The sequence below is a fragment of the Acomys russatus genome, chromosome 28 (assembly GCF_903995435.1).
Source record: "Acomys russatus chromosome 28, mAcoRus1.1, whole genome shotgun sequence".
NCBI lineage: Eukaryota > Metazoa > Chordata > Mammalia > Rodentia > Muridae > Acomys > Acomys russatus.
Genome location: NC_067164.1, coordinates 30,231,012 through 30,443,241, shown reverse-complemented (window position 1 = coordinate 30,443,241; position 212,230 = coordinate 30,231,012). Strand labels below are relative to the sequence as shown.

Below are 212,230 nucleotides of genomic sequence, written 5' to 3'. Positions count from 1 at the left end.
TTGTCCTGGAGGTGACCCTTCTCCCTGCCAGCAGTCTCCAGAAACTCCACTGGAGCAGTTACATACAATTATTAAAACAAAAACAAAAACAAAAAACTTTCCCCTTCAGACTCAGCCTCTACCCAACTAGTCAAAAGATCGACATTCCTGTGACCCACGACCACCACTTATGGTCTTTTCCCTTTATGAACCCATTGCCCTTGAAGCTCTGGGTCACTCTCCTATCCTGCTCCATCAGGAAGGATTGTGACCCGAGGCTCCAGCCTGTAAACCCTGTGTGTGTTGTATCAAGTCCTGGTGGTCATTTCCGGGTTCTCACGATCTGGGCGATCTCAGTATTACAAGGCGGAAACTACGGTTCTACAACCGCTAGGCAAGGACTCCACCACTGAGCTGCATGCTTTCAGCCTAGGCACGGTTATTTAAAAATTAATACTCCCTCCCAAAGTCAGGCATGGTGGTGAATGTCTTTAATCCCTGCAGAGATAGGTAGATCTCTAAGTTGGAAGCCAGGCTGGTCTACTAAGCAAACTCAAAACAAAACAAAACAAAAAACCTGTCTCAAAAAACAAAAATAGAAAAATCAAGACCTCCTAAAGAGGTATTAATGAACATTAAACTAAAATCTCAACAAGATTCAGGAAGAGCTAAAGATTAAATAAGTCAAAAGGCCATTTCTCATGAATATTGACCAGTGAATACTTTATATTTTATCTCTGCTAACATTTTGCACACTGTTTCTGTTCCATCAGTTGTAGAACTTCGTGACAGAGCTGAGTGGTGGGCTCAGTAATTGGGTAGCATGCCGGAAGCCTCTTTTCCAAAGCTGCCAGGTGAATAAAGTACCTGCAAATCAGACAGAGAAGCCAAACGCCTTTAAAAATGAGAATTTTCACGTTGGCTTAAGCAGTATGTTCACACTCACTATATACAATGTTGGGAGTGGGGGGAGCCTTAGCCACTGAGACTCAGCCTTTTCAGACTTCCAACCTCCTGCATCCAGGACCCTGCTATGTGCGCATTTCAGCATGCTGAGACAGTTTACCTAAGAAAGGAATTTTTTTCCGCAGAGCTACAGCCTTTATTCTTGCGGTAACTGGTCTAATTCAGAAACGCATCCAGAAGAGGACAAGACAAGAGGCTAGAACCTGATTGCCGACACTAAGGCCCAGCCAGATGCGGGGCCGGAAGGCCTCTGTCCCTTCAAGGCCAGGTGTCAGGGAGCCTCTGCCCCCGGTGGCCCCTGAGGACCGAGGACCGAGGACTGCTGCTATCCAGCCTCCGCTACCTTCGGGGAGGAGCAGCCCGGGCAGCCTCTGCCCAGCGCCCCAGCCGCAGCTGCGCTCCCCGTGAAAGTAATTTTTAATAGTGGATCTGCCACCCAGGCAGTAACCAGGACAGGATAGGATGTCTTCACCCAAGTATGAGCCGAGGATTCTGACCGTGGGTTACTCAGTGCACATCGAGGAATGCATGTGGGGGCCGGACAAACTGAGACCACACAAGGAAAGAGTAGGGCTTAGCTCCCACAGCCTCTACATAAAGATCCTGACAGCCTTCAACCAGGCCCTTGGGTAGCATCTAAGAATGGTTCTCAGCCCTGAGTGAATACCAGAATCACTTTGGGGGGGAAGCTTTTAAAAACTGTCCCTACCCAAACCGTGCCCCAGGCAAACCGAAATAGAAGGACCACACCTGGATCAGTGTTGCCAATAACTGCTCGGGTGATTTTAATGCAAAGTAAGATGAAAAGCACTGGTTAAAACAAGAATTACAAACCTGAATATCCACAAGAAATATAAGCTCATGAAGTGGGGAGAGTAAGTGGGATGGAGATGGCAGCCACAGGGCATACAGTCTCCCCGAGAGGGCCCCTCTGGGAGTTCCAGCGAGCTATTCCTAGGCAGGAGTATGGCACCACTTTTGCCAGCTGACCTGATTGTTTTTATAAAGTCTATAACTAGGCCTTTCATAATTAGGTTAGGCATGATGGTGCATGCCTGTAATTACAGCACTCGCACTAAAGCAAGAGGATTGCCAAGAGTTCAAAGCCAACTTAAGCTATATAGTATGTTCCAGGACCAGCCTGAGCTACACTGCAATACCTTGTCTCAAAATGGAAAAATGTGTATGTGTGTGTGTGTGGTGTGTGGTGTGTGTGTGTGTGTGTGTGTGTGTGTGTGTGTGGTGTGTGTGTGTGTGTGTGTGTGGTGTGTGGTGTGTGTGTGGTGTGTGTGTGTGTGGTGGTGTGTGTGTGTGGTGTGGTGGTGTGTGGTGTGTGTGGTGTGTGTGGTGTGGTGTGTGTGTGTGTGTGTTGTGTGTGTGTGTGGTGTGTGTGGTGTGTGTGTGTGTGGTGTGTGTGGTGTGTGGTGTGTGTGTGTGTGGTGTGTGTGTGTGTGTGTGTGTGTGTGTGGTGTGTGTGGTGTGTGTGGTGTGTGGTGTGTGTGTGTGTGTGGTGTGTGTGGTGTGTGTGGTGTGTGGTGTGTGGTGTGTGTGTGTGTGTGTGGTGGTGTGTGTGTGGTGTGGTGTGGTGTGTGTGGTGTGTGTGTGTGTGTGGTGTGTGTGGTGTGTGTGTGTGTGTGTGTGTGGTGTGTGTGGTGTGTGTGGTGTGTGTGTGGTGTGTGTGTGTGTGTGTGGTGTGTGTGTGGTGTGTGTGTGTGGTGTGTGTGGGTGTTGGTGTGTGGTGTGTGTGTGTGTGTGGTGTGTGGTGTGTGGTGTGTGTGGTGTGTGTGTGTGTGGTGTGTGTGGTGTGTGGTGTGGTGTGTGTGGTGTGTTGTGTGTGGTGTGTGTGTGTGTGTGGTGTGTGTGTGTGTGTGTGTGTGTGTGTGTGGTGTGTGTGGTGTGGTGTGTGTGTGTGTGTGTGTGTGGTGTGTGTGTGGTGTGTGTGTGGTGTGTGTGTGTGTGGTGTGTGTGTGTGTGTGTGTGTGTGGTGTGTGGTGTGTGTGGTGTGTGGTGTGTGTGGTGTGTGTGTGTGTGGTGTGTGTGTGTGTGTGGTGTGTGTGTGTGTGTGTGTGTGGTGTGTGTGTGTGTGGTGTGTGTGGTGTGGTGTGTGTGTGGTGTGTGTGTGTGTGTGTGTGTGTGGTGTGTGGTGTGTGTGGTGTGTGTGTGTGTGTGGTGTGTGTGTGTGTGTGTGTGTGTGTGTGTGTGTGTGTGGTGGTGTGTGTGTGTGTGTGTGGTGTGTGTGTGTGTGTGTGGTGTGTGTGTGTGTGTGTGGTGTGTGTGTGGTGTGTGTGGTGTGTGTGTGGTGTGTGGTGTGTGTGTGGTGTGTGTGTGGTGTGTGTGTGTGTGTGTGTTGGGGGCATCATAGTATTCATGCTACAACATGCTAAGCCTTGGGAATATGCTACATGAGAGATTTGGGACAGTCATTTATTGATGACTGTCTAGAATACAGCGTAGGTAAGTGGTTGCCAACAGTTGGCAAGAAGGGAGGAATGGAATGTGGCTGCTTACCGGGGACTGGGTTTCCTTTACATAATGACAATGTTCTGCAGTTCAATAATTACGGTTGCAAAATATTGTGAAGTGTATTCAAAGCTTCCAAATTATATGCTCTAGAGGGGCAAATTTCACGCTATGTCAGTTTTTCCTAATGAAAAGGCAAAGGGAGTTAGAAAGGAGGAGTTGGGGTGGTGGTGGTACTGGGGCTGATTTGTGGGATCCACTTGGAAACAAATCAATCCTTTTATGGTATTCAGAATGGACGCTCTGGTGTAATGCCACATGCAGGAAGCGGAGTCCACGCAGAGGGCTGACTTTATCCCTTTTGAATCCGGCATAAAGCTATAATGTATGCCCCCACATCTTTTGATGTCTCCCTCGGACCCAATGGTGAAGCCACGCTCGCTGGGCCCATCTCATTTAAGGCCAAAACTACCTTAGTTTTTCTTTAGTGTGCATTAGTTCAGGCTGTACTGCTGTGTGCCCTGGGCTTTGCAAGCCTTTAAAATAGAAGCAGAACCCCTGGGGGGCAGGAGAGCAGGCAGCCTGAGGAAACCAGCCCTGCTCACTGCTGCTTCTGACTGTCCTGTTAGAGTGACCAAGGACTGACTGAGACAATCAACAAGCAACTCCCCGGATGTGCTTACTAACTGTTCCCCTTTACTGGTTGATCCCCCCACAAAGCATGCACGCAATGTCTGACTTAGACTCACAGTTCACCATTTATCATCCCCTTGACCAGGGGCTGTTACTCGAAAATGAATCATTACACTTCTGTGCAAATGTAGGCTGCACACAGGAAAGTCAACGAGTGACAGACAGCTTCTGGGCCAGGAACGTGCCTCAGATGGTAGTGATTTTTCAGAACTGTCCCAAATGTCCCCTTACCTGTGATCAAATAAAATACTGCTCAAGACAAAGGTAGACTTTTCCATCACCACTTAAGCTAAACATCAGGTCCTGTCCGTAAGTCTCCGTGAAGATGAGCGGTGCGTGCTTTGATTCGACGCGCTCTCTTTTCCTTACCTGAACTCTTCACTGTGGTCGTTCCTAATGTACTCGGCCAGAGCCTTGCTGTACTGCAGGCAGCTCTTGAGGATGTAAAATTGCTGGTACAACAGAACTGCCTGGCAGGGGGTCAGCAGCTGGAGCGAGGCTGAAAGCCCCTTCACCACTTGTTTCACAACGCTGGCCACAAAAGCCATCTAGAAGAGGACAGTGCAGTTACATGTGGGCAGGGTGCCACCCACTTCAGCTGTTACCCTCAGTTACCATCCTAGGCTGATGCCTCTGCCACCCTGATTCCAATGCTGGCAGACTGTTTCTCTCTGAAATGCTACTCAGCACCAGATCACAAACCAACCAGTGATTATAATTTTCATTTCTTTAGCACCGTGAGGTTTCTGGTTTGGTTTTTTTTTTTTATTACATTTTAAATTATCTGGGTGCATGTCATGCACGCACGCCGCGGTGTACATGTGGAAGCCAGTGGACAGCTCACTTAAGTCACATCTCTCCTTGTACACAAGAGCCCCAGGGATTGAGTTTAGGTTGTCAGGCTTGCGGGAGGCACTTGGCACCTGCCGAGCCCTCTCTTCCACTTGGTTCTACCAGGTAAGGTAAGCAGGGCTGGCTGGCGAATAGGTGCACTCAACCATCGAACCCCCTCAACTGTTTCCTTTATTGCGAATTTCTCTCACATGGTCTACTTTTGCCCCTGCTGTTTAGAGCTGGGTTAACGCCTTTCGTGTGTCGGTGTTCCCTTGCCTCGGGCCACCTTTCATCCTGACAGGTTTCAGGGTCACAGAGTAGCCTCATACTTCCTAAGTTGTGGTGATCCCCAACCATAACATTATTTCCGTTGCTACCTCATAATTATAATTTTGCTATGAATCATAATATAAACATCTGTGTTTTCCAATAGTCTTAGGCCACCCTGTGAAAGAAAGGGTCATGTGACCAAAGCGGGTGGCGTGTGATTGACAACCACTCCTAAGACCCTAGCTCTAAAAGCTGATTAAGGAACTTCCTGGTGCCTGAGGTCCTTAGGACCCTGGCCTTTCACCCAGGTGATGGAGCCTATGGCCACCGCATAAAACGTGTAGGAGTCTTTCAGACTGCACAGATAAATATAAGTAAGTAAAACTGATGGCACTCCTCGAGGGAATCTGAGGCTGGCTGAGCTCTGTGCACGGCAGAAGGAGCCAGCACAGTGGGCTTAATCTCTGTTGTACAGAAGGCTGTTCTATTGATAAGGGTACACCATGGCCCAGCCAGCTTTCCATAAATGTGTCTGTCATGAGGCTCTGATGAGAGAATTCTTCAGGACAGACTCCACATCATCACTCTGGAAAAAGCAGTTCACAGCTAGGAACTGCCAATGGTCAACAGGGCATACGCTCACACGTGGAAAGAAATGGCATTACCTCATGCCAGGTACCCTACTCACTTCCTTATCTGTGTGTGCACCCCATTTACGACCTGTGTGTGTGTGTGTGTGTGTGTGTGTGTGTGCACATATGTGTGCGTGGGTGTGCAGGTCACTACCCACATGTGGGATTCAGAAGACAACTTGGGGACATTCTTCTCTTCTGCCCCCACATAGGGTCCAGGGAACAAGCTGAGGTCCTTAGTCTTGTCAACAGTCACCTTTTCCCACTGGGCCATCTCACCAGCCCCAAATGCTGCCCTTTGAAGAAATGTTTAGTGAAGCATATGTTGGCTAGTTAAATGCATGACTGAGCAGAGGGAAACTAAGTCTGGGGAAGTGGCAAGAGATTGAGGGATGAAGGCATCACAGATATTAGTCCAATAGCTATTCTGAGCATCCAGCATGCTAGACCTGCCCTGTTCTCACGCGGATGCAGTTTATACAGAGGAAAAGTCATGACAGACTAGATCTATAAGAGACCTGCCAGGGCTCTCTATCGTTTGGTCACACTGTACATCCCTTACAGGTCAGTAGGGGGCCCTGTTCATCATCACGCAGGAGGACCACGTTCCAGATGAAAACGTGAGCCTAAGGGAAGCATGCTCACACAGCTGCACAGAAGTGACTCAGGCTAAAACAATCAAGTGAAGAGAGAAGTCTAATCCTACCACGCGCCTCGTCGAAAGTATGCCAGTGACAGCTACCATAGGACAGAACCACACAACAACAGAAGCCACTGCAAACTGCAACAGTGACAAGCTCAAAGGGAGGAAAATAGCACTCTACAGTGTACTACGTGACTGTGATGGGGAGGTGTGACCCTGTAAGAAGGTCAGAGGATCGTCTTCTGCCTTCCTGCTCCAGGAATTGACGCTGGGGCCACTCAGATGAGGGGGGTTAGCTAGGTGGGAAAGGAGGGAGGAGTATTTCAGACACAGATTGCTATGGCTTATGTTTTCATGTGTCAGAAACTTAAACCCCAGAGTGAAGGTGATAGCGGGTGAGGGTTCATAAGAGATTATTAAATCATGGGCGCTTGCCCTCAAGAACAGAATAATGAGGCCATGCATGGTGGCGCACACCTATAATCCCAGCACTTGGGAGGCAGAAGCAGGTGGATCGCTGTGAGTTCAAGGCCAGCCTGGTCTACAAAGCGAGTCTAATATAGTTAAGGCTACACAGAGAAACCCTGTCTCAAAAAAACAGCAAAACAAAATAGAACGGAATAATGTATTTATGCTCATGGAGAGACTCTGTTATTCCAACCCCAGCTTTGTTATAAAAGTGAGTTTCAGCTAAGCAACAACAAAAAAACAGACTGAGGCAGGAGGATTGTGAGGCGGAGGCCAGCCTCAGAAAATAGTGAGCTGCTTCACGAATACCAAAATGACTTTGTCTCACGCCCCACGTATTGTTCTCTTTGCCTTTGGCCTCCAGTCATGGGAGGACACAGCAAGATCCTCATGAGACACAGTTCTTCCATCTTGGACTAACCAGCCTCCAAAACCAGGAGCCAAATAAAACCCTGCCCTTTATAAATTACCCAGCCTACGACACTCTCTTACAATATAACACACTAAGAGCAACACAGGAAAAGATCCTGCAGATAAGTCAGTGTGGGAAGAGGGGCTGGACATTGAGTTGAGAGATGCACATCACAGGGCAGGCGAAGGAGGGACCAGAAGAGGCAGCAAAGCTATAAGATGCTCAGCCCTGAGGGCCTACAAAGGAGGTTATCCTCGATGCAAAAAGAAAGGCTGCTGAGAGATCACCCAGCTAATAGCAAGGAATTGCAATCACATTTTTGTTTTAAATAGCTCCCTCTGGCTATGACCTAGTAGAATGACAAGACACAGACGATGTAGATGAGAATCACATTTTAAGACATCAGGGCTGGGTCCACCGTGGGTGGTGGCTGTAGGGGCAGAGTGCACAGGCAATTCCAAGTGTTCTGTTCTACTTATGGCAAACGGCAATCCTTTTAATTGAATTACAAGCCAATAACTTAACATTTTGCTTGCTACATAAACCTCCAAATTTAAAAAAATAAAATAACGTTACTCTCTCTCTCTCTTTTTTTTTTTTTTTTTTTTTTTTTGGTTTTTCAAGACAGTGTTTCTCTGTGTAGCCTTGGCCATCCTGGACTTGCTTCGTAGACCAGGCTAGCCTCAAACTCACAGCGATCCACCTGCCTCTGCCTCCCAAGTACGGGGGTTAAAGGCGTGCACCACCACACCCAGCTTAAAATAATGTTACTTTTAAGCCATAATTTTAATGATTTTAATTCCGGTCTCAAATATAATAATGTTTTCTTTTCATTAAGCGATAAAATCATCAGGTTTATAATTTGCTTCTGCCTTATAGACTAAGTAACTCCTAAGACAATGCAGGGTCTTTTCCTTCTCAATACTCACTATGGGAGGGCAGCTCTGTAGAAACGACATCATCCAGCTAATAGCAAACTTTGTGGACCCCAATCCAAGATTTCCCTAGAAACTCAAGGAAACAAGTTATAGTCATGAAGCAAAGGCATGGAATCGAAAAGAATTCTCACTCCCAAATATGTTTTTTATCCTAACCAATCAAATCCTGAAAGTCAGTATCTGTAGAAAAGCACAGAAGGGCAGAGGTGGTATCCCCGAAATCAACCCGTTTTAAAGAGCATCTCCAGTGCAAGGGCTGTACAATGCCAAGCATAGCAATACCCAATTTAGAGTTATAATAAAAAACATGCTCTGCACCTGCTGGAAGACCAGAAGAACCTCATAGAGCAATGCTGTAGCGGTGTCTGTATAGTCCAGGATGAGCTTCTGTAACTACAATTGTCAATAAGTCAGTACGCTACCATAGGCTGGGCCAGAAAAGTCATTTCCCTGTAGACACTTGGGACAGGATTTCTGGTTAAAATTTTAATGTGGGATGTCCACTTTCCCATTGCACATGCCTCAGTCATGCTCAGGAAGTGGCTTGCTTTCGTGCTGGGCTGGTGGTCTCAGATTTGCAATTCCACACGCTCTAGAGCCTGAAGGAGGGAGATCACAAGTTCAAGGCCCGTTTGGGCAACTTACTGAGACCCTGTCTCAAAACAAGAGAGCTGGGGAATGTAGCTTACTGGGGTGCAGTCCATCTCCAATACCACCAAAAGCAAAGAGACAACACATTTAACAATGTCTCGCAATGTGGATTTGGAAAAGACACAATGGCCCAGACAAAAATATGACAATTCTGCACAGTGGGGTCCACTCCATCAGTCATACCAACATCTTTACTTCAAGAAGGTGGAAATATGGCCTGGCGGTGATAGCAGAGGCACACACCTTTAATCCCAGAATTTAGGAGGCAGAGGCAGGTGGATCTCTGAGTTTAAGGCCAGCGCGGTGTTCAGAGTGAATTCCAGGACAGTCAGGGCTGTTAAACAGGAAAACTTTGTCTTAAAAAAAAAAAAAAAAAAGAGGGTGGTAAACATGCTTTTTGTTGTTGTTCGTTTGCTTGTTTTTTCTTTTTTGAGACAGGGTTTCTCTATGTGGCCTTGGCTGTCCTGTACTTACTTTGTAGACCAGGCTGGCCTCGAACTCACAATGATTCACCAGCCTCTGCCTCCCGAGTGCTGGGATTACAGGTGTGTGCCACCACGCCCAGCAGTAAACATGCTTTTAGAGGTGAGATGGAAGACTCTCTGGAGACTTTAGATTTGTGCCCAGCTTAAGCTTCTGTTCCCTCTGTGGTTTGAATAAATATGGGGCTGAGAGACCTCTCTAAGCTCACAGGACCTCCAAGCAGTTGACAGGGCCCAGAAGCCACTCTGGGCATAAGCACTGCCCGTGGACATGCAGCAGGCCTAGACCTGGCCCTCACACAGCGTAGGATGAACTCTAGCATCTCCCTTCCTCTTACACCTGGTGATCAAAATATGTATTGTCTCCTGTTGGCCACACCGATTGCCCAGTGCAAAAGATCCCAATGTCTTAGAGATAGGATACCGATTGCCCATCCAGTTTACCCACCAGATGTTTTCATGGGCATTCACAAAACTCAAAACCAAGCTCAGCGCTTCCCCCTTTGAGCCCAGTTGTCTCGCTGTGGCTCACATCAGACTCTGAGGCCAGAGTCTAACAGTGAGTGGTCTTCTGGTCTGCACACTTCAGCTTAACATCAGCTCAAACTCCCCAGCTATTCTGGAGTCTACCCTCTTCGTGACTTAGCATCCCTCTTCCTCTTTGTGTATTCATTCAATAAATATGCATCAGACACTGTGACTGACGTTCCAGACTCTGCCTATCCTCACGGAAGAGCACACAGCCTCCTTGAGAAATAGGCACCAACCTAGAAATTGAGTAAGTAAATGCATAGTTATGAACTGAGCCAAAGGCCCAAAAGAAAAGCATAGGAAACTGTAGTGGTTGGTCCAGAGCAACCACGTACTCAGACGTTGATTGCTTGCACCCCTGCCCCCAAGATTCTTTCTGTTCTAACCCTCACGGAACCAAAGTGATGCTGTGTAACTTTGCCTCCAAATTATCCCTGATTGGCCGATTTAAAAGGCCTACACTTGGGGCAGGGCAGAAGAGAGGCGAGCGGAGCTAAGGCTTGAGGGCTGGGAGGACAGGAGGACCAAGGGGAAAAGAGGGAGAGGAGAGAGACAGGAAGGGAGGAAGAAGAAAGCAGAGCGCCATGGGTTAGCGTAAAGAAAAACCCCATGGCCGGGAGGACCTTGCTCTGAGGATGGGGAGAAGGAGAGAAGCGGCCCAGATGGAAAACATGTGCAAGTGTTTATGGGAATGAGCCCAGACAGAAATAATAATAATAATAATAATAATAATAATAATAATAATAATAATAATAATAATAATAATAATTATTATTATTATTATTATTATTATTATTATTATTATTATTATAGCAAATGGCATGCGATGTGGGGCTGGGAGGTGTCAAGACAGTTTAGGGTATTAGTTCTGCCCCAAGTTCTCATCTCACCTGAGCATCAACAGATGCTTCCACTGAAGTTGCATCAGCCACCAGCTGGGCATCAGACATGGAGCAGGACTCTGGAACCTTAGGCTTGCTAATTAAAATTACTAAAAGAGTAAACAACGTTCCCCTGAAAAATAAATAAAAGGCCATTAATGGGCAAAGCCTTTAAAAGGAAAGCAGTGCAGGAGTCAGACTTACCAACATTTCTTAACTGAGTTTTTGGACCGTTAGACAAACAGGTGAGTATCTTGAAATGAGAAGTTTGTTGTTTGTTTGTTTGCTTGCTTGCTTGTTTTTGAAGAACTTAAATGAAAATGCAGGGTTTCTGTTTGTTGTTTGTTTGTTTTGAGCTGAAGGAAAGTGTAGTTCCAGGAGTACACTAGCCCAGAAAGCTCAGCAGTGTAGGATTTAAGGAAGGCTGCGGTAGCTTTAAGTCAAGCGATATTCCCAAAGTATGTTTATGGGTTATTAATTCTAAGCCATGGTATTGTCAAAAATAGATGATAGAGTTATAGGAAGCAACTGGTTAAGCTACGGTCATTAGAAGTGTAAATACAGTAACAAGTCAGAAAGAGGAAAAGAAATGAGAATGAAGAGATGAAGCGGAAGTGTTGGCAAGGATGCAGGGACAGGGTGAGCAGAGCGTGACGTAGAAGCCGGAGACTGCAGAGAGAACTGACAACAGACAAGATGGAGGCAGGGTAGGGTGTTTGATGACTAAAAGGCTGGTGCCCAAACCATCTTAAGCAGTGCGCCTCTGCACTGCACACAGTTTTATAGTACACACATTAAACATAGTTCAAATATCTCATCGTTTTAAAATACTGATTACTGGGGCCGGAGGGATGGCTCAGTGCTTAAGAGCACATACTGTTCTTACACAGTCCAGGTTTGATTCCCAGCATCCATGTGGTGGCTCACACCATCTGTGACCCCAGTTCCAGGGGGATCTAACGCTCTCTTCTGGACTCCCAGGTCACCTAAACTCATGTGTACTTACCAACCACATACACATAATTAAAATCAAATCCTTAAAAAATATTTGAAAATACTGACTACTGGGTATCTTCTCCACAGGACTTCTCAGAAGCATTGCTATGCCAATGTATAACATTCTTCTCTGGGACAATGAAGCGATACTACATAGTAGTTCTTTTTAAATTAAAAAATAAAATAATAATTACATATTTCTGACTTTTTGATAATTCAGATGCATTGCCTTATACACTTACCATATTTTGTGGTGTACATGTGTGTCTATGTGTGTCTGTGAGGCCAGAGGCTAACCTTGGGCTTTGTTCTGCCAATACCATCCCCTTCGTTTTTTAAAAAGATTTATTATTTATTTATTATCATGTATACAGTGTTCTGCCTGCATGTACACCTGCATGCCAGAGGAGGGCATTAGATCACATGGTAGACGGTTGTGAGGCACCTTGTGGTTGCTGGGAATTGAACTCAGGATCTCTGGAGGAGTAGTCAGTGCCCTTAACCTCTGAGCCATCTCTCCAGTGCCCCCCCCCCTTCGTTTTTTTGAGGCAGAGTCTCTCACACTTCTGACCAGCAATTCTCAGCTGGTATTACAAGCACAGGCTATCATGCCCGGCTTTTGACAGGGCTGCTGGGGACCAAACTCAGGTCCTCATACTTAAACGGCAACACTGAACTCCCTGAGCCGTGAGGAGCTGAGGAAGCCTCGAGGGGCTGTGTAATACGCACATGAAGTCCCGACTGAGTGTGTGCTGTTGACATGGGCGTGGCCATGTTGAGGACCAAGGCCTCAGAACCATGGAAAACTGGGAAAGCCTCCCCTCCCCACGCCTCAGAGGGATGGCAAAGCCACCCCATGATCCAAGTGGGAATGTTGGCAGTGCATGCAAAAACAAACAAACAAACACACACTAGCAACCTCAGCTTCCTCCTCTGGGTTGTTTACAGCTTGAGATGTCTATCTACAAATAATAGCTGATTCTGTCGCTCCCTGGGCTGATTCCGCCCCCTGGGCTGACTCCGCCCCCGGGCTGACTCCTCCCCTGGTCTGACTCCGCCCCCTGGGCCATACATAATGACTTGATAATGGTTCTGGGTGGTTATGCAAAGTAGATGTCCTCCATCAGAACAAGCACAACCCACCTTGTAATGATTAAAAATGAGATGACAGACAACAGATATGATATGGAGAAGTTTATTATATGAGTGTGGGAGAGCAGGGAAATGGGGGGTGGGGTGGGGGGGGACACCCCAGAAAGAGACAGAGACAGAACAAGAGAGAGGAAGACAGGAAGAGAAAAAGAGAGAGATGGAGGTAAGAGAGAGAGAAATGACGTGGGTTTGTCCTTTTTATAATCCTGGGCAGCGGCACACCTTAGTGGCAGGCAGGTGATGATGTCATAGGTTGCTAGGCAGACTGTAGCAGTCTGCTAACACACCTGACCCCAGTTTTCCCGTATGTGTGTCTCTTATTAACACTTGACTGTCAGCAGGCCTGTGCAATCTTTCTGTTTCTGTCCCGCACTGTCCTGCCCCCCCCCCCCCCCCCCCCGCCAGAACTGGGGTTAGAGGCAAGCACCTTGTCTGGCCTTTTATCAGTTCTGGGAATTTGAACTCAGGCTCTCAAAGTTTCGCGGCAAGCTCTCTTATCCACTGAGCCACCTCCTCAGCACCCACAACTCCCTTTGAAGCTTTTCTAGATATGAAGTTTGAATTGACATTCCATTCTCTGTTCTATTTAATTGCAGACCTTTATTTTCGGTAACAGTTTCTTTTCCAATCTCAGAGAAGAAACTCTGAAGTTCTGGGTCACTTACTGTGATAATATATGAATTCAACCATAGCAATACCAAAATATAAAAGAGCATGGCACATTTCAAGGAGGGTTCAACTAACAAAATTTCTACTTTTGGAAATAAGAGGAAATGCTAAATGAATAGCTGCTTCTTTATTTCCTCAAATGGAATTTAATTAGAAATTCACACCTTCTACCAACTGACTTCATTTAAAACTCTCAGGGTCAACACTTTTAGTGCCAGAAAGTAGAGATCTCTAGGATTGACATCCCAGACTTAACAATTGCCCCAACAATGGAATGGTTTTATTATTCAGACTGGTATTGTTTGTAATGTATGGATTTTAGATATATTACACTCTGTTTTAGAGCATAGATGTTGGAGGTCATATAGTCTGTGATATTGTGGAGGTGGCATTCTAGTTCCGATATTCCTATCCCACAGATCCTATATGATCCGATATGACCCCTTCTCCTATGTGTGGGCAGGACCTGCGACCCTAAGTGGCTGCCACTCATGAAGGTGTTATGTTATTAGCTGACTTTTTAGTTAGTCCAGAGGAAATGTTCCTGGGTGGGAGTAACCTAACTAACTGAACTCTGCAAAAGTCAGGGCCTTCTGGAACTCACAGATAGAGCCTGCAAGGAAATAAGCCGCCATGAGACCAAAGGCTGCTCTCTCAACCGTCACACGAGGTCAGGTGGGAACTGAAGTCCCGTTAACACTGCAACTGAAATGTCTACACTCAGGAGCCGAGGATCCAACTCTGCCCAGAGCCTTGGTCCACAGAAATATGAGATAATAATTAAATGTTTACATGGCAATAGATTGATACTGTTATGTTTATACCTTTATTGTTCTCACGATAATCCTATGCATATCAAAAGTGCCTAAAAATTAATATTATCACCAGACTATTATAACTATTAAACACACAAACTGAAGGCTAGGAAAAGAATTAGTCTTGGCAGGAGAAAAGGTTTGATGAGGCTGTTAGGGTCACACGGAGTTAAAACAATTAGAGGCCACACTTTAGAGTGAAGGGAGTGTGCATTTTTGTTTCTAGTTCAGATAGAGAAAAGTAGAAACCAATACGATGTGAGCAGAAATGTTAAATGCCTTGCTTAGGAAGAACATTCTCTTGCCCTTTAGAACTTTCCACTTCCCATGAAGGTCATCCTGCTTCCGTGATGAGAGCAAAGACTGCACGAAAAAATGGCAGGTGGGGCTGGAGCAAAGAGCAAAGAGCACGGCTGCTCTTGCAAGAGGAGCTGGGTTGCTGGGCAGATCACAGCCACCTGTAACTCCATGTCCCAGAGATCAGATGCCCTCTCTGGACCTGTAGGCTGCTGCACACACACACATGAACTCACACATGCCCACACACGTACACACAAAAACAAAAGTAATTCTTTAAAAGCAAGAGAAACACTAGGCTGTGCCAGGTTAGCACCGCTCCTTTGCACCAACCTCCTCTGTGATCTGACTCCCCTGTACTAGCTGGTTACTGCTTCTCCCATGGTCATCAGAGAAGCTTCTGATACAGGAGATGCCAGTTAATTCCAAGACCCCCATGTGGTCAAGCTTCTGAGAACAAGACACTGTGCAGTGTTCAGCCCTAAGTGGGACATCTGCATCACTCCTCCTCCTCCTCCTCCTCCAAGACTCAAGGGTCATTGCAGAAAGAGGCAAATGCTGTCAAGAGATGCTTTAAAATTGCTTGTGCCAGACATGTCGGGCCCACTGCACACATGAGCTCACGGCACTGTGGCTGCATGCGCAAAACCTGCATAAGATCAAGCCAGTCAAACTTCCAACATGGTGAGTAGCGCTGGCACATGCCTTTAAATGCAGCACTCAGGAGGCAGAGGCAGGAAGATTTCTCAGTTCAAGGTCAGCCTGGTCTACAAGAGTGAGTCCCAGGTGAGCCAGGGCTACACAGAGAAACGCTGTCTTGATGAGGAAAAAAGAGGGGGGAAGGGCAAGGAGAGAGGGAAGGAAAAAATTCCAGCATGGATGGGAAGGCCTTCTTGGAAGTTGGTGGGGGAGGGGCCTCAGTTTTCTTCAAGGAGGTAGCCATGATCGGCAGCTGCCCTACTCCCATGCATACACATACCAATAGTGCCAATCAGACTCAGTGGTTTTTTTTTTTTTTTTAAGTGCATAGAGCAGGAGAAGCTATGAGGGGGGGGGGGTGGGGATATGAGAGGAGATGGGGAGGGAACTAAGGGTGAACTTGATCAAAACTCATTGTGTATATGTATGAATAAATAAATAAAATGTTTAAATATGGCAAAATAATAAAAAAGAAGGAAGTTGGGCCCTGGCCGATCTTAAAGGGGAACACTTGATAACCTACTCTAGACCATATGAGAAAGGGTTAACCTCTCCACCTTCTTTTGGACACAGGTTGTCTTTGTGACTGTATAAAGCCTAAACGAATGTGAGCTTTGTTCATTTGACCTTGCTTACCCCAGAGAATATACATTTTCTGATGCTCTCAGTAAAGCCACCGTGAGACTAAGTTGCCTCATTTGGGGCCTCGCTCTCCCAGGCACAAGCTGCCAACTGGAACAGGATACAGAAGACAGTAAGAGCAATGGTAGAGACTGCGTCTTCCCAATGTCTTCTTAAAAAAACAAAACAACGGCCGGGCATGGTGACACTCGCCTTTAATCCCAGCACTCGGGAGACAGAGGCAGGTGAATCCCTGTAAGTTTGAGGCCGTCCTGGTCTACATAGTAACTCCAGGACAGCCAGGGCTACACAGAGAAACCCTGTCTCAAAAAACAAAACAAAACAACAAAAAGCACACACAGGTACACAAGCACACACACACATACATACATACACACACATATACACAGACATACAAGTACACATACACAAATACATACACACATATATGCACACACACATACACATGCACACACATATACATGCACACAGACACACACATAGACATAGACATACAAGCACACACACATACATACATACATACATATATACACAGACACATAAGCACACACACATACACTCACAGACACACAAGCACACACACATACATACACACATATACACAGACACACAAACACACACACATATACATGCACACAGACACACACACATACAACCTTACTTCTTAGCTGCCAGTGTGTTCAGCCGTGATGATTCAATTTCTGTTTCTCTGAACATCAGTCCTAAGGTCTGAATAATCTCAATACATGCCCTAGGAAATAAGAGAGGAAAAAATGAAAATGGCATGGTTTCACAAGGTCAGAATCCCACAAAAACAATAAGCCTTGAGAGAACTGCCTCCAGATATTCATTTAGAAAAAAGTCCATCAAATTCTGTGCACCAAATTGCAACTCTGGGGTTGCTAGATAGAAAGCAGTCAAATATGTTTAGTGACAGATGAGAGTTTCATATCAGAATTAAGCATCTTTGAATCTGTAATTCATTTCTTTAAAATGTCAGGATAATCACACACTAGTTTAAAATGACCTTTAACAAAGTTTTAAAAAGATTTATTTATTATATATAGTGTTCTGTCTGCATGTGTGCTTGCCTGCCAGAAGAGGGCACCAGATCTCTTATAGATGGTCATGAGCCACCATGTGGTTGCGGGAAATTGAACTCAGGACCACGAGTACTGGGATTAAAGGTGTACGCCACCATGCCCAGCCTCCATCCATTTATCTTGACCACCTTACAGCAGTGGCTCTTCTTAGCCTTCCTAACGCTGTGACATTCTAATACAATTTCTCATGTTGTGGTCACCACTCAACCATAAAATTATTTTGTTGCTACTTCACAACCGTAATTTTGCTACCATCATGAATCACAATGTACACATCTGACCCGTGACCCCCAGGGGGTTGCAAGCCACAGGCTGAGAACCTCTGCCCTGGATGGGATAATGTCTGAATATCTAGTTAGCACTTACGTCAGCTCGTCAGCCCGTTGGCTTTTATTCTGAAGCGCATTTTTATCTCTCGACTCTGGCAGATACTCATGAAGCTTGTTTACTAGGAAGTAGAAAAACTCACTGGTCTGCAAAAGCAAGCAGGAAAGGGAGTGATGGAGAGCCAGTTGTTAAAACGCCATCCCTACACAAAAGGACAAAAAAAGGACATCTCTTCACTTTAAGAAGTGAATGACCACAGTTTCCTCAAAAGCAGCAAAACTGAAAACAAACTTTTTTACTTACTGCCATCCAGGTGAAATAGCAAGAACTAGAGGGTGCCATTTGGGTCTGGCTCAGGCATTGATGAAAAGCATCCAGGAGAAAATGTAAGGCCATTGGCAAGACATGAAAAGCGTTGACTGGCGCTAAACCAAATGCGCAGTGAAATAATAGTCATAAAACCAGTGTAAAGACAAACACTTTTGATGGCACATCTGAAATAAAGGGTGTCATTTCTGTCTAAACAAACACTCAATTTGAGCAACTAACGTTTCTGTGTTCAAGTTGATGAGCTAAGTATGAGAATAAGGACTGCCCATAAAACCAGGCGAGCTGACGCAAGTGTGCAATAGCTTGTCCTTGCTAGTCCTCTGTTGCTCCCTGGACCTCTGATGACTAGTGACAATTTACCATATTTAAATGAGTAGGCAGGGCGTGGTGGTGTATGCCTTTAATCCCAGCACTCAGGAGGCAGAGGCAGGAGGATCATTATGAGTTCGAGGAAGCCTCATCCAGGACAGCCAAGATAACATAGAGAAACCCTGTTCAAAAAAAAAAAGAGTAGGTATATGTAGGATGAGGGTGCCTGGGGAGGTCAGAAGAGGGTATCAAATCTTCCTGAAGCTGAAGATGCAGGCAGTTGTGAGTTGCCCCCTGTGAGCGCTGGGGAGTGAACTCCAGTCCTCTCCAAGAGCACTGTGCTTTCTTACCCACTCACAGAGCTCATACACTTGGAAAGCCAGGGCTTTAGCCCAGGACTATGAAAGCCAATGTTTTAAATAGAAAAGTTAATCCTCCTGAAAGGATTTGAGAATGTCATCTTCCGTAGTCATTATTAGATGATAAAGATGCCATGCAACATATCTGGTGTGAAAGGAGATTTATTGTGGGGAAAGGCGGGGGTGGGGGTGAAGGGAAGAGCCACGACAAAGAGAAACAGATGAAGAGAAACCAAGAGACAGGCAGGTTCTTATATCCTAAGCACCTGGTGGCAGTGGCAAGTGATAACTTTGGAGGTTGCTAGGCAACCTGGAGGCAGGCTATTGGGATAACAGCCATAGTCGCTAACTTTGTATAAATGAATGTGTGAACAGATTTGGGTTGTGGCAAAGAGAGACAGTGGAGATCAAACTCCCAGATCTCCATGGCATGGCCAGGACCATAGAGGAGCCATGGAGACGTGGAAACACCTAAAACAGAGACATACCCACGTGTCCTCTATTCACAGTATCCTTTCATGTTCCACAAACCGAATGTAAAGGTCTCTTTTAGTCCAGCTAATAACACTGAAGAATGATTGGTATTTTCTAGTGTGAAGCAAAAAAAAAAAAAAAAAAAAAAAAAAAGGAGTTGTTTTATTCCTAGACTTCAGAATAGATTAATTTTTCACAAGAGAATAAGATTTCAATGTAATGAAAATAGCTTCCAGGACATGGCATACGCAAGCACTGTGCTGGGCCTGAGCATGCTGTAGTAGCTAAGAGCACCGAGCCAACAGATGGGGTGACCACGCTGACTTCTAGGGATAGGAACTCTGTCTTAGTCACACTTCCATGTCTAATACCTGTGACCACACCTCACACTGACTAGGAATGTAATAAATGTTTGCCAAGTTATTACAATGCTACGGGTAATGCCAGAGAATGACACTGCCCAATACGGCCAGCCGCTGGCCACTGGGGGCCATTTAAATTGATTAAAGTTAAAAATTCTACTACCTCAGTCCTTGGGCACACCCATGTGCTTACTAGTCATACGCAGATTAGTGCCCACTGCGCTGAGCCCTACAGACTATAGACAGCAAAGAAAAATCAAAAGGAGCAGGACGTCAGCGCTCCTCACTGAGGGTAAGATGGAAGAGGACGCTGGCGTTTGAGCTGAGCCTTGAAGAACAAAGAACAGAGCAGCAGATGGGGACCAGCGGGTGCTACCTGGTGTTCAGAGCATCCTATGCAGCGCAAGCTTTGAAAAAGCAGGTGAGAGAGATGAAGGGCTGCCTTGGATGAGCTCAGCCTGGCCTCATTCTTTTCTCTGAGATCATTTTTGCTTCACAGCCAATGCCACCCGCATCGGGTCTCTTTTAAGGTTGGAGATGCCTGTCTAACCCTCAGATGGTACTTGGTTCTCCCACTTAGAAATCAACGTCAAACACCATGTCCAGGTTGTCTCGGTGAGTCTCCCTGGGCTCCGAGGCACCAGTCCTCCCCCCAGCTCTTGGGTCTACACTTGACAGTCTCTTCTGTCATTCCACAAAGAACCCGAGTCTGCACCCTAAACCAGGGGAGCTTCATCGGTGCTAAGCGGTTCTGTGGGCATCCAAGGGTAATTCCACTCGGGCACCGAAACAGCTTTGTATCTCAATTTGCTCACTCCTATTTAGAGATGGTGTTCACTTTTGGTCTCTCCATACTGTCTAGTCTTAAGTCAACTTGACACAGAGAGAATCATCTGAAAGAAGGGACCCTCAATTGAGAAAATGCCTCAATAAGATTGGGCTGTACACAAGCCTGTAGGGCATCTTATTAATTAGTGATTGATGGGGAAGGACCCGGTCCATTGTGGGTGGGGCCATCCCTGGGCTTGATGGTCCCGGGTTCTATAAGAAAGCAGGCTGAGCAAGCCATGGGGAGCAAGCTAGTAAGCAGCACCCCTCTGTGGCCTCTGCATCAGCTCTTGCCTCTAGGTTCCTGCCCTGTTTGAGTTCCTGTCCCACTTTCCTTCAGTGGTAGACTAAAATGTGGAAGTGTAAGCCAAATAAACCCTTTTCTCCCCAGCTTGCTTTTGGTCATGGTGGTTGTTTTGTTTTGTTTGTTTGCTTTTCGAGACAGGGTTTCTCTGTGTAGCCTTGGCTGTCCTGGACTCTCTCTGTAGACCAGGCTGACCTTGAACACACAGCGACCCGCCTGCCTCTGCCTTCCGAGTGCTGGGATTAAAGGCGTGCACCGCCACTCCAGGCTGGTCATGGTGATTTTGTAATAGCAATAGAAACCCCAAGACAGACACTAACCCTTCTTCAGGTGAATTAGGTACCTAAGTACCTTCCCTAGCCAGACTGGCTCCCCACTAACACAAAGGCCCTTCTAAATGCTAAAGCCACAAACTTGTGTGCAGTTTAGTAAGGAAGTCTACAGATTTGTTTTAGGCAAACAAATCTACACACTTAGGGTAGATTAAATTGATCTTGTGTAACATGACATCTGAGTTGGGCAGTGGTGCCCTCTTCTGGCGTGCAGTCAGAATATTGTATACATAATAAATACATACATTTAAAAAAACCCAAAATGTTAAATATTAAAACATGACTACATTAAATATAATCACCATTTTAAAAATACAACATCAGAATACAATTAGTATTTCTATTTTAAATTATGCTCAAATTTGATAACCAGATAAAATAAGTTTTGTTCTATTTTGGTTTGGTTTGGTTTTTTGAGAGAGGGTTTCTCTACATAGCTTTGACTATCCTGGACTTGCTTTGTAGACCAGGCTAGCCTCGCACTCACAAGAGATCCACCCTCCTCTGCCTCCCCAGTGGTATGTGCCACCACACCCGGCCAATAAAAGAAGTTTTTTTTTTTTTTTTTTTTTTTTTTTTTTTTAAATATTTATTTATTATTATGCATACAGTGCTGAAAAGGGCATCAGATCACATTATAGATGGTTGTGAGCCACCATGTGGTTGCTGGGAATTGAACTCATGACCTCTGGAAGAGCAATCAGTGCTCTTAGCCACTGAGCCATCTCTCCAGCCCAAAAGAAGTTTTAAAGATAAAGAACAAAACACTCACTTTCCAGAAAAGTCTTTTCAGGATAAAGTTTCTCTGGGCTGCTACTCTCAGTTCCGTAATTAAACACAGCATCTTCCTCAAAGTATTGTCTTTAAGGAAAAGTTCAGACTTAAGTTGACTGAAGTGCTTAATTCTCTCCTCGGACCTACAGGAACACACACAAAGACCACGTAAAACATAAGAAACTGCAGTTCTCAAATATCACAATTATTGACAAGTCTATACAATTTTGTGACTGGTGGAATCTTAACCAAACTTTGTGTTGATAAGCAGTGAGGCTTCTATCACTCTCCGACTCACTTTTCACCCCTGCCCTTGACCAGCCAGCACACTCTTGCTGGCCCCAGTAAACACTTCTCTTGCCTCACTTGTATTATTAACACAGTCCGGGATCCCTAGGGAATATTTGATTAATTTTTTTCCTTCCATCAGTGCCTTTGCTGAAATAAGTGTACTTATAAAGAAATTTCCATATTATTACTTGAAGGGGAAACCAGTATCTCTTGGCATAAGTGGCTGGCAGTCATATATGCAATGTGAAGGCTATACACATTCTGATGGACAGTCGATGGTTTGGACTGACGCTGATGCTCGGCAGAAAGGGCGGAGCACCAAGAGGTGCTTCCTGTTGAAAGCACACTTTCCAGAAAGAATGGCTCTTCCACCAGGAAGTTCCCTCCCTCTGTGTGAGCACTGCTGGAAATGATCTCCAGTCCTTGGCCCACAGACTTTCCAGTCTTCAGGAAACGGATGCTGAAAGACCGCAAGTACTCCTTAGCGAAGACAGCTGGGCCTGAGCTCCAACAGGCTGTGGTCTTGCCATGAGGAGTCGTCAGTGGGGACAAGGATGGAGCAGAGGTAGCCAGGGAGAGGACAGATAAGTAGGCCAGGATAACATAGTTGAGTTAGAATAGATCGATTAGATCTGTATCTGCCCAGTTACAGCACTTGAAGCTTATTAATAAATGTAACCAGAAGGGGCAGAGAAATGACCACTAATACCAACAAAAGAGGATTTGTTTGCAGTGGAGCCTTGGAAAGAAGCAAGTATGGGTAGAGATGCAAGAAGCCAGCATGTCTGCATTCCTGGGGTTTGTGTTCTGGGTGGCTTTGGGCAGTGAGCTTTTTGGTTTTTCCATCGGGCTAAGTAGGAAGGTCAGCCGGGTGCTTTCTCTGCCTCTCTGAGTTAGCAGGTTTTCACCCCAGCATCTGGTTGCTGAGTCTTTATTGGTAAAATCAAACATTTGAGATTTTCATTTTTTTATAACAACATTTCATGTTCTCCACATAATGAGACTCTTCCCCCTACCCCCGAGACAAGGTCTCTCTATGTTGGCCAGGATGGCCTTGGCTATCCTGGACTCGCTTTGTAGACCAAGTTGGCCTCGAACTCACAGAGATCCACCTGCCTCTGCCTCCCTAGTGCTGGGATTAAAGGTGTGCGCCACCAAGCCTGGTTCTCGTATAGTGAGCCTCTTAACATTCTTGACTTCAAGTAAAAACAATTTTGCCACCTCCTCCAGAACCCTGGACACAGTCATTCCCCCCTCCCCCCCGACTACTATAGGCAATGTTGGCCCCTCCCACTGCCTGTATCTCTATTTAAAAACCATCTAGAGAGGCAGGAGGATCACTGTAAGTCAGAGGCCAGTCTGGTCTACAAAGTGAGTCCAGGACAGCCAAGGCTACACAGAGAAACCCTGTCTCAATAAAACAAAACAAAACCAACCAACCCCCCCCCCCCCCCCCCGCGCCAAATCTAGATTCCAGTGAGCCTTCTGGGGGAAGAGATGAAGAGATGGATAATTTCCCAGTGGAAGAACTGGAGAAAAGATTGTCCTCACTTCAGCAACAGCAATCCTACAGGCAGAAACACAATAATTGTGAGCAGAGGGCTCCAGTCAGAGCCTGGGTCAGCTCTATTTTTAACTAGCTGGTCACTACAGGAAGGTCACACAGCCTCGCTGTGCAATGGGTACGATCACAGCATCCCACCAGGATGGGATGCCTCGGTGTCTACACGACAAGTGTTAATACATGGTTGTCCCAAAATAAAACTGGAGTTGGTCTGAGGCCCTGTGTCCTTATTCATCCACTTCTGGTTCCTGCATTTCAATTTAAGAGACGATAGAATCTTTCTACTCTCTTGAGAACTCTAGAAACAACAGAAACGTACTTTTCACAAACAAATGAGCTGAGTAAAGCAAAAGTTCACATAAAATACAACATCAGCAGGATTATTTTGAAATTAATTTGCCACCTTTTCCCATTTGGAGTCAGCAATTTTGTAAGATATGTAATAGAAGCCATGTTTTAGCCCTTTACCACCTGTGATAATAGATTACAAAGACAAACTGATTTTTAAGTGAAAAATGTAGGGGAAAAATAATACACAAATTGCAAAGTGAGGCCTCATATAGGTCATAAATTCACATTATGTTGGGTGGTGTGCTATAACACTCACAACTGGAAAGCTGAGAACAGTGGGTACGTACGCTCACACTCTGCTCCACTCCTCTGGTCTATACAGTCCAGCATCCCCTGCCCTGGGAATCAAGAGAATCACCTGCCTCCTTGATATGGCTGCACTGTGACCAGCTGCCTCAAGTTCCGGCCACCTGACTTTCCCTCTATTTGGACTGTACCCAGAGTTATCCTTTCACCCTTAAGCTTATTTTGCCAGAGTATTTCATCATAGTAAGAGGAAAAGGAACCAAAGTCAAGGGGCGTTACCATGCACACAGCACAGGCTGGCCTTGAACTCTGCATCTTCCTGCCTCAGCATCAGCAGAGCTAGGCCCCAACACACATTTAACATTAGCAACATGGCTGGGCTGCACGCCTGTAATCCCAGCAGTCAGAAGACAGAAGGTGGTGGATCTCTGTGAGTTCGAGGCCAGCCTGGTCTACAAAGAAAGTCCAGTACAGCCAAGGCTACACAGAGAAACCCTGACTTGAAAAACAAACAAACAAAAAAGGGCAGCACTCTCACACTGGTGTAATGCTTTAGAGTTGGAAAATGCTTTCCATACATTATCCTAGGAACAGTGTGTATTATGTTTACAACAGCCAAGCTACAGGTGTGACAAAGAGTTCTAAGCTAAAAACCCAGAGGGCATTTATTCATCATAAATCCAAATTCCTTGCAGGTAGAAATAAGTTCTTGTAACTAGTGCACCCTCACAGTACATTTGAAGTCTTGGCACTTTAAATACTGTGTGCTACTCTCAGAAAGCAGCTTTGCAAGACGCATGCTTTTCTCAAGTAAGATTAGAACCCCATGTTAGAACTCTCATATGCCTCAGGGATAGCTACTGCATACATACAAAGTTAGAGTGCATTTTACTACAGAATCATCTACAAATCTCCTTTAAATAAAACACTAAAGGGGCTGGGCGTGGTGCCCTACGCCTTTAATCCTAGCACTCGGGAGGCAGAGGCAGGCGATCACTGTGAGTTCGAGGCCAACCTGGTCTATAGAGTGAGTCCAGGACAGCCAGGACTACAAAAGAGAAACCCTGTCTCCAAAAAAAAAAAAAAAAAAAAAAAGCACTAAAGGGGCCAGAGAGATGGCTCAGTAGTTAAGAGCACTGGTTGGTCTTCCAGAGGACCCGGGGTTTAATTTACAACTGTCCAGTTCCAAAGGATCCACCAGCCTCTTCCGGTTTTATCCACTGAGGATGGCAGTATAGACATATTATCTCATTAGAGGTTGCGAACAGGATAATTTTTCGAGTTCTGCTAAAGATGCATTCACTAGCTGGATTGCTATAAAAAGGGGAATTTGTCATCACCAACTAGGACCACTTGGTAGCCCAGAAATGGCTACAGGAAAGGCACAATACTTGCCATGTGCTGGCTGCTATGTAGAGAAAGGGACAGATGCTCAAAGTCCTTCTAGAGTTCACGGTGTTTTATTTCTGTGGGGAAGGAGCGAGGAGCACCTTCTACAGTGCACGGCCACACATCTATTCCCCGCGCTTCAGTCACCTGATCCCTTATTTTCTTGGGCACTCAGCTGGTTTCAGTGAATCTAAAACTTTTAACAGGCAGTGAGGGAGGGGGACAGATACAGCAGTCAACTGCACACACCACACGGAGGAGCTAGAAATGGAAAGAAAAATCCCTAATGAGTCTAGCGTGCATCACGCCTCACCTGTACGGCTTCGGGTGGCCAATGACAGGGCCGTGCTCGCTGGCACATAGAGGGTCTTGTGAAAGAGTAGCTCTCTGAAAGAGGAAAAGAGGGGACTGTCAGGATTTCTGTCTACTGGAAATAATCTCTGCTTCCGATCAGTGTCATATGTGTGCACTTGGGTCCCACCTGTGGTACCCCACACGCTTTATTTATATAACTCACTCTCGCATTCAATCACAGCGCAAGGGGTCTGTCATGATTTGGGCTTTTTAGGTTTAAATACAACAGTTTTTCACTAGTAAACGATCTATTTATGTTCAATTCTGCTGCCCATGTCCTAAAATTAGAACAATACAGTGACTGTCACGGCCTGTGCTCAAAGATGACAAGCAAATTCTGGTTTTTTGGTTTTGGTTTTGGAGATAGGGTTTCTCTGTGTAGCCTTGGCTGTCCTGGACTCACTTTGCAGACCAGGCTGGCCTTGAACTCACAGTGATCCACCTGCCTCTACCTCCCAAGTCCTGGGATTAAAGGCTTGTGCCACCACCACCCAGTACATTCTGTTTTTTGTTTTTGTTGTTGTTGTTACTGTTGTTTTGAGGCAGGGTCTCACTTTGTAGCTCTGGCTTGGAACTCACTATGTAGACCAGGCTAAACTCAACCCTCCAAAGATCCACCTGCCTCGGCCTCCCGAATGCTGGCATTAAAGATACGTGCTACCAAACCTGGCCAATTCTGTATTTTTTTTTTAAATAATTTATCAAGTTTGGACATTGCATTGGACTAAATGCATACAGTGAAACACAGAGATTCTGTTCCCCCTCCCCTTTCCATCTGTCCTCCACAGCAGCCATTAGCATTTTGTTCTTTCTGAGCTCTGGGCTGGCTGGGTCAAACTCCTCTCCCAGCTGATTTATTCAATCTGGCTTGTTCCGCTTGGCCTCAACTAACTCAGCAGTCTGCTCTAATCTTCTGGCTTCTTCTCATTTTCTGGCTCATTTTCTTCTCATTCCGTCTTCTCGGAACCAGACCAATAACACATTGCAATGAACATTGTAAGTGCAGATGTGTGGACAAGGGGGTATACTGAGAGACACACTGTGACACACTACAGCTTCCAAGATGAGATGGTGTGTGTGTGTGTTATTTTGGGGGGAGGTTGCAAGGGTGGAGGGCAGGTATGAGGGGTCGGGAGATGAGTGGGAGAGGAGTGCACGATGGGAAACTCACAAAGAATCAATAAAAAGTTAGGCCAGGAGCTGGACATGGTGGCACACGCCTTTAATCCCAGCACTTGGGAGGCAGAGGCAGGCAGATCACTGTGAGTTCGAGGCCAACCTGGTCTATAAAGTGAGTCCAGGACGGCCAAGATAACAAAGAAACCCTGTTTCCAAAAACAAAAAAACAAACAAACAACAAAAAAAAAGTTAGGCCAGTGTAGTAAGGATATACAAGAATGGGGCTTGGGGAGGAGTCAGCGGGGAATGTTGCTTGTTCTACAAGCCTGGCAACCTGAGTTCAAGCCCCAGAACCTAGTAAGATGGAGGAGAGAAGCAACTCCAAGAAGCTGTCCTCCACACATACACTTTGGCACATGTGTGCCCCTCCCAAATCATACACACGCATGCACACAATAACAGTAAAGTTTTAAAAATGGAAATACAGAGACATATTGACTATGTTGAATTTCATCTTGAGTTCTGTGTTACCTAGCTAACTGCAAAAGTCCCCTGGAAAGACTCCATCATGACTGTCCTTGCTCCCTTGCCTCCTCAAAAGCCCAGACTCTTCCTATTTTCCCTAACACATTATTGTCTTCCTTTTCATTTATCCTTTCTTTCTTTCTTTCTTTCTTTCTTTTATCCTTCCTTCCTTTTTCCTTTTTCTTCTTTCTTTCATATTATGAGTGTTTTGCCTGTATGTATGTATGTATGTATGTATGTATGTATGTATGTATGTATACCACATACATGACTGGTTCCCAAGGAGACCAGAAAAGGGCATCAGATCCCTTGACTGTGGAGCTAGAGATGGTTGTGAGTGAGCACATGAGTGCTGGGATTCAAACCCAGGCCCTCTGCAAGAGCAACAGTGCTCTAAAGTGCCAGGCCAACTCTCCAGTCCCCAAGACACTATTTGTTAATAAGTATTTCTCCTTATTGCAAACGCCTGAATAAAATCTCCCCTGGTGCATTCCTATCTTTCACAACAATCATTAAATTCCAAGGCTAAATACCAGAAACGGGAGAGAATGAGAGCTCACATTTGCCCTAAAAACCAAACAAACAAACAAAAAACCACAACAAAACCAAGCAAACACACTGAGGTGGGAGCCAGCTGGTCGGTCACTCACTATGACGTAGTTGTTCCATGAACTCTTTAAGTGCAGAAATATCGATGAGGTTGCGGAAAGAATATACAGGTGGAGTTCCGACTCCTCCTTCTCCAGGCTGGAGCTACTGTGCAGAGCAGACTCCGGAAGAAACTCACCCCTGCTCCCAGCCAACCTGAGAGAACCCTCACTCGGGGAGTCCTTGAGGCTTGGAAGCTCCCACGCTCCTTCTGTGTTTGGTGAATGAGTTGGTGAGTAGGCAGCCTTTCCAGAAGTTGCCATAGACGCACAGCTCCTAGAGAGGGTAGGTAAGGGTCGAGAGGCGCCTGGGCTAGCAAGGGACAGTTGCTGCGTGACGTCTGAAAGGTGGGGACTTGAGTCCTTGTGTGGTTCACAGCTCCCCTGGTGGAACCTGTGGGGAGGAACAAGTATCAAATTATGGTATTGAGAATTTAGCAGCGAGGAACTGAGAGAATCTAGCCATCAATTTCAGCTATCTGTGACTCTAAAAGCAACTCACTTGATGTAAACAGAATGCCAGTTATAAGGAGGGAGTGACTGGACCTCACTTGCAGTTATGGTTTGAGTCTCAGATGTCATTTTGAGCAGTTAGTCGCCAGCCATACACCATTTTGAAGGCTATGGAGCCTTTTGGCCACGAGGCCTGGGCAGTAGAAGTAGGTCACAGAAGCAGGCCACCAGCCCTTGTTTCGGTGTGCTTTTCTGTTTCCTGGTCTAGCACAGTGTGAACAGCCACCACAGCACACTACCACTACAAAGGGCTGAGCCATTTTGCCATGCCTTTCCCTCTGGGCGGAAACTTTTAAAACCACGAGCCATAATGAATCCTTCCTTCCTTAAGTCATTTCTGTGAAGAATTTTGACACAGCAATGGGGAAGTAACTAATACATTTAGCTCTGGTTAATGGAAAGAGGGCGTGGCTAATGGAAAGAGAGTGTGACTGTCCCTTGGCATGCTCTTCTGCTTTCAGAAACATGGCTTCCCAGTGCCATACAAAGAAGCACTTTTTGGATTTGGGTTTTTGCTGTTGCTTTGGTTTTTAAGACAGGATCTCACTATGTAGCACTGGTTGGCCTGGAGCTTGCTGTGTACCTCAGGCTGGCCTTGAACTCACCGGGATCCACAAGCCTCTACATTTACCACCTCCTGCAAAGGCATTTCCTATGATGGACACTTTGGGCCTTCTTGGAGTCCCAGTAGTTTCACTGAAAGGATTATTTGCTTTGCTTTTTTGTTTGTTTTGTTTTGTTTTTTCTTTTTTGGTTTCTTGAGACAGGGTTTCTCTGTGTAGCATTGACTTTCCTGGCTTTGTAGACCAGGCTGGCCTCAAGCTCCGCGATCCAGCTGCCTGTCTCCCAAGTGCTGGGATTAAAGGCATGTGCCACCATCGCCCAACACCGCCACCTGCCTGGTTTTTTAAAATATTTTATTTTAATATATATGTGCATATGTGTGTGTGTGTTGCCTGCCTGTCTATGTACCACATATGTGCCTAGTACAGGACAGAAGAGGGCACCAGATCCTTTAGAAATGGAGCTGCAGATAGTTCTGAGCTACCCTGTAGGTGGCGGGACGGGAACCTGAGTCCTCTGTAAGAGCCGCAGCGCTCTCAACTCAACTGCCGAGACATCTCTCCTGCTAATTTTAAACAAACTAAATCCACTCTATTGACTGTTCTGAGTTCCAACCACCAGCTCCCTCTCTGCACCTTAAAGTCTATGACTGTAAGTGTAATGGTATTTGTTTAAAATTTAGGCAGCAGCCATTTTAACTCAATAATAACATCTATATCATAGTTATGAAATGGTCACAAAACACTTTCTCTTGGGTAACGCTGCAGCACGGTACATACTCAAGGCTGTGTACAAGACATTGGGTTTCAAGGTGAGGTTTAAGCCGCTGCCAGGAACATGCCCTGAGATGAGCAAACATTGCCTGTCTCCTCAGAGAATACTTGGCATTCGCGTAGTGAGTGGATTCCAACGGTTAGTGAATCTTTGTCTTCTGAATTTATGTACTCAGCATACCAACTACTACAATACTATGGAAATTCAGTGTGAATTAGAGAAAAAAAGCCATCATCCTTTTCCAAGATGCTTGTCATTATTGGGAATACTCACAATAAAGAACTTCATGGTTGTCAAGAAGAAAGGGAGATGAGGTACAATGTTTTCTACTGTCACTATTCCTATTTTAAAAGATTAATTCTGCCGGGCATGGTGGCACACACCTTTAATCCCAGCACTCAGGAGGCAGAGACAGGCAGATCGCTGTGAGTTCAAAGCCAGCCTGGTCTACAAAGAGTCCAGGACAGCCAGGGCTACACAGAGAGACCCTGTCTCAAAAAACCAAAAATAAAAATAAAGATTAATTCTATTTTTATTTGTGTGTGTATGTGTGCACACATGTGTGGGTACACACACACACACATACACACACACACTGGTGCTGGGAACCAAACTCTGGTTCTCTGCAAGAACAGCAAGCTTTTTACCCACTCAGTCGTTTCTCTGTTATTTATTGCAATGATTTCCGCCCTTTCAACATTATTTCCTTCTTTCTTGCTTTGTAATGCTTGTTCAGTTAAAGGAGTGTAGAGGTGGCCTTCACCACATTGCATTAAGGTGTGTCTCTGTTTTTAACAGCTGAACCTGAAGCTAGCTAAATGCTAACAGATTCTGGTATTGTCACTGCTATTGAGGAACTTCCTGGCTCACTGGTGTGTAAGTTTCTCCTCAATTATCTCTGATTGGTTAATTAAGAAGCTGAAGAGCCTATGATTGGGCAAATGAAAGAGCAGATGGGACTTCCATTCCCAGTCTTGGGATCCCAGGAAGAGAGAGGGGCCGGGGAGGGAAGAAAAAGTTGCCATGCCATGAGGAGTTGTCAGTGGGGACAAGGATGGAGCAGAGGTAGCCAGGGAGAGACTAGAGGACAGATAATGAGGCATATGGCTGGGAAGTAGGCCAGGCTAACATAGTTGAGTTAGAATAAATCGATTAGATCAGTATCTGCCCAGTTATGGTGCTTGAAGCTTATTAATAAATGTAACAGATTTCCATCTCATTATGTGGGAGCCAGAAGGGGCAGAGAAATAACCACTAATACCAACAAAGGAGGATTTGTTTGCAGTGGAGCCTTAGGAAAAAGCAAGTATGGGTAGAGATGCAAGAAGCCAGCATGCCTGCATTCCTGGGATTTGTGTTCTGGGTGGTCCAAGGTTCTCTGGACCTGCAATGGTAAGATGCCCCGTATATGAGAGACACACAGTCACCGAGGTCAGAACCACATATCCAAAGCCCTATGTGTAAGAAACCTATAGTCTATAACCTATAGCACTACAACACAATGAGATCATGTTTGTGGGGCAGTCTGCCTTTAAAGGTGTGAGTCCCATGACTGCAGCATACAGGGACTACATAGACTTGCTCAAGGGTCATCTAGGAAGCTGGGTGCCCTAAACTGCTGTCCCAAAGAAACCAAGACCCATTAACAAACAATAGGAGAGGTTTGTTTCTGCCCCTCTGACTCCTGGGTTACAGAACTCTTTACTAGGTCAGAAGTTACTTTTCCTTGAAAGAAAGAAAGAAAGAAAGAAAGAAAGAAAGAAAGAAAGAAAGAAAGAAAGAAAGAAAGAAAGAGGAAAGGAAAGGAGGAAGAAAAGAAAGTGGCCAAGAAATGGCTCAGAAGAATGCTTTCTGCACTCAGGAGGCAGAGGCAGGCTGATCGCTGTGAGTTTGAGGCCAGCCTTGTCTACAAAGTGAGTCCAGGACAGCCAAGGCTAACACAGAGAGAAACTCTGTCTCGAAAAACAAAAAACAAAAAACAAAGCAAACAAACAAACAAACAAAAAAGAATGCTTTCTATACACACAGGACCTGAGTTAAACCCTCCAGAATATCAGAAGGAGGGTACCCAGAGCCTCAGGAGGTGGAGGACAGAAACAGGAGGATTTCCAAGGCTTGCTTTCTGGACACAGCCTAGCTCCAGGTTAAGGAAGAGAGCCCGTCTCAAAGGAATAAGATGAAAACAATGGAGCAAGGATATCTGACACGGTCCTCTGGCTCCGCACATGCATGGGCACCCCCCACCAACATATGTTCACTGGTACACGCATGTGAATTGTTAAGCAGTAAAGTACCTCCCTGTGTGTTCCACTGTACGCACTATGAGTCGGTGGTCCTATCTACTAATGAAGTTATCCTAAGGAGAGCAACCTAAGTACAAACCATCGGAGACCACAGGTCTGACTTCCATCCCTCAGGCGCCTATGCCTGGTGTTTATTACTACCCTGAAAGGCAATCACACTTAGGGACGTATGACGGCCCAAGACAGTGGAATCTTTCTTCTGCCCTGGGGCTTTTCACAATTAGGCTTCACATCCAAGCTAGGCCTGTGAGCATCCTGTGGTCCTCTCATTAACTCTTTGCATCCTTCATCCAACCTGCCTGTGGTTTACACTTTTGATTCTGGTGTTCTCTCAGAAAGTCGACTCAACTCTGTCCCCACGCCCTTTATTTAGACTCCTAGATTGCACATGTGGAGTACACAAGCTGTTAGGTTTTCAGGGGCTCTGGTCTCCTGACTACGCATGATATTTTTCAGTGGCCAATCATCTTTTCCTGCGGGATTGTTACAAACCTTCCCTGGGGTTTTTTATTTTGTTTTGTTTTTCAAGATAGGGTTTCCCTGTGTAGCCCTGGCTGTCCTGGACTCGCTTTGTAGACCAGGCTGGCCTTGAACTCACAGCAATCCACCTGCCTCTGCCTCCAGACTGCTGGGATTAAAGGCGTGTGCCACCACCGCCCAGCCAGGGGATTTAAAAATTTTTAATACAAGATGTGAATAGGTCTATGCCCAGTAGTGGGAGCTGTAAAATATGAATTTCAGACTTTGCTGCCCTATCAATGATATGGGTTTCAGTGAGAGAAAGCAAGGCTGGCCAACACACATGAGAGCAGTCGGAGCCCTGTGCTCCACACACCCAGTGACACCAGTGACAAACCCCAGCTTTCTTCCGTGCTCCACACACCCAGAGCCACTAGAGCCAAACCCCAGCTCTCTTCTCCCCTCTGCTCCATCACTAGAGTTCACTCTAACTCTGGCTGATTTTGCTCAGCATTGTTCATCCACAAGGGAACACGCACACCAATAATTAGGACATGTTTGACTAAAGTACCAGATAGAGAGAACACTATCCCCATCTCTCTGCCTTCCTACCCTTTGAATGAGTATTGCATTGTATGAGTCACCTGTTATTTCAATAAATTCCCTCTTTTAATCTAAGCTCTGTGTGCCAGTCTATCCCTCTGTTTACAGTATCCACACACTGTAATGATTCGTCATTCTAAGTAGGAGGGAAACAATGAGAGCAGTTGTCAGAGCGTTTTAGAAATTTGGGGGCTAAGAGAGGTGCAGTGGCGTATGCCTGTAATCTCAGCACTCTGGAGGCAGAGGCAGGCAGATCACTGTGAGTTCGAGGCCAACCAGGTCTACAAAGTGAGTCCAGGACAGCCAAGGCTACACAGAGAAACCCTGTCTCATTGAAAAACCAAAAAAGTAAAAAAAAAAAAGAAAGAAAGAAAAAAAAAGAAAAAGAAAGAAAGAAAGGGAGGAAGGGAGGAAGGGATGAAGGAAGGAAGAGAAATAAATAAATTTGGGGGCTAGCATATGCCAAAATGTGCTATGGTGACTTGAGCCTAGAAGCATGTCAATACCGATGACCAGCCATCTCCTCCCGGCTTAGAGCCACACTCAGATGTTCATATGGTGCCTTGCTGTGAGGCAAGCTTCCACTGGAAGCTCAGAGATCACAACCTTCATAGAAGCAACGTAAGTTTACTGCCTCATGATGCTAATCAAATCAAATCTGATTCCTGAAAACCTAAAGAATATGAGCCCAGCTAAGCCTATGCCGTGTACTCACTCAACAAACATTAAACACCTTCTGGCTGGGAGCCTAGCTTGGTGGCAGAGTACTTGCCTAAGCATGAGGAAGAGCCTGGGTTTGATGACCAGCATGGCAAAAAGGGGCAAAAGGACTGTATTGTAGGCACGTGGCCAAGTCAGAAATATTTCAACAAACAAGAGTATGCAGTCTGCCCTCGGGGAACTGACAGTCTAGTGGGAAGCGATCTGCCTGCCTCTTCCTCCCGAGTGCTGGGATTAAAGGCATGTGCCACTATGCCTGGCAAATGGGATCTTTATTAACCATCAGCGGGGCTGTCCCAAGATTAGTGGGAAGCAGATGGGACCTCCGGTTAGTTTGAGTTTCTAAGGGCAAAACAAACGACAACAAAAACAATTGTGGATATACAGGAAGCAAGCTTTATTTACAGAAGTGGAAAGATAACAGTTAAATGGTTAGGCTGCTCCTTAGAGTCACGTTCCATAAGACTTTATGGCTGGTCCAGAGACCAGTTTTAACACTTGAAATATTCTTATGAATAACTTCATGAGATTGCATAATGAGAGGGGGGAGGGGGAGGAGGGAAGGGGAGAGGAAGGGAGGAGAGGGAGGTTGGGCCTGACTTGTGTTTCTGAAACCACAAAGCCTGTGTCTAGTGACACACCCACTTCAACAAGGCCACACCTTGTTGAACTATCCTTCTAAGTAGTGCCATCCCCTGATGACCAAGCCTTCAAATACAGGAGCCTATGGAAGGCATTCTTACTCAAACCACCATAGGGAAGAAAAGATTTATTTTGCTTACACTTCCATACCATAGCTCATCATCAAAGGAGGTCAGGGCAAAAACTCAAGCAGGACAGGAAGCTGGAGGCAGGAGCTGATGCAGAGGCCATGCAGGGGTGCCACTTACCTGCTTGCTTCTCATGGCTTGCTCAGCCTGCTTTCTCATCACACTAAGGACCACCAGCCCTGGGTGGTACTGCCTAAAATGAGCTGGGATCTCCCATATCAATCACTAATAAAGAAAATGTCCCTGGGCTGGAGAGATGGCTCAGTGGTTAAGCGCACTGTTTGCTCTTCCAAAGGACCTGGGTTCAATTCCCAGCAACCACATGGTAGCTCACAACTGTCAGTAATTCCAGTTCGAAGGGATCTGACACCCTCAGACCAGTGCACATAATCTAAAGTTAAATAAAAATTTAAAAAGAAAAAAAAGAAAATGTCCTTACATATCTCTGAGTTCAAGGCCAGCTCGATCTACAGAGTAAGTTTCAGGACAGATAGGGCTACATGAAAAAAAAAAAAAAAAAACCCTGTCTTGAAAAACTTAGAAAGAAAATAAATAAATACATGCCTTTAATCCCAGCACTTGGGAGGCAGAGGCAGGTGGATCTCTGTGAGTTCAAGGCCAGCCAGTCTACAGAGTGAGTCTAGGACAGCCAAGGCTACACAGAGAAACCCTGTCTTGGGGGGAAAAGATTCCATTAAACTTTCTTAGGCCCCTCAAGGGTTTTTCTCTTCACTTTTAGACATGATTATCAGCTTATTATTACTTTTTTATAATAATGATTTTTATCATTGTTCTGGCCAAAACTTTGAGTGTTTTTTTCCTCAACTCCTATGAAATTAAATGTTTGATCTTCATTGCATCTTTTATGAGCCTCTGAAGTGGTTCTGGAGGGAGAGAGCTCAGTAGTTAAGAACACTTGCTGTGCTTATAGAGGACCAGAATTCAGTGCCAAACATCCACGTGGCAGCTCACAACCACAACTGCACCTCCAGCTCCAGAGGACGTGACACCCTCTTCTGGCCTCCGAGAACATACATGCACGTGCACACACCTACATGCACATGCACACACATACACAAATAAATAATAAAAGAAATCCTAAAAAGAAAAAAAAAGCCTTCCAAAAGATGAGCCAATTTTATCTTCATGTTCAATTTTGAGGCCACACAGACTGCTTATACTCTTTATTAGAGTTCTTCGCTTTTCTTTCTTTCTTTCTTTTTATTTTTGTTTGTTGGTTTGTATTTTTGGACTCACTGTTATAGATCAGCCTGGTCTCGAACTTACAAAGATCTGCCTCCCTCTGCCTCTGGGAGTGCTGGGATTAAAGGCATGCGCCATCACGCCCGCCCCTTGGTTTTCTTTCCTGTTGCTGTGATAAATATGAGCAAACGTGAGTAAGGGGAGGAAAGGCCTTGTCTGATTTATATTTCAGAGTAACAAGCCCATGCCTGGAACGTAGGGGCAGGAGCTGAAACAGGAACCTAAAACAGAAGCATGGAGGGATAATGCTTCCTGAATAACTTCACCTGGCTTGTTCAGCTAGCTTTCCCACAGAGCCCCGGCCTGCCTGCCTGCCTGCGTGCCTCGGGAAGGTACCACCCGCAGTAGAATGCGACCTCCTACATGAACTAGCAACCAAGAAATTGCCGTTACAGACACACCCACAGGCCAATCTGATGGAGGCAATTCTTCAATTGAGATTTCTCTCCTCCCTGATATGTCAAGATGACAGCCAAGATGATCCATCACACAGCCCTGATAGAAGTTCCATGTGTCACCTGCCCTTGGTCTTCACAGCCACTCTCCTTGATGGCCCCATCTCCTTGTAAACTCTCTGGAAGCTTGACCTCTTCCCACAAGAGAATTTAGTTTTCCCCTCCTTAAATCTCTCCAACCTGGGCAGTGGTGGTGTACACCTTTAATCCCAGCACAGGCATTCATTCACCACTTCACCCACCTGTAAAGTTCTTTTTTCCACTGTTGTATGTATGAGATACACAGAATGGAGCTAAAGAAAGTAATAGAAAAAAAATGTATTTTTCAAAAAAAAAAAAAAAATTATAGGCCAGGTGGTGGTGTATGACTTTGATCCCAGCACTTTGGAGGCAGAGGCAGGCAGATCTCTGAGTTAGAAGCTAGCCTTGTCTACAGAGCAAGTTCTGGACAGCTAAGGCTACACAGAGAAACCCTGTCTCAAAATAATAATAACAACAACAACAACAGCCAGTGAGGTGGCTTAATCAGGTAAGGACATTGACCACCAAGACTCAGGACCTATGTTTGGTCCCAAAACCCACAAGACAAGAGAGAACCTCCTCTTGCAAGGTATACTCTGGCCTCCACATGCACACTGTTGCACGCTCACTTACGCACACACCATACATACAACATATAAAAATGTATTTTACAAAAAGAACAAAAACTGCAGCAAGGCATGGTGGCACACCCCTTTGTCCCAGCCCTCAAGGAGGCAGAGGCAGGCAGATCTCTGAGTTCGAGGCCAGCCTGGTCTACAAAGCGAGTCCTTGACAGCCAGGGCTACACAGAGAGACCCTGTCTCAAAGAAAACAAACAAACAAACAAACTGCAACATAAAGTAAGTTTTGATCAGCAAGTTAGAATAACCTTACCTGAGAGAGGAGTCGTTCAGACCCTTAGAAACTTCTCTTCTCCATAAGGCAGGGCCATTATCCTCTTGCTTAACTTAAAACAAAAATAGCGTGGTCATTAATTAAATAACGTGAGTTTATGAGGACCTAATGTTATTAAAGGACAGTGACACAGCAATCCTAGTGCAATGTCACTGCCCCTCTCTGTTGGCCTGAAGGCTTCATTTGTAATGGGACAAAGAGAATCTATGCTCTCCATCCAGATGTGAGTAGATCATGGTCTGCCTCTGTGGTTGGTAGAATATCAAGGAAGGACTTGATATAGACCTTTGACGTCAACATGAACAAGTACACTTGTGTAAACCCACAGAAACATGTACACACTGCACATCCACAGACCTGCACAAAAAAGCCCCAACACACACATGCCCACATGAATGCACACACATGCACATATGCACACAAAGACATACACATGCATAAATGCACACACTTTTTAGAAGAGACTACATGATATTCTGACTGGATATTTGACACAGTATAGAATCACCTGGGAATAAAATCTCAGTGGGGGGCTTTCTAGGCTAGGCTGTCCTGTGAAGAATGTCTGTGGGAAATTGTCTTGACACATTAGTTGAAATGGGAAGATGCTCCCATTGTAGACAGTTTGGCCCCCAAACTTATAAAAAAAAAGGAAAAAGTAATGGGGCACCGCCATGCTTGCGCTCATCCTCTGTCTGTTCTTGTCTGTGGACGTTACGATCTGCTTCAAGTTCCCACCTTCACTTCTGCACAGTAAAGTGGGGGGCTGGAACCTGGAACTCTAAGATGGGGGGGGCCCTTTCTCCCTAAACTGTTTCCTGTCGTCTTGTATTATCACAGAAACAAGAACGAAACCAGAGCAGACTACAGAACAAGTTTGCTTTCTCGATTGCAAGATATTTAATATACTGGGGGAAAAAAAATCCTCTTCCCATGAAGATGTTCGAGTTGAATCATGTAAAAAATTCTTATCAAACCAGAGAGACTCTCAGCTCTTTGTTTTAGTTTTAGATCTTCCCCAGACGTAGGAACTGTCCTAGGGTTCAGCTTACGTATACGTATGTGTGTGTGTGCATGTATGTACAAATATACATGCACACAAATTTCTGGTTCCATTTCTTTTGTTGTTGTTTTGTTGTTGTTGTTGTTGTTGGGGCATGGGGGTTCAAGAAAGGGTTTCTCCATGTAGCCTTGACTATCCTGGACTCACTTTGTAGACCAGGCTGGCCTTGAACTCACAGTGATCCGCCTGCCTCTGCCTCTCGAGTGCTGGGATTAAAGGCGTGCGCCACCACGCCTGGCTGTTGTTGTTGTTGTTATGGTTGTTTCAGTATGTAACCTTGCTGGCCTGGAACTTGCTATGTAGACTAGGCTGGGCCTAATAGTCATGTGTGATGATTTAAACTGAGTACTTTCACTAAAGATGACTTGCATTTTGAGTTTCCTTTGTGCAGATGATCAAGTTGGCTAGAGAGTGGGCAACTTTGCCACATGATAAAAATATTCCCTGGGCTTTCACCCAAGAGGTTTGAAGTCAGTCCTAACAATTACCTTTATTTAGCGCCTCAGTAATTAATGTTTGCTGCTTCTCTAGGCATGACAGTCTCGTTAACATTAAAGGCTGTGGTGATGACTAGCTTGCACATAGCAGGTGTGAGCCCTCTCACTTACTTTAGGGCCACATAATAGAGCATCTAGGAGGTAAGCCAGTGTCCTACAAGTACAGGGACACCTAGCCAAACAGCTTACAGGATACAGAAAACAGAGCACCTCGCTGCTATCGTGACAGAAAGGGTAAACAGCTTTTATCTCATGATGTGTACTTCTTGCGGTGGGAATAGGATTGTACTTCAAAGGACATCTGCACCAAAAAATGTCAGATGGGCCGGGAATGGAGGTGCACGCCTCTCATCCCAGCACTCAGGAGGCAGAGGCGATCAAATCTCTGCGAGTTCAAGGCCAGCTTGCAGAAAAATGTGTCAGATACTACCTTGGGGAGGAGAGCGTGAAAAAGTAAAGAACAGGAGGGATTCTGTGACCAGCCACACACAAGCACACAGGCTAAACTCTTCACTGTTCAATATCGTTTGTAAAGTTTCTAGGGATTTCAATGCCACTGCACACTTCAACCCGTTTCACTGTATTTTCACTGTTTCACTTTTAACATGATTTCACTTTCCTATCCATGTTGAAAAACAGCCAAGAAAAGCATGCTTGTGGGCAGGTTGAAGATGCATTTAAGGCAACCAACACCAGTTAGATAGCCTAATTAGTGTGACAGGAGACCAGGTGAGCAGCCAGGGATTTCATAACCCATCTAATTATGCCTGGTGCAACCCGTTTCCATGCTGTAGCTCTCCATGTGCTAGGCTGCATGTCCATTATAGAGAAAACATCACACAGCTTTCCTCCACTGTGCAGTGAGGACCAGTGGACCGTGAACAGGCTGCTCTACTTGGCTGCCTTAGAAAGGGCTCATCCATGGACCACCTCAGACCTTTATCTCTCATCTTTCCTTCCATGCTAAGGATGCAATCATTTTTATTACTTACTTATTTATTTTATGTGTATGAGTGTCTTGCCTGCATGTATGTCTGCCTTAGTCATTTTCTATCCAATGATCTCACCCTGCTTCTTGGTGATAAATCTCCTCTGACTTGGCCATGAGACAGCCAGAATTAATGCCACTCCTAGATACTATGGTCCCTATTTCAAAGGTTCTAGATACAGCTTCTTTTTAAGCTCTTTAACTGCTGCCGGGGACAGATTAGCAGCCAATTTCGCCTTTGTTTTCTACTTCTTTTAGACAGCTTGTCTTGAACTTGCAATTCTCCTGCCTCAGCCATCCAAGTGCTGGGATTGAAGGCATGCCACCACACTCAGTTCCAAAAATTATTTTTGGAGAACATATGGGGTTAAATGACCATCCCTTCCTAGTGGGAGGCCTGAGGGTCAAAGGACAGTCCAGACCCAGGTTCATAACCCTTTTGTCTACCCTCGATGCTCCACCAGAATTTGTTTTAAATCTATTGGTGCTGGGGATGGAGAGGGAGCTCATGGTTAAGAGCACTGACTGCTCTTTTAAAAGACCTGGTTCAATTCCCAGAACCCACATGGCAGCTCACAACTGTCTGTAAACTCCAGTTCCAGGGGATCTGACACTCTCACACAGACACACATGCAGTCAAAACACCAATGTACATAAAATAAAATAATAATTTAAAAAAAATCTATGGGTATCAAAAGGTAGAAGAACCTTGTCTTAAAAATAAAGAACTGGCAACATGGCACACACCTGTAATCCCAGCACTCAGGAGGCAGCAGCAGGCGGATCTCTGTGAGTTCGAGGCCAGCCTGGTAAAGCAGGTCCAGGACAGCCAGGGCTACACAGAGAAACCCTGTCTTGAAAAACAAAAACAAAAACCAAAAGAAGGCAGCTGATTTTTCCCCCCTTACTTCATGTACTACATACCTTTTTTGTTAGTATTGCTATGGCGAAGTGGAAAGAGAAATTTCCCAACACCTTTCAATTTTCCACACTCTTTCTTCAAGACTGTTGAAGAATAGACAATACGAATGTGCTGGTTGCTCTCTCTATCAGGTAAGTTCAAAAAGTCTGGGTAATCATCAATCTGAAGGAAAAAAAAAAAAAAGATCTCACTGAAGGCAATGCTCACTCGCTGTGGGATAATAAGTCCGAGAAAACTAAGGGCATTAACCTGAGTTGTTTTCACTCTCTCCACCAAGACACCTTTTCTCTTCTTGTTCCCAGTTCTCTCACGCACCCTTTCATTGAGCTTAGAAAGGTCATTTTGTCCTCTAGGACCAAGGTCACTTTGTCCTCCAGGACCAAGGTCACTTTGTCCTCCAGGACCAAGGTCACTTTGTCCTCCAGGACCAAGGTCACTTTGTCCTCTAGGACCAACCTCTTCACTTCAGCAGTGAAAGTCCTGTGGCATTTTCTTTCTTTCTTTCATTCTTTCTTGTTCTGTTTTGTTTTGGTTTTGGTTTTTGGGGTTTAGGGTTTGGGGTTTTCAAGACTGGGTTTTTCTGTGTAGCCTTGGCTGTCCTGTGATCACTTTATAGAACAGGCTGGCCTCGAACTCACAGAGATCTACACGCCTCTGCCACCCAGAGTGCTGGGATTAAAGGCGCGTGCCCCGACACCCACGCCCCCCTGTGTCATTTCCTTGACAGAATGTTACTCTCCCTTCTGGGTGCCTTACTATAACATTAGTAAGTATATGTTTTCACATCTCATTATAAATATTTGGCTGTAACTCTTTTTCATCTTAACTGCTTAATTCACCTTTGAAATTAATGAAATAATTCAAAAATAGGTCTCATCTTCACTTCAAAAAATCCCCAAATATAGGCAGTATGCCTATATAAAATGTACTGTACAGTTAAGAGAATTGTACAGAAAGACAACAGGTGAGCTGGGCTGCACTTAGAGGATGCATTTATCCTATGGGGCATTAGGTAGTAGAAGTAAGGCTCAGAAACACCTTGGATGTTCAAACATTAGTCAACTTCCTGTTCTTATAAATAAATAAATAAATAAGCAAATTAATTAATTAAATAATAAGGCCAGTCTGGTCTACAAAGTGAGTCAAGGACAGTCAAGGCTACACAGAGAAACCCTGTCTCAAAAAACCAAAAAAATAAAAAATAAATCCCAAATGTTCAATTTTACGACTCAGAAGACAGATGCTGGGGTGAAGGACAAAACAGAGAATGACAGCGGGAGAAGCTTCAAAGGAGTCTTTATTGTTTCTTGGTGATTTTTTTTTTTTTTTTTTGAGTTTTCGAGACAGGGTTTCTCTGTGTTAGCCTTGGCTGTCCTGGAGTCTTTGTAGACCAGGCTGGCCTCGAACTCACAATGATCTGCCTGCCTCTGCCTCCCAAGTGCTGGGATTAAAGGCGTGGGCCACCACTCCCAGCTCGGGAGTATCTTGATATGTTGCCTAGGATGGCCTAGGAATTGTACTCCCCCACCCACCAACCAGTTCCTTAAGTAGCTGAAATTACAGACTGAGCCAACAAGGCTGATTACCTACTTACTAATTTTTTTATTTATTTATTTTTTTTTTTTAAGATTTATTTATTTATTTTGTTGGCCTGTGTGCCTATATACCAGAAGAGGGCACCAGATCTCATTTTAGATGGTTGTGAGTCACCTTGTGGTTACTGGGAATTAAACTCAGGACCTTTGAGGAACAGACAGTGCTCTTAACCTCTGAGCCATCTCCAGGCCATAATTTGTTGAATTTATCACATATATTTTCTTCAGCTTCAGCTTCAACCTCAAATTGAGATAGGAAAAATGTAAGGTAGGATTCTATTTCAAGGGGATTAAGTCAGGCCAGGCTAAGTGGCTCACACCTTTAATCACAGCACTCACAGAGGCAAAGGTAGGTGGATCTCTGTGAGTTCAAGACCAACTTGGTCAACAAAGCGAGTCCAAGACAACCAGGGCTACACAGAGAAAGCCTGTCACAAAAGAAAAACAAAACAACAACAACAACAAGGGATTAAGTCTTTGGATTCAGCCACAAAGTTACCCCCACCTCCACCCCTTCGGCAACCCACTCCCAGGAATCACATAATTTGCATACTAAGGTAACTGTTTTTCTTATCACAAACCCCAAAACCTTCTAAAGATATCACACACCTTTGTAGAAAGGTTGCTATGGCTAGGGGCTCAGTGGTTAAAGGAGCCAACTCTGAAGTCAAAAGATTTGTGCTAATAAATTCTAGCTCATTCATTTCCAACGCATGAGCCCCTGTGACCCCTCTCACCCTCTGTCCTTGTTCTGCAGGTGGTTGACATGTAGTACATGCCCCACTGACATGTGTTACCATTGACGACCACTGACTACTGGTGAGAACCATTGTCATGCAATTCTGAGCCATACTCCAGCTCTACCCAGCAGAGCATTTGTCTCTGATGATGGCAGCAAGGGACAGAATAGCCATTTTGTTTCTCAAGTTAGTGTGACATACTACGCGTAAATGGCATTTATTTTTTGATACATAAGGACCTGGCTCCCTCATAAATACTTTCATAGCCTTGTCTTAGGTTTCTATCAGTTTTTAATACTGGAGGGGGAAAAAACCCTTATTTGGCAGTTGATTATTTATTTTCTAGTTTGTTTAACTCATCATATATACTTTCTTAAGTATCTACAAAGAGCCCGAAATTGAGATAGGTACCAAAACCACATGTGAATTTATTTTAAGACACAGCCTAGGAATTACAGGTTATAAAAGAACTTATTAAAAGCACATGGTCCCCCAATGACCTGCGGTGTCTCTATGTCACCTAAGACTGTACACAGTACACTTTTTGTTTGTTTGTTTTGTTTTGTTTTTCAAGACAGGGTTTCTCTGTGTAGCTCTGGTTGTCCTGGAACTCGCTCTGTAGACCAGACTGTCCTCAAATTCACAGAGATCCACCTGCCTCTGCCTCTCAAATGCTGGGATTAAAGGTGTGCACCACCACCACCCAGTTTACAGTACATTTCTCAAATTTTTATCTCATTTACTTTTCATCTTATTGTAGCCCTTTTGTTGTTGTTGTTTGTTTTTGGTTTTGTTTTTGAGGTACAGTTTCTCTGTGTAGCCCTGGCTGTCTGGAAACTCACTCTGTAGATCAGGCTGGCCTCAAATTCAGAGATCTATCTGCCTCTATCTCCCAAGTGCTGGGATTAAAGGCGTGTGCCACCATGCCTGGCTTATTGTAATGATTTTTATTGCATTTATTTATGTATGTGTATATACACACACGTCCGCCCAGGTCAACAGGCTAAGTGACCAGTACCTTTATCTGCTGAGCAGTCTAGCTAGGCCCAGACGTTACACTCCTCACTCTGTTTGTCCTTATCCTACACCTGGCAGGTGTCTTTAATGTAGCTGAGGCTAGCCTGCATCTCAGATTCCCTTGTCCCAACCTCCTGGGGGGTTGAACTACAAGCATATTCCATCCTACAACTTTTACAGTAAAAATACAAAAATTTATTTTATCTGTATATGTGTGTGTGCAATTATGAATGTGGACATTCTTTTTTGTGCATGCACAATTCTTCATAACTAGTAAGTATAGGTAGTGAGGAGCTACTTTGAAATTACTCAAATCTCCCAGTTCTACCAGCCCCACCTATCAATGACAGAAGTCGTGGGTTCCCCTCCAGGGAAGGGCTATCATATTTTGTCTCCTTTAATAGCTCATGTCCAATAAGACTTACCCCAAAGGCAAATGTCATAGTCAAGATGGGCTAGGTTATAGCCAGGCATGGTGGCACACACCTTTAATCCCAGCACTCGGGAGGCAGAGGCAGGCGGATAGTTGTGAGTTCGAGGCCAGTCTGGTCTACAAAGTCCAGGACAGCCAAAGCTACACAGAGTGACTTTGTCTCGAAACCCCACACAGACACACAAAAAAATGGGCTAGGTTATTATACAGAGACAACAAACAACACTCAGACCTCGGCGGGGGGCTCATCTCCTCAGTGTTCACTGACAGTTTTGGGGACACTGCTCACTCAGAGTGGGCACTGACCTTGACCCAGTGTCCACACCTGAGGGACTGAGATGACTGATGGCTCTTAAATGTCCGCCTGGAAGGACCACACATTATCTGCACTCCGCCTTCATGGGCAAAGTAAAACACATATGTAGAATGCTCACGTAGGTAATTCCACTCTGAACCCAGCAGAGAGGGATGGGCACGTGTACACATTTTGAGGATTCCAACTCCACCTGTCAGGCTTAGGATCTCACACAAACAGAGTGTAGTAAAACAAAATACTCAGTAGGCAGAGCTAAGCTTTCCTCTCTGAATTCGGACTCGGCCTTGGAATAGCTTGGACCATTCAGACGTGTGCAGACAGTGTTGGGGATGTCACTTTTGGAGGAAGAGCTCTTAAGATGCTGGAACTGATGGGGGTGGGTGGGGCCTCCATCCAGTCTGGAACACTGACTTAGGATCTGTCCCACTGCATCACAGGCAGGTGTGGAACCTTGAAGCTGTGGCGAGGGCAACCACTGTGCTGGGCGTTGGTTGAGGAGTATGTCTCTGGCTGAATTGCCTAGGCCTGGTGTCTTAAGATGACTGGCTGTTTGGTTCTACATGATTTCTGGATTGTATCCCCCAAGGAAGCCCTCCATAGGAGGCAGCCTGAACTCCATAGTTTTCTGCAGTGGCACTGGTGAACCGTCAGCTTCAAAGATAACATTACATTGATCCATTCACTAACTGAAAAATACTCTCTGATACTGTCACCTCCAACTGACTTCACAACTGACTCCAATGTCAAAGGCTACCTCCTATGATAAAGAAAAAAAAAAATCTGAGCTCTTTACTGTTGCAGGGATATTTGACCCCATTGTGATCCCTGAGATTATGAAAAGCTGGCTTTTGTTTGGTGTGGTTTAGCCCTAGCACACACGTTTAATCCAAGAGCTTTCTGTACACAGGATTTAATAAAGTTAACCCTAGGTCAAGAGGTGGAGCAAGAAACCAGCTGACAGGGATTAAACGAGCAGGAGGGGCTCTGAGTTGAGGGGTAGAAGTAGATGGAACTTTTAGCTCTTGAGCTCTTGAGCTCCTCAGCATCTTGGCCTTTGGCTTTTGGGGCTTTTTGAGTTTTGAGCTAGCAAGTCTTTGACCTTGAGGTTTTTGGCCTTTTCTTCCTGGGCGGTCAGCTGGGTGCTTTCTTTGCCTCTTTGTTTTTTATTTTTATTTTAATATTTATTATTATGTATACAGTGCTCTGCCTGCGTGTACACCTCCGTGCCAGAGGAGGACATCAAATCACATTATACATGGTTTTGGGCCACTATGTGGTTGATGGGAATTGAACTCAGGACCTCTGGAAGAACAGTCAGTGCTCTTAACCTCTGAGCCATCTCTCCAGCCCTTCTTTGCCTCTCTGAGCTAGCAGGTTTTCACCCCAACATCTGGCTCCTGAGTCTTTATTGGTAAAATGGAACTTTTTTTTTTTTTCATTTAAAACAACACTTCACCCTTCGGCTTCTGACCTTGAACCATCATGTGGATAAGACATCTCCAAGTGAGTTAGTGATCCTTCAGCCATCAAGAGGACAACCACCTAAGAGCTCCCTCTGAGAATCCGGCCGACCTGCACTTTGATATAGAACTCAGAAAGCTGTGCCACAGCAGACAGCCGACACTTGACACCTGAGCGAAGGCAATCCGACATGGTCACCTCCCAAGCTGCGTGGGACAAGGAGCCATGACCATCCAGAGAAACGCCAGAAGAGGAAATACAAAAAGAGGGAAGAGATGATGTGCAGTCTGAGGAGCCAGCCGAGCCGCAGAAGAGGCGGAAACCGGAACAGGGTGAAACAGAGCTTGGATGTGAAAAGCCGGGCAAGAGTCAGATATGGAAAGCCCAGGATGAGGGTCAGGTGCAGTTAAAGTCCCCAGAGTGCACCGAAGGCCCAGAGGAAGAGGCTGTGACTGAGGTGAAGTCTGCAGACAGAGGCAAGGGTCGCAAGTGCCCCGACTACAGCCGAGAGGAAGGTGTTCAGAAACGCCACAACAAGAAGTGCCCAAGGTTGTTGGGAAACCTTCAACATGATGATCCTGTCAACTCTGGCCCTCACAGCGCTCACACAAGCCCCGCAGACACCTCGGAGAAAATCGAAGACTGCGTGGAAGGGCAGATTCACAGATGTCTGAACCAACTAGGTTTGAGCCAAAAGAACCTGCTCCTCCTGCCACAAGAGCTCAGTCACCAGTCAAAAGTGAAAGGGATATTCAGAGGAGAAAAGTTCTTACACAGAGAAGACAGTCAGAGTAAGCCTCGACAGTGACAGAAGGGGACAGCACCTCCAGCCCATCCATCTTTCTGTGAAGGGCCCAAACCCAAATCTGCACAGTGTCAGCAACGGCATTCTCAGCAACAAAATGTCAATACCTGACACCAAGGAAAAGGCTCTTGCAGCCCAAGCGAAAGGCAGAGGGCTGGTCCATGGCCCTGATGTCACAGCAGACATGGAAAAGGAGATCAGTAATGTGCCAGGCCCAGGGCCACCAGATGAGATCGTGAGTTGTGCCTTTAAACTACAAATGACTAGAGGAGACACTTGAACCCTAAAGGACACCCAGTGATTCAACAACAAAGTTATCGGTTTTTGTGGCATATTCACATGTACATGGTATTACCCTTTATGCTTATTCCTGGAGCCGGGGACAGCTAGCAGGCACCAGTCCTGGGGAGAGAGTGAAGGGGCCAAGGGGAAGAGAAGAGAGCTGCTGCAGTCAGAATTTTCCGGAATAGCTGTGTTGGAGGCTGGTCTGATGTATTTTGATGCTAATTATTGCTTGCTGTCTCTGTGCCCCACCTATACCTTGCCTAAGAGCAAGTTATGTTTGGCCAATAAAAGGCCATCACACCTGGGCAGGGCAAATGGGATAGGTATGGCTAAGGTTTCTCGGGGCTGTGGGGAGACAGAGGGAATCTTGGGAGAAGGAGAGACTGGAGGAGAAGGGAGAAGGAGGCTGTGCCATCATGGGTTAGGTGGAGGAGAAACACATGGCTGGTGTAGATGGAGATTTGGCCCAGATGAAGAACATTAGCAAGTATTTGGGATTATGGATGGGAGGTAACTTGATAGAAATTATTAGAAGCAGATGGCATGGGATTGGGGCAGATATACCTGCACCACTATGGGAAGTAGTTTAGCGGCTTAATATCTGCCATGCCCCAGGTTAACTAGGCTATTTTAAAATACAACCGATGTCTATGTCTTGATTGATGGCTAGCAGGTCAGAAAATACTGCCATAATTATAGGCCTAATAATGTTCAACCATGCGATTGCTGGAAATTGAACTCAACACCTCTGGAAGAGCAGACGGTGCTCTTAACCACTGAGCCATCTCTCCAGCCCATCCTCTCTCTTTTTTTTTTTTTTTTTTTTTTTTGAGACAGGGTTTCTCTGTGTAGCCTTGACTGTCCTGGACTTGCTTTGTAGACCGGGCTGGCCTTGAACTCACAGCGATCTACCTGCCTCTGCCTCCTTCTAACTCTTAATGGGAACATCAGCACCCTGTAAAGACTCCCAGGCTCACTAGGACACGCTGAGATGAGCCACATCAAACACCTGTTAAGAGCTCACGCTCTCTTTAACAATGCTTTGTTTTTCCTAAAAGGAGAATTTTACCCTTTCCAAATTAATATCTTCTCCAAAACGTGTAGATTTTTTTTTGTCTCTCTCTCTCTCTCTCTCTCTCTCTCTCTCTCTCTTAGATTTATTTATGTATTATGAAGTGTTTTGCTTGTATGTGTGCCTGCTCGCCAGAAGAGGGCACCAGATCTCACTATAGATGGTTGTGAGCCACCATGTGGTTGCTGGGAATTGAACGCAGGACCTTTGGAAGTGCAGCCAGTGCTCTTAAACTCTGAGCCATCTCTCCAGCCCTACCTTTTTTTTTTTCTCTCCCATAACTTTCCTAATGCTGCTTTAATACAATTTCTCATGGTGTTCTGAACCCCTAACCATAAAATTATTTTATTGCTACTTCATAATTGCAATTTTGCTACTGTTATGAATCATAATATAAGTATCTGATATGTAAGATATCTGACATACGACCCTGTGAACGGGTAATCTGATCCTCAAAGGTTGATAACTCTGCCTTAGGTTAACAGAAGGCCAGCCACATATCAAACAGGTAGAGCTGGGGCCCAGAAGCGCTGGGGCTAGCTAGTGTGCTCTCCAGCTTCCCCAGAAGGCCAGTGACCAAGAACAGAGGTGGGAAGGAAACCCGAGACAAGGGAAAGCCAGAAACCAGAAGACAAACTTGGGGCCTGGAGAGATGGCTCAGAGGTTAAGAGCACTGACTGCTCTTCCAGAGGTCCTGAGTTCAATTCCCAGCACCCACATGGTGGCTCACAACCATCTATAATGTGATCTGATGCCCTCTTCAGGCATGTAGGTGTATACAAAGACAGCACTGTATACATAATAATAAATAAATCTTTAAAGATAAAATAAAGTTTTTTTATATATAAAAAAAAAAAGAAGGCAAGCTTGTGGAGTGTGACGAGTAGTCTGAGGATGATGGAAAGAATGTTAAGAGGTAGCCTTGGAAAGAGAACTGCTGCCTGGTAGGAAAGGGGACTAGTTTAGTTTTCATGGAAGGACGGGCTGGTTCTGAAGCTGCCCAGTGATCACCTTGACATAACTCAGAGTAGACTACTCATAACACAAGAAATTAGGGAGTATGAAATTCTCAAAGAATTAGGAAAAATACTAAAGTCTTAAGACCTGGAAAACTCCAGCTGGGCAGTGGTGGCACACGCCTTTAATCTCAGCACTCAGGGAGGCAGAGGCAGACAGATCTATATGAGTTCGAGGCCAGGCTGGTCTACAAAGTGAGTCCAGGACAGGCAGGACTACAGGAAAAATCCTGTCTTAAAAACAAAACAAAAAACAAACAAACAAAAAAACTGGAAAACTCCAGCCTGGAGTTGTGGTGCACACCTGTGCACTTGGGAGACAGAGGCAGGCAGATATCTGGAATTGAAAGCTAGCCTAGAGGAGCCAGGTGTGGTGGCGCACGCCTTTAATCTCAGCACTCAGGAGGCAGAGGCAGGCGGATCGCTATGAGTTCGAGGCCAGCCTGGTCTACAAAGTAAGTCCAGGATGGCCAAGGCTACACAGAGAAACCCTGTCTCGAAAGAAAAAAAAAAGCCAGCCTAGAATAGCAAGTTCCAGTAAGGCCCTTTCCTGTAAAGAGAGAGAGAGAGAGAGAGAGAGAGAGAGAGAGAGAGAGAGAGAGAGAGAGAGAATTCTATCCGTTATATATTAGCCACCATTGGTGTCAAGTAAGGCAATTCTGTGATGACTATTTTTCATACAACCTACAAAGCTGGGAGCCAGAAAAATGGCTCAGGGGGTAAGAGTGCACACTGCTCTTGCAGGGACCCAAACTGAGTTCCCAGCACCCATGCTGGGCAGCTCACAACCACCTGTAACTCCTGCTCCATCAGGATCCAAGGCCTCTGCCCTCTATGAGCACCCACACTCATGTGCACACCTATGTGCAATTAAAAATAAAATAAAATCTTAAGGGGGAAACGAGTCTAGTGTAAGTCTGTAGACTATAATAATCCTAGACCCACTTTATACAATTTCAGAGAAAGAGACTGAGGCATCCATGCTTGGCATGACTACTTCTTCTCATGAGGAATAATCTTAACAGCCCACTCACTTGAACTGCCCAAAGCAAAAGACTTGCTTATGGCTGTTAGAACACACACCATTGCCACAGCCCTGCTGCTACTTAACTCCTTTCAGTTCTGGAGGTGAGAGATCCAATCGGGAGCCACAGCCTTGGGGGATCTGTGGGAGAGCACTTGCCTGGTATGCACAAGGCCAGCAATGAAAACCAAAAACAGAAGGTCTGGAGAGATAGCTCAACAATTAAGGGCTGCTTTTCCAGAGGGCCTGGGTTCAATTCCCAGCACCCATCTGGTGGCTCACAACTATAACTCCAGTTCTAGGGGATCTGACACTCTCACACACACACACACACACACGCACGCACGCACGCACGCACGCAAAACACCAATGTATATAAAATAAACAGAGCCAGGCGTGGTGGCGCACACCTTTAGTCCCACATTCTCATCACACTCTCACCATGACACACACACTCACAAACACAGACAAAGGGAGTCCAGGACAGCCAAGGGTACACAGAGAAACACTGTCTCAGAAGAAAAAAAAAAAAAAAACTATATTAAATAAAAGTTTTAAAGAAAGAAATGTAGCCACTGCTGATGAGGGAAGTCTGAGTTGAACTTAAAAACAAAAACATTTAATTTTATTATCTTCTTATAAATATGTTGAGACCAAGCTATGATTTTCTGGGCAAAGCAGTTCCACCAAGAGCCTTGCCATCTATTCCCGTGAGGACACAGACTTAGGCAAGCGAGAGTAAAAGGCTAGACACCTGTCCCAATGGAGACAGGAAGCGACTCCTGGAAAGCAGCTCAAACAAAGAGACCGGGAGGCAAGGAGAGAAGCGAGAAGGGAGGCTGTGCCTCCAATTGGCTGCTGGTTCTTAAAGTCAATCTACTCCCAGAGGAGAGGGAATACAGCGGCATCAAACCCGGCCAAAGCTCAGCCAGGCCACACTGCCTCTCACTTCTGTGACCCTCCTTCCAGGAAAATTTCCCACCCAGTTTGCATCAAGTGGCCAGCCTGAAAGGAGCAAGATCCCGTGCACATCACGCATAAATTCATTCGTTCGTTCGCCTATTCTGGACCAGTCACTTGTTGACTGAATATGAGAGGCAAGAAAGTAAACAAGGCATGGCAGTGTTTGTTTGCGCGGATGCAGTCTCCCGTTTCTCCCGCACTCGCTGCTTAAAGAGGTACCAAGCACAGTACCTACACAGTCTAGGTGTTTAATGAACAAGAGGCTGCCGGCTTTAAGGTGTGTTTCTATAGAGGGACAAGTTGTCAAATCTGTGACCCAATGTGGGGAGGAGGGTGAGCAGACGAATAGGACATCTTTATCTGAAATTCTACAGCAATCCCCAGCTTTCCCGCGCAGCTGTTTTCACTGACACAAGAGATGGGGAAGTCTGGGGCGGGATGAAAGGAAAGTATTCCTCCTTTCTCTGGTGCTGGAGTGGGGAGTCGGGAGTGATGCAAGAGAGTTTAGGGAGGAGTCTGCCCGTCCCCGATCCTCACCAGGTCAATGGCCACGACGTCCCGCAGAGCCACGACCCGCCGGATGGACTTGGGCGGGTTCTCGGTCAGGTAGATGAGTCGGTCGCTGAGCACCACGTACTTGAACGTGTGCTTCTCAGCGTCCGACACGACGATGCAAGGCTCATAGGCGCGGACCGTGTCGTACACCTCGGGCAGCAAGTGCCGCCGCAGGAACGCGTCCAGACGGCTGTTCGTGCGCGCCGGGAAGCCGGACCGCGCGGGGCTTGCCATGAGACTCTGGCGGCCAGGAACAGTGCCCCGGGTGGCTGTGCTTCCACGACACCCGGTGGAACCCGCGCGCGCCACAAAGCCGTGTGCCTGCAGCCTCCGCCACGACAGCGCCGGGACGCTGGGAGCCAGCTTCGTGAACCCGGTACGGCATCTGGTTCCCTGAGCCCCTTTGCCCCGCCCGGTCCCGCCCCTAATCTTCGTCCTCACCTTACACAGCGATGGGCGGGGCGAGACTAACATCTTTTCTCAAGGTTGGTTTACACCGAGAAGCACTCAAGGGTCTGGGAAGAAATTGAGGCCCTGTCCAACTACTGAGCCACATGACCATACAAACACTATTGCTAATGGAGGCCAGTTTTAATCTGATTTCCTGTTAAAGAGAAACTTGAAACAAATGGAAATTTATCCGATAATTACTGTGAGTCTCCAGCTTTGTCTTAAATGCAAGAAATCTGCCTCAAAAAACTCTTACAAATTGTTTCTGTAACTCAGGCCACCCAAGCGGTGCGCCCGTGTTCCCGATGCTTAGAACAATGCGGAAAATAAACGCACGGTTTAAGGGACCCCTGGAAATCAAAGCTGATGGGTTAAAGGGTGTGGATTATGTAGCCCTAGAGACGCCGAGCACTAAGGTACTGCTTCTTGTCCGCGGGCCGGCCAGGAGTAACGGGGTATATTTTTTGTTTTGGTTTGGTTTGGTTTTGGTTTTTCGAGACTGTTTCTCTGCATAGCCTTGGCTGTCCTGGACTCACTTTGTAGACCAGGCTGGCCTTGAACTCACAGAGATCCACCTGCCTCTACCTCCCGAGTGCGGGGATTAAAGGCGTGTGCCACCACCGCCCGGCTGGGATATGTTACTTTAGCAAGATAAAAAGCAGAACAGAGGCCTGAGGACAGCCAAAAAATAGGAGGTCTGCCTTTGTTCATCTAGTGAGTTCTGGGTTGCGCAGCAAGACTCCGTCTCATAAGTAAGCAAATATTTGGAAAAGATACAAAAATACTATATTATCCCTCTATTACTAACAGACCTTAACAAAAGCTGATGTTCCTTACAGTGGTTTATAGTCTCCCTTTTCATATTTTACTATTATAAAGTGAATATTGTAAGCAGTTTCAAGTCCACTGTGGGAGAAGAGGATAAGTGTATTGCAATGTATAACCAGATACTGTGGACTAGCCCATTACAATAAAGAGAAATGCTTAAGCCTCGTTAAACAGAAAGCACTAATAAATAAATAGAACACATTACTTCTATTCTTAAACTAGTTGGGAGGAGTGAGGAACAAGTGCCACCTGCTGGCAAAGTCTCAAATGGCCTAGCGCTCAGGGAGTCCCCGGAGTTTGATCTCCCTTCTCATGGATGCATAAAAAGTGTTCCTCACATGGCTTACAAACTTCCTCGGTTTAGGACGTTTGCCACTTTAAGCCAATAGAATGGCAAAGGCCCCCATCTGCACCTGACAGTTACCCTCACAGCAGCTCAGTGACCAAGAGCACCGGTGATAGAAAGTGAGGGCCAAAGGGGAAAGCCTCAGTTCACACCACTGGTCTGTCTCTGCGTTTCTAGCTTTATACCCACTTCCTGGGACCAAGACAAACAGGATGGCTGGAGCATGGCCCGCAATGAGGTGCACCCGCTGTCTGTGCCAAGAAGCCCATTAGGAAGCAATTAGCTTTTGAAGACCGGGATACCAACCTTAATAAACCTTAAGCATACAAGAAAGAGACTGATGACCTCACTTATGCTTGACGGCTCACAGAGAAGGGAGTGTCATGGTTGCCAGGTGCTCAGCGTTGCCAGAGAAACAGTGAAGTTCAGATTGCAGGGATGGGATTAAGCCCAAAGGAGAGCTTTCTGGAGCCAGGAGGATTGGATTAGACTACTAACTGTTGCTCACGATCTGAGATTCTTAGGAAGGAAAAAAATCACTTACTCTTTCTGAGCCTAAATCTCCTCATATACGCAGCTACTAACATTTGCCCTGCCTGCCAAGGAGAGCGGAAGTGAAGATCAGAGAGTACGACACATACCGAAGTGTTCATGTCCCCCTAAGTTTTTCTAATCTTTCTAGAAGTAGCTAACCCAAATACAGCCGAGATAAGCCCTTGTTCCTTATCTTCTAAGTCAGTCCAAACTCAAGAAACGTGGCACAGATTCCGCGCTATCAAAGCTTTGATAAACATTCCTCAGGTGGAGCTAACAGAGGAAGGGGCAGTCTTGACTCCCATCAACATGGCCCGAGTCCAGAGTTAGGAGACTGAGTTCGAAAACATTACACTGTGAGAGCAGGTGCATGGGGTTCTAATTCTAGCCCTCCCACTCAGCAGTAAGTGACCTTGAAAGTCACCCAACACATCAGTTTCCCCATCTGTGGATGAGAACAGGAGCCCCAACACCAAAGCGTTGTTACGACTAGCAAACCTTGAAAAGAGTTTAGAAACGGGCTTGAGGCAGTAAAGGATTCGGCAGCCCGAGTGAGACCCTGAATTTGATTCTCAGCTCTGCAGAAAGTACAAGATCAAGCCGGCTATGGTAGCGCACACCTTTAATCCCAGCACTCCGGAGGCAGAGGCAGGTGGATCGCTGTGAGTTTGAGGCCAGACTGGCCTACAAAGTGAGTCCAGGACAGCCAAAGCTACACAGAGAAACCCTGTCTTGGAAGAAAAAAACAAACAAACAAAAAAACAAACACTAAAGACCAGGCATCATGACGCCATGACACCATGCGCCTGTGTTCATCCACAGCCTATACTTGGTAGGCAGAGGCAGGAGGATTCCTATAAACTCAAGACTAACCTGGCCTACAGAAAGAGACTGTCTCAAGAAAACAAAACAATGATTATAGGAACAGGCGCCACCTGGATACGGTGCCGCAAGCCGTTAATCTCAGCACTCAAGAGGCAGCGACAGGCAGAGTTCTGTGTGTTCAAGGCTGGCCTGGTTTACATACAACATACTGAGTTCTAGGATAGCCAGAGTTATATGGAGAAACCTTGTCTCAAAAACAAAAATAAAACAAAAACAAACAACAACAAAACAAAAAACCCCACAAAGAACAAAAACCTAGGACCTAACAGTAAATACTATTTGAGGAACAAGGACGAGAGCAAGAGCCCTTGTTACCCAGTCGGAGAGCAGCGTTCAGAGACAGCACCCATACCACGCCAGGAATCCCCCAACTTCCCCCTCCTGGGCCTTCTCCTCCGGCCTTTGTACATGCACAGGTACAGGCACAGGCACCACACACAGGCATGGCACAAATAAAATAATCTTTTAAAGTTACAAAAATAGGGGGCTGGAGAGATGGCTCAGAGCACTGGCTGCTTTTCCAGAGGTCCTGCGTTTAATTCCCAGCAACCACATGGTGGCTCACAACCATCTATAATGAGATCCGGTGCCCCCTTCTGGCCTACAGGCACACATGCAGGCAGAGTATTGTATGCACAGTAAATCTTTAAGGGCTGGAGAGATGGCTCAGAGGTTATGAGCACTGCCTTGTTTTCCAAAGGTCCTGAGTTCAATTCCCAGCAACCACATGGTGGTTTACAACCACCTGTAAAGAGGTCTGGTATGGTGCCCTCTTCTGGTGTGCAGCATGCATGCAGGCAGAGCACACTATACACAATAAATAAATCTTTGAAAAAAAAAACTTTAAAAAAAATTAAAATTAGGGCTGAAGACATGGCTCAGAGGTTAAGACCACTGACTGTTCTTCAAGATGTCCCTTTGGGCTGCTGGGACAAACTGCGGAGGACGGAGAGAGTTACACAACAAACATCTCTGGAAGTTCTGGAGTCTGCAAATACAAGACTAAGGCATCATCAGATCCAGTGTCTGGGGGTGGGTGACTCCTCTTGGTATGCACAGTTGTTTTCTTACGGCCTTCAGTGGTAGAAGAAAATTGATCCTTTGTGCATAATAAGGGCAGTCCATCCACCTTTATGATCTAATTACCTTGCCAAAGCCCCACTTCCAAATACCATCACAGGGAGTGTAGCAGTCTTACGTGTGAATATGGGAGGAACAGATCTTAAATTGTGGGTGCAGGACGTTTAGAACTGGCCTACAGAACCTGTGTCTGGTATGGTGGCTAAAGCCTGTAATCCCAGAACCTGGGACACCGACAGAGGGGGATAGCCTCATGATGGGCTCTAGGTAAGCAAAGGCTACAGAGCTCTAGAATAGCTTGTCTTACCAACTGAGATGCTGTATCACAAAACAAAACAAGGGGCTGGAGAGTTGGCTCAGAGGTTAAGAACACTGGCTGCTTTTCCGGGGGTCCTGAGTTCAATTCCCAGCAACCACATGGTGGCTCACAACCATCTATAATTTGATCTGATGCCCTCTTCTGGCGAGCAGGGGTACATGCAGAGCACTGTATACAGAATAAGTAAATAAATCTTTAAAAAACAAAACACCAAACCAAAAGTATAGCACTAACTGTAGGGAAAATCCTAGCATCAAGTGCTCAAACTATGGAAATGGGGCACAGATACACGAAAGAAAGTCAAATAAGTGTGTCTACTTGGTAACACAGGCTCAAGCATGTTGAAAAGATCGAAAGTCCCTACTATATGCCTTCTGCTAAAATGATGAGTGTTATCTGCCAGCATTGTTTGAGGTGAGAAATTGTACATCCCTCACTGACAGGACAGCCATTTCCTTATTTACTGTAAAATAATGAGTTTATAAAACTGGAAGAGAATTTTACAATCCCATTTGAACTATAGGGAAGGGCCAATGTTACTAAATAAATTATAGATAAGCTGTAGGTAAGTATTTTATAATGCTTCACAAAGTTCTCACAACATGAATTTGTAAGTGAAGAAGACAAAGAAATGTTGTCAGAATAGTTCTTTTTTGGGGGCCGGGTGTGTGTGTGTGTGATGGTTTCAAGACAGGGTTTCTCTGTTTTAGCCTTGGCTGTCCTGGACTCACTTTGTAGACCAAGCTGGCCTCGAACTCACAGCGATCCACCTGCCTCTGCCTCCCGAGTGCTGTGATTAAAGGCAATCAGAATAATTCTTAAAGAACAAGCAGTGCAATATGCTGAACATATATACTGCAGAGCCTCTCAAACCAGGGCTAGTACTGGCAAAGTCTCACAGGGAAAGTTAAAAACTCACGCAATAACTCATCCAAACTGGAACCAGGCTCTAGCATCATGCTACACTCAGGATACATGAAGCAGAGAAGAAGCAAACCCAACCCTGGCGTTTTGTTTTAAAGGTATATAAAAATATTTCAGCCTGGCACGGTGATGCACGCTATTAATCCCTGCACTCGGGAGGCAGAGGAAGGCAGATCACTGTGAGTTTGAGGCCAGCCTGGTCTACAAAGTGATTCCAGGACAGCCAGGGCTACACAGAGAGACCCTCTCTCGATGAAACAAAAACTAATCATATGTGTGTGTGTGTGAGTGTGTGTGTATTGTGTGTGCACATTCCACCACTCTCAAGTATATGACATGTGCTCAGGCTCCAGCAGAGGCTCAATGTTTTGGATCCCCTGGAGCTGAAGCCACAGGTGGCTGTAAGCACCCAATATGGGTGCTGGGAATCAAACTCAGGACTTCTGGAAGAATAATATGACTTTTTGTTGTTGTTGTTTTTGAAGACAGGGCTTCTCTGTGTAGCCTTGTTTGGTCTGGACTCTTTGTAGTCCAGGCTGTTCTTGAAATCACAGAGATCCGCCTGCCTCTGCCTCTGGAGTGCTGGGAATAGAACCTTTTAACTGCTGATCCATCTCACCAACCCTGAAGCCTGACATTTCAAACAACTAAAGATGTTTTATACAAAGTAAAAGGCTATATATGAAACGCTGTGTCTTGAACATGTTCAGCTGTTGTGCAGGAGTATCCTCGTAGGCAAACTATAGGTATCTTGGGGAGTTCAGCTGTGCCCCTTGCAAAAGATCATAGAGTAAGACAGGAGACTCTCATCCGAGTACTCAGCCTGCCCTTACCACCTACTGTATGTACCTCTGTCCCAACTGCACATGGCTGGGGAGGGGCTAGAGTATGTAGGTGGAGAAAGGCTGGGGCTTGGGGAGTGTTCCATCTATGTGCCTACAGAGGAGCCATCATCCCTAATGGATAAAGACCTTACACTGTGGCCTTTTTTGGGGAGAGGACCACCCACACTCCAATAAGTAACCCCTCACTTATGCTCTGTGTATAAACCAAATAAATTCATTGGTTCCCTGTTGGTGTATTTTTGAAACACTATCTTTATTTTGAGATCCTTAAATCCCTTTCTCCATTCTCCACCCCAATCTCTTCCAATACCTCAACACCAGGTAGGAGAGAAAGGAGGGGAGAGGGGGCATAGCTGTCCTTAGCTGCTTCCTGCTGTTTAGGGTCATCCGGGTCCTTAGGGCAAGTCCAATCCTTGTTTCAGGATAACTTCTCCTCAAACTGTATGAACAGTAACCAGGAGCAGCAGGGGGGAAGTACCAGTGGCCTTTTTCTTTCTTGGAGCCCCCAGTCTCTCTTTGAGTCTGGCTTTTATCCCCACTGACAAAGACCACGCCCCCACATGAGGTACTTCCCAGCTGACAAAGATCATGTGCCCTTTCAGGAGGCAGTTATCAGCTGTGGACAATCTGGAGCAGCCCCATATCCCTCACCTGGGATTAAAGCAAAAACATGTTTACATATAAACCCAAACTTCCACAATAGTTCCCCAGAGTGAACTCTGGCAGAATCTAGGTGGCCTTGTCCTTAGGACCTTAGGAAGGGGGGTGGACTTTGCTTAAGATTCCCCTTGGGCCTGCTGTGGTGGCGCACACCTTTAATCCCAGCACTCGGGAAACAGAGGCAGGCAGATTGCTCTGAGTTTAAGGCCAGCCTGGTCTACAAAGTGAGTCCAGGACAGCCAAGGCTACACAGAGAAACCCTGTCTCAGGGAGAAAAAAAAAATCCCCTTGGGAAGGAATTTTATAGTAACATTAGGAAATAAATGTACCTATTAAATGGTTACATCAACTTTATTCTACTTCCATTCCCCTCCATTGCAGGGTAGTTGATCCCACTGTGAACCCTGAAAATGTGAACTATAAAAACCTGTTTCTTGTTTGGTGTGGTTCTGCCCTAACACACACCTTTAATCCAAGAACTTTCTCTTTAATATAAACAGGTGATTAGGTGGGGGTTAGGCAGCCCTGACACTCACCTTTAATCCAAGAGCTTTCTGTACAAAGGACCCTAAATCAAGAAGCAGAGCAAAAAACCAGCTGACAGAGACTAACAGAAAGGAGGGACTTAGAGCTCAGGGGTATTTAACACAACATGGAGGAGGAGGAGCTTTTTGGCTCATTAGCTCTTTGGATTTTTGGCTTTTTCCTTCTGGGAAGACGGCTGAGTAGGAATAGCAACTGTGTGCTTTCTCTGCCTCTCTGAGCTACCAGGTTTTCACCCCAGCATCTGGCTCCCGAGTCTTCATTGGTAAAATCAAACATCTGGGATTTTCTTTCATTATAACATTATGACAGTCAACGTGGTTGGTAAGAAAACTCAATATGATTGAAGAAGAAGAAGAAGAAGAAGGAGGAGGAGGAGGAGGGGGAGGAGGAGGAGGAGGAAGAGAAGAAGAAGAAGAAGAAGAAGAAGAAGAAGAAGAAGAAGAAGAAGAAGGAGAAGAAGAAGGAGAAGAAGAAGGAGAAGAAGAAGAAGGAGAAGAAGAAAGCCCACAAATGTTGCAGAAGCAGAGGACAGGAGATAGTTGACAGAAAGCTACAGAGGAGAAATTTGCCTGGGATCATCTCCACAGGAAGATTCAGTTCTTTGCGTTTGGCTGGATGCCCAGAGAGACCCAGCAGACCTCGGAGCAGCAGGAGCCTGGAGCCCGGAGCAAGGAACAATTCAGGAGCCTCTGAGACAGTGACTTATAGCAAGCTACCCCCAAAAGACAATATAAATGGACTTTTCCCACATTAAAAATAGGATACTCCATATCAGATCCCTTGAGAATGAGGGTGGTGGTGTAACTATTTACAACTGCAGCTCCTCTGTTAACACCTGCTTTCGTCTTTAACATAACAGAAGCCATTTTGTTTCTAAGTCTCTATTTTGATCCTAAGGTGAAATTAAGTTTAGGTTTTCAGGTGCTACCTACCTGGGAGCCTTAATAGCCTTTTACTTACAATTAAAACTTGTTGAACATTCTGCTTAAACTAATGATATATGTTGGGGGACGGTCTCATGTATTTTTATGCTAATTAATAAAAAGCCATCCCACCTGGGCAAGGCAGATGAGATAGGTGTGGCTTAGGTGTGCTTTAGAGGGAGGAATTCTTGGAAGAGAAAGGGACTCCACAGGAGAGAGAAGGCCACCATGGGTTAGGTGGAAGAGAAACACATGGCCGGCTTGGATGGAAGATTTGGCCCAGATTAAGAACATTAGCAAGTATTTGGGATTATGGATGGGAGGTAGCTTGATAGACATTATTAGAAACGGCATGGGATTGGGGCAGGTATCTCATACTATGGGAAGTAGTTTAGAGGATTAATATCTGCCCCGCCCAAGGTTAACTAAGACTATTTTAAAATGAAACAAGTGTCAGTGTCTTGCTTGATTGCTAGCCAGTAATACTAGTAATGTTGACTAATTAAAAACAACAAGTGGCACCCAAAACTCTCTATAACGTTGGAGCAACACCTTCTTTGTGGTATACTGGGTACCACCATCCCCCAACAGCTATATGTTCTACTTAAACAAAACCACAACACCCTGCTCTGTTCCTTTCTCCTGGAACAATGGGGAACTGTAAAGTCGCCAAGTCCGAGCCAATCAGCTTAAAACACTTTGCCTAGCTACCTGGATACAATGCACTCAGAACAAAATCTACTCTTCCTGTGTTTACCTAGTCACAATGATGTAATACTGCCCTCCCCTCGCTTCCCACCTGGCTACCTGGTTGTTACCAGGTTATGGTTTTTCTTATAAAAGGCTGCCTATGGAACAGGCTGGCATCAGTTGGGCTTCTAAGTCCTTTCTGTGGTCCTGATTACAATGAGTCTTGTCTTGGGGTGTGCGTTCACTCAATGAATCGTCAATATCTCACTGAGATTAGTGCTCCAGTGGTTTGTGTGGCAGGAGTTGAAGGAATAGAAAAACTAGTTGGAAAAGCCATTGCAGTACTTACTGCTATTATGAGCACTGGAGTAAACCCCTCTTCACTGTTAATTGCTTTGTGTGTTCGTTTGATTGCTTGGTTTGTCGAGACAGGGTTTCTCTGTGTAGTCTTGGCTGTCCTGGACTCACTTTGTAGACCAAGCTGGCCTCAAACTCACAGTGATCTGACTGCCTCTGCCTCCTGAGTGCTGGGATTAAAGGTGTGCACTTGGGAAGCAGAGGCAGGTGAATTGCTGTGAGTTCCAAGGCCAGCCTGGTCTACAAAGCAAGTCCAGGACAGCCAAGGCTACACTGAGAAACCCTGTCTCAAAACAAAACGAAATCTAAACGTTGAATTCACTGTGTTTCCTCTCAGATTAAAATCTTTCATTTCGGAGTGATGTTCCTTAGGCCACAAGGTATCAAAGTGAAGTTGAAACATTTCACCCTGGGAACAAACTTTTTAAAACTCAGCCACTCCCCCAGAAACTAACCAGATTAATAAAACCATCCCCTTCCCAAGCTAGACACTCTTAAACAAACTCAACTGCCAGGGCCTCTCCCACCTGTGGTATTAGACAGTAGAAGTGATCTGTCATGTACTGGGGTACGCATCAGTGTAACCCCACTTAAAGCCATTGGTTCACCAAGCTGGACTTTACTGGTATCTTCACTTTGGTCTGTTATCAGTACCCTATCTAGGGTGAATAGATGTTTATTCATGTATCCCCAGAAATAGCGTCACAGTAGATAGGTCTAACACGTGTATTAACAATAAATAGCCAGACCTGGTGGCTGCCTGGAACCCTAGCACTCCTAGAGGCAAAAGAATTGCTTGAGGCCAGCAAGTGTTAGGCTAACTAGAGCTACAGAGTGAGCCTCTGCCTCTAAATAAAATTAGCCAAACCGTTTACTCTTAGGTTGGTCCTATCTCACTCTACATAAAACGAGTAAATTTCGTAGCATACATAATGCTAACAATAATGAAGGCGCAGGCTTAGGATTCGGATCCAAGCCGCTGGAATTTACACTACTCTCACAAAGTAACAGTAACTCGAGATAACATAAACAAAGCAACACTAGGAGACAAACAAAGAACGGAAGCACAGGACTTCCTATGAATGCTTTCCTTTCCTTTCCTCTCTTTCTCCTTTGGTTTGGTTTGGTTTTTTTAAAGACAGCGTTTCTCTGTGTAGGGTTGGCTGTCCTGGAATTCACTCTCTAGACCAGGCTGGCCTCAAATTCTCTGCCTCTGCCTCCTGAATGCTGGGATTAAAGCTGTGTGCTACCACCCAGAATGCTTTCCAAAAAGGAAAAATTAGTAACAAACATCTGAACTGGGTATATTGGCTCATCCCAGTAATTCCAGGTTTTGTGGAGAGTTTAGGCCAGCCTGAATAACTTAAAAAAAAAAAAAAAAAAAAAAAATAAGGATCAAGCCAGGCAGTGATGGCGCACCCCGGAGGCAGAGGCAGGTGGATCTCAGTGAGTTCGAGGCCAGCCTAGTCTACAGAGCGAGTTCCAGGACATATAGAACTACACTGAGAAACCATCCCTCAGGAAAAAAAAAAAACAAACAAAAAACACGAGTGACCAGCCTGGGCTATGGAATGTGATCCTGCCTCAAAAGCAAACCAAGTAAATAACAATGCAGTGAACTAACAAGACAAAAACAGTCAGATCCTTAAGCTTCTGGACTCTTGCCACGTGGAACCACTGGAAAGGAATTCGGCAACTAACTCAACACGTGGTTTGAATCAAATCCACACTCCAACCCTCAGGAATTCAGTCCTCAATGCCATTCACCACCGGAGCAGGCCTTTATGGAAAACGTGGAACGTGCCTTAGACCGCCACTCAAAGCGGGGTCCAACGTGGCTCTTGTTATAAAAGCCTTGAGGACCTCCGAAACCTGTGGCTAGGAGGGCCGGATGCGCTCTCCCAGCATGCACCACAAGTCGGCGACCACGCCCCCCTCCGTGCGAGTTCCAAGGAGCACGTGTGCGGCCCTCCGGTCGGAAGCGTCCCCGGCGCGTTGTATGCTGGGAGTTGTAGTCTCCCGGGGCCCTGCCCGGGGATGGCCGTCTGTGCTCTCTCCAAGAGGCTGCCGCTGGCGCCGGTCCGCGCGGCACGACGCGGGGGGCGTGCCTCGCGCTGACTCAGCGGCGGCGTTAGCGGGCCCTTGCGCAGTTTTCCTTCCAGCGCCGGCGGCCCCGCCCGCCGGCTTGCCAACCTGCCTGTCCCGCCCCGCTCCGCCCCGCCCCGCAACGCGCCACGCAGGAGAAGGCGCCCCGGGAACGCGGAGCGCTGAACGGAGCGCGGCCCGGGCCAGCTCCGGCGCTAGCGCTGCGGCTGTAGCGGAGGACTCCAGCGACGACGAGGACGAGGGCCGCTCCCGGGGACTCCCTGCGTGCGGCGCCGCTCCCAGCGGCTAGCCGGCCCTCGGGAGTGCAGGCGAGGAAGAGATCCTAGAGTGATGGTGACTGGAGGCTGGGGTGGTGCGGCGGGCCGGGGACCCTGCGTGGCCAGGAGGGCCGGTCTTGGGGTTGGGGACGAGAGGTGGCGGATCCGTCCCGTGTGCTTGGCTGCCGGTTGCCGGGTGTTTCATCACCCGAGCGGCCACGAGGCTTCGTCCAGGGAGAGATCCGGGCGAAGGATAAGGGTCGAGGCCGGCCTAGGAGGCTGCCCCCCGACTCTATTTGTGATCGATTTGGAGTGCGTCCCACTAATACCAGCAGTAGGGACCTCAAAGTTGATTCGCTCCCCACCCCGGTACAAATAGGAGAAAAAGTGTTATTTCTGCGTAGTAATTTGCCAGCGCCGACAGCCTTCCCCCCTTCTTCGCTTCTTTACAGTCTTGCGACAGTGGGGAAGCGTGATGTTTCCCTGTAACCTGAAAAACGAGTACTTTTTGAAAGCCTTAATTAGTTGCTACTGGGGGAAGTTACGTTGTATTAAAGCGACTTGTCAACTTGATGTTAAAAGGCTGGAAAGATGAAGCCATTCTCAAACAGGCTTAAGTAAGTGTGCAGGAATTTTCCACATTGTCTGATTCTTGACTTAGTGGCGAAGGAAAAACTAAGGCTTCATATTTAAATATATTTCTTGCCCCCTGCCCCCACCACATCCTCTTTTGCAGGTAGTATAAAATGTTTACCATATTGTAACAATGTATAAATCTGCAAGGGTCGCTGGGTCGGAATTGTAAGCGTCCTTTCCCTGTCTTTATTAGGAAGTTGTTACCTTTTAACTCTTATCTGTGCGTTATTCGCAGACGTTGACTCTCTCGGTTTGTTTTGGCCGTCTGAGTGCTTTTTCCGAATGTGCAGATGGTGAAGATTTGTGAGGCATTCCTTCTCCGTGGACAACTGTAACGAGTGTGCTTAGGATTTTTTTTTTGTTAATGATTATGTGTTCAGCGAGGCCTCTTCCCCCCCCCCCCCCTTGTCAAGATTAGTGTGAAATGACCAAAAGCTTAGGCAGTTTCCCCCAAAGCAATGGATAATTTAAAGGAAGTCTAGAAAGGATTTCTCAATCAGGGCTTTACAGAAATCCTTAAACCGACTTTTCTCTCTGAGCATTTGTTAGAGGAATAGTACTTAACTTTTCCATCTGTTCACAAACCATTCTACTTCAAGAATAATTCAGGTAATCCACCCTGTGTGCTACCTCTGAATTTATAACCTGCCGGGGGCGTGCTGTGCACACACTGTAGTCTTTAGGACTTCGCCTTTTCTTGCTGTCGGAATGGGAGGCATACTTTAGGTTTTTCTGTGTAGCCTCAATGTTTGTTTTGGTTTTGAGGCTGGATTCCACTGTGTAGCTCTGACTAGCCAGAACAACCATAGGTAGGTAGACCAGGCTGGCTCTGAAGTGGGATGTCCCCATGCCTCTACCTCCCAAGCAGTGGGATTAAAAGGCTTATGCTACTTTGACTGACTGCTGACTGTTTTTGGTGTTGGTGGAGGTTTTTTGCTTTGGTTTTGTTTTGTTTCATTGGTTAATTAGTTGGGGTTTCCAGAGGGTTTCTCTGTGTAGCCCTGGCTGTTTTGGAACTCACTCTGTAGACCCTGCTGGCCTGAACTCGGATCCGCCTGCCTCTGCCTCGGAAGGGCTGGGATTAAAGGCGTGCACCACCACTGCATGGCTTGTTTTTGTTTTGCTTCTTAATGATAAGACTGGCATATAATCTAGAACTTAAAAATTCCGTGTATTTATTTATGTCGTACATGCACAGGAGAGTCCTGTGCTGTCGGTATGCACAGAGGAGTCAATTCTCTTCCACCGTGTGGATCTGGGGAAATCAAGAGCCATCACTAGTTCAAACCCAGGACTTTACTAAACCTCTGTTTTTACATTCAGGAACGTGGTGATGGATAATTCTCAGTCTTTTTTCTTGAGAAACCAAGCTGTCTGTGACTACATGGTAGCTCTTTTTTTTTTTTTTTTTTTAAGATTTATTTATTATTATGTATACAGTGCTCTGCCTGCATGTACTCCTGCAGGCCAGAAGAGGGAATCAGATCACATTATAGATGGCTGTGAGCCACCATGTGGTTGCTGGGAATTTGAACTCAGGACCTTTAGAAGAACAGTCAGCGCTCTTAACCTCTGAGCCATCTTTTCAGCCCCATGGTAGCTCTTGGAAGGGGTATCTAACTCAGTTTCTGTAGGATCAGACAGTAGAGGTCAGAGGAGATCTGTAAGTTGAAATTTGAAGGCCTTAGCCAGGCGTGGTGGTGCACGCCTTTAATCCAAGCACTTGGGAGGTAGAGACAGACAGATCTCTGAGTTAGAGGCCAGCCTGGTCTACAAAGTGAGTCCAAGGCTACACAGAGAAACTTTGTCTCAAAAAGAAAAAAAGTTCTTTAGCTCTAATAATTATAAAACATATAAATGAAAAGGTTTTATAGCCTTATAATAGGAATGTAAGGCCTCATTTCCCAATCCTCGCAGTGTTCAGAAAGTGTTATTTGTGTGTTTGATGTGTTTCCCTGTGCTTATGTATGCATGTGCATATGTGCAGGTGGAAGTCATATTACATGTCTTCCTCTGTTGATTTTTACTATATAATGCATTTTTGACAATTTCATACATTATATGTAATACATTGTATTACTCTACAGCTCATGTTTGTCAAACTCCCCACCCCATCCTGTTTTTTCAGACAGGGTCTTAACTGAATCTGAATTTATCAGTTTGGCTAGAGTAATTGGCCAGAGAGCGTTGAGGATCTGCCTATTACTCCCCTACCTCCTCAATACTACCATCTAGGTTTTTATGTGGATGCTGGGGAGTCTCTTTATCCAGGTCAAAGTGCAGGAAGCAGTTTACCCACCAAACTCTGCTTCCCTCAGAACGTAGTGTTCCATGTGTACGCAGAAAAGCCTTCCCTGTTCTGCCTTGAGAATATCAGACTCTGCATTGTGGCAGATTGCTTTGCAGATATTTAGGGGACAGGAAAGCAGGTGTGGAGTGGGCATGCTCTGAAGTGAGGGAAGGTGTTTATGAAATAGATTTCTAGAACTGGCTGGCAAGAGTAGAGACCTGGAAAAGGCAGGTTGCTGGGAATTGAACTCGGGTCCCCTGGAAGCACAGACAGTGCTCTTAACCACTGAGCCATCTCTCCAGCCCCAGCCATTCTTTTTTTAAACATAACTTCGCTTGCCCTAAGAAGGGTATTATACTCTATAGGTGAGCCATTCTGAGTGTCCTAAAAGATGTTTCATGTTCCTATCTGAAATTTACAGTTGCCCAAATGAGTTAATAGAGACATCATTTTCCACAGGTGCACGTTGTGCAGCGGACAAGTCCCAACACCACTTGTATGTTTCTATAGGAATTATTCTCAGCACTTGACTGGACAGTACCACCCAAAAGCTTTGACGGCATACCTCTGGTGTGTGCTGTAGGGTCCACTCTTGCTCTTGTGAGACCTGGGCTCCCTTCCTTGAGCTTAGGTGGATTTTGACTCTTCCGGGAGCTGTGTCTTTTCAGCTACTTAGATTCTAGACAACTTTGTTTTCTTTGTGCAGATGATTGTGGATTCTTCTGTGGGATTCGAAGCCAAGTCTGTTGTGATCGGAACACTCCAGGAATAGCAGCAGAGATGGATGAACAGGCGCTTTTAGGGCTAAATCCAAATGCCGATTCAGACTTCAGACAAAGGGTAAGTCAGGCTGATTTCATCACTTTCAAAAGCACGCTACCGCAGATGTGCATTCAAGGATTTGACAGAAAACACATCTGATGACAGAGGTATACTTTGAGTAAACAGTAATAGGCTCAGACAGACTGAGGTGTGCCCTGAATAGTGGACCATCAAGGGTTGTGGTTGATTTTTGTTCAATTGGCTGAGGCAGCACTGAGAGCTGACCTGTTAAGGCAGGTCTCTGTGCAGCATCAGACATTTCTGATTGTTGCAAAGTTGTAACACAGTTACAAAGGTAGGGAACGTTTGCCGTAGCATAATGCGTGTTTTACTTTCTGATTGCTTAGCATGGGCTCTAAGTGGCTTAACTCTTAGGTTGATGACAACTAGCCTCCTTGTTATTTAGTCTTTGCAGACTGGAAATAAGCAGTTTTGGTATGCCATACTTTAAGTTATATAAATAGCTTTTGTAACAAATCGTTAGGAGATGCTGGTATATATGCATAAATGTAAACAATTAAACCTAATGTAGCGTGGAAACTTAATAAAGACTTTAGCTGAATGATAAAAGAAGACTCTACAAGAAGAGCCCTTTAATTAATGTTTAAAGACCTGAGTGCTGTGAAGTTTAGGATCAGAAGAAGGAGGGGCTTTTCTTTATTCCTCCTCCTCCTCACAGCAGAGTGCTTGGCTGAAGTGAGCCGAAGTTAAGGATCTCACTGAGTATGACAGCCCTGTCTGTTTTGCTTTTAAGTAGTGGGAACTTCGTTTAAAGTTGTTTAAAAAATAAACAAAAGCCTCCCAAGCAGTTTCTGATATGACATATGCCTCGGCTGATAAATAAGTAACCAGCCTTCCAAATACTGCAAATAATAGGAGTCTTGGTGGCAGTGTCTAGTCAGAACATCAAAGTGCTAGAAGTCCAGGCTTTTGTATATAAAGGGTTTTGTTTTCATAGGGAATTAAACTGCCTGCTTCTGCAGCAGTGAGGACTATAGTCTTATATGCTGGTTATAACTAAAGGTTTTTGGCTGTTGTGTGTGTGTCAGACGATTTTGGGTTTTTGTTTTTCTTCTCCCCCGACCCTACTCCCAGACAGGGTTTCTCTGTGTAGCCTTGGCTGTCCTGGACTTGCTTTGTAGACCAGGCTGTCCTCAAACTCACAGCAGTCTGCCTGCCTCTGCCGCCTGAGTGCTGGGATTAAAGGCGTGAGCCCACACCTGGTGGTTTTGGGTTTTTGTTTGCTTTTATAGTGCTGGGAATTGAACTTAAGCAAAGGCTCTACACTAAATTTGTTTTTTGTTTGGGGAATTTTTTTTTTTCTTTTTCCTTTTGAGACTCTGTATCGCCTTGGCTGTTCTAGACTTACTTTGTAGACCAGGCTGGCCTCCAACTCACAGAGATCTGCCTGCCTTTGCTTCCTGAGTGCTGAGATTAAAGGCGTGAGCCACCACTACTTGGTTCCAACAGCTTTTTTTGTTTGTTTGGTTGGTTGGTTTTTTTTTTTTTGGTTTTTCGAGACAGGGTTTCTCTGTGTAGCCTTGGCTGTCCTGGACTCTCTTTGTAGACCAGGCTGGTCTCGAACTCACAGCAATCCCCCTACCTCTGCCTCCTGTGTACTGGGATTAAAGGCAGGCGCCACTACCCCCGGCCCCAGACCTTGAACTTTTGGATCCTTGCTGCTGTTTAAAGAAAAGGATGTGTTAGCTGCTGAGCCCTTCCCTTTTATTTAGTGGAATGTTAACAGCACGTGTGAAGGGCTTTATCTGTCCCCTGTCCTAGCTTCTGAGATGTTCCCAAAGAGAGTCCTGGGTTTTAGTAGAAACTGCCATCTAGGCCATCTGTCCTTCTGGTGACTGCCTGCTAAATCAAGGGCTACCATGTCCTTCCACAGACTTGATAATGTGCTACAGTGGCTTAGGGCTTGGGAAGGCACTTGCCAATTTGTTATAAAGGGTAGACTCAGAAAAAGCCGGATGGAAGAGATGCTTAGAAGGGTCAAGAGCCTCGGTGCCTTCGTGGCTCCTTCCTTCTACCATAAGAGCTCGCCAGCCTAGAAGGGAGGGCTTAAGAGACTGACCCTCCATCTTCTCCATATGCTACCCCTCTCTCTAGCCCAGATTAGTCACTGGGCTCAAAGTTCTGTTATTTTGTTTAGCATTTACTTATGGTGGGAGCGGGTGTGTGCTGATCGCGTCCCTTCATAGCCCCTTGTGCAGTTGTGTAGACCTTAATGTCAGTGCAGTTGATAGAACACTGAGGCATTGCAGGGTGTTCTTGCACGTCTCCTTTACTGTAAGGAAACTGCCATAAGTGTCTAACTGATAATTGTTCACTGGTCTGTTTTTAGGAGTGATCTGGACTTTTCATTTTTCAGAAGCCTGGATTATTTTTTTTTTTAGCTGATGTGTTAAACCCAAATTGTTTTGATTATTGGTTCACTCCAGCCTTTGTTTAGGATGAGCAGGGCATCAGAATTTGCTATCAAATGTGTTACTCTGTTTTGCAATCTTCCAGGCCCTAGCTTATTTTGAGCAGTTGAAGATTTCCCCAGATGCCTGGCAGGTGTGCGCAGAAGCACTGGCACAGAAGACATACAGGTAATCACGACAGATTCTCCACGTTGTCTGGAAGGACCAGCATTACTGTGAAGCATTTCAATTTTTTCTCTGGGAACTGTTTTTTATAAAAACATTTTATGGACTGGGCGTGGTGATCTCTATGAGTTGGAGGCCAGCCTGGTCTACAAAGGGAGTCCAGGACAGCTAGGGCTATTACACAGAGAAACCCCGTCTTTAAAAAAAAAAAAAATTATGACTTGCCTTTAAGAAAAGTTAGTAGCCTAAAAATAGAAAAATAACAAACCAATTTTTGAGCTAGTCCAAAATTGATTTTTTTCAGTAAAAGCACCCTTTTATGTGTATTGTGTCCTTGAGAGCCAGTCCTCACTGGAATAGACTACACAAAACATGTCTTGGTTCTGTTATTGGGAGTTGGTGAAAGGAGTGATCATTAATGAGATGGTTTTTGGTTTGGTTTGGCTTTAGTTTTTTCGAGACAGGGTTTTTCTGTGTAGCCCTGGCTGTCCTGAACTCAGTCTGTAGAGACTCGAACTCAAGAGATCCACCTGCCTCTGCCTCCTGAGTGCTAGGATTAAAGGCGTGTGCCACCATTCACAGCCAATGATACGGATGTTAATTTAACGTTCTTACTTACAGCGTATCAATATTTAGCTACCATTTGGTGCTGGGACCCTCAGGGTCTTGCCTTAGTGGTTACTGCACCCTTAGTCCGCCCTGTCGGGCTTCCAGCATGGGCCTCAGTGGAGGAGGCAGGAGGGTGAAGCAGGTCTCACACTGTTTCCCTCCACTTCTGCTGTCCTGATTGCTTAGGCCACACCACATGTAAGAAGGGGTCCGCTGCTGCAGTGTGCCTTCTGTACTTGCGTACTCATTCCATTGTCAGTGTAGTTAGCTTTTTATTAAAGCAAAGCTTGTGGGAAACAGTTAACTAGCAGGACATAAGGTGCCCACCCGTGGGAGCAGAGGCAGGGGGGTTTAGTGCTCACCTGACTGGAGCTGTGGAGTGCTGTGCCCACACTTCTGTTTGGCTGCATCTGTTGCTTGACCTGTTCTTGTGAGCATCTTCAAGTGTCTCCGTTCCTCCATAGGAAATGCTGTGCCCTCACAAAGCCTGTCTCCCGCACCATCCATCTTGACTGAGCAGATTCCGTCAGAATCATTGGCTGTCTCACCCGCTAAAGAGGGGATTAGAAATAGATAATAGCAGAGGCAGGCGAATCTCCCATGAGTTTGAGGCCAGCCTGGTCTGCAGTGTAATTTCCAGGACAGCCACGGCTGCACAGAGAAACCCTGTCTACAAAAAACCAAAAAATGGACAGAATGGGTGTTCCTCCCCCTCCCCTCACAGAGGGGCTTTATTTGTAGTTTAGTTTCCTGTGTTAATTTTGAGGATGGACTAAGAATTTCCTGCCTTGTTTATTTTGTATTTGGCCATAAGGATTGACCAATGAGGCTTAACTTTCAAGTAGGCCAAAGTCGGCATCTTTGCCTTGCTCGCTCTTTCTGCTGTACGTTTGTCCCTGCACCTCTCTAACCATCGTAAAGTACAGCACAGAAACTGTCCGTACTAGCAGTTAGGGCAGCGGCCTCCGTCCAGGAAGCACTGTGCTGAGGGTGTGCAGTAGAGGTTGTGGCTATGCTGCGGATTGTATGTAGAGCCCTCTCAACCCTTTAAACAAAGGGCTTAGCCCTGCGGCTCATTGGTGGAGCCTTTGCCTGGAACTCATGAGGCCCTGGGGTCGGTACCCAGTGCTGCCTTCAAACAAAGAAGACAGTAAAAATAAAGTAAATAGCATTGGTAAGTGGAAAGTCAGCCAAGAGGCCTACTTTGAGAATTTTCACAGTTGTTACTGGTATTTTGCCTGATTACCTAATTTTCTTTTGCTTTTTCAGTGATGATCACGTAAAGTTTTTCTGCTTTCAAGTATTAGAGCATCAAGTTAAATACAAGTAAGGCCTCTCTACTATTTCTACTCAAAGATTGTTTAGTTTACGTTTTCGTTCTTGAGGAAACCAAAATACAGATGGTAAACTAACAAAGTAGCAGCTATACCTGGGCTATGAATGTATTTTGACTTATTCCAAACCGAGGAGTCAGCCCACAGGCTGATTCTATAGATTGCAGACCTCAATGCTTAGTTTGTTTGAAAAAAATCACATAGCTGTCATTCTATTTGAGCATGAAGTGAGCCGTAAGTCTGAGATCGATGACTGCAGCCTGTCTGTGCATTCTTTAAAGCTGTGCTAATGGACATCTGCAGTGTATTTTAAGGAGCCCTGAATGCAATAAATGCCTCAGTTTTAATCGATGGGATTTTCTTTCAAAGCCACAGACCCCACTTGTGGTCACTCTTCTCTTTTTCACCAGGTACGCAGAACTAAGCACAGTTCAACAACAGCTGATCAGGGAAACGCTTCTCTCCTGGCTTCAAGCACAGGTAAAATCATGTCTTGAGCAATCAGCTGTTTCATCTTTTATATCTAAATTGTGGGCAGAAGCAATGATAACTTAAGGTTGTGCTAATAACCAAACTGCTGTACTGCTGTACTTTTCCATACTATGGTGGAAACTTTTTTTTTTTTTTTTTGGACCCAGGGTCTCACTATGTAGCCCTGGCTGGCCTGGAGCTCCTGCCTCTTCCTCGTAACTGCCAGTATTAAAGGTACCCACTCCCACACCTGGCTGAAACTTTAGGATTAAACAGTAATTCTTTTTGGTTTTTTGAGACAGGGTTTCTCTGTGTAGTCTTGGCTGTCCTGGACTCCCTTTGTAGACCAGGCTGGCCTCGAACTCACAGCGATCCGCCTGCCTCTGCCTCCCGAGTGCTGGGATTAAAGGCGTGCGCCACTGCGGCCAGCATAAGCTTTCTTTTTCTCATCATGTGTATATGTGCAGGCCTGTGTGTAGGTACATAGCCTGATTGCAGGCACCCACAGAAGAGGGTGTCAGACCCCCTGCAGCTGGAGTGGTTGTGAACTGCCCAATGTGGCTTCTGGAGACGGAATTCAGGGTCTCTGCATGAGCAGGGTGTGCACTTCACTGCTGAGCCGTCTCTCTAGTGCCTTAGGTTACTGATATTATTAAACTTCATGACAGCAGCTGCATTTTTGTTTGGTCCTTAGAGCTGGCCTGTGTTGACACAGCCTCTATGCAAAGGACCTTTTTGAAGACCAAAAGAGTTGTTTATTCACACATACTTCTTTTGGTTAATGATATTTAAGCTTAACACACAAATCATTGAATGTAACCAGAGGGGTTTTTTTTTTCCTTTAAGATCTAGCCCTAATCTCGGCAATGTTGAAGTTCAGTTGCCTTTCTGCCAATTAATGATAAATAGAAGAATATAATGTGCTTTTGAATAGTTAGAATTTAATTTCATGGATGTTTCTGTTTGTCAGATGCTGAATCCCCAACCTGAGAAGACCTTCATACGAAATAAAGCTGCCCAAGTCTTCGCCTTGCTTTTTGTTACAGAATATCTCACAAAATGGCCCAAGTTTTTTTTTGACATTCTCTCGGTTGTGGACCTGAACCCAAGGGGGGTGGATCTGTACCTGCGCATCCTCATGGCTATCGACTCGGAGCTGGTGGATCGCGACGTCGTCCATACCTCAGAGGCAAGTGACTGCGTGTGGACGGGCTCCCGCCCAAGCTCGTGCAGGGAAGGAAGGGAGCAGGCGCATGACAAAAAGGACAGGGAGTGTGCTTAAATTACAAATGTGCCTGCTGACAATAAAATTTAACACGAGTTCACCTTCTACAGTTCTGCGAAATGCCGTTCACACTTGATGCTTGAGAACAAACAGAGGCTACGGCTTATGATGTGAATGGCGCTGCTGCCCCCTCCGGAGTCTTTAGTTACACATTTAGGCATCACTTTGGTCTTTTCTTTTTAATTGGTTTGATGTAGTGCTGTGATTGAATGCACTGTTTCACCACTGCCCAGGAATGCTTACAGCTGAGCGTACCCTGACGCCAGCCTCCTTTCTAAAGCAGTAGAAAGTACTGGTGAGACAGCGCAGCAGCAGAGCGCTTGTGTGGTGTGCAGGAGGTCTCAGTTGTATAAAATAATTAATAGGACTGGAGAGCTGGCTCTGCTCTTCCAGAGATCTTGAGTTCAGTTCCTAGGACCTACATGGTGGCTCACAACCATCTGTACCCTCTGATGCCCTCTTCTGGTGTGCAGATAGAGCACTCATACGTAAAATACATTTAAAAAATCTTGCAATGGCACATGCCTGTAATCCCAGGACTCAGGAGGCAGAGGTAGGTGGATCCCTTAGTTTGAGGTCAGCCTTGTCTACAAAGTGAGTCCAGGACAGCCAGGGCTGTTACACAGAGAAACAGTGTCTCAACTAAAGGAAGGAAGGAACAAAAGAAAGTGGGAATTTTAACTGGATATTTCTAGCACTTGGGAAACTAGGGTGGGAAGTTCTCAAGTTTGAGGCTATCCTAAGAGCCCTATTTTTAAAAGAAAAAAAAGCTGGGCATGGTGGCGCACACCTGTAGTCCCTGCACTCCAGAGTCAGAGGTAAGTGGATTGCTGTGAGTTCAAGGCCAGCCTGGTCTACAAAGCGAGTCCAGGACAACCAACACTGGACAGAGAAACCCTGTCTTGTAAAAAAGAGAGAAAGAGAAAGGAGAAAAAAAAAAAAAACCCCAATGAAAGTAGCTTTAAATGTATATAATTGTTTAAGACGATTATAACTAAACATTCGTAAATTTAAAGGATATTGTACATTTAAGTCACTGCCATGTCTAAATAGCTTAAGGACTGTTTGTCTAATATTTAGAAATGATTTTACATGCTTAAAATTTCTAAGCAGTGCTTATTTATAGTTTTATTTAATGAATTAAGTCTGGCACCGAGGAATAGAACGGAAAAAGGAAACACCGAGAATCACAGGATGTAATTTTAGAGCAGATAAATAGGAAGCCATGGAAGGGACTGTTAACAAGGCTGGAGGTCTCGCGTGGAGGAAATGACTGTGTGCCACTGTGCTTGGATGTACCGAGCCGCCTCTTCACAACGTTCCGTGTCTGTGCTGTGTTTCAGGAGGCTCGCAGGAACACCCTGATAAAAGACACCATGAGAGAGCAGTGCATTCCCAACCTGGTGGAATCGTGGTACCAGATCTTACACAATTACCAGTACACTAATTCGGAAGTGCTGTGTCAGTGCCTTGAAGTAGTTGGGGCTTACGTCTCCTGGATAGACTTATCCCTTATAGCCAATGATAGGTGCGTGTGCCTAGCCTTGACCCTGTAAACTTGCAGAGCTGGTATCTAGAACTTCTGAACTGAAAATGTTAAAACTTTGACTTCCCATCGCCAGGTTTATAAATATGCTGCTAGGTCATATGTCAGTAGAAGTTCTACGGGAAGAAGCATGTGACTGTTTGTTTGAAATTGTAAATAAAGGGATGGACCCTATGGACAAGATGAAGCTGGTAGAATCCCTGTGCCAAGTGTTACAGACTGCTGGGTTTTTCAGCATCGACCAGGTCAGTGACTGTGAAAACTGTCAGATACTGAGCTAATGTCACTTTCCCCTCTGGGTAGGAGGGAGTGTTCTGAGAGCCACAGCTAACATCTGTGGCATTTTCCCTGCACACTTGGTTATACAATCTGGTACATTACAGGCAAGATGGCACATGCATCTTGCAAGTTTGCAGTGCTGAGGAAAAGGATTTCTCAGACATCTTTGAGGGTTTTAAAAAATATAATGTATTTAGTGTGTGTCTGTATGTCGCACACACCACAGTGCACATGGGAGGTCAGAGGACAACTCTAGGTGGGTCCCGGGCTGAAACTCAGGTTGTCAGGCTTGGTAGCGGCCTTGCCTTGTCCTACGACATCTGTGCATTGGGGATCATGTCAGTAATATGTATCTAGTAGTTTCCTTCTTCATGGACCAAAGGTCTCTTTATTACCTTCTACTGTCTTAATATCTGGGTCTTTTTAAGTAAAAATCTGAAATTGTAAAGGTAGAGCGATCCTGTCTGTGGGAGAATGGCTTAGGGGAAGCTAATGAGAACAGTCCAGCCTGCCTGGAGGTTGGCAGTGACCTGAAGCAGGCCACTGTAACAGCAGCTTTGTGGCTTTGTGGAGAAGTTAAGGCCTAAGTCCTACAGTTCCCCAAAGGACTCGGAAATATTACACACGCAGTGCACCGGCGTTGACGTCATAGACCTGTGCCTAGTAAACTGAACCCCAGGGAAGAGGAGCTTTTAAAAAACTTCTCTTTTGCTTCCACTCTTTTTTTTTTTTTTTTTTTTTTTTTTTAATTGGTAACATCCACAGGACTGTCACTGAAATAACAGTTGCAGGGACGAAGAAGTGACTCAGTAGTGACAAACACTGGTCTCTTCCAGGGTCTGTAACTGCAATTCCTAGGGTTCCAGTGCCCTCTTCTGGCCTCTCTAAACTCCAGACATACATATCGCATAGATGACGCATGCAGGCAAAAACACCAAACTTAGAAAACATAGTTGCTTTTAGAGTACCTCTGGATGATAATGGTAGCAGAAAAATTCAAATTCTGATTAATTTTCCCTTGGTAGCTGATGTCTTAGCATTGAGCCCTGGGGACCAGCAAAATGCTTGGCAGATAAAAACAGTTCCTTAAGATCCTTGTGATCCAGGCTGGAGAGATGACTCAGCAGTTATAAATTCTGTCGGCTGTTCCTTAGGACCCAGATTCAATTCCCAGCACCCACATGGCAGCTCACAACATGCAGGAAAAACACCAATGCACATAAAATAAAAAATAAATTATTTTAAAAAAGGAAAAGGCAAAGATCCTTGTAACCTGATTTTCATCCCTGAAACCTATGGTGGAAGGAGAAAACTAAGTGCTGAAAGTGGCACATACACCTGCTCACACCGGCCCCTACATGTCATGCACAGAGTATGCAATTTTTATTATTATTATTATTTTTTTTTAGATTGAACCCTGTAATTGGCACTACATTTGTGCTAAAGGTCAGAAGTTTCCTCTTTGCTTAACAGGAAGAAGATTTGGACTTTGTGGCCAGGTTTTCTAAGCTGGTCAATGGGATGGGACAGTCATTAATAGTTAGCTGGACTAAATTAATTAAGAATGGGGCTGTGAAGAATGCCCAGGAAGCACTTGAAGCCATCGAGACAAAAGTGCCACTGATGCTGCAGCTGCTGGCTCATGAGGACGACGACATTTCCTCTAACATTATTGGATTTTGTTATGACTACCTGCACATTTTGAAACAGGCGAGTCATCGTTCTTTCTATCCAGTAGATATATAAAGAACTGTTAAAAATTGAAAATACAGAAAAAGTAAAAAGGAAAGACCCACGATCCATGTCCAGTTTTATATATATATATATATATATATCTCCACCCAACCTTCCTTGACTCTTAGGAGTATAGCTGTTTGCACGCAGAATTTAAGGAAATCAGGATTGCAAAAACTGATCTCCCACATTATAGCTTGATTTGCTGTGTTTTAAAAAGGCTCATGCACACCTTTAATCTCAGGTTTGGTGGGGCAGAGGCAAGTTTCTGAGTTCAAGGTCAGACTGGTCTATAGAGTGTTTCAGGCTCACCATGGCTTCATAGTGAGACCCTATTTCAAAACAGCAAAAACATCCTTTACTGCCTTACAGCCTAATTCTTTCTAAATACATGATAAATAGCTTAATCTAATCTATAGTATTGCCTGTATATCAAATTACTTACTAGACATAGTTATTACATTTTCACATAGGAATCTATAGCTCTAGATGTGCTGTCAGCCATTTAGCCCACATGCTTATATTGTTTCTTATTGGACCCAGGGACCCTACTTGTACCAGCTCCTGTGTGTATGTTTTAGATGACATTAATCGACTAGAAAAATACTTTGATAAGCAAATATGACATAAGAAAATAAAATAAAATTTTTTTTTTACTTTTTATTTTAAGCTTTCAGTGCTCTCAGATCAGCAAAAAGCTAATGTAGAGGTGAGTGACTTCTTTTAAACCAATGACAGATTGCGTTTATTGGGGTTACTTCCTGACCGTGGGTAAGGGATTACTTATCTGAGAGGCAGGTGCATCACTGGGAAGCCCACCCAAGCTGTGAGTTGTAACTCACAAAAGGCTGCAGTGCTGGAGTTCTGGACTGGGCAGTCCATCTTGGGTGACTAGCCCTGCAGAGGGAGGGGCTTACTGAATCTGCTGAGTTTTAGGGACTTGTGACTTGTTTGTTTCCTGAGTCTCACGTAGCCTTCCTCCACAGTGAATTGTTTTGGCTTAGATTTGTACACAGCACTTCACCCTTTCTCATTCTTCCACCTCCTCTTTCATGAGACTCCCTGAGCCCTTGCAGTGGGTGATATTATAAGTGCCTATCTGAGCCTGATAATATATTCTTTGTCTGAAATCTACCTTGAAATGTAGTTCAACTTCCAGATTAAAAAGAACAATTAACAAATGCTATTTTACTATTAACTTTAGGCAATCATGTTGGCTGTTATGAAAAAATTGACTTACGATGAAGAATATAACTTTGAAAATGAGGTAAGGTATTTTGCATCAAAAAAACCAGTCTTAATTTTATTGTTTCTTTGCATCAAGTTAGTATTTAATATTTTAGTTTAAGAGCCTTTTAAAACATTATAGTGTTTTAAAATCACTCTTGTTTATATTAATGTAGTTTTTTTTTTTTTTTTTGGGTGGGGGTTTCGAGACAGGGTTTCTCTGTGTAGCCTTGGCCATTCTGGACTCACTTTGTAGACCAGGCTGGCCTTGAACTCACAGCGATCCGCCTGCCTCTGCCTCCTGAGTGCTAGGATTAAAGGCGTGCGCCACCACGCCCGGCTCTATATTAATGTAGTTTTAAAAAAAGATTTATTTATTACTATGTATACAGTACTCTGCCTGCATGTACACCTGCAGGCCAGAGGAGGGTATCAGATCACATTATAGACGGTTGTAAGCCACCATGTGGTTGCTGGGAATTGAGTTCATGACCTCTGGAAGAGCAGTTAGGGCTCTTAACCTCTGAGCCAATCTCTCCAGCTCCTTAGTGTAGTTTTTTATATCGCTGTCAGTTTGGGGTAGCACTCCCAGAGACCTCGGAATCCTTTGCTTTCTAAGGGGTTGAAAATGAGTTATTTGGTAAAGTGCTTGCTATGGACACGTTAAGATCAGACTTTGATGACTGAAGAAGGCTGGATTTGGTGGTGCACACTTACAGTCCCAGAGCTGGGAGGGTAAACAGGTGAGTCTCTGGAGTACATTGGCCGGCCGGCCTAGCCCAGGCATTGAGTCCCAGTCTTAATGAGAGGACTTGTCTCATACGCACAACAGGTGGATAGATCCTGAGGGTAATACCTGAAGCATGTGCACACAGGCATGTGCTGGGCATGGTGGCTCATGCCTGACATCCCAGCAGTTGCCACCTTAGGAAAGAATATCGCCATAAATGTGAAGCCAGCCTGGGCTGCAAAGTGAGAACCAGTCTTAAAACAAACAAAAAAGAATCTAAAAAAGCGTGAGGTTTGGATGCAGTTCAGGGATAAGAGCTTTTGCTTACTATGTACAGGCCGTAGACTATACAGCAACCCAAAGAAAGGAAAACAATACTTTGTAACATTGAGCCTACAATTGACAATAGTATTGACCCTATCTCGCTTTTAGTAAGACGATCTTATATCACTGGATTGAGGTCCTGTCAATAGGACTAAGTCATCAGTCAGCAGGGGAGGGTACGAATGAGGCTTAACTTGTTCAGCTAAGTCTTGTCCAGAGTTGGGAGAGGGTCAGCTTCCCACTATGTAGGGCCTGTCCAGTGCTTCCTAGAAACCCAGGGCATGTGTTGGTTAGGTGTATGATAAGATGTTTTTTGGAATGAATCCCCAAGGATAATAGTGATCATAAGCAATACATTAGCCCCAGTGACAATGCTGTTAGCATGTGGGGGATCAGGGGTGAAGACAGTAGGCAAGTCTGGAAGCCTAGTGTGGACCCACGCTGGCGGTTCACTCTGCCCTGGCCACCTCCTCAGGCACCAAGACCCAGACTTTTGATGGTTAAGGTTATTCTTGGAGTCACTAACTAGTGAGCAGGAAGGGAAGAGGTACTGGGTATTTTGTTTGTTTGTTTTTCTATGTAAAGACAAAAGGTATAAGATTAACTGATCATTTATATACATTTAAAGAGCTTAAACTTTGAATATTTATTTATCATTATTGTGTGTGCCATTGTGAATGTGGGCCAGGGTGTTGGTCTGGAGGTCAGAGGACAGCTTTTGGGTGTCGGCTCCCTCCCCTGAGGGCGGCAGCCTCTTGCTGTGAGTGCTCTTTACCACTGAGATTCTTGATGCTGGAGCCTTAAAAAGTCAGGGCTTTTTACCTTGTGTCGCAGGGTGAAGATGAAGCCATGTTTGTAGAGTACAGAAAACAACTGAAGTTACTGTTGGACAGACTTGCTCAGGTGTCACCAGAGTTAGTGCTGGCTTCTGTGCGCAGAGTGTTCAGTGCCACGCTGCAGTAAGTTGGACTGTTGGTTGGAGTAAGCTCTTCTCTCTTCCTGAGTCATGTCACATTCGTCACACCTCACATGTCACTTTGTTTCTACCTCTGGTATAAATTACACTGCTTGGCAAAATTAACAAATGGTAGGGCTTTTTAAACCATTTAAGAAATTTTAAGTGCTTTTGATTAGCATGTTAATTATATATAATAATGGGTTCAGTTATGATGTCTCCATGCATGCACTTAATGCATTCCAACCATTTTTATCCTCTGTACTGTTAACTTCCTCTTGTCTCCTTCCCACTTCTTTTGGTAGCCCTATGAGTTTGATTAGGGGTGTTTACAAGAGCATGGAGAATGTGGGGTGGTTTACAGGAGTGTGGGCACCGCACCAGCGGCAGTGGCACGGAAAGGATTCTGTGGTGTTACTGTCCTGTGTATCGAGTCCTACAGAAAGTTTATGCTCAGCTCTCACAGACGTGCACTGCTGTGTTGGCAGGAACTGGCAGAGCACGCGCTTCATGGAGGTCGAGGTAGCAGTGCGCTTGCTGTACATGCTGGCTGAAGCTCTCCCAGTGTCCCACGGTGCTCACTTCTCAGGTGACGCCTCAAAAGCCAGTGCTTTGCAGGACATGATGCGCACGGTAGGTGTGCGAGGGCCTCTCTATAAACACCACTGCTCCATGCTGCGCCGCTGTGGGCTTAGGGTCTCTTACTTGTTAGAGCTGCGCGTGCTTTCGCAGAGGGAGTTTTAAATGTTACAGTAAACACGAATAGGTTGCTTCTTTCTTTCCCCTTCCTAGTTGGTAACATCAGGAGTCAGTTCCTACCAGCACACGTCTGTGACACTGGAGTTCTTTGAAACCGTTGTCCGATATGAGAAGTTCTTCACTGTGGAACCTCAGCACATTCCATGTGTACTCGTAAGTCTGCACTGCACTCTGGTTCCAGTGATCGGATCATGTTGTGTGTCCGTGTTCCCTGTAACTTTCCTGAGTGATAGTTTTATGTAAAATGAGTCATTAAGGGCCTGCGTGTGTGTGACATAACATTACTTCTGTGTCCTGGTAAGAAGTACCATTTGATATGAGCAAAAAATGCAGCATAATAATAAAATCCTTGCATCAGAACAGAAATGATGAGTGCCTGTCTCCTCTCTTTAGATGGCTTTCTTAGATCACAGGGGCCTCTGGCATTCCAGCGCGAAAGTCCGGAGCAGAACTGCCTACCTGTTTTCTAGATTTGTCAAATCTCTCAAGTAAGTATTGGCTCTCAGTGCTGTGTTTCTGAAGCCACTGAGGGTCGATGCTGTTCCTCCTGCGCTGATGGGCTGTGCCGGTGCTCTCACGCCGTGACTCCTGCCCTGCCCACTAGCCGGTTACTGCTTTCAGTACTAACGGGTGGATGTTTGCATATTTTATGCAATTTTATGTGTTACTGTGTTGTTTTATTACTTCATTATTTTGTAAATTTTATGTATTATTATTGAGTGTGTTTGATGTATGTGGGGGTACATTTGTACCATGAAAAATGTGTGAAGAAGAGGGGACAGTTGGGCTGGAGAGATGGCTCAGAGGTTAAGAGCACTAGCTGCTCTTCCAAAGGTCCTGAGTTCAACCACATGGTGGCTCACAACCATCTATTAATGAGATCTAGTGCCCTCTTTTGGCCTATAGGGAAACGTACATGCAGAGCCGAACGAATATTGTATACATAATAATTTTTGTTTTGTTTTGTTTTGTTTTGTTTTGTTTTGTTTGTTTTTCGAGACAGGGTTTCTCTGTGTAGCCTTAGCTGTCCTGGACTCACTTTGTAGACTAGCAGGCTGGCCTCAAGCTCACAGCGATCTACCTGCCTCTGCCTCTTGAGGACTGGGATTAAAGGCGTGTGCCTAAATTAATCTTTTTTTTTTTTTTTTTTAAGAGAAGACAGCTATCCCATGGTGGGAGCAGGGCATCAAACTCAGGCCCCCGGGTTTGCAGAGCCAAGTGCATTTGCTCATTGAGCTGTCTCCCTAGGCCAGGGTGCATAGTTTTTTGTTTGTTTGCTTAGTCCTAGAGATGACAGACTCCTGATGCTGCAGCCTCTGTCTCCCTCCCAAGTACTGGGATTATAGGCTTGCACCATGATGTTCCCATCTTGAAAGCCTTTTTTTTTTTTTTTTAACTATATATGTGTACAATGTTCTGCCTGCATGTATGCCTACAGGCCAGAAGAGGGCACCAGATCTCATTTCAGGTAGTTGTGAGCCACCATGTGGTTGCTGGAATTGAGCTCAGGACCTCCGGAAGTACAGCCAGTGCTCTTAACCACTGAGCCATCTCTCCAGCCCTTGAAAGTCATTTTTAACATAATCTGCTATATGTAGTACTCTTGTAAGGCCCTCGTAGTAGTGGCCATGGCCTTGGTAATGCATCACTGCAGAGCACCTCGGCTTTAAACTGCTCATAAGCTAATGTTAGTAATGAGAGTAGCTAGCATAAAAGTGAGCTCTGGTTTCCTTCTGTTTTAAGTGGGAATTTGATATTTTATCAGCTTGTGGGCGTATATTACTTACATGTGGTTTCTCTTTTGTTTTTATTCAGTAAACAAATGAATCCTTTCATTGAGGATATTTTGAATAGAATACAAGATTTATTAGCCCTCTCTCCACCTGTAAGTATCTCCCAGGTATCATTGAGACTGCGAATGCTACCAGTTTCGCCTTCCAGGGCTTTGCTCGTTTGTAACTAGTGGGAGAGGAAGTGTGTTTGTATGTGTGTGTGTGTGTGTGTGTGTGTGTTTGTGTGTGTGTGTGTGTGTGTGTGAAGTTTATGCTTGTTTTGATACAAGCATAATAGTTATGGAAGGAATTTGGCAGTACCAAGTATGTTCTGATCTCTCTGTACTGTTAAATGTAGCTGAAAAACTTAATGAAGTGGGAAAAGTGTCAACTTCTAAATTAATCTCTGTTGTGATGGTATTTGTCATTTTCAGTGCCACTTACAATGAAGCTTTTGTATTCAGAAAAGTTAATTTGTTCAATGTTACTTCACTAAATGGATTTGAGACAGCTTATGAGCACATTTTAGTTTACATGTATTTTGATTTATTTTTAAATAATAGTGGGTGTTTTGCAGCCTGCATGTGTCTCTGCACCATATGCATGCAGTACCTCCAGGAGGACTGGAGCTTCAGATGGTGGTGTGCTGCCTGCCATGTGGGTGCTGGGAGTCGAACCCAGTCCTCTGCAAGAGCAGCTGGTACCATAACTGCTGGGTCACCTCTCCGGCCCCAACACAAGTTTTGTTGAAAGCATTCATTTAATGAAATTCTTTACTGTGAGTGGCCGGTCAGTGTCAGCTTTTCTCAGCAGTTAGTGCTGACTCATGCAGCTGAGGCATTCAGAGAGTCATATTGTATTAGACAGTAAGTTATTGATTGCAGAGTCTCATCAGGACTAAAGAGTAGATCCTGTACAGCACCAGTGGGTTACCCCAGAACCTCACACCTATGATACTGGGAGCAATACCTTTAGCCCAGCACAGGAGTATGAACTATGAGTCTTGAATTTCTGCTTCCATTTAAGTTTTCTCTTCATTCTATGATTGTGGCAGAAATTTCGTTTTTGTGAGTACTTAGTATATGAGCCATAGGTTATATGTCTTATTTCTCGTGCTTATTCTTGAGTAAGTTAAAGGAGAGGTGTTAGAATGTAAGCATTCAGTTAAGACAACATTTCCTTGTAGGAGAATGGTTACCAGTCCTTGCTGAGCAGTGACGACCAGCTCTTCATTTATGAAACAGCTGGGGCGCTGATTGTTAACAGTGAGTACCCTGCAGAAAGCAAGCAGGCCTTGATGAAGGACCTCCTGACGCCACTGATGGAGAGGTTTAAGGTTCTGTTGGAAAAACTGATGATGGCGCAGGATGAAGAGAGGCAAGCATCTCTTGCAGATAGTCTTAACCATGCGGTTGGATTTGCCAGGTGAGCCCAATAGAAAAGCTGTGTGTCCACGCAGGCAGAGCCTCCAATGTTGGTTTTTTTAAACAGGGACACACTGATCTGTTTTCAAAGCTGAATTAATTCTCAGGATTGTCTAAACCTCTGTCTTTCCAGTAAGTTAGAAATGCACTGGCAAAGGGGATGGACAGTTTGCTGGCTGTCTTTTCACCATGAAGACTGTAAATCCTTAGCTCCCACTTCTGATGTGTGTAGTGTCAGTCATTCCTATGTTTCAGGAGGCTAGCCGGTGTGTCTGGACCAACAGCACACTGACATGTCGTGGTTTAGTGCCGGCGCCTTCAAGAGAAGGTCCCAAGACTCTTTAGATGGTATGCTGTGTCCCAAAGACCACCACCAGCCACTTCCTTTACCTACATTGTTTATAAACAGCATGGCAATTGAAACGATTGCTGTTGTTATACCAGGAAGTTGTTGTACACTGAATACTGCAGCACAAACCGGGCCTCGGTGAGGGGAACAACTTGACTGGTCGAGGTTAGGTTGCTTTCCTGGTTACCTAATGGTTTAGTTGCAGTAAATACTTTTTTTCCCTGCAGACTATCAGAATTTTAGGAAACCAGACGAATTGACCCAGTTTGTTTAACTACTTACTTGCTTACTTTGTTTAATGTTTTGTTCTGTGATGCTGTCTGGCAGCAATCATTTTCACATCAGTATTAACTAAGGGTGGAAACAATTCTGATGCAGGAGATAATTGGCTTCTTAGTGTTGTCGATTTGCATCTTGCTGTGCATTGTTTCTTAACACTCTGATCATCTGAATAACAAAACTAAACTTGGTCGCCTGGTTTTGGTTCATGCAGTCGAACCAGCAAGGCTTTCAGCAACAAGCAGACAGTGAAACAGTGTGGCTGCTCCGAAGTGTACCTGGACTGTTTACAGACCTTCCTGCCTGCTCTCAGCTGCCCTGTACAAAAGGATGTTCTCAGAAGTGGAGTGCGAACCTTCCTTCACCGAATGATCATTTGCCTAGAGGAAGAGGTTCTTCCCTTCATCCCGTCTGCCTCGGAGCACATGCTCAAAGACTGTGAAGCCAAAGACCTCCAGGAGTTCATTCCCCTCATCAACCAGATCACGGCCAAGTTCAAGGTACCGCAGGCCGGGCTGCTAAGACCCTTGTGCCTCCCACCATCTGCAGCCTTAAAGTCAGGTGTCCGCATCCCAGGTGCCTGTTAGGTTTTGTCCCTTTTTACTGCATGTTGTGAGGTGGGATTTTCACACATGTGGAGGCCAGAGGTGGCCACCATCACCTTGCACATTATTTTTTGATAGGTGACCTGTCACTGAACTTGAGGCTCACTGACAGGGCTAGACTGGCCGGCCAGTGACTGACCCTCCTCATCCTCCCAGCGCTGTGGTTTTGGTGCACAGCACTATGCCCACTCGGCATCACAGGGTCTGGGGATTCAAGTCAGATGCCCGTGCTTGCACAGAAGTCTCTGCACAGACTGAGCCCCTGCTGAGCCCGGCCTGTATTGGCTAAGTGACAAGTTAGTTGGTTACGTGGACCATGGGGATGTTGTAGCACTTCTAGTAGCTGTCTGTCACTGTGGAAGACTAGGTAGGTTTTTAGATTGAAAACTAATTTTCTTCCGCGTGTGAGTGTTTTGCCTATGCGTATGTATGTGCACCGTGTGCATGCCTGGTGCATGAAGAGGTCAGAAGTCTGTGTCCAGTCACCTGGAAGTAGAGTTACAGAGCACAGCAATGTGAGCCTTCACATGTGTTCTGGGAGCAGAAGCCAGGGCCTTTGCGAGAGCAGCAGGTGTTGTTAATCACTGAGCCATCACCCCAGCCCCCTGCACGGGTGCTCTAATAAAAACGTCAGCCACCGTAGCGGGAGAGAGCCACTAGAACAAGCAGGTAAAGCTAGCACTGAGCCGCCTGTAGACCAGGTGGGGGCTGGGACAGGAGTCTAACATGACCCAGCACTGAGCCGCCTGTAGACCAGGTGGGTGCTGGGACAGGAGTATAACATGACCCAGCACTGAGCCACCTGTAGACCAGGTGGGTGCTGGGACAGGAGTCTAACATGACCCAACACTGAGCCGCCTGTAGACCAGGTGGGTGCTGGGACAGGAGTCTAACATGACCCAACACTGAGCCGCCTGTAGACCAGGTGGGTGCTGGGACAGGAGTCTAACATGACCCAACACTGAGCCGCCTGTAGACCAGGTCGGGGCTGAGACAGGAGTCTAGCATGACCCAGTGCACTGAGAGCAGTTTCAGAGCCAGGAACTTATGAAACAGGTACGAGCCCGCTAGGGAAAATGGCCAGCACTTGCATAATGCTTTCTAAGTTCTAACCTGCCTTGAATGTTTTTGCGTGTAGCTCTGTACTCCTCAGAATAACCTTACGTGATAAGAATTATGCCTGACAGATGAGGGAACTGGGCTCAGGGAGGTTAAGGAATTTAACAGAAGTCACATATGTTAGGTTTTTTTTGTTTGTTTGGTTGGGTTGGTTTTTGTTTTTGTTTTTTTACAAAAATCATTTCTTAGGAATTTTATTCCCTTAGGAATTTAAATTTGAAAACGGCCAGCTTTGATTATGATCACTTGTTATTTCATCTCAAATCTCTTTTCTTCTTTCATTTTTTTAACTTTTATTGAGAGGGGGGGTGTGTGTGTGTGCGCGCGCGCGCACGCGTGCGCAGATAAGGCATAACAGTCAGAGTGTCACCCATGTGGAGTCGGTGCTCTCCTTCCGTCCTTCTGTGGGTTCTAGGGACTAGTCTCGGGTCGCCAGGCTTGCACAGCAAGAGCCTTCACCTGCTGACCCGACTATCTTGCTGGCCCACAACCCAAGTTTAAGATGAACTTGTAGAGATTCTTGTGATGGTATCTTGCATGACCGCATGCCTGGAGAAGCCAGAATAGGGCATCAGGTCTCCTGTACCGCAGGTTACATCTGGTTGTGAGCAGCCAGTGCCCTGAGCCATCTCTCTGGCACATACATGTTGAACTTACTCTGGAGTCTTTGGGTAGTGTATATGTTTTTATAAATTTGTCTTCAAATTCACATTTATTAAGTATGTAAATACCCTCCACAAGAAGCTAAGAGCTTTTGTAATATTCGCTTCCCAAAGCTTCATGTTGCTTTTCTCCATCGCTTCTGAGGGACGTTAACCGTCGCTCTCCTTTCCAGATTCAGGTGTCCCCGTTTTTACAGCAGATGTTCATGCCCCTGCTTCATGCCATTTTTGAAGTGCTGCTACGGCCAGCGGAAGACAATGACCAGTCGGCAGCACTGGAGAAGCAGATGCTGCGCAGGAGCTACTTCGCCTTCCTGCAGACAGTCACCGGCAGCGGCATGAGCGAAGTGATCGCAAATCAAGGTAGGGGCGCATCCGTGCCAGTGTGTGTGCCCCCACTTCACGTTAATGTGTGTTCCGCTTCTCTTCTCCTGCGTTCTCTAATCGTGAGTAGGTAGTGTAGTGAACATGTGCCAGAACTGGCCTCACACTAGAGTCTTGCTGGCCAGTTTGCCATCTTGAAATTAAAAATTAGCAATAGCCAAACAGTGAGAGCTTATAATCCTAGTTAGCTAGAGGGCTGGCATAGAACAGTCAAATGCATTTGGGGCCAGCCTGGGCAAGTCTTTTCTTAAAAAGGGAAGAGGGGTAACCTGGGCGTGGTGAGTACCTTCTTTCTGTTGCTGTGCTAAGACAGCTTACAGGATGTAGACTTGATTGTTGTACACAGTTACAGAGGGTGAGACCATGACCGTCGCAGCTAGGCACATGGCAACAGGCAAGCATGGCTCTAGAGCAGTAGTTGAGAAGCGAGAGGCAGAACAAAGTGGGCGTTTGAAAGCCCAACCCCAGTGGCACAGCTCCTCCAACAAGGCTACAATTCCTAATCCTTCCCAAACTCCTCCACCAACTGCTGACCCAGCATTTAAATACACGAGCCTATGTGGGGCATTGCCGTTCAAACCATCCCATGGGCATGTTGTCAGATCCTACTCGGTAAATAAAACTTCCAGTGAGCAAGCTATTAAAAGATTTAGGTGCGACAGGTATGTTTTGACTTACTATATATTTTGAAATGAGTGCTTCAGGTTGCCGTTTTTCCTTTTGAAGTTAAAGTCTAATTTTTCTCTTCAGGTGCAGAGAATGTAGAACGGGTGCTGATCACGGTGATCCAGGGAGCCGTCGACTACCCAGATCCGATTGCACAGAAGACATGTTTTATCATCCTTTCCAAGCTTGTGGAGCTCTGGGGTGAGAGGAAGAGTTTGCTTTGATTTGGTTTTGAGGCTTTATCCTGACACCACCCTCCACCCCCAGCTGGGCCTGGAACCCAAGGTCTTGCCTATCTAGTCAAAGGCCCTGCAGTGAGCAGCACCCCCAGCATTCCCCACCTGCTTCCTGGGACTGTTAGAAGTGAAGTGGAACTCTGGTCCCAAGGCAGCAGGGACTGGGCACTGGTTGTCTCTAGTGTGGACTGGTCGTTTAAGCAAGATAAAAATCTGGATTCTCTTGACAGGAGGCAAAGACGGACCGGTGGGATTTGCTGATTTTGTTTATAAGCACATTGTGCCTGCGTGCTTCCTAGCACCTTTAAAGCAGACCTTTGACCTGGCAGACGCACAGACAGTATTGGTAAGCATCTCAGAGTCTGTGTACCACGTGTAGACCTCATAGAAGCTTATAAGGTGGATTGCTTGCTTTTGTTAACTAATGGCTTTTCAGTTATTTGTCCATTCTGGGCATGGGTCTGAGCAGGGCACACTAGTCAGGGCCCTCGTCACTCACCCACATCCCTCCTCCTGCTTCTTTTCTCTTGTTTTTCTCTGTCTTTCTCACTCTCCTTCTCTCCATTTCCCTCTCTTTCCTTTAATTTCCCTCTTCTCCCTCCTCGCTTTTGTTTTTGGCACAGGGTTTTGCTGTGTAGCCATATAGCTGGCCAGGATCTCACAGTGTACACCAGGCTACTCTTTTTTTCCTGAGACAGGGTTTCTCTGTGTAGCCCTGGCTGTCCTCTGCTTGCTTTGTAGACCAGGCTGTCCTCAAACTCACAGAGATCCACCTGCCTCTACCTCCTGAGTGCTGGGATTGAAGGTGTGGGCCACCACGCCCCACTCAGGTTACTCAGCCTTGTAGGCAGTTCCTTGCCTCTGCCTCCTTGGTGTGGGGCGGTGTGCACCATCAGGCCCTGCTCCTGCTGCTCTGCTGAATGTCTTCCACACATAAAGAGATGAGAAGTCAACGTGCCTTTCGTATGATGGGTCCCAGATCGCATTTTTAGTGTTTGATGTGAAAGAGTTGTTTTCATTTCTCAGGAGCTGAGTAAAAGCCATACACTACATTAGGACTGTACTTTGTGCTTCTTCTCTTTCCTGTCTATGGATATTTTGGTTCCATCTATACATTCCTAGTCCCCTGTGAGGCTAGAAGAGGAAGTCGATTCCCGAGGACTGACTGGAGTCACAGATATGAACTACCATGTAGGTGCTGGGAACCTCTGGAAGAGCAGCCAGTGCTGTTCACCACTGAGCCAGCTCTCTAGCACCCAGAAGTTTCTTCTTTTCTGTCCAGCCTCCTTACTTTACCACTCTTTACTTCCGGGAATCACTTAGCTGTGAATATTTTCCTTGCAACAGATTGGAGGCAGGAGGGATAAAGGTTGGCATTGTAACAAGCTGCCCACATTAACAATGTAAACTTGTTTTTACAGGCACTTTCTGAGTGTGCGGTGACTCTGAAAACAATTCATCTCAAACGGGTAAGGCTTATGGTCCTTGCTCCATCACTTCTCTTATGCCATATTTGCTCCCAGTTGGCTCTGCCCTGTGTTCTTGAGAACCATCTTTAACAAAACCGCCAGTACTGATCTTGTGGCTGTGTGGGAAAGTCTAAGTGCAAGTAGCAATGGCTGCTACTGCCCTTTCCGTTGTGGATCACAAGAAGATAAGTTCAAAGTTCAACTTCTGTACAGCCAGATTTCTCTGCCTTATTTGTTCTGTGCCTGTGTGTGCATGTACAGGTGAGGCTGCCTGTGGGAGAGGTGCGTGTGTACTTGTGTAGGTCAGAGGTCAACCTCAAGTGTTGCCGTCCATATTGCTTTCTGAGGCAGAATCCATTGCTGGGCCGTGGGTTCACTGTAGGCTGGGCTGCCAGGCCATCCCAGGGGACCATTGTAAGTGTAAGGTGGATGCTGGGGTGGAGCTCAGGCCCTCACGCCTGCACCACAGCTACTCTGCCCAGTGAGTGATTACTCTAGCCTTATTAGTAGCTGACTGCCTTAGTTATTGGCCATTGACAGAATTTCACAGAGTCCTAGTCTGGTATGAACTCAGGGCAGCCCTCCTGCCTCAGCCTCTCCTGTGTTAGGGTTACAGGTGTAAACGGTTAGAGACTTGAGGTACTTCCAAGCATAAGGCTCTTTCTTGTCATTGACTTTAGGTGTTTTCAGATAACTTGAATTAGTTGCCAGCATTTAAAAATGAGTGCTTTTTTTTCTTTTAACAAAAGTTCCCATTTCCAACTTCTCTGACCCAGCGCAGACCAGCATTTCCTCCGTCTGCAGCCACTGCGGAGCAGCCTGTTCCCTGGAGCTCTGCTCCAGGCCTTCGCTTCTCTGAGCTGGAGTCTTTTCTTCTGACAGAGTTGAAGGTTTCATTTCAATAGCATTTTCCTCTATACCTGTGCTAGGGCTGCTGGATTGTAGAAAAAAATGCGAAGGATGAATCCTTGGTATCTGTGGCTCAGGTCAAAGGAGAGCACTGTGTAAGTAACTCTCAGTGGCTTAAGTAAGTGTTTTAGTGGGTACATAAAGTAGTATAGGACTGACGCTGCCTAAAGGAACAGTAAGCAGCCCATAGGAAGAGGTGGGTTCTGTCTTAGATGAAAGTGCACCTGCTTAGACAGGCTTTCTGGACAAAGCAAGGTATGTTGACATAGTGGAGCTGGTGGAAGATCGTAGACTTAACCCTTTTTGCTCAGGCATACAGGCAGAAGCAGGAGCTAAACCGCAGTAGGATGGATGGGTGGCAGCTGTGTGTTGTTGCCTGTGAATGAGTGCTCGGAAAGCCAGTAGGCCAAGCTGTGGACAGCTGGGTGGGAAAAGGTGTTCAGAGAGCTGTTGGGAATATGGGTGTGGGGTACTAAGAACTAATGCTGCCCTTGGCGTCCTCACGGTGAGTCCACAAGAACTGATAAGATCAGGGCAAAGGAACTGCTAAAGCAGCAGGAAAGACACACCTGAGGGTGGGGAGAGACGGCTTCACACTCACACGGGAAGCCCTCAAGTAGCCTGTGCCCTAGCGCAAGGGACCTAGTGTCTCTAGTCTCCATGGGTACACACACTCCTGACAGACACACACGTGCACAGAGATACCTAGGAAGAGTTAACCTGTTGTGAAAACTAAGGGCAGAGAGTCACAACAGAGGACACTGGTGACGTCATGGGTACGTGAGACTTTAGGATGAGGGATGAAAAGTAGTTCTGAAGTATTGTCTTCGTTCTGAATTAGTAAAAACCCTAGTTAAAACAGACTTTTTATTGTTTCTGTTTCCTGATTTTGAATATTTGAGTGCAAGTTTACTTTTCCAGAGGAAACAAAAACACCCTCCTTTAAAAAAAGAATTTAAAGATAACCTCTCTCTCTCTCTCTCTCTCTCTCTCTCTCTCTCTCTCTCTCCCCTCCTCTCTCTCTCTCTCTCTCTCTCTCTCTCTCTCTCTCATGTGTGTGTGTGTGTGTGTGTGTGTGTGTGTGTGTGTGTGTGTCTTTCAAGTGATAGTAGAGTTGTGTGAGCATGGTGAGCAGTGCGCTAGAAATAAGCAGAATGATTTACACTAATGTAAAGGTGAAAAGAAATCAGAAAAACTTCAGAACCAGTGCAGTTTCTTCCCCACAGAGATGTCATCCTCTGAGGGGTCAGGAAGGTGAGACCGAGGCCGTTTAAGTTGAGGGCCAGGAGTCCAGGGAGAGAGGAAAGATGGGGAATCCTGTGCTTGAGGAGCACTGACAGTGGTAGTCAGAAAGTCCAGATGCTAAAGCTGGGAAGGACGCTGAAGGGGCAGGCTGCCTTTGACTTGTTTTGAGACAGTCTTGCTCTGTCACCAGCCTGACTTCACACTCTGGAGTCTATACCTCCTAAATGCTAGGTGTGGACCACTGGCATTGTTTGCTAATTAACTTTCAGGTTAGAATCGTCAACCCACTAAAGCCCTTAAAAGTCAGTTATCAAATGCAGAGCAGGGACAGTGGCTGAGATGGCTGCACCCATCAGCTGCTGCTCCTACAGGACCTCTAGTTAGGTCTTCAGCACCCAGGAAATAGCCAGACATGGCTGTGCACGTCTGAGATCTCTGTGCTGTGGGGAGGGGTAGGTGCAGACAGGTGGGTCATCCCTTGAGTTAACTGGCTGGCCAGCCAAGCCAAAAGGGCCAACTCCAAATTTAAGGAGAGACCCTTTGTGAAAAGAATAAGGACCGCTGTTCGTTTAAGTATTGAGTTCAATCAGTTTTTAATAGCTTTTTCTCTCAGAAATAACATTGCTAAAAAAGGAAATAGTTTTCAGTCCCCTCCTGTGTTGCAAAGGGAGTGGACTTCCACTGCTTTTCTATGGCTTAGTTCTTTCCGGCCTGGGTTTTGCTTTCTAAAGCAAGTCATCAGCCTGGCCCCACTCACAGGCTGCCCTGCACGCCCCACAGCTGTACTCGGTTCAGTGGCAGAGCCTTAGGCTCACCCTTGTCTGTGCTGTTCCTCAGTGCCTGGGAGGCTGAGGCTTCGGAAGCAATCTTTAGTAGTTCTTAGCACTAAGTAATGGTAACGAGTGCTAAGTGTTACTCTAAGAAGTTTGTGCTTGTTCTGTATTATGTATGTTTGTATGTAATACACACAGATTCGTATATATATATGAAATATATATATTTCATAACTCCTTCTAAGAACCTAGTTTTTCAAACTGGCGACTTAGAGCAGTTAGTTTGATTAAGCTGCAATAGATCCAGGCTTCAAGTCAAGGCCGTCTGGTTCCAGCGTCTGTCCTTACTCATGATACTGTGTTGCCTTAAAGTATAGGTGTTCTTAGCCCTTTGTGTGCGTTGTTATGCCTTAAAGAAGATGGCTCAGTTATCTCTTTCTCTGCAGGGCCCTGAGTGTGTTCAGTATCTCCAACAAGAATACCTGCCCTCCTTACAAGTTGCTCCAGAAATAATTCAGGTAAAAGTCTCCTAACAGATTTTGCTCATAATTTTATTAAATTAATGTGAGTATATACTTCATATCTAAGGTTTTTTTTAAAGATTTTTTTATTTTATGTATATGAGTGCTCTATCTGCATGTACACCTGCACATCAGAAGAGGACATTAGAGGGTACAGATGGTTGTGAGCTACCACATGGTTGGTGGGAATTGAACCCAGGACCTCTGGAAGAACAGACAGTGCTCTTAACTGCTGAGCCATCTCTCCAGCTCCTCATATCTAAATTTTAATTCAAGAAAGCCAGATAGCATTAAGCTTGTTTGGTTGTCAATAGCCTGGAGTCTAGACTTAGAAATAATCCACGAAATTGAATGAGACAATTTTATGTTTTTATTCTTAATGAACCTGCAATACAAATTTAATTTCCTACCATTCGTAAGTGCAAGGTCACAATAATAGTAACATTGTCTGTAACTAGTCACATCTCCTCTTCCTGGGTGTATGTGTTTCAACGGTACACGTGCATGTGTGCACATACATGTGTGGAGGCTGGAGGAGGACAAATTTCAGTGCTGTCCTTAGGAATACCTTCTGCTTTTGAAAGGGTCTTTTACTGGTCTCTGGCTCACTGCTTAAGCTAGAAAGTCCCAGGTATGTCCTCCTGTGTCCATCTCCCCAGTGCTGGGATTACATACACGCCACCACACATGTTCTGAAGTTAGTCTCTTGGGCTTTACCAACTAAGGAACCCCTCCAACCTGACGTTGCATATATTTTTATGTTACAGAAGTTGGAGATACTTAAAATATTACTTGTGTTTGTCACCATTTTGAAATTATGAGCAATTGGGTCGTATTACTTAGGTTGTTTCCTACGAAGATACTAAGTTTTGCTACCAAACTATCAGAATTCATGGGGCTCAGTGGTTATGAGTACTGGCTACACGTGCTCAGGACACAGGTTCAATTCTCAGCACCCATATGGGAGCTCATGACCACCTATAACTCCAGTTCCAGGGGATCCAGAGGTGGACCCAGTGCCCTCTTCTGGCCTCTAAGGACTTGTGGTGCACATAAACTGATGAAGTCCATATACATAAAAACAGTATTAGGTAGGCCTTTAGAAAATTCATTGTACACATTTTAGGTTTTCTGCCTGTTAATAAGTCCTCTTTCCCAGCCCTTGGCAACCACCCTGCTGCACTGTGATCCTGTAACTTAGGCTGTTTCAGAAACCTCACAGGAGTAGAATCATGTCTCTCTTGTCTTTTTGGGGCTGTCTGTTTGATTTAGCACGATATCTGCAAAGTTCCTCTGTATTTGTTACATACAGCAGGATTTCCTTTGTATGGATATGTGTTCATGTTTGTGCAGGTATGTGTGAATGCGCACATGCATGTGGACACTAGAGGTCCACTTTGGGTGCCATTCTCAGGAGCCTCCACCTTGTTTTTTGAGACAGAGTCTCACTGGGACCTGCCACTTACCAGTTCACCTGAACATAGGCTACGTTTCTGTAGGATGAAAACTCCTGTAAGGTCTGCTGCACACATAGTTAACATGACTGTGCTAACATAACACGCTGTAAAGTGGTTGCCGTGCTAACTTGTGTTTATTAACCATAATTGAAAACAAGATATTATGAGCTGAACTAAATGGTGTTTCCTGTTTCTCTTCCCCAGGAGTTCTGTCAAGCGCTTCAGCAGCCTGATGCTAAAGTTTTTAAAAATTACCTAAAGGTGGGTATTTGGGAAATGTCTGTATCTTCCATAACATTTGAGAGCGCAGGATCTGACTGACTCACCCTGGGCTCTCTTTTTTCTAAGAGGCATCATAAATGAAAAATCCCTTTGAGCTAAGCTCTTGGAAAGACATTTTAAATTAGATGTTTGTACTGATTGTCTAAACGACCTGAGTGTATTGGTATAAGAGCCAGTGTTTGGGTCTCCTTGTTGTTTTATGGAGTAATTAAATGGCCTTAGAGGGCGGGAAGAACAGGAAATGTTAGAGAAGAGCTGTTCATGTTGAGTTGAAAGGATCTAAAGCTCCAAAAGCAGAAGCACAGATTTCCTGCTTCTGTTTTGTTGTGAAGCCCCTGAACTATACAGCAGACAAAAGAGGCCCCTGCGATTTGGCCAACAAGGCTGTTTCTGCATTCATAAGCATCAGATTTTATACATAAAACCATTCCAGGACATGCAGGCCTACACATAGAAACCTGTTTAGAAAAACTTGGCATTGAGTGTGTCTCTTGGTTCAGCCTCCAACTTCTGGGGTCTCAGGGGTCTCACTCAGAGGGCCAGGAGCTTCCAAAGCTGTTTCCTGACTGCTGTTGCTCATAGCAACACTGTTTGTTACCGTCTCGCCTGACGCTTGTGCTGGTTCCACACGTGTTTTACAGGTATTCTTCCAGAGAGCAAAGCCCTAAGGCCTGACTGCCCTCCCTGCCTCCTGACCAGAAACTCCACTTAGTAACTTAGAGAGAAGTGGTCTCTGTGTGCCATTCACACTCGTCTGCTAACATTGTTTTGAGCTTATTGCAGTGTATGTGGGATTTTCTGTAAAATGGATGTAATTTTTCCCTAAATCCAGGTATGTGACAACAAGAAAAGTTGCCTGCATGCCAGTTTAAATTGTTTATGTAAAAATACTGTTATAAGACATAGATTATCCTAGTACCTTAATTTTTTTCTTTATATGAAACTTTAAAATTCTTTATAAAAAACTATACCAGTGGAAAACTGTAACAAATTGAATGTAAAGTTGGAAATATTCAGTTTTATGTGTGTAGACACATAAGCTACGGGGTAACAATCAAAACATAATTTTTTGTAGATAGCCATTACATTTCTTTAAACTGTTTCAATGCCAATGTGTATTCTATAACAGAATGAATGGGTTCCTAAATAAGTCAGTTTAAAAGTAGGTGCTGGTGTTACACATTTTTTATAAAAAAAAATAATAATAATAAATTTTACATAGTGAAATATACCAAGTCTTTTCCGAAATTATTACAAATAGCCTCCTTTTCCCACCTTAGTCACCCTCGGATTTCCCACCTAAAGGTTTGCAAATATGAATGTAGATGCCTTATTTTACTGGCTGTGCCCCCTAAAGGTCACTCGCAACTTAGCTCTGCATCTTTTTAAATGCACTAGAAATCCGCTCCATGAATCTATAATATTAGATGTACTTAGAGCACAGTACACTTGGGTTTTTTGTTTATTTGTTTTTGTTTCGCTCGCTATATAGAACGGGTTGGCCTCAAATTCACAGCCTGTCTCTGCCTCCTAGCTGCTGAGATTAAAGGTGTGAACCACCAAGTATGACCACCTGTGTTTATGCTTTTGTAGTCAGTTACTACTTAATTACTACAAGTACTCTCGCACTGCCAGAGAAAGCTGGGAGAAAAGTAGCGGCCTGGGGAGGAGTGTTGGAAAGGGGGACGCAGCTCCTGCAGCACAGCTATAGACACTTGGGTTTGAAAAGCCCAGTTAAGGCCTAGCTCCATTAGCTGAGTGCTTTCCTCCACTGTGGTTAAATCTGAGAGGGTGTGCTACCCAGTGTAGAGAGCTGGCTTGCTGGACAAGATGAGGACCTGAGTCCCTCCCCGGGGAGGGTGCCGAACAATTTCAGGAGGGATTTGTCTGGTTTTCTCACCTTTGGCTGCGTGTTGTCAACAAATTTGTGGCCCGGAAGTTCCCTAAAATCTGTTAAGTGTGTGTGAGTGTGACAGAGAGGGAGAGAGGTGTGTGTGTGTGGTGTGTGTGTATGTGGGTGAGCAGGGGTGATAACCTTATTTTTGGGGGACAGGGTCTTCCATTGAGCCTAGAGCTCAATGTTCCAGCCAGGTTGGCTGGCCAGCAAGACTCCTGTCTCTGTGACCCAGTCCTCAAGCTGCGGGTGCTGACTGCCACCAGCCTTTATGTGGGAGCTGGGGGTCCAGGCTCAGGGCCTCATCTTGTCCAGCAAGCACATTACCTGCTGAGCCCCCCACCCCCAGCCCCAGATTTCACGAATCTTCTTATTTTAATCCCACAAGAGAGAGTCTGCATTTTCCTTACATTATAAAATAAAAGCAGTGTATTGACTGAAAACTAGGAATGACAAACTATTGAATGATGAAAATAGATGAGTGAAGTATATATAGTACTTCTACAATTTTTTTTAATAAGTAAGTGGGCCAGATTTGGTGGCTCACGCTTGTAATCACAGCATTTAGAGGAGGCCAGGGCCAGTCTGGGCTAGAATGAGACTCTGTTTCAAAAACAACAAAAAACCAGACAGGTGACACTGGGCATTTCTTTGCTGTGCTCCTGTGCTCTGTGGAGATGTAATGGCATCACTTCAGCAGTGTGACTGCAAAGTGTCTAGTGAGGAGCACAGGACAGTAGTCAAGAGTTTGTATAACATGGACTCTGGACCCAGATTACTAGGGTTAAACACCACGTACACCAGTAACTGACTTTAGGGCCTTGAGCAAGTTTAACTTCTCCCTGCCTTGGTTTCCACTCAGAAATGAGGGAAACAATGGTAGCTACCTCATAACTTGTTAAGAATTCAACTGACTAACACACAGGTCTCAGTATTACTGTACTATTGAGTCCATACATGGTTCCTTAAAACCCTACAATAGGTTCCCGTGAGTTTAGACCTGAGGAATCAGGACACAGAAATCAAAGTGTATAAAAGGGAACTTGATGTTAATGTAATCATGTATGCTAATTCTCATCGTCATTCCTTGAGGTTACCCAAGTACGGTCATGGAGGACCTTATTTATAAAAGCAAGCACCCAATACTTGTCTCATTTGTTACAGGTGAAAAAATGGAAGCAAAAGACAAAAGGGTTTAATGGTACCTGGCTTAGTCCTGTGCCTAACCTGTTTGTTTCAGTCTCAATGCTTGCTAATGAGTTCAAAAGTTGCTTGCCTTTTTTTTAAAAGAAAGTACTATGTGGTATTTTAATGTGTATCACTTATGTGGTAAACATGTGAAGTCCCTTGGCTTAATCATATTTCCTCCATAACTTTTGAGCTGTTGATTTTCCTGTTGGAGAAACTTGGATGGTCCTGTCACTCATGTCATTATTAGAACTGAAACAGATTTTAATTGTAAGCAGAAAGTGCATTTGCTGTTAGAATGGTTTCATTGCCTAAACTGTTTAAGATTCTAATAAAATAACTTTCTAAGAACTCGTTGGACTACTCTTTTTTGTGTTTGTTTGTTTTTTGTTTTTGGCTTTTCAAGACAGGGTTTCTCTGTGTAGCCTTGGCTGTCCTGGACTCACTTTGAGGAACAGGCTGGGCTCGAACTCACAGTGATCTGCCAGCCTCTGCCTCCTGAAAGGCGAGCGCCACCACTCCCAGCAAACTGACTGGGTTTTTAAAAATCTCCATTGTGCATTTGATGAAAACGGGTCAGGAGCAGACAGAATCAGCTTCAGCCTCTTGACTGTCCACTCAAAGCCTTAACCACTCAGGGCTTCCTTCATCTGCCCCGGGACCCACTCAGAAATTACACCTTCAATCCTAAGCGGAAAGGGGGTTTTTGGTGCTGCAGTGCGTGAAGCAAAGCCTTTGTAAGGAATACGTGCTTGTCAAGACTTGATCATAGTACTAGTTTAGCTCTTAAATTGTCAAGTTCAATGCTTAAATTCTCCAGTACTACCATTTTGAAAACCAATCTGAAAGAGCGAATTTAGAGAACGTATTTATTGACAGACCGGATATTATGAACTGATAATTGTTTCACGCAACAAGTAATGTTTAAAAACACAAACCTTCCCCCGCCCCCCAATCTTCTGCGGAAGTCCTCACCGCCAGCATCCTGCCCACCCGTGATTGTGGGCGTCGCCACCTTGCCGCACTCGGTCCGCGGTGCAGAGTTTGGTAGCCCGAGCCAGGCAGCAACGGCGGCGGTGGCAGCTCCCTCCGCAGTCCGGTGCGCTCCGTCGTCGCGGAGTGCGCACGCGCAGGCGCGCCCCGTCGTAGGTCACGTGCTCCGTGGCCCGGGCTGGCGAAGCCGGAAGTAGCCTGGGGCGCAAGAAGGCCCGGGAGCCACGGACACTCGGCAGGGTAAGAGGGGCGGGCGGACGGGCGGGCGGGCGCGCCGGGGGTCGGGGAGGCCGGATGCTGAGTCAGAGCCCCAGGAGCCCCGCAGCCTCGCGCTCACCCCGGCTGGGCCCGGGCGACCGGGCAGGAGGGCTACGCTGTCGGGAGTTGACTCGCTGCTCCCACCCTCGGCCCAGCTGACACCACGGGCAGTTTTTAAATGGACTGGCGACCGGACAGGCGTTCCCAAAGGTCGACTCAGCCCGGGCTGCCAGCACGGGACGTTTTTAATGTACACACAGGCGAAATGCAAATTCCCATGTTATCTCGTTCCTCTTTGACTTGATGGATTGATTTCCCTAATCCATTTCCCTGGTATTTTCTGTCAGTGGTCCTGAGACAGGTTCTCCCCGAGAACTGTCAAATGCATAATCAAAACCCGGGCTTTACCACTCCGGAACCTCTAATATCTATCGAATAAATGGTTGACACAGGGATAGAGTTTGGAAATTCTGGAACTTTTCTCCGTACACCATGTCACCAAACCTGTTTTATCCTTGCTAACTTTCGTTTTAAACAAAGGAAGTAGACTGAAGACAGCATTGCCAATAGCTTACTTGTTGAATGCCAGCTTATATGCTTGTCAGAATTTGGGGAGATTTACATAGCAAGCCTCTGGTGGGTGTGCTGAGTCATGCTTTAGTCATGGGGGGGTTACTGGAGGAAAGTTTCAAATCATCACTTTTGTGGACCCGTGTTTTAATACTGTTATAGAGAGAGCAGGTATCTTGGCTGGTGACTGTTTTCAATTACCCACTAGATACATCTGAGTACTTGATGACACTGTCACCGTTATCTTAACAGCAGTGCTACCTCAGGGAAGGTTTTCCATTACATACTTGGGTTTATCACCTCTTGAATGAAACATAGTAACTGGTAAATGTATCTTTTGTTTGTGAAAAGGGGGCCTTATTCTTATTTCTCACTTCAAGTAGACTGATGGATGTACAGTTCCTTATCTAAATTACATTTAGATTACATAGGTGATAAAATTATAAATATAGCTAGTATATAAGAGATTGGTGGAACTTGGACCCTTGGCCATTTCCCATGATCCTACCGGTCCTTGGATGATCAGAGTGTTCCAACTTCCTGGAAATGAATTGTAAGACTTAAGGCTGCTGTGATCTGACCTTACAACAGCTTACAGGAGTCGCCTGTGTCTAGCCACTGTGCCGTCTTCACTCAGGCTTTCTTGTGTTAAAAGGCAAGTCTGCAGTCCATGGGTCTTAAGACTTGGTGATACATTTTTGGCATGTGTTTGCTTGTCCATTTAGAAGTTAGGAGAAAAGACTGCTTTTTCCGTGTCTTTTACATTTTATTATTGTGTATGTGTGTGTATGTATGTGTGTAGGCTCATGCACAGATAGTCCACGTGGGTTCCAGAGACTGAACTTAGGTGGTAAGGTTTGGCAGCAAGCGCGTTTGCCCACTGAGCCGTTTCACTGGCCCAGGAAACTTTTGTTTGTTTGTTTTTGAGGCAGGGTTTCCCTGTGTAGCCCTGGTTGTCCTGGACTCGATTTGTAGAACAACAGGCTGGCCTTGAACTGACAGAGATCCTCCTGTGTCTACCCCTCCCACCCCACCCACCGTGCCCTGCTCAGGAAACTATTTTTAAACAGCCGAAGAGACCCTGGCTTTTCAGGAACAATAACTTCTGGGATTTTCAGTCACAGTTTCTCTGTAGGTGAAAATTTGCATTGTGGAACTATCATGTAGTTATGACTGTTTAGTGTGCTGCCCTAGTTTCTACTTTAATTTGTCTCCCAGCACTTGGGAGGTGAAGAAAGGAAGATTGCAGGTTCAAGGCCAACTTGAGCTATAGAGAGACCCTGTATCAAAGGGTTTTTTGGTTTGGTTGGGTGTTTTGTTTTGTTTTTATAAATCAATAATCTTTCAAAATAGTTGGAGATATAGTCAATGTTACTCTGATTGCCAGAGACAATACTAGATGATCAAGAGATGATTCTTACAGCTCTGAGATGCAAATTAAATTAAATATATGGAAAAAATAAGGGCCAGATATGGGAGTTGGAGAGATGGGTCAGATGGGTCAGTTGCTGCTCTTGCTCTTGCAGAGGATGGGACTTGAGCTCCCAGCAGCTACAGCACATGGGGGTCACAGCTGCCTGTGACTCCAGCTCCTGAGGATCCAACGCACTCCCACCTCCTCTGGCGTCACATGCAGACTCATACACTCATACACAAAATTCTTTAAGAAAAAAAAAAAAAAGCCAGGTACATGTGTAACTCCATCATTCTGGAAGCTGAGACAGAAAACCAGTCTGCGTTATATGGCGAGTTCAGGACCAGGCTGGGAGATAGGGAAAGTACTATTTCCAAAGCATAGCAGAAATAATGGGGGATGTGCATGTGGGTTAATCGTGTGGTGGTGGTGTTCCTTTCCTTGTGCCCACATAGCATTTATCCTCTAATACTGTTATTTTACCCTGGACTGTTCGTTTATGCACTTCAGCTTAGCACTAAATAGTGGGTAGCCTACTTCAGGCTAAACATGGCCAGCATTTGTTCCTTAACAGCATACACGCAAATCTCTTCTTTCCCCTTAGCGTAAGAAGAAGCGCCTGACCAAGCCGAGATGCAGAGCACTTCTAACCATCTGTGGCTTTTGTCTGATATCCTAGGCCAGGGGGCCACCGCAAATGTCTTCCGTGGACGGCATAAGGTAGGTGCAGTGTGTCACTGTGTCACTTTATGTTCTCCTCCTGCACCTTTCAATGGAAACGTTTGGCTTTGCTTTGTGATGTTGACTTTTTTTTTTCCCTAAAGAAAAGGGATTTTTATGATTTTCGTGATTAAGATTTAGTTTGTATTGGGGCAGTGAACGCATCTGTCTGTGAGTTTACAGACTGGGAGAAAACTAAAGTGACTCAAGTGTTTCCTACCTGCCTCCCTGATGTGACTTGTAGTGGAGGGAGGCATGGCGGACAGGCAGCTGCACAGTGATAGGACCCCACAGGTGATTCTTGTCTCTGAAATAGTAAGTGCATGGAAACTGGAGCCGGAAGGCTGTGTCCTAGTGTGAGGCAGTCTGGAGCTGCTAGAAGTGGGGGGTGGGATTAAAAGGGTTGATCCTGGCAGCATGTCTGTAGTGACAGTTCTTGAATTTTGGGTTCTTTAAAAACCACAGACATTTTGCAAGAATATGTTTTCGTTTTAATCCCAGGTGTGGGGATACGGGGCTGCTTTGGACTGTCCGCAGCAGCTGACTATGATTTGCCTTGTGCTCTAGCAGAGGCATGCTTTTGCCAGCTGCAGATGCTTTCTGTGGTTGTGTGACATTTGGAATTCTGGAAACTCTTCAAATGGTATCCTGAGAGGTGGGACTGGTGGTGGTGGATTATTCAGGGGGGGTCAGTTACGGTTTGTTAGTAGTTGTGCTCAAAGAAGAAATGAGAAAGAAATTAGATTCAAGGATCTCTCTCTCTCTCTCTCTCTCTCTCTCTCTCTCTCTCTCTCTCTCTCTGTCTGTCTTTCTTTCTCTCCCCTCTATCCTTCTTTCTCTCCTATCTAGTGATAGGAGTTAAAACTGGGACATAAAGGGTGGGAAAAAGAAGAACCTACAGAATAGCAAGTCCAGTTACACAGGTCAGGAACCTAAAGGATTTTGAAGGATGAAATTAAAGATAATTAGACTAGCCTGGTGGTAGTGGTGTGCTCCTTTAATGTCAGCACTCAGGAAGTAAAAGCATGTGGGTCTCTGAGTTCCAGGCCAGCCTGGTCTAAAGTGCAAGTTCCAGAACAGCCAGGACTACACAAAAAAACCCTGTTTAAAAATCAAAATCAGAGCCAGGCGTGGTGGCGCATGCCTTTAATCCCAGCACTCGGGAGGCAGAGGCAGGCGGATGGCTGTGAGTTCGAGGCCAGCCTGGTCTACAAAGTGAGTCCAGGATGGCCAAGGCTACACAGAGAAACCCTGTCTCAAAAAACAAACAAACAAACAAAAAAACCAAAAAAAAAAAAAAATCAAAAACAAAAACTAAAATAATTTAGGATGAAGACATCAGAGGTAAATGTGAAGAAAGCTGGAAAAATAATAGAGTAAGAAGTTCTTTTATAACTCAAATGATGACTGATTTTTCAACACTATGAGTTTGTTTTAAGGTGAGTGATATTTGGAGCCTTGTAATTCTTATTTTCAGGACATAACTCTGAGGGGGCAGGAATTTTCTATTTTCCCATCGCTTTCAGATTGTCACTGAGGCAAGCATGCATGAGTGAGGGGCTGTTTCCTCTGGGGAGAGATTGTGATTATAAACAGCTGTATGGCTCAGAAAGAATGAGTCATAAATGTCACATGGACTGCTTTTAACAGTTCCCTCTTGGTTCTAGAACTGTTTGGGGGCCCTGGGTCCTTATTTAAGTTCACTTCGTCCATTCTTGGATATTTCTTTGCTAGAAATTGCTTTTTGCTTGTTTGTTTTGGGCTGAGAAAAGAACAACAGAATTTAGTGTGGAAAAGTGTCTGACCTCTGGCCTTCCTTTGTTCCAGTATAATGGCTACTTAGTGTATGTCAGGTACTGGGGCTGGCCTACAGCTGTTACATATAACTAGTGAGCAAGCCCTGCACGTGACAAGTTTGATTTTGTATCAAGGTACCATTAGGAAGGATACAAGTTGGAAACTGAGTGACAGTAGTGGTGACCTGCTGACGTGTATTTAACGTGCTGGCATTGCTAGATAGTTTACAGGCTCTCTCCTTTCCCTACTTAGCTGCCCCGTAAAGTGCCTAGACATGATAGAGCCTCTGAAACATTCACTGATGAAAGAATAAATGGATGGATAAGATCAAACTAGATACCCTAAGACAGCATCGAGTTCTTCAAAGAAACAAAGATGTGCGTGTGTACACACACACATACACACACACAGAGAGAGAGAGAGAGAGAGAGAGAGAGAGAGAGAGAGAGAGAGAGAGAGAGAGAGAGAGCGCGCGCGCTTTGAGGAGGATAAGAATTGACCTGAGAGATTCCTATGACCCAGTTTATTTTGGTCATTAATAGTCTCTCCAGAGATGCCTTTCCAGAAACTGTGCTTGTTCTTAGTGATATCAGTGTCAACTGCATGTATTTAAGACCGTACTAGCCAGGCATGGTGGTGCACACCTTTAATCCCAGCACTCAGGAGGCAGAAGCAGGCAGATCTCTGTGAATTCAAGGCCAGCCTGATCTACAAAGCAAGTCCAGGACAGCCAAGGCTGCACAAAGAGAGACCCTGTCTCGAAAAACCAAAAAGAAAAAAAAGAAAAGACTGCACTAAAAGGCAGGTTGTGGAGTGTGAGGTGGCTGAGTGGTTAAGAGTACACACTGCTCTTGCAGAGGACCTGATTCTGATTCCTAGTACCCATGTCAGGTGGCTCACAACTACCTATAATGCCAATTCCAGGGGCATCCGGTGCCTCTGCCCTCCACAGAGCACCTGCACTCAGTGTTTACATGCCCACACACAGACACACAAGTACCCATGATTAAAAACAGTAAAATTAGGCTGGAGAGCTGCCTTAGCAGTTAAGAATTTGATTCCCTGCACCCACATGGCAGCTCACAGTGGTCTGTACCCAGTTACAGAAGATCGTATGCTTTCTTCTGCCCTTCAGGCGCACCAGCCAACACAAAATGCACAAGACACCCATGCACAGAAAATAAATATAATAATAATATAAATCTTTTTTTTTAATCCTACATTCCTTTAGTTGTTTACATTTTTTATCATGATATTCATACTTTTGTGTACTGCTTAGGATGCCATGTTCTTTAATGTACTGTCATTCAAAATATATTGCTTATTTAATCTTTAAAAGTTTTATTTATTGATGTGTGGTATGTATGTACAGATATGCTGCCATGGCATACATGTTGGAGGTCAGAGGGTAACCTTCAGGAGTCCGTTCTCTCTCTCTTGTTGGTTCTGGGGATTGAACTCAGGCCGTCAAGGCTGCCCAGCAGGTGTTTATCCACTGAGCCGTCTCGCCATGCTCCTTAGCCTAGTCTTTCTCCTGAAAGCCGTATTGGCTACTGTTGTGTGTGATGGAGTCCATGGGTGGGATAACCTCGAAGAGAAGTGACTTGTAGGAAGGGTGTGCTGACTGCGCAGATCCTTGCATAGAACCCTTCTAACCTTGACTTGTGACAGTACATGACCAGTGGCAGTGCAGGAGAATAAAGAGAAACTGTAGGATCTCAGTCCAGTTACCTCACAGGTGTGACAGGCTACAAACGTGTCCAAAATGCAGACCCTGATTACCCTGGGTGTGTGCCAACATTGTTTTGTTTCCATTGCTAGCTCCTCTATTGGAAACCTTCGTTTGGCTAGGAGAAGGCCTAGCAGGTCAAGACAATTGCAACCAACCTAACAATTGTAACAACCTAAATTTAATCCTCCGGTCACACTTGGTGGAAAGAGGAAACAAACTACTGCATACCACAACAACAACAACAACAAAAAACCTTTTAAGCTGGTGTACTGGTGCACACCTGTGATCTCAGGGAGGCAGAGGCAGGCAGATCCATGTGAGTTCGAGGCCAGCCTGGCCTACAAATCAAGTCCAGGACAGCCAAGGCAACATAGAGAAACCCTGTGAAAGAAAAAAAGAAAGAAAGGAAAGAAGAAAGGAAGAAAGGAAAAGAATTAAGGAAAAAAAATTCTAGGATAGACTGAGTTTGAGACAATTACAAGGAAACATACATTTCTTTGTATTTGGTGTGGCTTTGGCAGTGGAGATCATTTAGAGAAAGTGATCTTCAAATACTGATATTGCAAGGTGGGATTGAACCGGGCATGGTGGTACATGCCTTTATTCCCAGCAATCAGGAAGCAGAGGCCGGCGGATCTCTGAGTTCGAGGCCAGCCTGCTCTACAAAGCTTTAGGACAACAAGGACTACACAGAGAAGCTCTGTCTGGAAAACCCGAGGGGGCGTAGGGGTGGAATTATTAACAACAGCAAATAGTTTTAAAAGATAATGATTCTGTGGCAAGAGGAGGAAGATGACTGTGAATCTGTGAGAAAGAAGTCGAGTCCAAAGGAGAGGTCCTACTCCCTGCGGAGACTATGCTTGGACCCTCAGGAGGAACTGGTCCGCAGGAAATAAAGCCTTGAGTAGTGGGAAAGTGAGCTGAATGCAAGGAGGGGAGAAGGGAGGCCTGCTCTGGCCTCCAGGGAGAAGCTTGCAGGGTCCAGGGACTGAAAGAAGTGGGTGAGCGCAGGAGGTTTAGGATGGGTTAATTTTGTAGTGCTAGGAAGCTGTAGTTGTGTGCTGTGCTACTGCATGCCATCATGTGCTCCACCTGGAGGGAGGGCTGGAGGGAGCTGCAGTGAGTCGGCAGGTCCTTGCCCCGCAAAGGAGCTGATGAAGGAACAAGTGCCTCATCTAGTTCAAGTTGAAGATAGCTATGCGGGAGGAAGTGGTGAGATCCAACCACGAAGCCCACTCTGACCTGCAGTGCATGATCTAACCAGGAGAATGCCCTCCATTCTCAGATTCCTACCTACACACTTTAACACAGCTCATGACAAAAATATCCAAAAATTGAGTTTCATTCTAGTGACAAAAATTTCTGAAAATTGAATTGCATTGCTTTGATAATGTTGATAAAATCTTTGTAGGTGAAGTATAATTTTCCATCTCTTTGTTCTCGTTTGTAAATGTTTGGCTCTGGGAAGTCTTTGGAGCTTCACTTTCAGTTTCTTCTCCAGTAGAGGTTCCCTTTTCACACTAGAACTGTTATCTTCTGCTGCACGCGTGGCTGTCTTTGCCACCAGTGTGCCACGTGTAAGTTCTGCTTGTAACGTAGGAAACAGTGAGCTTGGAGATCCAAATTCTGTTATAGATTTGGGAGCTCTAATCCAAAAGCTTGATCTGAAGGACGCATGGTGTGCTGTGAGCATACATGAAGGATGCATGGTGTGCCGTGAGCATACATGAAGGACGCATGATGTGCCGTGAGCATACATGAAGGATGCATGGTGTGCCGTGAGCATACATGAAGGACGCATGGTGTGCCGTGAGCATACATGAAGGACGCATGGTGTGCCGTGAGGATACATGAAGGACGCATGGTGTGCCGTGAGCATACATGAAGGACGCATGGTGTGCCGTGAGCATACATGAAGGACGCATGGTGTGCCGCGAGCATACATGAAGGACGCATGGTGTGCCGCGAGCATACATGAAGGACGCATGGTGTGCCGTGAGGATACATGAAGGACGCATGGTGTGCCGTGAGCATACATGAAGGACGCATGGTGTGCCGTGAGCACACATGAAGGACGCATGGTGTGCCGTGAGCATACATGAAGGATGCATGATGTGCTATGAGGATACATGAAGGACGCATGATGTGCCGTGAGGATACAGATTGTTATCGCATGCTAGTGACTGATTCCTTTGTCTCCTTTGTCTTCCAGAAAACTGGTGATTTGTATGCTGTCAAAGTATTTAATAACATAAGCTTCCTTCGCCCAGTGGATGTTCAAATGAGAGAATTTGAAGTGTTAAAAAAACTCAATCACAAAAACATTGTCAAATTATTTGCTATTGAAGAGGAGGTAAGTATTCAAGTTTGTCATAGTGTTGTGGTAGTTCCCACTCAGAGGACAGGCTCTAGCCAAAGAGGCTACAAAGCCATAAAGTCTATGGGTCATATAACTAAGTGTTCTACCCTCTGGCATTTCTTTAATACATAAAGAGAGAAACAAGGTGTCATAGAATGAAAGCATAAAAATAAAGGATAAGCGTGGTATAAAAATCAGTTATTTGGGGGCTGGAAAGATGGCTTGGTAGTTAAGAGCAATGTCTGTTCTTCCAAAAGATCCAGGTTCAATTCCCAGCACCCACATGGCAGCTGACAACTGTCATCTGTAACTCCAGTTCCAAGAAATCTGACATTCTCACACTAATGCACATAAACTAAAACTAAATAAATTATTTCTTTTTTTAAAAAATCGTTTATTTGGTGACCAGGCATGGTGGCGCAAGCCTTTAATCCCAGCACTCAGGAGGTAGAGGCAGGCAGATCACTGTGAGTTCACGGCCAGCCTGGACTACAAACTGAATCTAAGACAGCCAAGGCTACACAGAGAAACCCTGTCTCAAAAAATCCAAAAACTATATAAATAAAATAAAATAAAAAATTGGTTATTCGTAGCCAGGCACCTTTAATCCCAGCACTCATGAGGCAGAGGCAAGTGGAGTTCAAGGCCAGGCTGGTCTACAGAGAAAGTTCTAGGACAATTGGGGCTACACAGAGAAACCCTATCTCAAAAACCAAACAAACAGAAAAATGGTCATTTGCCAGGCATGGTGGTGCATGCCTTTAACCCCAGCATTCGGGAGACAGAGGCAGGTGGATCTCCGAGTTCAAGGCCAGCCTGGTTTACAAAGCCAAGTCCAGGACAGCCAAGACTACATAGAGAAAGCCTGTCTCAAAAAAAAAAAAAAAAAAAAAAAAAAAGTTACTTGTGAAAAAAAGAAAGAAAATAAAAACTAACTGAAGTAAAATTCACATAATTATAGAAAGAACAGGGCCTGGAGAAATGGCTCAGCACTGAAGAGAGCTTGCTGTTTTTCCAGAGGACCAGGTTCAGTTCCCAACACCCACAGCATGCAGCTTAGTCACCTGTGACCCCAGCTTCGAGAAATCCCATGTGTCCTGTTGGCCTCTGTGGTTATCCAGGCACACATAGACATAACTATTAATAAAATATCTTACAACAAAGCAAAAATACAGTGATAGAAACCTTTGTAAATGAGTAAAACTTGTAGTGATTTAGAGATTAAAGCCGTAATTATAAAAGTATTAATTTTAGGGAAGATGGCGTAAAATAAAGTGTACCATTAGGAAAGATATTTTAGAAATAATAAGTGGGAAAAAAAAAAGAAATAAGTGGAAATCTTCTTGCTTTTAGACGTGGATATTCAGTAAAGACCTCTTAAGATATTATTGTATATCCCTTATTCTGGTGATGTTATTCTTGATTATTTCTGAGGGTTCATCAAGCATAAATAATAGTTTCATGCACGAAAATGTGAATTTTGGCCAGGTGTGGTGGCGCATGCCTTTATTCCCAGCACTTGGGAGGCAGAGGCAGGTGGATTGCTGTGAGTTCGAGGCCAGCCTGGTCTACAAAGTAAGTTTAGGTCAGCCAAGGCTACACAGAGAAGCCCTGTCTGGAAAACAAAAACAAAAACAAAAGTAACCAAAAAACAAAGGAAAGAAAGAGGGAAGGGAGTCAAAGTGAAAGTTAATTTTCAGCTACACAGTAGTTAAGAAATAATGAAAAAGAGGTTATTCACCTGGCAACATACTTACAGAATGTCACATAAGAAAATCAGGGACTACAGAGCGAGTCCAGGACAGTCAAGGCTACACAGAGAGACCCTGTCTTGAAAAAAAAAAAAAGAAAGAAAATCAGGGAGTGGGGGAAATAATTGAGAAGTTATGAGCACTGGCTGCACCTTGGAGGGCCTAGGTTTGAGTCCCAGCACCCACACAGCAGCACATGCCAAGGCCCAGCTTTGACAGGCCATGGGTGAAACTGAGTCAGGCATATGCAGAGGCAGCTGTATTAAGTGCTCCAGAGACTTTTTCTCTGCAGGGTGCAAAACTTAATGACCTGAGGAGTGAACAGCTCTTTAACTCAAAAGCCAAGGGCCCAAAGCAATCAGCCTGCAAAGACCTCTGAGGTTTTTTAACTCTTTGTGAGCTAGGGAGACACAGGAAAGACAAAGAAAACCCTCACTCACACATACACATTCATTCAATAAACAAGACACAGGGAACTCCCACAAAGTTCACACATGCACAAATATACAGACATGCAGACATATAAACATATAGATACACACATATGTACAACTGGATGGAGTAGGTGCCAGTGGGCTCTAACTGCCAACATTTGTTCTTTGTTCTAAGCCCTTTTTATACCATCTGAGATAGTTTTTAGGTCAAAAGCAAAGTTACTTCACAGCCATAAAAGCAACCATTGTAAAATTCATTATACAGCAGGATTTTTATGATATAGGTTGACAAGGTTTAAGGGTAACAGAGTCCAAGGGGGTTACAACAAGGTTGGCGTTTATGTCTTTCCATTAAGACTGCAGTTTTAAATTACTTGTGCCTGTGCATGTGCATGTACATGTACATGTCTATGTTACTGGTGCAGGTACCCTTACAAGCCAGAAGAAAGCATCAGATCCCCTGGAGTGAACATTGCAGGCAGTTGTGAGCCACCTGACTAGGTGATGGAAACTGAACTCAGGTTCTCTGGGAGAGCAGTACCCACTCTTAACCACTGAGCCAGCTCTTCAGCTCCCCATTGCTTTTTAAGGCTAGGACTCCATTCCTTGAAATAAAAGTACTTATCACAAGAAGGAGATTTGTCCTAAATATTAATACTGCCACCATCATCTTATGGTTGAAATCTAGCTAGTTTTCAACGGCTTGTCTTCCAAACAAATTCAACTTTAATTTATATGTAATACAATCTATCTGTATATGCTGATTTATTTTTTTTGTTTGTGTGTGTATGCTCACATGTCCAGTGCCTGGGGAGAACAAAAGACAATGATGGAGGCCCTGGAGTGCAGTTACAGGTGGTTGTGAGGGTGCTGGGAACTATAGCATTGCATCAGTCCCTGGTGAAAGGAGTCATGGGAACTTAGTAGCAAGCCCTGCATTAGAGTGAGGTCAGGTGGGCAAGTGCTGCCCTGGAACCAGAGTTGCTTTTGTTGCTTTCCTGTTGATTCTCAACAAGTGACCTTTTTCTCCTTACCAGACAACAACAAGACACAAAGTACTCATCATGGAGTTTTGTCCCTGTGGGAGTTTATATACTGTTCTAGAGGAGCCATCCAATGCCTATGGACTACCGGAATCGGAGTTTTTAATTGTTTTACGAGATGTGGGTATGTTTATTTACATGGTTTTATATGTGTGTTTGTTTATATGGCTTCATACATATATTATTTTGTAGGTGCTATTTTTAACTCTTATTTATTTGGAGCACTAAGGTACCTCTGCCTCCTTTCCAATCCCCTGAGAGAAAGAAGGGAAAGCTGACATAGGTCTCTTTAGACTTAGTTCCGGCTGGCCAAGGTCGTCAGGTTCTTTGGGAAAATACTAGTCTCAGTCGTCAGGATATCCAGCAGTCCAGCAAACCTTTCTCTTTCTCCATTTTCTCCTCCTCCTCCATGTCTGTGCTCTGCCATTTATACCCTCTCATCAAAGTCCTCAAAGTTAAACTGCCTGCAGCTGGCAAGACCACACCCCTCTCTGAGTCGCAGGAGGCCATTATCAGCTGTGGACAAACTAAAAGCCGCTCCATATCCCAGATTTGGGATAAAAACAAAAACCTGGCCGGGCAGTGGTGGCGCATGCCTTTAATCCCAGCATTCGGGAGGCAGAGGCAGGTGGATTGCTGTGAGTTTGAGGCCAGCCTTGTCTACAAAGTGAGTCCAGGACAGCCAAGACTACACAGAAAAGCCCTGTCTCAAAAAAATAAAAAACCTGTTTACATAATGTAATATTTAAACAAACCAAAACTTCCACTACATTATTTAAAGATACAAAATGAAGCATTAATCTCCTACGTTCAAAACAAGGACTTTAATATAATGTTTTCTTAGAAACCACACCCAAAGCACAAAGTACCTAAAGAAGTGTTAGATGAGTAGGGTTTATCAGTGTTAAAAACTTACTTTAGGGCTTGAGAGACGGCTCAGCTGTTGGAGCACTGGCTGCTTTTTCAGAAGACCCAGGTTCAATTCCCAGCACCCACATGGCAGCTCAACAACCATATGTAACTGTAGTCTCGGGGAATATAGTGCCTTTGCTGGCCTCCACAAACACCAAGGATGCATTTGGTGTAGATATACTTGCACGTAAAGTACCCATACATAAAATAAAGATTTTAAAACCACAACTTATTTGAGACAATAACTGAAAGAGAGCTCACAGACAGGAAGTGTTTGCAGATCACACTTAAGATGTGCTGTCCAGATACCTATCAGAAAGACAGATTTAAAGTTTGTGAAAAGGCTTGACCAGACATTTGTCAAAAAGAAAAGCTAGACTGATGTTCAGCAAGTATTTTAAGGAGTGTTCAACATCATTACTAAGGAAATTCTCATGAAATGCCACTTCTTACCTGAAGATCCAAAGAACAAAAGCAAGCATTGAAAAGCATGTGGAGAAGTAGATCTGGCATGCATTGCTGTGGGCTTGTGAAGTGGTACAGCCATTTAGGAAATAGTTCGACAGTTCCACAAGAAGACTAAATATAAAATAACTGTATGCTGCGTCAATTCTGATAGGCATACCAAAAGAATTAAAAACATATCCACACAAACATTTACATATCTGTGTTTGTTGTAGCATTCATTATTCATAAAAGCCAAAAAATAAAATCAGAACAACCCAAATATCAACCAACAAATAGATAGGATGTTTTATATCCATATAATGGAATATTATTCATTCATGAAAAGAAATGAAGCCACGTGTGGTGAGGCCAGTTCGTATGTCCAGCATTAAGAAGTAAAGGCAGCAGGATCAGGAGTCCAGGGTATCCTCTGTTACATACAAGTTCAAGGCCAGCCTCTGCAACACAAGATCCTGCCTTTAGAGAAGTACACATAGCCACACACAGGTCACACATACTGTTCTAGCTTGGATTTTGCCGCTGTGATAAACAACAGCAGCGGGGGAGAGGGTGTGTTTGTGATCTCCTGATCACAGCCATCGCTTCGGGAAGCCAAAGCAGGGATTAAAACAGAAACACTGCTGACTGGCTTGCTCTCCGATATCAGTTGCTGTTCTCATACCTCCCAGGGCCACCTGACCTGGGGCAGTACTGCCCACAGTGGGCTGGGCCTTCCACGTCGCTCGGCAATCAAGAAAGTACGACAAGCACGGCTAAAGGTCAATCTAATGGAGACACTCACCAACGGAGGCCCCTCTTCCTGTGTCAAGTTGGCAAAAACTAACTACACGTACATACCAAAAATGAATACTTTTTTTTTTTTTTCTCTCGAGACAGGGTTTCTCTTTGTAGCCTTGGCTGTCCTGGACTCATTTTGTAGACCAGGCTGGCCTTGAACTCACAGCTATCTGCCTGCCTCTGCCTCCCGAGTGCTGGAATTAAAGGCATGCGCCACACTCGGCCATGAATAAATTTCTTAATCAAAAAGTAAAGAGATGAGATCTTGACACATGCTAAAATGTGGGTGAATCTTAAAAGGATACAGAGTGAAAGAAGCAAGAGACAAAAGATCACAGTGTCATCTCATTCACATAAATGTACAGTCAGTCCACAGAAACAAAAAGCAGGTGAATGACTGTGCTTACCGTGCAAGAGTACCTACCAGTGGCTGCAGAGCTGCTCTCACAAGGCACAAACAGCTTTTATTTGGAGCATGATAAAAATGTTGTGATGTTGGCCGGGCGTGGTGGCGCACGCCTTTAATCCCAGCACTCGGGAGGCAGAGGCAGGCGGATCGCTGTGAGTTCGAGGCCAGCCTGGTCTACAAAGTGAGTCCAGGATGGCCAAGGCTACACAGAGAAACCCTGTCTTGAAAAACCAAAAAAAAAAAAAAAAAAAAAAAAAAATGTTGTGATGTTAATGGTGGCAGTTATACACGCTATTAAAAATTATTGAATGGTATACTTTTTAAAAATGAATGGCAAATGATATGAAGCGTGTGTGTGTGTGTGTGTGTGTGTGTGTGTGTGTGTGTGTGTGTACTTCAATAATTTTGGGGTTTTTTTTTTTTTTTAAGATTTATTTATTTATTATGTATACAGTGTCCTACCTGCTTGCCAGAAGAGGGCATCAGATCTCATTACAGATGGCTGTGAGCCACCATGTGGTTGCTGGGAATTGAACTCAGGATCTTTAGAAGAACAGTCAGCGCTCTTAACCTCAGAGCCATCTCTCCAACCCCCAGTTCTGTTATTTTCTTAAAAGACAAGTGAAATAATACCTTCTTGGAAAGAAATGAGTCAGATGTTTGAGAAGGCCCAGCTGGTGGTCCATGCCTGTGATCTCAGCTGATGGCCCTGCCTGTAAGCCAGGCAACTTAATTCTAGCAGCATCAATGCCTTTGCCCTGAAGACAAAACCACAGACTGGGAAGCACTGACCATAAGCACAACATAAGAGAACAGTGGTCACACTATGCCCTCCTTTTGATACTTTTGAAAAATAATCGATTTAATTTTATGTGCATTAATGTGAGGGTGTCAAATTACCTGGAATTGGAGTTACAGACAGTTGTGAGCTGCCATGTTGGTGCTGGGAATTGAACCCAGGTTTTTTGGAAGAGCAGACAGTGTTCTTAACTGCTGAGCCATTTCTTCAGCTCCTAACTGGTTTTGTTTTGTTTTAAACTGTTTTATATATGTTAAAGCCAACTTCTTTTTATAACATTTTTTCCCAAAGTAAAATAAGTATAAAACAAGAGCTGGACATGGTGGCACACAGCTTTAATCGCAGCACTCAAGAGACAGAAGCAGGTAGATCTCAGTTCAAGGCCAGCCTGGTCTACAGAGTGAGTTTCAGGACAGCCACGGCTGTTACACAGAGAAACCATCTCAAAAAACGACAGCAAAAATGTGTAAAACTGGTGAAAACTGGGCATCTTTCTGGGATCTTATCATTTTGTCTGTATCACCAAAGATAGTTCAGGGCGGCCTGGGCTTCAGACTCTTTTGTTCCATTGGCCTAATAGTTATCAGAGACAGCACACTTCCAAGGGCCATAATTCTCATCTACAACTCCTTGTGGTTGAAACATGAGAGTGTATATACACACATTTGTGCGTGGAGTGTGTATGTGTGTGATATGGGTGTTTATAGGGAGGGTCCTGTTTCTTAGAATAAAAGGAGGCAATGCACACAGCAACGTAAGTTAGAGTGAGTATGAATGCATCAGGTCCCGGAGTCTGAGATGCGCTGCGGATGGAGGCCTGCATTGTGATTTGTTTGTTCTGTGTTTACTGCCGAAGTGGGTGGGATGAACCACCTCCGAGAAAATGGCATCGTGCACCGCGACATCAAGCCAGGAAACATCATGCGTGTCATAGGGGAAGACGGACAATCTGTGTACAAACTCACAGACTTCGGTGCCGCTAGAGAGCTAGAGGATGATGAGCAGTTTGTGTCGCTGTATGGCACCGAAGAATACTTGGTAAGTCACACAGGACTGATAGTTTCATTTTAATAACCGGATAATGTATTGCACATGGAGTTATGGGTCACGGGCCTATAAAATATTATATAAATTTATGACTTGAGAAACGTCTGGCCAGGAGAGGCCCAGAGGCCCCTTTGGGCTCAGTGCAGTGAGGCGAGGGACGTTTTGCTTTGGTGGGAAGCAGCAGATTGGGAAATTGCTGGATAGGGGTTGGGGTCAGTTAGAATTATTGAGCTTAAAATTTTTATTACCTCTATTTTTTGGGGGGAGGCATGCATATGCTGCAGCACCCTTGTAGAAGTCAGAGGACAGCTTGTGGTAGTCACCTCTCTCCCTTGCCGTGTTTGTCTCAGAGGTTGGACTTGGGTCACTGGGCTTCGTCACAGGGACCTTTACCCACTGAGCTGTCTTCCCCCAGCCCAAAATAGTCTTTTGAGAATGGAAAAGTGAAAGTCTGAGGAAATCATGATAGGACTTCTAGCATTGTTGAGTACTCAATTTTTTATTATATTTAAGTCATAAGCTCATAATGTTTTTCTGTTTTAGCACCCAGACATGTATGAGAGAGCAGTGCTAAGGAAAGATCATCAAAAGAAATACGGGGCTACAGTTGACCTTTGGAGTGTTGGGGTGACATTCTACCATGCAGCTACTGGGTCGCTGCCATTTAGACCTTTTGAGGGGCCTCGGAGGAATAAAGAAGTGATGTAAGTGGCTTCTAAAATTTACATGTGTTTATACATATACATATACACAGACACACGTATACTATCTTATTTTTCCATATGTAGGAGAAAATGAAGTTGATGAAACTAATGAAGATTGGCTTTTTCTGATACTTATGCTGCCTGGATTTTACTAAGAGTGCAACCCGCTAAGAATGTTGATGTGATTTTCCAAATCATGTTTAAATATGCACAGAGTATAAATAGTCCCTCGTCTAAGGTCCATTGTTACATATGTACTGTTTTCTGAGTTTTAGTTAAGCATATTTCATTTCTCTGTACCACTTTGTGTGCTTGTCACCTCTTTTCTGTGCAGCTGAAACAACAACAAAAACCAATATACTTCTCTAGAGAAATAGAACCAAGGAAATTTAATTCTTACCTTCCACTGAACTGATTGACCACTGTAAAAATGACATTTTGGCAGTAATTTTTTCCCTGTTGTTACAGGTTCCATCCAGAGACAAAGCATTTCTGTAGTGTAGTCATATACATTTAAAATTCATATTTTATGTGTATAAGTGTTTTCCTGGATGTATGTCTGTGTACCTGGTACCTGGCCAGAGGATTGCCTGGAACTCAGACCACAGATGGTTGTGAATAGTCCTGTCCGTGCTGGGTACTGAACCCAGGCCCTGTCCAAGATCAGTCAGTGTTCTTGCTTGCTGAGCCACCTCTCCAACCCCATAGCGCTGTATACATATGTATGCTGCCATATTATTGGAGAAATGAACAGTACACAAAGCCACGGATAGTAAACAAACAAACAAAAAAAATCAAGAACAAGATAGAGAAATTTTGTTTTGTTTTGGGTTTTGGTTTTTCAAGACAGGGGTTGTCTGTGTAGCCTGGACTGTCATGGACTCACTTTGTAAACCAGGCAGGCCTCAAACTCATAGAGACCCACCTGCCTCTGCCTCCCGAGTGCTGAGGTTACAGGAGTGCACCACCACACCTGGCTAATTTTTGTTTTATTTTCAAACATCTCTTGAGGCAGAAATTATGGCTGCCTCAATGGAAGAAAGAGCAGTCTCTATCCATCAAATTACTGATCAGGTCTAGTTTAAAAAAAAGAAAAAAAAAACAATGATTCTCAGAGCACGTTTGTTTAGATGATAAACTAAGAATTATCTGACATGAACACTATCCTCTGGCTGATGTAAGATGCTGCCGATTGATGCTGAACGCTTTCACGCAGGTAAGTCACTCTTAAAGGGAAGACGCGTGCTGAGACCTACAGCCCGGCTGCCCTGGCTCACTGCACACATCCTCCGCTTCCCTGTGTCCCTGCCCGCCTGGCCCTGCTCACATCTCAGTGTCACACTCGTCATGTGGCTTTCATATTAAAGCATCTGTCCCTACGTGTGTGTGCGCTTTCAGACTGTGCAGAGGCCTTTTCTGGTACTGTGCTGTGTGTAGTTTTATCCCCCCTCCTACGGCTCATTTTGCAGTGACTTTATAGTAGTCTGTGTGACTGTGCCTTTGGACAATATGGTAAAAAGGACGAGGAGCTGTTTATGGTCTAGCCATACTCAGTGATGTGACTTTCTTTGTGATTGCCCCATTTTTTCAGGTGGAAAGTTGATGTATTTGTTGTGAACATCAGGATGCTGTTCCTGACACTCTGGGCTCCCAAATGAAAATTAATGATGGCATGTAGATAGCATTTGTACAGCTGCCGTTCCCTTCGGTCAGAGTCAACATGTTTGGATTGTTTCATGCACCCTGTTGCTATCACAATGTGTGCTCTAGTAGACGACTGTAGGCACAACTGAAGAAACACTTGTGCCGGGTCGCTAATAGGCCATGCAGTAATGCCTGCTTTCCTTATTCTGCTGCTCTTTCTCCCAAGGTACAAAATAATCACTGGAAAGCCCTCAGGTGCGATATCTGGAGTACAGAAAGCAGAAAATGGGCCAATTGACTGGAGTGCAGACATGCCTGTTTCTTGTAGTCTTTCTCGGTAAGTGTAGTGTGCCTGACTCTTAACCTTTGGCACCTAGTGCTGAAACTTCTATGTCTGAAAATCCTAAAAACATTCAAGTAGTTAAGCATATTTTCAGGGTTGTCTTTGTTTCTTGTTTCTGTCGGTTTTGTGTTTTGAGGCTTGCTCTGTAGCCCAGGCTAGCCTTCAACTCAGTATGTGGCCCAGACTGATAATCCTTCTGCCTCTACCTCCCACAAGATGGGATGACAGGCATGGACTATCACTTCTGAATTTTTATGTTTATGTTTATGTTTATTAGGTTCAACCACTTGATTTTCTGCATTTGGTGTGATGTGACCATTCTGAGCTGAGCTTCAGGGATCATTTCCTGAGGATGTAGGGCATGTGTTCTTAAGATTAGTTCTCATGTGTCTTGAAATTCTCTTCAAGCTGGGTTGAGTGGTGCCCACCTGTAATCCCAGCACTAGGGAGGAGAGGCAGGCAGATCTCTGTAAATTCAAGGCCAGGCTGGTCTACAAAGGGTTTCTCTGTATAGTCCTGCTGTCCTGGCTTTGTAGATCAGGCTGTCCTCAAACTCATAGAGATCCACCTGCCTCTGCCTCCCTGAGTGCTGGGATTAAAGGTGTGCACCACCACGCCTGGCTATACTAAGGACTTCTATACTGATGGGCCATAAATAGTGGTGTAACTAGGAGTAAGTTTTTTAATTGCACTTATACCTGTTTAATATTCTCTGTATTTAAAAAGAAATATCCAGATTGTTAAAAGAATGAAAAATAAGCATTTCTAGGCCTGGCACAGTGGCGTACACCTTTAATCCCAGTACTTGGAAGGCAGAGGCAGGAGAATCTCTTGTGAGTTCAGTACCAGTCTGGCCTATATAGTGAGTTCCAGAATAGTGAGAGCTACATAACATGAGACCATGTCTCAGAAAATAAGATGGAAGGAAGGAAGGAAGGAAGGAAGGAAGGAAGGAAGGAAGGAAGGAAAGAAACATTACTAGTACTTTTTCCAGTATTTCAAATGTTTGCAAGGTCTTAATTTAGCAGCCAGAACTCTAAAAATTATATTTTCAGATTATCACAAAGAAAGAATTGATTAATAGAAAATTAAAAGTAGGGCTGGAGAGATGGCTCAGAGGTTAAGGGTACTGACTGCTCTTCCAAAGGTCATGAGTTCAATTACCAGCAACCACATATTGACTCACAACCATCTACAATGAGATCTGTATACATAATAAATAAATAAGTCTTTAAAAAAAAGGAGAATTAAAAGTAGCATGGCAGTAATGCACCTGTGATCCTATCGCTCAGGAAGCAGAGGCTGCAGGGGCGCCACAAGTTCAGGGCTAGCCTGGGCTTCGTTGTTCTATCATGGCCAGAGCTACATAGCAATGAGACCCTGACCCAAAAAAATAAACAAACTAAGTAAAAAGGCCAGGTTCATGCCTATAAACCCAGCATTTGGGAGGCAGAAACAGAAAGGGCACCATTGGTTGAGGCCAGCCTAGGCTACATAATGAGTTTCAGGATAACCTGAACTACAGAATGAGACCCTGTCTCAACCCTTCTTCACACCTCTCCAGGAAAAATGAAAGTTTTATATTTTACCTTTTCAGACATTTTCTGACATACACTTGTGTTATGACCGGCCGTGGTGGTACACGCCTTTAATCCCAGCACTCAGGAGGCAGAGGCAAGTGAATCACTGTGAGTTGGAGGCCAGCCTGGTCTACAAAGCGAGTCCAGGACAACCAAGGCTAACACAGAGAGACCCTGTCTCGAAAAACAAAACAAAACAAGAACAAGAACAAAAAACAAACAAAAAGCTGCGTTATGTAACTAGATGAGCCAAAATAAGTGTGTTGTGTTGGAGTGTTGAATAATTATTAAAGTGGCAGTTATTCTTAACCCACTATTTTATAAATAAGAGACACAGAAACCTGTTAGATTTTTAAAATTTATTTATTTATTATGTGTACAGTCTTCTGCCTGAATGTACACCTGCAAGCCAGAAGAAAGCATCAGATCACATTATAGATGGTTGTGAGCCACCATGTGGTTGCTGGGAATTAAACTCAGGTCCTTTGGAAAAGCAGGTGGTGCTCTTAACCTCTGAGCCACCTCTTCAGCCCCACCTGTTAGATTTTTAATAAGCCTAATGAATTTGGGCTGGGCAGATGTTAACCCTCTAAGCTATCTTGTCTACCAGCCAAAACCCCCATAAATAGTTGCATTTGTTTTTCATTTGGGCTGCTTCTCTCCTGTCAGGTCAATCCTCAGAGCAAATTGGTGGTCCACTCCCCACGGCAGCCTGCTCCTGCTTCCTCTGTCCTCCTCCTCCGTTCTTCTGCTATCAGCAGACCCACAGACCTCGGTTCTACCTACCTCTCTTCTGCCTAGTCCAGGCTACAGGCAACTTTATATAGCCAATCAGGGATAACTTAGGAGGCAAAGTTTACACAACATCATTAGTAAAGATGCTTGGGGGACAAGCAATTAACTTTTTTTTTTTTTTTTTTTTTTGGTTTTTCGAGACAGGGTTTCTCTATGTAGCCTTGGCTGTCCTGGACTCACTTTGTAGACCAGGCTGGCCTCGACTCACAGCGATCTGCCTGCCTCTGCCTCCCGAGTGCTGGGATTAAAGGCATGCGCCACCACACCTGGCTGCAATTAACATTTGAATGCATAGTAGCTTGAGATGAACCCCAACATTGGAGAGCAGAACTTCACAGTTACGGTGATTTGTGTCATTTTGATTTAGGAAATATTACCCCTAAGAGAACCTCGTAGAATGTAAAGGGCTCAGGCAGGAGCCTGTGCCAGTTAATTACTGCACTACAGTGGTCGCTCTACTGAGCTGCAGGCAGCTGGTGTGTTTCTGGAGGAAGACAAACCTCATCCATAGCAGCTTTCAGCAGAGAAATCTTCATCAGAGTTCCTAGATCTCAGAAGGAGCTTTGAGTGACTTTTGTTTGTATTAAATAGTAAAGACTTCAAGTTCCTCAAGTGAGCAATGAAAACTACTAAGCAAAATGCTATGAACTGAGAAAGGTTAGCCATACTCCTTCCTGTGTGCCAGCCAGGACTGTATAGCAACAGAGGAATCCACCTCACTGTTGAAATGATGACAAGCTGGATGACTCTGTAGTTGAAGGTTACCCATGTGTACAGGTCAGAGCTCACTGCCTCTGTGCTCTCAGGCTGTGCTCTCAGATTTGCTCTCTTTCCGTTACTCAGTTCACTCTTCTGTTTTCTCCACTTGATGTTACCCTGCTTCCTGGCACCCCAGACGGCTGCTGTCATGCTGGAACTCCCAGACTGGCATTTGCATGGTCTGGGTGCTCAGTAGCTTGCTTTCTCAGATGGTTAAGCATCTCTAGCTTTGCTCTGGGTTAGCTACTGTATGCTGCTACCCAACAAGCTTCGCTGGGTCCTTACAGTTTTCTCTCCTCCCACCTGGGGGAGGTGGGGCATCAGAGAGGAATGGTCCTCATACCAGGGAGAGTAGATGCTTATTAGACAAAGTTTGTAAATTGTCTCCCCGTAGACAAGGATTGTTTTAGTACCTGTCCCTTGCACATTTAAACGTTGGGTTACAAGAGAGAGAGCCCTAACCTAGCTGCTTTAAGTGAAAAGTATTAGAGGTCCCACCACTGGAGAGGTATTTTATTTGAACGTTTATTGAAAGGCTGAGTCAGCCAGGCATAGTGGTGCACGCCTTTAATCCCAGCACTCAGGACAAAGAGGCAGGTGGATCTCTGAGTTTGAGGCCAGCCTGGTCTACAGAAGTCCAGGACAGCCAGAGTTCTGTGTGACAGAGAAACCCTGTCTCAAAAAAACAAAACAAAACAAAAAAGAAAAAAAAAAGGCTGAGTCAGAGCAAGTAGGTCTGGAGCTTCAGATTTTTAAGTATGTGAACATTTTAGCCAGAGGTTTTACCTTGTTGAGTTATCACAAACTGGCCACTAGATTATCCTAGCAATTTTACTTCCCAAAGAAATACACTAAAGGGACTGTATATAAAATATATTTTGGAGTGCCATATTGCAAGGACATTAAAGGCCCCTTGCTGGAAGCTGAACAGCATCTGACTCTCATGAGCTCCTGGTTCTGGCCAACTGATCTCACCTGGGTAGTCCTTCATGTCCACGATGTGTTTGGGAAAGTGAGGGAACACACAGGAGTGAAACAAAGGCAGCAATGCTTAGCAGGTCAGATAACACACTGCAGCCCTTAGGTCATTGACAAGGGGTATCAGATAAAGGTAATCTGGCTTTCTGGAAAGTTGGCAAGTTTAATTTTTTAAAAATCTAAAAATATAAGTTAAGCATTAAAAGTCCTATGATGTTCATAATTTGAACATTGACATAATACCATAAACAGAAAATTCCATACATTATTTCATGTGCAACCAGAATGTTGACTCACTTTAAAAAACTGTAAAATCCTTCAAGCCATGTATATTATAGATATGTGAAAGGGATTTTGCATTTAGACCTGGATCTAATCCCCACAATAATCACATGGGTACAAATACCCCAAAATTCTTGGAAAACTCTAACGCTCAAACATTTCTGGTTCCACGTGTTTTAGATAGAGGATTTGCAGCCTATAAGAAAATAGCAATTTATCTTAATCTGTGCTCTATTGCTGTGAAGAGACACCATGACCAAGGCAACACTTTTATAAAAGAAAGCATTTTATTTGGACTGGCTTACAGTTTCAGAGGGTTAGTCCATTATCATTGTGGCAGGGAGCGTGGTGCTAGAAAAGTAACTAAAGGCAGAGAGAGAGAGAGAGAGAGAGAGAGAGAGAGAGAGAGAAGCACAAAGCAATGCCTTCTAAATTTTTGAGACTGTCCCCTGCGTGGTGACTAAGCATTCCAATATATGAGCCTGTGGGGCCCAGCCTTATTCAAACCACCACACATTTTCTTTGATTTGTTTTTTTCTTTGCAGATATTATGGCTTTACACTGTGACACTTTCTCTTCAAGTACCTTTTTTAAATACTGTTTCAGGGGTCTTCAGGCATTGCTTACCCCAGTCCTTGCAAACATCCTGGAAGCTGACCAGGAGAAGTGCTGGGGCTTTGACCAGTTCTTTGCAGAGACCAGTGATGTGCTTCACCGCATGGTGGTCCACGTGTTCTCGCTGCAGCAGATGACAGCACATAAGATTTACATTCACAGCTACAACACGTAAGTGCTCTGTGCTCTTCTCCTGCCTGTGACTGTGTAGCGTGATAAACATCTCCTCGACCCGAGAGCAAGCAGAAAAGATGTCGTGCCTTCAGCAGCAGCACCCATGTCTCCCTGGGAAAACTCAGTTTAAGTGTTAGTAAGATCCAAATCACTTATCAGAAATGAAAACAGTTAATTTTCTTAAATGCACAGGTAAGTTCTTTTGTACTTAACTTGCGAGTCTCACAGAGCTACTTCTATGACTTGTACTGATAAAACTGAGCTATTTTATTGAAGATACTGCCCTCTTTACAAACAAAAGCCTAATTCTTAAATTTAGTGGAGTTTTAAATTTAGTGGAGTTTTCTTACAGTTAGCAGGAAACATTTTATGGATACTGAAGAAATATTCAACATTTGTTTTGCATAAATCAATACATACCATGTGATTTTTTTTTTTTTTAGATCTTATATAGTAAGATTGCATGTAACTAAATATACACCTGCATGTAAAACTAAGGAAAGAGCTAGGTGGATTGCATCAAAGTAAATAGATATGGTGGTGACAGTTTGCTATGTTGCAGGGTGCTGCCATGTAAGATTCTGGGTGGAGGGTATAAGCATCTGCTGGTTATTTCTTACAACTACATGGGAATTCTGTCATGAATGAAGAAGCTGTGTGTGGTGATCCGGTTTATAATCCTAGTACTTGGGAGCTAGGGGCAGGAGGATCACCACAAGTTAAAAGAGTTCCAGGCCAGCCAGTGCTGTATAGTGAGACCTGGCCTCAAAAAACAACCAACCCCTCCCCCAAAAAATAACAAGTCAGATTCATTCTTTGGACCTCAGTCTGTGTGACAACACTGAGACAGCAGTTTTGCTATCTCAGAAAAGTCATGGAAAGGGGCCTACAGAGTTGGCTCAGGGGTTACGAGCACCAACGAAGACCCGGGTTTGATTTGCAGTACCTGCATGGTGGCTCACAGTTGTCTGTAACTCTCTGTTCCAAGAGATTTGATGCCCTCATCTGGCCTTTGCTGGTGTACCAGACATAAATGTAGGCAAAACATTCATACTTATACAAGAAAAAAAATTTTTTTAAGTTGTGGGGGTTTTTTTTTGTTTGTTTTTAATTTACGAAAAGGAAATGTAGCTAGCTCAGTAAAAGTGTCTGTTGAAGCGAGGCCCAGTGGCACACGCTTGTAATCCCAGCACTCAGGAGGCAGAGGCAGGCGGATGTAGGTGAGTTTGAGGTCGGCGTGCTCTATAAAACGAGTTCAGGAAAGCCAAGACTACACAGAGAAACCCTGTCTTGTCAAACCATAACAAAAACAAATGTTGTGCATGCTTAAGGCCCTGACTTCAACCCTAAACACCAAAACCTGAAAGGAAAAGAAATACAGTTTAGATAAAATATTTAGATATTAGATTTAGATATTGCTCTTTGCATGTTTAAGTCACCTAATCGTCAACATAAAGATAGATAGGGTCAGGTAATAAGGAATTCCTGTTTCCACACAGTATTAACAAGCAGTGTTTATCAGAACTGTCCATGTCTTAGGATCACTTACAAATGAGTGGTTGCACCGGGTGTGGTGTTGCACACCTTTAATCCCAGCACTTGGAAGGCAGAGGCAGGTGGATCTCTGTGAGTTTGGGGCCAGCCTGGTCTACAAAGTGAGTCCAGGACAGTCAAGGCTACACAGAGAAACCCTGTCTTGAAAAAAAAAAGCAAAACAAAACAAATGAGTGGTTGCTGCAACATTAAGTTTCACCTCTGGTTCTATCCACATCCTGTCGTCCTTTCTTAAACTTCTCTCACACAGTGCTGCTGTATTCCATGAGCTGGTTTATAAACAAACCAAAATTATTTCTTCAAATCAAGAACTTATCTACGAAGGACGACGCTTAGTCCTAGAGCTCGGAAGGCTAGCTCAGCACTTTCCTAGAACCACAGAGGAGAACCCCATCTTTGTCATAAGCCGGGAACCCTTAAACACCGTAGGACTGAAGTATGAAAAAAGTAAGTTGGAAACTTTTTTTTGTCATGTTTTAAATGGCCATTAAAAAATAAATGCACGCCTCCTGTATAGATGTAGCTGATGTGTGCCTGGTCACACGCGGATCCCTCAACAGTTGCACAGCTGGAGCAGGGCCTTCTGACTCTGGTGCCTCCCTGACTGGGCTGCCTTGTCTCACCTCAGTGGGCGAGGAGCTGCCTAGCCATGCAGACTTAATGTGCTAGGGCAGGTTGGTACCCATGGGGAGCCTCCCCCTTCTCTGAGGAGAAGGAATGAGAGGGAGGGATGTGTGAGGGAGGGATGTGTAAGGGAGGGATGTGTGAGGGAGGGATGTGTGAGGGGGAGTGCCAGGAGGAAAGGAGAGTGCTGCAGTCAGGGTGGAAAGCTAGGTTCATAAAGTCCACACTAAGCCTTTGGGGGGTTTTATTGTTGTTGTTTTGTTTTTTTTTTTCCTCAAGACAGGGTTTCTCTGTGTAGTCTAGGCTGTCCTTGATTCAGTTTGTAGACCAGCTGGCCTCAAACTTATAGTGATCCGCCTGCCTCTGCCTCCGTAAGTGCTGGGATTAAAAGCGTGCACCACCACACCCCTGTTCACAATAATCGTAATATAAAACTTTCTGTAAGTATTGAAATTCATAAAATAGTTTATAAAGATTACAAATTTTTAAAAGCCTCATAGTTTTCTTCAATAATTTGATTTGTGAGGTGATGGTTTGTCATGTTTTACTATAACTTCATTTAGTGTTTTGGTAACTCCCAAAATACTATTTCTATCATAAATTTCAGCAAATATTTGTTTTACTCAGTGTATATAGTAAATTCTGCCATTCTTTAGAATTTAAGAAAAAATTAGATCTATATCTTACAAATTATTTAAATTTTTGTCCTACTAGTGGGGAAAAAAAAGAGTTATCCAGGATTTTGCATCCATTTGAGACTTTTTTTTTTAAGATTTATTTATTTATTATGTATACAGCATTCTGCACCAGATTTTGTTATAGATGGTTGTGAGCCACCATGTGGTTGCTGGGAATTGAATTTATGACCTTTGGAAGAGCAGTCAGTGCTCTTAACCTCTGAGCCATCTCTCCAGCCCCCATTTGAGACTTTAATATTAAATTTAGATTGAAAGACAAGTATTGTGTTAAATATATTTAACAACAACAGAAAAATGAGGCTGGTGAGACGGCTCAGTGGGTAAAGTGCTAATCATGAGAGCCTGGTGCCCAAGGTCAGTCTCAGCCCGTGTGAGTGGAAGGGAGCCACGCCCTCATCTTGTTCTCTGGCTTCACACAGTGCCAGAGCGTGTGTGCATATAAATGAGCGGGCTGGCCTCCAAACTCTGGGGTCTGCCAGTCTCCACCCTGACAGTGCTGGGGCCACAGGCACAAACAGCCACCCCACTCCCAGCTTCATACATGGGCGCTGTGTCTGAATTTAGGCCCTCACAAGAGCTCATACCCACCAAGCCGTCTCCCAGCCTTCTTCTTTCTAAAGCTAGGGAAAGTACCTTAGAGAATTGCCTCTTGTATGTGTAATGCAGATGGTCTGCTTGCCATGTAAAGAGTAAATTCATTTGTCCAAACATCTTTGTTTCTGATTTTGTCTTTTACTTTATATTTCAGTTTCCCTACCTAAAGTACATCCACGTTATGATTTAGATGGTGATGCTAGCATGGCCAAGGTTAGTATTTTATTGAATTTTCAGTAGGTGAAGTAATAAATATATTGTGTCTCTATGTATGACTTAGGAAAATATTTATTTAAAGTATTACTCATTCTAAATAGTTTTATATTATTTTCTTTCTTGAACTCAATAAAAGGGAATATTCTCCATTGAAACATGTTTCTATATAATGTTAAGGATTGAAATGTTTATTGTAGTTATATCCGTTTAGCTTTTAGACATTGGTAATTTATTTACCTGATGAAAATATGGAAGCCTGAATACTTTTTGTAAATGTTTCTGTTACTTTGTCCACTATCAGCAGCAAATACTTTGTCTTTCACCAGGCAGTGACGGGGGTTGTGTGCTATGCCTGCAGAATTGCCAGCACCCTGCTGCTCTACCAAGAGCTGATGCGGAAGGGCGTCCGGTGGCTGATGTAAGTAATAGACTGCAGCCCGAGAAGCACGATGCACGAGCAGCAAGTGATCAGACCCACACTTTCCTAACAAAGCTGCAGGCACGGTGGCACAGGCTTATAATAATCCCACCACCGAGAAGGCGGAGGCAGCCAGGTCACTCAGCCTTGCTGGCCAGCCAGCCTACTTGGCAAGTCCCCGGTCTCAGAGAAAGACCCTTCTGAAAAAGAAAGGTGGGTGGTGCTTGAGGAAAGACACTGGTGGCTAACCCATGGCCTCCACCTCACCCCTTACCCCACGCCCCCACACACACACTCTTCACACAAAATGTGTATAATTTGGGTCATTTTTTTCTTTAACTTTTTGTGGCTTATGAAGGTCATCTTTCCATCTGGTCAGGCAAATGGATCTTCTTCAAGAACCGTGCTGTTGTTGACTGTCCTGCAGTCACACAGTGTGACCTTGATGCCAAAGGCCACTAGGGAATGCTTTCCTGGTCTCCTCTCACTGCAGTTCCTGGGGGCCTAATGCTTGTCACAGTCTGTGTATGCTTACACTCACACCGTTCATCTTTGCACAGACATGGGTGGACTTTGTACCATTCTGGTTCCTGGCTCTGGTTTTTTATCCTGTAGCTCCCCGTGTAGCCCAGGCTGGTCTTAAATTCCTGATCTTTCTGCCTCCACCTCCCAGGTGCTAGGACTGTAGGCCTTTTCCTACCTGGCTGGCTTTAGGGTTCTTTCCTGTGGCTACTGTCCACTTTCATGTGGTCACAGGCTATTGCAGAAAGCTTAGCACTAGGGGTGGCTTAGTGTGGAAGCTGGTTCTTGGTGGATGTCTAGAAGAAATTAAATGTGCCAAATACAAACAGCATCCATTTTTCCTGTCACTGGTCAGTGGTTCAATGCTTTTGATTTTTTGTTTGCTTGGTTTGCTCATTATAGTCTAAGTTTAATAAAAAACAATTTTTTTTTCTTGTGTCAGGTTTTCTTTTGGAGGATCTGTCCAGTTGTCAGACTTCACTGGCCACATGTGATATCCTCTCTGTCTTGTATTTATATAATTCTAAAAGTGATTCTTAGGTAATTAAAAATAAAAATTAAAAAAAAAAAAAAAAAAAAACAGATTTTAGGCCTTGATTGCTGATCACTATTGTTATCCAGAGGCCTTTTATTATGTATTCACCACGTCATCCTCTTTTGGAGATCACACATGTGACATAAGCAGCAAAATTAACTTAATGACTCAAATGTTACATGACTGTTTGTATAACTGTAGGTTGGTGTTTGATCCTTAATGTAACTTTAATGCCTTGGGTTTCTAAACTTTAACCTAATTAATGCTGATAGTCTGTGAAGTATAAATGCCCCAGCTATATAAAAGGCACACAAATTTTTGTTTTGTTTTGTTTTTCAAGGCAGGGTTTCTCTGTGTAGCCCTGGCTGTCCTAGACTCACTTTGTAGACCAGGCTGGCCTCAAATTTATAGAGATCTGCCTGCCTCTGCCTCCAAGTGCTTGGATTAAAGACATGCGCCACCACACCTGGCTCGTACAATTGAGCCCACCACGAGAAGATAAAAGCATGGCACAGAAATGCTTTTATTAGTACCCTAAAGAATGCCTAAAAATTTTGGCATTTAAAATTTACAAAATGGCTGGGTGGTGGTGGTGTATGCCATTAATTCCAGCACAAAAACCAAAATAAATAAATAATAAATAAAATTTACAAAATGTGAGCTGGGCATGGTGGCACAAGCCTGTAATTCCAGCACTCTGGAGGCAGAGGCAGGTGGCTCTCTGTGAGTTCGAGGTCAGCCTGGTCTACAAAGTGAGTGAATTTAGGACAGCCAAGACTACACAGAACTCCTGTCTCAAAAAAATATATATATAATGAAATGTGTTTTAAGTAGACTTCCATAGTAATTAGTGCTAGTCCAAAAATAGTACTTAAACTAAGGGAAGTAACATTATTTTTCAGTGAATTAGTTAAAGATGATTACAATGAAACTGTTCACAAGAAGACAGAAGTTGTGATCACATTGGATTTCTGCATCAGAAACATTGAGAAGACTGTGAAAGTGTGAGTAGATGCATCCTGGCAGGAGCTGTGGGAATGTGCCGCAGAGTGTCTGTTTTAATTATCTTTAACACAGTGGGGCACAGCGCGCAGGGCTTGTTGACAGCGTGGCCGGGCTCAGTGGATACTTTTCCCAACAAAAGAGCACGGTTCCTCCTATAGAATTAACGCCATCATTTTGGTGGCATTGTCCCCCACTTTTCCCGACTGAAAAGGCAGTGGAGTAGGGCCAAGGCCACCCCTTACCTCTCTTGGGAGACAGAGGTGGACCAGAAATAGCAGCAGCTTCTGGAGCAGCCTCTTGAGGGTGTTTTTGGATTTTAGGAACAACGACTTTTGGAGCCAGTGAGATGGCTGAGTGGGTCAAGGTGCCGACTGCACAAGCGTGATGACCAGAGTGCTGGCTCCAAAACCCACAAAAGGCTGAGGGGAGAGCCTGGCGCAGTCTGCTCTGACCTCCGCATGCGCACTGTAGCGTGTGCAGCCCTGCCCCATGCATGCACTCACATTAATAGGTTAAAAAAAAGTCACAGAATTTTAGCAATGACTTTTAATTTATTCTTACTATTCTATGAATGTATTTTGTTGCAGCCGGGCGGTGGTAGCGCACGCCTTTAATCCCAGCACTTGGGAGGCAGAGGCAGGCGGATCTCTGAGTTTGAGGCCAGCCTGGCCTACAAAGCGAGTCCAGGACAGCCAGGGCTGTTCCACAGAGGAACCCTGTCTCAAAAAAAAAAAAAAGTGTTTTGTTTCAATGATAACTTAAATGGCCTTTTACATTATACGATTTGTACAGCAGGGAAATATAATAAATTCAGTTAATATGTATACATTTATGATATACATATATAATTCTGAAAGATGTTATTTTCTTTTTTATTTGTTTTTGTTTTTTGAGACAGGGTTTCTCTGAACTCTCTTTGTAGACCAAGCTGGCCTCAAACTCACAGCGATCTGCCTTCCTCTGCCTGCCGAGTACTGGGATTAAAGGCATGCGCCACCACGCCCCACTGTTATTTTCACCATTATCCTGACATTACATGATTCAAAATTAACTTGCCTTCTCTATTGGATCCTAATCTATACATTCATAATGGACGTACAAATGTCCTGATCCTCAGCGCACACATTCCCAGACTCCAGTCCCAAAGCACACTACCTAAGCACTGCTGTTCCGGGACAGTTCTTCCCATGAGGAGATCACTGCTAAGTAACTGAAGAGGGGGGAGCATATGCAGCGTGGATCCGCAGGAAAACGGGCAGGGCCTGTCCTAGCCTGGAAGGAGTAAATGGCATCTGAGTCCACAGAACTGCTCAGAATGGCATGAAGCTGAAAACAGGAAACACTTGTCCACCATTGACCACCAGCCCGAAATAAAAACCACAGATAGAGAAGCAGCAGCTATTCAGGAAGGCAGCAAAGATTTCTTAGGATCTGTTGGCATATAGATCTTGATTAAAATTTTTACTAAGTGAATATGATAATAAACTTCTAAAAACCTGTATTTGTTGCACCCATTCATTTGTTTCCTGTGATGTATTTTTTCATACAGATATGAAAAGTTGATGAAAATCAACCTAGAAGCAGCAGAGTTGGGTGAAATTTCAGACATACATACCAAACTGTTGAGAGTAAGTACTGGGCAGCCATGATAGCTACGGGCCACGGTCTGTCCCTCTGTCCTCTGCTGCTGAGAGCTAACATATGCCTCCTGAGAGCAGCGGTACCTCTAAAGCTCTGTGGAGAAGAGCCACCTTTCCCCAAATCTTATTCTGCACGTTGCAGCTCTTTGCACTGTTTTCAACACAGCACATGTATCTTGTCTCTCCTATCTCCCTCCCACCCCACATTTTCTGCAATTTTGGTTTGCTTTGTTTTTAGTCCTTACTGCCTGTGATAATAAAGGAAATTTATAATGTGGTTCTTTAGGATGCACTCAAATGTAGGTGCTTTCACTTGCTAGAAATAACTGCAACTCCAGAAATGCCCGATCTCTTAAAAAAGAGAAAGGCTTGGAACTCTCAGGCAGTGAGTCATTTCTATACCTAAAAAAGGCAGTAAGGACACAAAATCGGAGATGACTGTGAGAGCTGCTTGCTACTCCCTGGCTGCCCCTGTGTACCCAGAGGCTCCTGGTGGCTACATAAACGCCTTTAAAAAGACTTACATTATTGCTGTGTGTGTGTGTGTGTGTGTGTGTGTGTGTGTGTGTGTGTGTGTGTGTGTGTGTGTGCAGGTGTCCATGTGCCTTGAACCCCTCTGGAGCTGGAGTTACAGGCAGCTATGAGCCACCTAATGTGGGTGCTGGGAACTGAACTCTAGTCCTCTAGGTGCTCTCTAACCATTGAGCCATCTCCCCAGCCATCATCAGGCCTTTATTAGCTCTTTGTATCCTTGGTTTCTCTCTCTCAAAATGGCAGCCTTTCTTTCTAAATCTCATGGGTTGTCGTGCAGTTAAATAAAGGCAGAATACTGTGTGCCTGTAAGCCTGTGGCATTTAAGGGATTCATAAGATAGATGTTAAATTAGAGTGTAGAAGAGGGCCCACTAGACAGCTCAGTGGATAAAGACACTTGTTGCTGAGCCTAATGCCCTGAGCGGTCCCCACAATCCTCCTGAGAGAGGAAGAACACAAGTCCATGAACTAACTGTCTGACTACCACACACACATACATAGAAAGAAAGAGAAGAAAGATGCATCATTCTCAAGCTGTTTTTTAATCTACTCTTTCCTCTCTTTCATAAATCATTTTTGCTCAGTTGTTTACAAGTATTGAATTATTACTCCTTTTTATGGAGCATTTTTGTGAATATTATCTGGAGTTATTTGTTGATAATCTAGTAATTTCTTGCATTCCTATAATATTTTAAATATTATCCATGCTAATTTGGTTAAATAAAATATTTTATATAAAAATTTTTTAAAAAGAAAATGTAATTTAAAAGAGAATTTTAATTAAGGGAATTTGAAGCTGGGGATTGAATAGCTTGGTTGGTAGGACCTGAGTTGAGTCCCCCAGAGCCAGTATGGTTTGGTGCACACTTGTAATCCCAGGGCTAGAGAGGGAGCCCCTAGGGTTTACTGCCAACTACTTAGCCCATTTGGTGAGTTCTGATCATAGGGGGCCCACAGGTTGACGAAATTGCACATCAGTTACATATATGTAGGAGGTCTAGGTCCAGCCATGCATGTTCTTTGGTTGGTGGTTCAGTCTCTGTGAGCCCCATGGGCCCAGGTTATTTGACTCTGTAGGTCTTCTTGCGGTGTCCTTGACCCCTCTGGCTCCCTCCATCCTTCCTCTTACTCTCCACAGAACTCCCAAGCTCAGCCTATTGTTTGGCTGTGGGTCTCTGTATCTGTTTCCATCAGCTGCTGGATGATGCCTCTCAGGAGACAGTTATGCTAGGCTCCTGTCTGCAAGCATAACAGAGGACCATAAACAGTGTCAGGGGTTGGCGCTCTCCCATGGGGTGGGCGCTCTCCCATGGGGTGGGCATATGGATCCCTTTCCCCTAGCTGGGCTGCCTTGTCAGGCCTCAGTGGGAGAGGATGTGCTTAGTCCTGCTGTGACTTGATGTGCCAAGATGGGTTGGTACCCATGGGGGCCTTTCCTTCCCTGAGGAGAAGGGAATGAGGGAGTGATAGACAGTGATGGTGGGACTGAAGGAGAGGAGGGGTGGGGCTGTGGTCAGGCTGTAGAGTGATTAAATGAATTAATGACCAGACTGCTGAGGGCACCAGAGGAGTGACACCCAAGGTTGTCCTCTGGCCTCCTCATGCTGCACACAAATGCAGGGAACTTAATAACAGCTCAACTCTCTCCATACATTGGGTTGCTCTTTAGTTCTTCTCCGTAGCTTTAGCTCCAGAGCAGTGGTTTTCCAAAGGATGAGTCATATGCTGTGAAGTTTAGTGCCTTGCAGTCAGCAGTATTTTTAAGTAAGATAGAAAATGTCAGAATGCATCATAGGTTAGAAGTCACTGTTCTGTGAACCTTTAGCCTTATTTACTTACACACTTTAAGTGACATTTAAAACTTTAGGGGGGAAATTTAGTAGATAAAATTATTTAAAAGTCAGAAACAAGGGCAGGAGATATAGTTCATTATTTCTAATTTTAAAGTAGCACATCACCACCCCCACCTCCAAAAGAACGTACTTAAAAGGTTTTTGTGAGTGTCCTCCAGCACTGCCCCACAGGAAAACCTAGAAATCGATGATGAGGCTGACAGAGACTGTTAGACTGAGCCTCCAGATGGTCGTGGGCATTCTAACCTAACCCGTTCTTCTGTTTAGCTTTCCAGTTCTCAGGGAACAATAGAAAGCAGTCTTCAGGACATCGAGAGCAGGCTATCGACAGGGGGATCGCTGGCTGACACCTGGGCACACCAGGAAGGCACCCACCCAAGAGACAGGAAGTAGGTACAGCCTCGTGGGCTAGCACTGCTCCTACTAACTGTTGTTGCACAAATTCCAATAATTTACTTGGGTTTTTCTTCCTTAAATAGTGTAGAAAAACTACAAGTCCTGTTAAACTGCATCACAGAGATTTACTATCAATTCAAAAAAGACAAAGCAGAACGCAGTGAGTAACATTTGCTGTTTGCTCTCCTAGTGTGGAGTTTAGTCCCTGTGCTGTGCTCGGCTGTGGAAGCCGTGTCAGAAGCGCTTGAATGTACGAAAAGTTGTTGTCAAACCAACCTTCTGCGTGTCTTACACCAAAGTTACGAGCCCTAGACCTTCTGAGGCTAGGCAGGCAGCATTCAGAGACGGCTGCCTGAAGTCAGCAGCATATCTGAGCTGGGGCTCCTGTCACCCCTGTTTTGCCTAGGCCACACACAGCCTTTTTTTCTTTTTCTCTTTCCTTCTTTCCTTTTTCTTTCTTTCTCTCTTTCTTTCTTTCTTTCTTTTTTTTTTTTTTTTTTTGATTTTAGGGACAAGATTTCTCTGGGTAGCCCCAGATGTCATAGAACTTGCTCTGTAGACCAGGCTAACTTCAAATTCACAGAGATCACCTGCCTCTGCCTCCTGAGTGCTTTTTTTTTTTTTTTTTTTTTTTTTAAAGAAAAGCTAGAGATAAAAACTTGGGAGGTGGTGGTGCATGCCTTTAATCCCAGCACTTGGGAGGCAGAGGAAGGCAGATCGCTGTGAGTTTGAGGCCAGTCTGGTCTACAAAGTGAGTCCAGGACAGCCAAGGCTACACAGAGAAACCCTGTCTCAAAAAACAAAAAACAAAACAAAACAAACAAACAAAAAGGAATATCCTGACTTTGCCGGGCAGTGGTGGCACATGCCTTTAATCCCAGTACTCAGGAGGCAGAGGCAGATCGCTGTGAGTTCGAGGTCAACCTGGTCTACAAAGTGAGTCCAGGATAGCCAGGGCTACACAGAGAAACCCTGTCTCAAAAAAAAAAAAAAAAATCCTGACTTAAGTGTTAAGAGTTAATTTTTATTTTAAATCATAACTTTATGCTGATCAAATTAAAGCATCAATGGGGTGTAAGTAGCCAGTGGACCCCAAACCTGCTATACCCATTTCAAATTCTTAGCCTTTCTGAAGCTTTAATCTCAAAAGAAAAATATCACATATGATGTTCAGCTCTCCATTAACAGAAGTATGTTCTTTCCCATTTCCAGGGCTAGCTTATAATGAAGAACAGATCCACAAATTTGATAAGTAAGTGTCCAGGTTCAGTTAAGATTGATTCTTTTTGCTGCTGCTTTTTGACATTTTGACTTTTCTTAAAGTTGAGATTAATTGCAATAACTGTACTTTTAGTCTTGCCTCTCGGAGGTTTTCACTGTTGGGGTCCGCTCTTCTGGTCTCTGGTCAAGAGAGTACTAGGACGGGAGAAAGGCCTTGTTCTGCCCCCCTCAGTGGTCGGCCTCAGTGCTGTGCTGAGGAAACAGCACAACCGTCTTAGCTAACTCTAGCTAATAGGTATTTGGGGCGGAGAGGTGGCTCAGTGGTTAAGAGTGCCTACTGTTCTTCCAGAGGACCAGTTCAGGGCCCAACACCCACGTCAGGTGGCTCACACCACCTGTAGCTCCAGCTCAGGTTTCTAATTAATTATAAAACCGATGATTTTTGTGTATCTGAAATGTTTTTTAATTGGAGATAGAAATAGTGCGGTCACATTAAAGCCTCTGGTTATTTCTAATTTGTAGACAAAAACTGTATTACCATGCAACAAAAGCAATGACCCACTTTACAGAGGAATGCGTTAGGAAGTACGACGCCTTTCTGGATAAGTCAGAGGAGTGGATGAGGTGAGTGGATTCGTGTGGGGGACGGGTGGGATGTCTATGCAGGGTAGCGTAAGCAGTGAACTTTGGTGACAGTTTCCAGGGTGCCACCTACTGATAAACTCTCCCTGGTTTTCAGGAAAATGCTTCATCTCAGGAAACAGCTGCTGTCACTTACAAACCAGTGTCTTGATATCGAAGAGGAAGTGTCCAAGTATCAGGACTACACTAACAAGGTACGCCCTCTAGTGCTATAGGAAAAAGCTTTCCACCTCGAGGGGACTGCGACAGGACGGTTCCAATGGTTATGTGTGTGCAGCATGGGCCAGGGAACAGCTCCTCCCTGCGGGCTCCAAGAAGGAGCTGGGGCGGCAGGCTTCGCAGCAGGTGCCTTTATTGCCGCAACAGTGGCCCGTCACCCATTTGTTGTTCTTGTTGTTTTTGTTTTTCAAGACAGGATCTCTCTGTGTTATTGTAGCTGTCCTGGACTCTCTTTGTAGACCAGGCTGACCTCAAACTCACAGCAATCTGCCTACCTCTGCCTCCCGAGTGCTGGGATTAAAGGCATGTGGTACAACAAAGGCCCATTTTTTGTTTTTTAAATGTTGGACAATTAAAAACACCTGATAACTTATCGTTTATTGTTTGTAAGGAAAACTGTTTTAAAGAGTTTTGACTTCAGCACTTTCCGCTGACAGTTTTGAAACAGGAATTGAAAGCTGGGCCAGGGCTGTACGTCCTTGGTCAGGCAGGCACTTGCCTAGAGAACACATGTCCCCTGCAGAGTGGGTGCCAGGAGTCAGCTGGCCTTCCTGAAGCTGTAAGTTGACCCTTGATTGGTAGTGTGCACCTCATCCAGTGACACCTTTGCTTTATGTTGTAGTTGCAAGAAACTCTGCCTCAGAAAATGCTTGCAGCCTCCAGCGGACTCAAGCATGCCATGGCCCCGGTCTACCCTAGTTCTAACACCTTAGTGGAGATGACTCTTGGGTAAGTGGTGTCCTGGGATTAGAACGGTGCCACCTGCTCTCATCAGTCTGAAACCTTGTTCTTACATTTTCAAAATGTTTGTTGTCTTCTGTGATTGGTATTATTTCATGGCTACTTAGATTATAAAACTAAAACAATGTAAATATGGTTTATGTCTGCCTTTGCTTTATATATCTAGTATGAAGAAGTTAAAGGAAGAAATGGAAGGCGTGGTTAAGGAGCTGGCTGAGAACAACCATATTTTAGAGCGGTGAGTGGTGCGGCCCGGCTGAAGCGCGCGCTGGCTCTGCCGGCTCTGCAGGAGGCTCTGTCGCTCTTCAGAAAGTGCAGTAGTGAAAGGGAGGAGAGTCCCAGCCCTCTCTCCGAGTACTGGGGAACTTGGGATGCTCTTGGGCATTGATTTTGTTGTTTTGTTTTCTTTTGCTTTTGACAGGGTCTTTGTAGCTCTGGCTACTCCTCACTATGTAGACCAGGCTGGCTTTGAACTCAGAGATACCTGCTTGCCTCAGCCTCCCACTGCGCCTGGATTGATGTTTGTATTTAATAGAATAGCGTGCTTACTTGACTCTGTGTGAGGACCTATCTTCTCCACATGAGTTTTCCGACTGGGGGTTCAGAGTTGCTCACAAGACTCCAGCGGTCTGACTGGCGCTGGGCGGCGGGCCGACCCACCCTCTGCACACTTCCCTTTGTGTACTGAAGAGGAAAGCGACATGGCATCCTAAGGAATGAGCCTGTTTGTCCTAACAGCGCAGCACAGTCCAGGCACACTGATGTGACCCCTGTAAGCTGAGGAATGGTTGTCTCCCAGGGCTAAACTCAGAGCAGGAACCTGCATTTTCAGTAAAACCTGTGTTACTCAGGGTGCAACAGTCTCAGAGAGGACAGTGCTCCTGGCCGGTGACATGATGCTGGTGCCCGGCAGAAGCGGCCTCCAGTGGGTCTGTCATGCAGTGCCAGCTGCTAGAAGCGCCTCAGCTTTGCTTTGGTTTTGAAGTAAATTTTGGTTGCTGTGTACTCAGAAGCCTTTTTGCTGTGCTACTTTTTGTAGCCCCTTCTCCACCCTCCCCCATCCCATATTCAGTTACATGAGAAAAATGCTTGGAACCAGAAGTGTTTGAGACACCAGGATTTGTCCAGATAATGAGATGTGAAGATGAGGCCCAAACACAGGCCCGGCACTTACCTCTGTCTCATACACGCCTTACACATGAGCTGAAATACTTTCATATAGTGTCTCAGTGTGCCTGCATTGTACGTGCAGCTTGCCCATGAGGGCTGCTGCAGAATTTTCATCTTATGGCCACTTGTCACTACTCGGAGGTTGCAAATTCGGAATGTTCAACCCACAGTGAACAGTGGGACTAGTGAGAATATTGGCCCACCTGCCCTGTGTGGCCATGGATGACCCCTTCTACTCTAGGAGTTCTTGTATCTGAAGTCATCCTTCCTGACTAAGTTCCCTCTAATAGCCTCATGCTGTTCCAGGGATGGCACTTCCTCCCTCTTGGAACATGGATGTTTCGTGGCTTGCCTCTTCACTCCCCCTCGACTACTTTGGTTGTCCCCTCATCCAGACTTCCTTTCTCCTGGGGGACGCTGGGATGGTAACCTGCTAACATGGCTCTGCAGTCACACACAGTCCTGGTATTTACAGCTAAAATAATCTGAAATACTGACATAATTATGTCCCTCCCTTGCTTAAAATTTTCTAGCCAGGTCTGGTGGCATGTCTTTAATCTCAGTTCTCAGAGGACAAAGTTGAGGATCTCTGTGCGTTCAAGGACAGCCTGGTCTATATAGCAACTTCCATGACAACCAGGGCTGTATAGAAAAACCCTGTCTCCAAAAAAGAAAGGAAGGAAGGCAGGAAAGGGAAGGGAAAGGGAAGGAAAGTAACCCAGCCATGGGTGATGCACACCTTTAATCCCAGCACTCGAACTGTGAGTTCAAGTGGAGGCCAGCCTGGTCTACAGAGTGAGTCCAGGACAGCTAAGGCTATACAGAGAAACCCTGTCTTGAAAAAAAAAAGAAAAGAAAAGAAAAAAGAAAGAGAGAGAAAAAGTAGTCTAGGGAGCTAGAGAGATGGCTCAGAGGTTAAGAGCACTGACTGTTCTTCCAGAGGTCCTGAGTTCAATTCCCAATAACCACATGATGGCTCACAACCATTTATAACAAGATCTGATGCCCTCTTCTGGCTTGCAGGTGAACTGCAGGGCTTAATCTAAAAAAGAGAAAAAGAAAGTAATCTGTATCGAGGGAGCTGGGGCACACCCGCATTGCTGTCTTCCACTCCCCAGCTGACTTCTGCTCACTGAGGTGCCCTCCTCCTGTCCTTGCAGCATGCCGCCCTGAGCTCTGTACTCGGCCTCACTGAAACAAACAAAACGGAGAAGCTCTGCTTCTTACAACGTCTTTAATTACACCACTTCCTTCCCATTTTCTCTTAAAAAATGCTCCCATGTCAGGGAGATGGCCCCTGCCACGAGCCTGACAACCCACGTGGTAGAAACAGGTGCGCGCCTGTACCCTCAGCAGAAGCAGGGAATCGCTGTGAGTTCAAGGCCAGCCTGGTCTACAAAGGGAGTCCAGGACAGCCAGGGCTATACAGCAAAACCCTGTCTTGAAAAAAAGAATAAATAAAGGCGTGCTCCACACGAACACCATGGTGCCTGTGAGTACCCTGCATACCCTGTAAATAAATATTTAAAATACATTTTCTTGAACATTCTGGGGTTTGGTGTTTTTTTTGTTTTTTTTTTTTTTTTTTTTTTTATATGTATGAGTGTTTTGTCTATGTAGCATCTGCATGCAGTGCCTCAGAGGCCAGAAAAAGCACTGGATTCCTTGGAACTGGAGGTGGGTCCTCTGCAAGAGTAGCCAGGGCTTTTTTTAAGTGTAGCCTTGGCTGTCCTGGACTCACTTTGTAGACCAGGCTGGCTTCAAACTCACAGAGATCCACCTGCCTCTGCCTCCTGAGCACTGGGATTAAAGGCTTGTGCCGCCATGCCTGGCTTCAGCCAGTGCTTTTTAACTGCTGAGCCATATCTCTAGCCCCAAGAAATGGTTTTGTTTTTGTTTTTAAGCTTTCCCAAGCCAGTGAACTGTATTCTTTCATATAGTGATGCCACTTTTCAGTAAGAAATAGAGCAAATCGGCCTGGGGAGGTGGTTCAGATTAAGAGCATTGGCTGTTCTTCCAAAGGTCCTCAGTTCAATTCCCAGCAACCACATGGTGGCTCACAACCATCTATAATGAGATTTGGTGCCCTCTTCTGGCCTGCAGGCATATAGGCAGACTGAACACTGTATACATAATAAATAAATCTTTAAAAAAAAAAAAGAAAGAAATACAGTGAATCACAGTTGTTTAAATTCTTTAAAAATAAATATTCCTGGGCCAGCAAGATGGTGCAGCAGGTAAAAGCTCTTGCTGCGCAAGCCTGGTGACCTGACTTCAGTCCCCAAACCCATGTTAAAGGTACAAGGAGAGAACTGACGCACAAAGTTGTCCTCTGACCTCTAGCTATGTGCCTAATATAGTAATAATAATGGTGACAATAATTAATAATAGTGATAATTGGCATGGTGATGACACTGATAATAAACCATTCCTCTAAAATCTATTTTGTAATTTTTCCTTAGTGTTGGGACGTCAGGAACTGGGGTACAGGCTCGCTGATGGAGCTCTTTCCCAGCATACATGGGGGAAATCCTGGAGAGGAAATGAGTAGATCCTATAAGATTATTTTTCTTTTCTTTTTGTGTATTTTAGGTTTGGGTCTTTAACAATGGATGGCGGCCTCCGAAATGTGGACTGTCTTTAGCTTCCTACGGACTCTGGCAAGTTCTAGTTTGCACAAGAAGATAATGTTGGTGCACGAAATGAACGCATTTGTGAAAGGCATTCTTAAAGGTGTTCTTATTTCTACAATTCAGTATTTGATGAGGTCGTGTAAATATGTACAATTTGTAAATACATAAAATACATATATATATAAATTTTTGGCTGCTGCAAGTACACAAGGCAGATTGACCTCAGTGAGCTGTAGAAGAAAGCCATGACCAGCCGATGATTTGGGGTGCTCTCCCCAATTCTTCACATGAGGCTGGAGAAATCATTTGCTTGGTGCCTAAGGAAAATATTTTTTAAGTTGGCAAGGACTGATAGTTGATGCATTTGTGAATGACGGAGTGACAGGGGCTTTTTGTGATGGGAACAGAACCACGGCACCGTTTTCCTATGGTCAGTTCCCTTTGACTAGGATGAAGTGGCATTATTTCATTTTATGAGGTGCCCAAATCTCAGTTTTCTTCATATGTTTAATTTCAGGTGACTTATTGAGCAAGAACTTTAAAGTGAATTCATTGTTTAAATTGTCCATTTTTATTTTGGTCATAATGTGTAATTGTCATTCAGATCCTAGTATCATTTCAATTGTTTTAAGATGTATATTTCTGTACCTTAATTCTGTTAACTATTTCATGAAATTTTCTGCTTACTATTTCATGAAAAAATAAATTTCTCGATTTTAATGTAAAAAGCTTGTATGCTTTTGTATCTCTGGTTAGAGAAACAAAATGGGTGTTACTATTTGTTTAGTTCAGGGAACTGACTGCCCCACCACTGAGCCACATGTCACCAGTGAGCCACATGTCACCACTGAGTCACATGTCACCGCTGAGCCACATGTCACCACTGAGCCACATGTCACCACTGAGCCACACCTCACCACTGAGTCACATGTCACAATTGGCCACATCTCACCACTCTTACTTCCATAGGGTGTGGCACTGAAAACTCCTGACAGATCGTCAATAGAGTCAAATGCTCATGCATCTCAGTTTAGGACAGCCACTGTCTGTTGCAGTGCTCAGTTGTCTTTTGGGGTTCATAAGTCCTAACTGTCCTTCAACAATCTAACAAATTGGCCACATGTCACCACTGAGCCATGTCTCACCACTGAGCCACATCTTCAGTCCGCAAGTTACCATGAAGGGCCAGGGTGTGGTGACATGAAGTTGTCCTCACAGTATTGGGTGTGAAGGCGATGCCGTCATTATGAGCACAGTAAGAAGGCCACCAGATGGGACCTGATAGGCCGTGACCTGACAGCGGGGACACAGACCTAGGGGACTGTGAAGATACAAGCGAGGGGACAACAATTTAGATGTAATCTGAATAAATTACTAAGATAAAAATTAAAAAAAAAGAAATGTCAGAGACAATGAGTTAACATAGTGAGCAGTTTACAGTAGACCCTTAATGTGTTCCTTGACCTTGGGTTTGCCTTGGAGATGAGGCGGGGAGGGCTTCAGTGTTTCTCAATCTCACCTCAGCATGGCCTTCATAGTGATTAGCAGAGACCACTGAACATGCTATCAGCCCCTGGATGCACTGAACTGAACCCCATTCTACCAAAGTTTCTCATTGTCTGGTAATGTTTTATATTCATTACTGTGGATGATGAAATCAGTTTGTTTGTTTGTTTGTTTGTTTTTCAAGACAGAGTTTCTCTGTGTAGCCTTGGCTGTCCTGGACTCACTTTGTAGACCAGGCTGGGCTCCGACTCACAGAGAGGAAATCTTTTTTTTTTTTTTTAAGGTCTTTTTCTTTCTTTCTTTTTTTTTTTTTTTTAAAGATTTATTATTTATACAGTGTTCTGTCTGCATGTACACTTGCAGGCCAGAAGGGGCCACCAGATCTCATTATAGATGGTCGTGAGCCACCATGTGGTTGCTGGCAATTGAACTCAGGACCTTTGGAAGAGCAGATGGCGGTCGTAACCTCTGAGCTATCTCTCCAGCACATGGAATCTTTTTTTTTTTTTTTTACATTTTACATTTGTTCAATTGTTTAAAAAAAAAAAACAAACAACTGTATTGGGGCTAGAGAGATGGCTCAGTAGTTAAGAGCTGTTACTGCCCAAGGTTTATAAATAAACATTGGCTGGCATGCCGCTCACTCTCAGGCGCCTTCCCCATTCCCTCCGCATGACAGTCTGATACTCCATTTATTGGGGGCGGGGGGTCGTTGGAAACAGCCACTGGATGCCTGGTGGTCAGGCAGCAATGGTAGAACTGCCTTTGCATCCCCTGGGGCCTGCTCCATCACCACCACTGGCTCCGTCCTTACTGCTCATGAAGCACCCGCCTGGGCCTGTGTCTCAGAGCAGCTAGACAAAGGACTGTCATCACTGGCTTGTGGCGCTTCAGAGTCTCCACTGCTTTCCCATACCAGCAATCTCACTCTAAAAGAGCTAAACTGTAACACAGGTGGAGAATAATTCCCACCTCCCCCAGTGAGACAGGGAGCTTGGCCTAGTGTCCAGGCCTCAGACCTCACCTTGAGCACCGCCCCTGAGTGAGAAACAGGACCTTGGGACCTTTGATTTCAAGGTCTGTCTATTCTTGTCCGGAAGCAACCAGTGCCTAGACCAGCCCACCCACCGGATGCTGAGGGACAGGTTCTAAGGATGATAGAAATTCTTTCAGGGTTAACTGAGAGGCTCTGAGGACTGACTGAAGGGGCCATGAGAAATAATGGGGTTTGTCAGCATCTTGAGGCAGCGGGTGTACAAGTACTTATGTCAAAACCTCTCAATTCAAATTCTGTATTTTATACTTTGCGAACTATACCTTGGGGGCAGGGGGCATGAATCTAGGTCATGGGGTGGCATTGTGGTTAAAAGTACTGGGCTCCTAGAACCAAGCTGCCTTGATCCATAATCCTGCCCCCCACCTCCTGTGTCGCTCACATCACTGGCCTTGTAGGCCTCACTGGGAAGATTGAGTTGAAAGGACTGATGCATTTGTGTATCAGAGCCTCCCACACAGCAGTATTCAATAGATGTGGGGAGGTAGCTCGGTTTAAATCCGTTAAAGAAAAAGAGACAGCTTCCGAGTTGGGAACCTTGATATAAATTAAATAGACTTTGGTGTTTGGCTCCCCAGAGTCCTGTTACTATTTCTGCTAGGTACAAAGGCCTGAGGTCATAACTGAAAATAAAAAGGAACGGAAAACACAAGGTGACCGGTTGGATTTACAGGTTGTTTGCAGTACTCCTCCGCCCAGCCAAACTCCGATCAGCTGTGTCTCCTTAAAGTTGCGCACGTCTTTAATCCCAGCACTCAAGAGGCAGAGGCAGGCGGATCACTGTGAGTTCAAGGACAGCCTGGTCTACAAAGCGAGTCCAGGACAGCCAAGGCTGCACAGAGAAACCTTGTCTCGAAAAAACAGAAACAAGAAAAAGTTGCTCGTCATGACTGGCCTTGTTGGAGTTCCCTTATAGAACCAACCCACTCCACACCCCCTCCCCGCCCCCATCCTTTCTCTCTCTCTCTCCCTTCCTCCCTCCTCCCTTGGCACAAATGAAAAGCAGAAGTTTCAACAGAGTTTCTGATCTCCAGATCAGATTTACTCCGGGTTCCTCTGAGGGACACAGGAGGAATCGGTAGGGATCTGACTTCACTGCCCCTAGCCACACGGGCGCTACCACCATGGTAGGCCCTGGTGATGACACACATGGGGAAAATATTTAATCCTCCGCCCCCTCTTCCGACCAGGCTCGGCATGCCCAATAGCAACATGGAAGAAATATTACACACGTGTTTCTAATCCCAGGTTTTTGACAGGAGCCATTTTGAAGCCAAAGGTCTTTTGTTTGGTTGGTTGTTGGTTTGGTTTCGTTTGTTTGTTTGTTTGCTTGCTTGCTTGTTTTTGGGACAGGGTTTCTCTGTGTAGCCTTGACTGTCCTAGACTTGCTTTGTAGACCAAGCTGGCCTCGAACTCACAGCGATCCGATCCGCCTGCCTCTGCCTCCCAAGGTCTTAATTAGCGTTTCTATTGCTGCAAAGAAACACTGTGACCAAAGCGACTCCTCGGGGAGGGAAGGGTTTGTTCAGCTGACACTTCCATGTCACTGTTCATCAGAGGAAGTCAGGACAGGAACTCAAACGGAGCTGGTGGAAACAGGAGCTGATGCAGAGACCGTGGGGTGGGGGCAGGGCTTAGGCCCTCCCCCATGGATCGCTAATTAAGAAAATGCCCCACAGGCTTGCCTACAGCCTGAGATCTTACAGAGGTATTTTCTTAATTGAGGCTCCCTCCTCTCTGGTATTAGCTGTGTCCAGGACACCAACTCTCATGAGGTTGACCTGATCTGAATTCTTAAGGCTTTTTTTTTTTTTTGCCAGGATGGTTGAGGGTTCTTTTTGATAATGACTGTGGAAGTTTCAGACCAGGAGTGCCAAACCAAGACGCAAAGAGACCGTAAGTCTGCGTCATCCCTGAAACTCCAGTTGGCTGTGGAAAACTACCAACTCCTTCGTTTTCAGCTAAAGAAGTCAAGGAGTATTAGTGTTTATCTGTCTCTGGGGGTGGGGCAGGGTGTTTTTGAGATAAAGCATGTAGCCTAGGCTGGTCTCAAAATCCTCCTGCCTCAGCTCCCACTTACCAGCAAGTACGACTGCATGAAATACTCTTGGTAATGTGGCTTACGGGACAGAGACGAGGAAGACTATCTGCATGCCTGTGCCCTCCCACTTCTCTGGGCCGCTCTGGGGAACCAGAGAGCCTGTTGCTTGTAAACTGGTCACAACTCCACCTCCAGGCTTTGCAGTCACAGGAGAGAGGCACAGGGAGGCAGGCAGCTGCATTCCAGAGAGAACAGCACTGCTCCCCGAGTTGACATTGCTCTTCTGTCAGTGGAACTGCCTTCTCTCCTTAGCTGCTGGGAGGAAAAAAAAAATGAGCTTTTTTTTTGTAGCGACACCATCTTGCAGATAAAGTTGTTCCTGAGGCTCTAGGAAACCCTCTTCCTGCCCCTGCAGGCACCTCTGCCTTCTATAGGAACTGTCTGTGAAGACCAGCTCCGGGATGTCACAGGAGCCAGAGTTCCTTAGTCGCTGCTATGGCCAGGGACAGGGTGCTATGGGATGCGTGGAGGCAGAGTGGAAATGCCACAGGGGCGAATGCTCTTGGTAAAGTGCCTTCACCTGAGCCGAGCCTGCCCTCCCTTCCCACATCTCAAGCTCGGAGTTAGCAGGAAGGACGAAGGGGCTGGGGAGGCACTTCTGAGGGCTCAGCTGGGATCTGTTCTCTGTCGGTCACCACGCCCTTCCTCCATCTCTGCTTTGCCTACAGTGATATTTCCACAGTATGGTCATGCTTGTCATTTCTTTGTCACACAGGGTCTTGAGGCTCCCTGTTGCTCCCAGCTTCAGTGATGTCATTCTCTTGCTCCCATACCCTGAGGAGAACACTTAAGCTTGGTCTGGACAAACCCTAGGCTTGGCCCCCGAGTCTTCAGCCCAACTGAGAAGCTGTGGAACCTTAGGACGCCGAAACTATTGGAGAGGAAGTTATAGCACTTAAAGGGCCCGTTCCTATACTCTGTTCCCTGGGGCCTGAGGTAAGGTGTTTCCTCTGTCATGCAGTCCACTAGGATGCATGCCTTGAAACAACACCCAAAGAAATAGAACCAAACAGCCATGGGCTGAAACTTTATGAAAGAAAAATAAACCTTTCTGTCTTCTAATACCTCAAGTATTTTGTCACAGAGATGGTTGGGGCTGATCTGGAGCTACCATGTATTCAAATGCTAATAGATTGCCGCTACCCCCGGATCCTTATTATTCGATAAGCAAATTTTCACGTGTCCAAAAATGACATGTGTAAAAATTGCCTTCCAGGTTATCCCTATTTGGCTAATAAAGTTGCCTACAGCCTGCGTTGGGCAGAGAGAGGTAGGTGGAGCGAAGATTCTCAGGCTTGGGGGTCAAAGAAGGGACCAGGAGGAGAGAGAAGGAAGAGGAGAAAGAAAGGAGCAGTCGCCATGGGATAACTAAAAGCACATGATGAAGAGCAGCTTGCTCTGGGGACTGGCCTGAGACAGAGCAGGAGCAGCTGGATTGGAACATATGGGAGTATTTATGGGGACGTTGGATGGGAGAAGCCCAGATAGGAGTGATTAAAGGAAGTGGCATGGGATGTGTGGCTGGGAGATAGTAAAGTAGCTTAGAGGATTGATATCTGCCCAGCCCCAGTGCATTAAAGCTTATTAAAAATCTAACAAGTGGGGCTGGAGAGATGGCTCAGTAGTTACGAGCACTGCCTGCTCTTCCAAAGGACCCGGGTTCAATTCCCAGCACCCACATGGCAGCTCACAACTGTCTGTAACTCCAAGATATGACACTTTCACATTAATGCACATAGATTAAAATTAAATATTGGGGGAAAAAAATCTAACAAATGTGGGGTCGGACATGGTGGCTCAGGCCCTTAATCCCAGCACTCGGGGAGGAAGAGGCAAGCCTGGTCTACAGAGTGAGTTCCAGGACAGCCAAGCATACACAGAGAAACCCTATCTTTTTTGGGGGGGTGGGTTGAGACAGGGTTTCTCTGTGTAGCCTTGGCTATCCTGGACTCACTTTGTAGACCAGGCTCGCCTCGAACTCAGAGATCTGCCTGCCTCTGACACCCTGAGTGCTAGGATTTAAGGCCTGTGCCACCATGCCTGGCTTGAGAAACCCCATTAAAAAAAAAAATCTCATAGGTGCTGGGCACAGTGGTACATGCCTTTAATCCCAGCACTCAGGAGGCAGAGGCAGGCAGATCTTTGTGAGTTCAAGACCAGCCTGGTCTACAAAGTGAGTCCAGGACAGCCAAGGCTACGCAGAGAAACCCTGTCTCAGAAAATAAAAAATAAAAAAACCAACAGGTTTCTGTGTTATTTATTTATATAATAGTGGGTTAAGGAATAACTGCTGCTGAATTAATAATCATTCTTAATACTAATAAAATAATTTATTCCTTTTACATGTGTATTAATAATCTTATGACTCAATATTGATTATTAATCATTCTACACCAAGGTGGAAAGCTGACCAATGTAACTTCTATTCTGATGACACCAGGGTACAGGGTGCAGGGTTTACACCCAGACATGGCAACACACGCAGTTAGCTCCTAACACTTAGCTCCTAACACTTGGGGCAGGGTAGAGACAGAAGGATTGGGAGTTCAAGGCTATCCTGGGCCACATAGTGATACCAAAGCTCACCTGAGTTACATTGGATCCGGTCTCCAAACAAACACCTCACATTCCAGTTGAGAGCCACTGATCATGCAACGCTGCTTTCATGGCATCCGATGTCCTCACAGCCCAGCTCGTGTGCTAACCTCATCACACTCTTTCCACTATGCCAGGCCGCACTAGGTCCCACGGGATGCTTACAGCAAGCGCCAGCACCTCAGGCGCCCTCAAGGATCCAGGCTGAAATCAAATGAAGGAAAGGATGTGCATACAGGAAAAATCAGAAAGGATGGGAACCCCGGGCAGCACGTAGTCCAACCTCATGCCCTTGCCTAGAGTTTGGTAAAAGGTCTCAGAGTTTAGAAAACCAGTCCATCGCTTGTCAGTCTGGCTTTCTGCATTGTTTGAGATATCCACACCCCTCATACTGTATTGGCTTCCATCTTGTACACTGACCTGAGTCAGGATAGAACCAGAAACTCTGAAGGCTCCCCCCCCCTTTTTTTTCCTAATCTCACACATCACTTTTCAACGAACCTGATTCTTTCCCCTTTAAAAAAAAAAAAAAGAAAAAGACTTATTTATATGCATCTGTGATTGAGTGTTTGTATGTTCCTAATGTGTGTGCAGGTGCCTATGTGTGGAGATGGAAGCCAGAGGCAGGTGTCAGGTCCCCCAACAGCTGGAGTGACAGATGTTTTCCCGCTGCCTGATGTGGATGCTGGGAGTGGAACTCGGGACCTCTTCAAAAGCAGTAAGCACTCTCTTCCTTGCTTTTCATTTTTAAATTTTATGTGTATGGGTAATTTGCCTGCCTGCTCAGAGGCCAGAAGAGGGCATAGGATCCCTTGAAACTGGAGTTAAAAGTGGATGTGAACTGCCTTGTGAGTGCTGGAAATCCATCCCAGGTTCTCTGCAAGAGCAACCGTAAGAGCCGGGCGTGGTGGCGCACGCCTTTAATCCCAGCACTGGGGAGGCAGAGGCAGGTGGATCGCTGTGAGTCTGAGGCCAGCCTGGTCTACAAAGTGAGTCTAGAACAGCCAAGGCTACACAGAGAAATCCTGTCTCAAAAAATGGAAAAAAAAAACAAAGCAAAACAAAAAACAAAAACAAAAACAACATGAGTTTAGGACAGCCAAGGCACAGAAAAACTGTCTCAAAAAAAACAAAAACAGGGGCTGGAGAGATGGCTCAGAGGTTAAGAGCACTGGCTGTTCTCCCAGAGGTCCTGAGTTCAATTCCCAGCAACCACATGGTGGCTCACAACCATCTACAATGAGATCTGGCGCCCTCTTCTGGCCTGCAGGTGTACATGCAGATAGAACACTGTATACATATAAATAAATAATTTAAAAACAAAACAAAACAAAAACAAAAACAAAGAGCAATTTTAGAGGAGTGTAAATTCAGAACATGGCTGCTCTGGCAAGAGATCACATCCAAAGACCTTCTAGGTCTATGTGATCTGGCTGGAATACAAACACTCCTTTAATCCAGGAGACAGGCGAGCAGATGTGTGCTCAAAGCCAGCCTGGTATAGAGCAAGTTTCAGGGAAAGAAACGCTTAGATCCAGGCATGGTGATACAGGTCTTTAATCCCAAACAAAGAAGGTTAAGGTAGTTTGTAGAAGGAAGTACCCATGTTTGAAAGTGATGTGTATTGAGTGTCAGAAACAGTGGTGAATCAGAGAAAGGCTTGACAGAAGAGAATACATCCAACTCTCAGGGGAAGGGAGAGGAAAGGGAAGCTACTTAATGGGCAATGCAGAGAGGAAAGACAGGTTGCAGAGAGAGAGAACTCAGGTGAAGACAGAAAAAGTCACAAAATGAGAAGAAGGCAGAAGATTAGAGCAGATTGTTGAGTTAGTTTGAGGCCAAGCAGAGCAATTCTGAGCCAAGAGAGAAGCCAGATTGAATAAGTCAGCTGGTGGAAGAGTTTGAGCCAGAACAGCTCAGTTGAAGCAGCCAGCCCAGAGCTCAGAAAGAACAAGTAAGGGTGAGCTTATTCAGCAGTAAGTCTCAGAGGCTAAAACATTCTAGGCCTAGGTTAGATTGTATGGAGGCTAGAAGCTTCCAGAACTAGGCCTAGGTTAGCAGAAGGAGGCAGTAAGCCTCCCAGACAACAACTGAAACAGGAGACTAGAAGCTCCTTTTACAAGCAAGAAGTGCTCTTAACCTCTGAGGCATCTCTCCAGCCCACCCTGAGCACTATCAACCATTGAGCCCCGGGCCTGACTCTCCAACAGCTCCTCCTTCGGTGCATCTTGATTTTTTTTCCAGATTTTATTTATTTATTTTATGTATATGAGTACATCTGCACACTGAAAGAGGGCTTTAGAGGGTTTAGATGGTTGGGAGCCACCATGTGATTGCTGGGAATTGAACTCAGGACCTCTGGAAGAGCAGTCAGTGCTCTTAACCGCTGAGCCATCTCTCCAGCCCCCTTCAGTGCATCTTTAACTCAACCACCCACATTCTCCCACGGCTTTTCAGCCTCTTGCAGCCTGTCTGCTGACTGTGTAGAGTCCTGGTGAGCCTTGACTGGAAGAGGAAAACGGGCTGGCAGGTAACAGCGGTGGGCATGGGGTAAGTTTCCTGCAGCCTTAGAGTTCGTTTGCCTCTGCCTTTCCTGAGTCTGTGTTCTCTTGTGCCTGCTTTGGGATGTATTATGTTACTGCCCATTGTAAGGCTGTGACAATTGCTGAAGGAAGACCTAGACTCACATAGTATGTGAAAACAAAGAGTGTTTATTCTGCAGAAACAGCCTGCATGCAGGGGTCACCCCTCAGTACAAAATGGCCCCACCAAAGGCACATGGGCCTTTTTATAGGAGTGTAAGGGACTTCTAAGAGGGTGTGCTATCTTCTAATTTGATTTGTGGGCTAAGGGACAATCATGGGGTGGGGGTGGGACATAAACTAATGGGTGGGGCCAAATGGCCAGTCACCTGAGTTACAGTCCAGAGGCATTTGCAGATGATTGCAAGGTCTTTCTAGGACCAGGAACATCCTGTTATGTGACTCCAAGTGGGATTAGCTGGGGCTACGTAGCTTCTACCACAGTGCCATGGGTCCAGGGCTCTGTGACTCTAGCCACGGGCCTTTTAGCAATGTCTGACCCTCTCACAGTAAGATCAGAACAGACTTCCCGCCAGGACAGCTGTGAGAATAAAGGTCATTGGATATCTCACTGAGACTGTGTTCTTCATAAAGGAAAATTGGGGCTAGGCCTGGGGTCTCCTTAGGAGGCTGAGGCAGGGGCCAGGCATAGTGGCGCACGCCTTTAATCCCAACACCCGGGAGGCAGAGCCAGGCAGATCGCTGTGAGTTCGAGGCCAGCCTGGTCTACAAAGGGACTCCAGGACATCCAAGGCTACACAGAGAAACCCTGTCTCGAAAAACCTTATAAAAAAAAAAAAAAAAAAGGAGGCAGAAGCAGACAGATTACAAGTCCAAGGTCTACCTGAGCCACAGAGTGACTTCAAAGTTGGCCTGGGCAACCACAGTGAGAGCTGTCTTAGAATAAAATGTAATGGGAGGTCTGCGGATGGAGCTGGGAGGCAGAGTGTTTGAATACGAAGTCTGAGGCCTTGAATCCAGGCTCCAGGATTCCTCATCAACTAGGCATGGTGGTTGTGATGTTCAGGATTTTTTTGGTTTTGTTTTTTTGACAACTTGACATGATGAGGAGCAAATCTCAATGAGTCATTGTCCAGATGGGGTCGGCCCGTTTTGTGTGTCTGTACCAGTTTTTCTAAACCAGACTAATCAACCAGGAAGATCCAGTGGGTGGCACCATTCCCTGGGCTTAGGGGCTTGTCCTAGGGCTTCCACTGCTGTGATAAAATACCATTACCAAAAGCACCTGGAGGGGGTCAGAAGGACTCAGCTTACACACTCTGAGGAGGACAAATTTTTGTATGCCAGCCTGACACCAGGACAGGCTGAACCAGGCCTGAGTTTCAGTTTCCCAGAAAGTGAAACTACTGCTCCTGGAAAAACAATGAAGAGGAAACAACCAATCAGCTCCTGCCCCAATATCTGGCCTGAGCCAAAAGCAATGACTTAGTAACAACCCTGGAAAGTCCCTTAGTGCTGGACCACTCCTGAGTGCCTCCATAAGCCCTATTACATAACAGACCATTGCCAACCAATCACTGTAAAGGTCACCTGATCACCCTTGGAAATTCCCTGTCTGTCTTTACTTATTTTGGTTTTTTGTTTGTTTTTTATCGGTTTTTGTTTGTTTGTTTGTTTTGGTTTTTTCGAGACAGGGTCTCTCTATGTAGCATTGGCTGTCCTGGACTCACTATGTAGACCAGACTGGCCTCGAACTCGCAGCAATCTGCCTACCTCTGCTTTCTGTGTGCTGGGATTAAAGGCCTGCGCCCCCACATCCAGCCCCCACAGGCCAGTCTTACAGAGACATTTTCTCAATCGAGGTTCCCTCTTTCCAGGTAACTCTAGCTTGGGTCAAGTTGAGAAAAGTTAGTTTTATTAAATCAACCAAGACAGCGATGGGTTGTGGGAGTAGAAACAACGAGCTGGGTGCTTAGAAGCATGCACACATGTGTTTCTGGCCGCTTCAGCTTCCTGCCTTGACTCCTCTGCTGAAGTGATGGGCTGTAATTCAGAACCATGAGCCAAATATGCCGCTTCTTCCATAAGTTGCTGTTTGAGTATTTTACCACAACTGATAAAGGCACTTACCACCAAGTCTCACAACTCAAGTCTGAAGCCCCTCAGGAGAGATGGAAACACTACCTGCCACGAGTGCTGTCACACACACACACACACACACACACACACACACACACACACACAATGTAAAAGCCCCAACCAAGAAATGTAAAAATAAATTAAAAAAATAAATGAAAAGCTCTCTTTTGGGATCAATACAGTGCGTCTCAGACATTAGTCAGCATCAGGGCACACTGATCTAATGAAACTGGGTTCAGACAACTGAGGTTCACAGAGGCCTTCAGAAGGCTACACAGGGCAGCTGTGAGGAAGACCAGCCCTGTATGACATACCTGCCTGCAGTTCTGAAGGTGTTCTTTTTTTTTTTTTTTTTTTTTTTTTAAATTTGGTTTGATCTTTTGAGACAGGGTTTCCCTCTAGCCTTACCTGTCCTGGACTCGCTTTGTAGACCAGGCTGGCCTCAAATTCACAGCGATATGCCTGCCTCTGCCTCCCGAGTTCTGGGATTAAAGGCGTGCACCACCATGCCCGGCCAGCACTTCTATTTTTTATTTTTTTGTTTGGGTTTTTGTGTTTATTTGTTTGTTTTGGGGGGGGGGTTGAGACAGGGTCTCTCTATGTAGCCTTGGCTGTCCTGGACTAGCTTTGTAGACCAGGCTGGCCTCGACTCATAGAGATTCGCCTGCCTCTGCCTCCTGAGTGCTGTGACTAAAATCATGCCCCACCACCTGGCTTTTTTTTTTTTTTTTTCTTTCACTGCATGGCTTTTATTTTTAACTTTATAGGTTATAGGTTATAGGTATGGAGGTTGCTACCTCCATACCATTTTCCAAAAAGGATTCCTAGTTGACATTTCCACCCGACATTGTGCAAGGGCTCAGATTTCTCCACGTTGTCACCAGCACTTGTCACCTGCATCTTTTTGATACAAAAACAGTGTGAGAGGCTAGCCCCTTGTGAGTTTCACTTGTTTGCCTCGAAAGCAGTGATGCTGAGCATTTTTCTCTCTGCCTATCAGGTCTTTTGTACAAGGAAGGGCCCACTCTGGTCTCTTGCCTACTTAACTAGGCTGTTACTTTGCTATTAGCTTTTGAGTTCTGTCTAGTGGTTCTCAACCTTCCTCTCGCTGCAGCCTTTTAATATGGTTCCTCATGCTGGGGTGACCCCCCCCCATAAAATTATTTTCGTTGCTACTTCATAACTGTAATTTTGCTATTGTTATGAATCATAATATAAATATCTGATGTGCAGCTGTGACCCACAGGTTGAGAACCACTGGTCTAGATATTAGCCCCATGACAGATAAACCATTTGCAAAGGGTAATACCCTTTCCCTCTGAGTGCTCCCTCTGAGTGCTCCCTCTGCGTGCTCCTTCTGCGTGCTCCTTCTGTGTGCACTGCCTCTTCACTCATTGGCTGCTTCCTTTGCTGCGCTCAATCTGCATTTTCTAGATGGAACCGTTAGGAATATAAACACCCTTCTGCTAGAAGTGGTCCTGGACCTACTGAGAGCCTTCTTACCGTGTGACAGGCTGTGAGGGTAGAAGGTAAAGAAGTGAGGGGATGGGGAGGTAGAGGGGGTACAGATAATGGAGGTGCCAGGCATCTGCAGCCACCACAATCAACGGGGTACCGATCTGAGGGAGGACAGAAGGTAATTCGATTCTACACAATTCAGTAGTTGGTATTGGTTCAAAATGACCCCAGCTAGTTTATTTTGGGTATATTTAAATACTGCACGATTTGTTGGGGAATAAAATTTCTGGTGATAATTAACTCACAACAAAGCTTAAGACATAATCACAAGGGGGCTGGAGAAATGGCTCAGTGGTTAAGAGCACCGACTGCTCTTCCAGAGGTCATGAGTTCAATTCCCAGCAACCACATGGTGGCTCACAACCATCTATAATGTGATCTGATGCCCTCCTCTGGCTGCAGGTGTACATACAGGCAGAGCACTGTATACATAATAATAAATAAATAAATCTTTAAAAAAAAAAAAAAAAAAAAAAGACATAATCACAAGCCGGGCGGTGATGGCGCATGCCTTTAATCTCAGTACTTGGGAGGCAGAGGCAGGCAGATGGCTGTGAGTTTGAGGCCAACCTGGTCTACAAAGTGAGTCCAGGACAGCCAAGGCTACACAGAGAAGCCCTGTCTCAAAACACAAAAACAAAAACAAAACAAAAGACATGATTACATCAAAAACTCTCCGTAAGATACAAGAGAAATCTTCCACAAAGATACAGAACTCAATCTATCAACTGAGAGAGCGGCTTCAGGTAACGGGCTGAGGAAGGATGGTGCTCTAGACTGTCTGAGACAAGCTCCAGATCTGGGTCTGGGAAGGAGCCCCGTGGCCTGGTCACATGCCTGGTCAGAGGTCACCAGGCTATTAACCAGGTCCATGGCCAGCTTATGTGTCTGTCCCTTTGAAGAGACAACCCTGTGTTTCCACTCCTGGCTCCCTTAGTGCGTCTGTGCAAGCACAGGGGCCTCTGTGCCTCCTACCACAACCATCTCTCCTGAAGACAATCGCTGCAGAAGCAACAGCGGCGAGATCACGGTAGGGCAAGAGCCAGGATGAAAGTCAGGGCTTGGATACATAAGCACACACATCACTGAGCTGTATGCCCAGCGGCAAGATCCAGTGATCTTGTTTGAGGTTTTAGACCCAGCTAACAGAATGGAATATGTGTGGATGATTGTAATATGCATGCATGCACAACGTGTGTGTGCATGTGGAGACACAGTAACATTCCATTGCTTAGACTAACTTTAAAATCCTGGGTTCAAGCAAGCCTACCTCAGGAGCTGAGAGAACATGCAAATGCCATTGTTCCCATGGTTTTTGTTTTGTTTTGTTTCCCCCCCCAACCCCCGGGGCCGGGTTTCTCTGTCCTGGACTCTGCTTTGTAGACCAGGCTGACCTCGAACTCACAGCGATCCACCTGCCTCTGCCTCTCTGAGTGCTGGGATTAAAGGGCCCGGCTCTTCTTTTCTTTTTGAAACAGAGTTTTGCGTGTCCCTTAAACTCTCTATCTGCCTAAAGCTGACCTTGAATATGTATATGTTGCCCCTCCCGCCCGGGATCGCAGACTTGCTCCACCATACCCAGTTTGTGCGTTGAGGCCAGGGCTTCCTGTGTCCTGGGCAAGCACTCTTCCTACTGAGCCAGTTCCTGAGCTGAGAGATCTTGATTTTCCTGTCCGCTAATCAACTCCCCATTTAAAACACACTTCTTGGAGAGGCGGGACAGCGACGTGGTGGGACCCTTGCCCGGCATTCACTTTCCAGCACGACACACAAACGGAGTGAATGAATAAGGACAGTGAGCTAGCTCAGCAGGTGAAGGCGTTTGCTGCCGAGCCTTGACTTGATCTTCAAACCTTGGTGGAAGGAGAAGAACTGACTCCTGCAAGTTACTCTCTGACCCCCAGGTGCAGACACTGGTGTCCTCAAACACAGAGAGAAAGTAATAAAACAGAGATCGTAAAACAAAGCAAGCAATGCTCTCTCACAGTCCTGTAGTAACCGGGTTCTTTAAAAGAACACAACTTGCTAGGCGGTGGTGGCACACGCAGGTGGGTCATTGTGAGTTCGAGCCCAGCCTGGTCTACAAAGCGAGTCCAGGACAGTCAAGGCTACACAAAAAAAACCCTGTCTCAAAAACAAAAAACAAAGAAGTGCATAACTGAGCAAATGAACCTGTATGCTTATATATAGAAAGGAATCTGTGGAGCTGGAAAGATGGCTCAGAGATTAAGAGCACTGGCTGCTCTTCCAAAGGTCCTGAGTTCAATTCCCAGCAACCACATGCTGGCTCATCTAGTATGAGATCTGGTGCCCTCTTCTGGTGCGTAGGCACGTGCAGGCAGAACACTGTAAAAATAATAAATAAAGCACACCTTTAATCCCAGCACTTGGGAGGCAGAGGCAGGCGGATTGCTGTGAGTTCGAGGCCAGCCTGGTCTACAAAGCGAGTCTAGGACAGCCAAGGCTAAACAGAGAAACCCTGTCTCAAAAAACAAAACAAAAATAACTAAATAAAAAGAAAAGAAAGGGGTTTGTTAGAGAGGCTTTCAAGGTGTAGTCTAGCTAATCTACCAACAGAAAATCCATGAGTCCAGTAGTTGTTCCATCCACAAGGCTGGCTGTCTCAGCTGGACTTTAGTACAAATTGGAATCCCGAAGAGACAGGCTATAATGCCAGTAAAGGAATGGCCTTGTGACAGAGAGCAAGGACAAGCAGGCACAGAGCAGGAGCTTGCTTCTTCCCTGTTCTCTATGCAGGCTACCAACAGAAGGTGTGGCCCAGACTAAAGATGGATCTTCCCGCCTCAAAGGATCTGGGTTAGAAGTGGGTGGGCCTTCCTGCTACTTAAGAGGTAATTAAGAAAAGATCCCTCACAGGTGTACTGAGCCACTTGGGTTTTAGTTAACTCCAGATATAGTCAAATTGACAACAAAGAACAGCCATTGCGCACGTCTTTGAAGTTTCCTCATGTTTTCTTCTAACTCTGTCACCACAGGACATTTTCTGCTTAGGCCCAGGATCCTTTTTGCTTTTTTGAGACAGGGTTTCTTTGTGTAGCCTTGGTTCTCCTGGACTCACTCTCCTTGAATTCACAGCAATCCTCCTGCCTCTGCCTCCGGAGTGCTGGGATTAAAGGCATGCGCCACCACTCCTGGCTGGGGATTTTGGTTGGTTGGTTTGAATTTGCTGTTATGGTGTCTCATGTAGCCCAGGCTAGTTCTGAATTTCACAGGGTAGCTGAGGATGAACTCATGATCCTCCTTCCTCAGCCTCCTGGGTGCAAGAATGACAGGCTGGTGACACCACGTTGAGTTTGAAGACTGCTCTTTGGTGTTCCTATTGTGTTAAAGTGTATATAGTGTTTATAACATAAAACTTGCCATTTTGTCCCCTCTCCCCCCCTCCTTTTGAGAGACAGAGGTAAAGAGAGTGTCTGTGTAGCCTAGACTGACCTCAGAAGAAGGCCTTCCCCCTCTACCTCCACCCGAAGGGCTAGAATTACACATTTTAAACACAAGATACAGTGGCATTAATCACATTTACACCATGGTGCTATCATCAATTACTCCTATTTTTCCCTAAATGAACATATTTTTAAAAATCACATTTTTTGTTTTGGTTTTTTTTTTTCCCCTGGAAAACAACAACCACCACCTTTGGAATTTTGAATGCCACTCCCTAATTCTCTAATTTTGTCTCAAAAGAAGTTATTAAGGCTGAAAAATAGCTTAAAGGTAGATAATTTGCCTCGCATATATAAGACCCTTTGCTCAGCTCCCAGGACCACAAAAACTAAATAAATTTCAAATTGCCTATGTTCAAGAGACACAGACCCTGGTCAGCCGCTGGTTTCTGTGGACTTGATAGCACCCCTTCAAACCAGAGAGTCTTCAGAGGTCCGTAGAAGCATTGCTCATCTCAGAGAGGTGACAACTGAGACCCCAGGGGATGGCGCTGCCACTGAGTGACAGAGCCAGCTGAAGAGGGAAAAAAAAAAGAACTGCTATTTTTGTTCGGTTGGGGGATTTGACCAAATCCTCAGAGCTTCTCTCTGCAGATCGGGCTTCGGTAAAATCCGCTTTTCTCACTTCGGGTCGCCAGAAAGTGTCCTAGGGGTGCAGCCTAGAGAGAAACCTCCCTGGTGGCCAGGGGAAGGCAGAGCTCAGAGCTAGAGGAGCGCACTCACAGGTAGAATCTCTCACCTACCGAGGGATGCTGAGCCAGGACGCGCCCAGCAGCGCCCTCCTCTGGCACGAGTTGCAAACTGCATTTTCGAGTAAAACCTTGCGCGCTTGGCGCAGCCTGGACGGAGCTTCTTTGAGCAGCCTCTCCTCCCTCTCAACTCTTCACTATTTACCACCGTGTTTTCCCTCCTCCAACCCCAAGAACCTGCATCTAACTAGTCACGTGATCCGATGTGGCGAGTTCCTAGTATACTTAGGAACCAGTACCGCAGCCAGTCAGCCGCCCTGCTCCCTAGTGCAAATTTTCTTAACAAGCAGCACGTAGAGTTTCTTTAGATGCCATTAAAATCAGCTGCTCACCCTTGCCGGGTCCTTCTCCTGACAAGCTGCCCATGCATTTTTCACACCTAATTAAAACTCAAGTCAGGAGACCGGAGATGGCTCAGCGGTAAGAGTATTCAAGGGGACTGTAGTCCGGGTCCCAGCGTTTACACCACGCAGCTCACAAGCGCCTGTAACTCCAGCGCCAAGAGATCCAACAGAGCATTCTGGCCTCGGTCGGTGGCTGCAGATGGAGCTCAGGGTTCAGTGAAGGAATGAACGGCTTGCCTAGCATCTAGCATGTACAAGGCTCAGTGGATTCAATCCGGGGCACCATAAAAATAAATAAATAATCTGAATCAGATGGGAACTATTGCTTTCCTCATCTTACAGAAGAGATGGAGAAACGGAGGGGTTTTTATAAAGTTGCCAGCTCTAAGTGTCAAGAGTCCCGAGGTCTCTTTAAGCAGTGGTGTGTAATAGGCACCTCTAATCTCGCGACCTTTTCCAGTGTGGTTTATGGACAGGGTGTAGGTGTGAAAGTCTGACAGCCCCTTGAGATGAGTGGCTGAGCACGCTGGTGGCCTGTTAGAAAAATATAGGCAGCCAGGACTTGAGAGAGGCCTGGCGCCTGCCTGGTAGCCTCTGAGTCACACAGGTCAGTGGGGCTGGCCCACTCAGCCTGTCACCCTCAGCTGTCTCTCCGTGCTACACAGCAGGGCTGGCCTCAGCTCAGAGATGGGGACTGCAATTTATAAGCTCTCAGATAAAATCAACTTTCAGGTGAAGAAAACGCACAGACCAGGTAAGTTTCAGATGTCAGAGGGCCCCAGGGCTCCTGGGAGGGATCAGGGACCCAGCGCTGATTCTCTTGTTTATGCCTTTAATGTTGCAGGTCCCAGCTGGTTCTGGGTGGTCGGCGAGGTGGGGGGGGGGGGGGGATGCGGATGAACACTTGAGTCAGGCCTGCTGACTGCTTGAGTTTGGGTTTCTTATCATCTGAGTTCATTTATATGGCGTTTCCCCAGGGAGCAAACGCACTTCCCAACGTTGCATGAGTGGGAACAAAGGATGCCCAAACACGATTTACAGGACAGCTAGCAAGGTCTGATCCTCAGTGACAGATGGGGCATTGACTCCAGCATTGCTCTGACCAGTTATAAATATCAAGGACACGTGTTTTTGCTCTTCTGGTTCCTCCTAAAAGGACGCAAGAACTCTCAGGCTTGGGTCTGTAGCTCCAGGTCTTTCTCAGCAAGCGAGGGAACATTTGGGTAGTGGTGCTGGGTGGAGAACAGTGGGTGAGTGTGTTCAGGTGTGCTCAGCATGTCTGAAGACTGCCTTGGGGGCTGAGGGTCCCTGGGTTTTGGGGGAAGTCTTGATTATCAGCAGATGTTCCATGAAGTTTTAAGAGAAATTAAATTCTGAAGTGGGGGGAAAGGTTGATAGATGCCCCGTGCCAAGACTGTAAGGGCCTCTGCGTTAGAAATGAGAAACACATTCCCGCTAGAAACGGAGAAAAAGCCGGGCACCGTGGTGCACACCTTTAATCCCAGCACTCGGTAGGCAGAGGCAGGTGGATCGCTGTGAGTTCGAGGCCAGCCTGGTCTACAAAGTGAGTCCAGGACAGCCAGGGATACAGAGAGAAACCCTGTCTTGAAAAACCAAAAAAAAAAAAAAAAAAAAAAAAGAAAAGAAAAAAGAAAGAAAGAAAAAGAAAAAAAGAAAGAAAGAAATGGAGAAAAAAGCTGGGAGTGGTGGCACACACCTTTAATCATAGCACTCAGGGAGGCAGAGGCAGGGAAATCTTTGTGAGTTCAAGGCCAGCCTGGTCTACAGAGTGAGTACAGAATAGCCAAGGTTACACAGAGAGACCCTGTCTCGAGAAACCTAAAAGAAGGAAGGAAGGAAGGAAGGAAAGAAGGAAGGAAAGAGCAGGCAGTGGTGTTGCACGCCGTTAATCCCAGCACTCAGGAGTCAGAGGCAAGCGGATCGCTGTGAGTTTGAGGCCAACCTGTTCTACAAAGTGGGTCCAGGACAGTCAGGGCTACACAAAGAAACCCTGTCTCAGAAAAAAAAGAAGAAGAAGGAAGGAAGGAAAGAAAGAAAGAAATGGGAAAGAGTGGCTTGCAGGTGTGAAAGAGTCAGAAGGATCTCAGAAAGAAAACCTATGACCTTGATCCATGACTTGCTTTTTCTTTTCTTTTTAAAGATTTCTTTATTATGTATACAGTATTCTGCCTGCGTGTGCACCTGTACACCAGATCTCACTATAGACGGTTGTAAGCTACCAAGTGGTTGCTGGGAATTGCACTCAGGATCTTTGGGACAGCCACCCATGCTTTTAACCTCTGAGCCATCTCTCCAGCCCCAACGCACTTTTTTTGATGTGCATAACAGGCTACCAGACGTTACACTAAACTAAGACAAATGTCAGGGCAATGCCTTTGCCCTATGACCCCCTTACCAATGTTAGAGGCCCCTTCAACAGTGACTAGCCATTTATCTGGAACAGCTGGCCTTGTAGATGGCACAGCACAACTGTTTTTGTCACTTCTAAGGTACCTCTGTTTCGTCCTTCTTCTTCTTGTCGTTTTTCTTTTGAGGCAAGGTCTCACTCTGTAGGCCAAGCTGGCCTCGAACTCACAGAGACCCACCTGCCTCTGCCTCCTAACGGCTGGGATCCAAGGTTTGCACCACTGCACCCAACATCACTTTTTTCTTCCCAAGACAGGTTATCTCATGTATCTCAGGCTGGCCTCGAACTCACTGCCTGTGGGTGACCTTGAGCTTCTGATCCTCCTGCCTCTGCCTGCCAAGTGCCAGGCGGGGTTATAGGCAAGCAACGCTGTGCCTAATGTGTGTGGGGCTGGGGTCAAATCCAGGGCTTTGTATATGTCAGACAGGCACTCTCCCTATGCGCCCAGCTCAGCATCACCTGGATGACAAACACTGTCATGTATCTATAAGGATGGAAAACGCTGTCAATTATATTGCAGCATGCCTTTCGTTGTAAGATGGACACCATTTGGCAGTGCTTATGTGTATTACGAAAGGGCGCCTTCCAGGAAGCTATGGATATAGCTTAGTTGGTAAAGTGAATGCCTAGCATGCACAAAGTCCCGGGTTCGATTCCCAGCACTCCATATACAATAGGCATGGTAGTGCGTACTGTGGTCCCAGCACTTGGGAGATGGAGTTGGGAGGATTGGATGTTCAAGGTTATCCTCAGCTGCATAGTAAGCAAGCTTGAGGCTCTGTCACAAAAGCACAAAACGGGGGCTGGAGATTTGGCTCAGTGGTTAAGAGTGAGCACTACTCTTCCAGAGGACTTGAGTTCAATATTCAGTGCCCACATCAGGCAGCTTGCCACTGCCTCTAACTCAGATCCAAGGGGATCTGACATGACCGCTGACCAGGGAGCACCTGTACACATGTATACGTAATTTTAAAAGTAATAAAAATATACCTTTAAAAATAAGCACAAAGGGGCTGGAGAGATGGCTCAGAGGTTAAGAGCACTGGCTGTTCTTCCAAAGGTCCTGAGTTTAAGTCCCAGCATCCACATGGTGGCTCACAACCATCTATAATGAGATCTGGTGCCCTCTCCTGGCCTGCAGGCACACATGGGGGCAGAATACTGTATAAATAATAAATACATAAAATCTTTTAAAAAAATAAAAAAATAAGCACAAAGCAAAAAGTGCCTGTCAGTAAGGAAGGATGAAATTTATAGACAAGCCCATGGTGCCTGCTGCCTTGCAACTCAACGCGCCTTCAAAAAGCTATTCCCATTTTATCAAAACTACATTACAGGCAGGTGTGGTATTGTACACCTTTAATCCCAGCACTCAGGAGGCAGAGGCAGGCAGAGCTCTGTGAGTTCGAGGCCAGCCTGGTCTACAGAGAGAGTTCCAGGACAGCCTGGGATACACAGAGAAACTCTGTCTCAAAAAAACAAAAAACAAAACAAAAACAAAAAACAAAAACAAAAAAGAAGAAGAAAAGAAAAAGAAGAAAGAGAGAAAAGAAAACTGTGGACGCTGACACTGCTCGCTAATTCAATGTGAGTGTGTTGGCTTCACTGTTATGTGTATTGACTTTATTACCATGTAAGCAAAATGACCATTTCAATGTAGTTCTTGGGTAAGAACAGACAGCCTGCAACTTTTTTTTTTTTTTTCTTTTTGGTTTTCTGAGACAGGGTTTCTCATTTTGGGGGTTTTTTGTTTGTTTGTTGTTTTGTTTTTTGAGACAGGGTTTCTCTGTGTAGCCTTGGCTGTCCTGGACTTACTTTGTAGACCAGGCTGGCCTCGAACTCACAGTGATCCATCTACCTCTGCCTCCCAAGTGCTGGGATTAAAGGCGTGGTTTTTTTGTTTGTTTGTTTTGTTGTTGTTGTTGTTTTTGAGACAGGGTCTCTCTGTGTAGCCTTGGCTGCCCTGGACTCGCTTTGTAGACCAGGCTGGCCTTGAACTCACAGTGATCCGCCTGCCTCTGCCTCCCAGGTGCTGAGATTAAAGGCGTGTGCCACCACGCCCGGCCTAAAGGCATGTGTTTGTACAATATTTTAAACATAGTAAAAACAACTGGAGTTTGCTGTTTAAGCTATGTGAGTTTTGTTTACTTTTTTAAACTGTGAATGCGGCCAGGCATGGTGGTACATGCCTTTAATCCCAGCACTCAGGAGACAGAGGCAGGTGGATCTCTGTGAGTTCGAGGCCAGCCTGGCCTACAAAGTGAGTCCAGGACAGCCATGGCTACACAGAGAGACCCTGTCTCAGGCAAAACAAAACTGTGAATGAGGCATGGTTGTGTATACCTGTCATCCCAACACTAGGGAAGTGGAGGCAAGAAGAAAAAAGGCTTGAGGCAAGGGCCTGGAGGGGGGCTCAGCCCTTAAGAGCACTGGCTGCTTTTCCAGAGGGTCCATGTCTGATTCCCAGCCCCCACATGATGGCGTACAACCATCTGTAAATCCAGTTCCAGGTAGTCTGATGCCTCTCACTGGCCTCCAGGAGCACCAGACAAGCACGTGGTGCACAGACAAACGTGCAGCACCCAGACATATAACATAAAAAGTTTTTTTCAAGGGGTTGAAGAGATGGCTCAGCAGTTAAGGGCACTGCCTGCTCTTCCAGAGGTCCTGAGTTCAATTCCCAGCAACCACATGGTAGCTCATAACCATCTATAATGTAATCTGATGCCCTCTATTGACCTGCAGGTGTGCATGCAGGCAAAGTACTGATAAAGATTGAGATGTAACAAGAATAAATTAAATAAATAAATAAATAACTTTAAAAAATTATTTTTCAAAAAAAATAAATAAATAAAGCCGGGCGTGGTGGCGCATGCCTTTAATCCCAGCACTCGGGAGGCAGAGGCAGGCGGATCGCTGTGAGTTCGAGGCCAGCCTGGTCTACAAAGTGAGTCCAGGATGGCCAAGGCTACACACAGAGACACCCTGTCTCGAAAAACCAAAAAAAAAAAATAATAATAAAATAAAATAAAATAATAATAATAATAATAATAATAATAATAATAATAATAATTTGAGTCCAGCCTATACTGCAAAGTAAGACTGTGTCTCAAAAACCAACCAACCAACAAACCTAATATCCTGCTTTTATAAAAGATAATCAATAAAGTCATGATTGGATTTCACAGAAAGCCAAGACTGACAAGAATTAGACAGTTTAGCATCTTCTTGTGACTGGTCAGGGCCAACTCCTCTATTTGCACTATTTTAACTTTGATATGACTTTGTTATAGGGGATTTAGATTTCCCTTTGCCCGTGGGGTGGACAGAGAGCCCTATTCCTCTCCACAGGAGCCACCTGTGTTTTCTGTTTCAGAGCGTAGATACACGTGCCACTCTCAGTGCAGAGACCTGCTACATCTGGACTGTCCACAGAACGGCAAGCGGCCCAGCTGCACATCCGCGTTGGAAGCAAGACAGTCCAGCAAGAGGACTAGCCAGGTAGGAAGAGAAGCCAATCGCTCCTGCAGCCTTCTGAGTCTCGGGCCAGCCTGCCACTCATGCGCTGTGGCTCGCCCCAGTAGTCTCGCGGAATCAAATCTGTGCTCACTCTTTATCATCACTATTTCCTTCCTCCCGGCCTATCCCGTCAGAAGCTCAGTTCTGGGTTATGGTGTTAGGAATAACACAGTGGCTTATTCCAATAGGTCTGTCACAGAACACACTTTGATCTGTTTGATGACTTATGCGTGCGGGGCCAGTCATATTGAAAGGTGTATTTTTTTTTTTCTTCTTAATTTTATTTTTTTATTTTTTAATATATTTTATTCATTTATTCATATTACATCTCAATTGTTATCCCATCCCTTGTATCCTCCCATTCCTCCCTCCCTCCCATTTTCCCCTTACTCCCCTCCCCTATGACTGTGACTGAGGGGGACCTCCTCCCCCTGTATATGCTCATAGGGTATCAAGTCTCTTCTTGGAAAAGGTGTATTTTTTTATGTTGACAGAACGTGGCATTTAGATTTGTGATGGATTCGTTACCTCTCCATTGTTCCTAATACACAATGAAGGCAACTGACAGAAGAAAGGGTTTATTTTGGCTTACAGTTCTAGAGAGTTAGAGTCTATGATGGTGGGGAGACTTGGCAGCCAGCAGCAGAAGCTGGACGCTCGCTGAGACCTGTCGTCTTGAACTGTAAGCATGGAACAGAGAGAGCAAACTTGAAGTGACATTAGCCTTTAAACTGTCAAAGCAAAATAAAATAAAATAAAATAAAATAAAAAATTAAAAAAAATAAAAAAATAAACTGTCAAAGCCCACCTTCAGCAACACACTTCCTCCAACAAGCGGCACATTGCTTGTTTGTTTCCCCCACCCCCACCCCCAAGACAGGGTTTCTCTGTGTAGCCCTGGCTGTCCTGGACTTGGTTTGTAGACCAGGCTGGCCTTAAACTCACAGTGATCCACCTGCCTCTGCTTCCCGAGTGCTGAGATTACAGGTGTGTGCCACTGTTCCCAGCTGCGGCCATGTCTTAAACGTGCCAAGTTGCACCACCAACTGGGGACCAAGTATCTAAGTGCCTGAAGTTGTGAGGAATAGTTCTCATTTTGTTTGTTTGTGTTTTTGTTTTTGTTTTGTTTTTCCCGAGACAGGGTTTCTCTGTGTAGCCTTGGCTGTCCTGGGCTCACTTTGTAGACCAGGCTGGCCTCGAACTCACAGCAATCTGCCTACCTCTGCCTCCTGAGTGCTGGGATTAAAGGCATGAGCCACCATGCCCGGCGACATTTCTCATTTTAACTACCATGCTCTCTGATGACAAAGCTGAGCATGAGACCATGCTGGGAGGGCATTTGCTTGGGTGCTTGTCCAATTAAGACAGTAGATACAGGGCTGGAGAGATAGCTCAGCGGTTAAGAGCATCATTGGCTGCTCTTCCTGAGGACCTGGGTTCGATTCCGAGCACCCACATGGCAGCTCACAACCATCTGTAACTCCAAGACCTGACACTCAGAGACATACCTGAGGTCAAAACACCAATGCACATAAAATAAAAACAAATAAATTATTTTTTAAATTCTATTTAAAAAAACAGTAGATACACCTTATCTGTGATGGGCATGTTCTAAATCCTCAGTCAATACCTTGAACTGCAAAGAAGTACCAAACCCTATTCATATTTTTTTTTTCTATATGTACATGCCTACAAGAAAGGGTTTTGTTTTTGTTTTTGTTTTTTGAGACAGGGTTTCTCTATGTAGCCTTAGCTTTCCTGGACCTGCCTTATAGAGCAGGCTGGCACACACCCAGCAAAAAAAGTTTCTTATAATTATACATAATTAAAGATTAACAATGGATAATAACGAAACACATTAATAAGCCAGGTAATTTAAGCCAGGTATGGTGGGTTCTCTCTTATAGTCATAATCCTATCACTTGGGAGGCTGAGACAGGAGGATCACCATGGTTTAAAAGTCACCCTGATGGTGGCACATGCCTGTAATCACAGCACTTGGGAGGCAGAGGCAGGTGGATCCCTGTGAGTTTGAGGCCACCCTGGCCTACAAGTGAGTCCAGGACAACCAAGGCTACACAGAGAAACTCTGTCTTAAAAAACCAAAAATAAATAAAAAATAAATAAGAGTCAGCCTGGGGTATATATAAAGTGAGCCTGTGCTACAGAGAGAGACACTGTGTTAAAACTACAACAGGGGCTAGAGAGATGGCTCAGTGGTTACGTGCACTGTCTGCTCTTCCAGAGGACCTGAGTTCAATTCCCAGCACCCACATAGATGATGGTTCACTGGAATCTGATGCCCTCTTCTGGCAGGCAGGTGCACATGCAGATAGAGCACTAAAACATAAAATAAATAAATAACATTTTTTTTTTTAAGAAAGAAAGAAAGAAAGAAAGAAAGAAAGAAAGAAAGAAAGAAAGAAAGAAAGAAAGAAAGAAAGAAAACTACAACAGTAATGAGTTTTAAACTTAGGAATTACTGATTCCTGCAATCTTGCACCTAACATTTGCAGATCAAATTTGTCTCCACGAAACTGAAACTGTGAAAAAATGAAACAACCAAAGAAGGGACTAGTTAGTGGAGGTGGTGGCCTTCTTCCTAAAGGGCCTCAGCCAGCTCCTGCCAGCATGCCAGGGTCTCTCTGCCCTCATGCCAGGATCTCTCTGCCCTCATGCCAGGGTCTCTCTGCCCTCATGCGAGGGTCGGCCAGCATGCCAAGGTCTCTCTGCCCTCATGCCAGGGTCTCTCTGCCCTCATGCGAGGGTCTGCCAGCATGCCAGAGTCTCTCTGCCAGCATGCCAGGGTCTCTCTGCCAGCATGCCTGGGTCTCTCTGCCCACATGCCAGGATCTCTCTGCCAGCATGTCAGGGTCTCTCTGCCAGCATACCAGGGTCTCTCTGCTCTCATTGCCAGGGTCTCTCTGCTCTCATGGCAGGGTCTCTCTGTCAGCATGTCAGGGTCTCTCTGCCCTCCATACTTGCTGAGAATCTAGAAGTGTCATAGGCCGTGATGGCTGCTCCTCTACAGACATTTTGTATCCCCTCTCCTAACCTACCAGTTATTTATTTTTGTTTTGTCATGACAGTGTTTCTCTGTGTAGCCCTAGCTGTCCTGGACTCTCTTTGTAGACCAGGCTGGCCTCGAACTCACAGCGATCCGCCTGCCTCTGCCTCCCCAGTGCTGGGATTAAAAGCGTACACCACCACTGCCCCGCTCCAGTTCTTTATTTAAAAGCCGGTCGTTCTTGCCAAAGGTTGGACACTAGCCTTAAATGATCTTTCAGTATCTCGTCTGATATTTCACAACACTGTTTAGCCTCCTCTCTGTGTGAATGAAACTCTTTGGAACCAAGGGATTGATTCCTCCTGGCCCCCAACCAACACCAAGCACAAAGGACCAGATACACAGTTCAGCCCTTGTTTTTCCCTTACAAAACCGACTCTGGGTCAGAGCAGTCGTGGCTGTTTTGAAGAGCTTGCTCTGCATGTGTGGTTCCCTCGTGGAGGTCCCCGCTCAGCTCAATTACACTCAGCAGGAGCGCAGGGAGCCCATGAGGACCCTGTAAGGGGCTTGAATAACAGCCCTGCTGGTACCCGATGGCTTTGTTCTAAACAGTGACTGATGGGTTGTGATGCCATGGGTGGGAGTCCCTGCAAGACGTACCAGCCTTCACAATGGCTTCACAAGACGCCCTCCCGTGAGGGAGATGAGGGCGGATCCGGTTTGCAGCTGGTAGTTTGCTAGGATAGCTCTGGAGGGAACAGAGGGTAAGAGCGGCCCTCTGCGGAGCTTCAGAGACAGCAAACATGCTTAATGGGCTTACACACAAGTGTAAAGTTAAAACAAATGCTCCAGGAAGTTGCTCAAAGAGTTCCTGGACTTAACCTTCCTTCCTTTCTTTCTTTTTTGCTGTTTGTTGTGTTTTGTTGGAGACATGGTTTCTGTGTGTTATCTTGGCTGTCCTGGACTCATTTTGAAGACCAGGCTGGCCTCAAACTCACAGAAATCTACCTGCCTCTGCCTCAAAAGTGTGCGCCTCTCAGCTATCTCTCCAGCCTGCCTACAGGCTGCCATACTTCCTGCCATGATTATAATGGGCTAAACCTCTGAAACTGTAGGCCAGCTCCCAGTTAAAGGCTTTCCTCTGTAAATTACCCTGGTGTCTCCTCACAGCAGTAGACACTAAGACACCAGCAGTTCATAAGCAAGAGTGTCAAACTATTAGTTTACCTGTTGTTTTCCGGCACAGTCATTATTTATTTATTTATTTTTGAGATAGGGTCTTTTTATATAGCCCTGGTTGTCCTGGAACTCACTATGTAGACCAGGCTGACCTTAAACTCAAAGAGATCTGCTTACCTCTGCTGCCTCCCTGGTGCTGGGATTAAAGGTGGGTGCCTCACTATGACCAGTTCATAGGCATGTTTTAAAATTTAGGATCAAGCTGGGCACAGTGGCACAGGCCTGTAATCTCAGCACTTGGGGAGGTAAAGGCAGGCGGATCTCTGTGAGTTCGAGGCCAGCCTGGTCTACAACGAGAGTCCAGAGAGCCAAGGCTACATAAAGAAACCCCATCTTGAAAAGCAAAAAAATCAACCAACAAACAAGCAAGCAAAATATTTAGTGGTGTCTACCTCTAATCCCAGCTACTCAGGAGGATAACATAGGATCACTTGAAACCATGAGTTCAAGACAGACTGAACGAAATAGCTAAATCTCATTTCAAAAGACAAGTAAAATAAATTAAACTGAAAAACTAAATCCATGTAAAAAGTTAAAATCCATTTTTAAAAATTTAGCCACAGCCAGGCATGGTGTGGCATGCCTTTAATCCCAGCACTGGGGAGGCAGAGGCAGGTAGATCGCTGTGAGTGTGAGGCCAGCCTGGTCTACAAAGTGAGTCCAGGACAGCTAAGACTACACAGAGAAACCTTGTCGTGAAATAAAGAAAGAAAGGAAGGAAGGAAGGAAGGAAGGAAAGGAAGGAAGGAAAAAAAGAAAAAAAGAAAGAAAGAAAGAAAGAAAGAAAGAAAGAAAGAAAGAAAGAAAGAAAGAAAGAAAGGAAGGAAGGAAGGAAGGAAGGAAGGAAGAAGTTTAGCCACTTTAGCTTTGGCAGGCGGGATGTAAGTAAGAAATGTTTGGTCTATTACAGTTGTTTTTAGACTGGAGAGCCTGTTCATGATGCCGCCAGCAGAGGGCGCTCTAATACTGATGCTTTCTGTTGCGCTGTTGGTTGGTTTCCCATGAGTACCTAATGGCTGCCTCTGAGAATCTTCTGGTTCACATTTGAAATAAGTGTAAGGCATTTCTAATGCTCCCTCTGCCTCTGTGTGTGTGTGTGTGTGTGTGTGTGTGTGTGTGTGTGTGTGTGTGTGTGTGTGTGTGTGTGTGTGTGTGTGTGTGTGTGTGTCTGTGTGTGTCTGTGTGTCTGTCTGTGTGTTTGTGTGTGCGTAGGCATTTGTGAGCGCGTTGGTGGTGGTATGTGTGCCACTGCGCACCTGTAGAGTTCTCAGAACAGCTTTGTAGGGTCGTCGGTATTAATGAGGCCAGTCTACCATGGCTACGTCTACCATCAGTCCTGACCAGAAGGGGGAGCCACTATCAAGCTTCTTCGTAACGATGGGCCCCTGCTGAGTCCCGAAGGCCTTAGGGACAGCATGCGTACTGAACCCTCTTAGATTCGGCTCTTTTGGCTTCTGCGTTCCTTCTCATTTGCCAGGGTAGCAAGTGTCCCCACTTTGCTCAGCACTGCCAACTATTTCTCTGGGCTCTGAAGTGTCACCTTAGCAATGGCTTTGTCTTGTCCTCCAAAACCCTTTGGTTTTTAAATCTCATGTCCCATCCAGGCATCCTCTAGTGAAGGAATTCTTTTTGAAAAAGAAATTAGCACTCTGCGAAAATGGCTCGATGGGACGGACAGGGCGCCTGCTAAGCAAGCATGAGGACCTGAGCCAAAGCCAGCACCCATGGGAAAAGCTGAGCATGGCCATGTGTGTGCCGGGTAATCGCAGCCCTTTGGGGGCTTATGGGCCACCAGCTTAGCTGTAGGTTTTGTGAGAAACCTTGTCTCAAGGGAATAAGATAAGAGAATGAAAAACGAGGATATCTGATATCCTTTTCAGGCTGGGAACACACAGATATACATACACACACATACACACACACATATACACACAAACATACACACACACATACACACACATACACACACACACTACACATACAGAAATGCAGAAAAAGAAGAAAGCTTAGAAGGATGCCTCCAAACATGCACTTAGCATGCAAAAGCCTCTGGCTTCAATGTCTTACCCTGAAAACAGGGAGAAAAAAGCAAAAGGAAAAAAAGCAAAGAAAACCAAAAAAGAACCCAAGCAAAAAACGAGAGCAAATGTTGTATTCAGCTGTCAAGGCTCACTCACGAGCCAGGCAGACAGTTCCGTATCTGCGTATATCACGTGACAGGAAGTGATCACGTAGTAAGGCAGGAAGCCAGAGCAGGTAGGAGACACACTTATTACAACTTCTTTCATAGATACTACTCCAGGGTCCCGTGAGAACTGTTTTCATCTCATTGGAGGGTAACATCTATCATAGCCTAGCCACCTCCTCCTAGGTCCCCACCCTTCAAATGTCCTGCTGTGTGTCAGCATTGCCACACTGGGCACCAAGCTTTTAACATGTGAGTGAACCTTTGGGGCACAAGCCATAAGCTGGGCCTGGAGACACAAGCCTGTAGTCCCAGCTACTCCAGAAGTTGAGGTAGCCCTGAAAGACAGACTAAGTTCAAGGCCACTCTGAATACTTAGTGAAACTCTGTCTCAATTTTTAAAATAAAAAGAGGTCTATCACCAGGCCTGGTGATCTCCAGCACTCTCTTGCCAATGCACAAATGCATACACATGCACATGTAGACACAGATATAACACACACACACACACAAATATGTGCACACATTCATACTAGATCACGTATGCACAGATACAAACATACACTACATTACATATACATGCATGTGCACACACACACACACACACATGATCTAGATCTAGAGCTTGTCTTTTTCACTAATTCTGGCTTATACCATTGCACACTCCATCACTGATACCTGCTGACCTTGTCCTGTCCCTTAAGTCCTTCACTTTTTTTTTTTTTTTTTTTTTTTTTTTTTTGGTTTTTTGTTTGGTTTTTTGTTTTTTTTTTTTTTGAGACAGGGTTTCTCTGTGTAGCCTTGGCCATCCTGGACTCACTTTGTAGACCAGGCTGGCCTCGAACTCACAGCCATCCACCTGCCTCTGCCTCCCGAGTGCTGGGATTAAAGGCGTGCGCCACCACGCCCAGCTTTTTTTGTTTTTTTGCAACAGTGTTTCTCTGTGTATCCTTGACTATCCTGAACTAGCTTTGTAGAGCAGGCTGGCCTCGAACTCAGAGATTTGCCCACCACAGCCTGGGGTCACCGAGGGTTCTTATCTTTACATTACAGTTTGGGCTATTGATACATAATATCATGAATGCTAGGCTTTGTCTCATCTGCTGTCAGTCTGAAGTATCAGTCTCAATTCTCAACTGATAATATTTGCTATTTGGCAATGAAGAATCTGTACTTTGCAAAGCAGATTAACAGAAGGGCCTTCATCTTACTGTTATCCTAAGTTTACTGGAGTAAGTACTGATTTTCCTTTGTTATTCTGGTAGACAAAATACTTTTCTCCACCCCGCCCCCACCTTTTTTCCCCCCTTTTTGGACAATGTAAACATGCATTTCTTAAGGAAAAAATGAGGGCCAGGTGTGATGGCGCATGCCTGTAATCCCAGCACATTGGGAGGAAGAGGCAGGTGGATCACTGAATTTGAGGCCAGTCTGGTCTACAAAGCGAGTCCAAGACACAGCCAAGGCTGGAAAAAAAAAAAAAAAAGCAACTTAATTGTGTCTCAATATTTTTTGCATGTGTTAGTGAAGTCAGGTTAAAGCCTGCATGAGGAAGTAGATGGTGACTGAAGACAAGCTGTCCAGGGAGCCAGAAGCAACAGGTTGGGGCATGATTGAACAAACAATATCTTGCTTTGGAGCTGCAAGTGTGGCTAGCCCAGTGATCCGTGCATGGCCCTGGGTCCAGTCGTCAGCATCCTTTGGAGTGTGTGCCAGAGTGCACGGTGTCTTTTTTGCACCAATTACTGATACCCAAACCATGGAAGAGTTTTGTAGATGGAACTTACTTACTAGGAAGATTTTTGTTACTATAGCAACATATGTGAAGCAGCCGACGGGATGGAGAATGGAGATGTATTTAACCTACAGCCTTGGATCCTGAAGGCACAGACAGGCTGGGACCACAGTCCCCTTGTGTTTGTCACATCCTGGTAGGAATGCATATATAAATATATCAGTGTCTGTCTGATAACACACTTTTCCTCAGAGGCCATGTGGATTGGCCAGGACTTAATCCAATTGAGTCATCCCCCCTATCCCACCCCACCGCCAGCCCCCCCAAAGGCCCCACCTTTGAACTCAGTAGGTAGGAGTTAGGGTTCCTTATTTACATTATTAGCCTATGATTTTGGAGATTAAACTCAACCAGCCACTGTGAGGAGTGGGGCAGCCTGTGACTCCATACTCAGATAAAGACAGCTTTCCTAAGAATGGTCCCCATCCTAGATATGTCTGCCTTTTCCTCTCGAGAATGTGACCCATCTTGCTTTACATATTTGTGTTTTATCATGTGATCCATTTGCATGGCACTGTTGCAAAGCATCCGAAGAACACATTCCAAAACAAAACTCACTGGAATCAAGGCCAGTGGCCTCAAAACTCAAGGTGTAGTAGAGCCTGCCACCTAGCAGGCACTCAGTAAGTTGGGTACCGTGCCTTGAAAGCGTCCCCACCAAGGGTTCAGTCACAGATGCTCATTGCTATAACTGCGAAAAGCATAGCTGGAAAGGGGCCAAGTCAGCGACCAATCCATTCTCAGCTGCGTTGACGGTTCTAAAAACAAACAGGAATAACACTCCTGAGTTTTTCTCAAGACAGAGGCAGGGAGACCTGTGGCTACTGTGTGAAAAACACGCTATTAAAGATAGCATCGCAGACCATAGTCATGGCCCATGCCTTTAAACCCAGCACTCAGGAGGCAGTGGCAGGCCAGTCTGGTCTATTCAATGAGATCCAGGACAGTGCAGTGAGACCCTGCCTCAGAAACAAACAAACAAACAAATAAACGAAGTCCAGTTGGGCCATCGAAGGGCTCCAATGGTTAGGATGCTTGCTGGCAAACCTAGCAACAAGTGCAATACTGGGGGACCCCTGTGATGGAAGGAGAGAGCAGAATTCCCCACAATTTGTCCTCTGACCTCCACTCTAACACTGAGACATGTGCGTGCGCAAACACATATACACAAAATAAATACACACGTTAGTGGAATTTAAAAACATTTTAAAAGATAAAAACACAGATAAACACTTGCGCACATGGCATCTGTAATGGAAGTTGCAATGCATGCTGGTCCCGGTCTTTGTAGGAGCAGGGTTTCTACGCTCCCGATAGCTGAGGCAGTGTTTATAGTGTTGCCAGGCGGGGACCAAGGGCAAAAGGCAGTTGTTGGGGGTGCTTAGGCCCACATTAAGTGCAGCTTCACAGCTGTGGCTGGGGCACAGGCTGTAGCAGCCGAGGTCTGCATAACTGATCCTCTCCACACTGCCCCGGGGCAGGGCAGCAGCTGGGGCTTGCAACTGTTGAGCAGATGGATTTCAAAGAGGCCTGGATAGAGGAAACCTGTTGTAAGGGGTACAGCACGAGAGACAGACGCCTGGTGACGTCAGTAATTCCCCAGGGGCGGAACCTAAGGGAGTGATTCTTGGTCCTGCCTTTGTCAGTCTCCGCTGGGACTGCATAAGGGAGGATGTAGAGATGTGGCCAGAATGTCCTGCCAGTGACCACAAGTCGCCATTTCCGGAGAGGCAGTGACAGGCAGCGCTCACCATCCCCAACTCTGTTTTCTATCCCAGAGCATCCCTTTCTCTGTAGCCAGATAATAGCCCTCACTCCCTATATTTCTCCCCCCGCCCTGTCACCCCCCATCCCCACAGCCATCGCTCTACACACTGAGCAGAGCTAAGGAAGCCCAGTGCTGTAAAATGAAAGGAGCCTTGACCCCCACCCCCCAGCGAGTGCTCAGGCCCGCCGGGCTACCTCCTGAAGAGTACAATTTGAGACTTCTCTGAAATAGTTGACAAGCCCTGATAATAGCCAGCCACTGGTGTCCCAGTCGCAGCTACGATGTAGCGTTCCTGGAAAGGGTCTCAGTCTGATTTCTATAGCAGATTAACTGAGAGAAGTTAATTTCTAAAGAAAAGAAATTGAACTCTTGGATCTAGATGCTAGAAGGACAACACTGGATGTCCCTATCTGTTGTGGGCCTCAGGTAGGTGTCACACACAATAGATAGCGAAAGGGCCCAAAGTCCTCCTACTGAAACCTCTCCAAACACTGCCACTATGAGGAATTAAAATCCTATCTCGCTGGGTGTGGTGGCGCACGCCTTTAATCCCAGCACTCGGGAGGCAGAGGCAGGAGGATCGCTGTGAGTTTGAGACCAGCCTCGTCTACATAGTGAGTCTAGGACAGCCAAGACTACACAGAGAAACCCTGTCTCAAAGAAAAATAAAGATTCTAACTTAAGAACATAGGAAAAGGGGCAGGAGAGATGGCTCAGTGGCTAAGAGCACTGTCTGCTCTTCCAAAGGTTCTTAGTTCAATTCCCGGCAACCACATGGTGGCTCACAACCATCTATAATGTGATCTGATGCTCTCTGCTGGCCTGCAGGTGTACATGCAGACAGAACATTGTATACATAATAAAATATAAATACATACTAAAAAAAAGAAGAACATAGGAAAAAATATTCTAACTTAAAAACATAGGACATACCAAACCACAGCTCAGACTCAGAGTCCTTGGTGACACTGCTAGCTTGGGGCTTGGGGTGGTGGGGGAGGGAGGGCGTGTCCACAGGCCAAAGCCTTCAAAGGCTGCCATGGAGGGCTCCACTCCCCTCTTCTGTCACAGAGGCTGCTGTGAGAGAGTCACTCTATAGTTCCCCCTGCCTTTCCCTCAGACCTATGTGTGCATGCACTTGGGGGCATGTCTATATGTCAGTGTCTGTGTCTGTGTTCGGAAAATTGGAGTGTGTGTCTAAAATAAGTGTTATATAAATGCATGAGGGTTTTGTTTGTTTTGTTTGTTTGCTTTTTCCAAGATAGGGTTTCTCTATGTAGCCCTAGCTGTTCTGGAGCTCTCTCTGTAGACCAGGTTGGCCTCAAACTCACAGAGATCCTCCTGTCTCTGCCTCCTGAGAGCTGTGGTCAAAGGTGTGTGTGTGTGTGTGCACCACCACACCAGTCAAGATTTGCTGTATTTAACTCCCTTCTTGCTGTCTTTCCTCCTCAGAGGGCCCCCGTGTCTTGGGGAAAAAATCACTCGTGCCCATTCAAAGTGACACAGGACTTCTTTCCATGGCTGCTTCTCACAGCTTGAGAAGGTTTGGTTTCACCCTTTCCCTGTCTACTTAGGGTCTCTTTCTACTGCAAACCCTGTGTCTTGTAGTCTTTCTCCCACTAACACCAGCACCAGTACCCGGTCATTCAGCCCTGACAGAGCTGGATGGACTAGCAAGCCTCAGGACGGGCTATGGGGGAGAACTGGTGAGGCCCAAGCTTTGCTTCCACAAGGGATTTTTGCTAGGACAAGGTTGTGTCCACCGGAATGCCCAGTGACCTGGATGTATAACTGTGCATAAAACGCCAGCTTCTCTCTGCCTCTCCTTACCTTTGCTGTCCTTTTTGGTCTTTTGTTTTGTTTTGTTTTCTCTGTGTAGCCTTCCATGTGGATCCTAGGCGCTGAGGTCCGGCTGTCAGCCTTGGCAGCAAGTGCCTTTACTCACTGAGCCATGTTGCCAGTCCCAGAGGTGAATTTTTTAAAAAGATTTTTATTTTATTTTACTATTATGTAAACAATGCTCTGCCTGCATGTATACCTGTAGGCCAGAAGAGGGCACCAGATCTCATTATAGGTGGTTGTGAGGTACTATGTGGTTGCTGGGAATTGAACTCAAGACCTCTGGAAGAACAGCCAGTGCTCTTAACCTCTGAGCCACCTCTCTAGCCCCAGAGATGATTTTTCTAGTTTGTCAAATAGAAATCTATGGGCTTATCTAAGAATATATCACCTTAAAGATCCTCGTTCCTATCATAAAATTATATTTCTGCAGCCAGGCACAGTGGCACTGGCCTGTAATCCCAGCACTCTAGGAGACAGAGGCCGGTGAATTTCTGTGAGGTCGAGGCCAGCCTGGTTTACAAAGGGAGTCCAGAACAGCTAAAGGCTACACAGACAAACCCTGTTTCAAAAAAACAAAAACAAAAAAAATGTACTTCCTCGTCTTTCTAAACAACTTTAATCTTTACAAGATAATCTTCACATTAAAAATTCAGGGTCATAGCCAAGCATGGTGACGCATGCCTTTGATCCCAGCACTTGGGAGGCAGAGAACTGACTTTCTAGAAGTTCCTCTTACCTCTACATACACACCTATGCACACACACACACACACACACACACACACACACACACACACACACACACAAATAATCAATAAATTTATATTTAAACCCATTTAAAACCACAGGTCTATATATACCACATTAGTCTTTCCTCTGCTTCCGCCTTGGCCTTCTAAATGTCTGTGGCTCACACAGACTCCAGTCTCGGCCGCTTCTGATTTGAGTTTGGCCCACAAAGTGCATGAGCTGACGAGTGTAGCTTTCTGGACCTACCCTTTTCATTTGAACCCAAAACCTCAAGCAGAGAATGCATCGTGGCAGATGGTTGGAGTAATTAAAATGTGGACTGGGACAATTACGCACACTTCTTCTCTGGAAAGGCTTGTTCAGTGTTATCCTAAAACTGGTGTTCAGTGGCTCTGACAGTGGGAGCACAGATGTTTCAGCTCAGACCTCTCTCCTTTATATATCTCATCTGGGGACGATGATGCTATCAAGGGACAAATACCTTGTCAGCTCAGCATCAATTCTTGACCTCCGGTCTGATTTATGAATTCTTCCTGTGACCACGCAATCTGAGCAGAAGGCGGTCTCTGAAATGGGTTTTGAATTTTAATATCTTCTCATACTGGCTTCTTTCTTTGTGAAGCCACAATTTGTGTAGCTGGCTTAACTTGCAGAGTAGAAACTAGAAACATACGTTTCTCCAACAGGCAGAAACAAAGGGGAAATGTGTCCTTCTGAGAGCCACTCAGCTGCTTGCAGCCACCCCCACCATTCCCTCTGCTCTATGAGCAGCCTTCAGAAACCTCGACCCTGCCTTTGACTGTGTGCCAGCTGTGACATCTCTCACAGCGTTTTTGTGTGGCACGGAACAAGCAAAGCTCCTGTCTTCTCCGCAAGGCTCGTCATAACCACGGGAAGTGGGCTCTTCTGCCTCAGAGAAAAAAACTGGAAATGATCCTCAACCCTTGGGTCTCAAGTCATCTGGATACTGAGGGGCCAGGCTAAAAAGAATTTGGAGGGGTTGGAGAGATGGTTCAGTGGTTAAGAGGACTGGCTGCTCTTCCAGAGGTCCTGAGTTCGATTCCCAATCACATAGTGGCTCAAAATCATCTATAATGGGATCCAATGCCCTCTTCTGCCATGCAGGCTCTATATGCAGATAGAGTGCTCATATAATTTAAATGAATAAAAGAATTTAGCGGGCGGTGGTGGCGCGCACCTTTAATCCCAGCACTTGGGAGGCAGAGGCAGGCGGATCGCTTTGAGTTCGAGACCAGCCTAGTCTACAAAGTGAGTCCAGGACAGCCAAGACTACACAGAGAAACCCTGTCTTGACAAAACAACAACAAAAAACAAGCAAAGAAAAATAGAATTTAGAGTTTGCGTAGCAGGCACAAAGCCTTTGGTTCAGTCCCTAACTCCATGTAAGCGGAGCACGGTGGTGCACCTCTAACCCCAGCTCTCAGGAGGAGTCAGGGCGATCAAAAGGTCAAGGTCATCTTTAGCTACATAGTAGTAAGAGAGGCCAGCTTAGGCTACCTAAAACCTTATCCATTTATTTATTTAGTTTTGTAATTAAGTATCTAGAAATGTCACCAAAAGTGTTTTGTTTTAAAACACTGTATCTCGGCTCTTTAGCAATCAACCAACCAGACACTTTCAAAAAAAAAAAAAAAAAAAAAATCACAACGAGGTCATCTGAAAGCATTTTCCTGACATATGTAGATATTTGTCCCTCAAGAGAGACTTTCCGACTGTAGAACAGTGTGTATCTCAGGGTGCACCCTCTGCAGGTTAAGCACAGCTGTGGGACACTAGGAGAGGTCCCTTACTAATTAATTACCAAATGAGTAAGACGATCCTCAAGTTCAACAGCAGAGCTGCCCCACCACCACCTGGAAGCCCGCTCCGGAATGGAGAAACAAAATGGGTGTGAAATAGACAGGGCTTCCGGATTTCACCCACCGCGGAAGGAAGTAACCCTGGTGATAAACCGAAGGCGACTAGGCTGGCGGAGTGCCTGCCAAGCACACAGGGAGCCCTCGAGTTCCAACCCCAGCAACTGCACAAAACAGACATGGTGCTACAAGCCGGTAATCCTAGCCCTGGGCAAGGTGCATGCAGAAAGACCAGACTGTTTCAAGATCATTCTTGGTGACGTGAGGAGTTCAAGGACAGCCCGGGAGACTGGAGACACTGTCTCAAAAAGAACAAAAAAGGGGGAGGGGGGGTGGCGGGGAAGCTCTCACTAAGCCTGTCCCTGCTCTGCCCTTCATAATGGCACACCTTCAAAGTCGGGGCTTAAGAGGCCACCTGGCAACAGGAAATGAAGCACTGTCCTCTCTACTCCATACCAGTGAGCAAGCCAGGAAGCTTCACGGTCACCTGGCAACGCCGAGGAAGTGCAAACCGGTCCAGTCAGCTCTGAATGGCTGAGCTGGGTTTCCGGACAAATGGTTTCCTGTTCAGTCAGCTCTCTCGCGGCGGCGGCACTTTCTTTTCTTCAAGACACCTGTGTTTTTTGGCTGACAGGAGAGGAGACCATGCCAAGCTTTCTGGCAGCTTCTCTGCTCTGGTGACCAATGTCACATCAGTCAATTCCTAGTGATTAGCTCCCATCACTGACCCTGGAGCCTTTCTTTGCCTCGCACCCATCTCTCCCCGCCCCCCACTTGGTCTATATGGCCTCTTTCCTCTCCTCCCGTTCCCATGTGCCTGGGCATGCCCAGTTATATATAAATCCAAACCTGAGGTCAAGACGGTAAGGGCAAGAGGTGATTTTATTTTTCCTTCCTTCCTGTTTAGCCTTGACTGAGGCTTGACCCCGCCCCTGTAGGACAAGCAGTGATTTTTGAGGTTTTTGCTGATGGCACAATCAATGGCTCTATTGTTTTTGAGAGATGGAGGGCAAAGCTTCTTCTATCAAGCCCAGAATTCACAGGGCCATTTGCAAGTTTCCCTTTCCTTTGAGTTAGGTTCTGTGGTAATTTCCCCTGAACTCTGCCTTCATAGCAGTGAACATAGCTGACAGTCATAGATTTGAGTGTGTGGTTATTCGATGTTTTCTTCTCACTAGACTATTTTGTGGCTGAATTGTGTCATGTTTTTAGGCCCCAACCCTCTATGTCAATGGTTCTCAACCTCCCTCATGGGTGACCCTTTCATACACTTCCTCATGCTGTGGTGACCCCCAACCATAAAATTATTTTCGCTGTTACTTCGTAACCGTAATTTTGCCACTGTTACGAATTGTAACGTATGTATCTGTTTTCCTATGGTCTTAGGAGTCTTAGGTTACACCTACGAAAGGGTCATCCGAGCCCTAAAGGGGTCGCTACACATAGGTTGAGAACCATAGAGCATTGGGCACGTGATTCCGGTTAGATGTGGTCATGAGAACAGGGCACCTGTAGCACTCGTTTTTTGTAGGCTTTGATCTTTTCAAAACCTACTTTATTTGGAGTTCTTTAAATGCCTCTACTGTTAGGATACATGCGGTGGGGCTCTATGGCAAAATAGGAATCACGTCACAGGGCAGATCCACGTCAGAGGTTTTATTAGGGAAGGGAATACAAAGACAGTCTCTGAGGACACAGGAGGGAAGAGAAAAAGGAGGATGTGAGGAATTCCCTTTATACGTCGACCTGGCGCATGCGCAGAATGTGCACATTGCGATCCTAGCACTCGGGAGGCAGAGGCAGGCGGATCACCGTGAGTTCAAGGCCAGCCTGGCCTATAAAGCAAGTCCAAGACAGCCAAGACTACAAAGAAGGACCTTATCTTTTTTTTTTTTTTTTTTTTTTTGGTTTTTCAAGACAAGGTTTCTCTGTGTAGCGTTGACCATCCTGGACTCACTTTGTAGACCAGGCTGGCCTCTAACTCACAGCGATCCGCCTGCCTCTGCCTCCCGAGTGCTGGGATTAAAGGCATGAGCCACCATGCCCGGCTGAAGGACCTTATCTTGAAGAAAAAAAAAGTGCCCATGTGGTTTAGGGGACCTGACTCCTGCTGGCTGGCAATGATGTGCTTCCTATGATGTATTTCCAGGGTGGCTTGGAAGTTGCCTGTTTCCCCACGGTCAGGGCCTTTGGGGTGGCTGTATTGCTGCCTGGTTACTAACATCTACCTCCCTTCCAATGTACCTTCCCTAGATAAGAGAGAGAAAGTTAGTAGGGGCAATGGAGGGATACCTCTGTAGACTTAATTCCTTGGGGTGATTCTATTCTTCGTTGTTAGGGTTTCAGCAGTCCAGCATAGCAACAGCAAACACAGCAGCAGGAACAAGCGATAGGAGGCCGGCCTGGTGGCACACGCCTTTAATCCCAGCACTGGGAGACAGAGGCAGGCGGCTCGCTCTGAGTTCGAGGCTAGCCTGGTCTAGGACTGCCTGTCTTGGAAAATAAAAATAAGAAATAAAATAAAATAGAGAACAGCAGCCGTGGGGGCAACAGCAAGGACCAAAAGCAGCCTCTTCCAAATTCTCTGGAATGTTTCTCTCTAGGAGTGTCTCAGGCGAAGCCATGAGCAACCAAGCAGTGCAAAGCAGTGTCTCTCTGTTTTCTGAGCTCCTATTTATATACTGTCAGAGTCTGTACCAGGATGTTTTCCAATCCTTGCTTGATGCAGTCCCCAGCTGACAAAGATCACACACCCTCTCACAAGTCTGTTTCCAGTGGACAAACATCACAGGCCCTCACATAAGGCAGTTTCATGTCCCACACTTGGGATCAAAACCAAAACATGTTTATGTCCACTACACTTTTTTTTTTAATTATTTAATTATTATTTATACAGTATTCTGCCCGCAATTGTGCCTGCAGGCCAGAAGAGGGCACCAGACCTCACTATAGATGGCTATGAGCCACCATGTCCACTACACTTTTAAAATTATTTTACTTGGGTTTCTTATACCGCTACCTTTCTTCAAATTCCCAACACTATGTAGGAGAGAAAGACATTTAGAAGAGACAGGGAACTAGACACCTTTATACTTAGTTTCTGCTGATTAGGGTCATGAGGTTCTTTGGGGGCAAAACCACTCTCAGCCATCAGGATATCCAGCAGTTTAGCTAGCCAAGCAGACGAGCAAACAGCTAAATGCTGCATCAGGATGAACCAGCAGCAGCTTCTTCCTTGTCAGAGTGTCTCCTCAAAAGTGTTTTCTCTAGCCGGGCGTGGTGGCACACGCCTTTAATCCCAGCACTCGGGAGGCAGAGGCAGGTGGATCTCTGTGAGTTTGAGGCCAGCCTGGTCTACAAAGCGAGTCTGGGATGGGCAAGGCTAACACAGAGAGAGACCCTATCTCAAAAAAACAAAAACAAAAAACAAACAAAAAGTGTTTTCTCCAAGCTTCCTGTCTTTGGGCTCTAATATTTATACCCTCTCAGAGTCCTTAGAGTTTAACTATCTTAGCTGGCAAAGACCATGCCCTTCTCCAAGCCCACAGGAGACACTTATCAGCTGTGGACAAACTAAAACCAGTCTTATATTCCACTCATGAGATTAAAATAAAACTATAACTGAGGCTTTTTGGGCTTTGTTTTTGTTTTGTGTTTTTGTGTAGCCTTGGTTGTCCTGGACTCACTTTGTAGACCAGTCTGGCCTTGAACTCACAGCGATCCATCTGCCTCTGCCTCCCCTAGTGCTGGGATTACAGGTGTGTGCCACCAGACTGGCCTCATAACTGAGGTTAAAAACAAAGGGGTTTATTTATGTATATGAGTGTTCTGTCTTCCTGTACATCTGTATAACAGAAGAGGGCACCCGATTTCATTATAGATGGTTGTGAGCCACCATGCGGTTGCTGGGAATTGAACTCAGGACCTCTGGAAGAACTACCAGTGCCCTTAACCACTGAGCCATCTCTCCAGGCTCCTGAGTTTTTAAAGAAACCAAAATTTCCACTACATGCACCCCATGATAACTGAGTAACCTTCCCCAGCTCCCCTGATCAGCATTACAGTGAATATTTCTGCATCAACTGGACATCTACATATATAAACAGAGAAAGAAGAAAGAGTATCTTCTCTTAACACACACTGGCCTGCGCACACACAACACAACACAACAAACAAACAAATAAATCAAAATACAAACATCCCACTTGGGTTTTAAATCTAAATGTAAAAGCTAAAACAATAAAGAGTCTAGGAAATAACAAATATTCCCTGAGCTTAGAGTAAGAAAAGATATAAATAGGACACAGAACGCTGTGACTGCAGAGACAATAGTGGACACACGGGCTGTGAGTCGGCCAGCAGGGCGTAGGCCAGATCTGCCACCTGTTTCTGCGGAGGCCTCTACTGGAGCATCTCTCATTTACATAGACCCTGTGGCTGCTCTCACAGCCTGGCAGAGCTGAGCAGCGTCAGAGACTGCATGGTTAACAAAGCCTGAACTATTTCCTTGTTGGCCCTTTTTAAGAACGTGCTTGCCAGCCCTTGAAGTAAACTAAATTAAAGGTAGGTGTGTCAAATCATCAGGTGGCACAATTACAGAGAGAAGAAGCCAAGTCTCAAACTGGGAAACACACACACAGTTAACAAAGGCCGCCTGCCCAGCGTATCTAAGGAGCTCCTATGAATCAAGTTGAGAAAGAAGCAACTGAGAATAAATATGAGGGGGAAAAAAATGAGCAAATGTATACATCAGAAAAAGGAGTAACAGATACAGTGAGATGTTCCCAGGCACATTAGAAAATCCAACCAAGAGATTCCAAACTCAAAGCACAGAAAAACAAAAAAACAAAATAACACCAATAACAAAACCATTGAGAGATATTGCTACAACGTCACCAGAGCAACTTGGAAGACTAAAGCTACTAAGCACCAAGAAAAACACGGAGGGAGCAATTAGGAACTTACACTCCCACATGTGGGAGGTTGTATTAATTTACTGCTTTGTTGCTGTGATAAATACCATGGCCAAAGGCAATTTAAGAAAGAGAAAGGCGGGGGCTGGAGAGATGGCTCAGAGGTTAAGAGCACTGACTATTCTTCCAGAGGTCTTGAGTTCAATTCCCAGCAACCACATGGTGGCTCACACCAATCTGTAATGTGATGCCCTCTTCTAGCCTGCAGGTGTAAGTGCAGGCAGAGCACTGTATACATAATAATACAAATCTTTAAAAAAAAGAAAAAAAAGAAAAGAAAAGAAAGAAAGAGAAAGGTGCCAGGTCGTGGTGGCAGCACACACTTTAAGTCCCAGCACTGGGAGGCAGAGGCAGGTGGATCTCTGTGAGTTCCAGGCCAGCCTGGTCTACAGAGTGAGTTCCAGGAAGCAGAGCTATACAGAGAAACCCTTTCTTGAATAACCAGAGAGAGAGAAAAATAATAATAAATTAAGCTGATGGTTCCAGAGAGATAAGAGTGCATCTTCATGGGGAAAGTTGGCAGCTAGCAGCAGGCATAGGAGCAGGAAGCTAAGAAATCACAGTTTTTACTTCTAACAGGATGCAGAGCTCTTGAGCCGAAAGCAGAGTGAGGCTTTCTACTCTCAAAGGCCACTTTCATTGGCACCCTTCCTGTGGCAATGTCACAGCTTCTAAACTTCCCCAAACACAGGGCGAAGCAGAGGCCGAGTGTTTACATTCCCATGCCTATGGGCGACCTTCTTCATTCAAACCACTGCGGAGGGGCAAACTAGCACCCTTTGAAGAGTCATTTGGACTAAGCTTAGTCTACCATTTTAGCTCTTGGGAGCAGATACCGGAAGATCAGGAGTTTGAGGTCAACCTCAGCTATCTGAGGCCCTGTCTCATAAACAGAAGACATGGGGCTGTGGCTCCCTTGAAATAGTGTCTGCCTGTAATCCTAGCACTCGGGAGGCAGAGACAAGCGGATTGCTGTGAGTTCAAGGCCAACCTGGTCTTCAAAGAGAGTCCAGGGCAGCCAAGGCCACACAGAGAAATCCTGTCTCAAAATCCAAAAAAGAAAGAAATAGGGTTTGCTTACCATGCATGAGACCCTAGATGGAATCACAGGACGCATAGAGCGGGCAGGACAGCACAGGCCTATAACCTGACACCTCAGGAAGCAGAGGTGGTCAAGATCAGTCTCAGATACATAGAGAATTTGAGCCCAGCAAGATGGCTTAGTGGCATTTGCTGCCAAAATACCCATATGAAGGGAGGACAGGCCTGAAAGTTGTCCTCTGATTTCCACATATGCACCATCAGGAGGGTATCTACAACACACACACACACACGCGCACTAAATGAATACATCTAATTTTTAAAAAGACTTACTTCTAAATTTACTTACCTGCATGAGTGTGCGTATCTACGTGAGCATATATCACATGTGTATGGGTGCCTGCAGGGCCCAAAGAGGTCATCAGAGCCTCTGGAGCTGTAATTACAGGTGGTTGTAGGCCACCCCATGGTGGGGAGGGTAGGAACTAAACTAATCTTGTGCCATTGCAGTAAATACCCTCAACCACTGAGCCACCTTTCCAGACCCAATTCTTTAAATTAAAAAAAAAAAAACAAAAAACAAAGCCGGCGTGGTGGCACACGCCTTTAATCCCAGCACTCGGGAGGCAGAGGCAGACGGATCACTGTGAGTTCGAGGCCAGCCTGGTCTACAAAGTGAGTCCAGGATGGCCAAGGCTACGCAGAGAAACCCTGTCTCGAAAAACCAAAAACCAAAAACCAAAAACAAAGCTGGGTGTGGTGGTCCATACAATTAATCCCAGCAGAGGCAGGTAGATCCCTATAAGTTCAAGGCCAGCCTGATCTACATAGGGAGTTTCAGGACCGGTAGGGCTACCTGGTGAAACCCGGCCTCAAAAAAGTGGGGGAAGCCACCGCGTGTGGTGGTGCATGACTTTAATCCCAGCACTTGGGAAACAGAGGTAGGTAGATCTCTGTGAGTTCGAGGCCAGCCTGGTCTACAAAGCGAGACCAGGACAGTCAAGATTACACAGAGAAACTCTGTGTAAAAAAACAAACAACCAAAAAAAACAAAAAAACATCAAAAAACAAAAAACAAAGCAACTCCAGGACAGCCAAGGCTAGCACGGAGAGACCCTGTTGGGGGGAGCAGAGGGAGTGAGGGAGGAGTTGGAAATTTTGGAGCTTGAACTCAGAGGAGGGGTTTGTCTGCATTGTTTAGGTATGCCATCACCACCGAGGAGCAGATCCCTTCACAATCACACTTGAACTATATGAGTGTGTGTCTGTGCACCCTGTGTATTCAGTGTCCACAGAGGACAGAAGAGGGTGTTGCACCCTCTGGAGCTGGGGTGATGTGGGTCCTGGGCATTGAACCTGGATCTTCTGCAAAAGCAGTAAGCACTCCTAACTGCTGAGCCATCTCTCCAGCTCCAGCTATTGGAAGGAGGGTAAAGTTCTTCCGTAGCTGGCCCCACAGCATCTTTGGCACTCACGCGCCCACTATTCAGAGCTAGAATCAACATTGTCAAAGTCCCGAGCTGGCTTTATATTAAGAGAAGACTTGGTGGCTCTAGGGAGGAATACACAAAGGCTTTGTTGAACTTCAGAAAGCTAGGACCACAAAAGGAGCCGTCACTCACCCGCTTTTGTCTGAGTTGATTATTACTTTGCAGAGGGGGAGATCTTTCAAGTCACATGGTTTGTTCGGTTAGTAAGAAACCTGGATCTTATTTGCTTTGCTTATGCGGAATTTTTTTTGGGGGGGGGTGGTTTCAAGACAAAGACTCACTTTGTAGACCAGGCTGGCCTCGAACTCACAGTGATAATGCCTACCTCTGCCTCCCCAGAGCTCTGGGATTAAAGGCATGCCACCACTCCCGGTGAATGGCATCTTTTTAAAAATGTTTTTCGTGTGTGTGTGTGTGTGTGTGTGTGTGTGTGTGTGTGAGTGAGAGAGAGAGAGAGAGAGAGAGAGAGAGAGAGAGAGAGAGAGAGAAAGAGAGAGAGAGCATTTTTGTGCTCTCACACAAGAGTGTCAGGGTCAAAGGACTACCTGCAGGAGTCGGTTCCCTCCTCCCACCATGTGGACTCAGGAAATTGATCTCAGGCTTAACAACATGTTCCTTCATCCGAGGAGCCATCTTGCTGGCTGAGTTATATCTTAAGTGTCTATAAAATTGTTCCTTCTCAGCTGGGAGTGCTGCCGCATACCTGTAATCCCAGCACTTGGGGAGCAGAGGCAGGTGGATCGCTGTGAGTTTGGGCCAGCCTGGTCTACAAAATGAGTCCAGGACAGCCAAGGCTACACAGAGAGACCTTGTCTTGAAAAGCCAAAAAAAAAAAAAAAAGAATGCTGGGACATTACAGAAAGTAAAGGACAGAGTGAAGGAAGCCAGCAGGTGACAACAGTGCCGGTGGAAAACAAGAGTGAATCTGATTTGGGGACTGAGAGGTATTTTGCAAAAACTAGTAACTGTTCCCTTAAACTAGTGACAAGTTTTTCCCCTCAAAAATGATTCCTAAAATTGTTGTGTGATTTTTCCTTGGATGATAAATCAAAATAAGAAGTGACTTTTTTTGACCTGAGAAATCTTTTTTATTTTTATTTTTTTAATTGGTGTTTTCGAGACAGGGTTTCTCTGTGTAGCCTTGGCTGTCCTGGACTAACTTTGTAGACCAGGCTGGCCTCAAAGTCACAGCAATCCACCTGCCTCTGTCAACCGAGTGCTGGGATTAAAGGCGTGTGTCACCACCGCCAGGCTTGACCTGAGAAACCTTACTCTCCCCAGCAATGCTCTGTTGAAGCTCTGTAGAGAAGCGCTCACTGGCTCTGGCCAGTTCGCAGGTACACTTATTTTCCACCTTTCATACGGGAAGGCTGGAAGCGTGCAGGAAGACTTGAGATTTGGGGGTGGGAAGTGGGTGTGGGCGATGTGGTGTGCCGTGGTTTGGTTCTGGGGACTGTCGCACTGAGCTCCACCCTTCCTGCAGAAGCTCTTGGGCAATCCTTACAAAACAAGTTGTTGTCTGCTCTGGAGAGATCCCCTCACCCAGCCTCCACCCGGCCTACCCGAGGCAACAGGAGGAATCAGAGTTAGCTCCTACACCGCCTTCAAATACTGATCCTTTGTTCTCCAGGAGGGATGTCTGGTCCACCTGCTGGCACAGCTAATATAGCTGCTTTGTTTCGGCTCTTTCTGGAATTAAAAGAACTTTCTGGCTACACTCATTGTTTACTTAAGGGTTCTGTGTCAGGTAGAATCGGATCTGTGCTTTACCTAAAACCCGGAAGTCAGTCATCCTTGTGACTTTTGCCGGCCCCTCCGGACCCAAAGGAGAGCGTCTTAGCTACACCCGCCCCCTTGCCCTCCAGCAAATCTTCCGGATCCTGGCTGCAGAGTCCCTAAGCCTAACCACTTCCTGTTTTCCGTTTAAAGCCTGCCGGCAAAATCTTATTTTACGTAGCACACACGGTGGATTTGTCTGTGCTATCAGCTTCCAGTCAATTCATATTTTAATGTTTGTCAGCTGGTGTTCCAGGCACTCATGTGGCTTAAATGTGACTGCACAGTTCCTATCCAGAAATAGTGTCACCCACCAAAGCCCCAAGTCCAGGTAGTGCGCAGCATTCTGGCCTTGAGCTCTGAGGCCAGCGGTAATCCAAACCATCTGTGCTTAACAACAATGAGCGCCGCCTCAGACCTCCTGGGCATTTCCTTCCTCTGATTATAACCGGGAGTCTCCAGCAGACCTCGGAGAGCAGCAGCCAGGCAGAACAGGCTTGGGTGCCAGTTCGGCTACCGCAGGGTGGTTCTACAGGGAGGAACTCCATTTCCTGTAACAGCTTTTTCCCTTGGCTTCTGAGGAACCTTGAACTTTGAATGGTGGTGATCTCCACTTTTGCCCCGAGGGCTTGAAGAGAAAGCTTTCATTTGTGGAGCCTAAGTCAGGCAACATTCTGAGGTTAAATTTGTCCCGGATACCTTACATCTCTCATTTTCTCATTTCCTCTTGGCCTTACCTCCCACTTTTTATGCTCTCAGAAGTGTTCGCTCCAGAACCCTCCCCCCTCCCGCCCCCCACTGGTCACAAGACAGACAGACAAGACAGAGGGCAGCAATGTACATGCTTGGTTTTAGAGTACTTGCCTAGCACACAGGAAGGCCTGGGTTGAAACTCCAGAACTACCTACCTAAACCAGGTGTGGTGGCCCACAGCTGTAATCCCAGCACTTAGGAGGTGAAGGTCAGATGAAAAATTCAAGGTCATCCTTGGCTACGGAACTAGTTGGAGACCAGTGTATACTACACAGGGCTTTGTCTCAATACAAACCGAGGCTGCCAAGATTGCTTAGCCGGTAAAGGAGCTCATCATACAAGTCTGATGCCCAGACAGAGGGTAGTCCTGGGAACCTAGGTAAAGGTGGAAAGAGGAGTGACCACAGAATTGTCCTCTGACTGCCACAGGTGCATGGTGCCCTGAAGCAACAACACACCAAACACACATTAATGATAAATAGAATAAATTTAGGAAAAAAAAAAAAGTCAAGGTTTACTTTCAGTACTTTTTTTGTTTTGTCTTGTCTTTTGTTTGTTTGTTTGTTGTTGTTGTTTAGTTTTTTGAGACAGGGTTTCTCTGTGTAGCCCTGACTGTCCTAGACTTGCTTTGTAGACCAGGCTGGTCTCGAACTCATAGAGAATTCCTGCCTCTGCCTCCCTGAGTGCTGGGATTAAAGAGAGCGCCACCATGCCTGGCTTACTTTCAGTACTTTAAAAGCTGCTATTACAGCTTTAGGATAGTTTAAAAAATACAAGTTAATGGTTAGTTAATCAAACTCATAGTCTTGTCAGTTACTAGTCTAGATATCACAGAAATGTACATCCTAAGTTAAATAGACAGTAAATAGCTAGATCAAGCAGCATTTGCTTGTTCAGATTTAAGACAGACAGATTGATAGATACGATTGTTTAGATAGATAAATGTGACTAAATAGAGGTCTTCAAAAACCTCAGAGACCTACAGAATACAGCATTTCAAGATATTATATTAATTAATTTAAGGCTTTGTTGATTAGATAAATCAGCTCCTGACAACATTCCCTTGGACTTGGAAAAAGATGATGAGCATCACAAAATCTCCATTAGGAGATGGCTTCAAATATGGCAAGCTAGCCAGTGGACAAAGGTATTCCGCCCCCACCCCCTCCCTTCTCTGCAGACTATATATGCTTTCAGAAAATAGACAAGACTTGGAGGGAGGCTGAGTCGATTGCCAAACTCTGCCAAGACAGGGTAAACAAGTTCTTACAGTTCCTGCTTCACAAAGATGTCTGAAAGATACACTGAGCCGGGAAGATGAAGATGATGCTCCAACACTGTAGAGAGATTTTGGATGACTGTCCAGGCAGAGAGCTGTCTCTATCATTTTTGTTAGTTTTTGGAAGCTGCTAGCCTGCACTTCCTGTCTACTCAGATAATAATTTTATTCCTTCTCAAGTCTCTGATGGGATTGAAGACCCGATAATTATAGTTTTACATTTAAGCTTAGTTGTTTAGTAGTTAAGAAGATGTTTTAAGGTCTAGATAGGTTTTTTTTTTTTTTTTTTTGGTTTTTCGAGACAGGGTCTCTCTGTGTAGCCTTGGCTGTCCTGGACTCACTTTGTAGACCCGGCTGGCCTCGAACTCACAGCGATCCTCCTGCCTCTGCCTCCTGAGTGCTGGGATTAAAGGCATGTGGGAACACGCCCGGCAAAAAGTAGTCTTTTTAATAAGACAAAAATGGGCACTTATAACAGCATGGTCTAGTGCTTTGTGTTTGATTGTTAATTATTTTGCTCCCTGAGGTCTGCTTGCTGTCTCTTACAGGCAAACTATCACGTACCCCAAATGTTGCCGCGTAACCTTGCCTCCAAAATTATCCCTGATTGGCTAAATAAAAGGCCTACATACCTGGGGAGGACAGAAGTGAGAGGCAGAAATAAGGTTTGAGGGCTCTGAGGGCAGAAGGATCACGGGAAGGAGAGGAGACAGGTAGAGGAGGAAGAAAGAAGCAGAGTTGCCATGGGACAAGTAAAGAGCCATGTGGGCCGGAAACATGTACAAGTGCTTATGGGATATTGGATGCGAAAAGTAGCCCAGATAGGAATGATTAAAGCAGATGGCCTAGGATGAGGGATGAGAGGTAACAAGGTAAATTGGGGGGCGGGGGGCAAATAGCTGCCCAGGGCCAGGTGAAATGAGGCTTATTTAAAGTTCAAACAGGGGGCTGGAGAGATGGCTCAGTGGTTAAGAGCACTGTCTGCTCTTCCAAAGGACCCAGGTTCAATTCTCAGCCACCACATGGCAGCTCACAACTGTCTGTAATACCAGTTCCAATGGCAACACCCTCACACTAAAAAAAATAAAATAAAATAAAAATTAAAGTTCAAACAAACAAAAAAGTCAATATTCCATTTAAACATTTTTGTTTATTTTTGTTGTATGAATATGGGTGTTTTCCCTGCCTGTATCTATGTGCACTAAATACATATATGCATTGCCCACAGAGGGCAGAAAATGGTGGTGGATCCTCTGGCACTGGAGTTACCGGTGGGTGAGCTGCCTTGTGGGTGCTGGTAGCTGAACCGAGGTCCCCTGGAAGAGCAGCCAGTTTAACCACTGAGCCATCTCTCCAATCCTGATGTCCCATTTGTCACTACCTTCCTCCCCTCTCAACAATCTCATATCTTCGCAACTATGGCCTCCCCATGGATTCCAAAGGAAATGTTTGTGACCAATGCATTCAAGTGTTAGGTTTAGTCTGTTTTCTGTTACTTGTAAGAAAGCGCCTGAGCCGGGGTGCACGCCTTTAATCCCAGCCCTCTGGAGGCAAAGGCAAGAAGTTCTCTGTGAGTTCGAAGCCAGCTTGGTCTACAAGGTGAGTCCAGGACAGCTAAGGCTACACAGAGAAACCTTGTCTTGAAAAGCAAAGCAAAACAAAACAACAACAACAACACAAGCAAGCACCTGAGATGAGGTGACTTATAAACAACAGATGACTATTTGCCTTGTCATTTTGGAGACTGGGAAGCCTATGAACAGGGCATCAGCAACAAGAGGTGTGTCTTGTGTGAGAAGGGCTTCATAGGACAAGGTAGCAAGCAAGCCAGCTTAAGTCTCTCTATTTACAAAGCCACAAAAAACCATCACGGGTGCCCCACCCTCATGAGCTAAATTAATCCTAATCACTTCCCAAAGGGACCCACCTTCATATACCACTAACATTCACTATTTATTAATTTATTATTTTGTGCCTGGCCTGTTTGTATATATGACATGTATAGGGGTCTGTGTGTGACTTCAGGAACACATGCTGCTGTAACATGCATGTGGATGTCAGAGGACAACTCAAGGGTCAGTTGTCACCTTGGGGGTAGAGTTGAGGAGTAGCATAGACAACAGAGCTCTAATGGAAAATATTAAAGCCTTAACAAATTTCAGAGCAGCGAGACTATGGTTGGGCTGGGGCATGGCAGCTCTGGAAAAACAGTTTTTTGTTTGCTTGGTTTGGTTTGTTGAGACAGGGTTTCTCTGTGTAACAATAGACTTGGCTGTGCTGGACTCACTCTGTAGACCAGGTTGGCCTCGAACTCACAGAGCTCTGCCTGCCTCTGCCTCCTGAGTACTGGGATTAAAGGCATGGCTAAACACAATTTTTTTTTCCAAGACAGGGTTTCTCTGTGTAGCCCTGGCCATCCTGGACTCACTTTGTAGACCAGGCTGGCCTCGAACTCACAGTGATCCGCCTGCCTCTGCCTCCCAAGTGCTGGAATTAAAGGCGTGCGCCACCACGCCCAGCTAACACAATATTTTTTAAACTGAGTCCTCCAGGAGGCTGGAAGCTGCCAACCTCAACCTAAGGACACCAATGGATAGTTCTTGATGACTTAAAAAAAAAAAATCCCAGACTGTAAAGACTGACTAGACTGGACATGGATGTGGTGCCCTATAATCCCAGGTCTCAGGATCAGGTGGTAAAGTGAGTGTGAGGCCAACCTCACATGGATGAGGACTGACTGGGTGCTGGGCTCCAGAAACAGCTGGGCGATGTTGTGCCTTTTCTCAAGCTCAAGATCTCACAGAACAGCCAGGTGTGGTGGCACACACCTTTAATCTTAGCACTCAAGAGGCAGAGGCAGGTGGATCGCCTTTGTGATCGAACTCTGTGAGTTCGAGGCCAGCCTGATCTACAAAGTGAGTCCAGGACAGCCAAGGATACACAGAGAAACTCTGTCTTGGGGGAAAAAAATCTCACAGAAGAGCTCCTCACCGAGAGGCTGCCACTCACTAGGTGGATTGTTAACAACAGACATGGTTGGTGTCTGTGTCTACAAAAACTCTGCCTTCACCATCTTACTGGATCTACTGTAGAATTTTATGAACTAAGCCTTTTGATTCTCGTAAAAGAGACAAAAAGCCAGGCACGGTGGCGCACATCTGTAACCTCAGCACCTGGGAGACAGAAGCAGAAGGCAAGAGTTCAAAGAAAGAATAGGCTGGGTTATATAAGACCCTTTCTCATACCAAAAGAATGAAAAGGGGAGAGAGAGAGGGAGAGAGAGAGAGAGAGGAGAAGAAGAAGAAGCCGGGCGTGGTGGCGCACGCCTTTAATCCCAGCACTCGGGAGACAGAGGCAGGCGGATCGCTGTGAGTCGAGGCCCGTCTGGTCTACAAAGGGAGTCCAGACAGCCAAGGCTACACAGAGAAACCCCTGTCTCAAAAAAAAAGAAGAAGAAGAAGAAGAAGAAGAAGAAGAAGAAGAGAGGAGGAGGAGGAGGAGGAGAGGAGAGGAGGAGAGAAGAGGAAAGAGAGAGAGAGAGAGAAGAGAGAAGAGGAGAGAGAGAACAGAGGGAATCAGGAGATGGCTCAGCAAGCTACCAAGCCTGATAACTTTCATTCTGTCTCTGGAATCTGCACAGCAGAGGGAGAGAACAGACTCCTGAAAGTTGTCCCTGACATCCAGAGGTTTGCTCTCAAGCCCCCACATACATACATAAGAAAGACGCCTTTAATCCCAGCACTCGAAAGGCAGAGGCAGGCAGATCTCTGTAAATTCAAGGCCTGCCTGGTCTACAAAGTGAGTCCAGGGGGCCGGAGAGGTGGCTCAGCAGTTAAGAGCACTGTCTGCTCTTCTAGAGGTCCTGAGTTCAATTCCCAGCAACCACATGGTGGCTCACAACTATCTGTAATGTGATCTAATGCCTCCTTCTGACATACAGATGTACACCCAGACAGAGCACTCATATACATAAAACAAACAAATCTTTAAAAAAGAAAACAAAACCAAACAAAAACAAAAACAAAAACAAAGTGAGACCAGGACAGCCAAGGATACACAGAGAAACCCTGTCTCAAATAAACCAAATCAAACAAAACAAAACAACCACAAAAAAACTAAGATTCAAGAAAAATACTTTACCCAAAGCTACACAGCTAGTAAGTGAAATATCTACCTCCAAATCCATTTGCTCTTTTAAGGCTAATTTCTTTTTCTTTTTTTAAATTTAACTCAAAATAATATTAGAACAGTAAACTGGGGCAGATAGCTCCACAAACGTGAAGGAGGGCCCAAGTTCAGTTCCTAGGACCCATGTATAAAGCCTGGCATGGGAGGGAGGACCTGAGTTCAGTTCCCGGGACCTGAGTAGACAGCCCAGTATTGTTTCACACGCTCTCAGCCCTGGGGAGGTGGAGACAGGAGGATCCTGGGAGTTTGCTGCTGGTCAGCCAGTGTTGGAACTGGCAAAGTCCAGATTCAGTAACAGATGGTACCTCCAAAAAGACTAATGAGTGTGACCAGTAAGCACCAGTAAGTACCCACATGAACACACACAAATATGCATATCACACACACACACACACACACACACACGCACATACACACACACACGCACATACACACGTTACTCACATAGGCATGCATTGCACTTTGAGCTTTAAGTCTGCTTTTTATGTTGTACCAGCACACTTTTGCTTCTGTCATAGTAGCAGCAGCAGCTGCATGTGTGATTTAAGAATGACCTAGGGTGGCTAATTTATGTATAAAATGCCATACTGCCTGGCTGGAGAATTCCCATGTGGAAAGTAAAGTACACTATTTAATTTTATAAGCCTTGGGTTAGACAGTGGAAACCCATCGGCAGGAGGAATGTGTCTGGGCCTAGCGGTGTCACCATGTCTCTCTCTGTCACTTGTGGAGTAAAGAACAGATGGCGTGAGGACACAGGCTGGGGTCTCACTGGTGTTCTCCAGTGCTTCCACACTGTGGCTTCTGTCCTAGGGTGCCAGGCCCTTGACTCGCTCTTAGGATTCCACCCACTTCCACCAAGTAACTGAGGAAACATAGACACCACGCCAACACAACTTCACATCTTTAACGCTAGCATCCAGGAGGCTGGGCCAGAAGGCAGTCACCAGGAGGAGTCTGAGGCCACACCAGGCTACAGAGTGAGTTCCCCCAGGACTACATCCTGGAAAAAAAAAAAAAAAAACCACAAAACAAAACAAATACGAAAACAGCAACAAAGAGGTAGAAAGTAGAAACCTATTGCCAGAGGAGGTAGTACATGTCTGTAACCTCAGTACATGCAAAACAGAGGCTGGAGGATTAGGAATTAAAAGTCATCCTCAGCTGGGCGTGGTGGCGCACGCCTTTAATCCCAGCACTTGGGGGGGGGGGCAGAGGCAGGCGGATCGCTTTGAGTTCGAGGCCAGCCTGGTCTACAAAGTGAGTCCAGGATGGCCAAGGCTACACAGAGAAACCCTGTCTTGAAAAACCAAAAAAAAAAAAAAAAAAAAAAAAAGTCATCCTCAGTTACCCGAGGAGTTCACAGACTGGAAGGGGGGTGGGGAGGTGTGCAGAGAGAGAAAGAAAAAGACAGGAAAAAAGAAAAGAGGGAAGAAGGAAGGAAGAAAAGAAAATGCAGCAGTGTATCTTGCATGGACATTGGTTTTACAGCTCAGTATTTCTCAAGATCATATTTGACTGGTTGTTGGTATTAACTAGTTAACATCCCTGCTGTATCTCCCTGTCCCCATTCTCAACAAAATGCACTCATACCTTACAGCATCTGGAAAGGGCGTTATTCCGAGTTCTGCCCACAAGGATGGATAGGGAGAAGAAAAAGGAAACAATGGCCATTCACAAGAGAATATTTCTTTATTATTTGGGTTTTTACTGTTCTGAGGATCAGAGTAGTAAAGTGAGCCACTGGATTTTCTCGTCTTTTTTTTTTTTTTTTTTTTTTTCTTTCCCTTTGTTTTTGTTTTTGAGACACAGGCTCTCTCGAACAAGCTAGCCTCAAACTTGGTTGTGGGACAAAACTTTTCTTGGAAAGCTGCAACACACACCAGTGAGAGAGCTCATGACAGCCCAAAGTACAGACACCTCCCCCCCCAAAGTCCATCTTGGCAAACCAATGACTTTTACAGGCTACTTAGAGGAATATGGGCGAGGGGGGTCACTTACAGGAGCAGACGTGACTCAAAGACAGCTGCATCACCAAAACCCATCCCAGCTCAGAAAAGCTTGGAACCTGGAGCTCACTGCACAGCCTGCAGGCAGCTCAGCAGGTTGCTGTGTGTCCCTTCCAAGTTGGTTTAAATCTCTTCCTGGCAGCTAGCTAGTCTGGTGTCAGAGTCTTTATAGATTGGTTTGTCTCAGGACTCTGAGCTTCTATTGTTGACTTTGGCAGGGAGGCGCGTAGTGAGTCTGTCTGTTTCAGGGACTTCCTGAAGCTGCTTTGAGCTGGTTACAGAGCTTTCCTTGTAGGGTGGAATGTTTCAACCATGGCGGAAACTGTTACACAACAAACTGGCTGCAGAGCAGGGTGACCTTGAACTTCTGATCTGTCTGCCCTTACCTTAGAATGCTGGGTCTGCAACTATGTACCTCCAAACCTGGTTCTCTCAGTACTGGAGGCTGAACCTGGAGCCTGTGCTTTTCCCGCTGAGCTACACCTCCTCCAGCCCTTCAGCTGCACACCTGTTGCCTATTTTCCCACGACAGGGCTGTTGGAAGCTGTTTAGCATCACTATTAGCAGTGTTTGCTATTGGACTGTGGCGATGACAGAGTGGGCAAAGGTCCCTGGTGGAAACCCTGATAGGCTGAGTTGGCTTCCCGTGGTAGAAGGGATAAAACAACTCCCAGAGGCTGTCCTCTGACCTCCCAACTCAAACACACAATAAACATGTAAACAAAACAAAATTGTGTGTGTGTTTTTATCTTAAATTTCTTTTGTTCTTGAATTATATTATTTATTACTTGTGTGTGTGAGTGAGTGTGAGCACACACAGGCCACAGCATGCTCTACAGAGGCAGGACGACAGGCAGGAGCTGCTGCTCTTCCTCCACCTTATTGGGGAGGCAGCATCTTTGGCTGCCTCCTCTGCGGACACCAGATATCCAGGCCCTTTTCTGTCCCCACCTCCCTTCCTGCGTAGGAGTACTGGGATCACAAACAGTCTGTATCCAGTTTGTTTTGTTTTTACAGCGTGGATTTTAAGGATTGAAGTCACCAGATTTACATGCCAAGTGCTTTTACCTGATGGGTAATGTTGAAGACCCTTGAGGGTCTTTTTAACTGGGGATCTGGCCAGGAGTGATGGCGCACACCTTTAATCCCAGCACTCAGGAGGCAGAGGCAGGCGGATCTCTGTGAGTTCCAGGCCAGCTTGGTCTACAAAGAGAGTCCAGGACAGCCAGGGCTGTTACACAGAGAAACCTTGCCTTGAAAGAAGAAGAGGAAGATGAAGAAGAAGATGAAGAAGAAGAAGAAGAAGAAGAGAAAGAAATCATTACACTACCATATGAAATATACTACCATTGAAATATTTCTGTGTTGCATAAAGAAAAAAAGGCAAGTTGAAAGTTTACAGTGAAAGACAATTCTCCTTCCTTTCTTTCTTTCTTTCTTTCTTTCTTTCTTTCTTTCTTTCTTTCTTTCTTTCTGACACATGGTTTCTCTGTGTAGCCCTGACTGTCCTAGACTCAACTCACTCTGTAGACCAGGCTGGCCTCGAACTCATAGAGCTCCGCCTGCCTCTGCCTCCCAAATGCTGGGATTAAAGGCGTGCGCCACCACCGCCCGGCCAAGATAGGATATTTTGGGGACGACAGTTTGTTCTGTGCTAATACTTCTGTGACTACTCAAGTTGCTGTAGGGAGCAGCGAGATCAAGACTGCACACACAGGGCTCGAGTAAGCACTGTGTTCCCCGTAATTACTTTGTAGACACAAGCCTGGGAGCTTGGCTTTCAAACAAAGGGGATAAGACGCCCTTCACTTCAATGAAAAGGGAGACCAATGGGAAACACATGCTAAGAGGTTTTTAACTCGTTCTAGACTGTTCATTATGTATAAAATGGAGGGCTTGCAGGCGATCTTTCTAAACAGTACCACCTATGAAGTAAAACCTGAAATGTGAATTCTAGACTCGCCTTCACATCCGTCTCCTCTGTGGCAATGCTCAGTTTCCACCTGTGAAGAGAAGTAATTACAGGGCCTTTATGCTAAGATAAGTACAGGAGAAAGTGCTGGGAGCATTTAAAGAAGAATGGCCCAAGACACATGGAGCTATGATTATTATGCTCTGCTATTTAATTCCTCCATGTGGAGATGCAGCCATTACCGAGAGTAACCCTCAATGACACCGCCAAGAAGCTCCATCTTCAAGCTGTTAAAGATGAAAGGGCACCTCAACGTTTCTTTGCTTGGGGTCTGGTCTCACCCGAATCAAGTGGGTGAGGAGGCTGGAATTGTTCCCCTTTTCCAAATTTTTATTTAAAAAGCTCACACAGTATATGGCTCAGCCAGTGTAGGCACTTGCTGCCAACCCTGACCAGCTGAATAACCTAACCAGCAAAGTTCAGTCCTTTGGAACCCTCACGGGAAAAGGAGAGAACCAACTCCTGCAGGTTGTGCTCTGAGCTTCAAACACACACAGTGGCTTTTTTGTTTTTTTAAATTTTTTATTTAATTTTAATGTGCCCTAGTATGAGAGTGTCAGATCTTGGAGTTACAGACAGTTGTGAGCTGCCATGTGGGTGCTGGGAATTGAACCCGGGTTCTTTGGAAGAGCAGGCAGTGCTCTTAACTACTGAGCTATCTCTTCAGCCCCCGCAGTGGCTTCTTTGAAATGGCATTTTGTGAATTGCAACTGTAGTGGTAGACTGCTCAAGGACGTGGGTTCTCATCCATGGGCACACGTACACACACAGATATGCACATACACACACACACACACACATGCATTCGTGCACACACACATACATGCACACACACATATATGCATATACTTCCACACCCACAGAAACCCACATGCCACATGCAGCTGCGCACACACAATTCCAAATAGCTAGTATGTAAGCAAAGAAGTTATTAAACTAAGAGTCATGCAGGCCCCTCAGGGGTTTCTGAGACAATGGGAAGGGATAGTCTACGAAAGATTAGGGACCCGAGGTAGCAGCAGATAGTGACTGTTATACAGTGAACTCTCCCAGGGGACAGTAACCTGTGGACATCTGTCTAACTCAAGTGTCCTCTTCCCTGGGGTGGGGGGCAAAGTTCCTATATATGGCCCTGGCTACGGATGCCGAGAATGGTATTCTTATGAAAGGTTAGTTCTTCAGAACTGTTTCTGTGACTGCAGACTGCAGCTGTAGTGGTAGACTGTGCATGTATGTTTATAGGGATTGAACCAACAGAATTGTACATGCTAACGGTATCCTACAGCCTCGAACTCACAGCGATCCGCCTGCCTCTGCCTCCCGAGTGCTGGGATTAAAGGCGTATGGATTAGCGTATGTTGGATGGAACACCTCATCCCTCTTTGAAGCACGTTACAAACAGCAAGCCTGCCCAGTTTCCTCAGATAGGGCCCCACCCTCCCTGCTCCGTCCATCTGCGGTTTGCCCCACACATCTTCAAATAAAAGAGAGGAGGCTTGCTTTTGCAACCTCAGCCAGTGACTAGCTGAGGTCAAGATCCTGCAGTGGTGTTTCCCAGTGGCCAGCCAGAAGCCATCTCCTCTGTATTGTAGTTTGCTGTGAGAAACAACGGAAGTTACCCAAGCTGGGGCCCGAGCTTGTTTGTGGGCTCCGGTCTTACGACACGGCGCCCATCCACCAGTCCAGCACTGTTCTTCATGTCCTGTCCTGACTCTTTCCAAATCCCTGCCAGAGACAGTCTTACTTCCTCGGCGTACTTTCAGAAACTTGGCTTTCAACATGGCTCATCAACTCTTCTGTAACAATTTAAAATTTTTCAACAAGGGGCTGGAGAGTGGGGCTGAGGGATTGAGGGATGGGGGTGTGGGGGGGGCTGGGTGAGGGATTGAGGGATGGGGTGGGGTGGGGGTGGGGCTGGGCGACTGGCTACTGCTTACTTTTGATCCCAGCACTAGGGAGGCAGAGGCAGGTGGATCACCATGACTTTGATGTCAGTTTAGTCTTCGGGGTGAGTTTCAGGTCAGCCATGACCTCCTGCTGGGGTTACAGACAAATGCTCAAAGTGTGGCTTTTCAGTAATTGCTCTCTCCCCTCTCTCTCCTATGTCTCTCTCCTCTTCCTTCTTCATGCTGTCATTTGAATCTAGACCTTCCGCATGTTAAACCTATAAACCTATCTCTCTATCTCAGAGCTATGCTCAAACCCCACAGTTTTATTCCTAATTCTTCCCAGGGATTTTTTAATGTGCACATAGTCTGTGCTTCTTTGCATTTTGCAGGGGACCTCCCTTCTCCCACCTGCCTCCCTCATTTCCTTTCTTCCCCTCCCCCCCTTCAAGATGGGGTTTCTCTTGGAGTCCTGGCTGTCCTGGACTCGCTTTGTAGACCAGGCTGGCCTCGAACTCACAGAGCTCCACCTGTCTCTGTCTCCAGAGTGCTGGGATTAAAGGTGTGCGCCCACCATGCCAGCAGCTGCTGCTGCTTCTTCTTCTTCTTCTTCTTCTTCTTCTTCTTCTTCTTCTTCTTCTTCTTCTTCTTCTTCTTCCTCCTCCTCCTCTTCCTCCTCCTCCTCCTCGTCCTCCTCCTCCTTCTTTTTATTTATTTATTTTTTATTTTTATGTGCAGTAGTGTTTTGTCTGCATGTGCCTGTGTGAGGTTGTTAGATCCCCAGGAACTAGAGTTTGAGACAGTTGTGAGCTGCCATGTGAGTGCTGGGGACTGACCCCGGGTCCTCTGGGAGAGCAGCCAGTGCTCTTAACCCCTGAGCCATCTCTCCAGCCCTGTCTCTCTCATTTCAGACAAAAAAGGTATCATCTCCTCTAAAGGCTTCCCAGACCAAATCTTATCATGGTCTTCTGATCTTTACTTTTTATTTTGATAGACTCTTAAAAGACTTATTGATTAGCTAATTACAGACCATCTGCCATCATGATATAATTTCCCCAGCTAAATTACAAGGTTTTGGAAAGCAGGTACCAATTTGACACTTCTTTTTATGTCTTGCCCAGTTCCCCTTGTTCTATGGATCTAGTGAGGTATCAGCACTTGGAGTAGTGAAAGAACCACTGGCCCTGTCACATAAGCACCCATGACAGCCAACCAGAGCATCCCTGCTTGCTTGCCTGCCTCCCCAGGAAGGCTCCTTACCTGGGAAGTGGGCGATTTATGGTGCCCAACTTAAGCAGGTCCTAGGCAGCCTTCAGAACCTATAGCCACTGATCTTACTCCTTGTTTTAAAAAAAAAGGCAGCATTATCTCTCCAGAATTCTTGTCTTCAACAAAACTTGTCTATTCATCCAGGTGGCAGGTGGCACAAGCCTTTAGTCCCAGCACTCAGGAAGGCAGAGACAGGCTGATCTCTGTGAGTGTGAGGCCAGCCTGGTCTACAAAGTGAGTTCAGGATACCTAAGGCTACACAGAGAAACCCTGTCTCGAAAAACAAAACAACAAAACATCATCAACAACAACAAAAATAACCAAACCAAATCAAACCAAATCAACAACAGTAAAAACCTTGTCTGTTCAGCTGTTGCCCCAAGATAGAATCTGTGGATGGTGCGATCTACCTGAGGGACCCATGTGTTTCACAGCTGTAGCTGCCAGTAAAAGCCCTGCTGAGGGAGTGGGCAGTAACTCTGACAAATAGCTCCGGACAAAAAAGAAGTCAGTCACGCTACCTGGCCAGAATAAGGGCTGGGAAGCTAACAGCCCTTAGCAAGGCTCCTCGTGTGGATGGGGAGCTAGCCCACAGTAGAATCACCAGCCCAAATATGGACCGGAAAGCCAGGCTAAAGGAGCACATACCTGTCTTCCTAGTGCTCAGAGGGCTGAAGCAGGAGAATCACAAGTTCAAGGCCAGCCTGGACTTAAGGGAACCATTATATGAATAAACAAACCAAGAGACATCAGGATGTTCAGTGCCCGGAATATTTTTTTTTTTTCCTTTTTCACAAACTTAAAGAAAATTACATTTATTTACCTGTGCTTGCGTGCATGTGCGTGTGCGCATGCGTGCCACCGTGCTCATGTGGAGGTCAGAGGTGGAGCAAGTGCAGGCCATCAAGGTTAGCCGCAGGCACCTTTGCCTATTGAACCATCACACTGGCCTTTTCATACAATCTGTACAGAACGAAATATTTCTCATCTTCTCGCACTAATGCAACATCTCTTACGACATACGTTAAACCAACACCTAGTAAGCAATTTGTAGGCGGCAGAAACCTTTCGGATTTTGCTTGGAGTCTGGGGACTCTTCCGACACACTGACTGAGCCCCACAGGCAATGCACACAGTGGCTCCCAGCTAACCTCAGGCCATTCCTGGCTGAGCACACAGCCCTTTGATCAGGGTCACTGGGGCTTGATAAAGTTTCAGTGAGTTCCTATAGGTCTAGCTTCTAGAAGAATGTCTACTATACGGAAAGAGCACACATGATTTTCTTTCCTTTTGATTTTGTTTTTTCGAGACAGGGTTTCTCTGTTGTAGCCTTGGCTGTCCTGGACTTGCTTTGTAGACCACAAGCTGGCCTCGAACTCACAGCAATCCACCTGGCTCTGCCTCCCGAGTGCTGGGATTAAAGGCGTGTGCTACCGTGCCCAGCAAAGATTTGTTTATTTATTTTTGTATATGAGTGCTCTATCTGCATGTACACCTGCATTCCAGAAGAGAGCATTGGCTTTCAGTATAGACAGTTGTGAGCCATCATGTGGTTGCTGGGAATTGAACTCAGGATCTCAGAAAGACCAGACAGTGCTCTTAATTGCTGAACCATCTCTCAAGTTCGTACAAGTGATTTTCAGTGAAATTTATTTCCTTATCTGAGGGGGGAATCCATTTGTTTGTTTGGTTATTTGGTTTTTCTGAGACAGAGTTTCTCTGTGTAGCTTTGGCTATCCTGGACTAACTTTGTAGACCAGGCTGGCCTTGAACTCACAGAGATATGCCTGCCCCTGCCTCCTGAGTGGTGAGATTACAGGTGTGTGCCACCACACCCAGCTCCATTTTTTGGTTTTGTTTTGTTTGTTTTTTGTTGGTTTTGGTTTTTGAGACAGGGATTCTCTGTGTAGCCTTGGCTGTCTTGGACTAACTTTGTAGACCAGGCTGGCCTCAAATTCATAGCAATCCACCTGCCACTGCCTCCTGAGTGCTGGGCTGGGATTAAAGGCGTGTGCCACCACGTCACCATGCCCTGCCAAGGGGCCTTCTTTAGGGATAATATTTCTGAAAAAAAAAAAAAAAAAAAGCAACTACTTTACATTTCCTCCTTTCCTATAGGAGTTCTTCAATTGGCTATGAATAAACTGGTATTGGCTTGGAGATAGAGTTGAGTTGGTGAAATATTTACCTCGTAATATAATGCATCGGTGGGTTGCCCCTCAGCACCACATAGATGGAGCATGGTGGCAGACACCTGGGATCCCAGCACTTGGGAGGTGGAGGTAGGGACGAAGGAGCCCCTCATCCATGACTGTTGAAAAGTCTAATCTTGGCTGTTGGTTGTGGTGCACACCTTTAATCCTAGCAATGGGGAGGTGGAGTCAGGGGTGGAGGGGGCACTCTATGAGCTGGTCTACAAACAAAAAAAACCCCACAAGAACAAAACCAGAAAAGTTTAATCTTATGCAGGCCACTGCTGCTGGGGTAAGATAGTGACTGCAGTAGGTGCATCACACCCAGAATATAGCATTTAGCGTTTTCTGCCTGTAAAAGTATCTTCTATCTGCTTGTTCCAATTGTTGTCTCAGAGGCTTACTGCCTCTGTCTGCTAGCCTAAGCCTAGTCCTGGAAGCTTCTAGCCTCCACACAATCTAACCTAGGCCTAGAATGTTTACAGCCTCTGAGACTTACTGCTGAATAAGCTCACCCTTACTTGTTCTTTCTGAGCTCTGGGCTGGCTGGTTCAACTCAGCTGTTCTGGCTCAAACTCTTCTCCCAGCTGACTTATTCAATCTGGCTTCTCTCTCAGCCTTGGATTGCTCTGCTTAGCCTCAAACTAACGTGTCAATCTGCTCTAATCTTCTGGCTCCTTCTCATTTTCTGGATCATTCCATTTTCACTTGAGTTCTCTCTCTGCAACCCATCTCTTTATTAAACTGGTAAAACTGCCTCCTCTCTCTGTGAAACTGCCTCTTAAGTAGCTTCCCTTTCCTCTCTCTTCTCATGAGAGTTGGGCGTATCTTATTCTGTCAAATCTTCTCTGAGTTGACACTCAATTAGACATTGCTTTCAAACATGGATGTCCCTTCTACAAACTAACTTCTCATTTGTTTAGGATTAAGGCCTGTGCCACCACACCTGGACCTAAGCTTTTCTTTACCTGAAACTTGCTCTATACCAGGCTGGTCTTGAACTCAGACCTGTTTGCCTCTGTCTCCTGGATTAAAGGCATGTTTGTATTCTAGCAAGATCACAAGGATCTAGAAGATCTTTGGATGTGATTTCTTGCCACAGCAGCCATGTTCTGAATTGATGTTCCTCTCCATGTGCCTTTCACCTTTTACATTCTCTCCAGCCTGTGTTCCTCAGTGTCCCTTAAGCTTTGAATGTGGTGGCATGAGTGTCCTGTTTTTGTTTGTTTTTTTTTTTCTTGTTTTGTTTTTTGTTTTTTGTTTCGTTTTTGAGACATTATAATATGTTGTTTACTTTTTGCTGTAAATTGAGAACTATTCCATTCATAGAAAGGAAAATACAGGCATGCATTTGGGTGTGGCAGAAAAAAAAATAACACCTGTAACACTGCCACTTAGCGGATAAGCAGGGGAATAAGTTTAAGCTACATAAGACCCTGTTTCAAGTTGGGTGGGATGGCACACGCCTTTAATCCCAGCACTTGGGATGCAGAGACAAGTGGGTCTCTGTGAGTTCAAGGCCAGCCTGGCCTACAAAGTGAGTCCAGGACAGACAGGACTACACAAGGAAACCCTGTCTAGAAAAACAAACAAACAAACAAACAGACCCTGTTTCAAAAACAAACAAACAAACAAAAACCACCAGGAGCTGGTGAGACAGTGCAGAGAATAAAAGTACCACTTGCCAAGCCTGATTGTTGTTTTAAAGACAAAATCTCAATGTTCAATTTTGTCAGTCAAGACTAGGGAGCCAGATGCTGAGGTGATAGCCTGCTAGCTCAGACAGGCAGAGAAAGCACCCAGCTGAACTTCCTACTCAGCTGACATCCCAGAAAGAAAAGGACATTCTCCTTCTCCGGGCTGTCTTAAAAATCCTTCAAACTTCCTGGGCGGTGGTGGCGCACACCTTTAATCCCGGCGCTCAGGAGGCAGAGGCAGGCGGATCGCTGTGAGTTTAAGGCCAGCCTGGTCTACAAAGCGAGTCTAGGAGAGCCAAGGCTACACAGAGAAACCCTGTCTCGAAAAACCAAACAACAACAACAAAAACTCTTCACATTTATGTTCGTCCTTTCTACTTCCTGTGTGTCTCTCCATCCTCCAGACTTTCTCTCACTCTTTTTTTTCCCTATGTTCTCTTCCTGTCAACTGGTTTCTTGCTCCACCTCTACCTAGGGTTAACTTTATTTAATCCTATTTACATAAAGCTCTTGGATTAAAGGTGTGTGCTGAGGCTGAGCCACACCACAACTAGAAACAAGTTTTTCCAATATAGAATCTTTGGGGTTCACAGTGTGATCAAATATCCTGCTATACCTGATGATTTGATCCCCAGGATTTACATAGTAGAAAGGGAGACTCCGTTCCCACAAGTCACCCTCTGGCTTATGCACACACAATATAGTAATAATAAATAAAATTAAATAAAAAATTTAAAAGGCTGACAAATATGACAAAATGTTAATGGTTTTTTTTTTTTGTTTGTTTGTTTTTTGTTTTTCAAGACAGGGTTTCTCTGTGTAGCCTTGGATGTCCTGGACTTGCTTTGTAGACCAGGCTGGCCTCGAACTCACAGCAATCCACCTGCCTCTGCCTCCCGAATGCTGGTATTAAAGGCATGTACCACCACGTCTGCAGCCTGTCCTTTTTTTTTTTTTTTTTTTTTTTTTTTTTTAAGAGCTGGGGTTGAACCCTGGCCTTGGGTATGCTCAACATGTACTGTACCACTGAGCTACATACACATCTAAACTAAGGGCTTAGTCTCTGTTTTGCTGCTTCTTCTTTTTTTAAAGATTTATTTTATTATTATTATTATTATTTATTTATTTATTTGGTTTTTCGAGACAGGGTTTCTCTATGTAGCCTTGGCTGTCCTGGACTCGCTTTGTAGACCAGGCTGGCCTTGAACTCACAGCGATCTGCCTGTCTCTGCCTCCCGAGTGCTGGGACTAAAGGCGTGCGCCACCACGCCCGGCTGATTTATTTATTATTTATACAGTATTCTACCTGCATGTACACCTCCACGCCAGAAGAGGGCATTAGATCTCAGTATAGATGGCTGTGAGCCACCATGTGGTTGCTGGGAATTGAACTCAGGACCTCTGAAAGAGCAGACAGTGCCCTTAACCACGGAGCCATCTCTCCAGCCCCCCACGTTTGGCTTCTTTAAAAACAATTTTATTATATTTTATTTATGTGGATGGGTGTTTTGCCTGAAGACATGTTTGTGTTAGTTACATTTCTATTACTGTGACAAAACACCACATTTAATTGGGCTTAAGGTTTCAGAGGTTAAGAATTCAGATTAGAATTCATATGGTGGATCGAAGGTGTGATCGCAGGAACAGGTGAGAATTCATATCTTTATTCACATCTTCAGTTAGAAGCAAGAGGCAGACGGGAAGGGGGAGGGATAGGGAAGGGAGGAGGAAGAAGAGGGGGAGGAGGAAGAAAGAGAGAGAAAGAGAGAGAGAGAGAGAGAGAGAGAGAGAGAGAAAGGGAGAGAGAGAAAGGGAGAGAGAGAGAGAAGGAGGTACACTGGGAACAAGGCCACACCTCTAATCCTTTCCGAACAGTTCCACCAACTGGGGACCAGGTATTTAAACATTTCATCCTATGAGGGGCCATTCTCTTTTATGCATGTCTGATGCTCAAAGAAGCCAGAAGAAGGAGTCAGAGCCCCTGGAACTTGAGTTATAGATGGTTGTTAGCTGCCATGTGTACAGATGCTTGGGATTGAATGGGGGCACTCTGGAAGAGTAGTAGGCGCCTTAACCACTGAGCCATCTCTCCAGCCTTCTATTTTTTTTTACTTTATCTTTGTTTATTTGTTTTTTGTAGTCATTATTTTATTTTTTACTCTGTGAGAAAATGACAAAAAAGAGAAATACAGATTTATGATTGTATTTTAAATTATTGATAACTATGTCTTAATTCATTTCAAACCAAAGCTAACAGTTGGCTATACAGTTAAGCAAAAACTAAGATCCTCCAACTATTTTGTGTTTTTTTGTCCCACTCAAAAATATGGTACGCTTCATGAATTTGCGTGTCATCCTTGTGCAAGGCCCATGCTAATCTTCTCTGTATCGGTCCAATTTTAGTATATGTGCTGCCCGAATCGAGTACTTGTTTTTGTTTTTTTGAGAAAGGGTTTCTCTGTGTATCCTTGGTTGTCCTGAACTGCCTTTGTTGACCAAGCTGGCCTCGAACTCACAACAATCCACCTGCCTCTGCCTCCTGAGTGCTAGGATTAAAGGCGTGCACCACCACTTCTGGCCTTCTTTATTTTTTTCAAAGATTTATTTATTTAGTATGTATACCGTGTTCTCCCTGCATGTACGCCTGCAGGCCAGAAGAGGACAGCCGATCTCATTGCAGATGGTTGTGAGTCACCATGTGGTTGCTGGGAATTGAACCCCAGGACCTTTGGAAGAGCAGCCAGTGCTCTTAACCTCTGAGTTTTATCTCTCCAGCCCCTGTTTCTTTATCTTTTAAAGGTGACAAGTGACTATCAGGTGATGAGCTACTGTTCAGGGCTGTGAGGTCTGAGAGGGAAGGCAACTGGTTCAGTGCTGAGGTAAGGGCGGTCCCTGGGCTATGTCCTGCTCAGTGATGAGGAAATGCGGAAGCTGTGGCCACAATCTGCTGCACCAGGATCTCAGAATGCGGGCATCATTTTGGAATTGTTTCAGTGTGGCTTAGTAGGTCCAAGGTCTGTTGGATTAACGTGGGAAAGTCTTATTTTTTTTTTCTTCTACATTTCGTGATCTCAACCTAGGTGGCCTCTGGCTTATGGGTAGCACATGCTTTTCCTAGGTTCTGGGATTGTGCAAGTATGGAGCGTCTATCTCCATTGCCTGGGCTGCTATGTGTCACGTGCAATGCTCTTTGCCTTATTGGACTTAGTCTCTGGTGGATGAATGCAGCGGTGTAATTGCTGTTATATTCCTACTTTTCTTTCTTTCTTTCTTTCTTTTTTTTTTTTTGGTTTTTCGAGACAGGGTTTCTCTGTGTAGCCTTGGCCATCCTGGACTCACTTTGTAGACCAGGCTGGCCTCGAACTCACAGCGATCCGCCTGTCTCTGCCTCCCGAGTGCTGGGATTAAAGGTGTGTGCCACCACGCCCGGCTCTATATTCCTATTTTTCAAAATGCAGTTTTAATGGTTAGATAACTTATGTGGGGCACACTGTCTCAGCACACGTTTGAACTTAGTCCCTCTGAGTCCCAAGCCTACATACTTAACCACTGAATACTGTGCCATTTTGGCTGTAGCGGTTATCTCTGTCTTCGTTTTGAACATAATGGAAGCCACCAGCATGACAACCACAACTATAGGGACTGATCAAACAGGAGAGATGCTGAGGGTACAGAAAAGCGACCCTAAATGATTTTCTTCTGGGCCTGAAATAACCAACCTCCATGAAAAAAAAATACATATACATATACATATATATATATGTATATATATATATACATATATATATATGTATATATATATATATATATTTGTTTTGTTTTCTTTGTTTGTTTTTTTGTTTTTCAAGATGGAGTTTCTCTGTATAGCCTTGGCTGTCCTGGAACTCTCTTTGTAGATCAGGCTGGCCTCGAACTCACAGAGATCCACCTGCTTCTGCCTCCCAAGTGCTGAGATTAAAGAATTTTTAGCCATTGTTTCTTTACTTATTTTGAGATGGAATTCTCCTTACGTTGGCCAATCTGACTTTAAACACCTGAGTTTAAGCAATCCGCCTGCCTCAGGGCCTTTTCAGTAGCTGGGTGTGTGCTGCTGTGCCAGGCTAAGAAAACATTGTGTGATCTGACAAGTCCTAAGTAGGCCACTTTCAAAGCTCATTAATTCAAAGACCCAAGGAGTCCCTGCAGCTTTGCCAGTCGTTTCTGTCCAGAATTTGGCTCCAGAATTCCCAGGTGCCCCATTTAGCATGCAGAGTCCAGAAGGGTGTCTTTTCTCAAGGTGATAAAATGGCTCCCAAAAGCCACCCAGCAAGATCTCAGTTCCCAGTTAGTGTCTCAATAGCCAGCTCTGTGAGATCAGCCCACACTGGAAGCTGCCCGTGGTTGGGGAAGGCAACCACCATTGACTCCAATCCTTCAGCCCTCAGCTGTGACTGAATCTTTTTATCCAAGGACAGTGCTTGGGCTAAAATGTTTAGTGATCAAAGAAGAAAATGGGTAAAAGATGCTGAGTGTTCACCAAGGTCTAATATTTAGGGTAAAAAGACTTTGTATGGGGGGCTGAGAGATGGCTCAGAGGTTAAGAGCACCGTTTGTCTTCCAGAGATCCTGAGTTCAATTCCCAGGAACCACATGGTGGCTCACAACCATCTACAATGATATCCGGTGCCCAAGGGCAGGCACACATGCAGGCAGAACATTGTATACATAGTAAATAAATAAATCTTAAAAAAAAAATCAACCCCCCCCAAAGACTTTGTTTGGCCTCATTCTATGTCAAGAGTTTTATGAGATTTTTTTCACTTCATCCTTGTAGTAAGCAGAAGAAAATAAAACAGGAACATTATTTTTCCCATTTTACTGAAGACAAACCTGTGTCACAGAGTAGCTACTTAAAACATTAAAAGTTGGCGGGGCGTGATGGTGCACGCCTTTAATCCCAGCATTCAGGAGGCAGAGGCAGGAGGATCTCTGTGAATTTCAGGCCAGTCTGGTCTACAAAGAAAGTCCAGGACAGCCAGGGCTGTTACACAGAGAAACCCTGTCTCAAAACAAACAAAACAACAACAATAACAATAACAAACAAACTTTTCTGTTTTTGTTTTTAGACCAGGCCTATGTACTCTAGGTGACATATGGAACTTGCCATGTAGACCAGGCTGGTCTAGAACTCAGAGATCTGCCTGCTTCTCTGCCTCTTGAATGCTGGGATTGAATGTGTGCACAGGTGCCAACATGCTAGGCTCAAAACATTTTTTTCTTCCTGGTGTGGTGGATTATAAAGTATTTTAAGCATATTTTTCCTCAAAGCAGTCATAGAAGGAGTAATTTACATTGGATAAATATATATTACGTATATTTATTTATATTGGGTAAGAGACACCATCCTTTCTATCTATAATGAAACAAGTTTGTTAAATTACTTAAACCACCCGCTACTCAAATTGGAGCATTTAATGAAGACCCTGTTGTTTCCACCTGGTAATATTTGAATGATGTAACAGTTATGAAGTCAAAGAAGACAAACTTTGTATCAAATAATTGTCCTCTTCTCTTAAGTTTGGCTGTGTGACAGGGACACAGGTCTATACCCAATGGAACAATAAAGATAGACTCTGTTTCCAGTCATCCAGTTGCTTTATGGCTGGGAAGAAGTTTTTTGTTTTTTTTGAGACAAGGCTCTGTAGTCCAGGCTGGCCTCGAACTCATGGAGATCCACCTACCTCTGCCTCCCAAGTGCTGGGATTAAAGGCGTGAGCCACCACCGCCCAGCTGGGAAGAAGTTTTGTTTTGGTTTTTTGAAAGAGAGTCTTTCTGTGTTAGTCTTGGCTGGATTAGTCCTGGACTCAATTAGTAGACCTGTCTGGCCTCGAACTCACAGTGATCCGCCTGCCTCTGCCTCCAGAGTGCTGGGATTAAAGGC

At 45.4% G+C, this 212,230-nt stretch overlaps 3 protein-coding genes and 1 non-coding gene across 4 annotated transcripts; 2 read left to right on the top strand and 2 right to left on the bottom strand.

The window, feature by feature from the left end:
* Positions 1-570: 570 nt before the first annotated feature.
* Positions 571-52,568, bottom strand: C28H12orf56 (chromosome 28 C12orf56 homolog). The gene is made up of 13 exons (XM_051170428.1): positions 52,193-52,568; positions 40,931-41,090; positions 37,438-37,510; positions 28,102-28,492; positions 25,767-25,840; positions 21,611-21,755; positions 17,580-17,686; positions 16,772-16,861; positions 10,850-10,973; positions 8,614-8,688; positions 8,287-8,361; positions 4,468-4,646; positions 571-846 (listed from the first exon to the last, which is right to left on the bottom strand). Exons 1-13 carry the CDS (start codon positions 52,442-52,444, stop codon positions 720-722), a joined length of 1,872 nt encoding a protein of 623 aa, XP_051026385.1. The 5' UTR covers positions 52,445-52,568; the 3' UTR covers positions 571-719.
* An 11,237-nt stretch (positions 52,569-63,805) lies between these two features.
* Positions 63,806-97,320, top strand: Xpot (exportin for tRNA). Its single transcript, XM_051170086.1, has 25 exons — positions 63,806-64,036; positions 67,593-67,726; positions 70,226-70,308; positions 72,184-72,240; positions 72,659-72,728; positions 73,690-73,908; positions 75,348-75,532; positions 75,627-75,795; positions 77,303-77,539; positions 78,234-78,272; positions 78,768-78,830; positions 80,679-80,803; positions 81,288-81,432; positions 81,592-81,711; positions 81,952-82,046; positions 83,374-83,443; positions 84,517-84,755; positions 85,597-85,882; positions 87,942-88,131; positions 88,903-89,019; positions 89,285-89,400; positions 90,476-90,523; positions 93,897-93,968; positions 95,633-95,689; positions 96,352-97,320. Exons 2-25 carry the CDS (start codon positions 67,667-67,669, stop codon positions 96,376-96,378), a joined length of 2,889 nt encoding a protein of 962 aa, XP_051026043.1. The 5' UTR covers positions 63,806-64,036; positions 67,593-67,666; the 3' UTR covers positions 96,379-97,320.
* Positions 97,321-99,879: 2,559 nt separating this feature from the next.
* On the top strand, positions 99,880-137,823 carry Tbk1 (TANK binding kinase 1). The gene is made up of 20 exons (XM_051170396.1): positions 99,880-100,025; positions 102,632-102,747; positions 108,489-108,629; positions 111,858-111,987; positions 116,085-116,266; positions 116,819-116,979; positions 118,850-118,960; positions 123,967-124,146; positions 125,954-126,150; positions 127,774-127,832; positions 128,162-128,253; positions 130,213-130,314; positions 131,865-131,943; positions 134,609-134,730; positions 134,821-134,897; positions 135,950-135,989; positions 136,481-136,582; positions 136,698-136,794; positions 137,442-137,548; positions 137,727-137,823. Exons 2-20 carry the CDS (start codon positions 102,661-102,663, stop codon positions 137,800-137,802), a joined length of 2,142 nt encoding a protein of 713 aa, XP_051026353.1. The 5' UTR covers positions 99,880-100,025; positions 102,632-102,660; the 3' UTR covers positions 137,803-137,823.
* Positions 137,824-208,630: 70,807 nt separating this feature from the next.
* Positions 208,631-208,738, bottom strand: LOC127211093 (U6 spliceosomal RNA). Its single transcript, XR_007833377.1, has one exon. It is a non-coding gene; the product is annotated as a U6 spliceosomal RNA (small nuclear RNA).
* Between the last annotated feature and the right edge of the window lie 3,492 nt (positions 208,739-212,230).

Bases quoted from the DNA above. Each gene is read 5' to 3' on its own strand.
- Xpot (XM_051170086.1), top strand. From the start codon at position 67,667: ATGGATGAACAGGCGCTTTTAGGGCTAAATCCAAATGCCGATTCAGAC. The intron at 67,727-70,225 runs GTAAGTCAGGCT...GCAATCTTCCAG, and splicing joins ATTCAGACTTCAGACAAAGG to GCCCTAGCTTATTTTGAGCA. The intron at 77,540-78,233 runs GCGAGTCATCGT...TTTTATTTTAAG, and splicing joins ACCTGCACATTTTGAAACAG to CTTTCAGTGCTCTCAGATCA.
- C28H12orf56 (XM_051170428.1), bottom strand. From the start codon at position 52,444: ATGGCAAGCCCCGCGCGGTCCGGCTTCCCGGCGCGCACGAACAGCCGT. The intron at 21,756-25,766 runs GTGAGGCGTGAT...GTGTTCCTGTAG, and splicing joins GGCCACCCGAAGCCGTACAG to GTCCGAGGAGAGAATTAAGC. The intron at 847-4,467 runs GTAAGGAAAAGA...TCTGATTTGCAG, and splicing joins GACCACAGTGAAGAGTTCAG to GTACTTTATTCACCTGGCAG.
- Tbk1 (XM_051170396.1), top strand. From the start codon at position 102,661: ATGCAGAGCACTTCTAACCATCTGTGGCTTTTGTCTGATATCCTAGGC. The intron at 108,630-111,857 runs GTAAGTATTCAA...TCTCCTTACCAG, and splicing joins TATTTGCTATTGAAGAGGAG to ACAACAACAAGACACAAAGT. The intron at 135,990-136,480 runs GTAAGTGTCCAG...TCTAATTTGTAG, and splicing joins CAGATCCACAAATTTGATAA to ACAAAAACTGTATTACCATG.